The 288,358-nt window shown below is 49.0% G+C and overlaps 2 protein-coding genes across 4 annotated transcripts; both read right to left on the bottom strand.

The window, feature by feature from the left end:
* Positions 1-29,810: 29,810 nt before the first annotated feature.
* Positions 29,811-39,381, bottom strand: LOC140393506 (hyaluronidase PH-20-like). Its single transcript, XM_072479824.1, is given in 4 exon segments — positions 29,811-29,962; positions 29,965-30,253; positions 33,532-33,621; positions 38,422-39,381. Coding segments are annotated over 4 exon segments (1,404 nt in total). The 3' UTR covers positions 29,811-29,897.
* A 73,849-nt stretch (positions 39,382-113,230) lies between these two features.
* Positions 113,231-242,898, bottom strand: LOC140393702 (solute carrier family 26 member 9-like). Of its 3 annotated transcripts, none has more exons than XM_072479998.1 (22): positions 242,716-242,898; positions 240,215-240,320; positions 192,633-192,767; positions 190,642-190,781; positions 185,571-185,681; positions 179,850-180,025; positions 178,850-179,014; positions 178,598-178,750; positions 177,382-177,464; positions 173,561-173,708; positions 172,381-172,494; positions 164,643-164,720; positions 161,068-161,163; positions 159,259-159,365; positions 151,806-151,875; positions 145,152-145,244; positions 141,390-141,500; positions 138,460-138,732; positions 134,875-134,929; positions 126,812-126,957; positions 120,077-120,154; positions 113,231-114,594 (listed from the first exon to the last, which is right to left on the bottom strand). In XM_072479998.1, the coding sequence occupies exons 3-22, from the start codon at positions 192,752-192,754 to the stop codon at positions 114,541-114,543; spliced, it is 2,373 nt and encodes a 790-aa protein (XP_072336099.1). In that variant the 5' UTR covers positions 192,755-192,767; positions 240,215-240,320; positions 242,716-242,898; the 3' UTR covers positions 113,231-114,540. The 3 variants fall into 3 exon arrangements, with proteins under 3 accessions (XP_072336099.1, XP_072336100.1, XP_072336098.1); XM_072479999.1 differs by having other exon boundaries at positions 240,215-240,317; XM_072479997.1 differs by lacking the exons at positions 240,215-240,320; positions 242,716-242,898 and adding an exon at positions 222,883-222,984.
* Positions 242,899-288,358: the final 45,460 nt, after the last annotated feature.

Genomic DNA, 288,358 nt, shown 5'->3' with positions numbered 1-288,358 from the left:
GGAATGATTATCTATAAAACCCCAAAATGTAACAGCTTGATCAAGTAAAGAAAAATAATAGCAAGTAACTGGTATCTTTTCTCGTTAATGTATTTTCAACACTTTAATTATTCACGTGTTGAATTGCTACAAGGCGGCGTCAAGGGACTCCCCTCTTTTCCCACTATTTCACTGCAACACATATTTTGATGGTTTGAATAAGGCTATCTTTGCCAATTTAATGTGTACTTAACTGCTTACAAGCTATGACCATAACCAACTAGTCGAACAAGTTTTTTTGAGTTTACCAGGTAGTCTTATTTATACTTCAACTGATCTCAGTAAACGAATATACTTCCGTACTCGCACACTCATGAAGCTCACACACACAAACACAGGTTGCACAGTACGGGAGGATAGATTTGGCCAAATTCGAGTCTGCAAAAATAAAAGTTCACAGCTTGTAGCTCGGTCTTCGCTGGCTGCTGGCGGAATGCGATGATCTTTCTCCCAGGGCTGAGGCAGGTTAAACAGCCGCAACTGGTATTCTCCCTCGCTGGAGATTCTGCCGAGAAGTTGAATTATCTCTTTAAGCGACTCTATCTACTGAGGATTGGAGACACAAGGTCAAATTAGTAGACATGGTCCAAGCCTCTCGTTGGGTGGAGAGTGAGAGATCGGCAGGACCCTCCGCTTGGCTCAACTGCTGGTCCAGTGCTGCTACCAGGAACATCATCCAAGAATGACAATGCCGCAGAAGTCAGTGAGCAATTAAAGAGACCTCCAGACAAGGTTACAATCAGACCTGGGCACAGCAGCAGATTACCATTGCAGTTTGGAGACTCATAGATTCATCGGTTCTATGCTAGCTGGCAGTGGCAATTAAACAGAAACATGTATTATAAATAGTCAAATTTCTTTGGAAGGGAGGATAGTATCTTTAAAAAGAAAGGGGGATGTTATAATATGCTTTTAAGGCATATCAGCATGACATCACTAATAATAGTAATCTTTAATAATACTAATCTTTATAATCATAAGTAAGCTTACATTAACACTGCAATGAAGTTACTGTGAAAAGTCCGTAGTTGCCACACTCCAGCGCTTATTCGGATACACAGAAGGGGAATTGAGAATGTCCAAATTGCCTAACAGCATGACTTTCTGGACTTGTGGGAGGAACCTGGAATCCCCGGAGGAAACCCACGCAGGCACAGGGAGAACGTGCAGACTCCACGCAGAGTGACCCAAGCCGGGAATCGAACCTGGGACCCTGTGCTAACCGCTGGGCTATGACCCAGTTTTAGTTTCACTTTAGCTTCGAGCAGAGCACGCACACACAGCTCTGAAGTCTCCAAGCTTTATACCTATATGCAACTTTTGTGATTTGCCTAGTTTTCATGAATGAACCCACAATTCCTTTACCCAATCCCCTATGAGTCTTGTGTCTGGTACAGGAAATAGGCCCATGGTATTTGATGTGTTAAGTAAGTTGGCTCAACATTGACTGCAACTGGATGCAGTGAAACTAGAAACAGGCTCCTGACACAGGAGATGGTCCAACACTGTTTTATTGAACTTCCTGATTGCTGTACATAGTCTGCTGTGAGTTGACCCTCGATCAATCTAACTGATAACCTCCTACCTCATGGTGCTCACTGGCTTGTGCACTCTTACTATCTCAGTAGCTGTGTCCTGTAGAGAGAGGGAGAGTCTTAATGCCCTGTGTGCTTTATAGTGGTGGTGTCCTGTCTGGTGATTGGTTGTTCTGTGTCGTGTGTGTTCATTGGTTATCCTGTGTGTCAATCACTGCCTGTCTGCATATCATTATATACATGAGTGGATATTATGACAGTATTATATCATTCTAATAACATGCGAACAAAGAACAAAACAGTACAGGAACAGGCCCTTCGGCCCTCCAAGTCCCTGTACCGGCCATGACCTTGGTCTTCCGGTACCATACCATTGAGCAGATTCATTCATTAAGCATCCTGGGATAACTGAATACAGTTTCAAGAAAACTGTCCCTGTCTAGTTTTGCTTCACACTGTCAATGATCAACATGAATGATGAAGCTGTTTTTAAACATCTGCCTGTGCTTCACCTTGGGCTCATTTGCATTCCATTGCAGCTTCCTTTAAATTTTTCGCTGCTTACGGTTGCAACTTTTTATATCTGTGTTTTCATTTTGCAATCACTTTTTAAAAAATATATATTTATTAAAGTTTTTTAACACAATTTTTCTCCCTTACAAACAATAACCCCCCCCCCCTCGTAACAAAAAAAAACGAGAAATCGCGCAGAGCAAGATATATACATGGCAAAATGATATATTTACACAGCTTTGTACACTGGCCCTCACCCGTACGTGCCAGTTTCCCCAACCCTTCATGTTATCTCTTGCTCATCCACCCTCCCAGGCAGTCCTCCCTTTCCCCCCCCCCTCCCCCCCCCTTCCAGGACGTCCCCTCCACCCCCCCCCCTCCCCCAAGGTTGCTGCTGCTGCTGACCGACCTTCCTCTAACACTCCGCGAGATAGTCTAGGAACGGTTGCCACCGCCTGTAGAACCCCTGTGCAGACCCTCTCAAGGCGAACTTAATCCTCTCCAGCTTTATGAACCCAACCATATCATTTATCCAGGCCTCCAGGCTGGGGGGTTTCGCCTCCTTCCACATTAGCAAGATCCTTCGCCGGGCTACTAGGGACGCAAAGGCCAGAATTCCGGCCTCTTTCGCCTCCTGCACTCCCGGCTCGTCCACTACTCCAAATATTGCTAGCCCCCAGCTTGGCTTGACCCGGACTTTCACCGCCTGAGATATTGCTCCCGCCACTCCTGTCCAGAACACCTCCAGTGCCGGGCATGACCAAAACATATGGACATGGTTCGCCGGGCTTCCTGAGCACCTTCCACATCTGTCCTCTACCCCAAAGAACCTACTCAACCTCGCCCCCGTCAAGTGCGCTCTGTGGACCACCTTAAATTGTATCAGGCTGAGCCTGGCACACGAGGAGGAGGAATTAACCCTACCTAGGGCATCAGCCCACAGACCTTCCTCGATCTCCTCCCCCAGCTCCTCCTCCCATTTACCCTTCAACTCTTCTACCAGCGCTTCCCCATCTTCTTTCAACTCCTGGTGTATTGCCGACACCTTGCCCTCCCCGACCCATACACCCGAGATCACCCTATCTTGAACTTCTTGTGCCGGGAGCAACGGGAATTCCCTCACCTGTCGCCTCACAAAAGCCCTCACCTGCATATATCTAAAGGCATTTCCCGGGGGTAACTCGAACTTCTCCTCCAGTGCCCCTAGGCTCGCAAACGTCCATCGATGAACAGGTCCCCCATTCTTCCAATCCCCGCCTGATGCTAGCTCTGGAACCCCTTCATTTTGCAATCACAGGCCCAAGTAACTTTGCCCGCATCAACAATAGCCAGCCTTGCTTGACATGTTTCTGGCTTCAGCAGGCGATTACAGATTAACAGGGTCAAAGGGCAAAGCTTCACGCCTCTGACTGAGGTCGGTTCGCAAGGGACGCAGCACAAAACGCTGCCGTCTGCTGAGGTTCACCAAACAAGTTAGCAATTGTTTTTAAAAAGCAACTATCGCTAGTGAACTAACAACTGTAATTTGCAAAAGGGTCAAGTGGATCTTCACAGTTAACATTGGCCATGAAACGATGCCATGGGATAATAGCGGACAAACGGTTAGAGATAAATGATTGGATTTTAGTGCTTTGCGTGACAGGAGTCAAAATTAGGAGTCTGGGTGTGAAGTTCAGCACAGTCAGAATGTTCAATCTTCCATCCATCAAAGTTAATGGGGGGGATACCCTATGGACCGTGAATTGGGTTACGACCTCCATGCCTGGACTCCTTCTGCATGCTTCCCTTGAGGACAGCTTTGTGCCAGGAATGCTAAATCTTGCCCCTCTACTTGCCCCTGAACCTCTGCTCTACAATTCTCTCCCTTTACTCAAATTATTTTCAACTCTACAGGCGGCACGGTGGCACAGTGGTTAGCACCGTTGCTTCACAGCTCCAGAGTCCCGGGTTCGATTCCCGGCTTGGGTCACTGTCTGTGCGGGAGTCTGCACGTTCCCCCCCGTGTGTGCGTGGGTTTCCTCCGGGTGCTCCGGTTTCCTCCCACAGTCCAAAGATGTGACGGTTAGGTGGATTGCCCCTTAGTGTCCAAAAAGGTTAAGTGGGGTGGGGGGGTAGGGAGGAGGTGTGGATTTAAGTAGGGTGCTCTTTCCCACGGCCGGTGCAGACTCGATGGGCTGAATGTCCTCCTTCTGCACTGTAAATTGAAAATTGAAAAGTTGAAAATCGCTTATTGTCACAAGTAGGCTTCAAGTGAAGTTACTGTGAAAAGCCCCTAGTCGCCACATTCCGGCACCTGTTCGGGGAGGCTGGAACGGGAATTGAACCGTGCTGCTGGCCTGCCTTGGTCTGCTTTAAAAGCCAGCTTTTTAGCCCTGTGCTAAACCAGCCCCTGATTCTATGATCTATGACCTGAAGCTGAAAGGTCTTCATTCTCTGGACGTCGGCATGCCTGGCAAGGTTGGCATTTAATCCCATGCCTAATCCCTAATGACAGGCTTTTTTCTTATAATGTGTGGATTGCCAGGCTACTTCAGAGGATTGTTAAGAGTGAATCTGAGATTTTACATTCGTTGGTCAGAGGCAGGAAATTCTGCGGTGATTAACTCCGGACTCCCAAAGCCTGTCCACCATCTACAAGGCACAAGTCAGGAGTGTGATGGAATACTCTCCACTCTCCTTGATGAGTGCAGCTCCAATGACATTCAAGCAGCTTAACACCATCCAGGACAAAGCAGACCGCTTGATTGGCACCCCACTCGCTACCTTAAATGTCCTCTTCCTCCACCACAGGTAATAGTCTTTACCAAGATGGCAGTGCAGCAACTTGCCATGCCCTCTTTGGCTGCTCCTTTCAAATCCGTGATTCCAAACACCTGGTCGATCAAGGGCCGCAGACACATGGGAACACTACCACTTATAAGTTCCCGTAAAAGTCTCACACACCACCCTGACTTGGAATGGTATCCCCTTCATTGTCATTGGGTCAAAAAACTGGAACTCCCTCCCTACCAGCAGCGTCTGGGTGTCAGCTCCACATGGACTGCAACGGTTCAAGGAGGCAGCTCACTCTCAATGGCAATTATGGATGGGGTGTGATGCGACCATCAATTCACTCAGCTTAGAACTGAGCCTGCCTGTGACCGGTACAACACTGAAGGCGGCCCCGCAGGTCAGCAGCTCTTATACTTCCTGTAAAGGGGGTGGAGCCATGGGCGGAGCCCGTACATGCCCCAACATATCCCCTGTGGGTGAAGCCGCACAATGGCCCATAGGTAGAACCCACAGGGTTAATAACATAACACAGTGCACTGGTGAATTATCAGTAATTATACATTCACCACAGGGTGCAAATACCAGCCTTGCCAACGATGCTCTCGCCCCAAGAACAAGTAATAATAAAACATTTGGGCCTGAATTTTATGCCCATCTGGCGCACACACTTGGCAGCGTCAGAAGCTGATGCAAAATACCCTTGTGGCCAAGATCGCCCCCGGAACGTAATTTCATGCTGGCTGGCCGATTGACGGGCGGCTGAGAAAGGCTCAGCGCTGCCGAGGGGGAGTGGGAAGAGGGTGGGCAACAAGAAAAGGTAGGGTGCGGGCTGGTGCTCCTAATGGGCTCCCTCAAGGCGGATAGTGGCTGCAGAGCTGTCTCAGGGAGCTACTGACCTGCACAAATAAAATCCAGATGGAAAAACGCAGCCTGACCACCGCGGTATTCACCGGGGCCTCATGTATGGAGCGATATTCGTGGACTGTACACAGAACAATACTTTTCACTGTACCTTGATACACGTGACAATACATCTAAATCTACTCATTGGAGTTTAGAAGAGTGAGAGGCGATCTCGTAGAAACGTAGAAAATTCTAACAGGATTAGACAGGGTAGATTCAGAAAGAATGGGCGAGATTCCCCCAACGGGCGGCTAAGTGGCGATGCCGGAGTAAAAACGGGATTGTTTTACTCCGGCGTTGGCGTCCATTCCGGGGGCCCACAGGGGGCTAGGACAGCGCTGGAGCGGCCTACACTGCTCCAGGTGCCGACCCCGGCCTGATCCCGGCCTGAACCCGGCACCGCGGGGTCCACGCATCCGCAGTGGTCTTCTTCCCCGCCGCGGCCCCGAATGGCAAATGGCGCAGGGCTACAGGAGCCGGCACGGAGGAAAGGAGGCCGGGGGGCAGAGAGGCCGGCCCGCCGATCGGTGGGCCCCGATCGCGGGCCAGGCCACTACGGAAGCCCCCCCCGGGGTCGGACACCCCTTCCCCCACAAGCCGCTCGGCCCATCCGGGCTGGAGAATCGGCGCGCCTGGCGGCGGGTCGGAGAATTACGCCCAATGTTCCCGATGTAGACTCCAGAACCAAGGGTCATACTTTGAGGATAAGGGGTAAACCTTTTAGGACTGAGGTGCCGAGAACTGTCTTCACCCAGAGAGCGGTGAATCTGTGGAATTCGCTACCACAGAGAGGAGTTGAGGCCGAAACACTGTGTAATTTCAAGAAGGAATTAGTTGTAGCTCTTGGGGCTAAAGGGATCAAAGGATATAGGGGGAAGGCTGGATCAGGGTATTGAACTTGATGATCAGCCATGATCAGAATGAATGGCGGAGCAGGCTTGAAAGGCCGAATGGCCTCCTCCTGCTTCTATTTTCTATGTTTGTTTCTATGTATAAATGTCTATACATAGGAACAGACTGAGACTGTTTTCTTGTTTTTTTGTTTAATTTAGAGTATCCAATTCTTTTTTGCCGATTAAGGGGCAATTAAGGGTGTCCAATCCACCTACCCTGCACATCTTTGGGTTGTGGGGGCGAAACCCACGCCGACACGGGGAGAATGTGCAAACTCCACACGGACAGTGACCCGGAGCCGGGATCGGACCCGGGACCTCGGCGCCGTGAGGCAGCAGTGCTAACCCACTGCGCCACTGTGCCGCCCTCTGTTGGTGTTGTTTGGGAAGTACATGATATGTAATATGTGTCTTTGTAAATTAAAGCTTGCAAGTGTATAAGCTCCAGTTCAATCCTTCATGGCCTGGCTATCCCGATACAACATCAGCTGGGACTGGAGTCATACGTAACCTGGACCAGGTACGGACAGCACCATTCCTTCCCTTAACCACCCAGTGAACCAGTTGAGTTTTCCGACAATCCAACAACTTCATGGTCACTTTTACTGATACACCCCCTACATCAGCTTTATAGTTCGAGACTTGTAATGCTTAATTCAAATTCTCAAACTGCTTTAGCAATATTTAAACTCATTGCAGGGTTCTGAAATTTGCTGTCAGCGGGAGAGGGACCCAGTGACAACACACAATCAGTACATAGACCCTTTCAACCAGGGGCTGGTTTAGCACACTGGGCTAAATCGCTGGCTTTGAAAGCAGACCAAGGCAGGCCAGCAGCACGGTTCAATTCCCGTACCAGCCTCCCCGAACAGGCGCCGGAATGTGGCGACTAGGGGCTTTTCGCAGTAACTTCATTTGAAGCCTACTTGTGACAATAAGCGGTTTTCATTTCATGTCAATTTAGTTGTTGTATCTCCTCATGACCTTGCTGCTCCCTAATCACCTTAACCTCCTGCAGCCCTGCTCTCCGAGATCTCCGTGTAATTGGGGAGGGGGCAGTGTGATGGTGGGGAATGAACGGGGGAAGGAAATGGCGTGGATAGACGGGGTAATTGGGAGAGTGGGGAAATGGAGGGGGCATTGAGCTGACGGACACAGCCTCATCCTAGGAGAGTCTGGAGATGATGAGGACCTCCCTGGTCCCCCTGGCATGTTGGACCCTTGCTGCCGCCTGTCCTCCATCCTCCGGCTCCTCCTCAGGCTCGTCCTCCAGCCCCTCCTGGACCTCCTCAGATGAGGTTGCATGAGCCTCCGCCTCCTCCTGCTCCTCCCCCAGCACGTCGCCCCGCTGCTGTGCCAGGTTGTGGAGGGCACAGCAGACCAGCACAAACCGGGAGACCCTCTGGGGGGTGTACTGCAGGGCACCACCAGAGCGGTAAAGGCATCAGAACCACATTTTCAGCAGCCCAATGCACCTCTCAACGACAGCACAGGTGGTAACGTGGGCCTCATTATAGCAGGTCTTGGTCTCAAGCCTCTGCTCCGATGCCATCACCCACGGCCACAGCTTCCTTGTTTCCCACGAGCCAACCCGTCATCCTGGGTGGTCTGCGAAAGCACTGGGCATGTCCGAGTGTCCCAGGATGTAGCCGACATTCATGCTCCCAAGGTAACGGGGTCACAGGTGTATGATTCTGAGGCAGTGGTTGCATGTGACCTGAACATTTAGGGAGTGGAAACTCTTCCTGTTAACGTAGGGCAACCCCTGATGTCCCCGATGCTCGCAGGGTGACATGCCTGTCATCGATGGCCCCCTGGATCTGGGGCATCCCAGCGATGGCAGCAAATCCTGGCGCCCAGGCAACTTGGTGGGTCTGGTCCAGCTTGAAGGTGATATAGTCTGTCTGATACCCTGGCACATAGAGCATCTGCCACCTTCTGGATGCACCTGTGGGTGGAAGATTGGGATATCCCACACGGGTCCCCGCTCGAGCCCTGCAATGCCCTGGTGGCATAGAAGTTGAGGGCTGCGGTGACGTTCACGGGCACTGGGAGTGGGTGTCCTCCTCCGCCATGGGGTGCCAGGTCCGCAAAGACGTGGCGGGGTGCTGCACAGTCTCCCTCCTGAGATGCAGTCTTCTGCGGCACGTGGTGTCCTTCAGCCTATTGAATGACCTTATACACCTTGGGCTGTTGCTGTCTTCCCCTTCTGGGTTCCTCCTCGGCCTTATGGCTGGGTCTTCAGGGTGTGCGGCAGCCCTCTGTACAGGTGGTGCCGCCTCCAGCCTGTGTTGGTCTTGCTGCCGTCTTCGCAATGCGAGGGCAGCCTCTGTGGGATCGATTCCAGGAAACATAAAAGAAATTGGAGAAGGTGATAGACCGACAATCGGTTAGGGCTTCCATCCCGGGACCTCAAATCCCCCAAGCCTCCCCTACAGTAACCATGACTGTCCCGCCTTCTCTCAGACTGCCATGCGGAGAACCAGTTGTGCTGGCCTACCTTGTTCTGCACACTCACCCCCGGCCAGATCAGGAGCGCCTAGACCCCAGATCTCTGCCGGGAACCTAGGGAGGCCGTGCTCAACTGCCCTCCGCTCATCCACACACTGACCCTTTGGCCATGTGAGGCTCGTGTTTAGTGTTTGATTGTTGGCAGCTGCTTCTATGGTGCTGACGCTCCTCGAGTACAGGTGCACTGTTCAGGCATCAAGGTTTGCTGGACATGCAGTGCACTAATCATCCTCTGAGACATGACTTATGTGCCCTCGAGGGGGCGCTTGAGAGTTGAGGAGCATGAAGTGCTCTCACAACTGACAAGGCTAATTCCTCATTAGAAATAGCATTCAGCTGTGAAGCTAGAGGCTGCTCACAGTCAAAGGGAGTGAAATTGAGGGTCAGGAGAGAAACTGCAGCAGGGCTCTGTCCTGGGAGTGTTGGGTGGGACAGACAGGCTGCAGCTGTGATTGCCCCTGTTAAGGGTTCCATAGTATTTAAAAATGGTTTGAAGGCGTCAGAGATGCACCCCTCCCCCCCCCACCCTCACGGCCCAGGGGCAAACCCGGACCTAGAACGCTTCTCCTCCCTTGACCAAACCCAACCTCCCTGGGGCTAAAGGTAGACAAGTCTCCTGGCCCTGATGGAATGCATCCCAGAGTGCTAAAAGAGATGGCTAGGGAAATTGCAAATACACTAGTGATAATTTACCAAAATTCATTAGACTCTGGGGTGGTCCCGGCAGATTGGAAATTAGCAAACGCGACTCCACTGTTTAAAAAAGGAGGTAGGCAGAAAGCGGGTAATTATAGGCCAGTTAGCTTAACTTTGGTAATAGCGAAGATGCTGGAATCGATCATCAAGGAAGAAATAGCGAGGCACCTGGATGGAAATTGTCCCATTGGGCAGACGCAGCATGGGTTCACAAAGGGCAGGTCGTGCCTAACTAATTTAGTGGAAATCTTTGAGGACATTACCAGTGCGGTAGATAACGGGGAGCCAATGGATGCGGTATATCTAGATTTCCAGAAAGCTTTTGACAAGGTGCTACACAAAAGGTTGCTGCATAAGATAAAGATGCATGGCATTAAGGGTAAAGTAGTAGCATGGATAGAGGATTGGTTTATTAATAGAAAGAAAAGAGTGGGGATTAATGGGTGTTTCTCTGGTTGGCAATCAGTAGCTAGTGGTGTCCCTCAGGGATCAGTGTTGGGCCCACAATTGTTCACAATTTACATAGATGATTTGGAGTTGGTAACCAAGTGCAATGTGTCCAAGTTTGCAGATGACACTAAGATGAGTGGTAAAGCAAAAAGTGCAGAGGATATCGGAAGACTGCAGAGGGATTTGGATAGGTTAAGTGAATGGGCTAAGGTCTGGCAGATGGAATACAATGTTGACAAATGTGAGGTTACCCATTTTGGTAGGAATAACAGCAAAAGGGATTATTATTTAAATGATAAAATATTAAAACATGCTGCTGTGCAGAGAGACCTGGGTGTGCTAGTGCATGAGTCACAAAAAGTTGGTTTTCAGGTGCAACAGGTGATTAAGAAGGCAAATGGAATTTTGTCCTTCATTGCTAGAGGGATGGAGTTTAAGACTAGGGAGGTTATGCTGCAATTGCATAAGGTGTTAGTGTGGCCCCACCTGGAGTATTATGTTCAGTTTTGGTCTCCTTACCCGAGAAAGGACGTACTGGCACTGGAGGGTGTGCAGAGGAGATTCACTAGGTTAATCCCAGAGTTGAAGCGGTTGGATTACGAGGAGAGGTTGAATAGACTGGGACTGTACTCGTTGGAATTTAGAAGGATGCAGGGGGGATCTTATAGAAACATATAAGATTATGAAGGGAATAGACAGGATAGATGCGGGCAGGTTGTTTCCACTGGAGGGTGAAAGCAGAACTAGGGGGCATAGCCTCAAAATGAGGGGAAGCAGATTTAGGAGTGAGTTTAGGAGGAACTTCTTCACCCAAAGGGTTGTGAATGTATGGAATTCCTTGCCCAGTGAAGCAGTTGAGGCTCCTTCATTAAATGTTTTTAAGGTAAAGATAGATAGTTTTTTGAAGATTAAAGGGATTAAGGGTTATGGTGTTTGGGCCGGAAAGTGGAGGTGAGTCCACAAAAGATCAGCCATGGTCTCATTGAATGGCGGAGCAGGCTCGAGGGGCCAGATGGCCTACTCCTGCTCCTAGTTCTTATGTTCTTATGTTCTAGTCCGTTTGTAGCAGGGAGGCATGGTGCAGACCTAACTTGTTGAATCTCTTTCAAGAAATGTTTGAATTCTTGGGAGACAAATTGAGGTCCGTTATCACTTCCCAATTTCTCAGGGAATCCGAACCTACTGAAGACTTCTCCGAGCTATTATAAGGTCTGGAAAGGAGTCCACACTGAGCCGAACAGGCTGAATCAAAAGGAAAAAAGGTTTAATGCAACAGAACAAGGGTACAGAGCAGTTAGTCTCCTACCAAAGGCAGTTCCCAGTTCATGGCCCTCCGGTTTTGTACAGGATGCAGAAAGGGGGCACCGTGCCCCTCAATGGGGGAGTGTATATTCCCCATAGTCCTTTGGGAGTATCAATCCTCCAGTCTGCCAAGTATCTCATGACCTGCTCAAGGTTTCATTAGTGTCTCGTGACCTGCTTAAACCAAGATTATGACACGAGCCTCTCGATTGTCTTTTCTGATGACGTTGACTTCATTATCGCGACTTCTAGCCACTTTGAATGAGCATTGACTGTTTTTAAGAAAATGTGCCCTTCAGAAGGTCCTGCAAAGTCGCCATGCCCCCATTGCCAAGCCTCTTCCAAGGATGCAACAGTGCTAACGGTGGCAAGTTTTGTACTTTCACATATGAAGAACATGTTCCAGGTTTGTCTTCAATCTCCACGTCCAATCCAGGCCATCAGAAATAACCTCTCACTATTTCTTTCATGCACACAATCCCACAAAGGCCATCGTGCAACTTGTTTAACACTTGTCTTCACAATGGTGACGGAATGATCATTCTGAGCCTCGCTGTGCAGTTGGCTCCAATCTTCTCATGGTTGTAGTTCAGAGGTCTGGTCTCGTAGTGCCCCACCCATTCCTTCGGAGAGTATTGGATCGCTCTGTTTACATCTTCACTTGTCCTGAAGTGACAGGTACGCTGTCCACCTGTTCAAAGTAGAAGATACTACCGCCCGAGTAGTGTCATGCGAGAGTACCTTTAAGACCTGGATGTTTAAGCAATGTACCTTTAAGAAAACAGTGATGTCAGTGAATGGGTGGGGCTGGTCAGCCGTTTTGAAAGTTTAGTTTTTGCAAGTTTAAAAAGTGCCTGGCTGGTTTTGCTGAGAGCAGTTTAAAGGTAGAAAGACAGTTTGAGACAGCAGGTTGTGTGTGTCTGTGTGTTTCCAGAGAGTTTGCAGGAAGAAAGCAAGGTGCTGGAGCTGAAGTCACCCAAGCTAATATATCTCTGCCATTCTACAGAAAATATGTATATCCTTTAACCTGATGTGATACTGTTTAGGGTTAGTCTCTTGGAAGTTTGAAGGAACATTTTAAGGAATTATTTACTGTTGCAATATTTTCTGAGTTATCTTTGAAGCAAGGGGTGTTAAGAGATCCAATGTTTATTTAAGATGCTAAGTTGAGTTCATGGAATCAACAATGTTTTGTGTTTAAAAACCCACGTGTCCATAATTGTAATCCCACACCTAGGGAAAAAGCCGTGTGCTAGGAAAAGCAACAAATCCATTAAAGGAAGAGGTTGGTTGAACTCCATGATACATTTTGGGGTTCTGAAAACCCTTCGCCCATGACAGTAGTGTGACGAATGAATTGCTGACAAACTGCTTGGTAATGATAATCGTGAAGGCCATCTGCATTACAATGAAGACTTGATTGTGGATTCTTGATGGTATAAGAATGTGCAGATAAAAGCAATGCCCAACTCTGCATTCTACTTGCTGCAAGCGATGGAATTCTGTGTGTGATCCAAAACTGGTCAGTAATGGATGATGGTCTGTCAACAGTGTGAACTTTCCTCTGTACAGGAATTGGTGGAATCTCTTTACTCTAAAGGGCAGGACAGTGGTGTGATGATAAAGTAGATTGACATCTGTATTTTCATCTGTATGTAAATAATAATAGATGTATAGCTGTTGTAGTCCCAGCATCCGACCAGCAGGTGGTGCGAGTATGCAAGCACATGACCCAGACATACCATGTGTTCCGGGAGAAGGTGTTAGTATGGAGTTTGTAGCAGTTGTATTTTAGAGTAGCTCTGTAATGAAAGTTAGTGAAATTTTAGTAATTCGTTAGTGTAGTGTTAGTAATAAATAGTTTTTTTTATAAAGCAAAGTCAATATTCTTTGTTCACACTACAATATCAAGATTCAACATCAGCCCAATCAAAGAACATTACATGGTACCGAGGAGTGGATGTCAAAAGAGAGCAGTTAGGGAAAGTTAGGTAAGGCGAGAAGACACAAGAGATCAGCTGTAAAACAAAATTCTACCAAGATCATCGAAGCGAGGTGGAAGCATTGAAGTCTCCCAACCAACTGCTCACGACTGGTAACGTAGATGTGAACTGGCGTGCTTTCAAGCTACAGTTCACTATTTATGTGCAGGCTTTTGGTCTCCAAGAAGCTTCAGACAAGTGAAGATGTAAACAGAGCGATCCAATACTCTCCAAAGGAATGGATGGGGCACTACGAGACCAGACCTCTGAACTACAACCTGACTTGCAACCCTACTATATGATAAGATTGGAGCCAACTGCACAGCGAGGCTCAGAGTGATCATTCCGTCACCATTGTGAAGACAATTCGCTTCGGAGGAAGACAAGAAGAGCTACTTAAAGATAATCGAGCAATTCGATAACTATTGCTATCCTCAAAAAAACGAAACATTCAAGCACTACATGTTCAGGATGTGACTGCAAAAATTGAATGCGATACATTGGACTGTTTTGTCACAGAGCTTCGTCTCAAAGCGCAATTTTGCAGACCTCCACGATTCATTGCTAAACGACCAAATCGTATACGGTCTGCAATATGATAAATTACACAAGCGATTGCTGAGAGAAAGCAATTTAAAATGAGCAGATGCCATTACAATCTGCAAGGCCAGGGAGATTGCACAAAAGCAGATCACCGGGATCCAGACTCGAGAAAGTGGAGGAAAAAAAGAGGGCGCAACCGACGCCATCTTTGCTGCGTCGCAGCAAAATCAGAAACGTGGGCCGAGCGTGGTGTTAAGGTCCAGGGTTTAGAGATCTCCAAAGTGCATCATGGAGTTCACCTGACCCACAACTTTTAATAGGTTTTGGTTATGGGGAGCACAAGGGCTCACTTTACAGGTGTGATGCAACAGAGAACTAAGAGCATTTTTAAACAAAAATTATTTATTCTATGAACCCAGTTAACATTTTATAAACATACAGTGAACATCTTAGCAACCATCAATACAAATACACCCTCAAAGAATACAGTACTCTATAAGACATCCATAAGACAAACAAAACCTTTCTACAGAAGGACAGCAGGTTTAAATTCTCTACTGAGAGCAGTTACCACGTTGAAATCACCAAATGGACATTCTTTAGCTTGCAGAGATTGATACACATCTGGCTGTGACTGCAGCTTCTCCAAAACTAAATCGAAACTAAACAGAGCCACAAAGCAGCTTTTCAGCTCAAAATGAGAGTGAAAGACAGAAAGACAGCCCAGCTCCACCCACACTCTGACATCACTGCTGCCATTTGAGGAACACGGATTTCGGAAAGGGACTCTTCCATGACAGCGGGCCATTTTGTGTCAGAGGCGCAGCGGAACCCACGGTCCGAGAAAATGCCCTGCATTCGGCAAAACTGGTGCCCGACAAAATCACTTTGCGCAGCAATGCCTGTTCAATGAAAGAAGACAGCGACCAAAGAGTGTGAATGTAATAGGCAAGGCTACAAAAATTAGCGATTCATCAATTCTACAGGACATTTTTAATGTAATTGATTGGTAGTGAAGCACTTTGAGATACCATGAGGACGTGGATAGTGCTTTACAAATTCAAGCTCTTTTTTTTGTCTGAGATCGGAATGAAAATGAGGTGCGAATTCCCAGTCTTTAATCTGATTGGTTAGAAAAATCACACGCATCAAAAAACCAGGAACAAAGAACAATACAGCACAGGAACAGGCCCTTCGGCCCTCCAAACCTGCGCCGATCACGTGTTCTATCTAGACCAACCACACGAATCCTTCTATACTCCATCTGTTTATGTGCCTATCCAGATAAGTCTTAAAGGTTGCTAATGTGTCTGCCTCAACCACCTCACTTGGCCGTGCATTCCAGGCCACCACCACCATCTGTGTAAAAACCTTCCCCCGCACATCTCCACTGAACATATCCCCCCTCACCTTGAACTTGTGCCCCCTTGTAATTGTCATTTCCGCCCTGGGAAAACGCCTCCAATTGTTCACCCTATCTATACCCCTCATAATTTTATAAACTTCTACCAGGTCGCCCCTCAGCCTCCGTCTCTCTGGGGAGAACAATCCCAGTTTATTCAATCTCTCCTCATAGCTAATACCTTCCATACCAGGCAACATCCTGGTAAACCTTTTCTGTACTCTCTCCAAAGCCTCCATGTCCTTCTGGTAGTGCAGTGACCAGAATTGGACACAGTATTCCAAATGTGGCCAAACCAACGTTCTATATAATTGTAACATAATTTTCAAGCTTTTATACTCGATACCCCGTCCTCTGAAGGCAAGCAGGCCGTCTGCTTTCTTTACCACCATTTCCACCTGTGCTGCCACTTTTAAGGATCTGTGGACCTGCACGCCCAGATTTCTTTGTGTCCTCTATGCCCCTGATGGTTCTGCCATTTATTTTGTAGCTCCCACCTGAATTGGATCTACCAAATGATCCAATTCAGCTCAGAGAATTTCAGGCAAAGTCCAAAAATGATTCCTATTAAATCAGATTATCCGCTAAAATAAAGGAGTAAATTTTAGTAACAAAAGAAATGCCGAAACAAATGTCCGACAGATGACCAGAGTGTTCAGATAATGACATTTCCATTGTGTCACGCCAGCGAAAGCGATTTCTTCCACTGTGCAGCAAGTGATGGAGTCTCATAACTCACTCACACGGTCCGTGGATGGATTAATTGCGGACAGGGTCAATAGTCAGAGTATCCGGACTAAAGCTGTCATGAACAAAACAAAACGCATTCCATGGTTCAGCGTAAAGCACTCACGGAGAAGGAATGTATGTTACTAATTAACCGGGTTTCCTGGTTTCGTGCAGGCTTCATAGGTCACAGCACTTCAGTTGCTGCCCCAGAACCTGACAAAGTAATTGTTTGCCAGCAAGAGTTACAGCAATACATCAACAAAACAAAGTTATTTGCGTTGGGAAAAAAAAAGTGACACATCGCAAACCAGTGTAGGACACGGGACTGGTCAACTTGATAAAGAGGCTGGATAGGTGATGTTGATTCAGGAATAACTGCATTTCTACTGAAAAATAAGGATAAATCCACCTTTTATGGCATGGAGTCTTGGTGCGTCCACTGGGAAACTCATTGTGCTGCTTCTGCTTTGCGAGGTGTACGAGTGGAGGGAAATCCATGCCTAAATGTCCTGGAGTAGAGGTTGGACACAGCTCTAAGTTGCTCAAATGTGTTGGGAAAATGAATACATGGGATTTCCCGATGTGTGTCTGCGATGGGTAACCCAGTCAGAACATAACCCTGTAGCTGTGCCGTGCACATTTGACAAATGCCCTTTTGCTGTTGAGATTGAAGCACAAGGCGATTTATACTGTGGCGCATGAGGGAAGGAGGTCGAATCATTGAACTAGGCAGAAAGATATTAAACATTCCTTTGAAATTTAGCCCCCCCGTTTGGCATTCCGATCTCTTGACTCATTGTGGGCTCCAACCCCGGCGCACGATATTTAGGCCTGGAATCTTTTCCGACCTCTCCAGGTCGATGGGGTGGCAATGGCAAAAGCAGATGTGGGGGGGGGGAGGGATTACTGTCACCCTCCAGGCCCCAAGCTAGGTTTTCCTCCTTCCACACTGGCTGGGGGGGGGGTGGCCACTTGCTGCCCCTTCACTGGAAGTGGGCATGTGGCACTTTTACCCAATCAATTTCCCTCCTGTCCGCCTAGGACAGTTGAGGGGTGGTCATGCGGGATTGTCAGAATGGCAACCCCTGTCAACAGTGGTAATTCCAAGAAGTTAGCATGTTGGGGTGAGTGGTTCTTGTAGTGGACGACACTCTCCCTGCGGAAGCTCGCTCCCACTCTTGATGGAGTATCACCCCCAACACCCAACCCGACATAAAAAACCTATATGGTCACACTTTAAAAAGCACAGTGGTGGCAGCGATATCTATCCTGACCTTCCCTCGGAAGAAGGAGGAATATCCAGCACCTAATCTAAACAGACACTCCGGGATAGTGGGGTGCTTGTCTTATCCTTGCGGAGTTCGAGCTTCCTCGCTAGGGGTGAGGTATCTGAATTAACCAATGTATATAAGGCCAGCCAGTAAGGCACCAAGCAGAGAGGAATCCTATAGGGATCTACTGGGTAGTGCATATATCGTTTGTGTAAATAAAACTTTGTTCCTATTTTGCTCCACGTGGACTCCCCCTGTTCTGATTAAATCTATATTGAAAAAATAAGCACCGCTTGTTCGCTTGGTGACCTGACTTTTCCCTCGCACCAGGTCACCGTACTTGGTTATTTACCTCAATTGGTGTCCTGTGTGTAAATTGGCAGCGGCAATTTCCTGTATGACAACAGCGATTACACTGCAAGCTCTGGGATGTGTAAATGCAGCTGACAATTCGCGCTCGACAAAACAGGAAGTAAATGTTGCGATGAGTATTAATTATTTCCCATATACGGATAAAGAAAGACAGACTTGAATTTATGCTGCACCTTTCATTGAACTTTTAAAGTGTGGTCACTTTTGCAGGAAATGTATTAATAACCAGATCGCCTGTTTTAATCAGGTTGATTGATGGATAATTGATTTAACCAGGTCACTTTCCTGCTCTTCTGTGAAGCTACTGAATCTTTGATATCCGCCCTGGAGAGCAGGTGGAGGACGTTTTGTTGACGCTTCATCGAATAGACGACGGCCACAATTTTCTGGTGGTGTTCCTGTTGGCGGCATCCTCCCGCCTCGCCGATGGCGACCCCCCACCCCACGCTGGGTTCCCCGGCAGCAGAGGCTGCGGACAACGGGAAAACCCGTTGACAGTGGCAGCACAGGAAGATCCCGCAGCCGGCCAAAGACGGATCGCCCCCGCCGCCGCAAAACATGCCGCGGGGGTGGGCTCAGTACTGCGCGGGGACGGTAGCACAGCGGTTAGCTCTGTTACTTCACAGCTCCAGGGTCCCAGGTTCGATTCCCGGCTTGGGTCACTGTCTGTGCGGAGTCTGCACGCTCTCCCTGGGTCTGCGTGGGTTTCCTCCGGGCGCTCCGGTTTCCTCCCACAAGTCCCGTAAGACGTGCTGTTAAGTAATTTGGACATTCTGAATTCTCCCTCTGTGTACCCGAACAGGCGCCGGAATGTGGCGACGAGGGGCTTTTCACAGTAACTTCATTGCGGTGTTAATGTAAGCCTGCTTGTGACAATAAAGATGATTAATTATTTTGTTAAGGAGCAGAGAAAAAAATAAATCTCCTGTGCATGAAGACAACTATTGGACCGACGAGGTAGATTGCTATCAGCTGCCAATGTCAATGTTGCTGAAGTCAGATGAGAACACAAGTCACTGGAAATGCATGATCAGCATTTTTAAAGTGATTCGGCAAGTTAGCAATTTAAATGCTCATCGCATTTTGTTTTAATGAAGGCTACACATCTCGAATGTTATAATTATCTTTCGGAGGGAGTGACTGACTCACCCAATATTTTTGGTGTTCTCTGTTCTTATTTCAGGTGTCACATTAAGTGCAGTTTTTATTCCGTTTCTCTTTTAAAAAAAGTATATTTATTAAAGCTTTTGCAAACTTTTGCAAAGAACGCTGCAAAATTACAAAATAAAAACATCGCCGTAATCAAGGAAAATATGGATCAACGTATATGACGGCAGAGGGGGACCCGCCTTCTGCCGAGGGAGGGTCAGTGCTCGATACAATCATTAGACCCAGCTGGATGTCTCTATAAGGGAGAAACAGGATGAGGCCATGAAATGATGGAATAATGGTGCACGCCCTCCCACGACGCGTCTGACCACAGTTACCACGAGAGTTCGGGATGGATTTTGCACGCCATATTCGAGCGCACACCAGTATATATCTCCCTCAACTCTAGCAGTACCAAAGGCACCACAGCCCCCTCTCCTCGGACACCAGACCCGTCTACACACATGCAGGAACCAATCACTGATTCTTTGTACCCACCCTGACAAACAAAAACAAAGATAATGTGTAAAAGCCCCAGTTCTAAAGGGGAGTCACATTCATACCACACAGTGCAACTTAACCCCAATCTCAGACCCAGTACAGAACCAACATCATTCCATACATCCCTGCGGTGAGGACCGGTATCAGCATGTTCAGATTAGGATCAAAGCCTTCAGGGTCGCCGAGGAAGGAAAAAGGAAGGAGGAAGAGCCAGGACTATCAGAAGTATCCCACAGGATAACGAAAAACCAGGATCTAACCCTGGTTCTATATTTCCCTGGCGCACGCTGAGCGCCCATTGATGAGAAAGAGAACAGGCTCTTCATTCAATCAAGAGAGTGTCCCACCCCCCAGTGGGACAACATCTGGGGGATATGGGGGAAGGGGATATGGGGGAAGGGGATATGGGGGAAGGGGATATGGGGAAGAGGGGACATGGGGGATATGGGAGAAGGGGTATATATGGGGGAAGGGGGTATGGGGGGAGATGGGGAAGGGGATATGGGGAAGGGGGTATAGGGAAGGGGATATGGGGGAAGGGGGATATGGGAGAAGGGGTATATATGGGGGAAGGGGAGGGTATGGGGGAGATGGGGAAGGGGAGATGGGGAAGGGGGGATATGGGGGATATGGGAGAAGGGGTATATATGGGGGAAGGGAGGGTATGGGGGGAGATGGGGAATGGGATATGGGGGAAGGGGGGATATGGGAGAAGGGGTATATATGGGGGAAGGGGTATGGGGGGAGATGGGGAAGGGGAATGGTGAAGGGGGTATAGGGAAGGGGATATGTGGGAAGGGGGGACATGGGGGATATGGGAGAAGGGGTATATATGGGGGAAGGGGAGGGTATGGGGGAGATGGGGAAGGGGGAGATGGGAAAGGGGGGATATGGGAGAAGGGGTATATATGGGGGAAGGGGAGGGTATGGGGGAGATGGGGAAGGGGAGATGGGGAAGGGGGGATATGGGGGATATGGGAGAAGGGGTATATATGGGGGAAGGGAGGGTGTGGGGGGAGATGGGGAATGGGATATGGGGGAATGGGGGATATGGGAGAAGGGGTATATATGGGGGAAGGGGGTATGGGGTGAGATAGGGAAGGGGATATGGGGAAGGGGGATATGGGGGAAGGGGAGTTATGGGGAAGGGGGGATGGGGGAAGGGGGAAAGGGCAGCAGGCAGTGGGGGTCTCAGTTGGTGCTGTGCAGCGGGCTGACATTTTGCCGGTCTCGGGGGTGGGGGGGGTCTTTTGTGCAGTGACGCCACACGGCATCACTGATGGCGCGCGGGTCCGTGGTGGGTGACGCCATCGAGAATGGCATCACGCCGCTTCTAGCCCATTCCGGGCCGGAGAATTCGCGACGTTTCGGGGGGCCCGACGCCGGAGTGATTCGCGCCATTTTTTGCGCCGGGTTCAGGCCATCGCGCTGATTCACGGAGAATCCCGCCCATAATATTTAATTAGGGAGCCTTCTCAGTTTGTGGGCCTCTCCTTTATTGATGCCGGGATGATCCAGCACCTCCCCTACTGGTTTATTTAAAATAGGCAACGCAGTCCTGAATTTGTGACAAAGTTCATTTACATTGTGCAACACTGCCACCAACTGGTAGAAAGGTTGCAGTGACGATGTTCCATATTTTTGTTCTGTTATTTTGCCCCACAATAAAAGGGAGCAAATGTTAGATATTGTCCCTATTAGCGGAGGGTGAGATTTGTTTTGTTCACCTCCCCGATTGAAGATTCTTTTTTTTTGCAGTTTTGAAGTTAAGCGTGTTTATGTTTGCGGATGGGGGATCCGGCAGCCGAGAGGTTCGATGATGTGTCCAATACGGTGGGTTCTCCACTGGAACTGTGTCACCTGCCATATTGGTACTGGCATTCAAGAGCTTCGCCCAGGCCTGCTGCCTCAAGCAGGCTTTAGTAGACCCTTTGGATTTACAAAGAGGAGGCCTGGCTCCTGTTTGAGGCCTTTCGTTCAACAGATTGTCTCGTTTCGAATGCAGAGTGCTGGACTGGCTGCATCTAGGAGAACCATGGGGTCCAATAGGCAGCCCTTTCCAAGTTGCCACAAAAAGCTCACGGTGGAGTTGGGAGGTGCATGGCTGCTTCTCCTGGGCCCACATTAGAAAAAAAATTGGGTTCTTCCTCCCCCTCATCACATGTTCCCACTCGGGTCTTCCCCCCCCCCTGATTACGATTTCTTCCCTTCCCTTGCAACGTAAACCTGATGACTCCGTTCGCTAATGCGCCACACTGAAATTCAAGTGGTCTTTGCTGGCAAGCTGCCTGACCATAAGACCATAAGACATAGGAGCGGAAGTAAGGCCATTCGGCCCATCGAGTCCACTCCACCATTCAATCATGGCTGATTTCAACTCCATTTGCCCGCTCTCTCTCCATAGCCCTTAATTCCTCGAGAAATCAAGAATTTATCAACTTCTGTCTTAAAGACACTCAACGTCCCGGCCTCCACCGCCCTCTGTGGCAATGAATTCCACAGACCCACCATTCTCTGGCTGAAGACATTTCTCCTCATCTCTGTTCTAAAGTGACTCCCTTTTATTCTAAGGCTGTGCCCCCGGGTCCTAGTCTCCCCTGCTAATGGAAACAACTTCCCTACATCCACCCTATCGAAGCCATTCATTATCTTGTAAGTTTCTATTAGATCTCACCTCAACCTCCTAAACTCCAATGAATATAATCCCAGGATCCTCAGACGTTCATCGTATGTTAGGCCTACCATTCCTGGGATCATCCGTGTGAATCTCCGCTGGACCCGCTCCAGTGCCAGTATGTCCTTCCTGAGGTGTGGGGCCCAAAATTGCTCACAGTATTCTAAATGGGGCCTAACTAATGCTTTATAAAGCTTCAGAAGTACATCCCTGCTTTTATATTCCAAGCCTCTTGAGATGAATGACAACATTGCATTTGCTTTCTTAATTACGGACTCAACCTGCAAGTTTACCTTTAGAGAATCCTGGACTAGGACTCCCAAGTCCCTTTGCACTTCAGCATTATGAATTTTGTCACCGTTTAGAAAATAGTCCACGCCTCTATTCTTTTTTCCAAAGTGCAAGACCTCGCACTTGCCCACGTTGAATTTCATCATCCATTTCTTGGACCACTCTCCTAAACTGTCTAAATCTTTCTGCAGCCTCCCCACCTCCTCCATACTACCTGCCCCTCCGCCTATCTTTGTATCATCGGCAAACTTAGCCAGAATGCCCCCAGTCCCGTCATCTAGATCGTTAATATATAAAGAGAACAGCTGTGGCCCCAACACTGAACCCTGCGGGACACCACTCGTCATCGGTTGCCATTCCGAAAAATAACCTTTTATCCCAACTCTCTGCCTTCTGCCTGACAGCCAATCGTCAATCCATGTTAGTACCTTGCCTCGAATACCATGGGCCCTTATATTACTCAGCAGTCTCCCGTGAGGCACCTTATCAAAGACCTTTTGGAAGTCAAGAGAGATAACATCCATTGGCTCTCCTTGGTCTAACCTATTTGTTATCTCGTCAAAGAACTCTAACAGGTTTGTCAGGCACGACCTCCCCTTACTAAATCCATGCTGACTTGTCCTAATCCGACCCTGCACTTCCAAGAATTTAGAAATCTCATCCTTAACAATGGATTCTAGAATCTTGCCAACAACCGAGGTTAGGCTAATTGGCCTATAATTTTCCATCTTTTTCCTTGTTCCCTTCTTGAACAGGGGGGTTACAACAGCGATTTTCCAATCCTCTGGGACTTTCCCTGACTCCAGTGACTTTTGACGATGTGGATCGGGCGGCCGCAGCTGACTGGTCCGATGTAACTGAGGCTCAAGGCCCAATATTGACAGAAACCAGCTTTCAGACCAGTCTTCAGGAGCAGCAGCGGATTGAGCCAAAGCAGGTGGGGGGTGGGGGGGGGGGGGGGGGTGGGGGGGGGGGGGGGGCGGTAGCGGAAAGCTAGGCCCTGCTCTCAGCTGCTCCATTGTGAGGAAGATAAAGGGTGGATTCTCCAACTCCCAACACTGCGTTCAGGATTCCCAATCGGGAAGAGGATGGGGTGTCCCTCAGAAAAAGGGTTTGGCCCCATTGCTATGTTCTGATCCCCCACCGGCAGCACACCACCTGCCTTGTGTCTTAGGCGATTTGGATCCATTTCAATACAATTAATGGGCTGGAAGTTTGATTCACCACCCTGCCCATTATGTATCGACACTCACAGAGGAAATCCCCCTATCAAACCCAATATCAGTCACCCCATCAGCTTTCTGCTGTGAATAAGAGTAAGTGAAAGCACTTAGCTTCTTTTGATGTGGTGAGGAGCTGTCAAAGTTAGTAAAAGTGTTTACAAACACAGTGGTTAGCATCAAAGCAAGGATACTTGAGATGCATTAAAATGTGAAGGGAAAGATAGATAAACAATCCACCAAGCACCTGGAGTAATAAAGCTGCCAATCACTGGCGAGTGAAATGTATTGCTGTGTGAATTTGAATGGAAGATTCGCATTTCAAAGTCTGTCAGGTTTTTCAGATGGGCACTGGGAATCTGTACGACATACTGGGCAAATAGCCTGAAGTGTTCCAGGGGGGTCAGGATGGGATAAAGGGGGCCAAAGCCCCTATCCACATGGATCTTGATGCTCACCTCCGGTAGTTTAGGGTGAGGCCTGTCCCATAGGCATTGCTTGCCAAAGTTGACACAAACCTTTGGCGCCTACAGATTCTGGGGTCATACTCCAGGTACAGTTTATGGAATGGGCTGAACCCGTGGTGCCAGTAATGAAGCCCAACAAATCTGACTGACTCACAGTGAAAAAAGCTTCATGCCTGGATGTTACCTGATGCCTAGAGTGGAGAATTTGTATGCAAAACTGGCTGGAGGGAGTTCCTTCACGAAGCTTGACATGAGCCATGCTTATTTAGAGGTGGAGCTAGACCCAGGGTCCAGGGAATTTGGTGACGAGATGGAGGTGGTTAGCAGCTTCAAATTCCCAGGGGTACACATCACCAACAATCTGTCCTGGTCTACCCACATTGACGCTACGACCAAGAAAGTACAACAGCACCTATACTTCCCACATTGACTCTTACCAAATTTTACAGATGCACCATAGAAAGCATCCTATCTGGCTGCATCACAGCCTGGTAGGGCAACTGGCGAGTGAAACTGGGGCTGTTTAGCACAGGGCTAAATTGCTGGCTTTGAAAGCAGACCGAGGCAGGCCAGCAGCATGGTTCGATTCCCGTAACAGCCTCCCCGAACAGGCGCCGGAATGTGGCGACTAGGGGCTTTTCACAGTAACTTCATTTGAAGCCTACTTGTGACAATAAGAGATTTTCATTTCATTTCATTTCAACTGCTCGGCCCAAGACCATAAGAAACTTCAGAGAGTTGTGCCAGTCTGTCACGCGAACCCGTCTCCCATCCATTGACTCTGTCTACACCGCCCGCTGCCTGGGGAAAGCGGGCAGCATAATCAAAGACCCCTCCCACCCGGCTTACTCACTCTTCCAACTTCTTCCATCGGGCAGGAGATACAAAAGTCTGAGAACACGCACAAACAGGCTCAAAAACAGCTCCCTCCCTGCTGTAACCAGACTCCTAAACCACCCTCTTAACCACCCACTGAATGATCTCTTCCCACATCTCTACTGAGTAGTACTATGCTCCATATGCTTCACCTGCTGTCTATGTCTATGTATTTACATTTGTGTATTCATCATATGTCTTATGTTTTTCATGTATGGAATGATCTGTCTGGACTGTACACAGACCAAGACTCTTCACGGTACCTTAAGACATGTGACAATAAACCCAAATCTGATCAAATCCAATTTGCCACCATTAACACACATCGGGGGTTATTTGAATACACCCGCCTTCCATTTGGGATTTCACCGGCACCGGCGATTTTCCAACGGGGAATGGAGAATATCCAGCAGGGCCTGTTAAAGGTGGCCGTCTATCTGGAAGGCATGCTCATCATGGGCACCACAGAGAAGGAGCACATGGACAACCTCCAGGAAGCGCTCCGGCAGTTTTCCCAAGTGGGTGCCCAGCGGAGCATGTCTGAGTTCTGCACGGGAGCGGTGACCTATTCAGGTTACAGGGTGGACAGGGATGGACTACACCTGGTGGAAGATAAGGTTCGGGCCTTAGACTGAAGGGGCGATCCTTTAAAACTGAGAGGAGGAGGAATCTTTTCGGCCAGAGAGAGGCGAATCTGTGGAACTCGTTGCCGCAGGCGGCTGTGGAGGCCAAATCACTGAGTGTCTTTAAGACAGATATAGGTAGGTTCTTGATTAATAAGGGGAGCAGGGATATGAGAAACATATCAGCCATGATCAATTGGCGGAGCAGGTTCGATGTTCCGAATGGCCTTATTCTGCTCCTATATCTTATGGTATTATGGTCTCAGAGACAATTGGACTTTGATTCTCCATTCCGTACCACCGGTGGGATTCTGCGTTCGTGCTGTGGTGAATGGAGATTCGCTGAGCGCCAAATTCTCCGTCCCCGCTGGCAGCCGCGACGAGGCACAGTCACATCGGAGAGCCCCGCCCATGTCAGAACTTCCCAGACTGCTACAATACAGACAGTTTCGCATTCCACCAATAAAAGCCAGACACTTACCACCCTGGGATGCATGAAAGTGTCCGGGCTGTATTCTTCTGCCCCGCCCGCCCCAAGAACACCACAGGCGTGAAGGAAAAATCCATTGACCTCGGGCGAGATTCTCCGGTCGGCGAGCGGACGCGGCCAGAGAATCCCCGCCCTCCATCTGTCGGCTTCACGCCGTTCTGAGACTTTTAAACTATTTCAGAGATGAGACATCAAAATGCAATTTGAAACAATAAGTGCAGTAGCCGTGAACTAATAGAATTTCTCTGGAAGTTACACTCTGCAGGTTCTTTTAATGACTCCTTAACAAGCAGGAGAGAGAGAGAGAGTAAAATATTATGCTGTCTGAAGCTGTGTGTCCTCTCTGCTTCGCTCTCTTGGAGGCAGTGTGCCCCGTTGAAGGAAGCAATAATCCTGGGAAGACAAATCTACCGGAAACTGAGACCTGTGGGTATAATTATGTGGAAATCTTCTCCGTACAATGAATCCCAGGAAGACAATGGAGGAAAATGGACGCAATGTTAAGTCACCTTCCCGAGACCAGTTAACCATATACTCCTCTGTAAGAACCCTATAAACCTACCCTCTTACCCTTCCATCTGTACTGATATGTGTGTGGGCCCAGGTGAGTGTGTGCGATGTATGAATGGTGCGAATTACTTTTTAGTTTGGGAAATTGTTTCAATGAACTTATCTTGCCCTTTGTCTAATGTAGGAAAACCTGCTACACCTTTACAATCGGAAAGCATAAATAGCAGCACTCCTGCAGTATTGGCAAAGCACATCTTCTTTAAATTCAGAAATAAACCTGTTACAGTCAAACCTGGAGCAGGGTAATAATTTCACCCTCCTCCCGTAGTCGCAACAAAACCAATATGGCTGAGGTGCGGGTGTGGCAGTGAACAAACCATACGATAGGCCAGGATTTACTGGCTCCCCCGCCATGGGATTTCCATCACGGGAGGTGGGGTTGGCTTGCGTGGGACCGGAAGACCCCGCCCACAGGAGGGGCTGGAAAACCTCGCCCATGTACTCTGACAGCACAGAAGGAGAACATTCAGCTCGCTGGTTCTGTTCGGAGTCTTCGAAATGCGCGTCCCACGCCGCTGCTCCTGCCATGTCTCCCAGTCAAGCATTTACCCAATTCCCTTCTGATCTGAAAGAACAATAATTTCGGAGCACGTGGAGACCATTTGCCAAATAAATCTATTTGCGGAATGACAAACCTCAAATCAGTACATTATGTTCACAGAAATTTACATTTTTACATGAAAATATAATTTGTAATATGCGCAATTAAAATTAAAATTCTTTCCATACAAATAAGTTAAATAATTAAATCTTAATGGCATTGTGTGCAGAGATATAAAGTAACTGAGAATAAAGTATTGACAGAGAGAGGGGTGCGCCAGCAATGACAAGAATTGTAAGACACTGCGGAATCTGAGGAAGTGCCCATCACCACCCCTCCAGTCTATCTGTGATCCTGCATCACAGCCTCTTACTCCCACTTATCTCAGCTTGCTACGGGTAAGGAAACTGTGGGCCTCTCTGACAATGATTCAGTGTCAGTGCCCCAGGAAACAGTTATGCAGCAGAAGGTGAGACAGCAAGTGGATGTTTCCGATCCCCTCAGATGTACCAGCCTCATTAATCTTAACCGGGAGCTGCTGAAAGCCGCCAATGGTATTTGATTAGCATGTACTGGGTAATGAAGCAAGGCAGGAGCTTGACTAACCCAGCATATTAACCGTCATGCCATCGGTCTTACAGGAGTTACAATTGACAGTTTTACTCTGTGTCTTTTGCACGTGGATTACTTCATTGGAGCTGCTTACTTTCACAGATGTACCTTACCTCTGGGGAAATGAACAGCACCCCCCACCCAAAACATCCCCAAGCTTGTTATCAGACTTCTCCCAGGATTGTTTGAGAGAATACGCACTTGTAAAACGGCCAGCTGTCTCTCTGAGATGGAGCACGATACTACAGCGTGACATATCATCCTAACATCCCTACCCAGAACTGCTCGCAAATGGATACTGGTCACTCAAGTAATGCATTAGATGTTTTTGATGGGTGTACCGAATGATGTGGGAAGTCCTGGAATTAACTGAATATACAGTCTGATAGAGGGCTCCTGGCAACTTTGTACTTGGTGCCACTCGACTCGTGTAGTTTGAACATGATGGGAAATATCAGATTATGTATGGAGGGCAGTCTGTCTGCATGAGTGTAGCCCACCTCCACTTGGCCGACTCATCCCACTTTAACTTTAGGGCTGACGGTTCTTCAATTATTGTGAGACAAGACTTCCACCCACTTCCAGGTGTAGGTCCTGCCCATCGGAGGCTGGCATCTCTGCAGTACCAACAATGCCACCATGCGCCGTGGCCTTTGCCGGTGTTGCTTTGAGGACGTGGAGTTGGCGTTCAGCGATGGACTGGACCTGCAGGTAAGTCCGGGGGTTTTACAGATCTGCCTGCCTGCTTTCCCACCCATGGACGGCCTGTCGAATCCAGCTCAACGTGAGAGAGCGTGAAGGGGGATTAAGGGAAAGAACACTTGCATTTACGTCATGCCTTATCACACCATTAGAACAAGTCAAAGCGCCTTCACACAATGAGTTATGTTTTGGTGTGCAGTGACTGCGGTGATGTAGGTAAGAGGTGGAGGCGGTAGAGGGCGAGGAGTTATAGGAGAAGATGTCTATGAATTTAGGGGGTTGATGGATTAGATGAGAAATATATCGAAATGGTGGACGAGGCAAATGTGAGCGTGGCTAAACTACAATGACCAAAGATCATGTAAAAGAACATTCAAAGAACATTAGAGACCAAACCCAGTGAGTGGTCCCTCTACCATCAAAATTTCTTATAGTGGAAAAATAATCATTGAAAATTTTTTTTCCCCCCAAATCATTATTGCCTCAGAATATAATAATGTGGAGGAATTAAGGGATTTGCTTTCATTTTGTTTACCATTTGTCAATGAGAACAATGGAATTGTAAATAATTTCTAATGGCTCAACTGGCAGTGACAGGAAGCGAAGCGAGTGCAGAGGACTAAACGTACTTTAGTGTCCTTTTTCTCTTTCACTTTGACAGTATCTGGAAAGATCCCCAAAATACTTCTCCAGCATGCACAGGGGCGCAGGTGGCAGTTTTGGCTGAGTGGGGAGAACCCTCGCCTCTCGGTCCCAGGTACAAGACCCACTCCGGGGCTCCAGCACAAATATTGAGGCGGGACGGAGGGAGTGCCGATCTGTCAGCGATGCTGTCTTTCAATCGAAACTTTAAACTGAGGCTCCTCCTGTCTGCTCAGGTGGATGTACAAGACCCCAGGTCACTCTTTTGCTGAAAGGCAGGGGGAGCTATCCCTGGTGCCCTGGCCAATATTAATCCCTCAACAAACATTGGAAAAGAGCAGGGTGTCTAAACATTGCTGTTGTGTGTTAATTGGCTGCCGTGTTTCCTGTGTTACAACAGGTGACTACACTGCAAAAACTACTTCATTTTTTGAAACGTCTGATGGTGAAAATCACTGTATAAATAAAAGTTTTTTTTTTGCATGTCATTCACACACACGTTTCAACAGGATCATCGTACAGGCCGATCGTCTCTTCTCTTTGTACATCAGACAGTAGTTTGTGAAAATGATCCCTTTCTCGATATTTTACATAAAAATTGATGTCGGTCCTCTGAATAATCTTAATTAATTTCTTGAAGAAGGTATTGCAGGTTTATTAAAGTTTATCTGTGTCAGTGAATGCGGGAACGAGAGTCACAGTTTTTCCCAACGTAACACTGGCAGGTGAATTTCTCTGCCATGTACTCGAGATCCTTCAGGGACGCTTGGCCCAATACTGTAAGACGCCCGTTGTTTTTCCTGCGTATCTTGAAGTTGTTTGGGTTCAAGTGCAGGTAGTCGCTGGACTCCCAGTTCTTCCGTAAACACCTGCCCTTGTGTCGACACAGCGCTCTGCTGCATAGTCTCGCCGCATGCGTGACATTCAATACGTAGCGATTCAGGAGCGTGTCGACGAGACCCTGCAACATTGTGCAGGTATGCTGCAAAAGACAACTCAAAGCGGTGAGCAGGACGAAGGTTACAACATGAGGCAATAAATCTAACCAGCTGCAGTTATGTCCCCGGCTGTGCTTCAACAATCGAATTAAAAAGGAGTAATCAATCCTTTCGTTTAAATTTAGAGTACCCAATTATTTCCAATTAAGCATGGTAATTTAGCGTGGCCAATCCACCTACCCTGCACACCTTTGGGATGTGGGGGTGAGATCCACGCAGACATGGGGGAATGTGCAAACTCCACATGGACAGTGACCCGGGGCCGGGATCAAACCCGGGTCCTCAGTGCTAACCATTGTGCCACCCTGCCGCCCAGGAGCAATCAATCCTGACGGGGAAGGGAGCAACAGTCGGCCAATTCACTGCAACTCCAAAGCACTGCAACCGTGAAGAGTAGACCGGGCACTTATACCCTCAAAATTCCTACATGACACTTCTATTCATATGCTAATTGAAAGTGGAAGTCACCTGAGGCCATACCTGCACTTTCCCAAGTGGCTGAGTGCTGCAAGCATAGAACAGTGAATAGGCCACTGATTTACCCTTTATCAGGGATATGGGGCTGAATTCTCCGCCGTCGGGATTCTCCATTTTGCCAGCGCCCGGAGGTTTCCCAACGGCGTGGGGCTGCCCCACAACGGGAAACCCCATTGACCAGCCGGCGTAATGGAGAATCCCGATGGTCTGGTGCGGCGGGACAGAGAAACCCGCCTATGGGATATTTAATAAGAGAAGCAACAAGACACAGAAGGATTCAACTAAATACATTATAATTTTAAAAATCCCTGAAGAAGGCTGTGCTCTAATTTCAATAATATGATAAATGTAAGAAATTGTAATTTTTTTTGCAGTAATGTTATTAAAACCTGGGTTAAGATGCATACAAACAATATGACTGCTGCAGTGGTGATTAAGGTGTCATAAAAGTGAGATAATCATTGCTTTTCAGGTGGTGTTCTACTAATTGATCTTGAGAAGCATTTACTTGTTTACAGATAGCTAGCTAATGGAATATTGTTCATGTTTGATGGAACTCTGGAGTGTAGATAATTTATGAGGTGTATTGTGTTTGGTCCTGGCTAAACAAGTCAGGATGCATCTTATAAGAGACAAAAGAATGCCTTATGCTTTGGGTACAGATAATGTAGGGAGGAGCCAGGTCTCTCTGAAGAGTCAGTAGGTCCTGGAACTCTAATCTGAACAGAGATGTTTCAGTTTTTTTCCTGAAAGGTTCTCTCTCCAAAGATTCTGCACAGAGAAAAGTAAGTAAGCAAAACCCTGGTTGTGAACTGTATTCATGAGTGGTATTTAATATATATTGGATTGCTTCATTGGAATATAGTGGCAGGTTTCGGAAGTAAATTTCTTTCACTAAAGAATTGTCGTAACTGTTAACTGTCAAGCTATTTGTTTATTAATGTGGTTCATTCTGTGATTAAATTAAAGTTTGTTTTACCATAAAAGATACCCACTGGTCAGTGTTATCACTCCCATGGTGCACTAATACTTGCCTACAGTTTCGCAAATTGAAAATAGTTGGGTTCTCGTTAGGGATCCTAACATTAACCATAAAATTTATTACAAATGTTACACCTCTTTGGTTGAATTCTAAAGGGATTAACATACAGGGTAGTTAAACATAAAACTCCATGTAATAAAAGCAGAACATTTTAGATAAATTTAACAGATCCGACAGCATCTGTGCAGAGAGAAACAGAGTTAACACCTCATAACTATTTCTCTCCACAGATGCTGCCAGACGCTGAGGTCATTCCACCTTTAGTTGACTACTTCATCCAGATGATATTTCTTTGGTGCCCTTGGTAGGTACATAGGTATTAGCCATAGCCCACAAAGGACCATAGATATCTCTTAAGAGATAGTTGATGATAAAGCTTTGAAGGGCACCTCGCCACATGAAACATGGCACAGGTGAGGAGGGAATTCCCAAATTTACCTCAGCTGGCACAGGTATCAAACCCACAATGTTAGTGTTACTCTGAACCACAGACTAACCATCTAGCCAACTGAGCTAACCGGCCCCTGTGCTATTTGTATGGAAGCCATTATGCTTCACCGAAAATTATCTTGATTAATATTGAACCTCCATAGAATTTACAGTGCAGAAGGAGGCCATTCGGCCCATCGAGTCTGCACCGGCTCTTGAGCACCATACCCAAGCCCACACCCCCACCCTATCCCCATAACCCTACCCAACACTAAGGGAAATTTTGGATACGAAGGGCAATTTAGCACGGCCAATCCCACTAACCTGATCATCTTTGGTCACATTACTAACCAGGGGCTGGATTCTTTGTTTCTGCGGCGAAGTGCTGGTTCAAACGTAGAATCTGCAGGAGGTTTATGTGGAAAAAATCGGCGCCGACCCCTCACCGATTCCGGGACCGGTGAGGGGCTAGCACCGGCACATGCGCATGGCTGACGACCTGCAGCGGGCGCACTGTACAACATGGCGCTGCCCCCCCGCAGACCTGACACGCCATCCGCGACCCCACAGCCCACCCCCTGGCCACCCCCCACCAATACCCTTAGCCCTCGCAGAGGCCCCCCCCCCCCGACCAGCGGCACGGATCCCGACACAGTCCGTAGCCGCCATGTCGGGTTCCCACACGGCTGTGACCACACGTGTCCCCCACCGTCAGGAACCCGGCCCATCGGGGGCGGAGCATCGCGGGAGAGCTGGCCAATGACGCGCCAATGCCGTTGCAACGGCGAGCGACGCGGTGACGCCATTTTGGAAGGGGCAGAGCATGGCTGATCGGCGTCAAACCGATGCCGGCCCTGATTTCGGTGTCGGAGTCGATTCGCCGCCTGATCGCCGATTACGATATCAGCGTCGAGCAATGGAGAAGCCCACTCCAGATATTTACACACTTTTATGTTATGTCTACGATGAGGGTTTATGTTGTTTGTACATTATTAATATGACCAGAAATCGAAGATATACTTTGAAAGAACCAGCTGCATGGCCTCTTTCTCTGCTGAACTATTCTATGTTCGAGACACCTCTGACGGTGAGAGATATCAAGCTATTTCTCCATGACTACCATACAAATTTCAGACTTATTGGGCCATGGTGTGAATCCTCTTGTGGAGTTTGGTTGACTGTCACCAGCAAAGTGGTTATTGTAACCACAAATGTCCATTCACTTCAGCCTGACGACACAAAAGGAGGCAACTATGGCTATTCTCGTAGCAATTTGCAATCATGAAAAGTAAAAGGTTTGGTAGAAAATCTTACTTTATTTTTAGTTGAGTTTGTGCTTTCCCAAACAACGATCCCAGCTGCTCCAAGAGATGCACTTTCTCCAATTGTACTGATCAGATTGGCCTGGGGAAATTTTATTTCAGTTAGTTCTTAACGTGAAAAGACCCATGACTGAAACTCTTTAATACGACAATGTGGCAATTGTGGTGTTCTTTGTGGTTCAGATCCTAGAATGGTTGGCAGAGTGTTCACAAAGGGCACAACTAGCTTTTGTATTAAACAAAGCTAAAGGTTTATTTATACTACTTAATTGAATTCGACCTCTTACTTCTATATAATAAACAACTGACAATAAATATACAATCTACACTCATCTACCATTAATTTCTATACTAATACAAAAACTACGATCTGCTCTCACACACACTAGCTTTCCTGCAATCTTTCTTCTAGCCTTCTCCTCAACACTGTCCCAGAAGGCTTAGCATCGATGCTTTATATAGTTCTGCATCCAGCTCCCTCTAGTGGTTGATTAGCACATAACATTAACCCTTACAGTTCTGAACATTTCTCATAATGTCACAGCAGTGATTTCTGGTCTGTATGAGTAAAAACAAATGAGTTCACAAGTTTGTATTTACAAGGCCAATGTTGTTCGGATCACGACGCCACCATAAAGATATGCAGCAACTTCAATCCTAGCAGGCAGCCATAACTGGGTATCTGCATGAACTTAAAGAAGTCCTATTTGCCCTTAAAACAAAACCCTTTGATTGCCGAACAGCCAGTCCAATAAAACAATGATTGCGCACTGGATTCTCACCAGGGCTTGATCGAGCACAAAGTCAAGACTGACATTCCGGTGAAGCACTGAGGGAGCACTGCACTGTCAGAGCTGCCGTTTCCTGGATGTGACATTGAACCATGGCCTCACCTGCCTGTTCGGGTGAATGTAAAAGATTCCATGACACTATTTTGAAAAAGCTGTCCCCGGCCTCCTGGCCACTCAACCGACACCACCAGAAGCAGATTATCCGGCCACAGTGTCTGGAGGATGTATCTTTAAGAAATGGGTGTTTATCAAATAGCTGCAGTGATGTCAGTGTGTGGGTGGAGCTGGGCTGTCTGTCTGCCTTTTACTTTCGTTTTTGAGCTGGGAGCAGCAGTGCTATTAGTTTAGTTTTCAGAGTTGGAGAGCTGCATTCACAACAAGAAAATGTTATGATCTCTCTCTGCAATCTAAAGAATGTCTCCAAATCACTTGATGATTTCAAAGTAATACCTGTTTCGGTAGAAAATTTAAACCTGCTGTCTTCGTTTAAAAAGGGTTTAACTTATGGATGTTGTTTGAGAAGTTATTAAGGGTTATCTATAGAGTACTGTATCTTTTGGGGGGTGGTCATTTAAAAGTAAGCCAGAAAATTAGGGGACAGTGGACCTCAATAGAAATACAACCAAAGACATAAAACAGATAACAGAGAAAAAAAAGAATTACTCAGAGTGTTAAATGTTGGGGATAAACCTGTCGCGGGGAGTAATCATTAAGAGTGTTCAAATATGAAAGAAATGAGTTTCTGTGTTCGGGGGTGAATTTCTTTGGATTTTTCTTGAACTGGATTTTGTTTGACCGTTTCTAATGGCCCGACAATCAAAAAGGTCAATGATTCTCTCACAGAGAAAAGGCTGAAAATATTGACTGGAAAAACAGATCCCAGTGATACAATTCTAAGAACTAAGGAGCTTTGTTGGAATGACAACCGTGGTTGAAATTTTTAAGTGTTTCCACACAAGAAAAATGTTTGCCAACTGACTGGCGCAATTCATCAAATAATGTTGGTAACAGAGCTCAGTGCGCAAACCTCAAACCACAGCATGGCAATGTGCACGATTTTCATTAAGAGTGGATTAGGGAGCAGGCATCAGGAAGGGAAGAGGTGGGAATAGAAGGAACAATCTCACAGTAGAGGACTGCCTGAGGGATCCTGCAGACTGATTGCACATACCAGCAAAGCTGGATCAAATCAAAACCTTCTCCTGTAATACAGATACAAAAGAGAGAGTTTTACTTTCCTAGCACAGTACGGTAAAGTATTTGACACTGCCTTTCTCTGGTGTTCTTGTGAAATACTGTGTATTGTGTGACTGAACTATTAACGTTTATCAGGTGTAGCTCCTTCGCATTGTCCAACACCAGATTCAGCCCTCTTAGATGTTAATATATTAATTGAGCGTTTAATTGCATTGAGGTGATGGACATCAACCGGGGATTCACGTGCGCCGTGACAAAATAGGAGCGGACTGAAAATGTGGCGGTTGTGTTTCGGAGGTGCACGTTTTTAATGTGTGGCTCTGTAACGAAAAGTTTGCAAAGGGAAAGATTGGAATCCAGCGCTATCCTTCCTCACCATTTTTTCTGGACTAAAACATTTGGCACTGTCAAATACCAAATGAATTCCTTTGGCAGGGCCAGCGACCTGCTTCTGTCCCAGGGCACTTCCATTATATTATGCTAGCCTTGGCTACCGCTGGCTGCCTACTGCAACTCTTGGCACTGTCAATCGTCAACTACTGCCTTTTGGGTTTTTTTTTGCTACCAGTGCTAAGTGTTACTACACTTCGCCCATGTTCAGTGACACCAAAACAAAAATATTAAATGCTAGCAACAAGTGAAATCTCACCACAATTTATGGGAGATGACCTCAGCTGTTATTGAACATTATATAAATGATATACCTCACTGCTTGAGTCTCCCCTACGTCCCCACTTGACCAATACCGAGAAAACCACAGCATCAGAGTCTACATTATTATACCACAATCCAAAGATGTGCAGGTTAGGTGGGTTGGCCGTGCTAAATTGCCCCTTAGTGACCAAAGGTTGGGTGTGGTTACTGGGTTGGGTAGGGGTGTGGGCTTAAGTCGGGTGCTCTTTCCAAGGTCCAGAGCAGACTCGATGGGCTGAATGGCCTCCTTCAGTACTGTAGGGATTCCATGATTCTACGATCTGAAATGGATAGCTACCACTAGTTTTATCTATCCTTCTCTTTCGATAGTTTTAGTTGTGCCATGCCCAAGGTAGGGAGCCCTCTGAGTAATGTTTTTACTTCAAATTCTGGTAAGAGGAAAGTAGGAGACCAGAGACCGAATTCCCCTTTCTGCTGGAGAATGGACAAGGGTCAAATGCTCATTGAATGGCTGTGATTCTCTGCTCCATTGTACCTGTTGAAATCTCTCTCCAACTTTCCTTTATTCATTCTAAGCATGTGATCGTCATTGGCAAGGCCAATATTTATTGTCCTCCCTAATTGCTCTTGACAACATGGTGGTGAGCTGCCTTTGCCACACCCCATCTCTTGTCAGAACAACCACAGTGCTTTTTCGTTTAAAGGCTTTTGCCAAGAAGCACGAGCCAACTACATTGCTGTGGATCGGGAGTCCCATGTAGGTCAGACAAGCTAAGGATGGTAGATTTTCTTCCCTGAAAGTCATTCATGAACCACGGTTACTGTCATGGTTATTATTTTTTTTAAATAACTGTAGAATACCCAATTCATTTTTTCCAATTAAGGGGCAATTTAGCGTGTTCAATCCACCTACCCGGCACATCTTTGTGTTGTGGGGGTGAAACCCACGCAAACACGGGGAGAATGTGCAAACTCCACACGGACAGTAACCCAGAGCCGGGATCGAACCTGGGACCTCAGCGCCGTGAGACTGCAGTGCTAACCACTGCGCCACCGTGCTGCCTGTCATGATTATTAATGACTACCATTTTATTCAACATTTAGAAATTAATTGAATTATATTCTCCCATCTCAGCCCCATGGTAGGATTTGAAGTCATTAATAATCATTACAGACACTCACCACCCTCTGTGTGAAAAAGTTGCCCCTTTGGACCCTTTTGTATCTCTCCCCTCTCACCTTAAACCTATGCCCTCTAGTTTTAGACTCCCCTACCTTTGGGAAAAGATGTTCTCATCTATGCCCCTCACTATTTTATAGATCTCTATAAGATCACCCCTAAGCCTCCTATGCTCCAGGGAAAAAAGTCCCAATTTATCCAGCCGCTCCTTATAACTGAAACCATCAAGTCCCGGTAGCATCCTATTAAATCTTTTCTGCACCCTTTCTAGTTTAATAATATCCTTCCAAAGGGCGACACAGGGCGCAGTTGTTAGCATAGGGACTACGGCTCCGAGGACCCGGGTTCGAATCCCGACCCTGGGTCACTGCCCGTGTGGAGTTTGCACATTCTCCCCGTGTCTGCGTGGGTCTCACCCCCACAACACAAAGATGTGCAGGTTAGGTGGGTTGACCACCCTAAATTGCCCCTTAATTGGAAAAAAACAATTGGGTACTCTAAATTTATTTTAAAAAAAGAAAAAAAAAATCCTTCCAATAATAGGGCGACCAGGACTGTACACAGTATTCCAAGTGTGGCCTTACTAATGTCTTGTACAACATTCAGGAAGACGTCCCAAATTCTGTATTCAATGTTCTGACCAATGAAACCAAACATGCCGAATGCCTTCTTCACCACCCTGCCCACCTATGACTCTACTTTCAAGGAGCTATGAACCTGTACTCCTAGATCTCGTTGTTCTACAATTCTCCCCAACACCTTACCATTAATTTTGGGTTGTGGGGGAGAGACCCAACGCAGACACGAGGAGAATGTGCTAACTCCACACAGTGACCCGGGGACGGGATCGAACCCGGGTCCTCGGCGCCGTGATGCAGCAGTGCTAATCACTGGCCACCGTGCTGCCCCCAAAACCTTACTGCATTAAAGGTGCCACATACTTGCAACTTAATGTTATTTTACATGAGCTACCAAACTACCTCAACAACTGGCTTCACATTGATTACAGATTAAATTCTGCTCCAGATTTGTTGCGAGCACCTGATTATCTCCGTCTTACCTCAGAGAGGGTTTCATTCAGCGAATTACGGTAGACTATCCTGGTGTAAGGATAGACGGGGAGAGAATAGTTCTCCTTGTAGAGCGCTGCAACCCTCATCGCCTCTTGGACACGATTCTGTACAAAAAGCTTTGCATTGTCAGAGGACCTGAACATTTTCGACAGATAAATACTTGGGTAAAGGGCTGTGCTTTCTTGCCATAACCAGAGGAGTTCATTGTTCTGTGATATTGCATGTGATGGACACACCCCTGTGTATGTTGTATTCCTGTTCTTGTGCATATAGTTGTAACAATTGGGGAACAAGTAATATCCCCATAATTGGTTCGGTCTTAATTGCTTTCCCAGTTGCAGGGACTTCAATATAATTTTTTTCGCAGCTTCTTCAAATTGAGCCTTGGCAATTTCAGCTGCCCTTTGGGGTGTTAAGGAGAGGTCCTTCTGCTGAACTAACTCAATGGACTGGCGACGGTAGATTAACTTGTGGTGCCAGTTCCGGCTCCAGAGGGGCCTCCAGTTTTCCCAGTCAATAACGGCCAACCCTCGGGACTTGTTGGATGGGATTAACTCCCGGACATCCTGCTCAGCCTTTCGCAAGTGCTCATCCATTTTAAGCTGCTGTGGGATGCCGCCATTGAACTCCTGACCCGTCACCTCGTCATAGTGAGGATAGAGACCAATCATACGATTGAAGAAGATTCTAACGTCCTGCTGAAATGGACTTCGCCGTGTGGTAGACACCATTGGAAAAGACGTTAGGTCGAAAGTCACTCCGAACTTCCTCGTGCAAAGATCCGTCGGTGCATTCCACATCGCGAGGAATGGAATGTTCCTCTTCAGCGGGAGTGCAGTCTTCAGTTGCGGCTGGCCAGAGCAAACTGGGATGTGCAAGAGGTGCCAAAAAATGACCAAACCATTAATGCAGCCTCTGAAAATTCCTAAAAGGTTGGATGGGTCCATCACGAGAACGCCTTTTGCAGCTTCTAAAAAAAATATAGACGGGAACAAAAATTGTCACGATGGAAAATGTGCACATCAAACCCCTTTTAAAATTGAAAACCAGCATTATGAGTAGCATTTATGCAATGATCCCCAATCTTGATATACCCAAAAAAATGTAATCGACCAGGTGGTCAAATGAGAGACTGAGTAGTACAAACATTATTCTGCAAAATATACTAATGGGCACATGTTGAGGACTCTGGGTCTGCGCTCGATGGAGTTTAGAAGGTTATGAGGTGATCTTATTGAAATTTACAGAATACTGCGGCCTGGATAGAGTGGACGTAGAAAGGATGTTTCCACTTGTAGGAAAAACTAGAACCAGAGGACACAATCTCAGACTAATGGGAAGATCCTTTAAAACAGAGATGAGGAGGAATTTCTTCAGCCAGAGGGTGGTGAATCTGTGGAACTCTTTGCCGCAGAAGGCTGCGAAGGCCAAGTCACTGAGTGTCTTTAGGACAGATATAGATAGGTTGTTGATTAATAAGGAGATCAGGGATTATAGGGAAAAGCAGTAGAATGGGGATGAGAAAGATAACAGCCATGATTAAATGACGGAGCAGACTCGATGGGCCGAATGGCCTAATTTTGCTCCTATGTCTTATGGACTCTTTAAATTTGCATGCGCTATTCAATAGTTGTGTTGAAGAAAACACATGCAATAATTTGGTCTGAATGCATTAATAGTTCATATCAATAGTCCCAGCAGTGATCGCACAACAAAACACTCCATTGGCTGTCGAGGGTTTTGGGATATCTTGAGGTGATAGAATGTAGGCCGGTTTAGCTCAGTTGGCTGGACAGCTGGTTTGCGATGCAGAGCGAGGCCAGCAGCGGGGGTCCAATGCTTGGACCTGGCTGGGGCTATTCAGGAAGGCCCCGCCTTCTCAACCTTGGCCCTCGCCTGAGGTGTGGTGATCCTCGGGTGAAATCACCACCAGTCAGCTCTCCCCCTCAAAGGGGAAGCAGCCTCTGGTCATCCGGGGCTATGGCAACCTTACTTAGAGTTTGCTGTATACGTATAAATCTGCTAGTTTCATTTTTTCCAACACAACATGAACAGAAGCAAATAGAATGATAATAATTCATATTCCTCATGACAACAAAAGTTGCATTCATGTATTACTTCCAGGACTTGCAGTCTGCAAACTAGCAGGTGGACTTGTGTTAAACATTCCAAATGTGCTATATTAATGCAAGCTTTTATTGTTTCTTTATACGCTCTCCATCTCCTCTACATTTTCCAGAACCTAACTTCAGAGATTTCAGACACTAAAGACTGGGCTGTCTTTAGTACCTGCACGTCTGCTATTACTGGTAAAAGTTGTTGTGGGGAATTGTTCTCCCTTCCTGTCTGCTCTCCTGCATCATTACTCTCTGCTCAGGCATTGAAGAGTTCAATTCGATACAGGATCTTGAGCTGAACCGAGTTTGGACTCAGGTCCAAGGGCCGACGTTTTTGAATCAATGGGATGAAAGACAGGGGAGTTCGACAAAGGAAGGACAATTGCCAGGTTACTGCCTGTGCTTCGGAAAATGAGATAGAGTAGGAGACTTGAAGTCAACACGGTGAGTTGCAACAAAGGTGAAGAGTGTGTAAGGTGGCATATTTGGAGGGACAATAATCGGACTGGGACAATAATCGGACTGGGTTAATACAATTAACGCAAGTACAGCATCAGTAACTAGGAGATTGATAGAATTAAAGAGTGACAAATCCTTGGAACTTTATGGTTTCAATCCTCGGGTGTTAAAGGAAGAGGGGGAGCACATTGTGGATACCCTAACTATAATCTTCCAGAGTTTCCTAGATTCAGGACGAGTCCCGCTGGATTCAAACATTGCACATGTCACTCCACTTTTTAAGAAGGGGGAAAGGGGGAAACCAGGGAATTACAGACCAGTTAGCCTAACGTCTGGGGTGGGGAAATTGCTGGAGTCTATAATCAGGGATGGGGTAACTGAACACCTCGAAAGGTATGGCTGATCAGGGAGATCCAGCATGGATTGGTGAAGGGAAGGTCATGTCTGACCAATCTCAGTAAATTTTTTTGAAGAGGTGACTAAGATGGTGCACAGGGGAATGTCTATGGACGGTGCACAGGGGAATGTCTACGGACGTTATTTATATGGACTTCCAAATGCCTTCTGATAAAGTCCCACACAAGTGACTGGTAACTAAGGTGGAAGCCCACGGAGGTGAGGGCAAATTATTAACATGGTCAGGAAATTGGTCGAGTGGCAGGCGACAGAGTGGGGATAATGGGTAATTACTCTAATTGGCAGGAGGTGACCAGTGGTGTACCACAGAGATTTGTGTTGGGGCCTCAATTATTCACACTATTCATTAATGACTTGGATGATAGCACAGAAAGTCATATATCCAAATTTGTGGATGATACAAAGTTAGGCGGCATTGTAGACAGTCTAGATGATAGCATAAAATTGCAAGGAGATATTGACAGGCTAGGTGAATGGGCAAAATTGTGGCAGATGAAATTCAATGTAAGCAAATGTGAGGTTATCCATTTTGGGCTAAAATAGGATAGAGCAGGGTACTTTCTAAATAGAAAGAAGTTAGATACAGTGGATGTCCAAAGAGACTTGGGGGTTCCGGAGCAGAGATCCTTAAAATGTCAGGAACAAATGCAGAGAATAATCAAAAAGGCTAATGAAATGCTAGCATTTACATCTGGAGGATTGGAATATAAAGAAACAGGGGTTATGCTGCAGCTTTACAAAACCCCGGTTAGACCCCACTTGGAGTCGCTGCGAGCAGTTCTGGGCACCACATCTCAGGAAGGATATATTGGACTTGTGCAAAGCAGGTTTACAAAAATTATACCTGGATTACAGGGGTTGAGTTACGAGGAGACATTACTCAAATTAGACCTGTTTTCACTAGAATTTAGAAGGTTAAGGAGTGATCTGATCGAAGTATTCAAGATATTAAGAGGGAAAGACAGGGTAGATAAAGATAAACTGGTTGGAGATCCCAAAACCAGGGGGCTTAGTTTAAAAATTAGGGCCAGACCATTCAGGAGAGATGCTCGGAAGAAGTTCTTTACTCAAAGGGTGGTAGAGGTTTGAAACTTTCTCCAACAAACAGCTCGAACAGTTGATCATTTTAAACCTGAGATAGTTAGATTTTTGTTAAGCAAAGATATTAAGGGAAACGGGCCCAAGGCAGGTACGTGGAGTTAGGTCACCGATCAGTCATGATCCCATTGAATGGCAGGACAGGTTCGAGGGGCTAAATGGCCTACTCCTGTTTCTATGTTCCTAATAGAGACCAGGGGCGGAATTCTACCGTAATCGGCAGGGTGGGCAACACCGGCGGGATGGAGTGGCGTGAACCACTCCGGCGTCGGGCCGCCCCTTCAGGGGCTATGCCCGCCCCAGAGTGGTTTGCGCCCCGCCGGCCAGCGGGAAAGGGGCTTGGCGCCACACCAACCGGCGCCAAAGGGCCTCTGCCGGCTGGCACGAGTTGGCGCATGCGCGGGAGCGCCAGCGTGTGCTGGCGTCATCCCCGCGCATGCGCAGAGGGCTTCTTTCCGCACCGGCAATGGCGGACTGCTTCAGCCGCCGGTGCGAAACAATAGAGTGCCCCCATGGCACAGGCCCGCCGGCGGATCGGTGGGCCCCGATCGTGGGCCAGGCCACCGTGGCGGCACCTCCCGGGGCCAGATCCTCCCGCACCCACCCCCCCCCCCCACCACCCAAGAACCCCGGAGCCCGCCCGCGCCGCCAGGTCCCGCCGGTAAGGGCCCTACTCCAATTTACGCCGGCGGGACTGGCAAAAAACGAGCGGGACTTCGGCCCATCATGGGCCGGAGAATTCGGGCAGCCCCGGGGCCCATTGAGTCGCGCCGGACCCCGCCATTTTCCGAGGCGGGCGCCGCGACTCACGCCAGGCCGATTTTTGGGAGGCCGGAGGATTTGGAGGACGGCGGGGGCGGGGGAGATGGGATGACAATCTGAATAAAATATAAAGATATTAAAATATTGCATGTTGAAAGGTAGAGGTAAGAGATGAATTGCTTGTCCACCTTTTTATTATATTTTATCAGCGGGTGTGAGAAAGATGTTAGGAAATCTTCCTGAGGCACGGGACAAGCATTCATATCTTGGATTGGCTTGAGCTAAGAGTGATAAGAGATGCACAAAAGAGGAAACTAAATATCTTTTAGATACAGCATCAACAAGGGAGGAGATCGGAGAAGATAGTGGGAGCAAGATGGTGAATTTATTTTGTGCCAGTTTGGCAAGAGGTCTGGACTGCTGCCTTGAAGAGGTCGCTCCAAGTTGGGTCTTGTGTCTGTCATCATCACTGTGGGTCTCAGATGGATTCACAGATATTGCTGGAGGCAATTTAATACCTGCCAAATATTTCATCATGAGTTTTAGAAAATGCTTAATCATTTATTTATTGGAAGAACTATCAACTTCAAGTCGTAAAAACACTTGCGTGAGGGCAACGGGCAACACATTGCCTCAAGGGCTGTACTCTGAACCCAGATGGGCCATGTGTGGCTTGCCCACCACAGCTGCACATAGAACTATCTGAACATACGCTGTTGTCATGTGATCGTACATCATTGACTATCGATTGACTATCGTGGGCAGCACGGTAGCATAGTAGCCAGCACAGTTGCTTCACAGCTCTAGAGTCCCAGGTTCGATTCCCGGCAGGGTCACTGTCTGTGCGGAGTCTGCACGTTCTCCCCGTGTCTGCAGGGTTTCCTCCGGGTGCTCCGGTTTCCTCCCACAGTCCAAAGATGTGCAGGTTAGGTGGATTAGCCAGGCTAAATTGCCCTTAGTGTCCAAAAAATGTTAAGTGGGGGTTACTGGGTTGCGTGGATAAGGTTGATACGTGGGCGTCAGTAGGGTGCTCATTGTAGGGGCCTGTGCAAACTTGATGGGCCGAATGGCCTCCTTCTGCACTGTGAGTTCTATGATTCTATGATTAAATGTCCACTTTTACACCACAATCAGGTTTCATTAACATCAAACAGCAAACTGCAGACACCAGCCTGGCACACAACCTGTCCAGAGCAGCAGAAACCTCATCTAGTTTGAACTAGGAACCGACTGCTGTATCTGTCGTAGAGAAGGAACCCAGACGATGCAGTCTGCCACCGCGACTTCTCAGTGGCAAGGTCCTCGAGGTCATCCTCCAAGGCCATCCACAGTCTTGTCCATTGAAATCCAGCAGCCTTTCACCAGATACGCTGCAGCCACTGGGTTAACACGGCATAGAAACACTAGAATAGACAAAGGCATATGGGCAGCAGACGCTAAGGGAATGCACAAGGATCATTACTGACTTCTATATGCAATATGGCATTTTTAAAAATTTGGTTTGGAATGTTTATTTTTGGTGGCTTTTATTTTTGCATTGTGGCCAACTGACAGTCAGTATAAAAAGAAAGATAATGAGAGTTCCTGGTACCATACTCAGTTTTTTGACAGGCACCACAGGCAAAAAGGGTGTTTTGAGTTGTCTCCTCCCTTCCTCCTCTCACTCCTTCTCCTCCTTCTCTTCTTCCTCATGCTTCTGCCCCTCTTGTCATACAGCAGGTGGAAAGCTTCATAAAGCTGAGGTTGTGCAGCTTACCGTGAGCGGATCACCACGTACCTGGAACCTGCTGAGTACTGCAGTGTCCCTCCAGAGCCGCCCAGGCAGCTGAAGCGTTGTAAATCAATGCCCATGCGCTCCAGAGTTCAACACCAGTTGTCATCAACCATGTCGTCAGCAGGTAGCCCTTGTCACCCACTGGCCGCTCTGCAGCTGGCAGAGTGGACTGGCGCAGAAGGGAGGCTGCTTGACTGCTGCCAAGACACCGGCCCTGACCTGCATGATTTGCTGCCTGTGGTCACACACTGGCTGGATGGCAATGGAGTGAAATCCCTTTCAGTCGTGGCTGGGTCCATTGATATGCGGAATCCGCAAAATTACGGAGTATCATTGGTGGCAAAGATATGTGCTTGCAGCCAATGACACTCTGTAACAAGGGAAAGCCTGTAATACAAACAAAGTCATATGTTCACACTGGAAGCAGTGAGATGCATAAAGGTTCATCGCTATGGTAACCTTCAGAGCCACCGGCAATGTGGTATCATAGAATCTTCAGTGCAGAAGGAGGCCATTCGACCCTTCAAGTGTGCACTAGCCCTTGGAAAGATCACCCTACTTAAGCCCACATCTCCACCCTATCCCCATAACCCAGTAACCCCACCCAACCTTTTTTGGACACGAAGGGAAATTTATCGTGGCCAATCTTTGGATTGTGGGAGGAAACCGGAGCACCCGGAGGAAACCCACGCAGACACGGGGAGGATGTGAAGCAACTGTGCTAACCACTGTGCTACCGTGCTGCCCTTGGTCTTTGCTCTATCTGAGGTTACTGTCGTGCCTACGGTGGGACGAGGAGGTGGACCTCCTTTCTGAAGCAGATGGCTCGTGCATTGTTGTTCACTGACGGTCAGGTAGAAAATACGCTCCCTGCACCGTGCTGCGTGCTGAGAGTCCTTCTCCCGCAGATCCCCTTGCTCTTCCTGCAATTTGTCTTGCTCTGTGTGGCATCTGCTCACTCCCCAAGGCCAGTTTGATTCTAAGGGGAATGCCTACGAGTGCACCCAAGTCTGTGCAGAAGCCTCGTCAGCAAAAACTCCTTCTGTTTCTACTCCACTCGTGGGAGACTTCTGCAATTGAAACAAATACAGAAAGCAGCACACAAACATATATGTCATAATATACATCAGTACATTATGGTGCAATCACATACACACACTGATGGACATGCAGTAGGACCAACCAGCATACATAACACCGCAGCCAATCACCAGTGAGAGCACAAGCACTATAAAGACAGGGGACAGGAGAGTTCCCGCTCATTCTAGCAGCAGCCAGCTCAGAGCACAGAGCTCACAGCCTGCAACACAGACATTCACCATGTGCTGAGTGCATCACCATAGCAAGTGATAGGAAAGGGTCCACAGTTAAGCTGGTATTGCTTATACCCACGTTTACAGTATGTTAACATAGTTGAACAGTTAATAAAATAGCGTGACACCACTTCCAGCATTGTTGGCTTGTTTGTGAACCAGAACATCCAACACGACACGGTAGAGTCAGAATGACAACTGGGAGAAATCAATGAACAATTAGCCTGTAGGTTGTTGACGGTCACTTCGAGTTGCTGAACTTGGTCAGTCGTGTGAGGTTCAGTGTGGGTTTTAACTGGAGCATTGAGCCCTGTAAATGGTAGCACAGGCATCAAATCCATGTCGCACACCTGGCCGATGTCATGATCCCTACGTTCTGCATCTTCTAATGGACACGCATTATGTGTGCAGGTGAAAACATGCACCAATAATGATTTGCCGCACAAGTGTGTAGAACTCTAATGGTAGCACCCAAAATACACGTGACAATGAGTCTAATTTACCACTCAGTGCTGCCTGTTTGTCCCTGCTTCAAAGCAGTTGAACAAGTTCAGCGGCCGGAACTCAAAGTGACCGTCAACAACTAATCTGAAGCCAAAAGCAGAAGCACCGAGCACAGCAAGAGGCCATCCAGCACAACCTGTCCATGGCAGTTCTTTGGAAAAGTTTTCCAATCCAATTAGCTCTTTCGTTATAGCCCTGAAGAGGTCAATAAATATCAATGATAAATGTAAAGGCTATAGATTAAATTTATCTAAATAACACATTCCCAGTGGCCGAATTTGAATAAATCCAGGAAAATATGCGAAGCAACTTTTAGCTTTAACAAACTCAAACGGCGACTGAGCTGCACGGGAACACGGCTGACTCAAAAACCACTGCACAAACATCTCAATAAAATGAACTGTCTCAACGGTGGACCAGAATGGGCAGATAGACCCATGGATGGTACGTAAATCAGATCAGCTCATGTTTGCATGAAATAGTTCTCAATATACAAACATACGTCACCTTAAGCTGTGAGCTAGCGACAGCCTTAAAACAGATACTCGTCTGAAACAAAATGTTTTATCAAAGAGTAGAAGCATACATACAGCACAGCAAGAGGCCAGTCAGCTCACGGCAGCTCTCTTTAGAAACACTTCACAATTCATTCAGTTTCGACACTTTGCTCTTTCATTTTAGCCCTGCAGAGGTCAATTTATATCGAGGATTAATTTAATCTCTAGTCCTTATACCTATCAATTTAGCAAACACATTGGAGAACATCAATGCTGACTGAGAACTGGAGTACATTTGCCCTTTAAATGACAAAGAACTGAACTATCAGTTTGAATGTAAAATGTACCTTTCTCTGGCTATTTTCAAGATATCCACTTGCAGATTTCTTGGCGTTTGTTGACCTGTTTCAGATTTTTCTGAGCACTGGTCACAGTTGTAAGCACACTTATATAATCCCCTTTGAGTCAGTCCTCATTGGAAATTGTACCATTTAGATGACGAGTGTGACATAACTAAATAGAGATGTGTGGGATGACTGTAAACCTGTTAACCATTAGTAGCATTTGGCTTCAGCTGTTGCGAAAGATCAGGCTTCTAAAATTACCCTAAATTATTGCACATATTTTTTTATTATAAATTGTTTATGAAGTTTCCTGGTGTTTTTGATGAGTTTGACTTCACAGGATGTGAAGTTTGTGCAGCTGGAAATTAGTTCACTGGATCCATGGCTGAGGCTTTACTGGAATTTTCCGGATAACACAACATTCCAATAAACATGTTCCCGATGGTTTGGAAGGTAACAGTGACTAGACGTAGACAAATCTTTCAACCTGAAGAAAAGTGTTTTCTCTTTCAAAATCTAAAAAAAAATTGTGTCTTTGCCTTCCAAGTCTGAAAGGGCAACTTAGTAAATGTCAAGTTGAACCCGTATTCCAAAATAGTAATTGGAGGCAATTCAAATCCTTGTGACTAAGAACTCCAAATTGGCAGTGCATCAGAACTCAAGATGGTGGCTCTTCCTACCCATGGTCCTTAGAGTAAGTGAAACCACTCTATGAGTTTGTAGTGTCTGCAAGTCCAGCACGAAACGTTGGGCTTAAAAAAACAACACGTGGGACGGAACCCTTGGATATTTTTTCAAAGATTCGGTTTCAGCGAGAGAACTGGAGAAAATCCCACCGTGTTGTCGGTAAGAAAAATTGCAGTTTCTTCAGCCACTTACAAAGAAAGCTTTTCATCGTTTTCATAGAATTTACAGTGCAGAAGGAGGCCATTCGGCCCATCGAGTCTGCACCGACTCTTGATAAGAGCACCCGACCCAAGGTCAACACCTCCACCCTATCCCCATAACCCAGTAACCCCACCCAACACTAAGGGCGATTTTGGACATTAAGGGCAATTTATCACGGCCAATCCCCCTAACCTGCACATCTTTGGACTGTGGGAGGAAACCGGAGCAGCCGGAGGAAACCCACGCACACACGGGGAGGATGTGCAGACTCCGCACAGACAGTGACCCAAGCCGGGAATCGAACCTGGGACCCTGGAGCTGTGAAGCAATTATGCTAACCACTATGCTACCGTGCTGCCCACGGGCTTCGCACCGCACTCGTGGGGGCGTGCCTCTGATTCGCTCACTCCGGCATCACTTGATCTCAGGAATCAAGGTGTACACCTTTTAAACACCTCCCAGGCACTCCCCAGCACTCCTTCCAAGTCCAATCAGGGGCAATGGCAGCCCAGGAGGTAGCCCCACGATTCTCAGAGGGAGCCTTCACCAAGATTCTGGTGGGGTGGAACAGAGGCATGACATCCTCTACCCTCGCGCAGGCAGACGGACTGCCAGCTAGGTGACCAACCCCGCATGGGAGACGGTGGCAGCGCGAGTGAGAGTCAGATCGCTACATAAGAGAATGAGATCCAGTGCATTTAGTAGATGAATGACCTTCTTTGTGCAGCCAGGGTAAGTCACGCTCCTATGTGTCCACTCGCAGCGACTCACACACCCATCACACTTCCACAGGAGCCGACGCACAGCCACCGCACGGGATCCCAACACTCGCCTTCCTGCCACCTCCCTTTATCTCCCGAGTGGACCCTCTCCTCCTCACATCCCTGCTCCCACTCACCCACCACCCATAACAACATTGTTACCATCTGACCTGACATGTGTCCTACCTACACTTTCCCATCTGTCTCATTGCATGACAGACTCAAGCACAATTTAAAAAAAAATGTTTTATTAAAGTTTTTCCAATCAGCGTTTTTACATAACAAAAATAGAAATACAGATGGTAATAAAAAGTAACAATAAACATAGCCCAAAGCTTACAATAAAACTAATTACAAAAAAGAAAAATAATTTTTTTAAAAACAGAACAAGGTGGGTTTTGTCTCCATGCCCAACTCACATTATATCAACTGTACCCTCCCACCTGAACCCCCCCCCACCTGAACCCCCCCCACCTGAAATCCCCCCACCCCCCCCTCAGGATGCTGCTGCTGCTGACACTTACTGCTCCCCTAGAAAGTCAAGGAAAGGTTGCCACCGCCGGGAGAACCCCATCAAGGACCCTCTCGAGGCGAAGTTTATTCGCTCCAGGCTGAGGAACCCCGCCATATCGCTAACCCAGGTCTCGGGGGTTTTGAGTCCCTCCACATTAACAAGATCTGTCTCCGGGCTACCAGGCAGGCAAAGGCCAGAACCTCGGTCTCTTTCGCTTCCTGCACTCCCGGATCCTCCGACACCCCAAATATCGCTACCGCTGGGCTCGCCCTCACCCGAGCGTCCAAAACCCTAGACATCACCCTTGTAAGCCCCTGCCAGAATTCTTTCAGCGCCGGGCATGCCCAAAACATATGGGCATGATTTGCCGGACTCCCTGCACACCTCGGGCACCAGTCCTCCACCCCAAAAAACCTACTCATTCTTGCCGCCGTTATATGCACCCGATGCACCACCTTAAACTGGATTAAGCCGAGCCTGGCACATGATGAAGAGGAGTTCCCCCTGCTCAGGGCGTCTGCCCACATGCCCTCATCCAGCTTCTCGCCCAGCTCCTCCTCCCACTTATCCTTCACCTCCCCCACTGAGGCTTCCTCTACCTCCTGCAGCTCCTGATATATGTCCGACACCTTCCCCTCCCCTACCCAGACGTCAGACTCCACCCTATCCTGGATCCTACGTGGGGGCAGCCGCGGGAATGTCCCCACCTGTTTTCTAAGGAAGTCCCGAACCTGAAGGTACCTGAACGCATTCCCCGGGGGCAGGCCGAACCTCTCCTCCAGCGCCTGCATGCTGGGGAAAGCCCCTTCTATAAACAGGTCCCCCATCCTCCTAATACCTGCAAACTCAAGCACAATTGATGTGAGCGGGCACCGCCTGCCGGAGTGATGCCAGAGCACAAGACCCTCACTCCTTTGAGGAAAGAGCCTCTGAGCTGGCCCTTTCATACATTAATGTCATGTCCCTTCCCTCGCAGGTCAATCAGTCGACCATCCCCTCACCCTCCGCACACCACAGACCCGGGCAGCTCCAAGGGACATATCTTGGAGAATAGCATCACATTCGCTACCTGCACCAGCGCCTACATTCACACCTGGGTGTGATTACCCAGTAGGCAGGCTTCTGAGTGACTATCTGGTGAGCACCTCACTGCTGAAGATCTGCAGGTGATGCAGGGAGGTCCCAGGGATCTGGCATTGGGAGGGATGCTGGAGCCCAGGCCTTTGTCGAGCCCTGGTCAGATGACGTGCCCCTGGAATCGGTTGTCTCCCAGCTGCTAGAGATGGAGCTGGAAAGGCACAGTTGTCAACATCTGGAAGGGGTGTTAGTATCCCTCCTCAGGCTGCAAGACCAACTGGAGGAGTCCCATCACATTCTGTCCGAGGAGATGGTGCCATCAGTCCAACGGAACCAAGCCAACACTGCGAGGGTGGCGTCCTCAGTGGAGAACTTGGTGCAGGTCGTCCATTCCATGGATCAGGTCAGGCACTCTGTGGCTGAGGGCATCAGCTCCATGGTGCAGGTACTGGTGGGAATCCATGAATGAACAAAGAACAAAGAACAAAGAAAAGTACAGCACAGGAACAGGCCCTTCGGCCCTCCAAGTCTGTGCCGACCATGCTGTCCGTCTAAACTAAAATCTTCTACGCTTCCGGGGTCTGTATCCCTCTATTCCCATCCTATTCATGTATTTGTCAAGATGCCCCTTAACCGTCACTATCGTGTCAGCACAAGAGGATGGTGGGGCTTCTGGATGTAACTCTAGCCGACTCTCTATCCCATGGAGGAGCCCAGATAGAGAGAATGCATGCAATAATTATAATAAAATATCAGCCAGCTAATCTACTGCTCCCCCCTTTTAACATTCCACCCTCTACCCAAACACACACAAGACAGACACACACCGAGGGAGGGAATGGGGAAAATAATAAGAGGGTTAATGTGAAATGAAAGATGAGTGTCCTCGCTTTGGATGTTGAAGTAGTTGCAGCAGTAAGCTGTACTCCGAGGACGCGGCGTGGCTGAGAGTACTGGTTGGGTCGCTAACGAGGATCTTCTGGCAAAGCATTCAGTCAGAACTCCCAGCTATAGGAGTCCCTCACTGCCTCAGGCCTGTGTAATTCCTATTTGTTTCCAACTCCACTAGATTGACCAACAGCCTTTCTGAGATGAGGAAAGAGTTCCCCACACAAGATTTTAAAAGGTGTTTCAGCTGTTTTCAGTTGTGGCTTGTCTGGATTTCCTTAAGGTTTCCTTTGTCTCTCCTCAAACCCAGTTCTCAGTCTGGGTTTTACTCTCACTTAGTTTCCAGGCCCACTGAGAAGAAAACAGAGTCTCCAACCGGGTGTTTAAGAGAGGTCTACACTTTCAGGGGGAGAGAAAAACTCCAAAGAACCTCCTTCAGCTCTCAGTTCAAAACAAAAGTAAAACAAGAAACACAATCTCAGAGAGGAAAGAACATTTTAGAGAAAGACTTCACCAGTCAGCATTGGCTATCAGCTAAGCCCCGGCAATTCAAAATAGATTATTGTCCGACAGCCAAGTCCATCAAAATGTAACCGCACTGATGTCAGACCAAACAGCACACCCTTCTGAGAGTGCTTTTTTAAAGTAAAGGTGAAGTCCATCTTAAAGGCACAGGTGAATCGTTGTCCATGTACAAAAATTGAAATAGCAGAATAACAGAAATTAAAAGGAAAAAACAAGGGACAGACAGGGATTGGCAGGAGGATCCTTATGCTTCTGATAATTGGTTCCATTGTTTTATACAGGATTGAATCATGACAGATGGGTCTGTGTTTATAGTGTCTAATTATTCCCTAAGTTCCCACATAGGCATCACATTGCACTTTTTCTAATCTAAATATACCTACTCAATGTTTAGTCACTGCCTCACAATTTAAAAAAAAATCATTTAAGGGTGTGGGTGTCGATGCTTAGGCCAGCATTTATTGTCCATTCCTAGTTGCCCTTCAGAAGGTAATGGTGAGCAGCCTTCTTGAACCGCTGCAGTCCCTGACACCCACAGTGAGGGAGGGAGTTTTAGGATTTTGACCCAGCAGCAGTGAAGGAACGGCAATAATTTCCAAGTCGGGGCGGTGCATGACTTGGAGGAGACCCTCCAGGTGGTGGAGTTCCCAGATATCTGCTGTTAACTCCTTCGAGATGGTAGTTGTTGTGGGTTTAGAAGGTGCTGAATAAGGAAGCTTGGCAAGTTACTGCAGTGCACCTTGTAGATGGTACACACGGCTGCCACTGTGTAGCGGTAGTGGAGTAATTTATGTGGAAGGGGGAGCAATCAAGTGGGCTGCTTTGTCCTGGATGCTGTCGAGCTTCTTGAGTGTTGTTGGAGCTGCCCTCATCCAGGCAAATGGACAGTATTCCATTACACTCCAGACTTATGCCTTGTAGATGGCTTTGGGGGGCCAGGGGGTTAGTTACTCACTGTAGAATTCTTAGCCCTTGACCTGCCCTGGTAGCCACAGTATTAATGTGGCTAATCCAGTTTCTGATCAACGGTAACTCCAGGATGTTGATAATGGGGGATACAGCAATGGTAATGCCACTGAATGTCTGGGGTGGTAGTTAGATTATCTCTTGCAGGTGATGGTCATTACCTGGCACTTGTGTGGCGCGAATGTAACTTGCCACTTGTCAGCCCAAGCCTGGATATTGTCCAGGTCTTGCTGCATTTGGACAGGGACTGCTTCATTATCTGAGGAGTCGCAAATGGTGCTGAACATTGTCCAGTCATCTGCAAACATCCCAACTTCTGACCTTGTGATGAAAGGAAGGCCATTGATGAAGCAGCTGAAGATGGTTGGGCCTTGGACACTACCCTGAGAAACTCCTGCGGTGATGTCCTGGAGCTGAGATGATTGACCTCCAACCACCACAACCGTCTTCCTTTGTGCCGGGTATGACCCCAACCAATGGAGAGTTTTCCCCTGATTCCCATTGACTCCAGTTTTGCTAGGGATCCTCGATGTTATACTCGGCCAAATGCTGCCTTGATGTCAAGGGCAGTCACTCTCACCTCACCTGATGATGAATATTTTACGAGTCTGACGGAATTGTAACTATGTATACCAAAGTCATTATTCCAAGGCTAGCTGAATGTGGTGACTAGAATTGTTTGCAGCTGTGCGCTGCTTACTGTGAATTTGAAATATTTCTGAAATAAGTTCTCCACAAATTGAATAATTTCTAAGAAAAGAAAGTCTTGCTTTAGATGATGTCAGTACAGGATGTCATGTCAAATGTCTGACACCGGCAAGGCCCAGTTTGATTGGTGAACCTAGCTGGCATAGAACAATGAGCCTTCTGTTGAATTTTCCTCTCTTTGATTTTTCGTTCTGCAATAACGTTACTCAGGAATAGCATGGCACGTGTAAAATTGTGACTATTACTGAAATCAAAATAATAGAACAAGGCTTGGCATCTACCAGAAGAACTAGCAATTTTGGGACTCCATTTTGGAAGTTGCTTTCTGCATTTAAAAATAAAACTTAATATGTGGGCAGTGATGCGGCATTTGGGCATCCTCCAAGTATTGGGTTAACAATGGGCGTGGGCTATATTAGTGAAGACACTGGGAAAATCTAAAGTTTCTGAATGACTGGTTTTCTGAGGAGCGCTGGTGAAGGGTTCGGCTGTCTTTCACGCACACAGCAACAAAAGCAGCAACTTGCAGTCACATATTATCTTCAACGTGGAGAACACCATCAGGAATTTTATAGAGGAAAATAAACGGAGAAAAGAATAATCGATGCCAGTTTTCCCCTGGATAGGCAGGGGCGGTGACTGGAAGTTCAATTGAAGGATGACTTTTGGAAAGCCTGTTGAAGATGCAGAGAGAAGTGGAAGACAGAGAGGTTTAGGGGTGGAATTTCCCCTTACGTGACTCAGTCGACCATAGATGGAGAATGAAAGACTGGCTATTGTAGGCCACAGCAAGGGGATTGTTGGGGACAGTCCCTGAGAATTGGCAAAGACCACGGAGTGGTAAAAGTGGACACAATTGCAGGGCGTGGGACCCTCGTCACCCCCACCGACTGGTTCACCTCTCGCTCTGGTGGCCGGGCCTCGACCCTTGATGACCCCGTGTGTGGTTGGTTGGTTGGTTGATGTCCCGCCTCTCCTACACTTTGTCTAGCATCCTATCCAGATCGCTGGAGATCGCTGTCAAGAAAACGGTGGGGAGGAGAGGGATGGGGTGGGGGGAACGGGCGCTATCTCTGTGCCATCTTCTTGGCTGGAATGAGAGTGTGTGAGGAATGGAGTCCTTAGAAGCAGCTCCAGTTTGCCAAACTCTCCGGCACCAATTCCGGCCACAACGAATCAGATGCCGGCGGGAGAGAAAATTGCTCTAGATTCACGAGGGCACAGTGCTGGCCCATTAGCATGTCCTGAATAGCTCCACAAATAGCGCCCCCAATGGGAAAGCAAACCACATGAAATTCAGCGTCGGCGTCAACGCTTCGGGGTGAACTCTCCACTGGCGGGATTCTCCGTTCGCCTGGCAGTGCATCCCCACCTTCGGGATTCCCAGTGAGGTGGGTGGCTACAATGGGAAATCCCATTGGCCAGTAGCAGACTGGAGAATCCCACCATCAAGGAACCCTCGGCTGGTGAGGTGGAGAATTTGCCCCTTCGTCGTCCAAATGGAGAATTTAGCCCAGTACCTCACACGAGAGAGAGAACAACTGCTGCTGAGGCGCGGGCAGGTAATGAATTTGGATGCTCCCATTCACCTGGGAGGCTCTGCATACTGGCTCCACCCCTCCGGGCCTACATCAAAGGCTTCCAATTTCCCCAGTGGCGGCATCTTCAAATGTTATGTCCCTTCGTTTCAGGATAGCAAATTAGTGGGCGGCTGGGCGGTTCCACGAGCGAGTCTGGAGTTTCCTTTTCCCCTTGTCGCCAGTTTCGTAACTTGAGGAAGCCCGCGGTGGGAGAACAGAGGTTTATTTAACTACATGCGATAGTCTGCTCAGGGCAGCAACTCGCTCCCAGTACAGTCCTTGCTGGGAGAACTAACCGCACCAGGCCCCGCTTCGGGCAGCTTTTGCAACGAGCTCCAGCTGGGTGGCCTCTGCCCCCTATCTGGGGAGCTCAGACTCCACGAGTCCGACAGGGAGATCAACAATGGTTTCCCCGTGGTCCTCGTGGGGGCTATAAAGCAAAGAAAACATTGGGTTAAGTAAGAGAGAGCGAGAGAAGAGACCGAAAGGAAATTAATCACTGGGTTGAAAATTCCATGGTGAGTTTAACGGACAGTTATTGCGAAAATACAGCAAAGTGATGATAATCACAGGGCATTAAGCCCAAGATGCTGATTTTGAAAAGCTTGTGGTGGAGCAATGTAAATTAACCTGCATTTTGTGGCCATTTGCAATTCGGTGCTACACCTTCCTTGCCATAAGTTGCAGTCTGATTTACGAATTAACTTGCATCATTCAAAAGCTATTATTTTTCCCGCAAAATCCAATACTAATTTGGGGTTACGGCGTGATTCTTTAGTACATCTCACCTTTTTATTTTAACCTCCTAATTGGCATTCAGGCAGAGGCTGCAGTGCAATGAAGGTAACAAAATGTTTGGTGATCTACAGCCATGGTAACGGCTTAGAAAAACTCAGCAGGCTGTGCAAAGTGACCCTTTTAAATGGAGGAGCAAAGTATTACTAAATTGGATATTAATTAAACTACCTCGGTAGGCGTCATTCTTCACTCACAGCTAACTCACCAACGTTTGCTTGCATGTCCTTGCCTAAATATTTTGCAGGTTTTATTCTTGCTTACAACCTATTTTTGTTATTTTTCAAGATCTGAGATATTGTTACAGCTGAATACCTGAGTTTCCAGATCTATACATGAGTTCTCAAGTGTGTTTTGTGCACTTGAGACAGCTTCAAGAGATGCCAAGCATGTCCCTCACTTAAATTTTTGTTCAACGTTGGGCCAACATTTTTCAACAGTAATATCTTGCAAAAATAACTAATAAAGGCTGGTAGCGGGACCAGGGTTTTGAGCAGTACGCTTTGCTTTTCCTACTCTTTGGGAGGCAAATACTCCAGACGCATTTCAGCAGCTCAAATTCATGGTTATTAAGCTCAAAATTTGCAGGCATACAGGGAGGTACAGTAATAAACTGTAGCCTTAAAAAAATAAGTCAAAGTAATGGACTCCGAACAACAAAAGTCAGGAAATGGGTATATTTACTCAGGGTCATTCAGAGTGCCAGTTATGCACACTTCCTGGTATAAGGAAGCCTGAAGGGCACATGCCAGAAAAGATGCTGGCCTGCATTTGCACCGAGTTGGGATGACTCGGGAACATTTTCAAAATGGCGTCCCGATTCTGAATTACTGACCGGCTGGTTTTCGGGTATAGACACTGAGGAGGCCCGAGAAGGCAAATCTAAACAAAGTTTAATTTGACAACAAACCGCAACAGTTAAAGTTCCAAGGTCCCAAACAGGGGGCGACATTCTCCGACTCCCCGCCGGGTTGGAGAATCGCCGGGGGCTGGCGTGAATCCCGCCCCCGCCGGTTGCCGAAGTCTCCGGCACCAGAGATTCGGCGGGGACGGGAATCGGGCCGTGCCGGTTGGCGGGCCCCCCCGCTCGATTCGCCGGCCCGGATGGGCCGAAGTCCCGCCGATAAATTGCCTGTCCCGCCGGCGTGGATTAAACCACCTTTTGAACGGCGGGACAAGGCGGCGTGGGCGGGCTCCGGGGTCCTGGGGGGGGGCGTGGGGCGATCTGGCCCCGGGGGGTGCCCCCACGGTGGCCTGGCCCGTGATCGGGGCCCACCGATCCGCGGGCGGGCCTGTGCCGTGGGGGCACTCTTTCCCTTCCGCCTCCGCCACGGTCTCCACCATGGCGGAGGCGGAAGAGACTCCCTCCACTGCGCATGCGCGGGAAACCGTCAGCGGCCGCTAACGCTCCCGCGCATGCGCCGCCCCGAGATGTCATTTCCGCGCCAGCTGGCGGGGCAACAAAGGCCGTTTCCGCCAGCTGGCGGGGCGGAAATCCCTCCGGCGTCGGCCTAGCCCCTCAATGTTGGGGCTCGGCCCCCAAAGATGCGGAGCATTCCGCACCTTTGGGGTGGCGCGATGCCCGTCTGATTGGCGCCGTTTTGGGCGCCGGTCGGTGGACATCGCACCGCTTCGGGAGAATTTCACCCCGGATTACCGTTCTCGCCAGTCCCGGCTGGAATTTAGTAGCCGATTTCGACAAGCCCCAGCTGATAGGCCTCCACCTACTAGCAGGGGAGCTCGTGTCCCACGGGTCTCATGGGGAGATCAATTTGGGTGTCTTCGCGGGGGTCTTGTGAGGGTTATTACATCAGGATTGCCTTTAAAGGGCCGGTTCGGGTCGCAGGCCTACATCCTGCACTCCTATCCTGGCCGGCTCCATTGCAGAGATAGGCATGTCCCAGTCTTCCTCAATTTTCATGGAGTCGGTGCCGTGAATCACAGCCCCTCAGAGGAGTTGTGAACTGCACACTGCAGGATGGGACTTTTGAAAAGGCAAGTTCAAAAGTTCCTCTTCATGTACCAATGCAAAGGTAAGGTCTTCCCCACCCACCCTCTATGGCCCGTCATGTTCCTCAAGTCAATATAAGGCCCCCCAAACATCCCCTATGGGCTCTCATGTCCCTTTATGCCAATGTAAGCCACACACCAACCTTGGCCCCTCATGACAGGACAAGGCCCTTCACTCCACCCCGATGGCCCCCATGCCCCACATACCACGGTATGGATGAGAGTCCAGACATTCATTAGAGTTCTAAAACACCTGGGTCCTGGGGCAAAAACATGACTTGATTGACAGACCTGACTCTCTAATCTCTGCTGTCAATTTGCATTATGTTAAGAAATTTAAAGTGCTTGTATCTTAAGCTTTTGAGCCGAAGCTGTTTGTTGCCCAATAGTAAAAAGGAGTTTTATTTTCAAGAAAGTGGAAATTTATCAAAGAGTGACTTTTTAAATGTTTTTTTTTTACACATCCTACTGTCAGTATAGAGTTTGTTGCTTTTATAGTTGGTCAATGAGGATGGAAGAGCCACTGCTTAAACAAGGGGGCATGAGGAAACATATGTGAGTGGATGGGGGGGCATGAAGTGGCATGGATAGGGCAGGGGAAATGTGTGTGGGTGAAGGCTGGAGGGATTTTTGTTTTTACTTTAACTGGGAAAAATTCCCACAGCTCCAAGGTGGGTCCACAAGTCACCTCAGCACCCAGCAGTGGCAGCTTCTGAACATTTTCCCGAGTTGGTCAGCACTGTTGCTTACCAGCTCCAGGGTCCCAGGGTCGATTCCTGGCTTGGGTCACTGCCTGTGCGGAGTCTGCACGTTCTCCCCGTGTCTGCGTGGGTTTCCTCCGGGTGCTCCGGTTTCCTCCCACAAGTCCCGAAAGACGTGCTTGTTAGGTGAATTGGACATTCTGAATTCTCCCTCTGTGTACCCGAACAGGCGCCGGAGTGCGGCGACTAGGGGCTTTTCACAGTAACTTCATTGCGGTGTTAATGTAAGCCTACTTGTGACACTAATAATAAAGGTTAAAAGCTAATATGTCCAAAATATTTAAAGCTACCATCTGTAAAGGAGAAAATAAATGGAAAAATACACAGCTTTAGGAATAGCAAAGCTGTGGAGGATTGCTGAGTGAACATTGTATCTTTTTTTTTTTAAATAATATTTTATTGAAAATTTTTGGTCAACCAACACAGTACATTGTGCATCCTTTACACAACATTATAACAATACAGATAATAATGACCTTTTTTATTTAAACAAGAACAAAAGAAAACAACAACAAATAAATAAATATTAAATAACAAAAATAAAAACTAGCCCTAATTGGCAACTGCCTTGTCTCAGGCCACACCCCCCCCCCCCCCCCCCCCCCACCCCCCACCCCCAAGTTCTGGGCTGCTGCTGCTGCCTTCTTTGTTCTCCCCTATCTATCTTTCCGCAAGATATTCGACGAACGGTTGCCACCGCCTTGTAAACCCTTGAGCCGACCCCCTTAGGACGAACTTAATCCGCTCTAACTTTATGAACCCCGCCATATCATTTATCCAGGTCTCCACCCCCGGGGGCTTGGCTTCTTTCCACATTAGCAATATTCTGCGCCGGGCTACTAGGGACGCAAAGGCCAAAACATCGGCCTCTTTCGCCTCCTGCACTCCCGGCTCTTGTGCAACCCCAAATATAGCCAACCCCCAGCTTGGTTCGACCCGGACTCCTACTACTTTCGAAAGCACCTTTGTCACCCCCATCCAAAACCCCTGTAGTGCCGGGCATGACCAAAACATATGGGTATGATTCGCTGGGCTTCTCGAGCACCTCGCACACCTATCCTCCACCCCAAAAAATTTACTGAGCCGTGTTCCAGTCATATGTGCCCTGTGTAATACCTTAAACTGAATCAGGCTTAGCCTGGCGCACGAGGACGACGAGTTTACCCTGTTTAGGGCATCTGCCCACATCCCCTCCTCAATCTCCTCCCCTAGCTCTTCTTCCCATTTCCCTTTTAGTTCGTCCATCATAGTCTCCCCTTCGTCTCTCAATTCCCTATATATATCCGACACCTTACCGTCCCCCACCCATTTCTTTGAGATGACTCTGTCCTGCACCTCTTGTGTCGGGAGCTGCGGGAATTCCCTCACCTGCTGCCTCGCAAAAGCCCTCAATTGCATGTACCTGAATGCATTCCCTTGGGGCAACCCATATTTCTCGGTCAGCGCTCCCAGACTCGCAAACTTCCCATCCACAAATAGATCTTTCAATTGCGTTATACCTGCTCTTTGCCACATTCCATATCCCCCATCCATTCCCCCCGGGGCAAACCTATGGTTGTTTCTTATCGGGGACCCCCCCAGTGCTCCGGTCTTTCCCCTATGTCGTCTCCACTGTCCCCAAATCTTCAGTGTAGCTACCACCACCGGACTCGTGGTATAGTTCCTTGGTGAGAACGGCAATGGGGCTGTCACCATAGCCTGCAGGCTGGTCCCCCTACAGGACGCCCTCTCTAATCTCTTCCACGCCGCTCCTTCCTCCTCTCCCATCCACTTACTCACCATTGAAATATTAGCGGCCCAATAATACTCACTTAGGCTCGGTAGTGCCAGCCCCCCCCTATCCCTACTACGCTGTAAGAATCCCTTCCTCACTCTCGGAGTCTTCCCGGCCCAAACAAAACCCATAATACTCTTTTCTATCCTTTTGAAAAAAGCCTTCGTGATCACCACCGGGAGACACTGAAACACAAAAAGGAATCTCGGGAGGACCACCATCTTAACTGCCTGCACCCTCCCTGCCATTGACAATGCTACCATGTCCCATCTCTTGAAATCTTCCTCCATCTGTTCCACCAACCGCGTCAAATTTAGCCTGTGCAATGTGCCCCAATTCTTAGCTATCTGGATCCCCAGGTAACGAAAGTCTCTTGTTACCTTCCTCAACGGTAGGTCTTCTATTTCTCTACTCTGCTCCCCTGGATGCACCACAAACAGCTCACTCTTTCCCATGTTCAATTTATACCCTGAAAAATCCCCAAACTCCCCAAGTATCCGCATTATTTCTGGCATCCCCTCCGCTGGATCCGCCACATATAGTAGCAGATCATCCGCATATAAAGATACCCGGTGTTCTTCTCCTCCCCTAAGTATTCCCCTCCATCCCTTGGAACCTCTCAGCGCTATCGCCAGGGGCTCAATCGCCAGTGCAAACAGTAATGGGGACAGAGGACATCCCTGCCTTGTCCCTCTGTGGAGCCGAAAATATGCCGATCCCCGTCCATTCGTGACCACACTCGCCACTGGGGCCCTATACAACAGCTGCACCCATCTAACATACCCCTCTCCGAACCCAAATCTCCTCAACACCTCCCACAGATAATCCCACTCCACTCTATCAAATGCTTTCTCGGCATCCATCGCCACTACTATCTCCGTTTCACCCTCTGGTGGGGCCATCATCATTACGCCTAACAACCTCCGTATGTTCGTGTTCAGCTGTCTCCCCTTCACAAACCCAGTTTGGTCTTCATGAACCACCCCCGGGACACATTCCTCTATTCTCATTGCCATTACCTTGGCCAAGACCTTGGCATCTACATTGAGGAGGGAGATTGGTCTGTAGGACCCGCATTGTAGCGGATCCTTTTCCTTCTTTAAAAGAAGCGATATCGTTGCTTCTGACATAGTCGGGGGCAGTTGTCCCCTTTCCTTTGCCTCGTTGAAGGTCCTCGTCAGTAGCGGGGCGAGCAAGTCCAAATATTTTCTGTAAAATTCAACTGGGAATCCGTCCGGTCCCGGGGCCTTTCCCGTCTGCATGTTCCTAATTCCTTTCACCACTTCTTCTACCGTGATCTGTGCTCCCAATCCCATCCTTTCCTGCTCTTCCACCTTGGGAATTTCCAGCCGATCCAAAAACTCCATCATTCTCTCCCTCCCATCCGGGGGTTGAGCTTCATACAATTTTTTATAAAATGTCTTGAACACTTCATTCACTCTCTCCGCTCCCCGCTCCGTCTCTCCATCTTCGTCTCTCACCCCCCCTATTTCCCTCGCTGCTCCCCTTTTCCTCAATTGGTGTGCCAGCAATCTGCTCGCCTTCTCTCCATATTCATACTGTACACCCTGCGCCTTCCTCCATTGTGCCTCTGCAGTGCCTGTGGTCAGCAAGTCAAATTCCACATGCAGCCTTTGCCTTTCCCTATACAGTCCCTCCTCCGGTGCTTCCGCATACTGTCTGTCCACCCTCAAAAGTTCTTGCAACAACCGCTCCCGTTCCTTACTCTCCTGCTTCCCTTTATATGTCCTTATTGATATCAGCTCCCCCCTAACCACCGCCTTCAACGCCTCCCAGACCACTCCCACCTGAACCTCCCCATTGTCATTGAGTTCCAAGTACTTTTCAATGCATCCCCTCACCCTTAAGCACACCCCCTCATCCGCCATTAGTCCCATATCCATTCTCCAGGGTGGACGCCCTCTTGTTTCCTCCCCTATCTCCAAGTCTACCCAGTGTGGGGCATGATCCGAAATGGCTATAGCCGTATATTCCGTTCCCCTCACCCTCGGGATCAATGCCCTACCCAACACAAAAAAGTCTATGCGTGAATAGACTTTATGGACATAGGAGAAAAACGAGAACTCCTTACTCCTAGGTCTACTGAATCTCCACGGGTCCACCCCTCCCATCTGCTCCATAAAATCCTTAAGCACCTTGTCTGCTGCCGGCCTCCTACCAGTCCTGGACTTCGACCTATCCAGCCTTGGTTCCAACACCGTGTTAAAGTCTCCCCCCATTATCAGCTTTCCGGTCTCTAGGTCTGGGATGCGTCCTAGCATTCGCCTCATAAAATTGGCATCGTCCCAATTCGGGGCATACACGTTTACCAACACCACCATCTCTCCCTGTAATTTGCCACTCACCATCACGTATCTGCCCCCGTTATCCGCCACTATAGTCTTTGCCTCGAACATTACCCGCTTCCCCACTAATATAGCCACCCCCCTGTTTTTCGCATCCAGCCCCGAATGGAACACCTGCCCTACCCATCCTTTGCGCAACCTAACCTGATCTATCAGTTTCAGGTGCGTTTCCTGTAACATGACCACATCTGCTTTAAGTTTCTTAAGGTGTGCGAGTACTCGTGCCCTCTTTATCGGCCCGTTAAGCCCCCTCACGTTCCACGTGATCAGCCGAGTTGGGGGGCTTCCCCCCCCTCCCCCCCTTGCCGGTTAGCCATCATCTTTTTCCAGCTTCTCGCCCAGTTCCCACGCGGCTGTATTTCTCCCAGACGGTGCCCCCCCGCCCATCCTTTCCCGCACCCACTCCCCCCTTTCCCCAGCAGCAGCAACCCAGTAATTCCCCCCTCCCCCCCCCCCGCTAGACCCCCCGCTAGCGTAATTACTCCCCCCATGTTGCTCCCAGAAGTCAGCAAACTCTGGCTGACCTCGGCTTCCCCCCGTGATCACGGCTCGCCCCGTGCGGTGCCCCCTCCTTCCTGCTTCTCTATTCCCGCCATAATTATCATAGCGCGGGAACCAAGCCCGCGCCTCTCCCTCGGCCCCGCCTCCCATGGCCAACGCCCCATCTCCTCTCCCTCCCCACCTCCCCCCATCACCACCTGTGGGAGAAAGAAAAGTTACCATACCGCAGGATTAATCATACAATACAATCCCTCTTCGCCCCCCCCCCCCCCCCCCCCACTCGTCCCACCACTTTGTCCAAACGTTCATTTTCGTAGTCCAATCATTCCAATTTTTCTTCTACAATAAAAGTCCACGCTTCATCCGCCGTCTCAAAGTAGTGGTGCCTCCCTTGATATGTGACCCACAGTCTTGCCGGTTGCAGCATTCCAAACTTTATCTTTTTTTTGTGAAGTACCGCTTTGGCCCGATTAAAGCTCGCCCTCCTTCTCGCCACCTCCGCACTCCAATCTTGATAGACGCGGATCACCGCGTTCTCCCATTTACTACACCGAGTTTTCTTCGCCCATCTAAGGACCATTTCTCTATCCTTAAAACGGAGAAATCTCACCACTATGGCTCTGGGAGCTTCTCCTGCTCTCGGTCCTCGCACCATAACTCGGTATGCTCCCTCCACCTCCAACGGACCCGTCGGGGCCTCCACTCCCATTAACGAGTGCAGCATCGTGCTCACATATGCCCCGACGTCCGCCCCCTCCACACCTTCAGGAAGGCCAAGAATCCTCAAGTTGTTCCTCCTTGCGTTATTTTCCAGTGCCTCCAACATCTCCACAGATCGTTTCTGGTGTGCCTCCTGTATCTCCGACTTCACCACCAGGCCCTGTATATCGTTTTCATTCTCAGCTGCTTTCGCCTTCACGACCCGAAGCTCCTGCTCCTGGGTCTTTTGTTCCTCTTTCAGCCCTTCAATCGCCTGTAATATCGGGGCCAACAACTCTTTCTTCATTTCCTTTTTTATCTCCTCCACGCAGCGTTTCAAAAACTCTTGTTGTTCAGGGCCCCATATGAAACTGCCACCTTCCGACGCCATCTTGGTTTCTGCTTGCCTTCCTTGCCGTTGTTCCAAAGGATCCGCTGCAATCCGGCCACTTTCCTCTCCTTTTTCCATCCGTGTCCAGGGGGAACACCCTTCTGGTTTACCGCACGGTGTTTTCAGCCGTTAAAATTGCCGTTGGGGCTCCTATCAAGAGCCCAAAAGTCCGTTTCACAGGGAGCTGCCAAAACGTGCGACTCAGCTGGTCATCGCCGCACCCGGAAGTCCGTGAACATTGTATCTTATTGAATGGTGCAGTAGGGGTGAGGGACTGAATGGCCTAATGCTCCTCTTTCTTATTTGGCGTGGCTGTGCCTGAGTTGTTTCCACAACATTTCCAGAGGCATCGCTACGTAGGAAAGTTATTAGCAAACTGGTAATGGGAGAATTCCATGCAACGGGACCAAAACAAGTGGTCGCGTGGGGTAGGCGTTTAGTTGACAGCGGGTTGAAATCCAGGAACAATCATCACTTAATTCAACCAAATAAAGTCTACGGCGCGATCCGCCAGCCGTGCGCTGCGCCAGAAAAGCATCTCGCCGGGGCGCAGCCTGGACGGTAAAAGCTGGGAGGCCCCCCTCCAGGGATCTAGCATCCTCGCAACGCCTCGCGAGATTCAACGAAATCTCACGAGATGTTGCAAGGTGAATCCCGCCCACAATAGGCAGATTTTTGGCCAATCTGCATATTAGAGCAAGGCAGTAAGCCTCACTCTAATGTACAGATATCCGAGGTACCTGAGGCTTTGGGATTCAATCCCTTCGCCTTGGAAACTTTGGGTGAGAGTTGTTTGATGCTGGTCCCACAATCGGGGACCAGACAGAATGGCACTCATGGGCGTTTCCAAGGAGGTCGGCGGTCCCCATCTGCAGGGAGGTGCCACCTGGGTACCCTGGTAGTGCCAGCCTGTCACGCTGGAAGTTCCAGCATGTCCCCATGGTAGTGCCACCTGGGTGCCAGCCTGGTGCTGCCAAGGTGCCCAGGCAACACTGCCAGCTGGCTGCGGCACCTTGGCAGTGCCAACCTGGCATTTTGTGTGTGCATGCAATTGGGCTGGGGTTGCTTGGTGTGGGTGTTGTGGTGGGGCCGGGGGACCCCTCCATATTGCGTTCTGGCTGGGGGGAGGTTGGGGATTTTTTTGTGAGCCTCGGAGATCAGGACGGCATGTTTAAATGGCACAAACCGGCTTCGCATTTTCCTCCCATACAGCAGTGACTGTACTTAATTGGCACTTTGAGATGAATGTGGTCAGGAAAGGAGATATATAAATGCAAACTTCTGAAACTGAATGACTCCCCTTCTATGCTATTCTAGTTTTAAGGTCAGTGACCGGTTTGCAAACAAATGTTGATCTGCTTGATGGTGAAGTTTGCTTAGAATTCTTCCTGGTCGTTGCTTTATTATTATTTGATTCAATTAATGAATGCACAACTGAAGAGGATGGGACAATGAGTCCAATCAACTCACAGAGACACAAACTGGACTTATGAATCTATGTCGCAATGTGAAGAATTGAGAAGCCACCTTTGACAGTATAACTCCATCCGTTCCATGGCATCATGCTTTGTGGCAGCTGGCATCACTTTGGCTCCAGCTCCTGCATTTTTCCAGTGAAATGTCACAATTCTCCGCATTCCAAATTCTTCAGAACTGTTTGTTGATGCTGTGAACCCAAGCCTGGCAATGCAGCAGGGCCACCACAGGGGATGATTGCAGTTTCCCATGCAGTGAGCTAAATGTTCTGAGTCAATCTTTGCATCCAGTCTGTTATAATTTGCAAAAGGGTCGTGTTTGTTTTTAACTTGAAATCCGTTTTGTGGAACAGGCTCCAAACTGACGTAGTACAGTGCGATAATTCACTGACGCCTAATTGTGGATCCACTTGGAATGTAACATTTAATTACGCACGTTTCAGGATTTCTATTTTTGGAAACTTTTGAATTCCAGTTAATTGTAGAGATTGTTGGAAATGACTGCATCACTGGATTACGTTAATAGGTATTTTCACTCCCTTTGTTCTAAGTGGTAAATCATTGCACAAACATACCTTTTGCAGCGTTTAGTCCCAAATAAATTCCGGATTGGAATGGTTAAGTCCAAATTTCTGCCCATTATAATAATAATCTTTATTGTCACAAGTAGGCTTACATTAATACTGCAATGAAGTTACTGTGAAAATCCCCTAGTCGCCACACTCCGGCGCCTGTTCGGGTACACTGAGGGAGAATTCAGAATGTCCAATTCACCTAACAAGAACGTCTTTCGGGACTTGTGGGAGGAAACCAGAGCACCCGGAGGAAACCCACGCAGACACGGGGAGAACGTGCAGACTCCGCACAGACAGTGAACCAAGCCGGAATCGAACCTGGGACCCTGGAGCTGTGAAGCAACAGTGCCAACCACTGTGCTACCTGTGGTAAACCACTGTTGCACCTGTATTAGGTGATGTATGGTAGGACCTGTACTACAGGTTCGCCGGTAGTCCCTGTCTGGTGGCTCCGTCCAGGAGGCGGGGTATAAATATGCGTGTCCTCCAGCCAGCAGCCATTTCGCCAGCTGCTGTGGGAGGCCACACATCTGATAGCAATAAAGCCTGAGTTGGATTCAACTATCGTCTTTTGTCCAATTAATCGTGCCTCAATTTATTGCTATCAATTTCTAAGGATGGACCTCTGTATCAAACCGGATCGCCTGCAGCTGGATCCGCACTCAAGCGACACCAGAAAGGGCTTCCAGCACTGGCTAGCTTGTTTCGAGACGTATATCAACGCGGCACCAACTCCTGTTCCGGAGGCTCAGAAGATTCAGATTTTATATTCCAGGTTGAGCTCCAAAGTCTTTCCGTTAATCCAGGACGAGCCAAACTACGCCGAAGCCATGACTCTACTCAAGGACAACTACGCACAGAAAACAAACACGCTCTTCGCCAGGCACGCACTCGCCACTCGCTCTCAACTCCCTGGTGAGTCCATAGAAGACTTCTGGCGGGCCCTAATCCCACTAGTCCGGGACTGTGACTGTCAGGCCGCTACGGCCATGGAACACTCAGACCACCTTATGCGGGACGCTTTTGTGATTGGAATTGGGTCAGATCTCATACGCCAGCGACTCCTAGAAGGGGCCACGCGCGACCTCGCAGAGACTAAAATGCTAGCGCTCTCCATAACGGTCGCCCTGCGCAACGTCTAGTCCTACACCCACAGCTGCGTGGCCCACCCCTCCTACGCTTCGTGCACCCCATAGACAGCCGCCCCAGCGGGGGCGCTGCCCACCCAATATGCCTGCGCTGCACGCCAGCCAGCGAACCCCGGGGGCCCCCGATGCAATTTTTGCGGCCAACAGAAGCACCCCCGCCAACGCTGCCCGGCCCACGCTGCCCTTTGTAAAGCCCGCGGGAAGAAGGGCCACTTCGCCGTGGTGTGCCGCCATCCCCCCCAGACCACGTGCGGCCAGTGGGCGCCGCCATCTTCCCCTCCGCACAACACGTGCGTTTCATGGATGCCGCCATCTTGTTCCACCCCCGCAACGTGCGTTCCATGGGTGCTGCCATTTTGTAAACCTCAAGATCTTCATGCACCGCCATCTTGTCTACCCCTCAGCACATGGGCACCACCAGCGTTCCAGGACCCGGGCTCACCAGCCGCCCCATTACCCGACGACCAACCAAGACTCGCCTCCATGTCAATCGACCAGTCTTGTCCGCATAACCTGACCAACACATCCACCTGCGTGAAAGTCGACGGACATGTAACCTCCTGCCTGCTGGACTCCGGGAGCACTAAAAGCTTCATACACCCGGATATGATAAGGCGCTGCACCCTCACGATACACCCCGCCAACCAAAAAATCTCCCTGGCCTCCGGATCCCATTGCGTAGCGATCTGGGGGTACTGTACGGTCACGCTCATGGTCCATGTATTAGAATTCAGCGGCTTCCGTCTCTTCGTCCTCCCTAACCTCTGCGCTGCGCTAATCCTCGGCCTGGACTTCCAGTGCAACCTCCAGAGCCTAACTCTGAAATTCGGCGGGCCCTTACCACCGCTTACTGTGTGCGGCCTCGCGACCCTAAAGGTCGACCCACCTTCCCTCACTTGGACCTGTTCCGCCTCGTGGGGACCTTGCCGCGCCGTTTCAGCCGCTTGTATATGGGAGTACCGACTGGTGGCATTTTCATGTAGGACACAGGTCTCGATGGCGGTCGCTAGGGCGAGTTGCTTTACTTTGAGGAGCTGCTGACGTAGGGGGTCCGACTGAACACCGAAAACGATCTGGTCGCGTATCATGGAGTCGGAGGTGGGCCCGCAGCTGCAAGATTGTGCAAGGATGCAGAGGTGCGTTAGAAAGGATTGGAAAGGTTTGTCCTTACCCAGCAAATGCTGCTGGAACACGTAGCGCTCGAAACTTTCATTCACCTCTACGCTGCAGTGAGTGTCAAATTTGAGGATAACCGTCTTGAACTTTGTCTTGTGTTCATCATCTGCAAAGGTGAGAGAGTTGAAAATGTGGATGGCATGGTCCCCGGCCGTGAAGAGGAGGAGAGCAATCTTTCTGGTGTCCGAGGTGCCCTCCCTATCCGTGGCTTCGAGGTAGAGCTGGAGGCGCTGTTTGAAAAACTTCCAGTTGGCCCCGAGGTTGCCGACGATGCGGAGCGGCGGCGGCGGGCTGATGTTGTCCATGTTGCAGGATGACGGAATGCTGGCGGAAGGCAGACCACTTGCAGGTAGGTCTAAGAAGTGCTAGTATGAAACCACTCCTGGTATCATGATGTGTTGGGTGTTCTGGATCACATACAGGTCACCAACACTTGAAGTAGTGCAACACTATTTTATTAAAAGGTTAACTATTTAAACATAATTGAACTGTGGGTAAATACGATACCAGCTTTAACTAAAGACCTTTGCCTTGTCCTAACCAGTTGATGCACTCAGCACATGGTGAATGTCTGTGTTACAGGCTGTGAGCTCTGTGCTCCTAGCTAGCTGCTACTTGAATGAGCGGGAACTCTGATGTCCCCTGTCTTTATAGTGAGTGTGCTCTCACTGGTGATTGGCTGCGGTGTTGTGTGTGTTGATTGGTCCCACTGTGTGTCCATCAGTGTGTGTCTGCACCATGATATACTGGTGTATATTATGACACCAACTACACTCGAGCTACTGTATCGGACTCTATCCAAAAATATCAACTCAATGAACAAAGAAGATTTTCACTCAAATAATTAGTTTGTGAATACAAATGCCTCACACTGCACACACTGTTCACTATTCAGGGACCTCCTATATTGAGGCAATCTACTTCACGTTCACTCTTTGCTGTTGACAGATAGAATCTAGCGTTTGGTACAGCCTTGTGCAGTGACGACCTCAGGGCTTGGTTCCCTCAGAACCCCCAAGTGAGACTTCCAGAATCACTCTGGAACGGACAATTACTGTTCTGCAGGTGAACTTCTGGTGTCTAAATAGCTCTGAGGAACTCTTCAGTGCAGCCCAGCCAAGGCCTCACATCACGGTGATGCCATGTATGCTGCATAATGTTACTGCATTGAACAGTTGCAGTGACCTTCTGCAGTATCTGAGTTCCTACAGCCCCTCTTGTGTCTTCTTTTGAAGAATTGAAGCAAGTGTCTGAATTGAATCATGCCTCCATTTGAGCCAAAACCTACTCCTTCTCCTGGAGTTCCATGAGATCTCTCATACAAGTGCCCCCATGAGTTACAGTCTGTTGTTCTACATAAATCGAACTCAATGGAGAACAGTAACTTGCCCCTTGTTGTTCCATTCTTCCATCCAGTCCATTAACTCATAGCTCATTTGCTTCAATCCCATCTGTTGATTGTCCTCAACCTCTGGAAAAGGTTGCTCAGATCCCTCTTCTTTAGTGACTGCTGGTGAACATTTGCCATCTGGATAAACTTCTGTCAATGTCTATCTTCTTGTTGCCTTACTAGAATTAGCATATTTTTTTAGTTGCCGCATGAGAGGCTCTTTTTCATGTTGTCGTGTTCCTGTTTTGGTTCCTGCTTCACACGTGCGTACCCATCATTACGTTTGTCTTCGACAGAGTTGTGCGAGTTTTGCTTTGTGATCCGCTCGCTCGTCATTACACAGACCCTTCTGGTTTTAACTCGTGGGCAATACATAGTTCTCTATTTTCCTCCATGCGCCTCCAACTGCATTGCCTTAGCTCGAACGTTGCTGGTCGGATTTGCCTCTGGCCAGGGGCGTAAATGAGCTGTTAGTGGGTTTGCCCTTCTATTGAAATTGCCATTCCCATGGCTCTCCCATCCTGAAAGCTTCCTCTTTGGTTAAACAGTATGGTTTTTGTTTGCGCCCGCAGGAATCATCCCAAATAACATGCACAACTGAAAATGAGCCAAAGTGTTCAATAAATATTTTGAGTCTCAACTGTGAAGCAAACAGGCTGGTCACTCGCTGTCACATTTGTGGACATTATAGATTCATGCCCAGCAAGAACAGAAACAATTAACGTTCTGCCAAACCTAAAGGTATTTCTTTTAAAAATAAGGACTCCTACAGTAGATTTTCAGTTTGTTTTCCCTTTTTTTCCATTTTAGAGCACTTAACTTCTGCTGAACCTTTGTGCCTCAGTGCAGCTGAAACCTCGTTCTGACCATTGTGGAGATTCCTTGGCATTAAACTCCGACCCACCACTTAGTGGAACCACAAATTTCACATTATCTTCTTTCAAAGCAACGAAGCAAATATTATTTTCTTAATTCTGGGATTATGGTTTTCCTGAAGGTTGGATGGACTCTGCTGAACATAATCCATGGAGAACCGCAAAGCCACAGGTGTCCCGCATAATTGTGATAATTTGCGTATCATACAGACACTGGACCCCATCCAAAACCATGTGATCACCTGGGAGAGAAGGGCGGCCAGAAAAGAAAATTCTCCTTGATGCTCCCTTTTAGGTGATTGGAAGAAGTCTCGCCTGTAACTCCCCCTGTTGCTCAAATCCAGTTCCATCGCCTCCCCTGCAATCTCGCCACCTTCCTGCAGTATTCTCCTTGTTGCTGGGAATTCTCCAGGTCAAAGGCAAAAAAAAAGAGGTGTATTCCCTCACCGGGTGGCAAGTGGAGAGTATTCCATTACACTCCTGACTTGTGCATTAAAGATGGTGGACAGGCTGTGGAGAATCAGGAGGTGAATTACCACCGCAGGATTCCTAGCCTCTGACCTGCTCTTGTAGCCTCAGTATTGATATGGATAACCCAGTTAATTCTTTGGTCAATGGTAGTCCCCAGGATGTTGATGGTGGGGGAATTCAGTAATGGTAATGCCATTGATCGTCAAGGGGCGATGGTTAGTTTCTCTCCTGGTGGAGACGATCATTGCTTGGCATTTGTGTGGTACGAATGTAACTTGCCATTTGTCAACTCAATCCTGGATATTGTCCAGGTTTTGCTGCATTTGGACACGGACTGCTTCATTATCTAAAGAATCTAAAGAACATTGTGCAATCATCCGCAAACATCCCCATTTCTGACCTTACGATGGAAGTAACGTCATTGATGAAGCAGCTGAAGATGGTTGGGCCTAGGGCGCTACCCTGAGGAACTCCTGCAGTGATACCCTGTGACTGAGATGATTGACCTCCAACAACCACAACTGTCTTCCTTTGTGCCAGGTATGACTCCAACCAGCGGAGAGACTTCCCCCGATTCCCATTGACTTCAGTTTTACTGGGTCTCCTTGATGCCAGACTTGATCACATGCGGCCTTCCTGTCAAGGGCAGTTATTCGCGCCTCACCTCTGGAGTTCAGCTTTTTTGTCCATGTTTGTACCAAGGTTGTAATGAGGTCAGGATCTGATTGACCCTATTGGGACCCAAACTGAGTGGCATTAATTGCAACTAGGAGTATCTGCCCCACCATAGATTGTACAGGTGGGCCGGCAGACTTATTTCATGTGATCAAATCCACCGTAAACAGCAAAATCCAGAACAGCACTCTTTCTCATGTTATAGTGCAAAATATCTTGGTTATTGAAAAACAAAACTGCATGTGTTCACCTCACACTAAACATAGCTTCTGCAATGTGCTGGTCAGCTGGCTCAGATCACTAACTAAAGAACCACTAGGGTTGTGGGCCATATCCTGCCTATTTTTAGCTGCCTGTATAAGGAGGCCGGTGATTCCTTGGTGTACTGACTTGAGTTTCTAATCCAGCACCTTCACTGTTTTAAGGCCTGTATACCTTCCGGCCAGCATTTGCCTATTTGTTAAGGATCTTCTGCTGTTTCACCTTTGCAGGAGGGACGGCTGAAAATGGAAAATTGAATAATATTGAGCAGATGGACAAAAGCTTGGAGCTTGGTCAGCTCATTTAAAGAGTTAGATGTGTGTCCAAGTAGTTGGGAGAGAGCACAGCCTGAGTGAGACTCAGCCAGAATGAATGTATATTTTGGGAATTTGGAGCACAATGGGAATTCAGTCAGAGAGGAAGGAGGTAGTTGTTGATGTTTTCGCCCTGCTGCAACAGGAGATGCACCAAGGGAGAGAGATGATTGGTAAGTAGTGGGGAATTTGTTTTATCTTGAATTTAAAGATATGTTAAGGAAAAGTTCTAGTTTATTAAAAAAGTAATTTAAATAATTTTCTAATTGGCACAAATTTCACCAATAGTATGTTAACTAAAAGTATAACTGAGAAGCTCAGTCCCATGTTTTGCATTGTGTGAAGTCTGGATGACCACATTTGCAGGAAGTGCCACTGCTTTGACCAGCTTGTGAGCCGTATTTCAGAGCTTAAGCGCCAGCTGGAGACACAGTGTGAGGCTGGGGGCTTTGTGGATAGCACGCTTTTAGACATGGTCACCCCGCAGCCGAAGGAAGTGCAGTCAGAGAGGGAATGGGTTACCACCAGGCAGAAGAGAGAGTGGGGGGTGCGGCAGACACGTAGTCAGGGAAGCCCCAGAGTGCATCTCACTCTAGAACCCGCTTTCCTGGACGGGATTCTCCCAGCCCGGGGCCGGGCCGGAGAATCCCCGCAACCGGGCCACGCCGCCCCGACGCTGGCACGTGATTCTCCACGGAGAATTGGCGCCATTGGCGCCGGCGTGCCTGGTGCGGCGCCGGTCGCGGGTCGCTGTACGCGGCCGGGCTTCCGATTCTCCGGGCCGGGATGGGCCGAACGGCCGCTCTAAGAAGGCAGAGTCCCGCCTATATTCTTCCGCGTCAGCCCCTGAACTTCTGCGCCGGGGCTGGCGAGTTGAGGGAGGCCACCGCAGATGTGCTGGTTGGCGCCGGCGCCACTGCGCATGCGTGGATCACGTGGCGCCCAGTTCGTGCCGGGATGGGAGGCTGGAGCAGCGTGAACCACTCCAGCGCCGCGCTGGCCCCCTGTAGGGGCCAGAATCGCTACTCCCAGCGACCCGTTCACACTGTCGTGGGGCACTCTGCCGCCGAACGGGAGAATCCCAACCCCTGTTTTGGAAAATGATGAGAGTGACGGTTCCTCCGGGGAGCGCAGCCAGAGCTAGGTTTGCGGCAGTATGGCTGGATCAGCTGCACAAGGGAGGAGAGTAAGAGTGGAGGAGCAATAGTGGTAGAAGACTGAATAGTGAGGGGTGCGGACAGGCGTTCCTGCAGCTGCAGGGGAACCTCCAGGAGGGCGCGCTGTCTCCCTGGTTCCAGGGTCAAGGATGTCACTGAACGGCTGCAGGGCATTCTGAAGGGGGAGGGTGAACAGTCAGAGGTCGTGGTTCACATTGATACTAAGGACATTGGTAGAAAGAGGGATGAGGTCCTGCAGCAAGAATTTGATTTGATTTGATTTATTATTGTCACATGTATTAGTATACAGTGAAAAGTATTGTTTCTTTGCTGTACATACCGTACAAAGGGAAGGAAGGAGAGACTGCAGAATACAATGTTACAGTTATAGCAAGGTGCAGAGAAAAGATCAACTTAATACTAGGTAGGTCCATTCAAAAGTCTGATGGCAGTAGGGAAGAAGCTGTTCTTGAGTCGGTTGGTACATGACCTCAGACTTTGGTATCATTTTCCTGACGGAAGAAGGTGGAAGAGAGCATGTCCGGGGTGTGTGGGGTCCTTAATTATGCTGATTGCCTTTCCGAGGCAGCGGGAATTGTCGACAGAGTCAATGGATGGGAGGCTGCTTTGGGTGATGGACTGGGCTACATTCACAACCTTTTGTAGTTTCCTGCAGTCTTGGGCAGAGCAGGCTTCATGCCAAGCTGTGATACAACCAGAAAGAATGCTTTCTATGGTGCATCTGTAGACGTTGGTGAGAATCCTAGCTGACATGCCAAATTTCCTTAGTCTTCTGAGAAAGTAGAGTCGTTGGTGGGCTTTCTTAACCATAGTGTCGGCATGGGGGGACCAGGCCAGGTTGTTGGTGATCTGGACACCTAAAAACTTGAAGCTCTCGACCCTTTCTACTTCGTTCCCATTGATGTAGACAGGGGCATGTTCTCCTCTACGCTTCCTGAACTCGATGACAATATCCTTTGTTTTGTTGACATTGAGGCGGAGATTACGGGCGGGATTCTCCGACCCCCGCCGGTTCGGAGAATCCCTGGGGGGCGGCGCGACTCCTGCCCCGCCGCTCCGACACCGGCTGCCGTATTCTCCGGCGCCGGTTTTCGGGCGGGGGCGGGGATCACGCCACGTTGGTCAGGGGCCATTGGCAGCGTTCTCCAGGCCCGGATTGGCCGAGCGGCCGTCGGTTTCTGGCCTGTCCCGCTGTGTGGATTGGACATGGTCCCACATGGCGGGACCTGGCTGGTAGGGCGGCTGGTGCAGTGCCCTGGAGGGCGCCAAGGGATCCGGCCCCGGGGCGGCCCCCCACAGTGGCCTAGCCCGCGATCGGGGCCCACCGACCTGCGGGTGGGCCTGTGTCGTAGGGGCACTCCTTCCTTCCAAGCCGGCCCCTGAAGGGCACCGCCATGGCCGGCGCGGAGAAGACACCCCCCTGCGCATTGCGCCAGAATATGCCGGTCGGTCTGCGCATGCGCTAAACCATGGCGGTGGTTCTGCGCATGCGCTAACTCGTGCAGTCCCTTTGGCGCTGGCTGGCGTGGCGCCAATCCCTCCGGCGCCGGAAGTGCTTCCGGTTGGCTGGACGCCGGAGTGGTTCGCGCCATTCTTGGCGCCGGCATCGGGCCAATTCGCCGATTGCGGTGAATCCCGCCCTATTGTTGCCGCACCAGTTCACCAGATTCACTGGGCGGGAATCACAGGAGGACTGGAAGACAGCTCATGTGGTACCATTGTTTAAGAAGGGAATTTGGGAAAAACCCAGGTCATTACAGGCCAGTGAATCTAACATCAGTGGTAGGGAAATTGTTGTAAAAAATTCTGAGGGGCAGAATTAATCTCCACTTGGAGAGGCAACGATTAATCAAGGATAGTTAGGGCAGCACGGTGGCACAGTGGTTAGCACAATTGCTTCACAGCTCCAGGGTCCCAGGTTCGATTCCCTGCTGGATCACTGTCTGTGTGGAGTCTGCACATCCTCCCCGTGTCTGCGTGGGTTTCCTCCGGGTGCTCCGGTTTCCTCCTACAGTCCAAAGATATGCGGGTTAGGTGGATTGGCCATGATAAATTGCCCTTAGTGTCCTAAAAGGTTAAGTGGGGGTTGCTGGGTTACGGGATAGGGTAGATACGTGGGCTTGGGTAGGGTGATCTTTGTTAGGGCCGGTGCAGACCCGATGGGCCGAATGGCCTCCTTCTGCACTGTAAATTCGAATTCTAATTCTAATAGTCAGCATGGCTTTGTCAGGGGAGATCGCGTCTCGCAAATTTGATTGAATTGTTCGAGGAGTCATCGCTTATTGTCACAAGTAGGCTTCAATGAAGATATTGTAAAAAGCCCCCAGTCGCCAACTTCCAGCGGCTGTTCGGGGAGGCTGGTACGGGAATTGAACCCGCGCTGCTGGCATTGTTCTGCATTACAAGCCAGCTGTTTAGCCCACTGTGCTAAATCAGCCCCTATAGAGTTGACTAGGTGTGCAGATGAGGGCAGTGTAGTTGATGTAATCTATATAGACTTCAGTAAGGCTTTTGACAAGGTCCCACATGGGAGACAAGTGAGGAAGGTTAGAACCTATGGGACCCACAACAATTTGGCAAATTGGATCCAAGATTGATCCAGTGGCTGGAGACAGACAGTGAAGGTCAAAGATTGTTTTTGCAACAGGAACCTGCGTCCAGCAGTGTCCTGCAGGGATGGGTGCTGGGTCCCTTGCTGTTTGAAGTGTATATTAATGGTCCAGACGTAAGTGTGGGGGTATCAGCAGTAAGTTCACAGATGACACAAAAATTGGTGGTGTGGTAAATAGTGAGGAGGAACATCTTAAATTACAGACTGACATAGAATGGCTGGTCAGATGGGCAGACCAGTGGCAAATGGAATTCAACCCTGAAAAGTGTGAAGTTATATATTTGGGAGGACTAAAAAAGCAAGAGAATACACAATGAATGGTAGGATGCTCGGAAGTGCAGAAAAACCATGGAACCTTGTGTGCATCTCCAAAGGTCCCTGAAGGCAGCAGGTCAGATAGACAAGGTGGTTAAAATAAATAAATAAAAGAAATAACCTTTATTGTCACAAGTAGGCTCACATTAACACTGCAATGAAGTTACTGTGAAAAGCCCCTCGTCGCCACATTCCGGCGCCTGTTCGGGTGCACAGCGGGAGAATTCAGAATTCCCAGCTGGTACGGGAATTGAACCCGCGCTGGTGGGTTTGTTCTGCATCACAGCCCACTGAGCTAAACCAGGTTAAGAAGGCCGATGGGGTACTTGCTTTTATTAGCCAAGGCATAGGCTATAAGTGCAGGGAGGTGATGCTGGAGCTGTATAAAACGCTGGTTGGGCCAAAGCTGGAGTACTGTGTGCAGTTCTGGTCGCCACACGATAGGAAGGATGTGATTGCACTGGAGAGGGTGCAGAGGAGATTCACCAGGATGCTGCTCGGACTGGAGCGTTTCAGACCAGAAGAGGGGCTGGTTAGGCTGGGGTGATTCTCCTTAGAGCAGAGAAGGCTGAGTGTGGGGTGGGGAGAGGGAACCTCATCAAGTTGTACAAAATTACGATGTATATAAATAGGATAGATAGGAAGAAATGTTTCCCCCTTGGTTGAGGGGTCATGAACCAGGGGGCATAGATTTAGAGTAAGGCTATTCACTAAATGCTGGAAAATGGGATTGGAATGGTTAGGTCCTTGACGGCCAGCACAGGCACCGGTTTTCTGTTGATGTTTGCACATTTCTGTAATCTGTAACTGTTTACAACGCCAAAAAATACCTCAATATAATTGTTTGTGAAAAAAAATAATAATCAACTGTGTATTCTTTAGGAGTATGTGTCGAATCTAATCCACAGTAGTGTTAATAGATTTCCAGCTTTGTTTAAGTTCAAGCTATTTTGTGGTCTTTGTGAACACTACGCCAACCATCCAGAAATAAGCAACTCAAAGGACACCACAATGTCCTAGCAGTTACCTTTTAATCCTTCGACATGTTATGAAAAGAGGGAAAGCACTAAAGAGACGAAAGTGGTGGACAGGAAGGAAAAATAGTTTACAGGAAATGTCTAATTCTGCTCCTGGAGTGCTGCATGAAGAAATCTGGACACAAGGAATAAAACTGTGGGCTGGAATTGACACTGCAGTTCAACATTCCAGGACTACTTAATCATAGTTTTAAGTTTGTTGTGTCAAAGACGCATTGAGGCTTCAAGCCATATGTTGTGTTAACATTTGTTAGCGTTACTTTTAAGTCTCTAATTAAAAGGAAACAGACTTGTTGGAAGATTTAGCTGGGCTTTGATGAGTCATTTCTAGAAACTTTATGAATTTCAGGATTGTGATCATCATTTCATGGAAGTTTGACTTTTGATTCACCTCCTTTCTGGTCCAGTCTTTAAATGTTCAAACTTTTGAACCAAATATGCCTGCGTGGGATTGATTCAGACGACCTAATCAGCCAGTGTCTAATTCTGATTGAATTCTGAGTTGGTGAGTAACTAGCAAGAGGAGTTTGATTAAGATATTGGTTCAGTAATTGGAGAAATGTTTACACCTTGACACTGTCTGCATGGAAATATTGACACCCACTAAATTATTAATCACTGAATGGGTAATCGGGATTAATGTTGAGAAAACGGCTCAGTAATGTACTTTTCCAATAAGGATTTCAGTGGTAAAAATAGACCTCATGTTGAACCAATGAAGGTCATTTTCATGTAACCCGTGAGGCAGGAAATGAGTGGGTTCCGTTCAGTGACCTATTTTACAGCTATTGGGCGGAATTCAACCAAAACATTTCCCTGTGGGCTTGATTCAACTAATAGGGAACAAAGTCCCATGGTGAGCGCAATTAGCCGCGTGTTTGCCGGTGCTGTGGGTCCTCAGAGGGAACACGCAGCCGAGGCCGCACATAGCTCCGTTTTGTACACTGGGGAGCTCCACTCGCCGGACCTCCCAATGTGGCGAGAATTCGGTAAGCCATTTTTAAATGGCGTTCCCCACCTCCCCCCCCGCGATCTTTGAGGTCCCCGAAGTGACTCCCGCCCCCGCCCAAATGCACTATGGCAGGGTCACTAGCCATCCTCACGCCCCCCCCCCCCCAACACCCATGCAGGGCACCCCCAGCCCGAATGCATGCACGCAAAAAAAGCCAGCCGGCAGTGCCACCTGGGTACCTTGGCAGTGCCAGGCTGGCACCCAGGTGGCATTGCCAGGGTGAGACTGTCAATGTGCCAGGCTGGCACCCAGGTGGCATTGCCAGGGTGAGACTGTCAATGCACCAGGCTGACACCCAGGTGGCATTGCCAGGGTGGCACTGGCAATGTGCCAGGCTGGCACCCAGGTGGCATTGCCAGGGTGGCACCAAGGTGGCATTGCCAGGGTGGCACTGTCAGGGTGCCCAGGTAGCACCAGCAGTGTCAGGACACCACTCTGCCCAAAGGGCATGCAGCTTTGGGTAACAGTGCTGAACGGCGCTCGGCCGAGGTCTCCGACGTGATGGCGGAAGACCCCAAAGTCTTGCGTACCTCAGGACTCTGCACAGTAGAGTGAGATTGGCTGTCTCGCTCGAACATGCAGATTTGTCAAAATGTGACACAATGAGCAGCATTTACACCGCACCGTCTCGTGAGATGGCGTTGGATCTCGCGAGGCATTGCGAGCCGGGTAGATCCCGAGAGCGGGGCCTTCTGCTTTTATCAGCTACACTGTGCTGAGGTGAGCTGCTTTTTGGGCGCAGCGTGGCCACTGATTCCCCCCCCCCCGCCCCGTGTCTTTTGGGCGGGTTTGGCGGGCTGTTTCCTGCCCATTTTTTGGATGAGATCTACACTGGCATTCACCCAGGCTTAGTGTGCGATTTAACAGCCGTGTCGCGCTTGGCGCAGTTCCGGCCACGGCAGGTAGATAGAGGGAGAGGCCGAAATCGGGATTCTCCCTGGGCGTGGATCGGTTTGCGATCTAACCGGCCCACTCGCGGTGGTGGATTCTGGATCCCACCCAGACGTGGCGCGACACCAATTGACACCAAATAAGGCCAATCGAACAACCTCCCCGGAACTAACCGGCTCCCCAGCGAGAGGCCAGGCGGGCATCATTTAGTACTCCTATTTAAAAACGTGAAGCTGGCACAATGGTCGCTGAGGGAGCTGAGGGGGTGAGTAGCCATTTCTATACCCCAGCATGCAGCCCACTGAGCAGTTTAACTTGCCAGAGGCTGCACATGTCTCAGGTGTTAGATGTTTAATGGTGAACAAGTGAAACTTCCATTGTCCCTACCTACAGATGGTGCCCCTCAGCCCCCCTGGGCCTCCCGGTGCCCACCCAGTGATCCTCCACCTTCTCCATCTTCTGTGCTCTGCCGCTATGTTTAGGTGTGTCCCCAGGATGCATAGCAGAGGTGGGGGCAGCCTGCTGCTTCCCACACCCTGTGGCCTTTGACGCCCTTGGCGGCGGTCCTTTGGAGGACCTGGAGCCGGAAGTCCCCGGTCGGCTTACCAGTGTCACTGGCATCGCCTTGCCACCCTGTTCTGTCCGCTGACCTTGAGCCCTGCTGGTGTCAGGAGTGGGGGATTCGGGTGAGGTGTTGGCCTCCAGAATTCCCATTCCGGACAGTGCCCATAGGGCCCTGGGGAGTTCCATGGAATGGCTGGAGTCAGCTCCAGAGACCTCTGCGTCACCTGGCTCTGCTGGTCTTGGCACCTCCCCGTTGTCTGCATCACAGTGTTGACACTCTCAGTGATTGGGCCATGTTCTGCAGTGCCTCGGCAATGTCCACCTGCATCTGGGACTCGTCCCTCAGCGACTGGGACATCAGGAAGGGATGTCAGTGACACACCAACCATTGCTTAGCCGATTGGAGGGGTCTGAAAGGCTATGGGCGCAGGAGATGGCACAGGCAATGCGTGGCACTGAGGCCAACATTGCTATGGGTGGTGACTGCAGTGGAAAGCCTGGAGCATTACATCAGGGCCATGAGTGGTGTGGCGGTGTCCATGGCTCAGTCAGTGATGACCATTCCTGAGGCCCTCAGAAATATTTCCAGGTATTTATTGAATTCCAATTTTGCCATCTGCCATTGTGGGATTTGGCCCCAGGTCTCTGGATTCCGCTCCCAATGACAATACCGCCATCTGCCATTACTTGGACAAGTGGAGCGGGAATTTCCATTCCAGCGACGCTGGAAATCGAGGTCGGTGCCAGCACCTCAATAGTGGTGTGCATGTGTTCCACGCCCCAGGGTAGCGTGAGCATACAAAATGCACAGTAATGACCATGAGCATATCATTAACAGGCCTAAACCGGTAGTCTCGGCCTCCCCGCGGTGCGCTGCCTCCGCCAGGTGAAAGTGACGCAGGCGTGGTTGACTTGTGGCATTTAAAACTGGGAACCGGGCGGTGAGAGAGGAGGTAAATCATGTTCCCAAAGGTGCAACCGTGGGCTGCCAGTCGTGCCGCTGGCTGGGGGGTGTCTGCCAGGACTGGGAGGGGTAACGGAGAGTAACGAGACGTGCATGGCCCAGCGCAGCCAATGGCCCACCAGGCATTGGCACTCCATAGTGCACCCATACGAGGTGCTGCCCCACTGCAGAGGGAGTGGGGAGGGAGGTGCAGGGCGCACCCCAAACAGCGGTAGCATGCATCGTGGTCCTTGCCACCCTCCCTGGCACACTGCCCCCCTGCCCCCCCAGGGTGGATGCTCCACGGGGGCACCATCAACCAGCTCACCCTGCGGGAACACCAGTCATCACCAAGCCCCGCCTGCCCACTGCAGCCCTGCTCCCTCAAATCCTTTCAAAAGGGAGTGTGTGGGGGTGGTGCTGGGGCACGCAGGTGGTGACGCATCCGGGAGGCCCCGAGGAGGTCGTGAATCCTTTCCGGACACCGCTGCCCGGTCCTTGCGGTGGGGCCCACGGCGCTCACGCTCTCTGCCACCTGTGCCCAGGCCCGGTTAACATCGACGGGTGGCAGCCAGCTTCCCGCCCCAAGGAACAGGGTGTCCCACCTCTCCCCCACGGCATCCAGCGGCATCTCCAGCTCTGCATCTGCAAATCTAGGGGCCACTCTTCGGGGTGGCTGGAATGAGAGTGTGTGGGGAGCGGAGCGCTTATCCGCAGCTCCAGCTTGCCAGGCCCTCCGGTGTCAATCCCGATCGCAACGAATCCGACGCAGGCATCAGGTGGAATTCCACTAGTTCCACGTGGTGTGAGCGCTGGCACATTAGCATGTTCTCAATTACCCCGCGACAGACCCCGCCATCGGGACTATGGAACCCGCCATCCAATCCCAGCCTCAGCACTTAGTCTCCCAGACGGAGAATCCCACCCACGGTCTTTCAGGAAAGGCACTCAACTGGCACTCTGGCTGTCCTTTCATGAGAACATCCTGTGATACTCTTTGATGATGGAGAGGCAAATTCTCCCTTTCCCTGGCCAACGTTTATCCTTCAATCACATCATTTAAGTTTGGTTTATTGAAAATCCTCGTGGCGACGGAGGCTGAATTGTGACGACAATACAAATAAAACCATAACCATGATTCATAACATATTTGTGGGCAATCCTTAAAATTTTAATGAATATGAACTAATAAAAAGATTGCACAATTGCGAATATCTGAGTGCAGAAATAAATGCAACATGTTGTAAGATACATATTTTTAAAAAGTATTTTTTATTCTCCTTTTTCACATTTTCTCCCAAATTTACACCCAACAATTAACAATAATCCGGAACGAATTGTAATGTCAATCCCCATATCAATAACAACGATCCCATCCTCCCACCAAACCCCAAACATTAGTCCGCATGTTAATATAAACAAATGGCAAATGGAATCAGGAATCACCCATAGCGACCATTAACACACACAGGCCCCCTTCCCCCCCAATCCTCCCAGCACCCCCCCCCCCGCAATGTTCGGTGTGATCCAATTCTCGCAAATGCATAATGAATAACGTCTATGGATTGTAGAACCCCTCCATCCTTCCCCTCAGTTCAAATTTGACCTATTTAAGCGTTAAGAATTCCAGCAGGTCCCCCCGCCACGCCCGGGCACAGAGTGGAGAGGTTGATCTCCACCCTAACAGGATCCGCCTTCGGGCGATCAACGAGACGAAGGCTACAACATCTGCCTCCCCATTTCCAACCCCGACTGGTCCGACACCCCGAATATGGCCCCCCGAGGGCCCGGGTCCAGTTTCACGTGCACCACTTTAGAGATTACCTTAAACACCTCCTTCCAGTAATCCTCCAGCTTTGGACAGGACCAAAACATATGAACGTGGTTTGCGGGCCCCCACCCCCCCGGAACGTTCACATACATCTTCTACTCCCTCAAAGAGCCGGCTCATCCTCGCCGTTGTAAGGTGTGCTCTGTATAACCACCTTCAGCTGCACCAGCTCCAACCTCGCACACGAGGTGAAGGCGTTCACCCTCCGGAGCACCTTGTAGTGATCTGTACATCTGCACATACACCAGGGACTACAGCACAGATGTAACAGCCACAGCATCACTCGGGGGCAGCATCAGAGACGGGTATAAAGGGTCCGACCCAAGTGAGGATCCGCCTCTTTCAGAAGCACAGGGCTAGTGAGCAGCAGCACACACAGAGACAGCTCAGCATAGGCAGCTTACCTTAGCTTCCCTGGTCATACCTCTTGACTGTATTACATCTAGTTGAGCTCTGGAAACAGAACGACCCCGCTGAATAAAGTATTTGTGTTAACTGGAAGTCTACAACCTTTATTCAGACTTAGAGAATAACATATGGTACCAAGTGATTTCAGCAAGCTAGCTGGACACCAGCAAGAGAAGAGAACTTAAACCAGACATTCGACCAAGGAAGGCCTCGCATCATTCGGACCCTTCGAATACCAATCGGCACGATGGACCCAATCCAAGCTCCGCGCCTGCTCAGGACCACGGGTAATATGCATTCCAATTGGAAACTTTTTATACAACAGTTCAATCTATATCTAGAAGCTAAGGATCTGACCTCAGAGTCTGATGCCAGGAAGATAGCCTTGCTCTTATCCCTAGCAGGGCCGCAGGCATTAGGAATATATAATTTCTTTACCTACCTGGAAGGGGAGGACAAGGGCAAGCTGGAAATAATCATCAAAAAATTTGAAACCCACTGTCAATCTGAAGTCAATGAGATATTTGAAAGATTCAAGTTCCCCAGGCGCTTGCAACAACCGGGAGAATCTTTCAGCAGTTTTGTGACTGATTTAAAATTACTAACTCAATCCTGCAACTTTGAAAACCTCCGTGACTCCCTCATCAGAGACCAGATAGTCAATGGCATATCCGATGAGGGACTCAGAAAATCTTTATTAAAACGAAAAGACCTAACCCCAGAAACGGCCATGCAAAGATGCTGTACTCATGAAAAAAGTAAAGAAGAATATGAGGAATTTACTTACCGGGACCAAGGCCTTCACCACGAGGTCGAACCCGTCAAAATGGTGGCCCAGGCTTCCAGAAGGCGCTCCTCTAGTGGCAATCCCGCGCGCGCGAACCTGGATGCAGGCCACACGCATGTGCAGTTCTCCCGACGATTCGACACGGAGGAAAGGCCTAATGCGCATGCGCGAGCGTGGAGGGACAGCGTCATGACGTGTCCCCGCTGAGGACACGCCCACTTAAAAGGGCTATGTCCAGCTTCTGGAAAACAATGTTCAAAGTGTGCCAAATACAACCACTTTGCCTCACAGTGCAGAGCTGCTCTGCTAATGAAGACCACAAGACAGAGACACATGAACTTCAACGTAAAAATAGATACTCAACGGAGCACCAATAAACCATTGATGAGTATTCCTCGGATGAGGACAACCTCGCTTGCGACAACTCGCTTGTCGTGGACACGATCAAGACAATTGAGGAACATGACGCAACAATCGCCACGCCTCACCCGGTCAACAGCATTGATTCCAGCAGTGAGTGGACTGCGACTGTACAAGTCAATGACTTTCCATTAGTCTTCAAGCTTGACACTGGGGCCTCAGCTAACCTCCTCACTAGTAAGGATCTCCATTCGATTCCAGGAGACCATGAAATAATACCCGCTGCATGTCGGCTGAAGGACTACAACGGCAATCAGATTGCCTCAAAGGGATCGTGCCATCTCCGGGTGGACAACAAAACGATACGCAAGCAGCTACGATTCGAGATTGTAGATGACAATAAATCATCACTGTTAGGCGCTCAGGCCTGCAAAGATTTGCGGCTGGTGCAACGCATTTACATGCACACCCAGGATCCATCAAGCCTGGAAGCTAAAATCCACAGCATGCTGCAAGAATACCCTGACGTATTCAAAGGCATGGACACCCCACCCTGCCAATACAAAACCATGCTGAAGACAGACGCCAAACCCGTCATTCAGCCGCCCAGGAGGGTTCCAACTCCACTGCGGGAGAAGGTGAAAGCGGAACTCGACAGACTGCAGTCACAAGGCGTAATATCGCGAGTCACACAGCCAACTGACTGGGTTAGCTCCATTGTCTGTGTTAAGAAACCTTCTGGAGATCTTCGCATATGCATAGACCCGAAGGACCTGAACCAGAACATTCGCCGGGAACACAACCCCATCCCCAAGCGTGAAGAGATCACACCTGAGATGGCGAATGCTCGTATCTTCACCAAACTCGACGCCTCGCAGGGGTTTTGGCAGATACAGCTCGATGACTCGAGCAGGTTACTGTGTACGTTCAATACGCCATTCGGACGTTTCTGCATCAATCGCATGCCCTTCGGATATCCACATTATGCCCACAGGATAATGGCGCAAATGACCGAGGGCATCGAGGGTGTCAGAGTCTATGTGGATGACATCATCGTCTGGTCCACCACTGAAGAAGAACCCCTCTGTCGTCTGAAGAAGGTGTTTCAGAGGATTCATAAATATGGTTTGAAACTGAACCAGGCAACATGCACATTTGCAAAGGAGTCTGTCACCTTTTTGGGTGACACTGTATCATCTCAGGGTGTCAGCCCTGATGAGGCGAAAATCGCTGCAATATGGACCATGAAGACGCCACACGACACGAAGGTGGTGCTACGATTTCTGGGCTTCGTCAATTTCCTCGGCAGGTTCATCCCAAACCTGTCCGCATGGACGGCAGCTTTACGCAATCTCCTACGAAAGACCACTGCGTTTGAGTGGACACAACATCACCAGAATGAATGGGTGGATCTCAAACAGCAACTAACGAGGGCACCGACCCTTGCTTTCTTTGATGCAACCAGACCTACCAAGATCTCCACTGATGACAGCCAGGACGAGATTGGGGCCATTCTCCTCCAACAGGACGACCAATCTGACTGGGTCCCGGTGGCATACGCGTCCAGGGCCATGACCGCAACTGAGTGCAGATATGCATAAATCGAGAAAGAATGTCTCAGACTCCTCACTGGGATTCTGAAGTTCCACGACTACGTGTACGGCCTGCCCACGTTCATAGTGGAAACAGACCACAGGCCGTTGGTCCATATCATAGACAAGGATCTGAATGATATGACACCTCGTCTGCAGCGCATCATGATGAAGCTGCAAAGGTATGATTTCACCCTAGTATACACTCCGGGAAGAGATCTTGCCATTGCCGACGCACTGTCCCAATCAATTGGCACTGACAGCGCACCACCAGCCCCCGTCAGAGAAATCGAGGCCCAAACACAGTTATGCATGGAGAATTTGCCTGCTTTGGATGAGAAGCTTTGCCTAATCCGACAGGAGACGCAGAAAGACGCAACCTTACGGAGGGTGCTGCACCTACTCCAGTGCGGTTGGACGAGGGGACAATGTCCACAATTTCAGAATGTCAAGTCAGAATTGATTGAAGTTGACTGCCTCCTGCTACGCAATGCGCAGATTGTGATTCCGGCCCCACACCGCGTCGAGATGCTACGTAAGATTCATGAAGGCCACCTAGGAATTGAGAAATGCAAAAGGCGAGCACGACAGGCTGTGTACTGGCCCGGCATGAATCAAGACATAATGGACATGGTCATGACATGTGACCCTGTCAAAGACACCAACCCGCACAGTGCAAAGAACCACTGCAGAACTCACAATGGCGCCGTGGACAAAAGTGGGCATTGACCTATTTCATGCCGCAGGGCGTGATTACGTCCTGATCATGGACTATTACTCAACCTATCCGGAGGTACTGAAACTCCCTGATCTCACGACTTCATCTGTCATCAAGGCGTGCCAGGAGACATTCTCGCGACATGAAATCCCGCGCATGATGATGTCGGATAATGGTCCCTGCTTCGCGAGCTGGGAATGGAAAAAGTTCTCAGACAGCTACAGCTTTCGGCTGTAACATCCAGTCCACGCTACCCACAGTCAAATGGGAAAGTGGAAAAAGGTGTCCACATCGTTAAACGGCTCATTAGCAAGGCAACAGATTCACGCTCGGACACCAACCTAGCGCTGCTATCCTACCGAGCAACCCCATTGAGCTCAGGACTGTCGCCGGCGCAGATGCTCTTCGGCAGAGACATCCGGACAACCCTCCCGGCTATACAATTCCGAGACCCCGCTAACGCTCTGGTCCTCGACAAAATGCGGGTACTACGGTCCAAACAAAAACAATACTACGATCAACATGTGATCCCACTCAAGCCACTGAACATGGTCGACATCGTCAGAATCAGGGACCCAGAAGGCGGATGGTCTGAGTCAGCCACGGTGATCAGGCAGGAGGCACCACGGTCCTACATTGTCAAATCGTCTGCGGGAGTACTTTTTCGCCGTAACCATCGGGATCTGTTAGTGATTCGACCTACAACGCCAGTATTTCCCACACTGGACTTGACCGAGTCCATTTGTCCACAGCACATTCCTTGTCACACAACGCCGGACAGTACTCATCCCTACCACCACCGTTAAGATGCTCCAGCAGAAGCCGTAAGGCACCCAACCGGCTAGATTTGTAACGACACTTCAACACACGCACAAGGCGAATATGGACATTTCTCACGATGGACTCATAACACAGTTCATTATTTCTGTATTACTCTTATCATTTTCACAGTGTGCAGCTTTGCTTATTCTCACCATTTGTTATGTAGAGTTTTCTTGAGACCAGTCTAGAAAACATGTCAAATAAAAGGGGGGGGATGTAGTGATCTGTACATCTGTACATACATCTGCACATACACCAGGGACTACAGACAGATGTAACAGCCACAGCATCACTAGGGGGCAACATCAGAGACGGGTATAAAGGGTCCGACCCAAGGGAGGATCCGCCTCTTTCAGAAGCACAGAGTTAGTGAGCAGCAGCACACAGAGACAGCTCAGCATAGGCAGTTTACCTTAGCTTCACTGGTCATACCTCTTGACTGTATTACATCTAGTTGAGCTCTGGAAACAGAACGACCCCTCTGAAGAAAGTATTTGTGTTAACTGGAAGTCTACAATCTTTATTCAGACTTAGAGAATAACATACAACTCACACCAGAACCCCTCCTCCATACCCTCTCCCAACTCTTCCTCCCACTTTGCCTTGATCCCTTTTAGCGGTGCCTTCTCCTGCTCCAAAATAGCCCCGTAAACCGCCGTTACTACCTCCTTCTCCAGTTTCCCTGTCGCAGCACCTCCTCCAGCAATGCGGAAGACAGCTCTGCTGGGAAGCTCTGTATTTCCTTTCTGGCAAAGTCTCGAACCTGGATGTATCTAAATAATTCCCCCTGCTCCAGCCCATACTTCGCTCCCAGCTCCTTCAATCCCGCAAAACGACCCCCAAGAAACAAATCTTAAGATACAAGTCTCCTTAACGGATCGTATTGCTGAGATTTCTGCCACATCTACACCAGTGCTGGTCTAATGGCTGTAATTAATGTTCTGTGAAACACTTTAGGAAACACTGAAGGTCCAAAAAGTGCCACATGAATAGATTCTGACTCTAGCGTCACAACCGCGTCAAAGGTGTTCCCTGAAAGTGGTCTGTGAGCTAAAATTTGGGACGTATGTATGTAGCCCCCTTTTAAATTTATGGCTCAATTTAAAAATACCCCAGAGAACAAGCTTTAGTCTTAATCATGATAAATGTTGGTTTATTATGGCACTATTGCTGGCCGTTATTTAGGTAAAAGTGATAACGTTAATACCTAAAATATAGGTATTTAAAAAAAGATCCTTAAAGGTGAGGGGCGCGATTTAACGAAAATGAGACAAGAGTCCCGTGTTGAGTACGTTTAGCCGGGTGTTTCCCGGCATTCACAGAGATGGGAAGGACCCCGCTATCTAATGGGTCTATTTCATTTTGGGGCCTCGGTGGGGACCTCCCTGACGAGGCCGCACTTAGTCCCCTTTCCTGCATTGAGGAGCTCCACTCGTCTATATTGTGGTCATCGGGCTACCCACACCCCACCTAATAAGGGCAGGCACCCCCGGGCCCGATCCCTGGCACGGGCAAAATGCCAGCAAGGCACCTTGGTAATCTATGTTTCTTCGTGTTCTTTTTTGGGTTCTGCACACAGAGTGGCTATCCTCAAACAGACGCGATACAGTTCCAAAACCTGAAATAGCTGCTATCCCAAATTGTCGAATCATGCTTCCATATTAGGCACTGGGCTAGTACTGATCTGGGGCATAGTCCCAATAAGTATCGTTTTGGGTGAGGTGCTGAGGGCGGGATTCTCCGTTTCGGATTGATCCCGGGATAGAATCGATGGATTTGTACAACAGTGCCGGTCTGTTAAGCCAGCACGACTGGCTGACGCTGCTTTATACCGCGTTAGAACGGCGCCGGCATGACATCCGGTCACGCCGGCGGGACTTCGGCCCACCCGGCCCGGAGAATCCCTGCTCCAGCGGAGAATCGCCGCTGCGACCTTTTTCGGCGGTTCTCCGAGTGGCCGGGCGCCATGCGCGGGCGCCCGTTTTGCCATGCATCGGAGAATGGCGTCCCGGCGTTGGAGCTGCGTCGCGACGATTCTCCGACCCGGCGGGAGGTCGGAGAATTCCGCCCTATAAAAGCGCCAATCTCACCTCCAGGGAAGCCACAATGAGTTTCTGTTTACCTTTGTGGAAATGCAAATTGAATTTCAAATGCCTTCAAAGTCTGGATATGTCTAGATGCAATCCACCTGGAGCATTCTACAGCAGCATTCCCAAACTAGGGTCTGTAGAACTCTGGGTTCCATGGGAAGACGGACACAACTGGAAAAGGTTGCCGAACTGCTTGTGCAATCAGACTGATTTCGCCGGAAGCCCGCCTCTGTTAGGACGAGCGTGGACAGTGAAGTAATGGGAAGAGAGTTTGTTTGAATGGAACTCGGAGTTTGGAGTGTGCGAAGGGAGGGGTGGGGCATTCATTGCGGGCTTTTGAGTGGGGGGCTCAGAACGGCTTGGGGGGTGGTCTGAGTGGGGCTCGGAAAGCAAGAAATGGGGGTTAGTGTGTGTGAAAAAGGGATAGTGTGTGTATGTGTGTGCGAGAGAGAGAGGGGGTGGTGTGAGTGCGTGAGAGAGAGGAAGACGTTTGTGTGTTTGTATGAGAAAGAGAGAGACATGTGTGTGCAAGCGAGAGAGAGAGAGAGAGGGACATGTGTGTGTATGAGAAAGATGATTATATGTGTGAAAGAGAGGAAGAGAGGTGTGTTTATGTGCATGAAAGAGAGAGGGAGATGCATGTGTGTTTGTGACAGAGAGAGGGAGGAATATATGTGTGTTTGTGAGGGAGAGAGGGAGATGTGTGTGTGTGAGAGAGAGAGTGAAATCTGTGTGTGTGTGAGAGAGAGGGAGATGTGTGTGTGTGTATATGAGAGAGAGAGGGAGATGTGTGTATGTGTGGTGAACCACTGTAATAGGAGATGTAAGGTAGGACCTGGACTACAGGTTTGCCGGTAACTCCTGCCGGCTGGCTCCGCCCACGGAGAACTGTATAAATATGCATGACCTCCAGTGCTCTGGAATTTCGCCAGCTGGAGCAGGAGGCCACGCATCTGACTGTAATAAAGCCACAGTTGTACCAAACTTTAGTCTTTGTGCAATTGATCGTGCATCAGTATGTGTGAGAGAGAGAGAGATGTGTGTGTGTGAGAGAGAGAGAGAGAGGGAGATGTGTGTGTGTGTGTGTGTGAGAGAGAGAGAGGGAGATATGTGTGAGAGAGAGAGAGAGAGCGATGTGTGTGTGTGTGTGTGTGAGAGAGAGAGGGAGATGTGTGTGTGAGAGAGAGAGGGAGATGTGTGTGTGTGAGAGAGAGGGAGGGAGATGTGTGTGTGAAAGAGAGAGAGAGGGAGATATGTGTGAGAGAGAGAGAGAGAGAGATGTGTGTGTGTGCGAGAGAGAGAGAGGGAGATGCATGCGTGTGTGAGAGAGAGTGAGGGAGATGTATGTGTGTGAGAGAGAGGGAGATGTATGTGTGTGTGAGTCGGAGAGGGAGGGAGATGTGTGTGTGAAATAGAGAGATGGAGATGTGTGTGAGAGAGAGAGAGGGAGGTGTGTGTGTGTGTGTGTGCGAGAGAGGGAGATGCGTGTGTGTGAGAGAGAGAGGGAGATGTGTGTGTGTGTGTGGGAGGAGGTTGCTGAGCCTTTGGCTTTGATCTTTAAGTCATCTTTGTCTACAGGAATAGTGTCAGAAGACTGGAGGATAGCAAATGTTTTGTCCCCTTGTTCAAGAAGGGAAGTAGAGACAACCCCGGTAACTATAGACCAGTGAGCCTTACTTCTGTTGAGGACAAAATCTTGGAAAGGTTTATAAGAGATAGGATGTATAATCATCTGGAAAGGAATAATTTGATTAGAGATAGTCAACACAGTTTTGTGAAGGGTAGGTCGTGCCTCACAAACCTTATTGAGTTCTTTGAGAAGGTGACCAAACAGGTGGATGAGGGTAAAGCAGATGATGTGGTGTATATGGATTTCAGTAAAGCGTTTGATAAGGTTCCCCACGGTAGGCTACTGCAGAAAATACGGAGGCATGGGATTCAGGGTGATTTAGCAGTTTGGATCAGAAATTGGCTAGCTGGAAGAAGACAAAGGGTGGTGGTTGATGGGAAATGTTCAGACTGGAGTCCAGTTACTAGTGGTGTACCACAAGGATCTGTTTTGGGGCCACTGCTGTTTGTCATTTTTATAAATGACCTGGAGGAGGGCGTAGAAGGATGGGTGAGTAAATTTGTAGGTGACACTAAAGTTGGTGGAGTTGTGGACAGTGCGGAAGGATGTTACAAGTTACAGAGGGACATAGATAAGCTGCAGCGCTGGGCTGAGAGGTGGCAAATGGAGTTTAATGCAGAAAAGTGTGAGGTGATTCATTTTGGAAGGAGTAACAGGAAGACGGAGTACTGGGCTAATGGTAAGATTCTTGGCAGTGTGGATGAGCAGAGAGATCTCGGTGTCCATGTACATAGATCCCTGAAAGTTGCCACTCAGGTTGAGAGGGTTGTAAAGAAGGCGTACGGTGTGTTAGCTTTTATTGGTAGAGGGATTGAGTTTCGAGCCATGAGGTCATGTTGCAGCTGTACAAAACTCTGGTGCGGCCGCATTTGGAGTATTGCGTGCAATTCTGGTCGCCGCATTATAGGAAGGATGTGGAAGCATTGGAAAGGGTGCAGAGGAGATTTACCAGAATGTTGCCTGGTATGGAGGGAAGATCTTATGAGGAAAGGCTGAGGGACTTGAGGCTGTTTTCGTTAGAGAGAAGAAGATTAAGAGGTGACTTAATTGAGGCATACAAGATGATCAGAGGATTGGATAGGGTGGACAGGGAGAACCTTTTTCCTCGGATGGTGATGTCTCTCACGAGGGGACATAGCTTTAAATTGAGGGGAGATAGATATAGGACAGATGTCAGAGGTAGGTTCTTTACTCAGAGAGTAGTAAGGGCGTGGAATGCCCTGCCTGCAACAGTAGTGGACTCGCCAACACTAAGGGCATTTAAATGGTCATTGGATAGACATATGGATGATAAGGGAATAGTGTAGATGGGCTTTAGAGTGGTTTCACAGGTCGGCGCAACATCGAGGACCGGAGGGCCTGTACTGCGCTGTAATGCTCTATGTTCTATGTGTGTGAGAGAGAGAGGGAGATGTGTGTGTGTGTGAGAGAGAGAGAGGGAGGGAGATGTGTGTGTGTGAGAGAGAGAGGGAGATGTGTGTGTGTGTGAGAGAGAGGGAGATGTGTGTGTGTGTGAGAGAGAGGGAGATGTGTGTGTGTGAGAGAGGGAGGGAGATGTGTGTGTGTGTGAGAGAGAGGGAGATGTGTGTGTGTGAGAGAGGGAGGGAGATGTGTGTGTGTGAGAGAGGGAGGGAGATGTGTGTGTGTGAAAGAGAAAGAGGGAGATGTGTGTGTGTGAGAGAGAGAGAGGGAGATGTGTTTGTGCGTGCGAGAGAGAGGGAGATGTGTGTGTGTGTGAGAGAGAGAGAGGGAGATGTGTGTGTGTGAGAGAGAGAGAGAGAGGGAGATGTGTGTGTGTGTGAGAGAGAGAGAGGGAGATGTGTGTGTGTGTGAGAGAGAGGGAGATGTGTGTGTGTGAGAGAGGGAGGGAGATGTGTGTGTGTGAGAGAGGGAGGGAGATGTGTGTGTGAAAGAGAGAGAGGGACATGTGTGTGTGTGAGAGAGAGAGAGAGATGTGTGTGCGCGTGCGAGAGAGGGGGAGATGTGTGTGTGTGTGAGAGAGAGAGAGGGAGATGTGTGTGTGAGAGAGAGAGAGAGGGAGATGTGTGTGTGTGTGAGAGAGAGAGAGAGGGAGATGTGTGTGTGTGAGAGAGAGAGGTGTATGTGTGTGAGAGAGAGAGAGAGGGAGATGTGTCTGTGTGTGAAAGAGAGAGGGAGATGTGTGTGTGTGAGAGAGAGAGGGAGATGTGTGTGTGTGTGTGTGTGTGTGAGAGGGGGAGATGTGTGTTTGTGTGTGTGAGAGAGAGAGGGAGATGTGTGTGTGAGAGAGAGAGGGGATGTGTGTGTGTGTGTGAGAGAGAGTGGGAGATGTATGTGTGTGTGTGTGAGAGAGATTGGGAGATGTGTGTGTGAGAGAGGGGGAGATGCATGTGTGTGTGTGAGAGAGAGAGAGGGAGATGTGTGTGAGTGAGAGAGAGAGGGAGATGTGTGTGTGAGAGAGAGGTAGATGTATGTGTGTGTGTGTGAGAGAGAGAGAGGGAGATGTATGTGTGTGTGTGTGAGAGAGAGAGGGAGATGTGTGTGTGAAAGAGGGAGAGGGGATGTGTGTGTGTGTGAGAGAGAGAGAGGGAGATGTATGTGTGTGTGTGAGAGAGAGATTGGGAGATGTGTGTGTGTGTGAGAGAGGGGGAGATGTATGTGTGTGTGTGAGAGAGAGAGAGGGAGATGTGTGTGTGTGAGAGAGGGAGATGTGTGTGTGAGAGAGAGGGAGATGTATGTGTGTGTGAGAGAGAGAGGGAGGTGTGTGTGTGTGAGAGAGAGAGGAAGATGTGTGTGTGAGAGAGAGAGAGAGGGAGGTGTGTGTGTTATATTACGATTATGTAATATATATATTACTCTTTTTGTCCAGCCGTGTTGTTGAAATGTAGACGTAAACTTCCAGGTGATTGTGGTAGTCACCACTGATGTATATATTGTATATAGAGAATGTCGGTGTAGGTGGTTTACGGTAAGGCCCTGTACTACAGGTACGGGGGTAGATCCCTGCCTGCTGGTTCCGCCCAGTAGGTGGTGTATAAATATGTGTGCTCCTCGTACAGCAGCCATTTCGCCAGCTGCTGTAGGAGGCCACACATCTCAGTGTAATAAAGCCTCGATCGCATCCAACTCTCGTCTTTGTGTAATTGATCGTGCATCAATTTATTGCACTAAAGTTTTCAGAAGATGGGCCTCCGCATCAAGCCGGATCGCCTGCAGCTGGATCCGCAATCAGACAACGCCAAAAATGAATTTTGAACATTGGCTAGCCTGTTTTGAAGCGTACATCGGGTCTGCGGCAGATCCAATTCCAGAAGCACAGAAGCTCCAGATCCTTTACACGCGGCTGAGCTCCAACGTCTTTCCACTTGTCCAGGACGCGCCGACCTACGCAGAGGCCGTGGCGCTACTGAAGGAAAACTACGCTCAGCGGACTAACACGCTCTACGCCAGGCACCTGTTCTCCACTCATCGTCAACTTCCTGGTGAGTCGGTGGAAGATTTCTGGCGTGCCCTGATTCCCCTAGTTAGAGACTGTGACTGTCAGGCCGTCTCGGCCACGGAACACTCAAACTTGCTCATGAGAGACGCTTTTGTTACGGGGATAGGGTCTGATTACATCCGCCAGCGCCTCTTAGAAGGGGCCACGCTTGACCTCGCGGAAACCAAAAAGCTAGCGCTCTCGCTTACGGTCGCTTTGCGCAACATCCAGGCCTACGCCCCCGACCGCGTGGCCCACCCCTCCTGTGCATCGTGGACGCCGCAGACGGCTGCCCCATCGTGGACCCCACCAGCGACCACCCTCATCCAGCCCCACGCCTGTGCCGCGCGGCAGCCAACGAACCCTGGGGGCCCCAAATGTTACTTCTGTGGGCAGTCCAAACACCCCCGACAGTGGTGCTCGGCCCGGAGCACCCTTTGCAAGGCCTGTGGCAAGAAGGGGCACTTCGCTGCGGTGTGCCAGACCCGCTCAGTCGCCGTTATTGTTCCAGCTCCTCCCACGTGCGGCCAGCGGGCGCTGCCATCTTCCACTCCCCGGACCACGTGCGGCCCGTGGGCGCCACCATCCTACCAGGACTCATGCCCCCCGGGCACCTCAGCTGGCCGCACGCTGCCCGCAACTGGCGACGACCAGCCGCGTCTCACCTCGGTCACGATTGACCAGTCTCGCCCACACAACCTGGCAACGGCTTCTACCAAATTGAAGATTGATAGGCACGAGATCTCCTGTCTGCTGCACTCCGGGAGCACCGAGAGCTTCATTCTCCCTGATACGGTAAGGCGCTGCTCCCTCACAGTACACCCCGCTAACCAAAGAATCTCCCTGGCCTCCGGGTCCCACTCCGTGACGATCCGGGGGTACTGCATCGCCACTCTCACTGTCCAGGGCGTGGAGTTTACCGGCTTCTGCCTCTATGTCCTCCCCAACCTCTGCGCTGCCTTGCTACTCGGCCTGGACTTCCAGTGCAACGTCCAGAGCCTAACATTGAAATTTGGCGGGCCCCTACCACCCCTTACTGGGTGCGGCCTCGCGACCCTAAAGGGCGACCCACCTTCCCTATTTGCAAACTTAATACCGGATTGCAAACCCGTCGCCACCAGGAGCAGACGGTACAGCACCCAGGACAGGACCTTCATCAGGTCCGAAGTCCAGCGACTGCTTCGGGAAGGCATCATCGAGGCCAGCAACAGCCCCTGGAGAGCCCAAGTGGTAGTCGTTAAAACTGGGGAGAAACACAAAATGGTCGTGGACTCCAGCCAGACCATCAATAGGTACAGGCAGCTCGACGCGTACCCCCTCCCACGCATATCTGATATGGTCAATCAGATTGCAAAGTACCGGGTCTTCTCGACATTGGACCTGAAATCTGCCTACCACCAGCTCCCCATCCGCAAGGCGGACCGCCCATACACTGCCTTCGAGGCAGATGGCCGCCTTTACCACTATCTTAGGGTTACCTTTGGCGTCACCAACGGGGTCTCGGTTTTCCAATGGGAAATGGACCGAATGGTTGACCGGTACGGGCTGCGGGCCACTTTCCCGTACCTAGACAATGTCACCATCTGCGGCCACGATCAGCAGGACCATGACGCGAACCTTGCCAAATTTCTCCACACCGCCACTCTCCTCAACCTAACCTAGAACAAGGAGAAGTGCGTGGTCAGCACGAACCGTTTAGCCAGCCTTGGCTATGTGGTCCAGAACGGAGTTCTGGGGCCCGATCCTGACCGCATGCGTCCCTCATGGAACTCCCCCTCCCCCACTGCCCCAAGGCCCTCAAACGATGCCTGTTTTTTTTTCTTATTACACCCAGTGGGTCCCAAACTATGTGGACAAGGCCCGCCCACTCATTCCACCGCTTTCCCACTGACGGCCGACGCTCACCAGGCCTTCAACCGTATCAAGGCCGACATCGCCAAGGCCGCGATGCACGTGGTCGACGAGACGTTACCATTCCAAATCGAGAGCGATGCATCAGACGTCGCTCTGGCCGCCACCCTCAACCAGGCAGGCAGGCCCGTGGCATTTTTTTTCACAAACTCTACATGCCTCCGAAATTCGGCATTCCTCCGTTGAGAAAGAGGCCCAAGCTATCGTTGAAGCTGTGCGGCATTGGAGGCATTTCCTGGCCGGCAGGAGATTCACTCTCCTCACTGACCAATGGTCGGTTGCCTTTATGTTCAATAACACACTGCGGGGTAAGATCAAAAACATAAAATCTTGAGGTGGAGGATCGAGCTCTCCACCTACAACTACGAGATTTTGTATCGCCCCGGTAAGCCAAATGAGCCCGCTGATGCCCTATCCCGAGGTACATGTGCCAGCACACATTTGGACCGACTCCGGGCCTTGCACGACAAGCTCTGTCACCCGGGGGTCACACGTTTTTACCATTTCATCAAGGTCCGCAATCTGCCCTACTCCATCGAGGAAGTCAGGGCAATCACCAGAGACTGCCAGGTCTGCGCGGAGTGCAAACTGCACTTTTACTGGCCAGACCGTGCGCGCCTGGTGAAGGCCTCCCACCCCTTTGAACCCCTCAGCATGGACTTCAAAGGGCCCCTCCCCTCCACCGACCGTAACACGTACTTCCTCAGTGTGGTCGATGAATATTCCAGATTCCCCTTCGCCATCCCATGCCCTAACATGACGTCTGTCCCGTCATCAAAGCCCTCAACACCATCTTCGCTCTGTTCGGCTTCCCCGCCTACGTCCACAGTGACAGGGGATCCTCATTCATGAGCGATGAGCTGCGTCAGTTCCTGCTCAACAGGGGTATCGCCTTGAGCAGGACGACCAGCTACAACCCCCGGGGAAACGGGCAGGTGGAGAGGGAGAATGGGATGGTCTGGAGGGCCGACCAGCTGGCCCTACGGTCCAGAAATCCCCTGGCCTCCCGCTGGCAGGAGGTCCACCCCGACGCCCTGCACTCCATTCGGTCGCTCCTGTGCACTGCGACTAATGAAACCCTCCATGAACGTCTCTTTGCCTTCCCTAGGAAGTCCACCTCCGGGGTGTCGCTCCCGACTTGGCTCGCAGCTCCAGGACCCGTACTCCTCCGTAAACACGTACGACTCCACAAGGCGGACCCGTTGGTTGAGAGGGTACAGTTACTCCACACCAACCCACAGTACGCCTACGTGGCGTACCCTGACGGCCGCCAAGATACAGTCTCCTTCAGGGACCTGTCTCCAGCTGGTTCTGCACATTCGCACCCCCATCCCCCGGAGTACCCAGCCGCAACTCCCTCCCCAGGACAATCCATCCTCCCCCTGCCCACACCCGGGGATGAAGAGGACTTTGACATGCTCCCGGAGCCACCGAAGACCAGACCGACACCGGAATCGCCGCCAGCACTGCGGCGCTCCCAACGGCAGATCAAGGCTCTGGACCGACTGAATCTGTAACATGACCTGGACTTTTAAAACATCATCACTCTGTAAATACTTTTCCCCTCCACCCCGCTGGACTCAATTTTTTTTTCTCTCTGTACTTTAAAACGTCTACCTGTATAGAGTTCTCCACCACCCCGGCCGGGCTCAATTTTAACAGGGGGTGAATGTAGTAGTCACCACTGACGTATATATTGAAAATAGAGCATGTGGGTGTAGGTGCTTTGCAGTAAGGCCCCTGTACGTACAGGTACGGGGTTAGCTCATAATTTAATGAGTAATATGAAATAAACTAGTGAGTTCTTTTTATTTCAATACTGAACTCGTAAACAAACAAATAACTATAGATTAAACTATTAAATAAGATTAAGGGTCTGGTGGTGGGGTCTGATGGGGGGGGGGGGGCGGGTTGATGGGGGTTCTGGTAGCAGGCTCTCTGACAGTTACCTGCTGGAGGGGTCTGATGGAAGAATTTAATGGGGATTTTCTGATGGGGGTTCTCTGATTGGGGTCAGGTTGGGGGGGGGGGGGACCAGATCACTCACATGCGTGCGTGCTGTAGGGGGTAACCCAGCAATTCCGGTGTTGGAAGGTGAGGATAAGTGTTGGGGGGGGGGGGCTACCGCCAAACCCTGCTATTGGCCTGCCTACTCAAAACGGCGGCCCAATAGCAACATTCAGAACGGAATTTTGGGAGCCCCCGGCAGGCATACATTAGCATGGCAAGGGAGAGCGAATCGATCCTGGGCGCCGCTCCTAGTGGTAGCGCAGACCAGGAGCGATTCTACACCGGTGGGAGAACTTAACCTCCCAAACTTAGAATCCTGCCTCTTGTGTCCATTTAAAATATAAGTTGTTTTATCCCCCGAAAATCTATAATATCACAAGTACATGTTTGTGACAGTTGTAAATATCAAAATTTTCTAAATTATAAATACAAAAATTCAGGAAAAACATTACACTCATACATGAATAACTTATGTGTGTCGAGCCAAGTGAAAGGCGACGGCTTTTATTTCTGATATTGGAATGACTCCACATACCCATTCTGAGTGGTCCAGAGGAGAAAACCTCCTGTTGGGAGGAGGTTTGGAAACGGGTGGCAGATTTCTGACTAAATCAACAATAGGTGCTCAGAGTCAAGTTTTAAAACAATTAGTGGAGACATGCCAAACTTACAAAATACCACACTTCTGATCCAAAGGAAACACATGGAAGACTGCTTTGGAGGTTTGTTAGAAGACAAGGAAAAAAAAATCACCTGGATTCCCAGTCTTGCTCTTTCTGCTTTTACAATCCGGGGAGGGGGGGGGGGGGGGGGGGGCGATTGATCCCTTCTTTCCGCCCCGTCCGTTTTGACCCCCAGCATTCTCTTTTGTTAAAACGGATAGACTTGCCAATTCAGCGAGTGTTTCGTTCTTTTAAGTGCCGTGAACATTAAAGTCGCAGACAGGTTTTCCTGGGTTTTAACATTGAAAATAGGTGAGAATATATTCTGGCCTAAGTGAAATATTAAGAGACATTCTCTCTCACACACACCCAAAGACGGACTCACATAAATAGATTACAGAGTGGGGAAGAATAAATTAATCTCGGTGGAATCCAGTGAAATTAAAGGGAAATGCAGTTTGTGGAGGTTGCTGACTTGCCCGGGCTCACGCTGAACTTGGCCATGCTGTTGCTGCCACTCAGTGGCCCTGATGGCTCCGATGTTTGGGTGGTTTAAAGACGCAGACAAGAGGGCTCATCCATTCCTCTGGAGACTGATGTGCTGGGTTGACAACTTTCAAAACACTATTTCTGCCACACCTGGAATAGTCACAATCTGCAGACAGGATTTCAAATCATTACATGTTGTGCGGAGAGAGAGAGAGGAAGGAAAGAACGCACTTAGGGTCTTGTTCCTTTTAATTCTCTGTCTCAGCTGCTTGTCCTGTTCTGCAGAGAAAAGCAGGTGATCAAAACACACTTGTCACATTACCTTCCCTGTCCAACTGCAAAGGTACCCAAATAAGGTCACGGCTAGTGTATTCTAATTGTAGCTGGATTTTATCATGTCTGGGAATCGCTCTCCCAGCCAGTGTCCCATTGTCCAAGTAGCTATATCTAATGGTTTGTCTCCACACAGTTGAGTACCTTGATGAGTGTCTGCACGCTGTGTTAATGTGTCAGGGGATTCATACACATTGGCCGGGGGGGGGGGGGGGAGAGGCGGAATCCCGCCCCGCAGCCCCGATGCCGGCTGCCCTATGCTCCAGCGCTGTTTTTCGGGCGGGGGCGGGATTCCCGCCATGCCGGTCGGGGGCTGTTGCCAGCGGCCCGACCGCCCCCCCCCCCCCCCCCCGGTGATTCTCCGGGCCCCGATGGGCCGAGTGGCCATCCATTTTTGGCCAGTCCCGCCGGCGTGAATTACTCACCTCACGCACGGCGGGACCGGGCAGGTGAGTATGCGGGAGCGGTCCTCAGGGGGGCACGGGGGATCCGACCCCGGGGGGGGGGGGCCCCCACGGTGGCCGGGCCCACGGTCGGGGCCCACCGATCTGCGGGTGGGCTTGTTCCGTGGGGGGGCCTTCATTCCTCCGCGCTGGGCCCCTGCAGGGCTCGGCCATATTGCCCGGGGGCCGGCATGGAGGAGAGAACCCCCGCGCAGGCGCGGAAATTTGCCGGCCGTTCCGCGCATGCGCGAACCCGCGACGGCCCTCCGGCGCCGGCTGGTGCAGCGCCAACCACTCTGGTGGCAACCTAGCCCCCTAGAAAGGTGGGAATTGTTCACGTTGGGGGGCCATTGGCGCCGGGGTCGTTGGCGCCGGTTTTCTCGCCGGCTTGGGGACGTAGCACCATCTTCAGAGAATCCCGCCCATTTCTTTTGGTGGGTTTTATCAGACATTGGAATGTGGAGGGCTTGCTGATGCTAATTATGGAGCCATCTTTTGCTGTGAGCTTAAGCAATTGGAATGAACTTTAGTTTATTTCTAAAATGCAGTTGGGGTTCCTGCTTATATATTCAGAAATAATTTTTTGATATGAAGCAGGTTTTGCCAACACTTCACTTTCATCTGGCTTGGTTGGTAAAAGATCCAAATCCCTCCTTTCAATACCAGAGCGAAGGATCCTCGTCGATAATTCAACCTTTTTTCAATGATTTTCAGATGAGTGCAGTGAGGGTGGGCTGCTGGTCGCAGTAAAAGGGGCAGAGGCCACTTAGTTCCCTGAAATAGGAATCCAAACGGTGAACAAAAAGTCAGCTCATCCATTCCTGTTTGTGTGGTTTGTTGATATTTTTTCCAGAGGGTTGGGATTGAGCCAATTTGACACCATCGGCACTGGAAAGGCGATTTAGCCCCTTGATCCTGCTCCCCATTTAATGAGATGGACGGTTATGTCTGAGATATTTGTGATCACCGTCCTTTCCTTCCCACCTACACTCTGTCTGACTGCAAGGTGGCAGTGCCCAGGGGCCTGGGTCAGGGGCAGTGTCCAATACTTGTGGGGACAGAAATGCCCGAAACTTGCTGTGGAGGGGGTGGGGGGCCGATACCTGTATGTGTGGGAGGGGTGGGGGGTGGTTGTGTCCTCGATACCTGTTGGGGGGGGGGGGGCAGAGCCCGATACCTTTTGTGGGAGTGAGGGACAATACCTGTTGGGGGGTGGGGTTGTCCTGGTCCCTGTTGGTTGGGGGGGGAGGGGTGGGGAGTGTCCCAATACATGTTGGGGAGGGTGGCCCGATGTTTGTAGGGGGGGGATGCCCCGATACTTGTGTGTGTGTGCGGGGTGTGCCCCAATGCTTTTCAGGGAGGGAGGATTGCCCCAATGCTTTTTGGGGAGGGGGGGATTGCCCCTAAGTTTATTGGGTGGTGTGGGTGGGGTGGGGAGTTGCCACAATGCTTGTGGGTGGGGTCCCCATGTCCAGGGGGTTGGTGGGAGGAAATTTCATCTCAATGCTCATCCATGGAGACGGCATTGCCGACATTATCAGGCCCAATGGAGCCGGCATTGCCGACTCTATCAGGCCCGGTGGAGCCGGCATTGCCGACTCTATCAGGTTCGGTGGAGCCGGCATTGCTGATTCTATCAGGCCCCGTGGAGCCGTCATTGCCGACTCTATCAGGCCCGGTGGAGCCGGCATTGCCGACTCTATCAGGCCCGGTGGAGCCGGCATTGCCGACTCTTTCAGGCCCGGTGGAGCCGGCATTGCCGACTCTATCAGGCCCAGTGGAGCCGGCATTGCCGACTCTATCAGGCCCGGTGGAGCCGGCATTGCCCACTCTATCAGGCCCCGTGGAGCCGGCATTGCCGACTCTATCAGGCCCGGTGGAGCCGGCATTGCTGCCTCTATCAGGCCCGGTGGAGCCGGCATTGCCGACTCTATCAGGCCCCGTGGAGCCGGCATTGCCGACTCTATCAGGCCCCGTGGAGCCGGCATTGCCGACTCTATCAGGCCCCATGGAGCCGGCATTGCCGACTCTATCAGGCCCGGTGGAGCCGGCATTGCCGACTCTATCAGGCCCCGTGGAGCCGGCATTGCCGACTCTATCAGGCTACGTGGAGCCGGCATTGCCGACTCTATCAGGGCCGTTGGAGCTGGCATTGCCGACTCTATCAGGCCCCGTGGAGCCGGCATTGCCGACTCTATCAGGCCCGGTGGAGCCGGCATTGCCGACTCTCTCAGGCCCCGTGGAGCCGGCATTGCCGACTCTATCAGGCCCCGTGGAGCCGGCATTGCGAACTCTATCAGGCCCCGTGGAGCCGGCATTGCCGACTCTATCAGGCCCGGTGGAGCCGGCATTGCCGACTCTATCAGGCCCGGTGGAGCAGGCATTACTGACTCTATCAGGCCCGGTAGAGCCGGCATTGCCGACTCTATCAGGCCCAGTGGAGCCGGCATTGCCGACTCTATCAGGCCCAGTGGAGCCGGCATTGCCGACTCTATCAGGCCCAGTGGAGCCGGCATTGCCGACTCTATCAGGCCCAGTGGAGCCGGCATTGCCGACTCTATCAGGCCCGGTGGAGCCGGCATTACTGACTCTATCAGGCCCAGTGGAGCCGGCATTGCCGACTCTATCAGGCCCCGTGGAGCCGGCATTACTGACTCTATCAGGCCCGGTGGAGCCGGCATTGCCGACTCTATCAGGCCCAGTGGAGCCGGCATTGCTGACTCTATCAGGCCCAGTGGAGCCGGCATTGCCGACTCTATCAGGCCCCGTGGAGCCGGCATTACTGACTCTATCAGGCCCGGTGGAGCCGGCATTGCCGACTCTATCAGGCCCAGTGGAGCCGGCATTGCCGACTCTATCAGGCCCCGTGGAGCCGGCATTACTGACTCTATCAGGCCCAGTGGAGCCGGCATTGCCGACTCTATCAGGCCCCGTGGAGCCGGCATTACTGACTCTATCAGGCCCGGTGGAGCCGGCATTACTGACTCTATCAGGCCCCGTGGAGCCGGCATTGCCGACTCTATCAGGCCCCGTGGAGCCGACATTACTGGCTCTATCAGGCCCGGTGGAGCCGGCATTACTGACTCTATCAGGCCCCGTGGAGCCGGCATTGCCGACTGTATCAGGCCCCGTGGAGCCGGCATTGCCGACTCTCTCAGGCCCCGTGGAGCCGGCATTGCCGACTCTATCAGGCCCGGTGGAGCCGGCATTGCCGTCTCTATCCGGCCCAATGGAGCCGGCATTGCCGACTCTATCAGGCCCCGTGGAGCCGGCATTGCCGACTCTATCCGGCCCGGTGGAGCCGGCATTGCAGATCCTATCAGGCCCCGTGGAGCAGGCATTACTGACTCTATCAGGCCCGGTGGAGCCGGCATTACTGACTCTATCAGGCCCAGTGGAGCCGGCATTGCCGACTCTATCAGGCTACGTGGAGCCGGCATTGCCGGCTCTATCAGGCCCGGTGGAGCCGGCATTGCCGACTCTATCAGGCCCGGTGGAGCCGGCATTGCCGACTCTATCAGGCCCGGTGGAGCCGGCATTGCCGACTCTATCAGGCCCAGTGGATCTGGCATTGCCGGCTCTATCAGGCCCGGTGGAGCCGGCATTGCCGACTCTATCAGGCCCGGTGGAGCCGGCATTGCCGACTCTATCAGGCCCGGTGGAGCCGGCATTGCCGACTCTATCAGGCCCCGTGGAGCCGGCATTGCCGACTCTATCAGGCTTCGTGGAGCCGGCATTTCCGACTCTATCAGGCCCGGTGGACCCGGCATTGCCGACTCTATCAGGCCCCGTGGAGCCGGCATTGCCGACTCTATCAGGCTCCGTGGAGCCGGCATTGCCGACTCTATCAGGCCCAATGGAGCCGGCATTGCCGACTCTATCAGGCCCCGTGGAGCCGGCATTGCCGACTCTATCAGGCCCGGTGGAGCCGGCATTGCTGATTCTATCAGGCCCCGTGGAGCCGGCATTGCCGACTCTATCAGGCCCGGTGGAGCCGGCATTGCCGACTCTATCAGGCTACGCAGAGCCGGCATTGCGAACTCTCTCAGGCCCCGTGGAGCCGGCATTGCCGACTCTATCAGGCTCCGTTGAGCCGGCATTGCCGACTATATCAGGCCCCGTGGAGCCGGCATTGCCGACTCTATCAGGCTCCGTGGAGCCGGCATTGCCGACTATATCAGGCCCCGTGGAGCTGGCATTGCCGACTCTATCACGCTCAATGGAGCCGGCATTGCCGACTCTATCAGGTCCCGTGGAGCCGGCATTGCCGACTCTATCAGGCCCGGTGGAGCCGGCATTGCCGACTCTTTCAGGCCCCGTGGAGCCGGCATTGCCGACTCTATCAGGCCCGGTGGAGCCGGCATTGCCCACTCTATCAGGCCCCGTGGAGCTGGCATTGCCGACTCTATCAGGCCCCGTGGAGCCGGTATTGCCGACTCTATCAGGCCCGGTGGAGCTGGCATTGCCGGCTCTATCAGGCCCGGTGGAGCCGGCATTGCCGACTCTATCAGGCCCGGTGAAGCCGGCATTGCCGACTCTTTCAGGCCCCGTGGAGCCGGCATTGCCGACTCTATCAGGCCCAGTGGAGCCGGCATTGCCGACTCTATCAGGCCCGGTGGAGCCGGCATTGCCGACTCTTTCAGGCCCCGTGGAGCCGGCATTGCCGACTCTATCAGGCCCCGTGGAGCCGGCATTGCCGACTCTATCAGGCCCGGTGGAGCCGGCATTGCCGACTCTATCAGGCCCCGTTGGAGCCGGCATTGCCGACTCTATCAGGCCCGGTGGAGCCGGCATTGCCGACTCTATCAGGCCCCGTGGAGCCGGCATTGCCGACTCTATCAGGCCCGGTGGAGCCGGCATTGCCGACTCTATCAGGCCCCGTGGAGCCGGCATTGCCGACTCTATCAGGCCCCGTGGAGCCGGCATTGCCGACTCTATCAGGCCCAATGGAGACGGCATTGCCGACTCTATCAGGCCCCGTGGAGCCGGCATTGCCGACTCTATCCGGCCCAATGGAGACGGCATTGCCGACTCTATCAGGCCCCGTGGAGCTGGCATTGCCGACTCGATCCGGCCCGTTGGAGCCAGCATTGCGACTCTATCGGGCTTCGTGGAGCCGGCATTGCCGACTCAATCAGGCCCCGTGGAGCCGGCATTGCCGACTCAATCAGGCCCGGTGGAGCAGGCATTACTGACTCTATCAGGCCCGGTAGAGCCGGCATTATTGACTCTATCAGGCCCCGTGGAGCCGGCATTGCCGACTCTATCAGGCCCCGTGGAGCCGGCATTGCCGACTCTATCAGGCCCGGTGGAGCCGGCATTACTGACTCTATCAGGCCCCGTGGAGCCGGCATTGCCTACTCTATCAGGCTACGTGGAGCCGGCATTGCCGACTCTATCAGGCCCGGTGAAGCCGGCATTGCCGACTCTATCAGGCTCCGTGGAGCCGACATTGCCGACTCTATCAGGGCCATTGGAGCTGGCATTGCCGACTCTATCCGGCCCCATGGAGCCGGCATTGCCGACTCTATCAGGGCCCGTGGAGCCGGCATTGCCGACTCTATCAGGCCCGGTGGAGCCGGCATTGCCGACTCTATCCGGCCCCATGGAGCCGGCATTGCCGAGTCTATCAGGCCCCGTGGAGCCGGCATTGCCGACTCAATCAGACCCGGTGGAGCCGGCATTGCCGACTCAATCAGACCCAGTGGAGCCGGCATTGCCGACTCTATCCGGCCCCATGGAGCCGGCATTGCCGAGTCTATCAGGCCCCGTGGAGCCGGCATTGCCGACTCAATCAGACCCACGTGGAGCCGGCATTGCCGACTCTATCAGGCCCCGTGGAGCCGGCATTGCTGCCTCTATCAGGCCCGGTGGAGCCGGCATTGCAGATTCTATCAGGCCCCGTGGAGCAGGCATTGCCGACTCTATCGGGCTTCGTGGAGCTGGCATTGCCGACTCTATCCGGCCCGTTGGAGCCGGCATTGCCGACTCTATCCGGCCCGTTGGAGCCGGCATTGCCGACTCTATCAGGGCCCGTGGAGCCGGCATTGCCGACTCTATCGGGCTTCGTGGAGCTGGCATTGCCGACTCAATCAGACCCGGTGGAGCCGGCATTGCCGACTCTATCAGGCCCAGTGGAGCCGGCATTGCTGCTTCTATCAGGCCCGGTGGAGCTGGCATTGCCGACTCTATCAGGCCCAATGGAGCCGGCATTGCCGACTCTATCAGGCCCGGTGGAGCCGGCATTGCCGACTCTATCAGGCCCGGTGGAGCTGGCATTGCCGGATCTATCAGGCCCGGTGGAGCCGGCATTGCCGACTCTATCAGGCCCGGTGGAGCTGGCATTGCCGACTCTATCAGGCTTCGTGGAGCCGGCATTTCCGACTCTATCAGGCCCGGTGGAGCCGGCATTGCCGACTCTATCAGGCTCCGTGGAGCCGGCATTGCCGACTCTATCAGGCTCCGTTGAGCCGGCATTGCCGACTCTATCAGGCCCAATGGAGCCGGCATTGCCGACTCTATCAGGCCCCGTGGAGCCGGCATTGCCGACTCTATCAGGCCCGGTGGAGCCGGCATTGCTGATTCTATCAGGCCCGGTGGAGCCGGCATTGCCGACTCTATCAGGCCCGGTGGAGCCGGCATTGCCGACTCTATCAGGCCCCTTGGAGCCGGCATTGCCGACTCTATCAGGCTACGCAGAGCCGGCATTGCGATCTCTCTCAGGCCCCGTGGAGCCGGCATTGCCGACTCTATCAGGCCCGGTGGAGCCGGCATTGCCGACTCTATCAGGTCCCGTGGAGCCGGCATTGCCGACTCTAGCAGGCTCCGTGGAGCCGGCATTGCCGACTCTATCACGCCCGTTGGAGCCGGCATTGCTGATTCTATCAGGCCCGGTGGAGCTGGCATTGCCGACTCTATCAGGCCCGGTGGAGCTGGCATTGCCGACTCTCTCAGGCCCCGTGGAGCCGGCATTGCCGACTCTATCAGGCCCGGTGGAGCCGGCATTGCTGATTCTATCAGGCCCGGTGGAGCTGGCATTGCTGATTCTATCACGCCCGTTGGAGCCGGCATTGCCGACTCTATCAGGCCCGGTGGAGCTGGCATTGCCGACTCTATCAGGCCCGGTGGAGCTGGCATTGCCGACTCTATCAGGCCCGGTGGAGCTGGCATTGCCGACTCTCTCAGGCCCCGTGGAGCCGGCATTGCTGATTCTATCAGACCCGGTGGAGCCGGCATTTCTGATTCTATCAGGCCCGGTGGAGCGGGCATTGCTGATTCTATCAGGCCCGGTGGAGCGGGCATTGCCGACTCTATCAGGCCCCGCCCTGCCACAGTGATGCCGAAAACCTCACCCCCAGATTTCCGGAGAATGCACTAAAATCTGGAGAGGAAACCCGGCTGAGCAGCTGGGGGGGGGGGGGGGGAATGCTGCAGCCTGTTTTCCCGCCTCAGCCAGCACTGGCGGGAGGATCACGCCCGCTAACTAGGACCAGGATTTTACGGTTCCACCGCGGCATGTATCCCCCACCGCCGGTGGAAGGGGCGAGCGATTTAAATCTCCGCTGAGTTCGGTGGAACCCTAATTTCCTGCTGGGGGCGAGGCGCCTAAAATCCTGACTCCTGTTCCTATCTCCACAGATGCAGCCTGACCTGCTGAGTGTTTCTCGCATTTCCTGTTTCTGTTTCAGATTTCCAGCGTCTGTAGTTTTTTTTTTGCTTAATTGGGCTTGTGCTGTTTTTTGACAGGATACTTCTGAAGATTTGTTTTGGCTACTGCTACAGAAGGATCTTTCTGGTATTTAACTTCCTCTTTATTTCCAATCTCCAGCCGCTGAGATCAGGCGCAACGTTCAATGACTCTGTTCCACATTCCCCCAATCTGGTGGCTGCCGTTCCCTCAACCCCGGAGGCAGGTTTGTTGTGAAGAAAATACTTGTGCTTCGAATTGACCGTGTCCCCAGGTCACGACCAGGCTCTTCCCTGAGGTTTTGCTTCACTGCTCTGAATTTCTTTTCAACGTGCACTTAAGTGAAATCAATCCACGTTAAGGGCTGGAAACAATTAGCTCGCTTCCAAACTTTTCCTATTGTTTGCTCACTGATCGAGGCCAACATTTTCACGTTTAAGTTTGCACGCTAACATTTGTGGGAGGTCTTGGGGCGCAGTGGGTGGCGTCCTTGCCTCTGAGCCAGAGGTACCGGGTACGAGTCCCGCTCCAGGAATTGATGACCCAGGAAGGTGCATGCATAACGCGGACAAACAGATTGATTGTCAACCTGCAAATCCTTCCAACAGAAGGCAATGGCTGCCGGTGAGCGTGGGAGAGATTCCTGGCCAGCCGTGTGACGCAAAGCACGTTGGAGCCTCTCTACCATCACTATCCATAGCCCCAGACTGCAATGTGAATGTCAAAGGTGTACGTTGTCACGGCAACTCGGACTCCCTGGGCGAACGGCAACACACCGCCACGAACATTTGTAACACACTCCCTCTTATTCAGCTATTCCCCTCTGGTTTTCTCATTCTCAGGATGTTCATTTAAAAAAACCAGGCATAATTCTCAGGATGTGCCCATTGCTCGCAAGGTCTGCATTCATTGCCCGCCCACAGTAGCCTTTGAAATACCGTTGATTGCTCGGCCGTTTCAGAGGGCAGTTAGAGTCACAATGCTGAGAGTCACAAACACTGCCAGAATTCTGGGCGGGATTCTCTCAACCCGGGGCCGGGCTGGAGAATCCCCGCGACCGGTGCGAATAGCGCCACGCCGCCCCGACGGCGGGATGTGATTCTCCGCAGAGCGCCATTGGCCCCGGCGTGGTTGGCGCGGCGCCGGTCGGGGGCCGCTCTACGGGCCCCCCCCCCCCCCGCTGATTCTCGTCATAAAAACCTGAGTCCCGCCGGCGCCGTTCACACCTGCTCTCAGCCGGCAGGACCTCGGCGTTGAAGGATCCGGGGGCGGCTTGTGGGGGGAAGGGGGGGTCCGACCCCGGGGGGGGGCCTCCGATGTGGCCTGGCCCGCGATCGGGGCCCACCGATCGGCGGGCCGGCCTCTCTGGCTGGGGGCCTCCTTCCGCGTCGGCCCCTGTAGCCCTGCGCCATGTTGCGTCGGGGCCGGCGCGTTGAGGAGAGCCATTGCGCATGCGCGCGTTGGCGCTGGTGTCACTGCGCATGCGCGGATCCTGCGGCGCCCAGTTCATGACAGGATCAGCAGCTGGAGCGGCGAGGGTCGCTCCAGTGCCGTGCTGGCCCCCTGTAGGCCGTGTTGATGCCGTCGAGAAACGCGACTCCGACGGCGTCAACACTTAGCCTCAGGATCACAGAATCCCGCCCTCTTTGTTTGGGAGGTTATGTTCTCCCGCCGGAGAAAAATCGCAACTTATTTGGGCTCGTGTTGGGAGTACAAATCCGAAAACGATTCACAATCGCTTTCCATGCAGATTTTTACATCTGGATCCTGCTAACGTGCCACCAATTTGAGCGATAGCGAAGTCCAGCAGCTGGGCCCCCTTCCTCCCCCTCCGCAACCTCATTCCACCCCTCCCCCACCGTGGGATTTTCTTGGTCCCCCCCGCCCCCGCAGTACGAAGGTGACCAGGTTGACCCCCCCCCCCCCCGCCAGAGACCCCTTTAAGAGATATCCCCATCACAGACCCCCATTACAGTGACCCCCACCAGAGACTCTCCATAAGAAAGACCATACCCGAGACCCCCCAATTAAACAGCTAAGGGCTTTTTGCAGGGAAAAACAGGAAGTGGGATCGGTATCCAGCGCAGCCCGTTTTTTTGCACTGCACTGGAAAATCTGCCACACCTGGAACTCCGCTACAGACAGTGGGTGGCAGAAAGTCTAACGTTACAAGTAGGGCAATTTCATCTTTTGTGCCACTTCAGAGGACGGGCATGGCCTTGGTTTAAAGATTCATCCAAAAGCTGCCACCTCTCGAAGTTCAGCACACCCTCAGCAGGCACTGGGACACCAACCTAGACTCTGCTCAGGTCATTGCAGTCGGACATGAACCTCCAGCCCTGTGACTTGGGGACGAAAGTATTACCAATTGCACCATGGCTGACATCTCAGGAGTTTTAAATTTGTAGAAAACAAAGGTCGGGAGCGGGACTCTTCGAAGACCGGCGGGGCGGGCCACTCCGGTGGGAAGGAGCGGCGGGAACCACTCCGGTGTCGGGCCGCCCCGAAGGTGCGGAATCCTCCGCACCTTCAGGGACTAGGCCGGCACCAGAGTCGTTTGCGCCGCGCCGGCCGGCGTGGAAGGGGCTTGGCACCACGCCAACCGGCGCCGACGGGCCTCCGCTGGCCGGCGCGAGTTGGCGCATGCGCGGGAGCGCCAGCGTGTGCTGGCGTCATCCCAGCGCTTGCGCAGGGGGGGTTCATCTCCGCGCCGGCCATCGCGGACTGTTACAGCGGCCGACGCGGAGGAATAGAGTGCCCCCACGGCACAGTCCCGCCTGCGGATCGGTGGGCTCCGATCGCGGGCCAGGCCACCATGGGGGCACCCCCCCGGGGCCAGATCCCCCCTGTGCTCCCCTGAGGACCCTGGAGGCCGCCCGCGGAGCCGGGTCCCGATTCATGTCGGGGAGATTTTTTTGGGGGGGCCGGAGAATTCGGCGGCCAGCGGGGGTGGGATTCACGCCATCCCCCGGCGATTCTCCGACCTGGCGGGGGGGGGGTCGGAGAATCCCGCCTCAGTTCACAGTCAGTGAATTGTATGCAGTTTCAGGCATTACATTATAGAAAGGGTTTGATAGTCTTTCTGTCTGAGTGTAGAAAAGATGGTGACTGTGTATTCATGTATACGTTGCCTTGACCTGGGCACCTGAAGTGGTGCGGTGGTTTTGCGGGGGTTTTCACCGACATACCTACAGCTGTGGCGTATACGAGCCGTTGGACATCGTAGTCCTTGTCATCATTGCTACACAACCCCACAATGCTCCTGAGCCAATGATGGGAGGCTATCATTCAGAAGAAAAGCTCAAGATACTGTGACAATTTTCAATTTTTGTTTGTTACTTTGAAGGGTTTTGCTGAACTCAACCAGGAGAAACATGCGACAAGAGGTTAGCAATTTTAAATTGTCACCAAACGGATAAAGTGAGGGATGGTGAGAAATGTATTTATATCAGGAGTTGTTGCAGATGCAATACTTTGTTGAGGCAGAGAGCTTTGCATCTTTAAAAATAAATACTTGAAGCAGATGACATCATTGGCCAAGGCGAGCGAGAGAGAGCGAGGCAGTGAATTCATTTTAGATGTTTTACCAAAGAGTCGGCGCAGGCAATGAATTGTATATTTTCACAGAATCATGGAATCCCTACAGTGCAGAAGGAGGCCATCCAGCCCTTCGAGTCTGCACCGGCCCTCTGCAAGAGCACCCTCCCGAAGCTCGCTCCCACATCCTATCCCAATAACCCCTTAACCTAACCTGCACATCTTTGGACTTGTGGGAACAAACCGGGGGCACCCGAAGGAAACCCACGCAGACACGGGGAGAAAGTGCAAACTCCACACAGATCGTCACCCGAGGCCGGAATTGAACCCGCGTCCCTGGCGCTGTGTGGCAGCAGTGCTAACCTCTGTGCCGCCCTTACCACTGTGCCACCGCGACACCCATCTTTTCTCTGAGATTGTCAGTGTTTATTATGTACTGTCGACAGATAAATCAGCAGTCGAAACCCTGTCGGGTATGGAGGATGTGGTGATTGTCTATACACTTCCATATTTTAACAAATATTTCGGAACTAAAGCCGCATGGGCAAAATTGGGAATAAAGAGACAAGTTCAAGTTCACCTCCAATTATTATTGCACAACATTTCTTAAAAAAGAATGACAAGTAGGATACTGGTAATATATTATATTTATTAATATCATTAGCATACACTAGTATTTATCAGTTAAATAACAATTGCATGTATTTCACAGTGAAGTGCAACAAAACATTAATTTATTACTTTAAGAATTATATACTTCATAATTATGAAGATGAAAAACCCTACCCTATTCCTGTATTGTCAAGATAACTTACATTGAGATGTCACGGCCATGCATTAAATGCACTTGTGTCACTAACGGTGGGGGGGGGATGGCACAGGAGTGGGTTTTGTTTTTCTGAATCAGTGGCAGCGGTTTGCTCAACAGTTAGACAGCAACTAGGGGACTTAATCGAAGGACCTTCAGAATAACAGTCACGTAATGGTAAAGCAATGACTCTTAGTTAAGCCGTATTCCATTCTTTAAAATGCAGTTTGCTTCACTGAACCTAATAAATTAAATTATTTCATGGAATACAAAGTGTCCCATGTTACCTCTGTGTCCAGTTTAATGTAAAAGAAGATACATTTAAGCTGCTTCTCTGCAGTCATCCTGAAATGCTTTTTCAAGTTGCTTCAAGGATGAGTGAACTCTTTGGTTGCATCCTGACCCATACAAACCAGGAGGGCCCCAGATTGAATTCCCAGTCTGCCCTGAGTAAGCTGATTTCGGATTGGACAATGCATCCGGATTCAGTGCCCGGACCGAGAAGGGGAAAAACAAAATTGTCAGCCAGGGTTGCTGGTCCTCACTGCTATCCGCTGATGGCTACTGGAAAGTGCTTTTGGATAGCTGTTGTTTTCACTTCTCCTACAATGGCACGACATCTCATTTGACCCATTAGCAGCACAGTGCTTCATCTGACACCCTTACACGCTTTGGTTGAGACTTCACGTTGAAGTGACCTTGGGCTGCAGTTTGTCCCCCTCCGAATATGTCCAAATAAAAAAAATTAGCATTAAAAGTGGGAGCGCCAACTTTCAGCATCTATTCACAGAGAGGAGAAATATTGGCTTCACAGGGGCGGGGTCATGGTTAACTAAGTACACAGTCCGTACTTTTACACGTACCAAATCAAGACATTCCTCGCAAGTATGAGAAGACATGTCCAAATATTGTGTTTTAGATAAGAAATAGCATACTACAACCAAGAAAAAGATGCATACTTTAACTAAAAACTGGTGCCTGCACATTTATGCCCTTTTCCACATCGTTTAGTGTATCAGAAGCCAGTGCAAAGCACTTTACAATACACATTTCCAAGTTATTTGTTCTGAAAGCTCCTCTGGCTTCGAGTGCAAATCACTTGCATTTGATCTTCAGTACTCCCGAATTTGTTCACAGAATAGTATGGTCCACAACACTATGATCAAACATTGTCCCAAACATGACCTAGAGGAAGAAGAAAAAAGTGTGAAAACTTTAAGTGCAAAACACGTCGATAGTCTTTATTCAACTGCTGCAAAATTGTGTTACACTCCTTTCAATAATGATAGTAAGAAGTCTTACAACACCAGGTTAAAGCCCCACAGGTTTGTTTCGAATCACTGGCTTTCAGAGCACTGCTCCTTCCTCAGGTGAATGAAGAGGTGGGTTCCAGAAACATATATATAGACAAAGTCAAAGATGTAATACGATACTTTGAAAGTGAGTCTTTGCAGTCTCAATTAAGTCTACAGGTCCAGACGGAGCAACTGGAGAGAGGGATAATCACGGGTTAAAGAGGTGTGAATTGTCTCAAGCCAGGACAGTTGGTGGGATTTCAAAAGCCCAGGTGAGATGGGGGGAGGGGGTGAATGTAATGCGACATCCAAGATCCCGGTTGAGGCCGTACTCATGTGTGTGGAACTTGGCTATATGCTTCTGCTCTCCACATCTTCAATGATAATCTTTATTGTCACAAGCAGACTTACATTAACACTGCAATAAAGTTACTGTGAAAAGTCCCTAGCCGCCACATTCCGGCGCCTATTCGGGTGCACTGAGCGAGAATTCAGAATGTCCAATTCACCTAACAGCACGTCTTTTGGGACTTGTGGGAGGAAACCAAAGCACTTGGAGGAAACCCACGCAGACACAGGGAGAACGTGTAGACTCCGCACGGACAGTGACCCAAGCCGGGAATCGAACCTGGGACCCAGGTGCTGTGAAGCAATAGTGCTAACCACTATGCTACCATGCCACCCGCACGGTAAAGGAGACAGTAAAATTAAGTTTAATGACTTTTCTTCAAACCTACAATTTAATAATGCATTATTGTACCAGCATCCAATAGCAGGAGCTACTGGCAATCTGTTTTACATGTCCAACTCCCTCAAATAGCAGTATTCACTGACAGTCTGTGTAAAATACCAATAATCAAATGCCTATGGAATCGGAAGATGTATAAATGGGAGACTAGAGTTGAAAAGTAAGGAATAATCCTGAATCTAAATAAATCAATGATTACGATAGAAGTTAAATATTGTATCTACTTATATGACCCCTATTTTAAGAAGGAGCTCAAGGTCGCGGAGAAGAAGGTTCACTCGGGTAATATCATGGATGTTAGTTATGACAAAAGCACAGGGAAATTGTTTTTTATTCACTAGAACAGGCGAGGTTAAAAGGAAATCTGATTGAGGTACTCAAAATCATAAGTAGCTCTACTAAGGCAAATAGGCTAAAAAATATTTCTACCGGTTGGTGAATCAGTAACTGATTACTGGAAATGTAAAAGCACTACCAAAGTAGTAAAAGAAGTGAAGAGAATTTTGACACAGTGGGTTACTGTGATGGAAACAGAATCCATATTGCTATTGGCCTGAGTTCTCCGGCCATTGGAATTCTCTCTTCCCGCTGGCAGTGCACCCCCGCCCACGGGTTTCCCGATGGTGTGGGGCGGCATCAACAGGAAACCCAGTTGACAAGCGGAGGGAGTAGAGAATTCCGCCACCAGCGAACGGTGCGCCGCCGGGAAACATGCGGCTGGGGAACCGGAGAATCCTGCCCAATATGGCTAAATATTTAAAAAGGGACATTCAGAAAGGTCATGGGAAAGGGCAAGGGGATTGAGTGAATGGTTTTCTTGGAGAGTCAGTGTAAACGTGTTTTGCGCTTCATGCAAAATGTTTTTTCTAAAAATGTGACTTTAAGTGCTTGACAATGACGTTGAATCGCGGAAGGGAAAGTTCTCCAAGCCCAGCAATAAAAGCCTTCAGTTCAGAAATAAAAGAAGAATGTGTTTCCTGTTTTAACGTTTTCGTTAAAGGACATTTAAAAACTGTAGCATTCGGCCCATCTCCAATCTTCTCTTCCTCAGGCAATCTGCGAGCTTTGACTACTGAAGATTGGTGATGCCTCATTTGATTTGATTTATTATTGTCACATGTATTAGTATACAGTGAAAAGTATTGTTTCTTGCATGCTGTACAAACAACGCATACCGTACAAAGGGAAGGAAGGAGAGACTGCAGAATATAATGTTACAGTTATAGCTAGGGTGTAGAGAAAAGATCAACTTAATACGAGGTAGGTCCATCCAAAAGTCTGATGGCAGTAGGGAAGAAGCTGTTCTTGAGTCGGTTGGTACGTGACCTCAAACTTTGGTATCTTTTTCCTGACGGAAGAAGGTGGAAGAGAGCATGTCCGGGGTGCGTGGGGTCCTTAATTATGCTGGCTGCCTTTCCGAGGCAGCGGGAATTGTCGACAGAGTCGATGGATGGGAGGCTGGTTTGCGCGATGGACTGGGCTACATTCACAACCTTTTGTAGTTTCCTGCGGTCTTGGGCAGAGCAGGCTCCATGCCAAGCTGTGATACAACCAGAAAGAATGCTTTCTATGGTGCATCTGTAGACGTTGGTGAGGGTCATAGCTGACATGCCAAATTTCCTTAGTCTTCTGAGAAAGTAGAGTCGTTGGTGGGCTTTCTTAACTATAGTGTTGGCATGGGGGGACCAGGCCAGGTTGTTGGTGAGTACATCCTGATTTATGTTGTTTCCTCTTCTGTTACCAACTTTGGTGTTCTTTAGTGTGGCCCTTGCACTTTATCTGACTTTCTGAACAATAATGAAAACTCTTTGTGTTTGCAGTAAGACAATTTAATGTAACGAGTTTATTGAAGATACCCTATTCATAACAGTCTTCTGCAAATTGTAGCTAAATAACAAGTGAGGGTCATCCCTATGTTGGTGACCATGTGATGACTGGGGCGTGGATCCTCATGTGGTTTAGAATTGCAGCAAGGCTAGCATCTTTCCTGATTTCATATTGTCCCAAAGGTCTTCATAGCCAATGAATTACCTTTGAAACGTAGGGCAGAATTTTACCCCAATGGGATGTTACCCTCCCGCTGACGTCAATGATATTTTGGACGGTTCTCCTCATTTATGGCCCCATCTTCACTGCTTTGGGCCATAAAATTCTGCCCACACCCACTGTCATTATCTAGGCAAAAGCTGCAGTCAATTAGGCCCCAAAAGAATTAAATGGAATAAATGATCATTTAATCTATTTCTGGCGCTGTTGATTAATTTAGGGAGGAATGTTGAGCAGGACACTGGATGAATAATGTTCTCCTCTTAATAATACCGTAGATCTACCTCAGCCAATAGGTTAAGGGTTGAAGACCCACTCCAGGTTGACATTTCAAAGTTCTGATGGGATGCTGCGCTGTCGATCTTTCAGGAGAACTTTGAACAAAGGCTCTATCCCAGTAGATATGAAAGATCCCGTAGCAGTATTGTTGTGTGCAAATTTGCTGATGTATTTTCATATGGAGCAAAAATGCTCACAAATTACAAGTAGTTCATTCATCGGATGTGAAGCATTTGGGGATGTGTAAAGCTTAAAATCAACTACGACAGAAAAATAATAGTAATGCTGAAGCAATTTTGCTTATTATCACCACTAGATGGTTCCACAGTTTTGGAGTAACTATTAAATAGTAGTGTTGTTTAGCTGTATTACTAGTATTAAACTGATAAAGAGATCACACAGTTTTGGAGTAGCTATTAAATAATAGCGTTGTTTAGCTGTATTACTAGTATTAAACTGATAAAGAGATCACACAGTATAGATCAGATATACAGTGGTCTTAATCATTGCATTATCAATAATACAGAGAAGTAATGAAATTATTAATATCGTAGCTCATTTTGAAACAACTTTACGCAAAGAGTGGTGAGGCCGTGGAATGCCCTACCTGCAACAGTAGTGAACTCGCCAACATTGAGAGCATTTAAAAGTTTATTGGATAAGCATATGGATGATAATGGCATAGTGTAGGTTAGATGGCTTTTGTTTCGGTGCAACATCGTGGGCCGAAGGGCCTGTACTGCGCTGTATCGTTCTATGTTCTATGTTCTACAAAAACAACACTACTTGATGATCGTGGGCAAGCTCTGCATCAACATTTTATAATAATTTCCATTGTTGATCCTTGCAGAATCTAGCAAACACATTGATCTGCTCCAAATTGCGTTTTGGCTTCTTGTTTTCCATCCTCTGATAATCAGGACTCTTAGATTCCATCATATCTGCCCCCAATATGGCGGCCAGATCATCTATGAGACGGGAGTGTGTCAGCAATTTATTCAGCTGGTGCGGTGATGATGATGTTCCGTTTGCAAAGTAACCACAAATAGAGATCTTGGTCACCTTTAACCTCCCTTTTTCCTGTCAAGAATGTGGGTGTCGCAAGGTCAGTATTGTTGCCTATCCCTAGTTGTCCTTGAGTGCCTTGCTAGGCCATTTTATATGACAAATAAGGGGCAACCACATTGGAGCCATAGAGGCCAGATCCTCATCAAAATGGCAGTTTTCCCTCCTTAAAGGGCATTAGTGAACCAGATGGGTTCATAGAATCGTAGACGATACAGTGCAGAAGGAGGCCATTGAACCTGCACCGGCCCCTGGAAAGAACACCCTATTTAACCCCACACCTCCACCCTATCCCCATAACCCAGCAACCATTTTTGACATAATGGGCAATTTATCATGGCCAATCCACCTAACCCGCACATTTTTGGACTGTGGGAGGAAACCGGAGCACCCGAAGGAAACCCACGCAGACACGGGGAGAACGTGCAGACTCCGCACAGACAGTGACCCAAGCCGGGAATCGAACCTGGGTTCTAATTAACTCTCTGCCAAAAGATCCAGCTGAACTCTCTTCAGAAGGATATACTGTGGGAGCTGACTCTCACTTGCAAGTTGGGAGCAAAGATTCTTATCTTTTTTTTTTACATTCAAATTTTTTTAGAGCGTCCAATTCATTTTTTCCAATTAAGGGGCAATTTAGCATGTCCAATCCACCTACCCTGCACGTCTCTTGGGTTGTGGGGGCGAAACCCACGCAAACACGGGGAGAATGTGCAAACTCCACACGGACAGTGACACAGAACCGCGATCGAACCTGGGACCTCGGTGCTGTGAGTCAGCAGTGCTAACCACTGCGCCACCCTGCTGCCCTGATTCTTATCTTTTGACCTTCATCCTCATTATTTTCAGCCGTCCCCCCGCCCATACCCTTCGTGTTTGTCTGTCTTGGTGTGTGGGTAGAAGGGGGCACTATTAAGTGGGGGGGGGGGGGGGGAAGGTTAGTAGGTTAGCTTGACGTTATTCTGTTGTAATTATTGCATATTTCATCTTTTTCCAGTTATAAATGAACAATAATTTCAACTTACAAACCTGGTGATTGTAATCACTGGACAGCCAAGGGCCAAATATTTTGCGTATTTCTATAAGAATCTTTGGTTAATTCACTTGTATTGTGACTCCGGGTCGAGTGGGGCTGCAATTGACCACGCCCTTCCCCACGGTGTCGTAACACTGAGGAATTAGAAATAGTGACGGTGCTCGATTGTCAGGTGCGGTTGGTTTCAATCCTTCTTACCTGTTCCAAATCCTGATCATTATCATTTTCATCACTTGACATGTCCTCATTAACATAGACGGCTGCTGCGCCTGAAACCTACAGCATAACAAAAGGGATGAGCCTTTGAAGTGTCTGTTGGAACATTGTGACGAACCATTTAATCTAAATTGTTGTTGAAAGTAGAAAAGACGGCTGATGGGAAGGGGGCTGAATTATATTGCATAATAACTCAGACTTGACATGGTCTGACAGTACCCTAGTGCTATGGAACCATCTCCAATTACCTCAGCATAGAGATGTCCAGAGGGGCTGGTTTAGCACAGTGGGCTAAACAGCTGGCTTGTAATGCAGAACAAGGCCAGCAGCCCGGGTTCAATTCCCAGTACCCGCCTCCCCGAACAAGCGCCGGAATGTAGCAACCAGGGGCTTTTCACAGTAACTTCATTGAAGCCTACTTGTGACAATAAGCGATTATTATCATTATTATGTCAGGGTCCTGTAAGCAATGGAGAAACTGCAGACCAGCTACAATCCATTCAAACTTTGTGACCGACCTGCGATGTGCTTTCTGTTCTTTGACTATGCTGATAGCATTGTATAAATGTAAAATACTGTTGTTGATTTGTGTTTTTGACTGTGAGAACAGCTGCAACCAGTCTGCCTCCCTGTGGAGCGCTATCAGTAGGAAGGTGCTGCTCTGTAGAACTCTCGAGCTCCAGTTTACTGCCTACGTAACAAACGTTACACTTGTACGAAAAATTCCTCAAACTTTCTTACACGAAGTTCTGACTTACATTTGCCCTTCCCTTGGACAGTTATACATATATTTGTTAATGATTTAACTTTGACACCACAGAATAGCAAATATCACTTCAGTTACCTGAAGGTTCAGAGTCGTTGGCTATAAATTATCAGAATAAAACGAGTGTACACAGTTTGCCACTTCAAACATCAAACACGAGGAACAGAAACACAATGTGTTATCTTATGTCGGGAATGACATTTAACCCTTTATTTATCCTATGAAGTCACGGGGGTGTATTGGGCAGGGTTTAGAGAACCTCAAAGTGTATCATGGAGTTCACCTGACCCACAACTTTTACTAGATTGTGGTATGGGGAGCACACAGCCCACTCTACAGGTGTGGTACAGCAGAAATGGAAAAGTATTTTTTTAAGCAAAACAATGTTTATTCTATGAACTCAAGTTAACCTTTTTAAAACATACAGTGAACATCTTAGCAACCATCAATTCAAATACAACCCCCAAAGAATACAACACTAAGTAATCCTTTAAGCTTTCCTTTTGACATCCATAAGATTGAAAACACCTTTTACCAGAAGCACATCAGGTTAAAGTCACTACTGTTATTAGTTTTTAATCACCAGGATCGATTTACAGTCTTTAGATTACAGAGAGAGATTCATACACCTTCTGGCTGTGACTGCAGCTATCCAGCTCTGAAAAGAAAACTAAAACACACCCTGCAGCAAACAGTCTAAATGAAAGTAAAAAGCTGACAGACAGCCCAGCTCCACCCACTCTCTGACATCACTGCAGTGGTAAACACCCATTTCTTAAAGGTACTCTCACTACAGATATTTACTTGTGACAATAAGTTATGATTATTATTATTCCAGAGATGGATTCTGGGCGAGGATAGTGTAATATCCTACACGGGACTTATGGGACAGGAATGATTGTCTTCCCCGTGGTTCTCACCGAGTACGAGCTCCCGAGTACGAGGGTGGGGGGATTTTATAAAAGGGCGGCCAGAGGAACCCGGTAAGAGACCCAGTATGGATCTCCCGGGAAGTGGATGTACCCAAATTGTAAATAAATCAAAGTTCTTCATTTTACTTGGTATGGACACCCCGTGTCCTTATTAACGCAAACTCCCCTGTTTTTCTTGAAATAGTGCTTAGTGTTCTTTCACATCGGCAATAAAATTCACTTGCAAAAAAGCCGGTGGCACGGTAGCACAGTGGTTAGCACTGTCACTTCACAGCTCCAGGGTCCCAGGTTCGATTCTCGGCTTGGGTCACTGTCTGCACGTTCTCCCCGTGTCTGCGTGGGTTTCCTCCGGGTGCTCCGGTTTCCTCCCACAGTCCAAAAGATGTGCAGGTTAGGTGGATTGGCCTTGTTAAATTACCCATTAGTGTCCAAAAAGGTTAGGTGGAGTTACGGGGATAGGGTGGAGGTATAGGCTTAAGTAGGGTGCTCTTTCCAAGGGCCGGTGCAGACTCGATGGGCCAAATGGCCTCCTTCTGCACTGTAAATCCTATGATTCTACGATCCACTCGGGAGGACCTCAGTTTAACTTCTCATCTGAAAGTAGGCATGTCCAATGTGGAGTCTCAGCCCAGATCACATGGCCAAATTGCTGGAATAGGGCTTGAATCCATGACCTTCTGACTGAGAAGCGAGGGTGCCACTGAGCAAAGGTCAGTTATTAAGTTGTTTTTGTGGGCCTGAAGGATCAGTGGTGCCTCCCTGGGCTCTATTAAAACAACCCTAATGTAGGAAGTCCCCTGACCCACAACAGTAGGGGGGAGATGAGGCGTACTTACCTGATGTTTTCTTTCCTGTTGTATGTTCCCTGCTGAGTCTCTCGTGTGTGATTGAAACACGATTTGACTTATTGAATTATGCATCTAAAATGGGAATACACTGGAAAACTTTGGTCCTTTTTTTACACAACATATGTCGATGGATCTGCAGTTGTAGTTCCGGCATTGGAGGTTTGTTTGGAAAATCTCTATTGATGTGGTCCTCTCTACGCAAACACCCAGGTACCAGGGCACGGCAGGGAAAATACCAACTCCGGGCACGCAGGGAGTGGGCCGATTTTGAGTATCACTTCCAAGGAAACGGGAATTTGGGATTTCGTAATTTTTAATTAGGCTAATTTTTTTCATTTTGAAATTTACTAGAAAAGTGAATGAAGAAAATTACCTGCAGCTGTTAATCCCTTTCTAAGGTGGCATCGACTTGCCAGGTGCTAATACCAATGAAGTGACTACAATTCAGAAGTAATTTGGTGGCCAGTGAATGTCTGAAGCTGTGAGGGTCATTGTGGGCTGGATGTTCACAGGGCCGTGGGACCAGGACCCAGTGAGGGCCCGATTTCAGAACCACAGCCACAGAAGTCATCCCGAGATCCCAACAGCTCTGGGACAGATTGGAATTTTCAAATGTCCTTCAGGGGCAGGGAATAGGAAATCTGCTCACTACAAATTAATGGCCCCTTAAAGTTCCTCAAGGTACATGTTAAGGGACTGGTGGTCGGGTCCAGAATGGTTCAGGATTGAGCACAGCTGCCCCGTCCACTGCGGGGCCAAATGAAATATATTTGTCTGTGTCTTAAAATAGCTTTTTAATGGAACTGCTTGTCCTGTTGCTATAATGCTGGACCTTCCTTTTTCCTTCATGGCCTCTTTCATCCTCATTGACGCTCCTCTGAGGGGCTGCCCGCTCTCTTCAGCAAGACAGCAGCAGTCTCCAACCTGGCTGCCACCTGCCTTTGTCACTGGCACCAGGCAGTCTAATCCCACCTCCAGTAGGCACTTGGCGCCACTAACTGGGTACTAATTGATCACCTGCTGGCCAATTAGTCCATTTGAATTTAAGCAGCTGAGGTGTGAGGTTGGAACCTGAAATTCATCTGGATGTTGGGTTGTTCACCCGACTTTGAATATCTAGCCCTATATAACGCTCTTTCAAAGCAGTGCGACACTGGTGAATGGAGATTCAATACAGTTGCATTATTTTTTTGCACGAGATAAATAAACTGGAATGTGTCATTCTGCTTTTTGCCAACAGGTGGCGGTCACGTTCAGAAACTTGTGTTGGGACTGCTCTGTGATCCATGATTGGGTCACAAGATACATGCATATTAAAGAGGTTATCTTGGCTGTTGTGAGCTAAAATTCTGTCACGGCATCAATCAGTGAGTTCTTCAATGAAGACATCCTTCCTTCCCTCTTGCAGGAAGTTCAATTATTCTTTATTCATTCTTCTTTTTATAATGGAACTCTTCCTGACCACAGACTTAAATTTGATGGCCAGTGTTATAACACTGCGTGGGACCCATCCAGCTTGGGATGATTGTTCCCCGCTGCTTATTGGGTTGTGAATTAACCAGCACTAGTCTAACAGGCCAGAAAGCTATGTAACTGGGTCCTGTGTAAATACTGCTGAATAAACGTCTTTCTTATCAATTCATCTGACTCGCCAGCAAGTTGATCCTATGCTACCTTTATGAACCAGTGCTTTTCCGTACATTTAATATCATAGTTGCCTGCTTTCAAAACAGGAGGGCCTCAATGGCTCCAACATACCACTGAACTTCAGTCTCGTGGTCCTTCCCTTCCAGGCCTTGTTTATTTCTCTTATTTCTTGCTGAGCAAAACTGGACACGGTCCTCAATGGAACGTGAGTCTGATCGGAACACTGTCCAGTTCCAATAGAATCCACCCTAACTGATTCTCTATTGGCTTGCCAATATACTTGCTTTGGTGCTGCTCAAGTCCACCAACACATTCAAGTCTCTCACCGTAAGCATTCAGTAGACTGCTCTCGGGGCCTGTGGGCTATCTGCGTTTTCCTACAATGCTCAGTATCGTTTGCACATAGCTGGTGCTAAAATAGTTCTGCCTGCGTTTCCATACCAGGGGCTGGTTTAGCACCGTGTTAAATTGCTGGCTTTTAAAGCAGACCAAGGCAGGCCAGCAGCGCGGGTTCAATTCTGTACCAGCCTCCCCGAACAGGCGCCGGAATGTGGCGACTAGGGGCTTTTCACAGTAACTTCATTTGAAGCCTACTTGTGACAATAAGCGATTTTCGTTTTCATTTTTTTTCACATTTTACCCAACTTCTAGGGCCCCACGCCTTGTTTAATTTGAACTCACTTTGCCCCCACGCCGCCCCACCCGAGTACGGGGTCATCTACAAACCTTTTACCATTGGCATTGAGTGCCTGGGTTCAGGTCACTGATGTAATCTAAGGGCTAGATTTGCAACCACATACCACTTGTAATTGTTTGTTCAGCACTGTCACACTGTGTGAAACACACAGCTGTGCACTATGTGCTCAGTGTCATTAGGGTGAGATTGTTTCAATGACTTTGAGTAACTATGGCCATTGTTGGAACAACAATATCATTTATTCCTCTCTGAGGCTGCTGCAGCTTTGGTAATTTCAGACATTGCTCACTCGTTGGATTTTTAGGGCCTATTTAATATAATTGCTCATTTTAATTAAAACGTGAAAACATGTTCAGTTTATTGATTAACTGTCTTTTTAAATTAGTTTTAAAGTTTTATGGTTAATTTATTGTGCATTTTAGTTAACATTTTATCCATCGGATTTCTGTTATTCTAACTTTCTCCCTTTGTCTCGCTCGTTCATTTAAATTTTCCATCCTCCCCACTCTCATGTGCAACATGCACCAAACCCCCAGTTAAGACGGTGGACAGCTTATTGGCCCCAGAGCCCTGCCAGTGACTCATTGAGTAGGAACAAGAAACCCTGTCCTCTCCTCGACCTTTTAGATCTGTTAACTAAGACGGGGCATTTCCTTCCATAGCCTTTCATAAGGAGCTTGCTCATTTTGCCAATTTACAAGTTAGTGGAAAAAAAACATTGTTTACTTTGGGCGCAATCCAACAGCCCCAGTGCGCCTGAAAAGCAGCTCGCTGCGGCGTAGCGTGGCAGATAAAAGCCGGGAGACCCCGCTCCCGGGACCTACCCTTCTCTCTACGCCTCACCAGAGCTAACGCGATCTCGCGAGACGTTGCGATGTAAACCCCATCCATTGTGGGCATTACAAATGGCGTCCCGATCTCTTGCTACATTGGGGAGTTCCGGTGAGCGGAGGTCCCCAGTCTACAATACGTGGCTATGTACGGTCTCGGCCGCACGTTCACCGCTGAGGCCCCTTATACAACGATAGTTGCATTGTATAGCCATGTGATTCTTGGCACTGCAAGCACCTGGAAACATACGGCTAAACACGCTCGCTATGGGACTTTGTCCCCATTTACCTGGTGCTAAATCTGGCTCCTAAACAGTCCTAACAAAGACTTCATAGAATACATTTACTGAGGGGAACAATTGGATTTTATTTTGTACAATAATAATACTCTTTATTGTCACAAGTAGGCTTACATTGCAATGAAGTTCCCGTACTGGCCTCCCCGAACAGGCGCCGGAATGTGGCGACTAGGGGCTTTTCACAGTAACTTCATTGAAGCCTACTCGTGACAAGCAATTTTCATTTTCATTTCATTCAAGTTACTGTGAAAAACACCTAGTCGCCACACACCGGCACCTGTTCGGGTACACTGAGGAAGAATTCAGAATGTCCAAATTACCTAACAGCACGACTTTCAGGACTTGTGGGAGGAAACCGGAACACCCGGAGGAAACCCACGCAGACACGGGGAGAATGTGCAGACTCCGCACAGACAGTGACCCAAGCCGGGAATCGAACCTGGGACCCTGGCGCTGTGAAACCATAGTGCTAACCACTGTGTTAGCACGCTGCCCACGGTAATAAGTGATCATACTTGGCAAATTTGTGATATTGGTCTAATGTGATGAAGAACATTAACTGAAACCACTAAATGTACATCATTGCCTGACCTGCTGGATTGAATTGGTTTTGGTTTTGTTACAAGGAACCATCGTAACCCGTCTATTTGAATTGAGGATTTTAAGTAAAAGGATTCTTGAAAAAAGAAGTTATTTACTTTTTCCTTGGCTACATCTTGTTTGGTCTCACTCGCCTTGGCCAAAGTGTACAGGACAGCATCGTGCACTGAAATGAAGAGGCAACTGCGTTCTATCCCACCCTCGTCGAACATTCCGCCCGTCTCAATGTCTTCATACACTTGATCTGTCACACAAAAGTGAAAGAAATGCAATTAGAAATGGACATTACGACTAATTTAAAGCTGCAAAATGACTCCCTCTTAAATGTTCTTGTGCCTTCAAAAGAAAAACAATTCCCTTCTTTACACACTCGTGCAGTGGAGAGCGATACCGCTATCTTTGCAGTGGCAGGCACCACCCCACGATTAATGAGCAAGGTCGCTGGGCCAAGTAATATCAAATGGCTGAGGTGATGAAAAGTATTTCTATCGGATCCGGGCCGTGGAAAGTCGGGATGACTGCCAATCTGGGATAACTGATTAAAAGAATTTGCAGAGCTATAGGGAAAGTGCAGGAGCAGGTTGGAATAAGTGGATAGGTCTGCCAAAGAGTCCAGCACAGGCATGATTGGATGAATGGCCTCCCTCCCTGCTGCCCCATTTGATGTTGCTGGTTTAGTTGGGGTACAGTGGAGCTGAACTAAAGGTCAGGTGAATTTTGAATCCATGTTTAAATGGTGAGTTTTTCAACTCGGCCGCCTAAAACTTTGAAGGTGAGCCACGTCCAGCTCTCTCTACAGGGAAATAAATGATGTTCAGATGAATTGACTTGAACACTGATAAATGATCCAAGATTAGTGCTTTCTTGTATCAGACAGTAAGACCGGCTGAAGTTCACCAAGTTGTAAGATGATAGGCTGCAATGTTTCTCATCTACTCAGCTTGACTTGCTGCTGTATTTTCATGGTCTATATGAGGAGAGTCCGGAGCCATGGAACCCACGTTGTGCTAATACGAATAAAACAGAATAAATTGTAGTGTGAATTCTAACAAAGAGCATAATATTCACAACTCTGCATCATAGGCCCCTGATTGCCATGCTTTGTTTTGGTGATTTATTTATTTATCTATTTTTTAAATTTAGAGTTCCCAATTCTTTTTTTTCCAATTATGGGGTAATTCAGCGTGGCCAATCCACCTACCCTGCGCATCGTTGGGTTGTGGGAGTGGGACCCAAGCAAACACGGGGAGAACGTGCAAACTCCACACAGACAGTGACCGGGCTCGAACCCGGGACCTCAGCGCAGTGAGGCAGCAGTGCTAACCCACTGCGCCACCCTGCCGCCCTCGCTTGGAGATAAATTTAAAGGTTGCTTCTGAAATGACTAATTTCGCTGCTCAGGCAGTACATTGCGAAGAACCCGTTTCACAACGGCCAAATCCATAACGACAGAATAAAAGATCTTTGAAAGGCATTGAAAGATTGACCAGGCTGTAACTTCTCTGTCTAAAGAAGACTATGCATGATCTGATGATTGTTTGGTAGTATAGATGCAGGAAATACGTTTCAACTTGCAGAGAAGGTGAACAGGGCGACCTAACCGAATTGGAACAGTGTCTCCTGACGAGCGTGTTTAGCCGGGTGTGTCCCTGTGCTCAGAGCACTGAGAAACACCACGCTATCGGGACCCTGTTTAAATTCGGGGCCACAGCGGGGAACTCCCCAATGAGGCCACACTTTGTCCCATTCCCTGCACTAAGGAGCTCTGCTCGCCGGAACTCCTCAGTGCAGGAGGAGATCGGGGTGTCATTTATCTCTCAACCCCCCAAGCTGACCCCTGAACCTCCCCTCCAAAGCCCCAACTCACCTATAAGGGGGCCCTCAGGACCTCCCCAAACCCCTCGTGTGTAGGGCACCCCTATGCCTGATCCTGAAAAAATGGCAGCCTGGTACCCTGGCAGTGCCACCTGGACACCTGGGAAGTGCCAGGCTGGCACCCAGGTGGCAATGCCAGTGTACCACCCTGCCCAGAGGGCAAGCGTCTGGGGTGGGGGTCTCTGATCCCCTGGGAGACCCCCACAAGTGCCGTCCTCTCTGGTCCTCGTTTGTGGAGACCAGCACTGAATGGTGTTCGCCCGCTGTCTCCGAGGTGAAAGGGTTAGATTTCAACGCCTCGGGTAGATCAAGGGAGAGTACATTAGAGTGAGACTAGCTGTCTCACTCTAAATGCAGAATTGCAAATTAGTGATCCCGCCCACAATGGGTGGGATTCAGATCGCGTCGCCTTGCGAGATCTCGCGAGACGTGGCGAGCCGGGTAAATCTTGGAAGTGGGATCTTCCGGTATCTACCAATGCACACCACGCTGCCTTTCAAACGCAATGCAGCCAAGAGCAAAGGGGCCATAAAACGTGAGTCTGGAGAATTGATAATGGAAAAGAAGAAGATGGCAGACAAATTGAACAGGTATTTTGCATCAGTCTTAACTATAGAAAATACAAATATCATCCCAGAAGCAGTTTTAAACCAGGAAATGGACGGGGAGGCAGGGTCTCAGGGGAACCACAGGCACCAGAGAGGTGGTACTGAGTAAATTGCTGGAGCGGTGGACTGAGAAGAGTCTGGGTCCTGATGGACTTCATCCAAGGCCTTGAAAGAAGTGGCGAGTGAGATAGCTGGTGCATAGGTTGTAATTTTCCCAACCTCCCTGGATTCCGGGAAGGTCCTATCAGATTGGAAGATGGCAAATGATTCAAAAAGGGAGCAGACAGAAATCAGGAAACTACCGGCCAGTTGGTTTCACATCTGTGGTAGGGAAAATGTTAGCAGCTATTATTTTTATTATTTAACAAAATAAATTTGGAGACCCCGGGCGGGATTCTTCGGAAAACGGCAGGGCAGGCAGCTCCGGCGCGAAGGACTGGGGTGAACCACTCCAGCGTCGGGACGCCCCGAATGTGTGGAATCCTCCGCACCTTCAAGGGCTAGGCCGGCGTGAGTTGGCGTATGCGCGGGAGCGCCAGCGCGTGCTGGCGTCATCCCAGCGCATGCGCAGGGGGGTTCATCTCCGCACCGGCCATCCCGGACTGTGACAGCGGCCGGCGTGGAGGGATAGAGTGCCCCCATGGCACAGGCCCGCCCGCGGATTGGTGGGCCCCGAACGTGGGCCAGGCCACCATGGGGGCACCCACCGGGCCCAGGTCCCCCCGTGCCCCCCCGTGGACCCCGGAGGCTGCCCTCCGAGCCAGGTCCCGCCGGTAAGTACCTGTCGTAACATACGCCGGCCGGACCGGTCGAAAACGGGCGGCCACTCGGCCCATCGCAGGCCGGAGAAGCGCTGGGGGGGGGCGCTGCCAGTGGCCGCCGACCGGCGTGGCGCGATTCCCACCCCCGCCAAATCCCCGGTGCCTGAGAATTCGGCAGCCGGCGGGGGCGGGATTCACGCTGCCCCCCGGCGATTCTTTTATCCCAATGAAGGACCTATTTAGCGTGGCCAATTCACCTACCCAACGCATCTTTATGGGTTGTGAGGGTGAGACCCAAGCAGACACGGGGAAAATGTACAAACTCCACATGGAAGAAGCTATTATTAAACAAGTTGTAGCAGGGAACTTGGAGAAGCTGAAGATAATCAGGCAGAGTCAACATGGTTTTGTGAAAGGGAAATCTTGTTTAAGTTGTGTGCCATTCTGATGTGACCTTTTTCTCGCTTGATTATATTAACTGCGTCACCTACAGTCAGCAATAGCTTGAACCACTGAAACTCCCAAACTTCCCTTATGCAGAGCTCCAGAACAAGCATTTGATGCTCCTGAAACTATCAAATGATTGTTCATGTGCAAAACTTTACAGTCTGTAGCTTGTAGAGTCGGATTATAGATGGAATGACATGGCATTTCCAGTTTACCAAGGCACATGCACTTACTGCATATGTATAAATACACAGTAATTATTCCACAATCAATACTTGTTAAGCACTGTAGGACATAAACAAGTCACTAAAGCACACCCACGTTAATGTTGTGGTCAAAGGTGTTTAATCAAAGTGCAGGAGCAATTTATTACTGAAGAGCCTTGTGATAAAGAATAGCTATTGCTATTAGATTAGGTCTAAAATCGAAACTTGCTAGCATGTCATAAATTGATTGGCATGAGGAGTTCAAATGCCCTGGGCGGGATTCTCTCTGCCCAGGGCTGGGCCGGAGAATCCCCGCAGTCGGTGCGAATCGCGCCACGCCGCCCCGACACCAGCACGCGATTCTCCGCAGAGTGCAGAATCGGCGTCATTGGCGCCGCTGGTCGGGGGCTGCTCTACGCGGCCGCCCCGCCGATTCTTGGCATGGACGGGTCGGGGCAGCCTGGTGGGAGGGTAGGGGGGGGTCCGATGTGGCCAGCGATCGGGGCCCACCGATCGGCAGGCCGGCCTCTCTGGCTGGGGGCCTCGTGTCTTCCGCGCCAGCCCCTGTAGTCCTGCCGATCGGTGGCCACATCGGGGCCGGCGCGTTGAAGGAAGGCACTGCACGTGCATGCGTTGGCGCCGGTGCCACTGCGCATGCGTGGATCCCGCAGCACTCAGTTCGTGCCGGGATCAGCAGCTGGAGCGGCGTGAACCGCTCCAGTGCCACGCTGGCCCCTTTTGCGGGCCAGCATTAGTTGTTGGGTCGGGCCGTTCATGTCGTCGTAAAACGGTGTTTACGACGGCATGGACACTTTGCCGCGGGATTAGAGAATCCCGCCCCATGTCTTTGAACAACTTAACATATGACTCGGTTCTGACATTGTGATTGGCCCACGATTAAATTGCACAACGTAATTCGGTACACAGTGTTGTGTATTCATGTTTCTTCCTAGTTGGAATAAGGTCCAATTACGTGGCATACTGATGACATCATCAGTCATTTGCACAGGCAAATGGGCAGTCTGTGTGACAACACCTTCCCAATAAAGCTCTTGTTTCTTTGTACCGTTGTGGTCTGCAAGCCTATTGTGTAAAAATGCCACTGACAGCATCTGTTGTTTTAAATAAAAGGCTGAAATGATCACTATATCTTGTGTGTGCACTCGGTCAATGCTGTTCTAATTGATCTGATGTGCTTCAGAATGTCAGGGCTTAATGGTAAAGACAAAGTACAGATCTCCCTTGCCAGGTGCAGTGAATTTTGATATTAGAACATTTTGCTATTTTTATCCGCTGCCTGTCAATGTCGGTGGTTTCTATTTATTTGATCTGAGGATGTGGGTAATGTTGACAAGGCCAGATTTACTGTCCTTCCTTGTGAGATCTTCTATTGAATTACAATTGTTTTTGCATCAAGAGTGGGGAAAGTATTGTGGAACTGAAGTTATATATATATATGGGCCAGACTGGGAGAAAGAGGCCTGTCCCTTTTATTCATTCCCGGGGTGTGGCCATTGCAGGCTGGGCCAGCATTTATTGGCCATCCCTAAGCTCCCTTGCAAAGATGTTGGTGAGCAGCCTCCTTGAACCATTGGAGTCCTTGAGGTGTAGGTACACCCGCAGTGCTGTTAGGGAGGGCGTTCCAGGATTATGACCCAGCGACAGTGAAGAATCGGCGATATATTTCCAAGTCAGGACGGTGAGTGACTTGGAGGGGAACCTCCAGGTGGTGTTCCGTGTACCTCCTGCCCTTGTCCTTTTAGATCGTGGGTTTGGAATGTGCTGCCTAACGAACCTTGGTGAATTCCTGCAGTGCATCCCTTTGCTGAAGAACATTTGTGAAGCATCGTGGTATTGCCGCTGGACTAGTAATTCAGAGACCCAGGTGATGATCTGGGGACGCGGGTTTCAAATCCCATCACGGCAGGGGATGGAATTTAAACTCAATAAACTGATGAAACCATTGTCGTAAAAACAAATCTGGTTCACTCATCTCCTTCAGAGAAGAAAATCTACCGTCCTTATCGGGTCTGGCCTACATGTGACTCCAGACCCACAGCCTCTTAACTGTCCCCTCAAGGGAAATTAGGGATGGGCAATAAATGCTGGCACTGCCTGCAACTCCCACATCCCATGAACGAATAAAATAAAAAGCTGGAGACAATCTGCCACAGTTTTGACTATTTTTTGTTCATTGGTACCAGCTAACTCACAAATTATTTGGTTTATATAATTCAATTTCACAAGTTCACATTTAAATTCCTGGCGCCTGAGTATCTAGATCAATGCCTTAACAAGTGCGCTTTTAAACTAAGACATGGCTCCTACTGCCCACATAGTAGGTTCATGGACTTACCTGTACTGAGTGAGGCCAGCTGTTTCTCCACAGAGACAGAAGGAAAATATCAGTGGCATTTTACTTCCTTCTGCGCCCTCTCCAACTAAACAGTCATGACAGAGACCTACTTCCAAGTCTCTATCATTGCTGCTGAAGATGACTAGCAAACACAAGAACCGTCCTCATGGAGATATGATTGGCTTCTGCAACAGGGGCTGGTTTAGCTCAGTGGGCCAGACAGCTGGTTTGTGATGCAGAACGCAGCCAGCAGGGCGGGTTCAATTGCTGTACCAGCGTACCTGAACAGGCAGCGGAATGTGGCGACTAGGGGCTTTTCACAGTAACTTCATTGCAGTGTCAATGTAAGCCTTCTTGTGACAATAATAAAGATTATTTATTTATTTTTTATACTCAAAAGACCAGGAACTCGCTGTGCAGAGAATGGTGGCCCTGAATCCACATCCTATCACTCCACTGTGAAGGATGTGGATGCTTAAACACCTGTACAACTTTGCCATTTATTATTGCGTTTATTAGCAAATCAAGATACTTCCCTGGTGAACCTCCACCTATCGCACAAAACTCTCTCCAATTCAGATAATGTTGGAAATAGTCCCCTGGTCTGGGGAGATCGATGGACAGAGACGTTCATTGTCCTGCAGCATTAACTCGGTTTCCCGTTGCACAGATGCTGCCAAAAATTTCAGATTACCAGCATTTGCTGAATTTTGCTTTGGTACCAATAATTCAGCTCTAATTGGTGTCAAATTGACTCAGGGAGGCTGTTGTGGGGAGTGAAAATTGTCACATTGGTGCAATTAGGAGTTACGTACTGAGCTTGGGTTTAGTCATATTGTTGAAGACGAGTAGAAGAAATGTCTGTCTGAACATGCTATCTCTCAACTGGGAGCAGTTGACAATAACGTTAGATACTCCGAATGGAAATGTAATGCCTAGCCAGCAAAGGAAATGTCTAGGCTACGGGCCAAGTGCTGGAAAATTAAGTAGGCAGATCAGGGGCGAAATTCTCCGGTATCGGCGCGATGTCCGCCGACCGGCACCAAAAACGGCGCGAATCAGTCCGGCATCGCGCCGCCCCAAAGGTGCGGAATCCTCCGCATCTTGGTGGGCCGAGCCCTAACCTTGAGGGGCTAGGCCCGCGCCGGACTGATTTCCGCCCCGCCAGCTGGCGGAAAAGGCCTTTGGTGCCCCGCCAGCTGGCGCGGAAATGACATTGCTGGGTGGCGCATGCGCAGGAGCGTTAACGGCCGCTCACGGCATCCCCGCGCATGCGCTGTGGAGGGAGTCTCTTCCGCCTCCGCCATGGTGGAGACCGTGGCGAATGTGGATGGAAAAGAGTGCCCCCACGGCACAGGCCCGCCCCCGGATCGTGGGCCCCGATCGCGGGCCAGGTCACCGTGGGGGCACCCACAGGGGCCAGATCGCCCCACGCCTCCCCCAGGACCCCGGAGCCCGCCCGCGCCGCCTTGTCCCGCCGGTAAGAGAGGTGGTTTAATCCACGCCAGCAGGACAGGCATTTTAGCGGCGGGACTTCGGCCCATCCGGGCCGGAGAATCGTGGGGGGGGGGGGGCCGCCAACCGGCGCGGCGCGATTTCCGCCCCCGCCGAAAATCCGGTGCCGGAGAATTCGGCAACCGGCGGGGGCGGGATTCACGCCAGCCCCCGCCGATTCTCCGACCCGGCGGGGGGTCGGAGAATCTCGCCCCAGATGTTTTTCATATGTTGGTGCAGTCTCGATAGGATGAAGGGCCTGTTTTGCACTGTATTTTCTGTGATTCTGTGAATATCCCCGAGCACAGACATCCTCAACTTGATGATCACAAACTAAATCTGATAAGATGCTAATCGATACCACGTTGTCATTTACAAATTAAGTGATGACATTTTAGATGTAGATGGCCTCACCTCGGATACCAGCCAGATAAATTGTGACACCAATTTTCTTGTAATTCGAACACATCTGCATGAACAACAAGTTATAAAAAATAAGAAGAAGATATTCTGCAGAAATGTCAACAATCCAACATAGGAAACACAAGATGGAGTGATTTTTCTTTTCCGCCTAGCTTCATTTGCATTTTTAAAATCATCATTTTATATTTTGCCTTATTCTCCCCTCTGCCAATTCCAGTCAAAATCATCGACTGGTCATTTACCACATTGCTCTTTGTGGAGTCTTGCTGTGCACAAAATAGCTTCTCTACTCGCCTAAATAATGGCAATCACTCGACAGAAAAATTGTGCGTGAAATGATTTTTGATGTGATAAAGCAAAATATAAATGATCATATACTTTCCTTTTACATTCATATTTCTATATTTTTCAAATTTGTTGTTTAAAAAAATTCAGTGAATAAATTGAAAGGCCGTACAGGATGTTTTTAATTGGCTAGGGGGTTACCAAACTACGGGCGGCAGGGGGGCACAGTGGTTAGCACTGTTGCCTCACAGCGCCAGGGACCCAGGTTCGATCCCCACCTTCGGCGACTATCTGTGTGGAGCTTGCACATTCTTCCCGCGTCTGCTTGGGTTTCCTCTGGATGCTCCGGTTTCCTCCCACTGTCCAAAGATGTGCAGGTTAGGTGGATTGGCCATGCCAAGTCGCCCCTTGGTGGGGTTATAAGGATAGGTTGGGGGATTGGGCCTAGGTGGGGTGCTCTTTCAGAAGGTCAGTGCAGACTCGATATGCCAGATGGCCGTGTAGACAGCACGGTAGCATTGTGGATAGCATAATTGCTTCACAGCTCCAGGGTCCCAGGTTCGATTCTGGCTTGGGTCACTGTCTACGTGGAGTCTACACATCCTCCCCGTGTGTGCGTGGGTTTCCTCCGGGTGCTCCGGTTTCCTCCCACAGTCCAAAGATGTGCAGGTTAGGTGGATTGGCCATGATAAATTGCCCTTAATGTCCAAAATTGCCCTTAGTGTTGGGTGGGGTTACTGGGTTATGGGGATAGGGTGGAGGTGTTGACCTTGGGTAGGGTGCTCCTTCCAGGAGCTGGTGCAGACACGATGGGCCGAATGGCCTCCTTTTGCACTGTAAATTCTATGATACAAAATTCTATGATTCTGTACTGTCGGGATTCTATGAAAACGCAATGAATGTGATGCATTAATGAACAGTCTGTTCGGGAAATAGGTTTCCTTCTGAGTGAATATTGGTCAGGACAATGCCACATGCAAGGCACGATCTACCTGTTCTAGCCATGCCAATGACACCATCCTTGCAAGCAGTGTTGGAGTTGATGACTTTGGACAAAGGCAGGCAGGGTTTATATTCTTGTTCTGTCAGTGGAGCAGGCACCTACGAATTCCGGTGCCCAAGTATCATTCCACTGCTGTATGTAGTGCAAAATATGACCAGAGCAGAAACAGGGTCAGGTCTGATCTACGATATAAGAGCCATGATTCTCTGAACCAGTGAAGGACAACCTTGGGCTGGTGAGTGGGCCTCTTGAGTGCTCCTCCTCCATCGCAGTGGGCAGCAAGACTGAAATCGATCTTATTCACTAACCGTGACCCCATGAATAAGATGAAATACATTCAAATATTTTGTAACGAGTTGTAGAAAATGCTTAATCATTCATATATTAATAGAGCTGTGAACCTCAAATGGTAAAGACAAATGAAACATTCACGCTTCGAGTGGACGCAGAGGGAGTGCACGGCTCCCACAGTCAATGTTGTGAGCAAACAGCACGCTCCTCACTTCGCTCACCCTCGCTTTGTGTGCGAATCACTTCAGTCATACTGGCAGGAAAAAAACTACGCGGATGAAAGGTGGCGACCCTGCGTGTGGGTAATGGTCAACAAAATGTCTTGTGGACCGCGCTCAGAACTCAGATGTGCCGCATGTGGCCGCTGATCTACAGGTTGACCACCACTGGCCTAAACAGTCAGAGAATTAGTTCTTTAACTTTTGCTTCAGCTTTTTTCTAAGAGTTTTTTTAACGCAGGCTTGGACTTTTTTCTCTTCGAATTTGTTAATTTACTTTTCCCTGTTATGGGCCAGGGTTTAGAGAACCTCAAAGTGTATCATGGAGGTCACCTGACCCACAACTTTTACTTGATTGTGGTATGGGGAACACACGGCCCACTCTACAGGTGTGGGACAGCAGAAATGGAAAAGTATTTTTTTAAGCAAAACAATGTTTATTCTATGAACTCAAGTTAACCTTTTTAAAACATACGGTGAAAATCTTAGCAACCATCAATTCAAATACAACCTCCAAAGAATACAACACTAAATAATCCTTATAACTTCCCAAACAACATCCAGAAGACGAAAGAAACACCTTTTAACAGAAGCACATTCGGTTTACATTCACTACTGAGAACATTTATAATTCTGAATTCACCAAATGATCGAGAGATAGTCTTTTCATGGCAGAGAGATCAACAGTACAGCTGCTCTGTCTGGCTTCAGCTCCAACACTGAAAACAAAACTAAAACACACCCTGCAGCAAACAGCCTAAATTGATAGTAAAAAGCTGACAGACAGCCCAGCTCCACCCACTCTCTGACATCACTGCAGTAGTAAACACCCATTACTTAAAAGTATTCTCACTACAGATATTTATATACCCACCCATTTATAAACACCCATTTCTTAAAGGTACTCTCGCATGACATCCCTCTAACCCTTTCACCTTACCCCGATGGGTGCTCAGTTTTCCTCATTCTCCTTACTTTCTCCAAATACCAGAGGCCGGATTCACCATTGGCTGATGCTGAAATCGTGAAACGCGATTGGGCGGTGAATAGTCTCCGACTCTAAAATCGCGGTGGGCGCTGGTTTGATGCCAAATCGGGATCCTCCGGCGCCCCAAAAATGGCATAAACGCGTTGTTCGCCGCGTGGCGTTTAAGCACCATTGGCATATCATTCGCGAGCCTGCCATCTATTCTCCGGGACCTCCGCGATTCACCGCCGCTGATGGGCCAAGTTCCTGATGGCGCAGTTCACTTGTGGTCTCAGCGGGCGGGAACCCGGCGTGGCGGCTGCGGACTATGTCCAGCGCCGGCAAAGTTGGCTGGGAGCCATGCTGCTGGCTGGGGGGGGGGTGCTTCCATAAGCGCTGGGGGGACTGGTAGGGAATGTCCAGGAGGTGGTCAAAGGGGGCAGTATTTGGCATCGGGTCTGCGCACGGCCGGCGTCATGTTTTACGGCGCGACCGCTGCAGCAGGTCGTCATGGTGCGCCTGCGCAGCCACGGACCATGAAATTCTCCAGCTGTTTTTGTCGTGGGAGCCGGGAGTTTTATTCGGCGCGGCTGCAGCCCCCTCACCGGTCGCAGGATGGGTGAGGGTTCCCTGCTGATTCTTCCGTCGTAAAATGCCACCGTTCCCCCGCTGGCGTCAACACTTACACTCAAAAACCGTGAATACTGCCCCAGGTAATTCCCTTGTGAAACCCAGAGATTCCTGCAGGCATGGGAGCACAATGGTGCGATAGACCAACGTTGATGTTTCAGCTGACAAATGTCAATGCTTACCTTTCCGAGGACTTTAATTCCCATGAGGTCCACAAAACAGACTCCACTCATGTCCAAGATGAGGGTGTGAACGTCAAGTATGGGGTGTGCAAGTTTAATGGGGTCGTCGGCATTCTCCAGATCTGTTGCGGGTTTCTGCGTTCCCTCGTGTAACCCATTAGGGATGTTGACCGTGATGTAGGATATCCTGGGAGCTTCATCCACTGAGTTATTATTGCAGTCCATGGTTGATTCAGCTTCCACTTCTTTCACCAGCTCCTGTAAAGACACTTGCTGCAAAAGACAAAAGAGAATGGAGAGTTTAATGAAAGGGGAAGGAACAAGCTGGCAACACATAGCAAACCAGTCAGCAACGATGAACAAATGCTTTCACGGAATTGGAACAAAGAACAGGAAGCGAGGGAGGACGAATTCAATGCAGGAGGTCTCGGTAGAATGATTTGTAATGACCCTCATCGCTAGTACCATTCTAGTAAATCTCTTTTGCACCTTGTCATCCTGCTTAAAGAGTAGTGCCCAGAATTGGTTGCAGTAGGCGGCACATGGCACAGCGGTTAGCACTGCTGCCTCACCATGCCAGGGTCCCGGGTTCAATTCTGGTGATGGGTGACTGTCTGTATGAAGTTTGCACGTTCTCCCCGTGTCTGCGTGGGTTTCCTCCGGGTGCTCCGGTTTCCTCCCACAGTCCAGAATTTTGCAGGTTAAGTGGGTTGGCCTTGCTTAGTGTCCAAAGATGTGTAGATTAGGTTAAGGGGTTATTGGGATAGGGCGGGGAAGTGGGCTTGGGTAGGGTGTTCTTTCAGAGGGTGGGTGCAGGTTTGATGGGCCGAATGGATTCTATGAGGCAGAAATGTTAATTTCCTTGCTTTGGCAATTTCCTTCCTGAATCCAAAGCAAGAATTGCAGGTGACCCAGCAAGTCAGGTTGGGACAAGAGAAAGCGGTGTGATCGCGGTCTGTTCCTCTGCTTGCAATGTTAGTCCTGATTTTAACTCTGATTAGAGGGGTTGGGGGAGTATTGGAGGGGGCTGTTGATGAGGGCAGTGTTTCTGTGACAGGGGCTGTGCCAGTAAGCAAACTGTCTTGAGCTTGGCAGCATGCTGTGTTTGGTCCTTTGTACTTTACGAAGGAACCCACCAAACACTGCGACTTGTCTCTTATTGAGTCTCGTGTGGCAAGACAGCACGTTATCATGAAGTCTGCTAACTACTCCTCTGGAACTTGCACCTAGCACTGACCATTCACAGGTACGTCTTATTACCCTCTCGATCGTCTTCTGAAGGTGGCCAGATGTGTCTCCCCATATATCGGAGTCACAGGTCACATGACCTTGGTCTAGAGACTGCATGGTGTGTCTGTACCACCACCTGCTGGTTGGAGGTCACACATCATCCAACTATGATACAGCCCAAAGGTATATAATAATTGTTATTGTCACAAATAGGCTTACATTAACACTGCAATGAAGTTACTGTGAAAATCCCCTGGCCGCCACATTCCGGCGCCTGTTCGGGTACACAGAGGGAGAATTTAGAATGTCCAAATTACCGAACATCGGTAATTACCGAAATTATATTTCGGGACTTGTGGGAGGAAACCGGAGAGCCCGAAGGAAACCCACACAGACACAGGGAGAATGTGCAGACTCCGCACAGACAGTGACCCACGCCGGGAATCGAACCCGGGTCCCTGGCGCTGTGAAGCAACAGTGCTAACCACTGTGCTACCGTGGCGCCCTACCACAGGCAGCATGCTGTGTTACTCAGTCAGCCGCCAGCCTGGGTCACAGCAGCTGGGAACGAAATGTTGGGCAGTAGGAGGCATCCATCAATCACCAAAGGAACAAGCCCCTGGTAATGGGGCAAGTGGTTTGGGGGGGGGCAAGGGTGGTATTGGGGGCAGAGGGGGGGGATTGAAGGTTAGGGCAGGAAGTGTCCTAAGCTTTCATGAACTGCATTCTCACTACGGATCTAGCTACATACATCAACGTGGCATCATCTCCATGCAGGCAGAACACCAGGCATTCCTCCTTACACCTCCTGCTTCTGAGAAAAAACCTCGCTCCTGAAGGTGTTAAAATTTCAAATCACAGCTTCCTCTGTCTGGTTGCAAATGGACCTGGTGTGTTTATCCCCCATTTACAATTCTTTTTCTTTGTCATTTGGAAAGTGTTGGTCACACTACAGAGATCTAGGATGCGATTCTCCGACCCCCCACCGGGTCGGAGAATCGCCGGGGGCCGGCGTGAATCCCGCCCCCGCCGTGTCGCGAATTCTCCGCCACCGGTGATTCGGCGGGGGCGGGAATCGCGCCGTGCCGATCGGCGGCAATCCCCCGGCGATTCTCCGGTCCGCGATGGGCCGAAGTCTTGCCGCTGTCAACCCACACCAGCCGGCGTGGATTGAACCACCTTTGGGACGCCGGAACACGGCGGGGCGATCTGGCCCCGGGGGGTGCCCCCACGGTGGCCTGACCTGCGCTCGGGGCCCACCGATCCGCGGGCGGGCCTGTGCCGTGGGGGCACTCTTTTCCTTCCGCCTTCGCCATGGTCTCCACTATGGCGGAGGCGGAAGAGACCCCCTCCACTGCGCATGCGCGGGGATGCCGTGAGCGGCCGCTGACGCTCCCGCGCATGCGCCGCCCAGCAAAGTCATTTCCGCGCCAGCTGGCGGGGCACCAAAGGCCTTTCCCGCCAGCTGGCGGGGCGGAAATCAGTCCGGCATGGGCCTAGCCCCTCAAGGTAAGGGCTCGGCCCCTCAAGATGTGGAGAATTCCGCACCTTTGGGGCGGCGCGATGCCGGACTGATTCGCGCCGTTTTTGTCGGCGGACACCGCGCCGATTACGGAGAATCCCGCCCTTGGATCTTTTAGTAATTGCTTGTGCAACTTTGCCTGGCAGTTGTCTATTGCTGCAATCACGTCTTTTCATACCTTGGTGCCGAGATTACTTGGTCTTCTTCTGTCCATTTCCTCTTCTTCCTTTTTTGCAGCTTTGAGGTATTTCTTCTTGGCTAATAAAACCTTCACTGGGTCAAATCCCGACTGTAAGAGAGAAAGAATCATCCAGCTGAGGCTTAACAAGAAGATATCGTGTTCTTCCTTATTATAGAACCTATTGTGGTAGTCACCACTGATGTATATATTGTATATATAGGATGTTGATATAGATGCTTTACGGTAAGGCCCCTGTACGACAGGTACGGGGGTAGATCCCTGCCTGCTGGCTCCGCCCAGTAGGCGGAGTATAAATATGTGTGCTCTCAGTACAGCAGCCATTTCGTCAGCTGCTGTAGGAGGCCACACATCTCAGTGTAATAAATACTCGATTACATCCTACTCTCGTCTTTGTGTAATTGATCGTGCATCACCGATCTTGTTGATGTTTACTATTTCTTACACATACAGGTTCCAGACAACACACACTTACACACACACACAGACACACACACCCACACACACACAGACACATAGACACACACACCCACACACACACAGACACATAGACATACACACCCACAAACACAGACACACATACCCTCACACACACAGACACACACCCTCACACACACAGGCACTCACACTCTAGACTACTCACACATCCTCACACACAGACACACAGCCTCACACCCACGCAAACTCCAGACGACACCCACACAGACACACTCCAAGCTACACACACCCTCACACACAGACCCACACACGCACACACATATTCCAGACTATACATACCCCCCACACACACACAGACCCCCCCCCCCATACACACTCCAGACTACACATACACACACACATGGACACACACACATACTTTAGATTACACACACTCCCTCACACACATAAACACATGCACTCCAGACTACACAATCCAGACCACACATTACCACATGAACAAAGAGGGAAGTTAGGTTAATCTTTTTCATGAGATGTTAGTACAATGCGTTATAAGAACATAAGAACAGAAAAACTAGGAGCAGGAGTAGGCCATCTGGCCCCTCGAGCCTGCTCCGCCATTCAATGAGATCATGGCTGATCTTTTGTGGACTCAGCTCCACTTTCCGGCCCGAACACCATAACCCTTAATCCCTTTATTCTTCAAAAAACTATCTATCTTTATCTTAAAAACATTTAATGAAGGAGCCTCTACTGCTTCACTGGGTAAGGAATTCCATAGATTCACAACCCTTTGGGTGAAGAAGTTCCTCCTAAACTCAGTCCTAAATCTACTTCCCCTTATTTTGAGGCTATGCCCCCTAGTTCTGCTTTCACCCGCCAGTGGAAACAACCTGCTCGCATCTATCCTAAGTGTACTAAGTTATACTAAGTGACTAATTGTAGTGTAATATCATTTAAAAGGGAATTGGGTGCACATTTAAAAAATGACAACAAATAAGAGTGTAGAGACAGATACGGCATAGGAATTAAAGAAGAGAACTCCAGTTTGAAAAGCTAGGGTTAACGTGCAATGGGCTGAATGGTTTTCTTCTGGTATGTTGAATCTATGATCATTGAACATATCAGTTCATCATGTCATCTCCCATCCATTGACTCTGTCTACACCTCCCGCTGCCTTGGGAAAGAAGGCAGCATAACCAAAGGCCCCTCCCACCCGGGTTACTCACTCTTCCAACTTCTTCCGTCGGGCAGTAGATACAAAAGTCTGAGAGCACGCACTAACAGATTCAAAACAGTTTCTTCCTCGCTGTTACCAGACTCCTGGATGACCCTCTTATGGACTGAACTGATCTCTTTGCACATCTTCTCTACTGAGTAGTACTACACTCTGTATGCTTCACCCAATGCCCGTGTCTATGTATTTACATTGTGTATTTATGTATGTCCTATGGTTTTTTTTAATGTACGGAATGATCTGTCTGGACTGTTCACAGAACAATACTTTTCGCTGTACCTCGGTACACATGACAATAAATTAAATCCAAGTTAAATCTTTTAAAAAATAAATTTAGAGTACCCAATTCATTTTTTTCAATTAAGGGGCAATTTAGTGTGGCCAATCTACCTACCCTGCACATGTTTGGGTTGTGGGGGCGAAACCCACGCAGACACAGGGAGAATGTGCAAACTCCACACGGACAGTGACCCAGAGCTGGGATCGAACCTGGGGCCCTGGCGCCGTGAGGCAGCAGGGCTAACCCACTGCGCCACCGCGCTGCCCCTCCACGTCAAATCTAATCATCTGTGGCTGAGTGGATGTGCAGCCTTGCCCGAAGATTGTGGGTTCAAGTCCTACTGCAGAGGCTGTAGTCTATGGAATTTCAGCGGATACTCCAATACGATACTGAGGGAGCGATGCACCGACCGAGGTGCTGCCTTTTGGGTGGGAGGTCAAACTGAGGTGCCCCCTGCTCTCTAGAGTGGATGAGAATCATCCAAAGGCACTATTTGTTAGAAGATCAGGGGAATTCTTCCTGATGCCTTGGCCAATATTTACCCCTCAACTCAGGTCACTAAAGCAGATTATGAGGTCTTACTGTTTGCAAATTGGCCGCCACGTTTCCTGCATTGCGAAAGTGACTGCACTCCTTGGGTGAAAAGTGTTTTGGGGACATCCTAAAGCTGTGAGTGGCACTGCACAAGCGTAAGGCATTCTTTTTCTTTGCTACTTCTGTGTTTCCCTCTCAGCGATCGTTTGTTTTACCCAATCAATTTCACCACGAGCTAACCTCCTCTATGTTTTCTGCCTGTGATGCTGAAGGAGGGGAATCCGTTTTCTGATCACCTTAATGTTTTTAGCATTCCTTAATTGAGGAAATGGCTGTTTCTAATGTTCATGTCGTGCATAGGATAACATCAGGCCAATGGCTTACAGTGAATGAAGACGTCAAATTGCATTTTTCGTATTTAGTATTCAAGGACTTTTCCAAGTGGTTTTGGGAATCGGATTTTACATATTTGTCCGTTTATTGGGTGAAACCCACAAATACTTGGGCACTTCTTGTTAACTCATGTGTGGAACTGTGGGTTCTGCACGGGATGAACACACGTCAACATGAGCAAATAAAGCAGGCAAACAAAAAATGTAACCTCAAATATTCTTCCAGAAGCCCCACAACGCCCGCAAGTCATTTGAAGAAATCCGAAAGGACAAATTCAAAATCCGGTGGGCTTAAATAAATTCTGTAGGATGGCCAATCGTAATGTACAGGCGGCGGGGTGGGATTTCCCAGCCCTTCCCACAGTTGGGATCTTCCGGTCGTGCCGAGGGCAACTTCCCCCACCCCAGCTCCCCAGCGGCGGGGCAGGCAAGTTGTGCCATCGACATCGGCGGGTCCGGAAGATCCAGCTGGGGCCCCCTCCACCTCCAGAAAGCACAGTGTGGAGGGGCCCGGAATTCCCAACCGATACATCAAGGCAGCACCTAACGGATCTCGGAATTTCCGAATGTATTAGTTTTAGAGGAGGGGAAAATATCACACCGAGGAAAGGGAGCATTTAGGACCAGTGAGGGATTTTCCAGTTTTGCTTGATTCACAATTGGAAGTGCCGGAGGAATTTACAATCCTCACGAGGTCAAACAGGTGGAAGAGACTCCATGAAAAGGCTTGAGTTGAGGATCACATACTAGTTTATGTAATATTTATGATTATTTATAAGTCCAGTGTTTCCATGTATTTGAATTGCTGTAAATTAGATATCTTTTACATTTCAGGATTAAAATGAATCTCGACATTTTACCTTTTTAATCACTTTTTTCCTGAAAAACTCCACATTTGCAAAATACAGAGGCGAGCAGTAGGTTACGATTTTTATTCCACTGATTTCTTTTGCCTGGAAGAGGAAAGCAACAATCACACTAATTAAGTTACTAATTAGGGATTTTAAAAATTGTACAACGACTAGGTCGGTGATTCATTCATAAATGTATTAACAATTGATTAATGATACATTGTAAATAGCTTATCAATGTAATATACTTGGGATAATAAATAACATTGTTTGACAAATAAACTAATAATAAAACAGCTATGGAATACTCCAAGAGCAATCCTTCCATTATTGGCCTGGACTTTATGTGCTCCCATCGGGCATAGTTTTGGCAGTGGGTGGGGTGGGGATGGCATGTAAAGTAGATTAGGCCACCACCTTCCCTCCCCCTTCCCCGAGCTCGCCTCCCCCCCACCACCCCCCGCAATAGCCTGGGTGTGCAGGCACTGAAATCGACAGTCCACCCACAATACATAAATAAATAATTACGGGTAATATAAGTTCGCTATCAAGTCCAGTGACCTGAATAGTACTTGTCCATGTCAAAACACGGTTGGGATGGGCAGTCGGGAGGGAGTGGCTACTGCACCCGGCCGATGAGGAAGTGAGCTTCGATGGATCGGAACTTTGTAAGTGTTTTGGGGGGAAGGTGGGGGATGGGGTTTTGGATTGGACCATAAGGGGAGGGAAAACTGGTGGGGGTGGGGAGTGGGTGTGGCTAGGAGGGGAGTAGTGGGGGTGTGGGCGGTATTATACAATGGCAGAGATGCCAGTTAAGGAGAGCGCCCTCTCTTGCCTACCACCAGCCTGCAGAGGGAAATGTGCCAGGCTGGCCAGTTGGAGCATGCCTCTGCTGCTGCTGATTATATGCCACCGGCGCCCTGATAAGGCCCTTAGGTGGGCATTAATTGTCCACAAAGGCACTTAATTAACACTGTGGTGGGCAAGCAGCCTGGCACCAACCCCGCCACTGGTAAAATTGCAGAGGGGGCAGAAGTGGTTGGGTCGCTGGTGAACAGGCTGCCCTGAGAGTCCCCCTGCCTTCGAACCTGTCAGTGAGGGAGAATTGAATCTCCCTGCCACAGCATCACCATGAGGGCGGCGCGGTAGCACAGTGGTTAGCACTGTCGCTTCACAGCGCCAGGGTCCTGTGTTCGATTCCCGCCTTGGGTCACTGTCTGTGCGGAGTCTGCACGTTCTCCCCGTGTCTGTGTGGGTTTCCTCCGGGTGCTCCGGTTTCCTCCCACAAGTCCCGAAAGACGTGCTGTTTGGTGAATTGGACATTCTGAATTCTCCCTCTGTGTACCCGAACAGGCGCCGGAATGTGGCGACTAGGGGCTTTTCACAGTAACTTCATTGCACTGTTAATGTAAGCCTACTTGTGACAATAAAGATTATTATTAAACTATCAAATGACTGTTATAACAAGAATATTACTGATGGCCGTTACTACATTCAGCATATAACCAGTTGATCAGAGACTGTAACAAGGCAGTGGCCCATCATGGGATTCTGATCACTTCATAAATCATAGGAGCAAGATTGTGTTCTCAATCTCAAACAAAAATACTTGCAAATGAAAAATTATCTTTTGTGTCTGAGCAGCATAAGATCTCAAATTTGAAAACAATAGACAAACATGAATGGTTTACATTTGTACTTAAGGATTCACACGCTATTGACATAATTGAAAAGTGCAGCAGTGGAACTTATCAGTTCGAGAGGAAAGTAAGTAGTTTGGTTGGAGGCCATTGGAAATAACAACCTGTCCTTTCACTTTACAGATTCTGATGGACCTGTTGTCCATCTCCGGCACTCTCTCATGCTTTTTCAGATTTTTAGGATTCACGGTTTTCTCTTATTACTGTACTAATCACGCTTGGTGATCTTACTAGGCAAACATAACATACTCGAATGATATTGGTGCATGTGGCTGTTTTAAATCTGGCATCATCCAGTTTATTTTTAAACCGTTTAAAGCTGGGATAGCAGCCAAAAGATTGCCATAGAGATCTGTTACATTTTCACCCACGAATATCCAGAAGAGCATTTTCTAGGATCATCCTTTAAATCATCTTCATGGCAGAAGCTGAGAAATTACTACAGCCCAAAACAGCAGACAAACACTTAACATGATTTTACAAAGTAAAATGCTGTCAATTTCTAGCGGGCCACTTCAGAATCACTCAACCGTGAATGGAAATGATTGGAAAGCGCTTAATTCTTTTTGAAGTGGTCCAAGAGCTGTCAATCAAAGCTTGATGTTTATAAATATCGCAGTTAGAACACTTCAGAGTTATCCAACTGTGAAAGAAGATGAATGGAACAATGCTGACAGCTGGGAGTTTGTGGAAACTTCAATCACACCTAGTAAAATCAGTATCAAAGAGAAATGAATGAATGGCTTGCAGATCAAAGATCTGACGGGGTTTAAACACAGCTCACTGGTTTTCTCTTTCCAGGAATTGACAGGTGCTGTTTCCTGTGCCTGAGCGAGCAGGTGTATTGCACAGGTGAGCTTTAAAGCAGTGATTTTTTTTCACTACCTCTGTCTGGACTGTTCTCCAGCTTCCCGACAGGTGTCTCTCTTCTGCGGGTCAATTCCTGATAATGGTCTCCCTTCAGGGGGGCTTCCTGACAGGGGTCCCTTCTCTGGGGGCTTTCTGACAGGGGTGTCTCTTCTTGGGGGGCTTCCTTTTTAAAAAATTCATTTATGGGATGTGGGTGTCGCTGGTTAGGCCATCATTTATTGCCCATCCCTAGTTGCCCTTCAGAAGGTGGTGGTGAGTTGCCTTATGAACCGCTGCAGTCCCTGAGTTGTAGGTACACCCACTGTGCTGTTAGGGCGGGAGTTCCAGAATTTTGTCCCGAAGGAACGGTGATATATTTCCAAGTCAGGATGGTGAGTGACTTGGAGGGGGACCTCCAGGTATTGGGGTTCCCAGGTATCTGCTGCTCTTGTCCTTCTAGATGGGAGTGGTCGGGGGTTTGGAAGGTGCTGTCTAAGGAACCTTGGTGAGTTACTGCAGTGCATCTTGTAGATGGTACAAGTGATGGTGGTGGTGAAGGGTTTGAATATTGTGGAAGGGTGAGCAATCAAGCGGGCTGCTTTGTCCTAGATGGTGTCGAGCTTCTTGGAGTGTTGTTGGAGCTGCACTCATCCAGGCAAGTGGAGGATGTCGATTGTTGGGGATTCAGCGATGGTAATGTCATTGAATGTCAAGGGGCGATGGTTAGATACTCTCTTGTAGGAGATGGTCATTGCCTGGCACTTGTGTGGCGTGAATGTAACTTGCCACTTGTTACATTCCAGCCCAAGCCTGGATATTGTCCAGGTCTTGCTGCATTTGGACATGGACTGCTTCAGTATCTGAGGATAATGGTGCTGAACATTGGCCAGTCATCTGCAAACATCCCCACTTTATCCCTTACGATGGAAGGAAGGCCATTGATGAACCAGCTGAAGATGGTTGGGCCGAGGACACTACCCTGAGGAACTCCGACAGTGACGTCCTGGAGCTGAGATGATTGACCTCCAACCACCACAACCGTCTTTCTTTCTGCCGGGTACGACTCCAACCAGCGGAGAGTTTTCCCCCTGATTCCCATTGACTCCAGTTTAGCGAGGGATCCTTTATGACACACTCGGTCAAACGCTGCCTTGATGTCAAGGGCAGTCACTCTCACCTCACCTCTAACATTCAGCTCTTTTGTCCATGTTTGAACCAAGGATGCAATTAGGTCAAGAGCTGAGTGACCCTGGCGGAACTCAAACTGAGCGTCTGTGAGCAGATTATTGCTGAGTAAGTGCTGCTTGATAACACTGTTGATGACTCCTTCCATCACTTTGCTGATGATGGAGAGTAGACTGATAGGGCAGAAATTGTCGGGGTTGGAATTGTCCTGTTTCTTGGGCGAGATTCTCCGACCCCCCCCGGGTTGGAGAATCGCCGGGGCCTGGCGTGAATCCCGCCCCCGCCGAATATCCGGTGCCGGAGAATTCGGCAACCGGCGGGGGCGGGATTCACGCCAGGCCCCCACGCGCGATTCTCCGGCCCGGATGGGCCGAAGTCCCGCTGCTAAAATGCCTGTCCCGCCGGCGTAGATTAAACCACCTACCTTACCGGCGGGACAAGGCAGCGCGGGCGGGCTCCGGGGTCCTGATGGGGGCGCGGGGCGATCTGGCCCCGGGGGGGTGTCCCCACGGTGGCCTGGCCCGCGATCGGGGCCCACCGATCCGCGAGCGGACCTGTACCATGGGGGCACTCTTTCCCTTCCGCCTCTGCCACGGTCTCCACCATGGTGGAGGTGGAAGAGACTCCCTCCACTGCACATGCACAGGAATGCCGTCAGCGGCCGCTGACGCTCCCGCGCATGTGCCGCCCGGAGATGTCATTTCCGCGCCAGCTGGCGGGGCACCAAAGGCCTTTTCTGTCAGCTGGCGGGGCGGAAATTCGTCCGGCGCCGGCCTAGCCCCTTGAGGTTGGGGCTCAGCCCCCAAAGATGCGGAGCATTCCGTACCTTTGGGGCGGCGCGATGCCCGACTGATTTGCGCCGTTTTGGGCGCCAGTCGGCGGACATCGCGCCGTTTCCGGAGAATTTCGCCCCTTGTGTACAGGACACACCTGGACAATTTTCCACATTGCCGGGTAGATGCCAGTGTTGTGGCTGTACTGAAACAGCTTGGCTAGGGGCGCAAAAAGTTCTGGAACACAGGTCTTCAGAACTAATGCCAGAATATTGTCAGGGCTCATAGGCTCTGTAGAGTCCAGTGCCTTCACCTGTTTCTTGATATCACGTGTAGTGAATCGTATTGAAGACTCGCATCTGTGATGCTGGGGACGTCCGGAGAAGACCGAGGTGGATCATCCACGCGGCACTTCTGGCTGAAGATTGTTGTAAATTCCTCAGCCTTGTCTTTTGCAAATATGTGTTGGGCTCTTCCGTCATTGAGGATGGCGATATTTGCGGAGTCTCCTCCTCCAGTGAGGTGTTTAATTGTCCACCACCATTCACGGCTGGATGTGGCAGGACTGCAGAGCTTAGATCTGCTGCGTTGGTTGTGGAATCGCTTAGCTCTGTCTATTACTTGCTGCTTATGCTGTTTGGAACACAAGTAGTCCTGTGTTGTAGCTTCACCAGGTTGAGACCTCATTTTTCGGTCTGCCTGGTGTTGCTCCTGGCACGCTCTCCTGCACTCTTCATTGAACCAGGGTTGATCCCTGGCTGGGTGGTAATGGTAGAGTGGGGGATATGCTGGGCCATGAGGTTGCAGATTGTGGTTTATACAATTCTGCTGCTGTTGATGGCCCACAGCCTCATGGATGCCCAGTCTGGAGTTGCTCGATCTGTTCGAAGTCTATCCCATTTAGCACGGTGGTAGTGATGGAGGGTATCCTCAATGTGAAGACGGGACTTTGTCTCCACAAGGACTATGCAGTGGTCACTTCTACCGATACTGTCGTGGACAGATCCATCTGCAGCAGGCAGATTGGTGAGGATGAGGTCAAGTATGTAATGTCAGGCTGTTGCTCAACTCGTCTGTTAGACAGCTCTCCCAACTTTCCCCAGATGTTAATAAGGAGGTTTGGCAGGGCTGGGTTTGCCGTTATTGTTTCCGGTGCCTGGATCGATGCCGGGTGGTCCGTCCGGTTTAATTTTTTATTTGCGTTTTCGTAGCGGTTGGATATGACTAAGTATCTCGCTCGGCCATTTCAGAGGGCGTTTAAGAGTCAACCCCATTGCTGAGGGTCTGAAGTCACATGTAGGCCAGACCGGGTAAGGACGGCAGATTTCCTTCCCTGAAGGACATTAGTGAACCAGATGGGTTTTTACAACAATTGACAATGGTTCCATGGTCACCATTAGGCTTTTTAATTCCTGATATTTTATTGAGTTTAAATTCAACCACCTGCCGGGGTGGGATTCAAACTCAGTTCCCCAGATCATTGTCCTGGGTCTCTGGATTACTAGTCCAGCGATGATACCACTACACCACCGCCTCCCCCAACCCCCTCCTGACAGGGTTATCTCTTTGAGGGGGCTACCTGACAGAGGTCTCTTTTCTGGGGGTCATTGGGGGGGAGGGGGGTCTCCTTATTTAGGGGGTCTCTGAGGAAATTTCTTTATTTAGGGGGTCTCTGGGTGGGTCCCTTTATGTAGGGGGTCTTTGAGGGGTCTCTTTATTCACGGGGTCTCTGTCGGAGGGGTGGGGGGGGGGGTGACTGGTCACCCTCGTACTGGGGGAAGGGAGAGGACCCAGAAAATCCAGGGTTGGGGGACCTGAATTGTGGTGTGGGGAGGGCTGGCTTGCCATGTGGGAAGGGGGGCTGAATTGTGATGCGGTGGGGGGTAGGAGGGGGGGCGGGGGGGGATGTTTGGTCTGCCATTGGGACCTCACTATCAGGCTGCTCAAAATGGCCACCTGATAGCATCAATTTGCATGGCGGAGGATTGGGAATTGCTTCCTGATTTGCACTCCCGGTTTCTCTCCGGCGGGAGAACAATAGTCTCTGAAATGGAGCATTTCGCCTCTGTTTCTCTCTCCCCACAGGCTGCCAGGCCAACATTTATTTTTATTCCGCATAAATAATGCTTGCCCATTGCATTAATGAACATCCTTACCTTTTCGTAGACCTTGGGATTTCTGTAAATATCACTGGCTCCTATCTGGGCCACAAGGTTGCCATTGCGACTGGGGAGACAGACATGGAGAGAAACACATTATGAAAGTCTTATTGTGAGCGTCTCTCTGCTGAATTTCAGTCAATTTAATTTTAAATTCATTCTCAGGATGTGGACATCATAGCAAAGCTAATGGTGGTGTGTCTTCTCCTTGAGCGACTGCCGTCTATGTGGAATTTGATGTAACTCAATGGTTTACTGGGCCATATCAGAGTTAAGAGTCAACCAGGTCAGTTTGAGTCTGGAGTCACATATAGACAGGATGGATAAGGGTGACAGGTTTCAGTTACTAAAGGACTTCAGTAAACCAGTTGGGTTCCTAAAATTTGATAGCCTCTTGGCCATGCTGACGGACACCACTGTTTTATTTCCAGAACTTCTTTAAAAGTCAAATTAAAATTCCCAAAGTGACATGGTAGGGAGGCACGGTGGCACACTGGTTAGTGTTGCTGTCCCACAGCGCCAGGGACCCGGGTTCAATTCCAACCTCGACTGACTGTGCGGAGTCTGCACGTTCTCCCCGTGTCTGCGTGGGTTTCCTCCGGGTGCTCCGGTTTCCTCCCACAGTCCAAAGATGGGCAGGTTCGGTGGATTGGCTAGTTAAACAATTGTGGCCTAGTGTCCACGGTTACGGGTATAGGACGGGAAAGCGGGCCTAGGTAGGGTGCTCTTTCAGAGGGCCGGTACAGACTTGATGGGCCGAATGGCCTCCTTCTGCACTGTAGGGATTCTATGATTCTATGAAACTCACATTCTCTGGATTATAATCTTTATTATCACAAGTAGGCTTACATTAACACTGCAATGAAGTTACTGTGAAAATCCCCTAGTCACACATTCTGGCGCCTGTTCAGGAACACTGAGGGAGAATTCAGAATGTCCAATTCACCTAACAAGCACGTCTTTCGGGACCTGTGGGAGGAAACCGGAGCGTCAGGGGGAAACCCACGCAGACACGGGGAGAACGTGCAGACTCCGCACAGACGGTGACCCAAGCCGGGAATCAAACCCAGGACCCTGGAGCTCTGAAGCAACAGTGCTAACCACTATGCTACCGTCCCATAAGGGGGGGGGGCTTCTCCCGGGGGGGGGGGGGGGGGGGATGGGGGGGGGCTGCTCCCAGTGACTAGTTCTATCTGTGGAAAGGTGAGGGAGGCTAGTTTGGGGTCTGACATGACAGCCCAGGTCCTGGGCATTCTGTAACTTTGTTCCTCCATTAAAGTTGAACCTAAAGTTTTCCTCTCGCATTCGGAAGACACAAGGACATTGGAATTCCACGCACAGGCCATAGTAAGTGATAGACCCGCGGTTCAGAACCAGGCTGTGCACATATCCAATTAATCTGACCGCCCCGCGCTCCCTCAGAGCCCAGCAATGTTTTCCTTTTCGAGTATGTGTCCAATACCCTTTGGAAAATTACTATTAAATCCACCACACTCAGCAAGTGAATTCCAGATTGCAACACCTCTCTTGGGTTCAAGAAATGAATTCCCCTCATTTCAACTCTGGTGTCTTTTGACAATTATCGATTGTTTACTGGAAAGTTCTTTCTTATTGGCTCACAATGAATCTCAGGATGTTATGGAGCAGCCCAGCCATTTATAAGTTGTTATGAAGAGCAACATGTTCGCTGAGGTTAATCTCTGGGGCCAAGTAAAATAAAATATATGAGTTCTCGGATCGAGCTGATATTTTTACAGCCTGTTGCCTGTTAAGTCGTTACTTTGCATTTTATCTTAAGGATGGAACCATTGACGAAACCATCGACTTTGTGTCTTGATCCTCCCATTACCAAAAATATTAAATAAACAAACAAGGATCTCAGCCAAGTTTGAACTACTTGGTATTTGAGGTATTTGATTATCCCAGCGTTACCCTTTGATATTTTTTCCAAACTAAATGCGCCTGTTTCATACTTTTTCATTTTCCTTTGATATCTGGGGGATTAATTTTATGCAAAAACAAAAATACTAAAAACAGCTGGCAAAACTATTCTGAAAAGGCATATTTTTTGTGTGGGACAAAAAATAAATCAAGCCCCAGATCGGGTTTGAAAGAAATGAAGGAAAATTCAGGAGGAACCACATCAAAGATGGAAATGATTCAACTGTCACTGTAAACTCTATTTGACGTTTGCTCTTGCAAATGAGACCCAAGCACTAATATGATGTCCTTCAGCAGCAATTGCATCAGGCACAGTTTATCAGGGCGGCACGGTAGCACAGTGGTTAGCACAGCTGCTTCACAGCTCCAGGGTCCCAGGTTCTATTCTCGGCTTGGGTCACTGTCTGTGCGGAGTTTGTACGTTCTCCCCGTGTCTGCGTGGGTTTCCTCTGGGTGCTCCGGTTTCCTCCCACAGTCCAAAGATGTGCAGGTTAGGTGGATTGACCATGCTAAATTGCCCTTAGTGCCCCCCCAAAAAATGTTAAGTGGGGGTTACTGCGTTGCGAAGATAGGGCAGATACGTGGGCTTCAGGAAGCAAAGTACTGTACACACCCCTGTCAGCATCAACGGGGCCGAGGTGGAGATGGTTAGCAGTTTCAAATTCCTAGGGGTGCACATCTCCAAAAATCTGTCCTGGTCCACCCACGTCGACGCTACCACCAAGAAAGCACAACAGCGCCTATACTTCCTCAGGAAACTAAGGAAATTCGGCATGTCCACATTGACTCTTACCAACTTTTACAGATGCACCATAGAAAGCATCTTATCGGGCTGCATCACAGCCTGGTATGGCAACTGCTCGGCCCAGGACCGCAAGAAACTTCAGAGAGTCGTGAACACCGCCCAGTCCATCACACAAACCTGCCTCCCATCCATTGACTCCATCTACACCTCCCGCTGCCTGGGGAAAGCGGGCAGTATAATCAAAGATCCCTCCCACCCGGCTTACTCACTCTTCCAACTTCTTCCATCGTGCAGGCGATACAGAAGTCTGAGAACACGCACGAACAGACTCAAAAACAGCTTCTTCCTCGCTGTTACCAGACTCCTAAATGACCCTCTTATGGACTGACTTCATTAACACTACACCCTGTATGCTTCATCCGATGCCAGTGCTTATGTAGTTACGTTGTATATGCTGTGTTGCCCTATTATGTATTTTCTTTTATTCCCTTTTCTTCTCATGTACTTAATGATCTGTTGAGCTGCTCATAGAAAAATACTTTTCACTGTACCTCGGTACACGTGACAATAAACAAATCCAACCCAATCCAATCCAATTCAGTAGGGTGCTCTTTGTAAGGGCTGGTGCAGCATCGATGTGCCGAATGGCCCCCTTCTGCACTGTAAATTCTATGATTCTATCCAACTGGGACATTTTGTTGAATGTAGAAGAATAAGATGAGGAGAATCGGTGATTAAACACATAGGGACAGGATGGCTATTCAGCCCTACAAGCCTGTTCCACATTAAATAAGATTGTAGCTGACATGTACCTTAATTCAATTACCCAATTTGGCTAAACACCCCTTAATAGACTTACATGCAAAAAGCTGTCAATCTTTTTTGAAATTGTCAATTAACTCTGAACCTCATCAGTTTTTTTGAGGGGGAGCATTCCAAATTTTCACATAATAATAATTTTTATTATTGTCACAAGTAGGCTTACATTAACACTGCAATGAAGTTACTGTGAAAATCCCCCAGTCGCCACATTCCGGCGCCTGTTCGGGTACACAGAGGGAGAATTCAGAATGTCCAATTTGCCTAACAGGCACGTCTTATGGGACTTGTGGGAGGAAACCGGAGGAAACCCATGCAGACATGGGGAGAACGTGCAGACTCCACACAGACAGTGAGCCAAGACGGGAATCGAACCCGGGACCCTGCCGCTGTGAAGTAACAGTGCTAACCACTGTGCGACCGTGCCGCCCGCTGGTTCAACAGAAGGTAAAACTTCTTTGTCCAAATGTTTGATCATTTGACTTAAATTCTGCTTGTAGAACCATAGAACCACATAATTCCTACTGTGTCATTCGGCCCATTGAGTCTGCACCGAGCCTCTGAAAGAGCACCATACCTAGGCCCACAGTTATACCTGTCCCCGTGACCCCTCCTAACCTTTTTGGCTACTAAGGGCAATTTATCATGGCCCATCCCCCTAACCTGCACACCTTTGGAATGTGGGAGGAAACCGGAGCACCCGGAGGAAACCCACGCAGACACTCGGAGAACGTGCAAATTCCACCCAGTCACCCAAGGCCGGAACTGAACCCGGGTCCCTGGCACTGTCAGACAGCAGTCAGCGCCATGTTTGTTTCTCTAATGAAACACCTGAAGATGTTTTGACATTAACGACGCTATACAAATATAATTGTTGTTCTTCTGGATACACCGCCTCAGGGAAATTTGCTTATCCTCTCCCTATTATTCCTTATTCTCTGGATGGCACACTGGAGCCTGAAATAAGACAAAGCTAAAGATGGGCAGTTTCTCATTCCATTGAAACAGAATATGTGACCAGACAACCAGGTCATTCCTGCAGCTAACTATCCAACCCTTTCTACAGTGGTTTTACCACCCATTTTAGGGATCTGGATAAGGGATGAACCAGTGAGGGGTTGGCTACATTCTGAGGCTGAACGATGCCAATGAAGTGGGTTTGATCCCAGGACTGGCTATGGTAACTCAGGGAGGCCTTGCCTTGCCCCATGCTTGATGTAGAGAGTTCCCCTCAAACTATATATACACCTTGAGATACCCTCAATTACGACTCAGGAGAAGATTGATAAATCAAAGGCTTTAATTACCAGAGAACCAGACAGCTGCCGAGAAGTGAGCTCACTGCACACTGCCCACTGAACGTAACCTTATATACAGTTCCCTGGGGGCGGAGCCTGAGGCGGAGTCCCCCAGGGTTTGAAACCCGGTCTTAAAGGGGCCTACGCATTAAAGGTACATGTGTCATTCATCGCACACCCCTCTCCCTCTCTCTCACTTTCCCGTGAGAGACATGCCTATGATCACTCATAGACTATGGCTAATTACCAAGATATAAAACGAGATGTTTCCAGCAGCCATTTTTTTAAAAGGAAAATGACAAACATGGCAGGGATCACTTGACTACCAAACAAACAGAGCGGGATTCTCCTGTCGGCCAGCCGCGTGTCCCTGGGCAGCGCACTCTCACCGGCAGCGGGATTCTCCGGTCGGCCAGCCGCGTGTCCCTGGGCAGCGCGCTCTCACCGGCAGCGGGATTCTCCGGTCGGCCAGCCGCGTGTCCCTGGGCAGCGCGCTCTCACCGGCAGCGGGATTCTCCGGTCGGCCAGCCGCGTGTCCCTGGGCAGCGCGCTCTCACCGGCAGCGGGATTCTCCGGTCGGCCAGCCGCGTGTCCCTGGGCAGCGCACTCTCACCGGCAGCGGGATTCTCCGGTCGGCCAGCTGCGTGTACCTGGGCAGCGCGCTCTCACCGGCAGCGGGATTCTCCGGTCGGCCAGCCGCGTGTCCCTGGGCAGCGCACTCTCACCGGCAGCGGGATTCTCCGGTCGGCCAGCCGCGTGTCGCTGGGCAGCGCGCTCTCACCGGCAGCGGGATTCTCCGGTCGGCCAGCCGCGCGTCCCTGGGCAGCGCACTCTCACCGGCAGCGGGATTCTCCGGTCGGCCAGACGCGTGTCCCTGGGCAGCGCGCTCTCACCGGCAGCGGGATTCTCCGGTCGGCCAGCCGCGTGTCCCTGGGAAGCGCGCTCTTACCGGCAGCGGGATTCTCCGGTCGGCCAGCCGCGCGTCCCTGGGCAGCGCGCTCTCACCGGCAGCGGGATTCTCCGGTCGGCCAGCCGCGTGTCCCTGGGCAGCGCGCTCTCACCGGCAGCGGGATTCTCCGGTCGGCCAGCCGCGTGTCCCTGGGCAGCGCGCTCTCACCGGCAGCGGGATTCTCCGGTCGGCCAGCCGTGTGTCCCTGGGCAGCGTGCTCTCACCGGCAGCGGGATTCTCCGGTCGGCCAGCCGTGTGTCCCTGGGCAGCGCTCTCTCACCGGCAGCGGGATTCTCCGGTCGGCCAGCCGCGTGTCCCTGGGCAGCGCGCTCTCACCGGCAGCGGGATTCTCCGGTCGGCCAGCCGCGTGTCCCTGGGCAGCGCGCTCTCACCGGCAGCGGGATTCTCCGGTCGGCCAGCCGCGTGTCCCTGGGCAGCGGGTTCTCACCGGCAGCGGGATTCTCCGTTCCCACCACCTGCCAACGGGATTTCCCACTGTGGCCACCCCATGCCGTCGGGAAGCCCGCGGGCGTCGCTGCGCTCCCGGCACCACGGAAAATCCTGCCCAGGTTCTTGATCAAAGTGATAAAAAGGACTGAAATATCCAATTCGTACAAAGGGTGGCATGGTAGCACAGTGGTTAGCACTGGTTAGCATTCTGAATTCTCCCTCTGTGTACCCGAACAGGCGCCGGAATGTGGCAACTAGGGGATTTTCACAGTAACTTCATTGCAATGTTAATGTAAGCCTACTTGTGACAATAATAAAGATTATTATTATAAGCGTTTCATGTTCATTACCTGCACTTTTTCCTTGTTCTGTTGCTCTCACTTCAAGTACCCAACACCTTAATTATGAGATCCAGACTTAGGGCGCGATCCAATGCCCATGCTGCTCCCGAAAAACAGGTCGCCGCAGCACAGCATCGCCACCGAAAGCTGGGAGACCCCCCGCCCGGGCTCTACCCGGCTCGCAACGCCTCGCGAGATCCAACGTGAAACGTTGCGACGTGAATCCCGCTCACAATCCCGCCCACTCTAATGTTCAGATTCCCAAGGTACCTGAGACTTTGGAATTTATCCCCTTCGCCTCCGAGACCTCGGCGAGAGCTGTTCACACTGGTCCTCACAAACGGGGAACAGACGGAACGGTACTCGCGGGGGTCTCCTGGCCTGGCACTGCCAGCCGAGCACCTTGGCGCTGCCACCTGGGTGCCAGTCTGGCACTGCCACGGTTGCACTGCCAGCTGGCATGGGCACTGCCAGGGTGCCAGGTTGGCATTTTTCGCGTGATCGGGCCGGGGGTGCCTGGTGTTGGGGGAGCTGGTGGGGCCAGCCCCAGGGACACTCCCATGGTGCTTCCGGGATGGGAGGGAGGTCTGAGATTGTTTTGGGGTCTCGGAGATCGGGACGCCATTTAAAAATGGCATCCCGACATCTCGCTACAATGGGGAGTTCTGGCAAGCGGAGCTCCTCACTGTACAAAATGTGGCTCTGTGTAGCCTGGGCGGCACGTTCCCTGTTTAGGCCCCTTATTCAAAGCGAATCACGTGTTGAATAGCCATGTGTTTCTTTACACTGCCAGTGCCGGGAAACACGCGGATAAACGCGCTCGCAATGGGACTTTGTTCCCTTACTCTTCTCTCCTGATTACACAATGTGAGCTTTAAGGGTCAATATGGAATGCCAAAGTACTTACAATTGGGTTTGAAACACAACAACCAGGGCTGAGAATCCAACTCCGACAGCCACACCATAGGGCAATCCAAGCAGAAATGCCGACAGGAAACTCACTATCCACACAAGCTGAGGGATAAAGAGAGGACGTGTTAATTGTACATGAAAGAAGCAAATGTTCGCCACAGTATCAGGATCAATATTTCATGGGTAAAGACTCAACGTGGGGTCTGTCAACAGCTATTGCTTAATAGCACTTTCAAAATAAAGAACTCGGAAACCAATGAGGTTGGCCTAAGCAAGCCGCCCGTATATTCTGCTGCCGAGTTATATCTCCGGTACTTTCATGTGGGTTTCCTGGTTTCGCCAACTCTTTTCCCTGTTGCAATTCCATGGCCACAGCTATTTACCTCCCCCTCCCTGTTCTTCTGTGCTACTGTCCAATTTTGGCTAACAGTATTTCTCTCCAGAAGATGCTGATTCATGCTTAGGACCCCGTTCTGAGGGCGCTTGTTGCTTTTCTGCATCTCCCCGACGTGTCAATTTTTCACTTCTGAGCCTCGGCAGCCAATGCTGGCAAGCTATGCAACTCTGGGAGGCGGCGCGGTTTGGCCTGATGGCACCCTTCACCAGTGTCCAAACCTGCTCTCCTTTCAGCAAGGGACACTGGGTAGCAGTCGAGAGATTGGCTGATTTTTCACTGCCTCTTCGTGCCCGTCAACTCTCTGGGGACCCTTCGCTCCTCCAATTCTGGCTCTTGGCAATTCCCAATTTCAATTTCTCCATCACTGATAGATGTGCCTTCAGTTGTCTCGGCTGTGAACCCTGGAATTCCTTCCCTCGGCGTCTCCACCATTCCATCACTCCGTTCTTTCACGGTGCTTCTTACAGTGTATCTCTTGCAGCAGGCTTTTGGCTACCTGGAAGTGAAAGATCAGCAATGCTCTCAGCCATCTGTCCCAATAGCTCCTTGCTGGATTCAGTGTCAAATTCTGTTGGCCGACACTCCTGTGGAACACTTGGGACAACTTACTCTGTGAAAAGCACTTTGGCTCGGGGTTTTCCACCCCATCCGTGGCATGATTTACGTTGGCGGAGGTGGGCCTCCATTGGGCGGCGGTGGGATCTCCTGATCCTGCTGCTGTCAACAGGGTTTCCCGCAGGGGTACCCGTGGCGGCGGAGGGGGAGGTCGTTATTGGCAGGACCAGAAGTTGCGCTGGCGGGAATGGTCAGAAAATGCCACCCCCTGTCCGCTGTATATATAACGGTGTTGATGCAACTTGTGCGGGTCAGGAAGCAAACCTGGGTTGTGGGACGAATTACTCAGTCTCATAGGCCACGATTATATGGGCTGTATCTGCTTAGAGGATGACATAACGTTAGTAAGTGGAGTGAGAAGTCTTCCAACACCAGGTTAAAGTCCAACAGGTTTGTTTCAAAGCACTAGCTTTCGGAGAACTGCTCCTTCCTCAGGGGAATGAACAGCTCTTCAGTCACCTGAGGAAGGAGCAGCGCTCCGAAAGCTAGTGTTTTAAACAAACCCGTTGGACTTTAAGCTGGTGCTATAAGACTTCTTTCTGTGCTCACCCCAGTCCAATGCCGGCATCTCCACATCATAGTAAGTGGGCCCTCCAATTTTTAAAAATTTCATGAGACCTTTGTGGAACTCAGTTAAATGCAGTCAAAATACTTGAGTCCCTCAAAGCAGCGTGTTGGAGCAGAGGTAGTAGAAGATAGATGTGCAAACATACGCTGTGCACGTGATTGGCACGCCGCACCTAACCCATTATTCACACAGCTGGCACTTTATTATAAGGGAATCAGACTCACACAGTCCAGTTTGCTTTTCTTCCACAGGTAATAGGGGTCTGTGATCTGCAGCAACGTATTTTTCAGGTTCACTGCTATCAGAGCTCCCAGCACCGCCTAGATTCGAAACAAAGAATATTCATTATACTTAAACCATATCAAATGCTGCCTTTTAAAATTAAAATGTCGGGGGCGATTCTCTGGGCCCCACGCTGGGCCGCGGAATCGCCGCAACCGCGCCACAACGCCCCGACGCCGGCGCGCCATTCTCCGAGGTGCGGGGAATACGCGGCACTTGCGCCGGCGCGTTTGGCGCGGCCCCGGCTGCGGGCCGCTGGAATCGGATGGGCCGAGCGGCTGCTCCGACACGACAGAGTCCCGGCGGCGCCGTTCACCCCTGGTCGCTGCCGGCGGGAACTCTGTGGGAACGCTCGGGGGGTGGCCTGTGGGGAGGGGGGGGGCTCCTTCACCGGGGGGGGGGGGGCTCCGATGGGGTCTGGCCCGCAATCGGGGCCCACCAATCGGCGTGACGGCCTCCCCCCCCCCCCCCCCACCCCCCCGGGCCTACTTCCTGGCGCGGCCGGCCCCTGAACACTGACCCCATGTTGGGTCGGGGCCGGCGCGCGTAAGAAGTTCCCCGCGCATGCGCAGGGTGTGGGGGCCAGAATAGGTCATGCCCGGGCCCTGTTCGTGCTGTCGTGAAACGCGATGGCGTTCACGACGGCGCGAACACTTGGCCTCAATACCGGAGAATCGCCCCCGTAAGGATTATGTCACATCCAAATGTACAAGAGGGTAAACCCATACCGTTTGTATGCTGTCAACATCTATTTAAAACTCTTTTAGTTCTCAGCTTCTTGGTATCACACTTTGACCTAGTTTAATTCACATAAATAGACAAGAGAGAGGCTATTTTGTCCGTTTAGTTCTGGTCTGGCTGCCCCATCGCAGTCAGATACTGTAAAAGGTGCGGCAATTATGGAGGTTCACATTCAGCCATGTGCAGCCCGAGGTGAAATTGTAACTGCTGCCCAAAAGAGAATCTCTTCGCAGAATACAACTTCATCGTTTTTCAAAAAATTAATTCATGGCTCGCTGGCTCCTCCGGCATTCATTGCCCGTCCTTAATTGCCCTTGAACTGAGTGGTTGGTTTGCTGGGCCACCTCGGAGGGGCAGATACGGGTCAACCACACTGCTGTGGATCTGGAATCTCAGGTAGGCCAGACCGGGTACGGAGGGCAGATTTCCCAGACATTGGTGAACCAAATGGGCTTTTAACAACAATTGTTTCCATGATCATCATTGGACTTTCAATTCCAGATTTATTGTTTTATTGCCATGGTGGATTCGAACCCATGCCCCCAGTGGATTTCAGAGTCTCTGTATTACTGGTCCAGAGGCAATACACTACCACAAAAGGTTCCTCCTTCTGTCAAATGGAGGAAGCTATTCCCAAATAAAAACTATTCCGAAATAGAAAAGACGGCTGGAATTCTCCGATAGCCGGCATTCCCTTTTCCCGCTGGAAAGCCCCACCCGCGTGTTTCCCAGCGGCATCAGGTGGTTTCAATCGGAAATCCCATTGACAAGCGGTGGGAGGATAGAATCCCACTGACAGCAGAAACATGCAGCTAGGGGACTGGATAATCCCGCCAGCATGTGTATAGTATCATGCGCAGCTAACATAGAACATGGAACATACAGTGCAGAAGGAGGCCATTTGGCCCATCGAGTCTGCACCGACCCACGTAAGCCCTCACTTCCATCCTCTCCCCTTAACCCAATAACCCCTCCGAACCTTTTTGGACACTAAGGGCAATTTATCATGGCCAATCCACCTAACCCGCACATCTTTGGACTGTGGGAGGATACCTGAGCACGCGGAGGAAACCCACGCAGACACGGGGAGAACGTGCAGACTCTGCACAGACAGTGACCCAAGCCGGGAATCGAACCCGAGACCCTGGCGCTGTGAAGCAACTGTGCTAACCACTGTGCTACCGTGCTGCCCCAACAGTAAAGGGTCAGGTCATTGCAAGGAATGCTCAGTCGAGATTGGAAACATCTTATTGTCACTCCTCATCGATGTTGGTGCAAAAGCATCTATATTGTGTGAGAGATTCTACCATCGTTAATTTTCATAATTTTCTCCCACTTCTGTGACACTCTTGAAGCTAATGGCGATCGATTATTGCAGTGTTTGGATCAATCACCGTTCCAGTTCAAAAACGTAAATTTAGACAAATTCGCGAATTTACAAATTTATGGAGGCAAACATTTTCAATCAGCTTGGCTTCAAACTTGAAGACCCCACTATAGCAGACATTAAAGTCATCGATGACACTGACTACGTACAGCAGTACAGCTTTAATTACTGGATTTGGGGAGACTTGGGGCATTATCATGCTCTTCATGCCAACTCATCAATGCTGCCAGTTTTGCTAAGTTTTAGCCGATTGCTGTTGGTGATTTGTGCCAAATTGTCACCCCTCTCTCAGCAAAACCGACCCTGAGAAAGCCCCACCTCCCCCTTATTAGTTACTCGTGGCCTGGGTCACTCTGCGATCATTGGACTCTGATTGATGTCTTTCCTGCATCAACCACCGCCTCCCCTGTGGCGCTGCTGAGCACAAGAGCTGCTGGCCGATCAGAGGCCGGCAGTTCTCGATAGCCGAGTCCTCCTCCCCCGGGGTCCTGATTCCAGGGGCAGGCTTACCACCGGCCTTGCCACTGCCTGATTGGCTTGTGATTCGGTGGGTCCTCTGGAAAAGAAGCAGCACGGGTCTCTTACCAGCTCTCCAGCCAGCAGCAGAGACCCCCGGCTCCTCAACAAGGTCCAGCTTGTAGAACCTGGTGTTTGTCATCTCTGCATTTCTCTGAAGTACAAAACACAATAGCTGTTTGACCAGCTGGTGTCTATGTCCTCTTGTCCTACAGCCAGGTATTAACATGAAATTGTGCTCAGGGTTTCCCTTTCTTCAGTCGTTCCTGAGATGTGTGCGTCTCTGGCAAATCCAGCACTTATCGCCCACTCCAAATTGCCTTTAAGATGGTGGTGGTGAGCTGCCTTGTCAGCTGAGGGTCATTAGCACACTCACCTCTGAGCTCGGAAGGTTGTTAGTTGAAGCCCCACTGCAGATCATCCACACCCCAGAAAAATTAATTTGTCTGTTCTATTTGCAAATGCTGCCTAATCATTGCAGTGAACCAGGCATACTCTCTTCCTGCTGAAGCACATAATCCAGACAGACACCGAGGGAGTGCTGCATTGCCAGAAGAGCTATCTTTTGAATGAAGGGCTATCTTTTGGGTGGCTGCAAAGGATCCCATGGTCTACTTGAAGAGGCTTAGTGGACCTCTCCCATTGTGCTGTTAATTAAATATCCCTCAACACGGGCAGTTAAAAATCTGTTATTTGTCTTGTTGCTGTTTGTGGCACCTTGGCTGTGTACAAATTGGCCGCCATATTTCCCTACATTACAACAGTGACCTACACTTCAAAAGCAATGAATTTGTGTGAAGCCCATGAAAGGCGTTATAGAAATGCAAGTCCTTTCTTTCCTCTGTATGCCTCATTTTGTGAAAAGGCTCTTACCTTCGGAAGTGGCTCCAGATATGTTCCCAGAGCCATAAGCACCACAAACACCACAAGGACCACGAAAAGACTTGCAAACTGAAAAGACAAGATGACACATCATATCAAGAGGCATATTTTGAAGACCTGTAGCCAAGGATAAATAGCAAAAGTGACAACTGCAATAAAACATCACTGGTTGTTCTAGATAGTAGCAGGCATCATGAAGACCAGACAGTGTGCAAGTGACCTTAGACATAGCAGAAAGCCTCTTTTGACAGCTACCTGCATTCAGCAAGTCCAATATTGGCATGATTAGCAGCTTAGTTACTTCTCATATATCTGAGCTCCATGAATACAGTCTGAGAAGACTTGTGTGTTCTTTCCAGTGCACTAAATACATAGCTTTGTAAAAAGGAAATCACGTTTATCCAATTTATTGAAATGGTTTAAAGGTGTCCCATATGATGTGGATAAAGGGGAACCAATAGATGTACATTATTTAGATTTCCAGAAGGTATTTGATAAGGTGCCATGTCAATGGTTATTGTATAAAATAAAAGCTCATGATGTAGGGCCTAACATGTTGGCATGGATTGAAGATTGGCTAACAGGAAACAGAGAGTTGGCATAAATGGTTCTTTTTCTGGTTGGCAGGATGTGACGAGTGATGTGCCACAAGGATCAGCGCAGGGGCCTCAACATTTTGCAATTTATATAAATGACTTTGATGGACGGATGGATGGGATGGTTGCTAAATGCGTTGACGATACAAAGGTCGACAGGAAAGTCTTCCAAGCTGTGAAGAGGACCCAGGGAGGGTAAAGCAGGACATAGATAGGTTAAGTGAATGGTCAAAAATATGGCAAATGGAGCAAACTGTAGGTAAATGTGAAATTGTCCATTTTTGACAGGAAGAATAAAAAAAGGTTTGTTACCTAAATGGTGAGAGATTAAGGGGCTCTGAGATACAGAGGGATCTGGGTGTCCTAGTGCTTAGAACATAGAACATAGAACATAGAACAGTACAGCACAGAAAAGGCCCTTTGGCCCTCAATGTTGTGCTGAGCATTGTCCGAAACCAAGATCAAGCTATCCCACTCCCTGTCATTCTGATGTGCTCCATGTGCCTATCCAATAACCGCTTGAAAGTTCCTGAAGTGTCCGCCTCCGCTATCACAGCAGGCAGTCCATTCCACACCCTAACTGTCATGATATTCAAACACACACATCATGATAGACACACCAACAGACAAATCAGATCACACAACACCACAACCAATGACAGACAAAGACAGGGACAGTATAAAAGGACAAACACGACACCTGGTGGGCAGTAGATCTGGGGACAAGGACAACGACAAGACCTGTTTTAACATCACAGACAGGGAGTCCCCACATGCAGAGTATCAAGACAAAACTGTAGATAGTAAGTTTGAATAAAACAGCGTTGTACCAAACACAACTGTGTTGGCTCATCTGTGTGTCAGAACGCCCAACACCACACTATCCACTCTCTGAACCTTATAGTTATGCCCCCTTGTAACAGCTACATCCACCCGAAGAAATAGTCTCTGAACGTCCACTCTATCTATTCCCCTCATCATCTTATAAACCTCTATTAAGTCGCCTCTCATCCTCCTCCGCTCCAAAGAGAAAAGCCCTAGCTCCCTCAACCTTTCCTCATAAGACCTATCCTACAAACCAGGCAGCATCCTGGTAAATCTCCTTTGCACCCTTTCCAATGCTTCCAAATCCTTCCTATAGTGAGGTGACCAGAACTGCACACAATACTCCAAATGTGGTCTCACCAGGGTCATGTACAGTTACAGCATAACCCACGGCTCTTAAACTCAAGCCCACTGTTAATAAACGCTAACAGGCCTTCTTCACGGCTCTATCCACTTGAGTGGCAATCTTCAGAGATCTGTGGACATGAACCCCAAGATCTCTCTTCCTCCACATTCCTCAGAACCCTGCCGCTGAATCTCAGAAATCCACTGTATGGATACACAAGTAATTAGGAAAGCTAATAGAATGTTATGTTTATTATGAGGGGAATTGATTCCAAAACTAGGGAAATTATGCTTCAGTTGTACCAGATACTGGTGAGACCACACCTGGAGTATTGTGTACAGTATTGGTCTCCTTATTTAAGGAATGATGTAAGTGCGCTAGAATCAATTCAGAGAAGGTTTACTAGACTAATTCCAGGAATGGGTGGGTTGTCTTAGGAGGAAAGGTTGAGGAGATTAGGTTTGTATCTACTAGAGTTTAGAAGATAAGAGGCGGCTTGATTGAAACCTTTAAGATCTTGAGGAATAGTGACACAATGGATGTGGAGACGATGTTTCCTCTTGTCGGAGAATCTAGAACTAAGGATCACTGTTTAAAATAAGAGGTCGCTCATTTAAGGCAGAGCTGAGGCGAATATCTTTTTCTCAGAGGGTCGTGACTTCCTCAAATGGCAGTGGAAGCAGAGGCTTTGAGTATTTTGAAGGCCGAGCAAGACAGATTCTTGATTAACAAAGGTTATTGGTGGGCAGGAATGTGTGGTTGAAATTTCATTGCCAAATTCATATGTTATAAGTGCGCATGTTCGCATATCTTGAGCTGATCTCCCTGGTGACCCCTGCTTCTATTAACCCTAAACCAGTCTTGGCTGTGGGCCAGAGCAGGGAAACTCATAACTTAGGGAGCCCTCACCTCAGCACTGAGCTCCTTACGCTCATGCGATTGTAGGGGCGCCTCGGAGTTGTAACCCCACAAGACCCTACAAGCATCTCAGATATCAGGTCAGGACCCAATGGATCTGGGATGCCCAGATCCAAGTCCAGTTCCAGTTGAGTTTGCAGCCATCCCCGCAGTTTCCTGCCCAAAATATACTGGGAAACCTCCAGACAAGTGTGGGTTTGAATTTTGCCGGGGAACCTTGCTCATCTTGGAACCTTGGTTGTCTAGTAATTCATTTTAATAACCAGAACATTGGGGATGTTGAGAATCAAGTCCTACATGTCCCCAAAGTGAGTGTTTGCTGGATAGATGACAATCAACCTGATTCTGTCAGGAAACTGAATTGCGTTCCAAGTCTCGTAAACATAATTGGAGAGGATTTCAGTCAATTCTGCCCAGTCACTAAACCATTCTCAGTGGAATCTGGTTTCACATAGAAACAATTCTAAGAACATTTTAAACTGACAAACCTTTTTTCAGCCAAAAGGAATGGAAAAAACTAGTTTAACTGTCTCCAAGCGAAGGTAATGATAACGTTTTTATTATTCATTCATGGAATGTGGGCATTGTTGGCAAGGCCAGAATTTGTTGCCCATCAGCGGCTGACCTTAAGAAGGTGCCGGGGAACTGCCTTCTTCAGCAGATGAAGCCCCTGTGGTGTTGTCCCACCCACAGTGCTGTTAGGGAGGGGGTTCTTATTCTGCTGGTTAAAAACAAGTGGCAAGGATAGCAGATTTCCTTCCCTATTGGGCATTAGTGAACCGGAAGGCTTTTTAAAAACAATCTGGTATTTGCATGATCACTATTATTGAGCTTAGTTTTAATTCCACGTTAATTTAATTAATTGAATATAAATTCCCCAGCCACTATGGTTGGATTTGAACTCATGTCGCTGGGAGGTTTGTTTATGTTACTAATCTATTAACGCAAACACTCCACTACAATCCCTATTTCAGTTGTCTAATGCGCAACGCACTTTCACTTCGCTCAGGGGCACACCCCAGAATTCTAGTGAGTTTACGTGTAAATTGGCAAAACAAAGAATTCTGGGCTTCAAAATACGAATAAGGACACTTTTGCCATTTAACTATCTGCTGTGTATCCAGCCACATTAATCCTCCCCATTTGGGCAGCGCTTTGCATGGTTACTTGGAGCTTGATGGGAAGAATTTCATCTCAATAACAGGCCTCATCTTCCATGCCTCAGTAATGAGCCTGGCTGCATGCCAGGCATTCTCAGTGCATGGAAACACACTGGACTTGCTTAGCTCCAGTATCCGATTACCAGGTTTGTTACCAGCTGGATTCTGGGTCAATTCAAAATTTTCAAGACTTGAAATCGATGGGTTGATGGCAGGTAAAGAATCAACCAAAAGGTTGTGGAACGAAGACAGAAAGTGGAGTTGAGTTACAGGTCAGCCAGGATCAATTGTGTGGCGTATGCGACTGAATGACCTATTCCTGTTCCGATGTCATGTTCGTGACTCTGAATTTTGATTCTAGGATCAAGGCTCAGGTTGATGGGTTTCTGTAGTGAGCCTTCAGTGACTGAACAGGCTAGTTTTTGATCCACGGATCTTTGAACACATGTGTCAGGATGTCCTGTGAGGTAGAGGGATTCATAATGCTTCCTTTTCTTCCCTTCTCTACCACTGCCCTGACTCATCATCAAGATCGTGTGACTCAAAGCGCGATACGGTTTCATAGAATCGTAGAATCCTGACAGTGCTGAAAGAGGCCATTCAGCCCATCGTGTCTGCACCCACATTTCGAAAGAGCGCCCTAACTAGGCCTAATCCCCCGCCCTGCAACCCCACCCTAAGGGGCACTTTATCATGGCCAATCCACCTAACCTGTACATTTTGCGACTGTGGGAGGAAACCGGAGCACCCGGAGGAAACCCATGTCGACATGGGGAGAACACGCAAGCTCCACATGGTCACCCGAGGTCGGAATCGATCCCGAGTCCCTGGTGCTGTGAGGCAGCAGTGCTGACCACTGTGGCACTGTGCTGCTTGATGGACAAGTCTCAGCCATTAATGTCAATGCTACCACACATCAAGGAGAGCTTCAAGGCGTCTATTCCTGAAGCTGCAGAGAACCTGGATAAGTGAATCTACATGGGAACCATTACAGGCTGCAAACAAAGACAAGAACCTGGGGCGCGGTCCTCCACTCCCACGCCGGTTGGGAGAATCGCCTGGGCCGCCAACATTTCCGGGGACGCCGGTCCGACGCCCTCCCGCGATTTTCCCAAGCGGCGGGAACGGGCCGGTCGAGTTTTGCGGGCCGCAGGCCGGAGAATCGCCGGAGACACCCAAAATGGCGATTCTCCGGCACCCTCGCTATTCTGAGGCCCGGATGGGCCGAGCGGCCAGGCCAAAACGGCGGGTTCCCCCCAGCGCCGTCCACACCTGGTCGCTACAGTCGTGGGCGGTGCGTGAACGCTGGGGGGGCAGCCTGTGGGGGGGCGAGAGGGGATCCTGCACCGGGCTTCACCTTGAATGTGGGGTGGCCCGCGATCGGTGCCCACCGATCGTCGGGCTGTCCTCTCTGAAGGAGGACCTCCTTCCTTCCGCGGCCCCGCAAGATCCATCCCCCATCTTCTTGCGGGGCGGATTTGGACAGGACGGCAACCACGCATGCGCGGATGACGTCCGTTATGCGGCGCCGGCCGCGTCATCTATTCGGCGCTGCTTTTACGCGGGCGACAAGGCCTGGCGTGGGTAGATGACGCGGCCCCAATACTGGCCCATTGTCAGGGCCTGAATTGGTCGGGACCGGGGCCGTTCCGCGCCGTCGTGAACCTCGACGGCGTTCACGATGGCGCGGCCACTTCGGCGTGGGGGAGGAGAATCCCGCCCCTGGTCTCTCCCTCTCCAGAAAGGCTATGAGTGCTGTATTTCTGAAACTACAGACACCTGAATGAATCTACAGTAAAACCTCAAACTGAAAGGGACGTTTGGAGAGCAGTAAGGTGCTAAAAACCACCGTCTGAAACAAAGACTCTTTTTCCTTTTGCGTATGACTTTTTTAAACCTCTTTCTTCCCCTCTGCTTTTGTCTGTCTTGTGTGTATGTGTGTGTGTGTGTTTGTGAGTGTGAGTGTCGCGGTTGGGCTACACGTTAAAGCGGAGAATTAGGAATTGAATAATAGTTAACCGGTTGCATTTGCTGCATATTTAATTATAGTTCTTGCTATTAATAAAAGTAATTGTGTTTACATTTACAAACCTGGTGACTGTAATTACTGGGTAGCCAAGGGCCAAAGACATCAGGTAAGGATAATTGGTTAATTCTCTTGTGTTGTGACTCTGGGTCTAGTGGGGCTAGAATTGACCGCACCCTAGCCCAGGGTGTCATAACAGTGGTTAGTTTAGTTTTGGCATAGAGGTGACTGGGTTTAAGGAGTTTTTGATGTAGATGGTATTTAATATTCACATCAGAGGGTAATTGATCTTTGATGAGGGGACTACCCACTGCCAGGTAGATTGTAAATAGTACGGGGGCTACCCCACAGTCTTGCTTGACCCCAGTCCAGGTTTCAAAGGCATTTGTTTCCGATCTCCCACTCATGACAGTTGCCGTCATATCATAATGACGCGGTGACAGGATTATGATGACGTTTACTGAGTCAAATGCTTTGGTCAGGGTTGAGAAATGCAATGAAGAGCTCCTGGTGTTGTTCTCAATGTTTTTCTTGAATTTGTACGGCAACATAAAGCATGTTAAAGGCTCCTCTAGAAGGTCTAAAGCCACGCTGTGTCTCTGCGGGAACTTCCCTAGTAGGAGCATGTTGGTTGTTAGACATCTAATACCTTTGAGTCCACTGTACATGGGTACCAGACACCATAATAATAACCTTTATTGTCACAAGTAGGCTTACATTAACACTACAATGAAGTTACTGTGAAAATCCCCTCGTCGCCACATTCCGGCGCCTGTTTGGATACACAGAGGGAGAATTCAGAATGCTTTTGTCCAAATGACCTAACAGCATTGGGCTGGATTCTCCGTCCCACCGCGCCACATTTCCGTTTCACCGCGCCGGCGGGATGCTCCGTTTCGCCGGCTGGTTAATGGGGTTTCCCATTGTGGGGCAGCCCCACGCCGTCAGGAAACCCCCGAGCTGCCGGCAAAACGGAGACTCCCGCCGGCGGAGAATCCAGCCCCATGTCTTTCGGGGCTTGCGGGATGAAACCGGAGCTTGCGGGAGGAAACCGGAGCACCCGGAGGAAACCCACAAAGACACGGGAGAACGTGCAGACTCCGCACAGACCGTGACCCGAGTGGGAATCGAACCTGGCACAAGTAAGGGCAGCTCGGTGGCGCAGTGGGTTAGCAGTGCGGTCTCACGGCGCCGAGGTCCCAGGTTCGATCCCGGCTCTGGGTCACAATCCGTGTGGAGTTTGCACATTCTCCCCGTGTTTGCGTGGGTTTCGCCCCCACAACCCAAAGATGTGCACAGTAGATGGATTGGCCGTGCTAAATTGCTCCTTAATTGGAAAAAATGAATTGGGTACTCTAAATTTATTTTTAAAAAATTAGTGTCGCAAGCAGACTTACAATAACACTGCAATAAAGTTACTGTGAAAAGCCCCTAGTCGCCACACTGTGCCTGTTCGGGTACACTGAGGGAGAATTCAGAATTTCCAATTCACCTAACCATCTTTCGGGACTTGTGGGAGGAAACCGGAGCACCCGGTGGAAACCCACACAGACACAGTGAGAACGTGCAGACTCCGCACAGACAGTGACCCAAGCCGGGAATCGAACCCGGGTCCCTGGTGCTGTGAAGCAACCGTGCTAACCACTGTGCTACAGTGCCGCCCGCATGTCCCGTCAAGTGATCAGGTAAATGGATAAGCAACAGGAACTTGGCAATGCTGCTAGTCTGTGAGATTTTCATTAGTTAAATTGAAGTTGTGCCCTAACACCTGCTTGGAGGCTCTTAATTAAGCCTTTTCCTTGCCGATTGGGATCGATAACGTCAACAGCAATAATGGTAGAGAAATTCACTGATGTACCTGTGAGCTTCCGCCGCCTCCTTCCACAGCCAAAGTCACTGACAAAGCACAACAGATAACATGGATGTTGAAAAATGATCCGAAGAAGTTACCACAGCCCAGTGCCAACATTTCCTGGAACACAGAAGAAGCAGAAATAATTACAGCAATGAGGAAGAGCTGGGAGGGTGGGAATTCTGAAAGGTTGTGTAACTGATGGGAATACATATCGGCAAGAGTTACAGTTACTGCTGTAATCAGGGAGTGTATCGAAACTGCCAACAGCTGCTGAAACATCAGAATTTTTTTTTAGGTGGAGGTTGTTGATAAGCCCTTTGGTTCTGAAATTGGAATGTGAATACCTGTTTCTTATTCAAGTTATGATTCAGGACCAGCTTTGTTGGTTCTGCCAATGCAGAGATTCGCTGTTAAATGGAGCTAAAACTTAATATATCTGGATTCAGACTTGAATTATACTGCCCTCTGTCACAGTTTCATCGAATTTACAGTGCAGAAGGAGGCCATTCGGCCCATTGAGTCTGCACCAGCCCTTGGAAAGAGCACCCTATCTCAGCCCACACCTCCACCCTATCCCAGGAACCCAGTAACCCCACCCAACCTTTTTGGACACGATGGGCAACTAATCATGGCCAATCCACCTAACCCGCACATCTTTGGACTGTGGGAGGAAACCGGAGCACCCGGAGGAAACCCACGCAGACACGGGGAGAACGTGCAAACTCTGCATAGACAGTGACCCATGCGGGGAATCGAACCTGGGACCCTGGAGCTGTGAAGCAACTGTGCTACCGTGCCCCCCCCCCCCCCGCAACTGTCGCTTCGCAGTGCAGAACCTGAGTATTGCTGGTAAAAGAGACATGCTGAATGACTGAGCTGATTAGGGCTGTGGGATGGTTACTCTCCAAGTTATTTAAGGTCACTCAGGTTATAAATCACTTGGCATTAATGCCGGATGGTACACTCTGACCTGATTATTACAGAGTCTACGGCAACAAAGTGGTTCATTTCATGAGAGATCGACGTCAATTTTAATGGATTGATATTGGGGCAACAGCTTTAGTTAAAGGAGTCTGAAATAAAAGAGTTTGCAGTAATAATGTTATGATCAAGAATAACGCAGCTCATTTTATTAAAGGGCAGCAAGAGCTAATTCTCCACATACATGTGTAAAACTGCATACCTGGTTTGCATTGACATCATAGCCATGCCTGGCAGAGATTGTCTTCCCCACCGCTAGGTTTATGACGTATCCAACAATAGCAAGTGAGAAAGCAGGTCCAACCATTTCACTCCACAGACTGACCCTCGGTGCATCTGGAGGGGGCAACCTTTGAGACAGAAAAATGCCAATGTTTACTTACTGCCCAAAGGAGGTGGAAATATTTCCCCAGGGAAATTATGGATCACTTGGACCAATCCCAATTTAATGACGATCTTTATTATTGTCACAAGTAGGCTTACATTAACACTGCAATGAGTTACTGTGAAAAGCCTCAAGGCTTTATAATAATCTTTATTGTCAAAAGTAGGCTTACATTAACACTGCAATGAAGTTACTGTGAAAAGCCCCTCGTCACCACATTCCGGCACCTGTTCGGGTACACAGAGGGAGAATTCAGAATGTCCAATTCATCTAACAAGCACGTCTTTCGGGACTTGTGGGAGGAAACCGGAGCACCCGGAGGTGTAGATAAACCCACAGTTCTGTTTGATATAACTGAGTGGTTTGCCAGGCCATTTCATAGGGCAGTTAAAAGTCAACCACAATGCTTTGTGCCTGGCAACACATGTAGGCCAGATCATAGAAGGATTTCCTTCCTGGAGCAGATGGGTTTTTACTACAATCAAGTAACCACATGGTTACCATCACTGAAACTTGCTTTTTAAAAAGAAATTCAAGATTAATTAGTTGAATTTAACAGCCGCCAGCTGCCTGGTGAGGGGTGAACCAGTGTCACCAGGACGTTCGTCTGGGAGTCAGGAATACTAGCCCAGTGACATTACCATTATGCCACTACAATTCTAACTTGATGGTCTCAGATCCAACTTTTTACTTCTGAATTAAATAATCAATGGAGACCCACTCTCCTCCTACAGCTGGGGGAGATGATGGACTGCACAAGAGGTTCTGCCAGGGCTGCCATTACTTCCATATGGTCAAGCCAGGCACAAGGCAAACAGGACATTTGCACCGCTCCAAATACTCTCTTACTTAGGCAGGGTGTGCGGCCCTCCAACCTCAGACTTGCCATTGTGTGGGACAGGTTTTTTTCGAGATGGAATGCACCGTCGATATTCCAGCTAGCAGAACTGGCGAAACCTCTTTGGTTGGAATTCAGTTTCAGGTCAACTCTCCAGGAAGAGCGGCCAGCAACCACACACCAGGACCAATGGACTAACTCCTTCCAAATTACCTCTGAAAGGTAATATAGAACAATTTACCCTCCCTGGAGTTGAACTTGTCTTTTTGGTCAAATTAGTTCAGAAGCGGTAACTGAAGGTTTTTCTGTCCCAAATGCTTCCTTCAACATCTTGTAGTCTGGGATTTCCTTCCCTAAAGGACATTAGTGAACCAGATGGGTTTTTCCGACAATCAACAATGGTCGTCATTTTATTTCCAGATTCTTTTTTATTGAATTCAAATTTAGGGGCTGTTTAGCACAGGGCTAAATCGCTGGCTTTGAAAGCAGACCAAGGCAGGCCCGTTCAATTCCCGTACCAGCCTCCCCGAACAGGCGCCGGAATGTGGCGACTAGGGGCTTTTCACAGTAACTTCATTTGAAGCCTACTTGTGACAATAAGCAATTTTCATTTCATTTTTTCATTCAATTTCACCATCTGCAGTGGCAGGGTTTGAAATTGGCTCCCCAGAGCATTACTCTGGGTCTCTGGTTTAGTAGCCCAGTGACAGAAGCTGAATTAACATTTCAGGTCGATGGCCTTTCATCAGAACGCTATTGGTTATCAGGGACGCCATTTTCTTATTTATCAATACCACTAATCCCTTTGTATTCTAGTTAGAAATTTGGATTTTATGAATTAGATGCAGCGTGTATATCAGGAATATGGACCGAGAGGCCCCTGTGTCGCTCCCAGTGCTCGGCCTCTGCAACCGATATCCACTTTGCCTGGATGTAGCCAAGAACATTGGCTCATTAAATCTACTCCATACTGCATGAGAAATAATCAGCATGAAATCTGTTCCAAACCAACCGACAATCTATTACCCTCCACGTACTTGAGATCATTCAAAATTCTGCTGCCCCTGTCCTTCGCAGACAATCCCCATTCCTGATCAGAATTGTGAGAGCTGACCTACGCTGGCTCCAGATCAAGCGACATCTCAATTTTAAAATTCTCATCCTTATTTCCAAATCCCCCCGGTGGTGTCCCTCCTCAAATTTTTATCATCCCCTACAGGTCACAGCCCTCCCACATACCTGTGCCCGTCTCATTATGGCCTCCTGGGGGGTCTCTGATTTTCATCTCCCCACGATTGACCACCTTCAGCTGCCTGGCAGGCCCTAAGCGGTGGAATTCTCTCTCTAAATCTGTCAGCCTCTCTACGACTCCTTCAAACCTACCCCTTTGACCAACCTTTTAACTCTCTTGTGTGACTCAGTGTCACATTTTGTTTTACAATAATGATAATCTAATAATCTTTATTAGTGTCACAAGTAGGTTTACATTAACTGCAATGAAGTTACTGTGAGAATCCCCTAGTTGCTACACTCCGGCGCCTGTTCGGGTACACTGAGAGAGAATTCAGAATGTCCAATTCACCTAACAAGCATGCCTTTCGGGACTTGTGGGAGGAAACCGGAGCACCCGGAGGAAACCCACGCAGACACGGGGAGAACGTGCAGACTCCGCACAGACAGTGACCCAGGCCAGGAATCGAACCCGGGACCCTGGCACTGTGAAGCAACAGTGCAAAACACTGTACTACCGTGCTGCCCTGTGAGGGGCCTTAGAACATTTTGTTACATTAAAGGTGCTATATAAGCACAAATTGTGATTGATTCATTTTCCACCTTTGTGCATCGAAAAATCTGGGGCAAACTCTATGTGACCATCAGACCATTCAGATGAGAATCTGTGTGCAGAAAGTATCAGAATTTTTCTTATATTCTGCTGGTATGCAAAGCCTCCCCCCCCCTCCCATCCAGACTTTGACCCCTCTAATGTCCAGAATCAGGGGTCGGAGAATCGCCGGGGGCTGGCGTGAATCCCGCCCCCGCCGGTTGCCGAAGTCTCCGGCACCGGATATTCGGCGGGGGCGGGAATCGGGCCGCGCCGGTTGGCGGGCCCCCCCCCCCGCTCGATTCTCCGGCCCGGATGGGCCGAAGTCCCGCCGATAAATTGCCTGTCCCGCCGGCGTGGATTCAACCACCTACCTTACCGGCGGGACAAGGCAGCGGGGGCGGACTCCGGGGTCCGGGGGGGCGCGCGGGGCGATCTGGCCCTGGGGGGTGCCCCCACGGTGGCCTGGCCCGCGATCGGGGCCCACCGATCCGCGGGCGGGCCTGTGCCGTGGGGGCACTCTTTCCATTCGGCCTCCGCCACGGTCTCCACCATGGCGGAGGTGGAAGAGACTCCCTCCACTGCGCATGCGCGGGAAAACTGTCAGCGGCCGCTGACGCTCCCGCGCATGCGCCACCCGGAGATGTCATTTCCGCGCCAGTAGGCGGGGCAACAAAGGCCGTTTCCGCCAGCTGGCGGGGCGGAAATTCCTCCGGCGTCGGCCTAGCCCCTCAATGTTGGGGCTCGGCCCCCAAAGATGCGGAGCATTCCGCACCTTTGGGGCGGCGCGATGCCCGTCTGATTTGCGCCGTTTTGGGCGCCAGTCGGCCGACATCGCACCGTTTCGGGAGAATTTCGCCCCTCAAAGCAATCATAGATCACGCCTACATTGACTTTATATTGGATCCAGTTTTACCGCATATCTCATAAAAGTTCGCCATCAGGAGAAGGCCATTTATCTTCTTCACTCTCACTCACCCCAGAGGAATCACTCCGACAATGTCAATGCCATATTTTTGTGGAATGTGTGCACCCCCCGAGATTGCGGTGGTAACAATGACCTAAAGGTAAAAATAGAACATTAGAACAATTTTTTAAAAAAGAATAATGCGATAAATTAATTCCCTTTTCCCCTTTCCTCTATCTTCCCCTCTCTGCTAGAGGTAGTGTTTTTTTTCCCAAGGATATAGGAGAGAACAACAGCTCTTTGATAAGTCACCATTGAGGTTTGGTTAGAAAGCATAAGCTACTCCTCCCTCTCAAAACACACATACACCTTTTCCAATCACTGTGTGGGATAATGGTCCGAATCTGTCCGATGTTTTTCTTTTCCTAGCTTGGCAATATTCAACGCCATTTCATTCACTTAATTATTGCTTAAAAGAGAGACATGTGACTGAAGCTTTTCATCCTGCACTAAATAGGACAAAGACAAGAATGCCAAATTTCAAATGATCACAACAATTTATACTATAGGAGGAAAAGGTGGTTGCCAAGTTTACTCTGGCCGAGGCATTGCCACTGAGCAAACAATAATATGTTCTAGCCTTGCGCCTTTTTGATCTACCCGGGGGTTTGGGGAGCCCATTCCTATGCTTTCCCCATGGTAATGCCCCGACCAATCAAAGTCAATTTGGTAACCAATCAGCACCGTTTCCTCCTAGAGTGTAAATTGTTGTGATCATTTGAAATTTGGCATTCTGGCATTTGTCCTGATGAGTACAAAACAAAAAGCTTTGGCAGGCTGTCCCTCTTTTTCAGCAATATTCAAGTTTTGTTTCCATTGACATTGATGGGAAGGATACTTAGCAGGCAGCAGAAATGATATTGCTCATGGCACACTGTCACTCAAAATCGCTCCCATCAAATTCAATTCGTTCATCCTGCGTCACCACCCTACGGTGATCACAAAGTATCTCAGAGGCCAAAGAACAAAGTTGGGACCTTTCTGGTCCAATTGCTCAATATCAGACTCAACGATAAATTTACTCACTGAGTCATTCGGAAATTTCCCCCGTCCTCCCACTCCTGCCCCCCCCCCCTCCCGACCCCCAACCCCTGACCAATAGCAGAACAATTTAAATTTCAAATGAAAACCATTTGTAATTTCAGACGATCTCAACTGCAATGACTGACCATAACATGAACCTCCACGAGATCCAGGAAAGGATGGGAGCACCAAGGCTTCTCTTACCACAGCGATTTCCATTGGGATGGGGAATGGAAGCTTGTGTTTAAATCTGACGTTAATCTCCTTGACAATGGCTAGGACTATGCCGGTGATGAGAGCGAAAATCAACGATGCCACATTGGTTTTGGGAAGGTTTTTACAGATGTCAATGAAGGTCTGGTTGGAAGAAAAGCAACAAAGGTCAGAAAAATTAAGCTGGGTCTCAGGACGAGCGATGAGCCAAATTGTCTGAATAGTTGCCTGTTAGTTACTTACGTATATTATTGCCAGTGGGCCGCTGTACGCATGGATAGTCAGTCCAAAGATGTATTTCAACAATGAGATTAGGATTTGCAGCCCAGCTGCTGTCATGAATCCTCTGATGAAGGATTCAGAGAGGTAAATGGAGATAAAGCCAAACTGAATGAAGCCTAAGGAAATCTGGTGATCAACAAGATGGAAACTGGTAAATCAGTACATTATGTTTCACTTTGTCTATCCTTTGGAACGAACAAAATTACAAAATTGGAAGCAAGGTCGCTGAATATTTTCAAAGGGGAGGTAGATAGATTTTTCGGGGGGGCAATGGAATCAAAGGTCATCGGGGGTTGATGGGGAATGTGGAGTTCAACGCACTGATATCACAAGCTTATTGAATGGCAGAGCAGGCTCGAGGGATCGGATGGCCTATTCCCGTTCCTGTTTCCTATGCTTGTATGTGGCTAATTAATGGGCGGCACGGTAGCACAGTGGTTAGCACTGTTGCTTCACAGCGCCAGGGACCCAGGTTTGATTCCCGGCTTGGGTCACTGTCTGTGCGGAGTCTGCACGTTCTCCCCGTGTCTGCGTGGGTTTCCTCCGGGCGCTCCGGTTTCCTCCCACAAGTCCCGAAAGACGTGCTTGTTAGGTGAATTGGACATTCTGAATTCTCCCTCAGTGTACCCGAACAGGCGCCGGAGAGTGGCGACTAGGGGCTTTTCGCAGTAACTTCATTGCCGTTTTAATGTATGCCTACTTGTGACACTAATAAAGATTATTATTATTTCTCTCCATGGATGCTACCAGACCTGCTGACTATTTCCAGCTTTTTTGTTTTCATTCCATGAAGTTTCTGCCATCTTACACTATTCCCCCTCAGGTTTAGAAGTGGTTTTGTTCTATTTTTCCACTACTGTGATTAATTAGCTGAAAATAAAAGAGAAATTAATTTGATGAATCTCTTAGAGTTGAACTAGGTTTTCAGTCTAGGTTTTCAGTGAATTTTTGATCAGTTTACCTGTATTATAGCTGTTAAGCAGGTGAGAGTTCCTGCAATTCTCATGCGATCCTCATTCATGGCGGCAAAATTAGTGATGGTTTCATTTAGACTTTCATTGAAGTGTTGAAATTTTTGAATTGGAGCCTGCGCTTCAACCACACTCCCGACTATAATACTCAACACAGCAAAGGTACCTGTTGGAAATATCAAGGGTGATATTCATAACGAGCATGAGAGACATGGAAGACAAAATTCAGTTCCTTAGCATCATCGCCCACAGTGTTTCAGAAACTGGGATGCCGTGAATCAGCAATACCAGCCTTCCCGAACAGGCGCCGGAATGTGGCGACTAGGGGCTTTTCACAGTAACTTCATTTGAAGCCTACGTGTGACAATAAGCGATTTTCATTTCATTTTTTTTCATTTCAGTATCCGGGCACAGAATCTTGTGCCCTCCCCCATGGCGAGTTTGTTAGCTGGGATGTATAAAACCAAATGTGATTGCAGCTGGTGGAACCCGCCTCTACCCTGATTACGTCCATGGCGTTAAGGTCCATGGGTGGCCTTTCTGCCATGCTGCCAATTAGAAGAGCCATAGATTCTCGACAGTGCAGAAGGAGGCCATTTGGCCCATCGTGTCTGCACCGACCCTCTGAAAGAGCACCCCACCTAAGCCCACTTCCTCCCCCTCCCTATCCTCGTAACCCCCTCCTAATCTACTCTGGGACAATTTAGCATAGCCAATCCACCTGACCTGCACATCTTTGGAATGTGGGAGGGAACCGGAGCACCTGGAGGAAACCCACGCAGACACGGGGAGAATGTGCAGACTCCGCACAGACAGTCACCCGAGGCCAGAATCGAACCCGGATCACTGGCGCTGTGAGGCGGCAGTGCTAAACACTGTGTCACCATGCCACCGCATAGTTGAGGCCCTTATGTGGCTAATTAATGCCAACTTAAAGGCCGCATCCCACTGCTACTGGTATTCACCCAGCAGTAGTTGGGCATGGGTGCCGAAGGTGGGAGCTTCACCATGTGGGGAGCAGAAGGAGCAAACCCTTGGGGGGGTTGCTCGCGGACTCCAAGTCACCTCCTCATTAAAAGGCGTTTGTCAAAGGACCTGGCATTGGGAAATGGGGTCGCATTGAGAGAGCCACCCTCTCCGGCTGCCCGCTCCCCCCTCTCCCTGCAACCCCCTTCCCGCCACCACTCACATCTGGCTTGGAATTCAGTGACGATGCAAGGCCGCGTGTGTGTAGTACAGCAGCAGCCACTACCCTCCCAATGGCGCTGTCATTCAATAGAGAGCTGCTGGCCTCTGATTGGCTGGCAACTCTCAATGGATAGGACCTCTGCCCCCTGGGGTCATTGATCCCAGGTGAATATCTGCCTCTTTAGTGCTTTAGGGGAAGAAGATGTGGCAAATCTTGCTGAAAAGAGGTAATGCGGGTCTCTGACCAGCTTCTCCCAGTGGGTGAGATTCCTGTTACTTCCACAATCCCCCACTGATGTCACACCACCCAATTATGTTACCAGGGCAGAACATTCGGACCATTCAGGTTGAGGCAGCATCTTAGCAGATCATCCAACAACAAGCAATCTGTTATAAGATAGGCCCTGTGTTCCTTAAAGGGCCAGGTACCCTGATTGCAGAACACACAATTTTCATGAGATTTCTCCCAGTTCAGAGTCTCCAGTAGTGCCCTGTAGTGTGTTAGGGGACGTTGAGAATTTTGCAGGGGTAGGGAGTGCTGGTGCAGCCTCTCAGGGATGACCTTTCCACACAAGGAGGCTACAACAGGCTTGGGTGCCTCTGATGTTGCAGGACGACAGGCAAGATGGAACCAAGGCTGCCGAGAGGTAAAGCTCTAGGCTATGTACACTGCCAACCTGAAGCTGGAATCCTCCATGCTCCGTGGCAGCGACAGGGGGTTGACTGGCAGACCAGCCAATGGACCCAGCAAGTCAGCAGGCTTGCCCATTTGCGACCCCAGTGAGGGGTCCCATCCAAGTCCACAAACAAGCCATCTCTTAACCCTGGCTGACTACAGCCAACTCATATCTAGCGGCTCACCTTGTGCCGATTCCAAGCCTACACTAGTTCCCAGACCACGCGTACTGTTGGAATCTGAGCTGGTGACTGAGTGACAGGAATATTCATCAATGCTATGATGTTGCTCTGTTTCACCCCCTTGGTGGGCAGCAGTCAATGGGTGCCTCAAAGCAGGAACTCCAAAGATGCAAGTCAGTGTGAGGCTCATGATAATACCATCCGCAGCATTGGAAGGTGTGTGTGTTTGTGGATAAGGTGAAGTGTCTAGGTGTTAGGTGCGGGTCATGAGTGTTGACGGTGGGTGCTGGATGGCTCCAGGGTCCCAGGTTAAATTGCAGCCTCGGGTGACTGTCTGTGTGGAGTCTGCATGTTCTCCACTTGTCTCCGTGCGTTTCCTCCGGGTACTCCAGTTTCCTTCCACAGTCCAAAGATTGCCCCTTAGTTAGTTTGGATTACGGGGCTAGGGTGTTTTGTGAGGGCCACGAAGAATCCAGCACGAGTTTTAAGGATACAAAGTAATAACATTTATTTACAATAACATATATATATAACAGCAGCAGCAACTTCCCTTGCTGCACACTCCTTCCTGCTGGTTCCTAAACTGGCCAGCTTTATTTATACAAGGAGTTTACTAATGGCTTCTCCGCCCCCCTCATTGGGGAAGCTCATACTCCCACAGGATTGTGGGATTGTCATTAGTCCCCAGCCAATGGTAAGTAGGCAGGTTATAACAGGGTGGAAGCCTGGGCTTAAGTAGGGTGCTCTTTCCAAGAGCCAGTGCAGCCTCAATGGGCTGAATGGCCTCCTTCTGTACTGTAAATTGGATGATTCTGGGATTAACTGGGATGCTATCACTCTTGAGATCAAAGCAATTATTAAATAACTCCCTGGTTTTTTAATGCCCTTCAGTCCAGTATCCCTCTCAGATCTCTGCGCACGTCCAGTTCTGGTCTTTTGTTAATCGATTTTCAGTGCTCCACCATTGCCGAACACCCCATTGCAGCTGGGGACCCAAGCTCTGGGACGCCTTCCTTAAATCTCTCCCCCTATTTACCTCGCTCCATAAAACACCCCTTAAAATATGCCTTTGGACCTGATTACTAGCCCTTACCTGGTTTGATTTCAAATTTCATTTGAAAATGTTCCTTTACTGTTCTTCAGTTAAATCACAGGTGGGATTATTATCTATTTACACACTTGTGGTTCTTTTAGAAATGTTCCAGAAATGATAGATATGATGGATCACCACACTGTGAGTCTGTATCATCAGTCGACTGTCCACATTCATGGCCACATTGGTTCCCATTTGCAATTTCTAACACAAATTAACCACAATCTTAGCCATGCGAATGAGTATTTTATGATAAAACCAAATTACTGCAGATGCTGGAATTTGAAACGAAAACAGAAAATACTGCTTAATCGCAGCAGGTCTGGCAGCATCTGTGGAGAGAGATCGTAGCTAACGTTCCGAGTCTGGGTGACTCTTTGTCAACCTTGTCCCTCGCCTTTCTCTTTTGACACTGGCTAGCTCATTGTAATTGCAACATCTTCTGTTTACACGTTGCCTGAGGTGTGGGGACCCTCGGGTTAAATCACCACCAGTCAACTCTCCCCCTCAAAGGGGAAAGCAGCCTATGGTCATCTGGGACTCTGGTGACTTTGGGCTGGATTCTCCATTATTGGGGCTATGTCCCCATGTCGGCGTCAAAACAGTCGAGTTTTACGCCAGAAAAACCTGGTTCAAAGGGACACGAATTCCAAGCCTTGCAGAGGGTCAACAGGGGACCGGAGTGAATCTCCCAGCTTTTGCTGCAGATATGGGCCCCACCACTTCCGGGTCGGAGGCCGCGCATGCGTACGTCTGCGGCCTCCAGCGGTCACAAAAGAGACGCCCCGATCGACTGCGCGCACGACCCTCAACCCCTGCACAAGCACTCCCCGGCAGCCTGTCAGGCCCCCCCTCGCCTCCGATCGGCTCACTCCCGACCAGGGTGACCGCAGATTAATTACGCAGCTGTCACGCGAGTATCCCAACCGGCTGCAACACATTAGTTCCACGCTGCTGGGAATTCCGCCGGTTGGAGGTGGGGAATGGCTGAGTGGGCCTCTGCCAATGGCCCCAGGTAGGCCGCTTTTCGGGGCCCGCAGAATCGGTGAACCAGCACTGGTCCCGATTTCTTGTGGGAACATCGATTCTCCGCCCCCGTGCCGGCCGTGAACTCGGCGTGAGGGTGCGCAGAATCCAGCCCTTTATCTTGACCTTACCTGATAGTGACACACTAAAAGTTCGGAATGTGTTAATGGCAGAAGAGAGGTAAGCTGTGTGTCAAAGGATGAGATGGGCCTGGGGTGGGGCGGGGGGGGGGGGCATGGTGATGGGAAAACAGATCGGTGGAAGAAATGAAAATGAATTGATGGAAATAAAAATGGAGCAAAGGTGGAGGAGAGAGTTCACAGTCGGAAGTTGGTGAACTCAATGTTAAGTCCGGAAGGCTGTAACGTGCCTCATCGAAAGATGAGGTGCTGTTCCTCCAGTTTGCGCCGGGCTTCACTGGCACATTGCAGCAGGCCAAGGACGGATGTGAAAACAGGAATTTTATGAGGTATTTTCCTGGAGGGCAAATGTAACCGGCAAGGCCACACCTGAGACTTTAAAAAAAATTTATTCATGGCATGACGAATGTCATTGGCAAAGCCAGCATTTGTTGCGCTTCCCTAGTTGCAAGATGGTGGCGAGGTCAATGAACCGTGACATGGGTGCTGTTCGGAAGGGAGATTTTCGGCTCAGCGACAATGAAGGAACAGCGATATAGTTCAAAATCAGGGTGGGTGTGGGAGGGAAACATGTTCTGATGATATCAGAATTTCTGGAAATGTTCAGCAGCCCAGCCAATGCCTGAGAGAGGGCATGTTTTAGATGTCGCACTTCACCGGAATTCTTTTTCTTTGAAAAGTTTCACCTGAAGCGTTAGCTTAACTTTCTCTTTTGGCACCGGCTAATTCCAACACCTTCTGTTTACATACTTCCCTTGCTGGTTCAACGGTAGCACAATCAGAGGGTCACTTTGTTTGCCTGTTTGACTGGTTTGTTCAGTGGAGAGTAAAATGAGGTGAGAGTGAAACCCATTGTCAACGCGAAGGGAACAGAAGTTAAAAGAAAAATCTAACTCGGTTCAGTTCAGGAACAGAATGTAAAAAGGTATCCTGAGGAATGGTCACTGATCTGAAGCTTTAACTCTCTTTCCCTTTCGACAAATACTGCCAGACCTGCTGAGTAATTCCAGGAATTCTCTGTTCTTGCTTCAGACTTTCAGCATCTGCAGTGTTTGGCTTTTGGCCCATACTGTGCAATAAAGGATCGACATTCACTTTGGGTGACATCATCTGGTTGAGGGGCTGGTTTAGCTCAATGGGCTCGACAGCTGTTTTGTGATGCAGAATAAGGCCAGCAGCGCGGGTTCAATTCCCGTACCAGCTGAGAATTCTGAATTCTCCCTCTGTGTACCTGAACAGGCACCGGAATGTGGCAACTAGGGGCTTTTCACAGTAACTTCATTGCAGGGTTAATGTAAGCCTACTTGTGACAATAAAGGTTATTTATTTATTTATTCTTACATTAACTGTTGAAAAATACAAGTTGTCTCATGCTGAGAGTACTGAAAGCAGCTAGGTAGACCAACCTGGTACCATGTGGTGTATGCTTCCAAGGAAAAAGTAGACAAGCAGAGGGTAGAATGAGGAATACAGTCCATTGACGGGTGGGAGACTAGCCAGCAGAGCAAACGCCATTCCTATTAAATAAAGCATGTCTTAATAGAAGGCAACATATTACTGCCTGCAGTATAATGAACTGCCCTGTGTATTCAGCACTGCATTAACAACCTAAAAACATTTTTTCTTCTTTGACATAATTCGTAATGCTCCTAAATCCTAGTGATAAGTGACAGCGATATCATTGTTCACTCCCCACTTCTAAAGTTTAAAACAAAATGGGGAGATGGTGGTGTAGAGACAATGTCACTGGATTATTAGACTAGTAGGTCCGGTCTAATGCTTTGGGGAATATGGGTTCATGTCCCACCACGGAAGTTGGTGGGATTTACCTTCAATTAATAAATCTAGAATTGAAGACTAGTCTCAATAGTTGTAACCATTATTGATTGTTAGTTTAAAAAAATCCATTTGGTTCACTAATGGTCTTCAGGGAAGGAGATCTGCCACCCTTACCCTGGTCTGTGACCCCAAACCCACAGCAGTATCTTTGGCTCTTAACAACTCTCGAATGGCAGGCATGGTAGTGCAGTGGTTAGCACTGCTGTCTTACGGTGCCAAGGACCCAGGTTTGATCCCGGGGAGGCTGGATCAGGGTATTGAACGTGATGATCATGGATCAGGCTCGAGGGGCTGAATGGTCTCCTCCTGCTTCTATCTTCTATGTTTGTTTCTATGTATTAATCCAAGGGCAATTAGGGGTGGGCAATAAATGCTGGGCTTTGAGTGATGCCCACATTCCATTAAATCATTAAAAAAAAACACTTTCTCTATAATTCTCAGACTTAGAACATACAAATGAATTGCGTTTTTACGCCAGATTTTACGGTATTTTCATGAAGTTAAAATCAAAAGTGTAAAACACAATATAAGATTTGTGTTGCCAGGTCATTTGTGCTCATGGTTAATATTCTGTCGAGCAAAGACGAGCCCGTTCCTTTCCTGAGTTTATGCTGTTTCCTTTCCCAAAATCTTTTACTTAAGAATGTTGCAAAGTTTTCAATAATCATGATGAAACTCTATGATCACCATGTAGACTAAAAAACATTTAAGATAGCTTCAAACAATACTTGCATTTAAATAATGCCTTATCATCGCAACACTTTACACAACATTGAATTATTTAGGCGTGGAGTTTTTTTGGGAAATGCTACAGCGAAATGATGTATAAACTTGTTTTACAATGAATACTGTCCATCAATCAGGTCACAGGACGATGTTTGGGAAAGTAAGATTCTTATCAGAGTACTCGAACTGAGCATTAATCAGTTTATATTACATGGGACTGACAAATGGAATTCATTGCAGGTAAACAAGAGGATGAATGAAAGGAATATTTGTAATGACATCGAATGGTAGCCAGAAAAAGTGTTGGAACCCCAAATCTCAGCAGGGATTTGGAATTAAGTGGATAGCTCTTTCAGATAAGGCACTCTGACTTCCATTTGCTCGTAAGATTCTATGAAACTGCTCCTTCAGCATACCAGAGCCAGCAGAGGAATTAAAAGAGAATTGGGCCATGAGCATTTACCCAGCAAAAATTTCAAACTGCGGTAAATCTACATCCACAAAGATGACTACACCAAATCTGTGGGGAAGATGGTTTCCACCCCATGATTTTGAAGGAAGCGATGAGGAAATTGCAAATGTTTCAGGCATGATTTTCCAAAGGTTTCCTCCATTCACGGATCCTCCCCTCTCATTGGGAAAAGTGTAAAAATAACTCTCTGGTTTAAAGCAGGTGAGAGGGAGAAAGCAGGGAATTATAGACCAGTCAGTCGGCACAGTAGCACAGTGGTTAGCACGGTTGTTTCACAGCGGCAGGGCCCCAGGTTCGAGTCCCAGTTGGGTCACTGCCTGTGCGGAGTCTGCACGTTCTCCCCGTGAGTGCGTGGGTTTCCTCCGGTTTCCTCCTACAGTCCAAAGATGTGCAGGTTGGGTGGAATGGCCATGCTAAATTGCCCCTTAGTGTCCAAAAAGGTGAGGTGGGGTTACTGGGTTACGGAACAGGGTGGAGGTGTGGGCTCCTTAAGTAGAGTGCTCTTTACAAGGGCTGGTGCAGACTCGATGGGCTGAATGGCCCCCTTCTGCACTGTAGATTCTATGAGTCTGACATCTGAGGTGGGGAAGTTATTGGAAATGACAATTAAGGGCAATCCGACCGAGTGTTGGAAGAAACTTGAGCTGATCAGAGTGACCCAACGTGGTTTTGTAAAAAGTAGGTCATGTCAAACAAATCTGATTGAATTTTGTTGAGTAGTAGACAGGTGAATGTCTATAAATGTTGTTTATCTGGGCTTCCAGGAGGCACTAAATAAGGTTCCACAGAAAAGAAATAGCTACTAAAATGAAAGCACATTGAATTGATGGAAAATGATTGACCTGTTTAGGTGAACAATGTTAAGACGTCAATAAGGGAGGAATGGTATGCACTCCGACTAGAAGGAAGCAACTAGTGTGTGGTGTTCTTTGTGATTCTTATCATCAGGATGAATGTCGTATTGTTCACACAGACCACAGAAGCTAAGTTCAATAACAAAGCTAACATTTATTACACTACTTATTAAAGTTTGACCACTTGCGCCTCTAGTAAGCAATAACTCGTCATTTACAATCTACACTCTACTAACACTAGTCGCTACACTTTATCTATAACTGTACTCTACACTTTCTCGACCTCTCCTCTGCACTCTCTCTAGATCTCTCCCAGAAGTCTGTGAGCCAGTGCTTTATAGAGTTCTGCATCTAGCTCCATCTAGTGCTCACTTGTGATATTACATTAACCCTTTATATTCCAGACATTCTTTATAATGTCTCAAGGTGGCCTCAAGTATTCACTGTAGTTGTTAATGACTTAACATAATCGAGTCACGTATCCGGGTCGGCAGTCCTGTCGACCAAAACTCTGAGAACCCCATGGGAATTAAGTCCTTAACTGGCATCGGGAACCCTGCCATCAGATCTTTCAGCCCCGCGGGCGATATTTAATTTTATCCTCCTCCTCTCCCCCAATAGGGCGAGAATCCAAGCTCCCAGAGCTGCTGTCCAGTCAGACGTCGGCAGCTCTCCATTGGGGAAGTGGCTGCTGTTGATTATATACTGTGACCTTCAACGAGGATCATGGTTGGATTCCTGGAAAATGGGAAATGAGGTCCGGATGGAGGTTGATGGGGAGGGGACCTGAGGGGAGGGGCGGGAAGAGGGTTGGAGGAGGGGGCGAATGGCTCTCAGCAGCACACCCACACTACCCCCCCCCCCCCTTCTTCCCAATGCTGGGTCACTTGATCAGGCACTTTGTGCCTTTGAAGACAAACACCCCCCCCCGCCGCCTACCCAATAGGCTACAAGAAAACCCTTTGCTCATTGTTCCCCCCGCATAGTAAATATTCCCCACCCACTGCTGGCTGAACACCAGTGATGGCAGGAGATGCCCTTCGGTGGACATTTGGGCAGGAAGTCCACCCTGGCCTTAATCAAGGGGAGGCAGGGAGATGGTGGGTTCCTCAACCTGAGCTCAACCCTGAGAGATTACTGCATTCCGCCCCCGGTAAGTATTTCAGACAGGAACATAAAGTTACAAGGAGACATTGATAGATTTAATGAGTGGAACAAACTGTGACAGATAGATTCCAATGCAGGTGATGGTAAATCAATTCATTTCAACAAAAACAGGATAACGCTAAGTATTTCCTAAGTGGTGAAAAGCTGGAACAATGTAGTAGTCCCGAAGAGACACGGAGGTCATTGTCCACACAGGTCACTAAAATGTAATGGGCAGGAACAGAAAAATGACCATCAAGGCAAATGAAATGTTAGCTTTCATAACTGCAAGTCCAGAATATAAATGGAAGAATACTTTGATACGGGCTTTGGTTAGAGCACAACTGGAGTACCATTTACAGTTTGGGGCAATGACCTTTGGAATAAAAGGTCAACAGACTTGGAAGGAGTGCCTCACTGCTTCATCAGAATATTACCAGGGCAATAAGTGATAGATCACGGGGAGCGATTGCATAAACTAGATTTATATCCCCTGGAATACAGATGGTTAAAGGAGGAGCCTTTTATGGTTTTGAAAGGAATTGATAGACGCAGAGGAACATTTCCCATTGGTGGGACGTGTAGGGAAAGGGGGCATAATCTCAACAGCAGAAACAGGTGGTCCATACAGCAGAAAAACCCCTTCACAAAAAGGGTGATAGAAATATGGAACCCTCTCCTACAAAGAGCGGAGGATACTAATTTAACTAATAATTTAAATCTGAGATCAGTAGATTTTAGCTGGCAAAGGATATTAAGGGATGTGGTGACCAGTATGCAGTGGAGCTAAGAAAGAGAACAACAGGATCAAGGGTGCTAAATGACCTCCATTTCCTGAGTTCCTATGCTGTAATGTGGCTCTGAAGAATTAAAATGTGTAATTCAATGGGAGCAATCGTAAGAACATCATAAAAACAGTGACTGCTTTCTATGGAGAAACCATTACTGAATAAAAAGGGAAGATGTGGGCAGCACGGTAGCACAGTGGTTAGCACTGTGGCTTCACAGCGCCAGGGTCCCAGGTTCGATTCTCCACTGGGTCACTGTCTATGTGGAGTCTGCACGTTCTCCCCGTGTCTGCGTGGATTTCCTCCCACAGTCCAAAGATGTGCAGGTTAGGTGGATTGGCCATGCTAAATTGCCCTAGGTGTCAAAAAAAGGTTAGGAGGGGTTATTGGGTTATGGGGATAGGGTGGAAGTGAGGGCTTAAGTGGGTCGGTGCAGACTCGATGGGCCGAATGGCCTCCTTCAGCACTGCATGTTCTATGTACAGGCTTGATAAAGAAAACCACTTGTGGGAAGCAGAGGTATTGAATGCTGTGTGCCGTGAGTTTGTACTGACAGCATTGAAGTACAGAGTTTTTAAAACATCTTTTGTTGTGTCATCTCAAAGGCATAAAAATGTTTCTGGACTTCAATCGAAAGAAGAACGTTTCTTACCTTGAGGTACTTGGATTGTCCCAGCACTGATACCAGATATGATATCAAAAATGAGACTCTTCTTGATGTTGTATTTCGGGAGCCATGCAATTATTGGGAAGAGTTGAATGATGATGGCTTTGAGTCGAGCAGTAGAGCAGCTAGGAAATTGCAAAGAAAAATTCAGATGCTTTTGACTGTATGAAAATATACCGTTTAAATGTGCTTCTGGGAACAATTGACCCAAGTTTCTTCTTTTAAAAAGTTTTGAAAATTTTAAGGGCGATACTATATATTTTGATGGCCAAAACCAGAATATTTTCCGTTGAAGAGCTCTAGAGTTGTGAAATGTTTCCTTTTGGACTAAAAAAAAACTATTTTTCGCCCCACCTCAAGTTATTGACTCACAGGAAGTTGTGGCCCTAATGATCTTAGGTTTTGCAGTCAGGTGGTCATTGTTCATGTATATACATAAAATGATTGGATTGGATCAGATTGGTTTATTGTCACGTGTACCGAGGCACAGTGAAAAGTATTTTTCTCCATGCAGCTCAACCAGATCATTTAGTTCATGAAAAGAAAATACGTAATAGGGCAACACAATGTACACAATGTAAATACATAGACACCGGCATCGGGTGAAGCATATAGGAGTGTGGTATTAATCAGATCAGTCCATTAGAGGGTCGTTTAGGAGTCTGGTAACAGCGGGAAGAAGCTGTTTTTGAGCCTGTTCGTGCGTGCTCTCAGACTTCTGTATCTCCTGCCCGATGGAAGAAGTTGGAAGAGTGAGTAAGCCGGGTGGGAGGGGTCTTTGATTATGCTGCCCGCTTTCCCCAGGCAGCGGGAGGTGTGGACAGAGTCAATGGGTGGAAGGCGGGTTCGCGTGATGATCTGGGCTGTGTTCATGACTCTCTGAAGTTTCTTATGGTCTTGGGCCGAGCAGTTGCCATACCAGGCTGTGATGCAGCCCGATAAGATGCTTTCTATGGTGCATCTGTAAAAGTTGGTAAGAGTCAATGTGGACATGCTGAATTTCCTTAGTTTCCTGAGGAAGTATAGGTGTTGTTGTGCTTTCTTGGTCGTAGCGACACAGCCCAACTAGTTTATGTCAGTGGTTATGCTTCCATTCACTTCATCTCACCCATAGCCTCCTATTCCTTCCTCCCTCATTGTCTATCAAGCTTTCTCTTTAATGCATCCATATTTGCCTCAATTACTTCATGTTTATATCATCCACATAAGATAAAAGCAAATGCGGCATGGTGGCACAGTGGTTAGCACTGCTACCTCACGACGCTGAGGACCCGGATTCGATCCTGGCCCTGGGTCACTGTCCGTGTGGAGTTTGAACATTCTCCCCGTGTCTGTGTGGGTCTCACCCCCACAACCCAAAGATGTGCAGGGTATGTGAATTGGCCAGGCTAAGTTGCCCCTTAATTGGAAAAATTTAAAAAAATAATAAGATAAAAGCAAATTATTGTGGATGCTGGAGTCTGAAACAAAAGCAGAAAATACTGGACAATCTCAGCAGGTCTGTGGAGAGCGAACAGAGCTAACGTTTCGAGTCTGGATGACTCATTCTTGATATCACTCTGGATAATGACGTTTCTCCTGAATTCTCTAGTCTTTGACGACGTCAGCAGACTATTCTGCCAAATAAGAAAGTGTGGCTGAGCTTTATATTGATTTCATCTTACATACTTGCCAACTGAGATCACCAGATGGGAGGTAGGTAGCATAAACCCTGACTGATTGCCTCCCTCCCAACGGCAATAGTAGTGACCCAAACATCACCCCATTGACCAGGGTTAAACCTGTGGGCTTCCTTGTTTTTCTTGGTATTGGGAGTAACTGAAGGAAGGACATGCCAATAGAACCAAGAGGCAAACATTGAAATTGGTGAAAAAACTCAAGTAACTGGAGGAATAATTGGCAATAATGCCAGATGAAAACAATAAACAAGCATTTAAATTGGTTGGCAAAGCTCAAACAGAGAGTGGCCATTTTACCTGAACAACTTCTTTGCTTTTTGCGAATGGGGGTAACTCCTGATTTTCTTCTGATACTCTTCATCAAATTCAGGAATTGAATAGGCCGACCGGTCAACAATATAACGTGGGCGGAAATGCATCTTGTCTTAAATTCTGGAGAAAAGTTAGAAAACAGATAATGAGAAACAAATCAACAAGGTTTCAACTCTTCAGGTGGCTACTGAAGCAATGCATTGTTCGGAGTCTAAGGGGGTGACATTTAACTTTGGTGGTAATGGATCGCTCGCCTGCTGCGATTCTTGGGTCCTGGCTGCCCCTGACCGATTACACAGCATGGAGCAGGACATTTAAACATCCATGTGTCAGCCTTGGCTCAGCATTCTCACCTCAGAGTGCTCACATTCCAGTTCAAAATAGTACTTAAGTTTTATTCATTCATGGGATGTGGGCGTCGCTGGCGTGGCCAGCATTTATTGTCCATCCCTAATTGCCCCTTGAGAAGGTGGTGGTGAGCCACAGTCCAGTTCATTGGCTACAAAGCCTTTTGAGATGTTCTGTATTCGTGGAAGGCGCGATAGAAATGTTTTCATTCCGCCCAACTGGTCCATGTTGGTGTTTATCGCCCACATGAGCCTCCTCCCACCCTTCCTCGTTTAACCTTCTATTCCTTTCTGCCTCAACTGATCTTCCCTTAAGTGCCGCAATATACTGTTCCACTCAACTCTAGTTTGTTGTATTTCTAAAAAAAGAGTCTTTTTGGTTTACTCTGGGGACAAAGCTCCCGTCTTGGTGACGTGATGAGTCTGTTGAATCTCGCGAGAGGCCTCTGGCGAGATTCACGACACTGTCAATGCAATCACGCGAGATGTCGCAATCTGGATCTCGCCCTTGCTGGGAGCGATCCAGATTAGCAAATGGCTCATTTAAATATGTCTACGCCAGGTTCTCCCAGTACCAGGACTGAACAGCCATGCATGGGAGATCATGGCCCCGTTTAGCACTGGTCCACACAAACATGGACCAGGCATAACAGCACTTGGAGGGTCTCCTAGGCCATTAGAGACCCCCGGGTGGTCGGGCTCTGGGCAAGGTGGTACCCTGGCACGCTTACTGACACCCAGGCACCTTTTCACTGCCACACAGGTACCATGGGAGTACCACCCCGGAACTGCCAGGGCCACCTGGTGACACTGCCAGGGTGCAAGGTGGGCAGTGTCAAGGTGCCTGTGCCTGTTGCCTGTGCCAGTCATCAGGCCCGTGGTGCCTTGCCCTTCAGAGGAGGGGTGCTCGAGGACCCCCTAGGAGGTAAGTTGGGTGCAGTGGGGAGGGGGCCGCAGTAGGGATTCTGAAGGGAGTCAAAAGGATGGGCGGCTTTGAAAAGGGCACCCCGATCCGCTCGTCAATGTAGGAAATGATGCAAGTGCGGCCTCGATGGGACATTCCCCACCAAGACCAAAAAAACAGCAAAGTGCCTTTAAATAGCCGGGTCTTCCTCGGCACTGCACAGCTGAACACCCCGCTGAACGAGTCCGAAACAGGACTCTGTTTTTATCCCGTTGAATCGCGTCCTCTGTTTCTCTCTCCACAGATCCTGCCAGACATGCTGAGTTTGTCCAGCACTTTCTGTTTCATTTTAAATCTCTAGCATCCACGATACTTGACTCGTTTTACAGTTTGTTGTAGCAAGTCCCGCATTTAAACATTCTCTGAGTAAAGAAGTTTCTATTTTAATTTTATTTGGAGTGCTTAAGTGTTGGGGACGAGGGTGAAGTCTGTATCCGTCACAGCGAGACTTTTCAGTGCTAGCAATCGGCAACATCAAACGTTCTCAGGTCTGGTCTAGTGTTGATAGATGCCTTGAGACAACTTCAACGTGATCTGCTGTCTCTGAAGATGCTGCCACTTCTACTGTCTAATGGCCTCTTAGAGTGAAATTGACAATACAATGCAGGTATATTCTATCCAGTTGACCAGTTAGTACTGCTGATATGTACAGATTAGGATAAGATTGCTCCTGCTCCATATGATTTCATGTTACATCCTTATACCGAGCAATCCTAGAACAATTCTTTAGCTGATGAGTACCTCGATGATCTAATGTAATCCTTCACCTTTGCATACTGCATTCGATGTAAGTAGCAATCGCTTGTCTAATTTTAGTTTATTTTGTACGTTTGGTACGCTGCATTGTGTTGTAAAGGTCGTCCCACTGAAAAAGTCCAACCTCCTAGGTACTAAGGAGCGTTTCCCAAATCTTCTTGTATATCTTGTACATTACACATCTGGGGCGCGATTCTCTGACCCCCCACCGGGTCGGAGAATATCCGGGGGCCGGCGTGAATCCTGCCCCCGCCGTGTCGCGAATTTTCCGCCACTGGATATTCGGCGGGGGCGGGAATCGCGCCACGCCGGTCGGCGGGAATCCCCCGGCGATTCTCCGGTTCGCGATGGGCCGAAGTCCCGCCGCTGTCAACCCACGCCAGCCGGCGTGGATTGAACCACCTTTCGGACGGCGGGACACGGCGGTGTGGGCGGGCTCCGGGGTCCTGGGGGGGCGCGGGGTGATCTGGCCCCGGGGGATGCCCCCACGGTGGCCTGGCCCGCGATCGGGGCCCACCGATCCACAGGCGGCCCTGTTCCGTGGGGGCACTCTTTCCCTTCCGCCTCCGCCACGGTCTCCACCATGGCGGAGGCGGAAGAGACTCTCTCCACTGCGCATGCGCGGGAATGCTGTCAGCGGCCTCTAACGCTCCTGCGCATGCGCCGCCCGGAGATGTCATTTCCGCGCCAGCTGGCGGGGCGGAAATCAGTCCGGCGTGGGCCTAGCCCCTTAAGGTTGGGGATCGGCCCCCAAAGATGCGGAGCATTCCGCACCTTTGGGGCGGCGCGATGCCCGACTGATTTGCGCCGTTTTGGGCGCCAGTCGGCGGACATCGCGCCGTTTCTGGAGAATTTCGCCCCAGATCTTATTCTGGGAAATGCACATTACATTCCCTCCAAGGCAAATGTATTCTTCCTAAGGTGCAGGGCAAAATGGCGGTAAAATGCTTTGATGCCAATTGTTCATTAATTTATTTAATTGCATGGTATGCTGTTCATGGGTATTAGAGTTTCACCGGAAGACATAATAACGTCACTTAATTAAACTGTGGTATGGTTGAGTTAGGAGATGGATACATGCTATAAATGTAAGGCTAGTAAGTATTAGCTCCAATGTTATTGTTCACCAACATGCTCTCCAGAGAGGAACATTACAGTTGTATAGGGGGTTGGTGAGACTGTTGTTTTGGTCTCCTTGTTTAAGAAAATATATAAATGCTTTTTTGAAGATTTGTTCATGGGACGTGGGGGTCGCAGGCTGTGCCAGCATTTATTGCCCATCCCTAATTGCCCTTGAGGTGCAGCTAAGAGTCAACCACATTGATGTGGGTCTGGAGTTACATTTACGCCAGACCAGGTAAGGATGGCAGATTTCCACTTCCGCTTGTGACCATGGAGTGATTGGTCGCATAAAGGGTTGTTCCTGTTCAAAGTCACAGAAAAGGGCTCTTTTTACCCAGATCCGGGTGGAATTTTGATGAAAAGGCGCAGGTGAATGTTAGAGGGGTAGTTTACCCCTGGAATGGTATGTCTTCTGATCACCGGACCCAGCAGAAAACATTGAGAGGTTTGGCTGGAAAGTTGAAACAGTCTTGTGCTTCACAGACAGTCTCTTCCAGCATGCAGGCGGGGGAGGGCAAGCTGTAAGGCCCCAGATACAGGAACTGATGACTTTTATCAAGGAGGAATTCCATAAACAGAGGAAAGAAATGTGTGAGGATCATGCAAAGGCCATTGCAGAAGCCGTGGCACCCCTGAAGAGTACTTTGGAGCGGATGGAGGGGTGTTTGGAGGTACAGGGGTCACAGATTCGGGAGATTGAAGGAGTGATCTTGGACCACAGCAATCGTGTGGTGGCTCTGTAGGCGGAGGTGGGGCTCCTAGGAGACCTTTGTAAATCGCCGAGGGCAAAGGTTGACGAGCAGAAGAATACCTCGAGAAGACAGAACCTGCGAATAGTGGGCCTGCCTGAAGGAGTGGAAGGTGTGAGTGCCATGAGGTATGTCTCGAGGATGCTGGCGGGACTGGTGGCGGAAGGGGTGCTAGATAAGGCGCCTGAAGTGGACCGAGCGCATCGGTCTCTGAGGCAAAACCTAGAGACGGGGAGCCGCCGTGGGCGGTGATCGTGAGACTCCATAAATTTGTGGAGAAAGAGAAAATTCTACGGTGGGCCAGGGAGAAGCGTAGCTGCGACTGGGAGGGAAATAACGTCCGGATTTATCAGGACATCGGAGCCGAGTTGGCAAAACGGCGGGCAGGTTTCAACAAGGCCAAGGCGGTGCTGTACCGGCGGCAGATCAGGTTTGGGGTGCTCTACCCGGCGAAATTATGGGTGACGTTCGGAGGCCGGAGTATTATTTCGAGACCCCAGAAGCGGCTGAAGACTTCATTAAGTAGCATAAACTGGGGGAGAACTGAGTGGACAATGCTTGGGAATCGGGGTGCTGCCACTATGTAATGGGCGGGAGCATTTTGAAGTGGGTGTAGGGATTGGGGGATTTTCACCTTTTTTTGTGGGGGGGGGGTGGGTTTCTGTTCAATGTTGAGATTGTTCGGAGTTGTTGGGGTGAAAAGTTTATGTGGGGATGGATGTTCCCATCCCCCCTCCTGTTTTGTGGGACTGTTTGTATTTAACATGTTTGTTTGCTTTTGGAGAAGGCTACCTGGAGTTCAGGAGAAGTCCTTGTTTGGGTGGGAGAGGGTAAGGCCAGCAGGAGGCCTTCTTCTTGGAGCTGAGGAGTGGGGGGGGGGGGGGGGGGGGGGGGGGGGGCTGGTAGGGAGGAGAGGGAGGGGGAGGTCATTAGGATGTGCCTTTCGGCAGGGGCAGCCGCGCTAGCATTTTATGCTGGTGAACGGAAGTGAGGTGGTGGGGGAGAAGGCCAAGAGGAGTGGCCGGGGGGAGGGGGGGAAAGGGGAAGTGGGGGGGGGGGGAAGAAGGGGAAGGGGGAAAGCGGGGGGGGGGGAAAGGTTTCTGCGACGCGGCAGGGGGTGGGAGATGACATGGTCAAGGGTGAAGAAAGGGGCCATCTGGGATGGGCTAGGTAAGAGTGGAATTAAAGGGGCAGGAGTTAAGTGGGGAAGATGACGGACGGTAGAGGGGATTGGAGGCGCAAGCCTCCGGTAAGGTTGGTAACGTGGAATGTCCGGGGACTGAATGGGCCGGTTAAAAGGTCGCGGGTGTTCGCGCACCTCAGGAGCTTGAAAGCGGGGGTTGTCTTTTTGCAGGTGACATACCTCCGTGTGAAGGACCAGGTTAGGTTAAGGAAGGGGTGGGTCGGGCAGGTTTTTCACTCGTGGTTTGATTTGAAATCGAGGGGTGTGGCGATTTTAATGTGCAAAAAAATGGGATTCGTGAGTGCGAAGGAGGTGAGGGATCCAGGTGGGAGATATGTGATTGTGAGTGGGGTATTGGAAGGGGCACCAGTAGTGTTGGCAAATGTGTATGCCCCAAATTGGGATGATGTGGGTTTTATGAGGTGGTTGATGGCAGCAATCCTGGATTTGGCCACGTACCAGTTGATCATCGGAGGAGATTTTAACTGTGTCCTGGAGCCGAGGGTGGATAGATCGAGCTCCAGGTCGCTGGGTAGGGTACGAATGGCAAGGGAGTTGGGGGGGTTTATGGAGAGGATGGGTATGGTGGATCCATAGTGCTTTCAGCACCCAGGGGGAAGGGAGTATTCCTTCTTTTCACACGTCTATAAGGTGTATTCGAGGATTGATTACTTTGTAGTGAGCCGGGAGATTTTGGTTGGGGTGGAGGGGGCAGAGTATGCGGGGATAGTTATCTCAGACCATGCACCCCACTGGCTGGATATTCGGTTCAGTACGGGACGAGAGCAGAGGCCGGGGTGGAGGTTTGACTCGGGGTTGTTGGCGGATGGAGGTTTTTGTGATAAGGTGCGGTTGGCGATTAGGGATTATGTGGAGTTCAATTAGAATGGGGAGGTGTCGGCGGGCATTTTTTGGGAAGCACGAAGGCAGTGGTCCGGGGAGAAATTATCTCATTTACGGTTTGTGCGAATAAGGAAAGGAGGGCGGAACATGACCGTCTAGTGAGCGAGATAGTGGAGGTGGACAGGGAATATTCGAGGGTGCCGCCGTGGAGGGATTGGCGAGGAGGAAAATGTTGCAGGGGCAATTTGACAGGCTGACAAAGGGGAGGGCGGTAGGGTAACTGTGTAGGGCAAGAGGGGTGCAATACGAGTATGGGGAGAAGGCGAGCTGCATGCTGGCGCACCAGCTGCGGAGGCAGGCTGCGTCCAGGGAAATATTGAAGATCTGGACTGGGGCTGGGGATGTGGTGTCAGAGCCAGGGAAGATAAATGAGGCATTTAGAGAGTATTACCAGGGACTTTATGAGGCAGACCCAGGAGGAGAGGAGGGGGACATAGGGTGGTTTCTGGATGAGCTGGAATTTCCCCAGGTGGAGGAAGCAAAGAGGCAGGTGTTGGAGGAGCCCCTGGGGCTGAGGGAGGTGCTGGATAGTATCAGGGGTATGAAGTCGGGGAAGGCCCCTGGGCCGGATGGGTACTCGGCAGAATTTTATAAGGAATTTGCGGCGGACCTGGCACCACATCTGTTGGGGGCGTTTAATGAAGCGCTGGAGAAGGGGGAGTTGCCGGAGACGATGAAGCAGGCAGTAATCACACTAATCCCCCAAAAAGGGAAGGATCCGGTGGAATGTGGGTCGTATAGACCCATATCACTATTGAACACGGATGTGAAAGTATTGGCTAAGTTGTTGGCGGGGAGGATGGAGGATTGTGTCCCGGGGGTGGTTGCAGAAGATCAAACAGGCTTCGTGAAGGGCAGGCAGCTCGCGAGTAATATAAGACGGCTGTTGAATGTGGTGATGAATCCGTCGAGAGCTCTGGTACAGGAGGTGGTGGTGTCCATGGACGCGGAGAAAGCATTTGATCAGGTGGAGTGGCGGTACTTGTTCGAAGTTTTGGAAGGTTTGGGTTTGGGCTGAGATTTGTGACATGGGTGCGATTGCTGTATGTGGCACCAAGAGCGAGGGTGAGGACGAATGATATGAGTTCACAAAGCTTTGACTTACACAGGGGTACGGGGCAGGGGTGCCCGCTGTTGCTGCTGCTGTTTGTGCTGGCCATAGAGCCATTGGCGATGGCTCTCAGGGGTCGGCAGAGTGGCAGGGGATAATGAGGGGACAGAGGGAGCATCGGGTGTCGCTCTATGCCGATGACCTCTTGTTGGATGTTTCGGATCCATTGGAGAGTATGGGATGGAATATGGGCCTGTTGGGGAGGTTTGGAGGGTTCTCGGGATACAAGCTGAATGTAGGGAAAAGCGAGGTATTCCCGGTGAATGAGCTGACACAGCGGGCTAATTGAGGGGGGAATCCATTTACGGTAGCGAGGGATAGGTTTAGGTACTTGGGGATTCAGGTAGCGAGGGAATGGACGGGGCTCCATAAGTGGAACTTAACGAAGCTGGTGGAGGAGGCCAGGGAGGATCTTAAGCGGTGGGATACACTGCACATAACGTTGGCGGGGAGGGTCCAAGTGGTGAAAATGAATATTCTCCCGAGGTTCTTGTTTATCTTTCAGGCTCTCCCGATCTTTATACCAAAGGCCTTTTTTCGGAAAGTGGACACAATCATCTCTGACTTTGTATGGGCGGGGAAGATGCCGAGGGTGGGGAGGACCCTGCTACAGAGGCAGAGACAGCAGGGGGGGTTGGCGTTGCCAAACTTGCTTCATTATTATTGGGCGGCGAATGTAGAGGAGGTGCAGCGGTGGTGGGAAGAAGAAGGGGTAGAATGGGTTAGGATGGAGGAGGAATCTTGTAAGGGGTCTAGTCTGAGGGCTATGGTGACGGCAGCATTGCCAATGGCTCCGAGTAGGTATTCAGGGAGCCCAGTGGTGCAGTCCACGTCAGCGAAGGTTCACTTAACTGAAACCTGTGATGGGGGAGGTCACCTTATTAAGAAAGGGTTGGACTGGTTGGGGCCTGTATGGTTGGAGTTCATGACAGGTGAACTTATTGAAACATGTAAGATTTTGGGGGCGAGGTGACAGGGTGGATGCTGAAAGGGTGTGCTCCCTTGTCGGAGAGACAAGAACTAGGGGACATAGTTTAAAATAAGGCGTTCCTCATTTAAAATGAGGAAGAAACGAGGAAGACGAGAGGAGAAGAAATTGTTTTTCACAGAGGCTCATGAGTCTTTGAAACTCTCCTTCCTGGAGAGAGGTGGAGGCAGGATCATTGAATATTTTTAAGGTAGAAGTCGATAGATTCTTGACTCACAAAGGTTATCTGGGGTAGGTGGAATGTGCAATTGAAGCCACAATCAGATTAGTCGTGATCTTACTGAATGGTGGAGAAGACTCGAGGGCCCGGGTAGTCTACTCCTGCTCTCAATTCGTACGTTCATATCGGGCACATCCGAAGGTGGTGAAAGGCACTAAATAAATGCAAGTCTTTATTTTCTTCCTTCCCATCTTTATTTCCATTGAATTTAACGGAAATGTGAAACAGAAGAAGTATAAAAATAGGCTGCTGATTCGTTATCGCCAATTTAAAAGCTATTGCAGAAGATAAAAATTACACCCTTCACCTTGTTACAAATGCTAGACTTTGTTAGACAGTTATGTTCCAAATGTCTCCATTAACTCAAGGAGAAAAGCCCATGCAACCTCATGCAAAACCTGCTTGTAGTCAAGTGCATGTGACCTGGATGCCATGGAGACAGGGGCACCGGTCAAAACCTATTGAAAGTAAGGTGTAAGTTTTAACACCTGGACACAGAAAGGGGAGGCAGCTGACCTTGCAATGCTGAGACTCTAGACTCTCAGAGTGTTTTTAGATTAACAACCAAGCAGAATGCTGGTGAGGGTGAATCCCTGTTACAGACATTGTGGAGAGTGAAAGACCAAGGGGTCGCCAGAGGATGCTTTTCTACTGTAAGTAAATCTGATTATGATCAGGAAAGTGATGAAGGAAACTTTGTTTAAAAGGACACTCCAAGATTTACCCTGGTCAGGCAGGGAGAAGAGATTTGGTTAAAGTTAGGATGAGCTTGGGACTTTAAACTCAAGTCAACATTTCTGCTCAAGGGGAGATAGTTTATTCATGCCCTTATTTCTTATGTTTCTTGTGTTCTATGCAAGCAATTGATCAGCAACACCCGAGCAGGCAAGTAAAAAAATCCATCCCCATTCTTCTTTTCCATGACCTCAACACGAACATTCCTTGTGTCCTCCCAAATTCCCTTCCCGTTCCAATCGGAAAATGTAAAATTTAAACATGGCCAGCAGAATCCTATGACACTGGAATTCCAAGGGCCGGGGGTGGTATTTGTGCAGAACAATATAAGCTGAGAGGTGAAGAATTTGGGGGTTAGGAGTACTCCTTGAAATCTCACAGAAATACTGTGGGCACCCATCAGTCTCAGGATAACAACGCACATGTCATGCCAACCCTCGTCCGCATCCAGCCCTCACCCTGGACTCACCTCTCTGTGAGTAGGGTCTGTTCACTTTGTTACAAAGTATTTACAGAGCAGAAACTGACTAATCGAGCCATGCCAATATTTCGGTTCCACATGAGCTTCCTCGCAGCCCAGAAACACACCCTTCTGTCTTTTCTCCCTCATACTCATATCTAGTTTCTCTTTATTTAGCTTATTTTAAAAATAAATTTAGAGTCCCAATTATTTTTTTGCAATTAAGGGGCAATTTAGCGTGGCCAATCCACCTACCCTGCACAGCTTTGGGTTGTGGGGGTGAGACCCACGCAGACACGGGGAGAATGTGCAAACTCCACACGGACTGTGACCTAGCTTCCCTTAAAATGCATTCCAATTCTCAAAAATGTTTGGGTATGACCTAGAATTTACAGTGCAAAAGGAGGCCATTTGGCCCATCGAGTCTGCACCGGCCCTTGGAAAGAGCATCTTACCTGAATCCACACCTCCACCTTATCCCCAGTAACCCAGTAACCCCACCTAAGCCCTCACTTCCACACTATCCCCATAACCCAATAACCCCTCCTAACCTTTTTATGACACTAAGGGCAATTTAGCATGGCCAATCCGCCTAACCTGCAATTCTGGTTTAGCATACTGGGCTAAATCACTGGCTTTGAAAGAAGACCAAGGCAGGCCAGCAGCACGGTTCAATTCCCGTACCAGCCTCCCCGAACAGGCGCCGGAATATGGCGACTAGGGGCTTTTCATAGTAACTTCACTTGAAGCCTACTTGTGACAATAAGTGGTTTTCATTCATTTTCATTCTTTGGACTGTGTTGGAAACCGGAGCACCCGGAGGAAACCCACGCAGACACGGGGAGAACGTGCAGACTCCGCGCAGTCAGTGACCCAAGCCGGGAATCGAACCTGGGACCCTGGAGCTGTGAAGCAACCGTGCTAACCACTGTGCTACCGTGCCGCCCCAGGTAAAGGAAGTTCTCTTGAACTCCGTACAGGAATTATTAGTGACTATCTTATACTCACATTCGATTTCTGGCATTGCCCACAAGTGGAAACAAGTTGGCCTGGATTTTCCTGTGCCGAGCTCTGCCCTTCATCGAACCCCTTTTTGCTCTCTCATGCCCCCAGCAATGAAGATCCCACCTTAGGGCACTTTCTGCCAAGGAGGACATCCTGAGCTGGGAATTTTCCTGACTACCCTAAGCTGTCTCAGGCTTGAAAATCCTGGCCATGGTATCGTGAACCTTTATAGAGAAAAGAGACTCAATCTCTGCTGATAGGTATCATCTCTCTGTTCTGGCATCATTCGAGTACATCCTGGTAACATTCTAATATCATGCAAGCTGCATCAGAGATGGCCATTTTGGGCATGGAGCTTGCTAGATGTGTAATAATAGTGGTCCTCGAAATGGATCTGTCCCCTGCCCTTTCCTCCAACCTCTACCGCCCCCCCCCCCCCCCACCCCACGCACACACACGCTCCCAACCTCCCACACCACCGGAGGAACCAGGCAGACATCACCTGCAGCAGTTACAACCTCTCCTCTAATATTAATGTTTGTGAGTTTCAAGTTTCCCAATGACACAGGAATATTATTATCAGCTCTGCTGGGGTGTATTCTTGGAGATGTTAAACAAATGACCACATGCTTCAAACTACCCAAGCCTTTTTTCCCAACTTTTAAAAAGTTTACAACTAACCATGAACAAAAGTGTTTGAAGAAAATGGAACAGGGAACATTAAAAAAATTCCCCTGTGATTTAGTTTCATCCAGGTTGATTGCAGCCATGTCAATCCCTGCAGATTCCGGAACACTCCTGGAGTAACCCTGCACTGCAGCCATACGCAGTCTGAATGATCAAAATTGATCTTGAAACAAAGTCTTCCCCATTTGTCTTCCCCTCCCTTATCAAAAATACAGAATACAGGTGTCATACGAATATACGAATTAGGAGCAAGCGTCGGCCATTTGGCCCCTCAAACCTTCTCCGCCATTCAACAAGCTCATGGCTGAGTTGAGGCTCAGTTGGTAATTGTCTCGCCTCCAAGTCACTATTCTTTTCCTCCCTCATCTGCCTATCTAGCTTCCCCTTCAATACATCTGTAGTTGTGGGTTTAAGTCCCCATTCCAAGGACTGGGCATCAAAATCCAGGCCAAACCTCTAGTCCAGTACTGAGGGAGCGCTGTTGTATCGGAGGTGCCGTCCTCTGGGTCAGATATTACATCAAGGCTGAGCGCGTACTGAAAAACCCCATTACACTATTTTGAATTAGACAAGGGGGTTATCCCCAGTTTACTGGCCAATATTTAACCAATCAACATCACATTCTGAGCCCGCACTCTCGGCCCGAGAGAAACTCGGCACGGGCTCAAATTCCGGAGAGAATCGAAAAACGCAATTCTGTCCGGCGTGATTGATTGCAATTGTCACCAGGTTTGGCCAGGCATGAGGCAGTCAAGGGGTTCCCTCCAGAGGCACAAAGGTAAGTGTCGTTCTCATTTCAAAATTGACCGCTTCACAAAATTGGTTCAAATGAATCAAAGTTTGTGCTCGCGCAAGTTCCACCTGGTTTTTCAAGATGTATAGCAATCCAGTCAACGGCCCTTAAAATCCACGGTGGAAGCCTGCAGGCAAGTTATCTTAAAACTTGCTTTAACGTGGAGTCAGGGTGAGCAGGAATGACTCCACATTAGGACTGCAGCTCAATGCATGCTTCCCAATTGTCACCCAGCACCGCCCTCCACCCACCCACCCACGCCCACTCCCTCCAGGTATCAGAGTCAGATTGGTGAGCTGTGGACCCAATTGGCACAGAGAGTTCGCTGAAATTCTGACGATGAGGCCTGCAGGACCAACGTAGGAAACGCCTCTCCACTCCGCCACCCTTGAGTTGTGCCCAGTCCTGGAGTCTAAATGAATTTAGGCCCCTCTTGCAAAATCTGAAATACGCCCAAAGGCACCTGGGCTTTTAAACTGCAAAATAAAAACTGACTTTAATGATCTTTAACTTTACCCAACCCAGTTAATAACCCAAGGGAAAATTCTGTGAAATTTCGCTCAGCCCTTCCCAAAAGATAAATAAAGCAAAGCTTCAGAATTCGTGACTAACTTTACCATTCACCATCACACACACCCAAACCCAACGTCTTGATTGTGGCCGGGACTGTTGACAACAGTTTTTATCCCTTCCTGGTGTCCTCTGTACTTATCCATAATGCGGAATTTCACAGAGCTTTCTACAGAGTGGATAATCCAATGCCCGGCGCCGGTTGCGGTTTTCCAATCTGGCAGAGAACGGAGCGCGGTCGAAAAACGGGATCGGCGCCAGTTGCCAATCCCATTCCGATGCTCTGGAACCCCACTGGCGGCGGCAGTGAGCTACCCTCCCTACGCTGGGGGGCGGGGGGGAAGGATGATTACAGCTGGAAACCTAAGTCTCCACACTCTCCTCCCCCCCCCCCCGCTCCCCACCTCCCCCCCACCCCTCCCACCCCGATTATGCACCGACCCCCACAGCGGGAAATGTTCCCAGCGGGATTTGGTGCAGGTTTTCCCAAGTGTGGCCCTAACGTGGTGGAGCCCATCACTTTGTCAAGCAGGCCAGGGCATAACTGAGGTGCCCCCAAAGTCCATCTGAAGGACCCCTCCCCCCCCACCCCAAAACACAAATCCTGTCCCCCCCCACCACCCAACCTTCCTTCCCCACTGAGTTCCTCCCAGCATCCCCCATTGGAGACCCCCAACAGAGATCCCCATCAGACACCCCCATGAGAGATCCCTGCATCGGACTCCCCCAATCCGACCACCCCATCAAACTCCCCCATCAGAGGCCCCCATTAGAGACCTCTTTCAGAGTCCCACAGCAGACACCCACATCGGTAACCCCTGCCTGAAAGCTGGAGATAGCAGTCCAGGTAGCAGTACATTTACCCTTCCCTAACATCTGCTGCCTCAGACTAAAGTGCTTAAAGTAGCAGCTGTTAAAAGTGTCAGAGGCTTCCTCAAAAACTAAGTACACTTCAAAGGGCTTCAAATCCCAAGACAGCCTTTGAAATACCAATCTTCCATTCAATTTCACATAGCATACATTGGGTTGGATTCTCCACGTCCCCAGCTGCGTGTTTCCCGGGAGAGCGCCGTTCGCTGGCTGCGGGATTCTACTTCTGCTGCTTGGCAATGGGATTTCCCATTCAAGCCACCCTACACCACAGGGAAAAGCATGGGTGCGGGTGTGCTACTGGCAAAGTGAATTGCAACATCCAGAGAATTCTGGCCAGTGGTTGACAGTTTTATTACTCCAGTGATAGATGATTGGTGGATTGTTGATTTATGTTTAGCTTCTTGCTTGAATGCACCTCAAGGATCCTGCTTTGATGCTGACAATAATGTTTATAAATACTCTTACTACAATTGACCACATCAAAAGCAGCTAAGTACTTTCACTTCTGCTTTTCTACAGCAGATGGAAGCAAAGTGCAGTTTAAAGGTGGATGCAAGATGCACTTTCACCAGCTTCATTCAGGAATACAAACGTACTTATTAACAAGAAATGACTATCATTTGCATTGCTGTAGCCAGCTCCCAAAATGGCTCTGCCAAAGAGTCTTTCTCACCATGGGTTGATTCCACACTCTGAATCCCGATTGGTCACCCACACCAGGTGACCCTTACTCTGCTGTGTTGCCCTTAGAACCATAGAAAGGTTACAGCACAGAAGGAGGTCCATCTTGTACATGCCAGCCCAAGGTCAGCTAGGTGCCCTTTCTCAGGCAGTGAATTCCAGACACCCACTACCCTCTGCATAAAAACGTCTTCCTCATGCCCTCTCTGCCCTTCTGCCACTTATCTTGAATCTATGTGCCCTAGTTCTAGAATTCTCTGCCAAGGGAAACAATTTTATCCTGTACACTCTAAGTCTTCCCCTCATAATTTTGTAGTCCTCAATCAAGTCTCCCCTCAGCCTTCTTTGTTTCAAGGAAAATAACCCCAATATATCCAATCTCTCCTCATAGCTGCACTTTTCTAGCTCTGGCAACATTCTTGTAAATCTCCTCTGCACTCTCTCCAGCGCAGTTACATCCTTCCTGTAATGTGGTGACCAGAACTGCACACAATACTCCAGTTGTGGCCTCACCAGTGTTTAAAAAAATTCCAACATTATATCCTTACTTTTATATTCTATACCTCTGCCAATGAAGGAGAGAATTCCATATGCCTTCTTAACAACCTTGTCGAATTGGACACCTGCCTTTAGGGACCTGCGTACTTGTACGGCAAGATCTCTCACTTCATCTATCCCTCGTAGTATATTCCCATTTATTGTGTACTCCCCATAACTGTTTGAGATCCCTAAATGCACGGTCTCATACTTCTCTGCGTTAAAATCAATCTAAACTTTACTGGCCATTCCACCAATCCACCTTAAAGGGGCAATCTCCACAGTGGGTAAGGTTTGACATTGGAGCTGGACTAGGTGGTATTAGTAATGAGTACAGTAATGCTTCAGTGTGACATTTCTCTGATATTAGACATTAATGCGCTTCAAAAAAATTTGCATTTTTGTTTAAATGGAAACACGTTTGGTTTGAAAGTGTTTTTGATGCGTCCATTACTAAGATCAGACGGTGAAATTTCAACCCCAGCGCTCCTTCACAATTTATCCATCCACAATCTTTTCTCAGCGTTTCTTTGCATGGCCTACATTTTTGGGTCTGCCTCTCATAGCCTGCCTTTCTTGGCCTATCTTTACACATTTCCAGCTGTATTTATTCCACATTTACACCATTTGAACGTGCACTGAGAAACAAAAGAAATAATCGTCTTTAATCATTTCTCCAAAGACTCCACTACAAGTATACCTCGCAATGCTATGGCTTTTATGAATATGTTTGTTTGTGCGCATTTAAACCCTTTCCTGAATGGAGTCGCTTTATTGCTATGGGTTTAAAAATGATTGCCGAACTAGAAACCTGTACCTGCCTCTCATATTTCCTCCTACTCTCGCATACACCCATTTAATTACACCCAGAAACACAAAATTGGCTTTGTTCTGAATTCATTGTACTCTTGTCCTGCCTGTGTAAATTGCGGCTACATACTATTAGGAGATGGTAACAGTCTGGCCCTCACCTTTATAGAGAGGCCAGATCGGCAGCTGTTCGATTAACTTTTCCAGCTCCTTTGACAGGGGGCAAGGAAACAGGAGTAGGTCATTTAGGCACCCAAGCCTTTCCTGACATTCAACTAGTTTGTGTCTGACCCATATTTTAACTCAATCTACCTGCCTCGGTTTCATAACCTTTTACACCCTTCCTAGCAAAGATCTAGCAATCTCAGCGTGGGATTGTCCACAGCCCCCCCCCCCCCCCCCCTCACCCCCACCACCCCCTCATTGCCCGCTAGCGGGATCTTCCGGTCCATTTTGCGTGGCTTGCACCCTCCGCCATTGGGGTACACGCCGCGGGAGGTCGTCCAAGAGATCCCACTGGCAAGAACAGTTGGAAAATTCAACCCTAATTTTCCACATTCAATGTTTTGAGGAAGGAGTGTTTCAGATTTTTAAGACCATAAGACATAGGAGCAGAATTAGGCCACTTGGCCCATCGAATCTGCTCCGCCATTCAATCATGGCTGATATTTTTCCCATCCCCATTACCCTGCCTTCTCCCCATAGCCTCTGAATCCCTTTATTCCTTTATTCTCTGTCTGAAAGACACTCAGTGAATTGGCCTCCACAGCCTTCTGCGGCAAAGAGTTCCACAGATTCACCACCCTCTGGCTGAAGAAATTCCTTCCCATCTCTGTTTTAGAAGATCGTCCTGGGCAGCACGGTAGCACAAGTGGATAGCACTGTGGCTTCACAGCGCCAGGGTCCCAGGTTCGATTCCCCGCTGGGTCACTGTCTGTGCGGAGTCTGCACGTTTCCCCCATGTGTGTGTGGGTTTACTCCGGGTGCTCCGGTTCCCTCCCACAGTCCAAAGATGTGCAGGTTAGATGGATTGGCCATGATAAATTGCCCTTAGTGAACAAAATAGTTAGGAAGGGTTATTGGGTTATGGGGATGGGTGGAAGTGAGGGCTTAAGTGGGTCGGTGCAGACCCGATGGGCCGAATGGCCTCCTTCTACACTGTATGTTCTATGTTCTATGTCCCTTCAGTTTGAGGCTGTGATCTCTGGTTCTAGTTTCTCCTCACAGTGGAAACATCCTCTCCACGTCCACTCTATCCAGGCCTCGCAGTATCATAAAATAAACCGGAGCACTGGGAGGAAACCCACGCAGACACGGGGAGAATGTGCAGATTCCGCACAGACACCGACCCAGCGGGGAATCGAACCTGCGACCCTGGCGCTGTGAAGCCACACTGCTAACGACTGTGCTACCATGCTGCCCAAAATTCTGTAATCTTTGTGTAAAGAAATGGGGCGGGATTCTCTGATCCTGAGGCTAAGTGTTGACGCAGTCGTAAACGCCGTTGCGTTTCCTGACGGCGTCAACATGGATCTGTAGGACCAGCAATTCTGGCCCCTACAGGGGGCCAGCACGGCACTGGAGCGAACCCTCGTCAACTGGGAGCCGCGGGATCCGCGCATGCGCAGTGGCGCTGGCGACAACCTGCGCAGGCGCAGTGGATCCCTTCTCCGCGTCGGACACAACATGGTGTGGGGCTACAGGGGCCGGAGTGGAAGAAAGGAGGCTTCTAGCCCAAGAGGCCGGCCCGCCGATTGGTGGGCCCTGATCGCGGGCCAGGCCACAGCAGAGGCCACCTCGGTAGAGCGGCATCCGGCCGGCGCCGCGCCGATCGCAGCGGCAGATATGGCGCCGATGCTCCACACTCCGGAGAATCACATCCCGGCGGCGTGGCGCGATTCGCGCCGGTCGCGGCGATTCTCCGCGGGCTGAGAGAATTCCGCCCATGGTTCCTGACATCACCTCTGAACAACCCATCTCTAATTTAAGGCTATGCTCCCCCCTCCCCCAACCAGAGGGAATAGTTTATCTCCCCCATCAAAGCCTTTAATCAGCTTAAAATCTTGACCATCAGCTCTGACAGTGTCGCACTCCCTCAGTTGTGCAATCGAATTTCAGATTGGATTATACGCTCAGGTCTTTGGAGCGCTGAAGAAAACCACAACCTTATTACTGGGAGGCCCAATTGTTACTAGTTGACCCAAGATACGTGCAGAGTAAACCACAATATCGGCAATATACTCTTGACACAGGCATTTATTATAGGACAGACATTATAGTCAATGCTATCAAATGAATGGCTAACAGGCTTAATCAGCTTAATCTTCAATGCTCACGAAAGCCTTAATTAGTCTTAAGCCTTAATTATTATTTATTGTTGCATAGAGAGGCTGATTTGCGTAAGGGGCTGGTTTAGCATAGTGGGCTAAACAGCTGGCTTGTAATGCAGAACAATGCCAGCAGCGCGGGTTCAATTCCCGTACCGGCCTCCCCGAACAGGCGCCGCAATGTGCCGACTAGGGTCTTTTCACAGTAACTTCATTGAAGCCTACTTGTGACAATAAGCGATTATTATTATTACATGTTTGAGAGAGATATAGGGACAGAACTGCTACTTTTTTCCATTCTAAGGTTGTCACAGGCATTGCTTTTGTTTCTGAAGGTGACACTTGTTCTTTATCAAACCTCGTGGAACAACCCACGCTATCTACATTTGGTCAGTAATTTACAGTAAACAGCCCCTCAATGATATTTCCACAGTCCTGCAGGAAGTGCTCTAGCTTCACTGAGTAGAGTGACTTATTGCAATGGTTAAAACCAATGGCGGGTATTGTCTGACAGTTTCACGCACTGTGGGGTAATGTTGACCTTGTGTGACAGTAAATCAACAGCCCGTTTTGTAACCCTCCCGCACTTCAATTCGGTTTAGATTTACGGAACCAGATGTCGGGCTTGTTTACCAGCTGTGACTTAAAATGGCCCCCACTCCCTCTTACACATCTGCTTTTGGAGGACCATTGGCCAATTACACTGGGCCGATTAATCTTACCCCCAGACAGGAGTGGGAAGGGTTGTTCTGAAAGGATTGAGGTAGGTATTTGGTGGAGGTCTTAAAGGAATTAAATAACAGGCGATGCAAGCACAGATGACTTCCATTGCTAGACGAGAAAACACAATCTCAAGGTAAGCACTTGAAACACAAAATATGGAGTTTGGAATTTTGAAACTTTTTGGCACTCACGTTATTGGAAGGTGGATTGGGGTGATTGATGCTAGATTAATTACAGCATTGATGAAAGAATCTTAGAATATTTACAGCGGAAAAGGAGGCTTGTCTATGTTGGCCCTCTGAAGGAGCAATTGCCCTTGTGCAACTCCCTTGCCTTTTCTCCGTAGCCCTGTGAATTTCCCCTTTTGGATAATGGCTGACGATATCTTTTGAAAGCCTCGATTGAATCTGCCTCCTCAGGTTCTGCACTCCAAATCCTAGCCACTCGCTGCATGAAAAGGTTTTTCCTCGTGTTGACATTGCTTCTTTTGCTATTTACCTTAAACCTGTGCCCTCTCATTCTTCATCCTTCCACCAATGGGATCAGTTCCTCCCTCTTTCCTCTGTCTACACCCATGACTTTGATCTCCTCTCAATCTTCTCGTCTCTGAGGAGAACGATCCCAACTTCTCCAATCTATCTACGGAACTGAATTTCCTCATGCCCGGAACCATTCTTGTGAATCTTTCCTGCACTTCACGGGCGAGACTCTCCGACCCCGCGCCGGGTCGGAGAATCGTCAGCGGGCCACGCCGCCCCGACACCGGTACGCGATTCTCTGCAGAATCGGTGCGGTTGGCGTGGCGCTGGTCACGGGCCGCTCTACGGGGCCAGCCCGCCGATTCTCCGGCCCGGACGGGCCGAGCGGCCGTAAGAAAAGAGCCGAGTCCTGCCGGCGCCGTTCTAACCTGCTCTGATCCGGCGGGACCTCGGCGTTGAAGGGTCGGGGGGCGGCCTGTGGGGGAGGAGAGGGGATCTGACCCTGGGGGGGCCTCAGATGTGGCCTGGCCCGCGATCGGGGCCCACCGATTAGCAGGTCGGCCTCTGTGGCTGGGGGCCTCCTTTCCTACTCGCCGGCGCCTGTAGTCCTGCACCATGTTGCCTCGGAGCCGGCGTGTTGAAGGAGGCCATTGTGCATGCTCAGGTCCTCGTTGGTGCCAGCGCAACTGCGCAGGGGCTAGAATTAGTCCTGGGAACGGCCCGTTCATGCCGTCATAAAACGCGACGGCGTTTATGACAGCGTGGGCACTCTGCCGCGGGATTGGAGAATCCCACCCCACATCTTTCCTAAAGCCCAGAACTGGATGCAATACTCGAGCTGAGATCAAACCAATGTTTTATACAAGCCCGTTAACCATTCATTTGATAGCATCGATTATAACTTCTATCCCAATAAATGCCTGTGTCATCAGTATATTGCAGATAGAGTGGATTACTCTGCATGTACCATGGGTCAACTGGCAACAATTGTGGCCTCGCAGTAAGAAGGTTGTGGGTTTATAACACACTCCAAAGACCTGAGCCAAGCTGAAATTCTACTGCACAACTGGGGAGTGCTACACTCTCAGAGCTAATGGTCAAAGGTTTCTGGCCGTTCCCACCAGTGGGATCATAGAATTTACAGTGCAGTAGGAGGCCATTCGGCCCATCGAGTCTGCACCGGATCTTTGAAAGAGCACGCTACCCAAGCCCACACTTCCACCCTATCCCCATAACCCAGTAACCCCACCCAACACTAAGGGCAATTTATAATGGTCAATCCACCTAACAAGCATGTCTTTGGACTGTGGGAGGAAACCGGAGCACCCGAAGGAAACCCACGCAGACACGGGGGAGAACGTGCAGACTCCGCACAGACAGTGACCCAAGCCGGGAATCGAACCTGGGACCCTGGAGCTGTGAAGCAATTGTGCTGACAACCATGCTACCGTGCTGCCCGGATCTTCCGGTTCCGCCAACGGTGACCCCCCCCTGCGGTGAGTTTCCCAGTGGCGGAGGGGGGGCAAACCGGATGATCTTGCTGCTCGCCTTGGGACACCTCCACCCTCAAAACAAAAACGCTGCGGGGTGGCCTGATGTCTTTCAGTTGCAATTTTTAAATGAAGCCACATCGGCCCCCTCAGTTGAGAGATCCCATGGCACTAATTTGAGGAACAGCAGGGGAGTTTCCTGCGGTATCTTGGCCAATAATTATCCCTACACCAGATTACCTGGTCACTGGCACATTGCTGATTGTGGGATCCTGCTGCACACATATTGTTTGCTGCATTTACAACCAGGTGCTACGTAAATGCAAGTCCTTCCTCCCGCAGGAACATGCCTCTGGAACAACCTCTCGTAAAAATTAATGCCATTAAAAAAACTCAACAGCAAATGTAAAGCCATGAACTTTGGGGTTCCGTTGAATGTTACGTGTACCCCACAAGCGGGCCTAATGACAGGGGGGCATTAACCATGTAACTGACAAACTTCACCCTCAGCAACTCCAGATACGCCTCCTCTATTTATCAGGGATTGCTGTCGTTCGCAAACGCTGAAACATTAAAGATTCTAGATAGGGAATGAAGAATGTGTTGTGGAACATTTTTCTGTACGGCACACCTTTAAGAAGGATACCACAGCTTTAACTGTTTGCAAGGAGGATTGTCAGTATTCGAACCGGAAGGTGCAGGGGTGGTCCTTTGACAGGGCATTTCGCGCGCATTGGCTCATTGAAGCCAATCTGGTGGTTCCAGCGATTTGTGCTGCTTCTGAAGCTTGGGCCCAAACCGTGCGTGGACCTTCCCTAAGCTCTTGACTGTGGACAATCTACGGCAAATTAATCCTGTAATAAACTCCAGATTTTGTTTTGATGCCTTGTCTGGGAATGCCTGACTGTTTAAAACCATTGCTTCTTTCCTTCTCAACTCTGGCTTGAGGACTTAGCTTTGACAAGATGAGAGGGTCAGACTGCAAAGCTTTACCTTTTCTCTGACTTTTCCTACGGCAGGTATCTTTGGAGTGTTGTTTTGCTACTTTTTTAATGCTGTATTGTTTCATTGCAAAACTCCTTCTGTTGCTTCCTGAGAGGACGCTGAATGGGCATTCGATCTTCCGATGGGAGTTGCTGCATTTGAAGAGGGGGGCGGGGGGGGTGGCGGGGCAGTGGTAGTTGAGGAAAAGAGAAGAAAATGAGGTTGCTGCTTAGGTGCTTGATTCTAGACTGGGGGACAGTTCCCCATCAGACCTCCCTCTTCACAAGGGAGGCTCCCACCCATCGCTCCTGTGCCCCCAGCTGGTGCTCCGACATCGCGCTTTTAAAATTCTCAGGCGGCATGGCGGCGCAGCAGTTAGCACTGCTGCCTCACGGTGCTGAGGACCCGGGTTCGAATCCCCAGCTCCGGGTCACTGTCCGTGTGGAGTTTGCACACTCTCCCCGTGCCTGCGTGTGTCCCACCCCCACAACCCAAAGATGTGTAGAGTAGGTGGATTGGCAACGCTAAATTGCCCTTTAATTGGAAAAAAAAAGAATCAGGTACTCTAAATTTATAAAAGAAAACGTTAAAACTTCTCATCCTTGCCTTGAAATCCCGCTGCAAACAGGAATGTATCCAATAAGATGCTCTTCTCCTCATTTGCCATTCAAATACAGGCACAGCACTACTTACACTCACGTAAAGCATGCAGAGTGGTCGCAACGTTGACTTAGCTTTGAAGATCCTGGTATGATGATCTCGCACAATTTTCTCGCACAATCATTTCTATACATTCAGCTGTGTGACGGTTTATCAGAGGGGGCACTCCCCTGTTTTCTTTCCTCAATAGAAATCTTATCAACAACTTTCCTTTATCTTACCAAAACGTTCTTGAATATAATTCTCCATATCCCAATAAAGTTGATTTAAATAATATTTGTATGGGTCAATGGAGATAACTGGAAGGGCAGTTTTTACAAGAATAGTCCAGAGTTCCTTTTAGTTTGCCTGACACCTTGCTAAATAGAAATCACCAACAAGTGTAAATCTCATGTCTTCATAATAATATTCTTTATTAGCGTCACAAGTAGGCTTACATTAGCACTGCAATGAAGTTACTGTGAAAAGCCCCTAGTCGCCACACTCCGGCGCCTGTTCGGGTACACAGAGGAAGAATTCAGAATGTCCAATTGACCTAACAAGCACATCTTTCGGGACTTGTGGGAGGAAACCGGAGCACCCGGAGGAAACCCACGCAGACACGGGGAGAACGTGCAGACTCCGCACAGACAGTGACCCAAGCCGGGAATTGAACCTGGGGCCCTGGCACTGTGAAGCAACAGTTCTAACCACTGTGCTACCCTGCCATCCAGACAGTAATGCAGCATTTTATAAATAACTATAATAAAGCAATGATGGTAAGAATTATTCAATTGATGCACGCTTCTCAAACTTTAGTCACTAGTTAGTTCCTTGTGTTGGAAGTTTACAGAAAACCGCTGATATAAATAAAGCAAATGTTCCAAAAAGCTGAGAAGAACTGACAAATCCAATAATCAAAATCTGAATGTGTTTTATCCCTGACAAATGTCCCTCCTTTTTTAAGTTCTGTTGTTTTCTATTCTTGTATATGAGGCATTTGGCACGGGGAAAGCAGTCCAGAAATAATTATTGCAGGAATGAGCTCCACATGGCTGGAAAGCTACCCCCTAATGGAGTTGCTGTATTCCACAGACAGTGTACAATTGACCATTGAGTGGTAAATAGAATGGGAATAGAAGGAAAAAAGAAACAGATTAAAGAGACCTGGAGACGGGAGAGGGGAGACCTTGTGGCCCAGTGGTAGTGTCCCCAGATCTGGGCCAGAAGCTCTGGCTTAAAGTCCCACTTCAGGACTTGTTGACTATGGAAGGTGCCTTATTAATGTGGCTAAAAAGGTTGATTCTCAGCCCGCAAATCCTTCCAATGCACCTGACGTCAGGCGGTAAGAGCAGGGCCGTTTCCTGGTCAGCCATACTGCAGAAGGCAACGACAAACCCCTGCAGGACTTTACCAAACATGGAGCAAGCCAGAGGAAGTCCATGGTCGTCAATGTCCTCTTAGAGAGTGGCACCTGGAGGAGAGACTGGAGTTCAAGGAGAGAGACAGAGAGAGAGAGAGAGAGAGAGGGAGAGGGAGAGGGAGAGATAGGTAGGCTGACAGACAGGGGAAAAATGTGGGAGAGCGGTAGGATATAGGGGAAAGGAAATGTAAAGACTTTGAAATGGACAAAGGACTCAGAGACAGATGCAGGCAGAAAGGGCGGCAAAGTGGCAGAGTGGTTAGCACTGCTGCCTCACAATGCCAGGGACCCGGGTTCCCACCATGGACCACTGTCTGTTTGGCATTTGTACGTTCTCCCTGTATCTGCGTAGGTTCCCTCCGGGTGCGCCGGTTTCCTGCCACAGTCCAGAGATGTGCAGGTTCGGAGTGGCCATAATAAATTGCCCCTTAGTGTCCAGGGATGTGCAGGTTAGGTTATTGGGTTAAGGGGATAGGGCAGGGTGGACATGGGCAGAGTGCTCTTTCGAAGGGTGCAGACTCGATGGGCAGAATGGCCTCCTTCTGTACTGTAGGAATCCTATGATTCTATTAAGAAAAAGAAAGAGTAGGGGAGAGAGGCAACGCGAGAGTAACAGAGCGCAGAGAGATTGTCAGATGTTTCAGTTTGTGTGCACCTGTGAATAAATAGTATGTATAAACAGTGATTAGTTGGTACAATCTACAGAAGAGCCAGCGACATGGCATCACAATAATGCGGTGGGCAGGATCTATCTTTTGTGCCTTAGATGTGGGTCACATAATTGTCAGAGGTCTGAGATCGGGGAGTGACTTCCCCAACAACTTTGGTTTCAGCTGTTCTCCAAGACGAGGGAGAATTCGTCACCTCATTCATCCACTTCCATTTTAAAGTTTCCACTTTTGAAATACCCCCCATGATATCGCCCCATCCCCCCACCATCTCTGCAATCTCCTCTAGCCATATAATCCCGAGATATCTGAATCTGCCAATCCCTCTTGAGAATCCCCAATTTTCATTGCTCCAAGTTTGATGGCTGTGCCTTCAATAGTCCAGGTCCTAAGATCTGGACTTCACTCCCTGGGCCTCTCTGCCTCCCTCCTGCTTCTTCCTTTGTGACACTCGTCAAGTCTACCTCTTTAACCAAACCTTTGACCATTTGACCTGCTGGTGTCTCCTATAAAAAAGCACAGATTTGGCACCAACTGGAGTATTGCGCCCAATCCGAGGCACAGCACATTAGCAAGGATATGAGAGAGGGCACAGGAAAGATTTACAAGAACAGTTACAGGGAAGAAGGACTTTAGTTCTGTGGATAGACTGGAGAAGTTGGGATTGCTCTCATTAGAGAAGAAAAGGTTGAGAGGAGATTTCATAGCTGTGTTCAAAACAACAAAGGATCCCGACAGAGTAGACAAAGACTGTTCCCATTGACAGATCAGCCAAGAACCAGAGGGCACCGACCTAAGGTGATTGGCAAAAGGACCAAAGGCAACTGAGAAAACATTTTTTTTTTTTGCAACGAGCGGTGGAGATCTTACTGCACCGCCTGGGAAGGTGGTGGAGGTAAATTCAATTTAGGCTTTCAAAAGGGAATTGAAGAAGTATTTGGAGACAAAATATTCGTAAGGCTACGGGGAAAAGCCAGGGAGTGGGATGAGCTATATTGCTCTTGCAGAGAGCCAAAATGGACCCAACCGGCCAAATGGACCCCTTCTGTGCTGTAATCATTCGCTGATTCCTTATTGACTCAGGGTCAATTGTTTTTTTGTAACAATCCTGTGGATATATAAAGGTTATTGTAGTTATAAAGGGTAAAGATATGAGGGGGCCCCTACTTCACAGCTTTCCAGACTTGACATTGAGTTAGACTTGACATTGAGTTCAACCATTTTACATCATAACCTCTGCCCCCCCCGGGTTTTTTGTTCGCTGGTTCATTTTTTTCTTTTGTTTCTGCTTATTCCTTCACTTTGTGTTCAGGCGGTTGCTCGTCTGCCTTTCGCACCTCCTCTAGACACATCTTCTGTTACTTCGCATTTACCATTACCACTCCTTTTGGTTCTGTGCCTTGAAACCTTAGCCAGCGTTTTCCCGTCTCGCCAGCCAGGCAGGATCTTCGCCAAAGTCAATGACCCACCGCATCCCCCGCAGCCAGGCCGGAAAATCCCGGCCCTTGTGTCACTTACCCTCCTGCTCTTCGCTCTATCACCGATCACCCCTCATGCTCTTCTTTTCACCTTCCCCACCCGCTCTCAGCACCTATTACCTTCCTAACTTTTCTCAGTTCTGATGAAAGGTCACAGACCTGAAGCTTCGTCCCCGTGTCTCTCTCTCCTCTGATGCTACCGGACCTGCCCCGTGTCCCTGGCATCTTATATTTCTAATTCAGATTTCCAGCATCTGCAATATTTTGCTTCTGCGTTGGCAAAGATCTGAGTGATCTCTGTGAGAAAGTGTTTTAACAATGGATCATATTTCATGAGATGTCAACATAAGCACATATTAGTATTTGATATCCAACTCCATCTTTGACTCTCCCATGGGGTAGTATGATGGCGTGATTATGCAGTGCATCAGGCTGTACCATTCCTCATTCACAACATATCAGGTTGTGGCCATGCCATCGGGAATGTGATAACGACTGCAGATAATCATTGCAAGATTCATCTCAGCCGTTCCTCGATCACATGCTGGAGAGAAGGTGCAAGAACTCAGAGGCAGCCTGAAAGTGTCCTCAATCATTTAAGAATGGCCTAGAATCAGAGGGGGAGATGGTGAGGTGCCTTTAACCTGGCTGAAATGAGGGAGCAGCACATACAGGGAAGACCATAACCATCCTCTGCCGTGGCTGGGCCTGTCGGTGTATTCTGATGGGACAGGACTGACAAGCAGTCCTGTGGTGCTGGTTTGGTGGCCACTGCCCACCGGCCCAAAGACAATAGGTTGGCACCACCCAGAAACTACCCTGCACTCCTATCCTAAAGAGCCAGCACTATTACTGACCACTACCATTGGTGGCGGCACCTTCAGTTGCCAAGGCCCTATGTTCTGAAGTTCCTTCCTTGCGCCTCTCTGTCTCTCCACTTCACTTTCCTTCTTTAGCACACTCCTTTAAACCTAACTCTTTGACCAAACATTTGGTCACCTGATCTAATGGGCACGAATCTTCGGCCGTGTTGGGCTCTCGCTTGAGGCAACGCGGGCAGAGAATGCTGGGAAAGGCCTCCAGCAAGCCTCCCGACAGCTTCCGCGCCTCCCGGGATTCTCCAAAGTCCCACGTAACGTCGAAGTTGGAACCCCGCCCCAAATGGGCGTGATCGAATTATGCTCACAGAAGTAGGTCATAAACCTACTTACGACCTACCTGCACGGTATCCAGCCACCTCCCGCGATTTCTCGGCCTCCCCAGTAAGGCTGCAGTCAGGCGCCGATCAGTGCTGGTCCACACAAACGTAGGCCAGGTGGAACGGTAGCCGGGGGGGGGGGGTCTCCCGGGCCACCGGAGACCCCTAAGTGGTCAGGGTAAGTGCATGGTGGGCCCCTGGCCCTCCCCCTGGAATGTGGGCATCTTGGCACTGCCCAGCTGGCACCTTGGCACTGCCACCCTGGCACTACCAAGGTGAATAGATGGCACTGCCAAGCCAGCAGGAGCACTGCCTGGGTGCCAGGGTGGCAGTGCCAAGGATTGAAGGCGAGGGTGGCCATGCCCATGAAATGGAGGTGGAGGACGGGGTTTGAAGGGTGAGGGAGTGCAGGGCAGGTAAGTAGGGGCCTTTGGGAGGTTGGATGGTTGGTGGGAGGGGGTCCTAGAAAGAAGGGGGTGCTGTAAGGGGGCTTGGGGGGACCCCCCAGGGACCCCACAGTGGGGTGTCCTCACTTGGGCGGTGGGGGGTAGTGTTCATGTGTGTTTGTGGGGGATGGGGTGACATTTCCCATGGGTGGGGGGTACCCTCAAGCTCACTTAGAGATCGAGACATCCTTTCAAAATGGCGGCCCGATCTCTGAGTTCAGCTCCCCGGTGCTGAAAACAATTCCAAACATGGGCTAAACTGTTGAGAAACTCCCCAGGGTCCAATAAAGTGACTAAGTGTCATTGAAACGCGGTGTGGAGCTCGCCGGCAGAGCCAGCGGGAAACTCCCTGAAAAACCCGCCACAAATTAACTTAGAAATTGTTTGGGAGTATCGGGCCCAATACCTGTTTAAGCGACTGGGTTCCACATTTTGTTTAATAACACTATTGGGAAGCACCATAAGGTGTTTTATGAGGTTAAAGACGTTCTAAAAATAAGTTGTTGCTGTGCCTGGCACGCCAATGCTAACAAGTTGGCATCGTCCAGTCGCGGCCCACTGCCCATATGCCAATGAGGGGGGGGGCGCCATCCAGTGGCTCTCCAGCTCTGCCGACCAACTGCCCAAAGCTGCCTGCAGAGAAAACCCTTTGCTGCACAGAAGGAGGCCATTTGGCTAATGAGCCCTGTGCTGCCTCTCTGAAAGAGCTGGGTGGCATTTCCCCCGGTCCCTCCTCCCAAACAACTTTCCAAACCATCCACTCTTTTTTTTCATCTGTTTTCTTCTAAACGCTATTCTGGCCTCTGCTTCCGTTGTTGGGTCATAGCCCAGCAAATATCTGTGCACAAGACAAATCACCCGACTCTCCCTCTCTCTTCCTCTGTTGCTTATTTTAGGTCCTTTCATTACTGACTCAATGGTCAGTGGGTGATTGTGGTCGGCTGTGAAATAATTGCAGGGCTGGCCATTTCAGCAGCTAAGTGCCACCGCCAGCGGAGCATGTGTGTCTTTTACGACCAAAGAAATCGGCGTGAAACCCTCACTGATTCCGGGACCAGTGAGGCGCGAGCACCGGCGCCGAGTGAAGCTCTCGCCTCCCGCGCCTAAAACAGCCAGAGAATGGCCGGGACCCGGGCTGCGCATGCGCGTGGCTGATGAGCTGCAGCGGTCGCGGCGTACAACATGGTGGCGGCCGTGCGCGGACCCAACCCGGCATCCGCGGCCCCACAGATCACCCCCTCACTACCCCCCACCACCAATCGCCCCCAGCCCACGCGGAAGCCCCCCCCCCCCCCCGGCTTGCGGCACGGATCCCGGCCGAGTGTGGCGGCGCTGGACACAGCCAGCGGCCGCCACGCCAGGTGAATAGTTTGTCTGAGCACACGGGGTCCACGCCGTCTGGAACTCGGCCCATTGGGGCGGAGCATCGTGGGTGGGCAATGGTGCGCGGCGCGCGGCACGATGATGCCAGTTTGGAGAGGGCGGAGCATGGCTGACTGGTGTCACGCCGGCTACGGCCCCAATTTCGGCGTTGGAGACCATTCTCCGCCCAATCGCCGAACACGATTTTGCCGTTGGGCCACGGGGAATCCTGCCCATGAAATATGAAAGTGGGTCGGATATGAAATAAATGACATTTAATACAAAGATTGATCATTAAAATGCCAACTTGATGTACAAAGAAGGAAGCAGAACAGCAGCAAATTCATGAACAACACGACAACCTTGAACTCCTACAGCACAGGGATATTCAGATTAAAATACACATTAACCTCGGTCAACAAGTGCCCTGGAAATCTAATTCAAATAGCAATATTTGCCTCCAGAAATTCATATGAATAACAAATACATCGCCTGAGAGTTCTGGGAGCAGATTCAAAAGTACGTTTCAAAAGCAAATCGGGCAAATGGCCGCAGAGGAAAATTTATCAGGACTGTTGAGGAAGAGCCGGGAAGTGGGCTAATTGGATAGCTCTTTGAGAGAGCTAGCACAGGCACAATGGGCGGAATGGCCTTCTTCTGCACTCAAGGTTCCATCTCCAGTTACAACAGGAAGATAACTATGTAAGCATTCCGTCAATAAAAAAACAGAGAGCAGAACTAGAGCAGGAAACAAGTTACTTTGATGTTGTGTCCCACAGTGATATAGAGTCAAATGTTAAATTCATTTGATTTAATATTTTTACACGACCGTTTTGCTGAAAGAAATACTATTTAACTAATATTGTGCTGCAGTCAGCAACCAGTAGTAAGATGGAACATTTTATCACCATTCTCAAAAATAGCGAGTGAGAGTAGTTTAATTAGAGGAACCCTTTGATAATCAATAAGGCAGCAAGTGCATAGTTTCTCCCAGTTTTCCAACAAATAGATCTGACTATGTATAGAATTTAAAATAAACAGCTGATATTCTTAAGCGCGGCGGGGATGTGATGGGCTGAGAGTCACAGGGGGCTGCACCCTCAGTTTGGAGTATTTATATCAGTCATACTGTGAGCTATTTGCCTTGCTGAAACATGGGAGTAATGAATAGTCTCCCCCTCCCCCGAGACTCTCCCGGGCAAAGTGGAAACGTGGCCTTTGCTGTGTCAGAGAACACGACAACCAAGCCCGTTAAACAGTGCACCCAACAAAAACACCACCCGGTTTAATGAACACATCAATGTCCGCGCCCTGTTTTCTGAAAGGAAAACGCCAAGGGCAGCCCCCAAAGCCAACAACAACAGACCGAGGTCCAATCGAACCCCTCGGTGCGCAGGGCCAAAGTTGGAATCAGCATTCTTAGCAACCGTAAAGATGCAAAAAGAGCAGAGGGAAGAATGAGGGAAAAAGAGGAGTGGACAGCTGAGGCAAAGAAGAGAAAAGCGATCAGCAGATGGGACCTACCTGGCCTATCGCTTAGGGTGAGGTGGTAATACTTCCATGAACTTTCAAGTTCCACCAATCCCTCCTTCAATGGACTGCTGCCTGAACTGTAAGCAGTCCCACCTCTACTGGCTCTAGATATCTCCCTGCACTCTATTTTATAAACACAGGCATTAAGGTAGCAGCAAACCAGGGATGACGTAACACCAGAATGCCTAATTACCTGAAGCACCTTTGCAGAGGTAAATATTAGTCCGGGAGCTTTGAGATTATCTGCTGCAGAGACATTAGAGGACTGTCAAAGAGGTGAAATGTTTGATACCAGTAGACTATTATCAATCGAACACTATCTTTAGAAATTCCACAATCTTTACACACATGTTGAATCACTACCAACTTTAAAAAAAATAAACTACGATTTGGAAGCAAGTTGGCTGTCACCGATTCTCCCCCAGTTAGCTTTTGCACCCAAGACAGATGGAAAACAGGTTTGGGGGCATTTTTGTTTTTATCTTTTCACATCCCTCCCCGAAGGAACAAATTGCCCAGGCAGTGCCACAGCTAGAATTGCAGCCAAGGAACTCTCTGCTCATTTATCCTGTTTCAGTCAGTATGGTCGAAGGTGTTGCTCTGTGCAATCCTCCACTGAAACATACGGACTAGTGAATTTCTTACGAACAGGGCAATGCATTGCCGGTATCACGGTGCTCAACGAGGTTTGGCTAAAAGGCGAACGGAAAACGGCAGCAAATAAACTCCCCGTAAGCATCTTTCATCTTTATAAACCGTCTCCAGTAAATTGTGTGGCTGTTGGGACAGGAGCCCAGGAAATATATTAGTCATAGTCATAAAATAATACCAGTTTTCCCAGTGAGAGGAATAATAACTGTGCAGAATAAAAATGGCCTCACAGTTTCGGCATGATGCCTGATTCGTATTTCAGCACAATTCACATGATTATTTTTGGGGTCTCTCAGTGACGTGTGAGACATGTCATTCTGAAACAGCCTGTTCTCTCCCTGAGTGTACGGAGCTGTTCATGACAGCAACTCTTAAACTTTCTGAGCCTGGATTTTCAGCGTGGACACAATGGGCTGAATGGTCTCCTTCTGTTCTGTCATCATGCCATGGTTCTGTAATGGTGGTCCTTCCATGGGCACCACCATTAACTTGGACAGCAGACGTCTGAGGCGCGATTTAACGACCTTGTCGCGCCCGACTTGGTGTGCGGCGACGAAGCCATCGAATCTCGCGAGAGGCGTCTCACGAAGCTCGAGATGTCTCGTGAGATTCAACCGAACCTCATGAGGCGTCGCGATCTGGATCTTGCGCGCGTTGTGCGAGCTTCAGATCAGCATAGTTAAATGGGCCGTAAGGGTGCTCGGGTGACAGGGGCAGTGCCAGGGTGCCAGGCTGGCAGTGCCAATGTACCCAGGGGCCAGGTTGCCCGTTCGAGGGCTCTGGCCCGGGGTGCCTTACCCATAAGATGTGAGGTGAGGGGGGGTGCTTGATGACCCCAGAAGAGGTACGTTGGGTGAAGCGGGGGGGGGGGTTCCTGAGGCTGCAATTGGAGCGCTGAGGGGGGGGGCTGAAAAATGGGAGCTGCCTTTAAAAATGGTGCCTCAATCCGCGAGTAGCCTTCCTGCACTAGCGTGAGCTCGCCAAACAGGAAGTGACTGAAGTGCAGTTACAAGGGGTGTTCCTCACCAAGGCCAAAAATAATGCATAGTGAGCTGTTGAATAATGGGGTCCTTTGTGATGCTGCAGACACTGAGATACACCCCGCTAAACGTGTCCGAAACCGGACATCGATTGTTTTTTTGTTGAATCGCGCCCCACAATTATCTGCTGTCCAGAAAAGTTGACAACAGTGTTTGTTGGTGTTGTGGGGGGAGGGGGGGGGGGGGGGGGGGCGCGGGGGCAATAACAATGAGGAAACTCGCCCCCAAGTGTCCTTTCTGGGAATCACCTCTATACCCTCCCCCCCTCTGATGAAACAGGTTTGAATGAGGATTGAACAATCTGCTGCCTACACAACTTCCCCAATTACCATTTCCTTTGAAGTCGGTGGGAAATAATGCACCCAGCAAGAAAGACCTCTAAGTATTCATCCCAATAGGCCGACTCTCCAAAGCCTGTGATTGACTTCAGATTGGTACTCTCGGCTTTCTTTGCTGAGGAACACAGAAGATGCCTTTATTGTAGTGCGTTCTCAATGGTGTCCAGTGACAACTTCTATCAAGGGAGCTTTGAAAGTGTGTACAGCAAAACATCGTTTAGCAGGCATTGCTTCCCTTCCGGCCTTGTTTTCACAGCTCTGTTCTGATGACACAAATTAAAACTAGGTGTTGAAAAAACAACCCATGTTTAAAAGATTACAGGTTGCCCGATCTCTGTTTGTTGCCATCTCACTTCAAAGTGAAATGTTCTAGTGATGGGCCTGGTTGGGAGACAGAATTGTGGAACCTCTGGCTGATTATAAACACAGCAACAATGAGATTAGAAGTCTTCATTAATTCTGAACTCTACTTCCCCCATTCATAGGTGAAGGAAGCACAGTTTTAGCAAGCACAAATAGTCAAAGGGCCGAAAGATTTGACGATATGAAACAGGGAAGGTTACATAGAACATACAGTGCAAAAGGAGGCCATTCGGCCCATTGGGTCTGCACCAACCTACTTAAGCCCTCACTTCCACCCTATCCCCGTAACCCAATAACCCCTCCTGACCTTTTTTTTTGGTCACTCAGGACAATTTATCATGGCCAATCCACCTAACCTGCACGTCTTTGGACTGTGGGAGGAAACCCACACAGACACGGGGAGAACGTGCAGACTCCGCACAGACAGTGACCCAGCGGGGAATCGAACCTGGGACCCTGGTGCTGTGAAGCCACAGTGCTATCCACTTGTGCTGCCCAGGAGATCAGTCATTTGTGTGAATTGAGCTAGCTTATAACAAGTCAGAGGTAATCAGCATCAAAACATCCCCATGACTCCACAAGGGTTTAAACATCATAGTGTTCCAGACAATATTTGCACTTTTTTGGCAGTGTCAATGCTCTAAGAAGTATCCAAAAAGCTTCTTGTTAAACGTTCTAGTTAATATTGGCCCAGAGTTTGCAGGTGCAATGAGCTGCAAAAGGACAGCATTGGCTGTTGTATGGGTGAAACTGACAGTGACTTTGAGCGTCTGCACAAGGAAAGTTAAATGCGGAAATCCCGAAGCTGCGGTCAATCTCCTTGCTCCTCCACAGAGCACTGCTGTTGAAATCCTCAAAAGAAGGAAATTAATCGGTAGATTACTGAATCCACGTGAACTTCGGATTTCGACGCTGTAATATCATTGTTTAAGAAACCTCTCCAATCGGATGAATGAGGTGTAACTGGGTTTCCAATGGCGCACTAAGCCATAATTACTTTCCAACAACCTCATTGGCCCTGAAAAAAATCATATGTTATATTTGTGCAACTTAAATTTCTTCGTCCCATGAGAAATCTTTCATCTTTTTTTCATAGAAAAAATAATCAGATAAGTTATTTATGATGGTTCGGTGATATTTCAATGTGATCCAGGTGAATTTCTCCTGCACTCTCACTTTCATCAATGTACTTTCATGGACTTCAGTGTTCCACACCATACATGCAGTACATGCATAAGGCTAATTGAGATTTGTTTGATTTCAGTTAAGAAGTAAAAATATTAAGAGTTAAGATTTTAGTTTATTTTAATCAATTACTTTACACATCAATATGCTCACCTGCACCATAATTTCCCCCTCAATATGTAGAAGCATCTAAGAAAACTGTTTTAAATCCACAACATCCATGAATGCCACCCACTTGATTGGGAGCTGCTGCCCAGTTTTGCTGAGGGTGGGATGTATCGGCAGCGTGGACTCTGCGCCCGGCTGGTCACGGGTCACCCGACACTTTTGCCTGGCACGATTTGGATCACACCCTGGCTGATGCACACAAACATGGACCAGGCATAACGGCACCTCGGGGGAGTGGGGGAGGTCTCACAGGCCACAGGAGACCCCCAGGTGGCCAGGGACAGGGCAGGGTGGTACCCTAGCACTCCCCTTGGCACCTGGGCCCCTTGGCACTGCGTGACTGGCACCTCAGCAGTGCCACCTGGGAAACCAGGTCGTCGCACCCTGGTACTGTCAGTGTGCCTGGGTGGCACTGCTGGGGCATCCGTGTGTGGCACTGTCCGGGTGCCAGGCTGGTGGTGCCAAATGCCCAGATGCCAAGTTGACACTGTTAGGGGTCATGCCCGTGGGGGGGTGGTCTTGCCACTTGAAGGGGGGGGGTTGAGGGGGAGATCAGCTCACCAGCAGGAAATCCTTCTCAGTGTGGCCTCGGGAGGGAGAAACTCCACGAGGCCAAAACATCGGCAAAGTGCCGTTGGGTAGCCCGATGTTCCTCTCTGCTGCAGTCACGGAGAAATACCCCACTAAATACGCCCAAAAGCGGACTTTAACATTTGTTTGCTGAATCTCACCCATAGTCCAGGGCTAATTTAAAAATGGGGAGGCCAGAAATTTCCTTAATTGAAAATAATAAACTAATGCGGAATGTGTTGAAACATCTTTTCCCTGTGTACTATTTCAATGGCTACATTAACCCATTTAAAATGATTGCGTTAATGCCTCTATTAAAAATGCCTCATGTTTTCATCCATTATTTTCATCAACATGAATTTCTGACTAAACACTTATTTACATGGGAATTCTGTCTCAAGTCATGGTGTAAACACAAATATAAATGTCTGTGAAATATGTCATATAGATTTTGGGTCCAGACCATAATGTATTTGAGACCTTCGCACACTTATATTGTTCTATTGTGTCTGCTTGTACTTATATTATATCGCAATGGACTCAAGTGTTCAAGTTCTAAGCCTAAAGTGCATCAGTTGTCTGTCCATAGAAGTTAGTGAAACATTGAGAAATCACTTCATTTGCCTTTAAGGTGCTCCGCTGACAGTGATGAATGAGGTAGATTTTCCCATCCTGCAGAGGCTGATTTGGAGGTGGGACTGGGAGAAGAGGTGGAAAGGAATGCGTTGGGTTGGCTACGAGCAGTGAGCTAGGCCGAGTTCGGCCCGTAATTGGACGAACTGGTGGAGCGTTGCTGCCAATGCGAGGATCTTCCTGACAGTGGCTGGGCCCTCTGCTGAGGTTGGAGCATGCCATTTAAATAGAAGTGGCCTGCCTGCGGTGAGTGAAGGGCTGTCAACGCCTCCATCATGCCACCATGGACCTTCTGTGATGCGGCAGCCAGAAAGGCTCCCTTGCGAACTTTGACCTTTCGAAACAGAACATTGCTTCATCAATGACCTCTCTTTCATCATAACGTCAGAAGTGGGGATGTTTGCGGATGACTGCACAATGTTCAGCACCATTTGTGATTCCTCAGACAATGAAGCAGTCCGTGTCCAAATGCAACAAAACCTGGACAATACCCAGGCTTGGGCTGACAAGTGGCAAGTTACATTTGTGCCACACAAGTGCCAGGCAATGACCATCTCCTGCAAGAGAGGATCTAACCACTGCCCATTGACATTCAATGGCATTACCATCGCTTAATGCCCCACAGTCAACATCCTGGAGTTTACCATTAATCAGAAACTGAACTGGACTAGCCACATTAATACTGCGGCTACCAGGACAGTCAAAGACTAGGAATCCTTTTGCGAGTAACTCACCTCCTGACCCCCCCCCCCCAAAAAGCCTGTCCACCATCTACAAGGCACAAGTCAATAGTGTAATAGAATATTCTCCACTTGCCTGGATGAGTACAGCTCCAACAACACTCAAGAAGCTCGACACCATCCAGGACAAAGCTTGATTTCTCCCCCTTCCACAAACTTTCAAACCCTCCACCACCGACGAACAGTGGCAGCCATGTGTACCATCTACATTAACTCACCAAGGTTCCTTCCACGGCACCTTCCAAACCCACGCCCACTACCATCTAGAAGGACAAGGGCAGCAGATACCTGGGGACCTCACCACCTGAAGGTTCTCCTCTAAGTCACTCACCACCCTGACTTGGAAATATATCGCCGCTCCTTCATTGCCACTGAGGCAGCATCCTGGAAATCTCTACCTAACTACACAGTGGGTGTACCTATACCTCAAGGACTGCAGCAGTTCAAGAAGGCAAAGTTCATCACCACCTTCTAAAGGGCAATGAGGGATGGGCAATGAATGCTGGCCGAACCAGCGACACCCTCATCCCATAAATGAATTTTTAAAAACTACCTCTTCTGTTAGGACAATCAGCTGGACTTCACTGTGCACTCTCCCATTGGTCTTCACTGGTCTGCGTGCCAGGTCCTTAGTTGGACAGGATTCCTGAAGGCAGCTTCTAAATTGACCGCTGAGGAGAACATTGTGAGCAATTTATGGGTTTCCGATCTGGAATTGAGGCCAGCATCTGGATCAAAGACCATCCAGGAAAATCAAGCCCATCAATGCAGCTTTTCATAGATGCGTAAGCAGCATGATACGCAACAAAGGTCGTGACATCTTATTGTTTTGCCACTCTTCCTTCGACTTTTTTGTACTTTTCAGTGTTAGCTGAAAGATTGAACAAATAAGGAATGGATATTATAGAATAATTCCTGCTGGTCAAAAACTTCCTAATTCCTCTTGGCTTGCCCCGTTAGCCCAATAGGGAAGCCATTAAAACCATACAAGAAAACGGCTATGGTTCAATCTTGATTGAAATTACATCTGCAACACTCCCTGTCTGTGCAACTTACTGTTCACATTATTGGCAACATGAAATGAAATGAAATGAAATGAAAATCGCTTATTGTCACAAGTAGGCTTCAAATGAAGTTACTGTGAAAAGCCCCTAGTCGCCACATTCCGGCGCCTGTTCGGGGAGGCTGTTACGGGAATTGAACCGTGCTGCTGGCCTGCCTCGGTCTGCTTTCAAAGCCAGCGATTTAGCCAATTTCTACATTTATAATAGATTTTTTCTGATTTAACCTTGTCATTCTGATTGAAATCTGGCAACTGGGCACCCATAAATCACTCAACATGCCTTCTAAGTGTTTTCATTTTCCTTTTTTCCGCAGTAACTGAAATTTTTCATTTCCAAAAAGTCAGGTCGGCAGTTTATTTTCCAAATCAAATTTTATTTCTTAAACATGAGAGAGTTTGAATTTGCTCTCAACGACGAATGAATGGTGCCGATTTTGTTGCATGCACTTAGAATTTTGATAGACTTTTGCACTGGAAGTTCCTCGTTGCTACCTAGCCAGTAAGCATAGCACCCTCTAGAGGGCGTCTGGAATATGTCTAGACAGGGGAATTAACTGTGTGTCCCTTTCACCAAACAGATTGAAGAATCGATATTTAGCAGTGAAAAGCCTGAACCTGGGAATGTCAATTGGAATATTGTCATAATCGCCACGAGGACCAAGGGGAAACAATCCAGGTAGGGGGTGGAAGCCAACCACCTGGGGCTCATTATGAGCAAAGTATGAAAGCAGGCCCAACTCAGTGCCTGGTGAAACATGTCCTCCCAGCTGGGATTGCACTGGGAGTGCATCCCACAGACTATTGTAAATAAATCCTCCTCCGTTTACGACATCATTCCTCTGAGTTCTTATAATGGCGACGAGGATTAACGGCAGCTCCGGACTCGCCCTTCGATTCGCCTAGTACCCGGAAGTTCATATATTGGGAGCGTTACGTTGTGTTGTTTAAAATGCCGTTGTTTGGAAAATTGGATGCCTTCGACGCAGGTCTGGAGGTTTGGAATCAATATGCAGAGTGCAGCAGATACTTCTTCCAGGTGAACAAAATGTTGGGGGCAAGGCTGTCAAAACGTTCTCCTCCTGACCGCCTGTGGGGCCGGACACTTGGGATCATCAAAGGTTTAGCATACCCGGCTGGACCAGATTCTTTTGATGAACTGTGAGCAATGGTTTCGGACCACTACGCCCCCGAGCTGTCCGTGAATATGCAACGGTATCGGTTTAACATGGTGGTACGCTCTGCAGGGCAATCAGTTACAGGATTTTTAACTCGCCTGCAGTGCGTGGATGAACACTGTGAGTTCAGACAGTCTCTCTCAGAGATGTGGCGGGGCCGGCTCGTGTGTGGCATCAATGACACGGCCACAGAGAGGAAACTGTTAGCGGAAGGTATGTTGGATTTCAAGCGGGCCATGGAGCCTTCCCTCTCACACGAACATGCGGAGAAGGGTGTATAGGAACTGCAAGGGGCCGTTGATTATGTTGTCCATCGTTTGGGCTGCGCTCCCTTTCAGACACCATGGGCGTCATTCTCCGACCCCCCGCCGGGTCGGAGAATGGCCGTTGGCCGCCGTGAATCCCGCCCCCGCCCCCGCCAAAGCCTCCGGTACCGGAGATTGGGCGGGGGCGGGAATTGGGCCGCGCCGGTTGGCGGGACCCCCCGCTGGATTCTCCGGCCCGGATGGGCCGAAGTCCCGCCCAGGAATTGCCTGTCCCGCCGACGTAAATCAAACCTGGTATTTACCGGTGGGACCAGGCGGCGTGGGCGGGCTCCGGGGTCCTGGGGGGGGGGGGGGCACGGGGCGATCTGACCCCGGGGGGTGCCCCCACGGTGGCCTGGCCCGCGATCGGGGCCCACCGATCCGCGGGCGGGCCTGTGCCGTGGGGGCACTCTTTCCCTTCCGCCTCCGCTACGGCCTCCACCATGGCGGAGGCGGAAGAGACTCTCCCCACTGCGCATGCACGGGAAACTGACAGCGGCCGCTGACGCTCCTGCGCATGTGCCGGGAAACTGACAGCGGCCGCTGACGCTCCCGCGCATGCGCCGCATTTCCGCGCCAGCTGGCGGGGCAACAAACGCCATTTCCGCCAGCTGGCGGGGCGGAAATCCCTCCGGTGTCGGCCTAGCCCCTCAATGTTGGGGCTAGGCCACCAAAGATGCGGAGCATTCCGCACCTTTGGGCCGGCGCGATGCCCGTCTGATTGGCGCCGTCTTTGGCGCCAGTCGGCGGACATCCCGCCGTTGGGGGAGAATTTCGCCCCATGTGCGGGATTCTCTGTTTCCCGATGCTGATTCCGTAATCAGCGATCGGGCGGAGAATCCCTGTTTACGACCGAATCAGGGGCGGTGCCTGTTTTCGGATGCTCCTCTCCCTCAAAATGGCGTCATCAGGGAGTACGTCGCACGCCATTGGGACGGCCTCAGGGTGTTACCTGAAGCCCCTCCCCCTGATGCTCCGCCCCTGATGGGCCGAGTTCCCAACGGCGCGGGACACGTGTGCTCTCAGTTTTGGTGAACCTGACGTGGCGGCTGCAGACGGTGTCCAGCCCCGCCACAGTTCGGGGACGGAGCCATGCCGCTGGTGGGGGGGGGGGGGGGGGGGGGGCTTTAGCGAGGGCTGTGGGGACTGGTGGGGGGGGTGGTCCGAGGGCGGCGAGGGGGTATCCAGGGGGGCAGTATCTGGCAGGTCGGGTCTGCGCGTGGCTGGCACCGTGTTGTACAGTGCGACCGCTGCAGGGCGCCGCCGTGCGCATGTGCGGCCACAGACCCGGCAATTCTCTGCCCCTTTATTTCATAAGGGCCGTGTGTTTTACGTGGCGCGGCGGCTAGCCCCTCACCGGTCGGAAGGGCTGGGGCCTCGCCGATTTTTTCATCATAGAACTAGACACTTCCTCCGGACATAGCCTCAAAATCGGAGAATCCTGTTCCCGTAACAGCCTCCCCGAACAGGCGCTGGAATGTGGCGACTAGGGGCTTTTCACAGTAACTTCATATGAAGCCTACTTGTGACAATAAGCGATTTTCGTTTCATTTTCACTTCATATTGGTCACGGGACAGTGTGGACCCAGCCAGAATTCCACTGACAGAACCGCCCTCGAGGCTGGTTCGTGGCAGAGTTTGGTTGTCGGGCATTGCCGCAAGCCGGTGGGATACTTCGCCCGAGGACGACGGTGAGAGCCGGCCGGCGTGCCGCCATTGTGGTCGAGGGTCTCGTGAGCGTCAGTCTCACCTGGTGTGGCGCAGGGCACGTCATCCGTGACAACCACCGAGGTCATCCTGAACCAGGGCCTTGCACGTGGGCACCCTGGAAGGCGACGACTTTTGGATGCGATTGAACTGTGTCTCAGCTCCAAGAGTGGGCTGATTGGAATTACTTTGCAGGTTAATGGACATCCAATGCCGATGGAGATGGACACTGGGGCTGCAGTCTCCATTGTAGACCTGAGCAAGTTTCGACGACTTCCTATAGGGGTCATGCCGCTGACCTTGATACGAAGGCAACGTTGACCACCTATACGGGGGAGCCTTTGAAAATTGTGGGGACCACAGTGATGCCAGTGACATAGGGACAGTAGCCTGTCCGCCTTCACTTGGTGGTAGTACATGGTCTGGGTCCCAACTTACTAGGAATAGGCTGACTGAGAGTCCTTAGATTCGGTTGGCAATAAACCTTCTGTTTGGGCTCAGGAAATCTTTACAATAAATGTCCGGAGGTATTCCAGGGGGGGGTCTGGGCAGGATAAAGGGAGCCAGAGCCCACATCTGTGTAGATCCTGCTTCTCAGCCCCGGTACCTCAGGGAGAAGCCTGTCCCCTATCCACTGCTTCCAAAAGTGGACTCCGAACTGCGAAGTCAACAAGACCTGGTTGATCGTATGATCTTCACAGTTTGCAGAATGGGTCATGCCTGTGGTGCCAGTGATGAAGTCTGATAAAACCATCCAGCTGTGTAGGGACTTTAAGGTTACAATCAACAGGACCTCAGGGCTAGACCACTTCCCGAAGCCTCGGGTCGAGGATTTATGCCCTTGGTTGGCTGCGGGCTGGATATGAGCCACGCCTACCTGCAGGTGGAGTTTGATCCAGAATCTAGGAAATTTGCCACTATTAACATGCATCAGGGATTGTCTGAATATACCCGCCTTTGGGATTTCATCGGCCCCGCAAGGCCCCGCGTGTGATGGAAAACATCTTGCTGGGCCTGCCGAAAGCGCCTGCCTATTTGGACGATGTTCTTGTTACTGGTTCCACGGAGCAGGAACACGTGATGAACCTCCAGGAGGTTCTCCGCTGTTTTGCCAATGTGGGTGGCAGACTGAAGAGCAGTGAGTGTGTTTTCCGTGCCACAGCGGTGACCTGCCTCGGTTACCGGGTGGACAGTGATGGGCTGCACCCAGTCAAGGATAAAGTTTGCACTATTAAGGGGGCTCCCACCCCACGGGACGACACTGGACACTGGTCATTTCTGGGTCTAGTTAATTGTCATGGCAAATGTATCGCCAACCTGGCCTCTCTATCGGCTCCGCTGCATCTGTTGTTGCGAAAGGACCAGGAGTGGTGCTCGGGCGCTAATGAGGACGAGGCATTCATGGCCGTGAAGAGGGGTCGAATTTCAAAGCAACTCCTGATGCACTACGAGTGACGTTTCTCCTTATAACATCGGAGCGGTGCTGGCCTAGGAGTCGGACAATGGCACGGAACGCCCTGTTGTGATTGTCTCGATGACCTGAGCACTGTTATGCACATATTGAGGAGGACGGTCTGCTTGTGACCTTCGGAATTAAGAAATTCCATCCGTAAGTATATGGATAACATTTTGTAACGGGCCACAAGCCGTTGCTCGGCCTCTTCCGGGAGGACAAGAGAAACCCGCCAATTTCTTCGGACATTGAATGCTGCAGTTTGCTGCTTACATTGCACTTTTCAACACCGCCCGGGTACCAAGATTACCCATTCAGATGCCCTCAGCCGTCTGCCTTTGCCCATGAGTGCCGCGTCCCCACTTGCTGCGGATGTGGTGACTGCGAGGCTGACTTTTATGGCCACCTTACCGGTGATGGTGGCTTGGGTGCTGCACGGGCACAGCGGGACCCGGCATTGGCGAAGATTTGCCTTAGGCTGCTCGACGGTGTTAAAAAGGAAGCCCTTGCGGTGACTCTTCAACCTTTCACTCAAGGTTCTCCAAGCAAGGGCGGCACGGCGGCGCATTGCTTAGCACTGCTGCCTCACGGCGCCGAGGTCCCAGGTTCGATCCCGGCCCCGGGGTCGCTGTCCGTGTGGAGTTTGCACATTCTCCCCATGTCTGCGTGGGTCTCACCCCCACAACACAAAAAGATGTGCAGGGTAGGTGGATTGACCACGCTAAATTGCCCCTTAATTGGAAATAAAATGAATTGGGTACTCTAAATTAAAAAAAAAATGTTCTCAAGCTTAATTTGGAGAATGGCGCGATATTGTGGGGTGCTCGAGTGGTCATGATCAGGAATCATGGACTTGCATGCTGGTCATCCGAGGACATTATAGATTAAAGTGTCGGCCCCGAGCTGCGTCTGATGGCCGGGTAGCGATGGGGACATCGAGGGAGTTGTAAGAAACTGCCCTGCATGCCGGGAATTCCAGAAACTTCCATTGGCAGCTCCTCTCCACCCTTGAGAATGGCCCGGTGACCCATGGATTCACCTCCACACGGATTTTGCGGGACCGTCCATGGGGTCCATGTTCCTAGTTATCGTGGATGCCCACGCCAAGTGGTTGGGGTGTGCAGGATGGCATCCACAACATCCAGGGCCACAATCGAGAAGCTCAGGGGATCTTTCTGCATCCATGGGATCTCAAAGGTACTGGTGATGGACAATGTCTCATCTTTCACCAGTGAGGAGTTTGCCGTGTTTATGCAGCGGAATGGCATTCGGCATATTCAGAATGCCCAATATAACCCTACCTTAAACAGGCTAGCAGGGCAGGCAGCCCAGACTTTTAACCGGGGATTGAAGAAATCGATGGGGCCTATGGACATGTGGTTGGCGGGTTTCCTATTCAATTATCGTGTGACGCCACATGTGACCACTGGGATTGCAACGGCAGAGTGCTGATGGAACATCGGCTCAGGACTCGATGGAGTCTGGCTTTTCCCAACCTCGGTGCCATAGTCGAGTGATATCAGGAGTCGCAGAAGCGCACCATGGTCTGAGGGTGTCGGACTGAGTGTTTTGCGCCAGGGACGCCATTTACGCATGGAATTTTGGCGATGGTGCATTGCGGTTTCGGGGAGAGGTACAGGACCAGACCAGCCTGGTCTCGTCTAGGGTCGAAGTCCAAAGCAAGACCCATAAAAGAAATTTGCACCATTCAAACAGGCGTGAGCCCACCTGCCGAGATGCCCCACTGGCGGTAGTACTGTTGTCGCCACAGCAGGAGCCACCCCTCGTGTTGAGGGTCCGGTGTCCGGGTTGCGACACTAGGCCCAAGGAGAGTGTTATGACTCGGTTTCCGACATGGGCGTGGAAGTGTCTGCACCGGCAGACGACAGCGTGTCCGACGCCGAGGTCCTGATGAGTCCTCTTCGGCGGTCTGCCAGAAGATGGCGTCCAGCAACTCGTTACACTCCGCCCAACCCAGAACCACGACAGGGGGATGCACAACCGCGGGTAAAGTGGAGCAGGCGGCCCCCTCCTCTGTTGGTTGATGGGAGACTCTTGGACTTTGGGGGGTGGGAAGGGATGTCATAACCCTCACGAGGACCACGGGGAAACAATCATTGATCTTCCCGTGGGAATCATGGAGTACAAGCTCCCCCGACAGGGGGTGGAGACCAACCACACAGGGCTCATTATGAGCAAGGTATAAAAACTGGCCCTGATCAAGTTCTCCCAACTAGGATTGCACTGGGAGTGAGATGCTGCATCGCACAGACTATTGTAAATATGTAAATAAATCCTTTTTCATTTACCACAGCCTTCCTCTGAGTTATTATAAATATTGAATCCAATAATCAGGTGCATAAATCAAAAAAAAAGGAGAGGGGAAGAAAGATTGCATTCAGAGAGAAAGAGAGAAAAATGACAGAAATTCACGTATTACTTAAGGTTTCATATTCGTTAAATCTCCAACAATAATTAAATTGTAAAAGATTGATAATCCAAATATGTTAAAGTTAATTTTCACAACCAGAGAAGTTGTTCAGCAGTAATTAAACCACACCGTTAACAGGTTACTTACACTGGAATGGATACTCCAACACCTTTTATCTGGTAAGTACACGTGAAGCTCAATAAGCTTTTCAAACATAGTTTATTCATGGAAAATAATATAACGGGAAGGCATGGGGAAAAATGGAAACTGGCTGAGGGTGAGAGAGTGCCGGCATTCTCTGGCAACTACCAAAGTGTCAGTGAAAGGTAAAGACAAGTTGAATTGGGCGGCACGGTAGCACAGTGGTTAACACAGTTGCTTAACAGCTACAGGGTCCCAGGTTCAATTCCCGGCTTGGGTCACTGTCTGTGCGGAGTCTGCACGTTCTCCCTGTGTCTGCGTGGGCTTCCTCCAGGTGCACCGGTTTTCTCCCACAGTCCAAAGATTTGCAGGTTAGGTGGATTGGCCATGCTAAATTGCCCTTAATGTCCAAAAAGGTTAGCTGGGGTTACTGAGTTCCGGGAATAGGGTGGAGGTGTAGGCTTAAGTTGGGTACATAAAGGACTGGTGCAGACTCGATGGGCCAAATGGTCTTCTTCTGCACTGTAAATTCTATGACAGCAGAGCAAGGGGAAAGGAACATCAAGTTCAAGAATGTACGTCGAAGGAAAAAAGATCAGGGGCGAGATTCTCCGGCCCCCCCCGCCGGGTCGGAGAATCGCCGGGGGCTGGCGTGAATCCCGCCCCCGCCGGTTGCCGAATTCTCCGGCACCGGAGATTCGGCGGGGGTGGGAATCGTGCCGCGCCGGTTGGCGGGCTCCCCCCCGCGATTCCCGCTGCTAGAATGCCTGTCCTGCCGGCGTGGATTAAACCACTTACCGTACCGGCGGGACAAGGCAGCGCGGGCGGGCTCCGGGGTCCTGGGGGGGGCACGGTGCGATCTGGCCCCGGGGGGTGCCGCCACGGTGGCCTGGCCCGCGATCGGGGCCCACCGATCCGCGGGCGGGCCTGTGCCATGGGGGCACTCTTTTCCTTCCACCTTCGCCACGGTCTCCACCATGGCGGAGGTTGAAGGGACTCCCTCCACAGCCGCCGCCCGGCAATGTCATTTCCGCGCCAGCTGGCAGGGCACTTCCTCCAGCTGGCGGGGCGGAAATCAGTCCGGCGTGGGCCTAGCCCCTCAAGGTTAGGGCTCGGCCCCCCAAGATGCGGAGGATTCCGCACCTTTGGGGCGGCGCGATGCCCGACTGATTTGTGCCATTTTTGGCGCCGGTCGGCGACATCGCACCGATACCGGAGAATTTCGCCCCAGATAATTGGAGTAATAAAATGGATGTGGATTAGTGGAAAGGTGAAGTGATTTGCAATTCAATAACAGTGGGGTAACACAAGGCCTCGGGGATGAAATTGCATCAGAGTCACAGATTTTTAATAGGGAGTCAGCCTGTACCACATGGGTAGCAATCTAGCCCAATAGTTCTCAACTGGACCAGGGAAACATTGGATATTCTCCTCTGCTACTTGCTATTCAGTGATCCTTGTGGGTGAGGGTCTGGATATTGGAGATGGCCAGGCTGAATTGTTCCACTCCCATGGGACAAATAATCTACAAACACTGACTCACTATTTACCCTCCTATGTGAACAATGGCTACTACCGTGAGCTCTCAAAGGATTAACAATGTAACTACGTCAACATATGTTATCACCTTTGGGGGAGGAAGGCTAAAGGAAGAAAATTGTGGGCGTTGGGGAGAATATTCATTATAACAAGATTGAGTTGGGGCGGAGGGAGGGGGAGTAGCTAAGGTTTAGACACTTTGTTTCTGCAATTTTGCAATTAAGGAACTTCCAAGATTTTAGATTTATTCTCAAATAACCTTGACTCAATGAAGAACATAGAATATGTGTTCCAGGTATTTCTGCAATGGGGCTTTAAAGAAATCTCGCTTAGAGGGTGACTAGGGTGCTTCATGTGGGGGCAGGGGGTGTTGGCAGGGGCACACAGATCCTTTGCAAGTCTCTTATTTCATGCTGTCTATAAGAATCCTTTGAGCAATTCATTTGGACAGTATTAAGTGTTTTCCTATTGGATATGGTCCCACAGGACTAAAGCTACCTGTGAACCTGTACACGGGTTGGCAGTCTTCATCGGAGAGGCCATAAGACACTGAAAAGGGAAAAGTAAAATCTGACTTTTGCAGTAGGGGGCACTCTTTTCAAATTAGGGTTGAGGCACATCGTTGGAACAGACCAGAGAGAGGATTGGAGTGCATTTGGCCGGGTCAACTTTACAAGGGAGTGTTTAATGCTGATATTGGGTAACAAAATTAGGATAAATGCTCTATTTTTCGTCTCAGTGAAAATAAAATCCGCCAAAAATTATTTAAGAAGGGAAGAAATTTAAAAGCCTGAAGGGTATCTTTCTTAGTGCTGGAATGGTTTACAGGAGCCCGTCTCCACAAACAGATATTTTGTTACCCTTCCTGATGTATAAGTAAAGACCAGATACAACATCATTAATCACATTGGAATATACATTTGCATATTTTGTGCGAACAATCAATTGGATAAAGCTGGGTCCTAATAATAATAATAATAATGATAATAATAATAATAATAATAATAATAATGGCTTATTGTCACAAGTAGGCTTCAATGAAGTTACTGTGAAAATCCCCTGGCAGTTCAGATTCCTTCCTATTCAAACCCATTCATAAGGCTTTTCAAAGGAGGTTCCCGTTTGGATCCTTTTTGAACATACAAAAAAAAATTCTCTGCCACTCAAGATCTTCTGGCTATTTGCGATATTACGAGAACAAATATCGGATGGGTGACCTTGTCCCAGCAACATTTCGGTGTTCTTGCATTGGGTGCTTGAGAGCTACTGTTATCAATACAGTTGTTGATTGTAGCCTTTACCTGCTCGGCTTAAAATACCGTATTATCTTAACCTCCCCATCAAATGGCACAGCCAAGATCATGATCAATATCATACATAGTGGAAATCACAGGCACAAACTTAGCTACTCAGATAGCTAACGGATGCCACCTGTCCAAAGGAGGGCATTTCAACTTGTTAAAAAGGATAATGCCAATTCAGCATTCAAAATGCAATATCTGTAAATATTTTAATGTCAACATGAATAAGATACACAATAAAGAGAATTCACGGCTATCTAATTCTTATTGAATAATTATATGACACAAAAATACAACATCTGTGCTTCAAAAGCTAATCAAGCTATATCACCAAAGCCTAAAGTTGATGCAAAATATCGCCCCTGAACTGAATCCTAGTCAACTTTGGCGATTAACTTAAAAATTGCTTAAACTTTGAGGTAATCGGAGCTTTCAACATAAAACTATAATAAGCAGTAACAATATTTAGCAAATTAATAATAAATTCAATTTTTTTAAAAAATGCCGGCAATTTGCTTACCCAGAACACTGTCAAGTACTGCTGGATTGTATCTGTTCCCTCAGGTGTTACAAACTTGTGTGTATTACCTCTCAGTATAATGTTCTCAACAGACTGGTGGTTACTGCTTAAATAGAGAAATGAGTCATCAGGTACAGTGAGAGTGTGTTGCTTATACTGTCATTTGAAAATGATTTGCTGATTTTATTTAAATGACAGTGCGTACTGGACTCCAGCATTAAAAAAAAAAACAATTTCCTGACAAGCGGGCAAAAGGGGGAAAAAAGGCATTTATATTCTTAGTGACATTCTTTGGAAACTTCATTAAAACTTTTGATAGTTGCACCTAAGAAGCATTTCAGGGAGCTCCAAACTATTTTAAGACTGTGAAGAATGTTACCTATTTTGTCTTCATTATCTATGCCAGACAATTTAACTTTCCTGCTGGTTTGTTGAAGAAAGTGGTTCAATATGCAGAAATGCTAAATGTCGCAATTCGAAACTCCTATGCAGATATGTGGATGCTATATTTTTAAGACGGATAAATGCACATTCTTCGGAATGTTACCACTGTTTATGACTAATTCATTCTCAGGATAAGTGTGTCATTGGCAAAGCCACAAATCCCTGAGTTACTCTGTGTTTAGTGATTGGCTAGGCTACCTCAGAGGGTAATTAAGTGTCAACCAAATTGTTTGCGACTGGGAGTCACATAGAGGCAAGACTGGGTATGGATTGGCAGTTTACATTCTCTGACGGGAATGAGTGGACCAGCTGGAGGTTTCTTTGAATCACTATTTGGTAGCTTTGCGGTATTCACAGAATCACATAATTTATATGGTGGAGAAGGCCGTTCAGCACATTGTGTTTCACCCCAGTTGTCCAAATGAGCTTGATGAATTTGTGCTATTCCCCTGCCTTTTCCCCGTACTCTTGCACATTGTTTCTCTTAGAATAATCCTCTAACGCCCTCTTGAATGCCTCAATTGAACTGCCTCCACCACACTTCCAGACCCGAACCACTCGCTGCGTGAAAAAGCTTTTTCTCACATCACATTCGCTTCTCTTGCAAATCACTTTAAATCCGTGTCTTCCCGTTCTTGATCCTTTTTCAAGCAGGAACAATTTATCCCTCCCCACTTTGGCCGGCGCCCTCATGATTTTGAACTCCTCTATCAAGCTCTCCAGTCTTCTCTTCCCCAAGAACAACAGTCCCAACCTCTCCAATCTATCTTCATAACTGAAATTTCACATCCCTGGAAGCATTCTTGCGAACCTCTTCTGCACTCTCTCCAATGTATTCGCATCATTCCTATAGTGTGGCCCAGAACCGTGCACAATATTCCAGCTGAGGTCTAACTAGTGTTTTACGTACATTCAGCATAATCTCCTGGTTCTTGTACTCTATGCCACTATCAATAAAGCCTGGGATATGGTATACTTTATTCACTGCTCTGTCCATCTGTCTTGCCATCTTTAATGATTTATGCACATATATACCCAGGTTCTCCATCTGTCGGCACACCGGTTAGAGTTGTACCGCTTATTTTATGTTGTCTATCCATGTTCTTCCTACCAAAATGAATCACCTCACAGTTCTTCATATGGAACTTCATCTTCCATCTATCTGCCTGTTCCATCAACTTATCTATGTCCTTTTGAAGTTTGACACTGTCTACTTCACAGTTTACAATCCTTCCAAGGTTTGCATCATCCACAAATTTTGAAATTGCCCCCTGTTCCCAAGATCTAGATCATTAATATATATCAGGAAAAGCAAGGTTCCTGGCAAACTGCACTACAAACATTCCCGCAGCCTGATAAATAACCATTAACCACTACTTTCTCATTAACCAGCTAAATCTGTTTCCACGTTTCTGTAGTCCCTTTTATTCCATGTATCGAATGCCTTTCATTCCCAATCCATGTACACCACACCAACCCTCATCAAAATTGCGTGCAGCAGGTTAGGTAAACATGATTTTCCTTCAAGAAATCCATGCTGGCTCTTCCTAATCATTTTTTCAAGTGACTCTTTATTCTATCCCAAAGTATTGTTTCTAGAAGCTTTCCCACCCAGTTACATTGGCTGGCCTGATCCTTATAACCCTTTTTGAACACATCGTCACACACACACATGCTATTTATTGGTGGACAGCTTCCTCGGCGAATTATCCGCTTGTTGACCAAACAAGTCCTGGCAGGGGATTTGAACCCAGAGCTTCGTAGCCTAGCGGTAGGGACACAGCCACAATGCTACAAGACTGCCCTAATTGCATGGTGACCAATCCTGATACCAGCTTTCCTTAAAAACTGAATTCAAAATCAGACTACCTGGGTGGAATTATTTGTCCAGTTCTAGAATTCCTAATCCAGTAACCTATCAACTTGGCGACCAAATCTGGAATATGGTTATGTAATCTATAACATTATGCTATGTAAAAGATAATCTTTATTGTACACAATATAACAAGAGGCTCCTATCATTTAGTGCCTATGAAAAGCATTAGTAAAATTCATACTTTATTCCAATCCCAACGACGATGCCAACTCTTTCTGCTCCAGTGTGTTGTACGCTGGGATGTGATGAATTGGGCAGTTCAAGTCCATCAAGTGGCAACTTCCTTCTCTTCACTTTGCCTTCAGATAGGAGGTGGACAAATTGCACTTTTGCACTTTCCCGTGTTTGCACGGGGATGAGGAGAAGCCACGATGTGGATCACCTGAATGTCTGCTGGTCTAGGGAAGAACCAAAATAATCCCACAGTGGAGCTCCAATGCCACGTTCACAGTGCAGGAGGCCACCAGTGTATCAATTAGAACCGTATTTAATCTGCCTTTTCTCATGGCACGCATCATAAAAATTCTGCAGTGGTTGGATGAAATCTGAACTTTGAACAAAATATAAGAAAAAAAACTCCTATCTCATATCCCCTTCAGCAATCAGGTATTGTGCATTAGATGCTATCAGCCACCTAACTTTGGCTTGTTGAATTTGATTGGCTTCAAATGAATGCATATACAAAACAAAGTATATTATGAACGGATGAATGCATCGTTGAATTTGGTAGAGGGTGGAGAATTGTGAAGTTGTTGGATTGCTATTCATCGCCAACCAGCTCCCTAATGTCCTAAAGTCAAAGAAATATGTCCTTTCTGGCCTGGTCTATATGTGCCCCACACCAATATGGTTGACCCATAATTGCCCTGTGAAATAGCCCAGCAAGAGACGCAACTGTATGAAATCGCTATAAACGAAAGAGCCGAGGAAACCCATCACCAAATCCTTCAGGGCAAACAGAAATGGGCAATGAACTCACATCCCGAGAATGAATTGACAAAAACACACAAACAATTCCAGATGCAGCTTGACAGTCTGGGAATCTTGCTTATTGCAAGGTCATCGTGAAAGTTATAGACGCAATTACAATCTTTTGATGGTCCGGTGATCGATACTAATTACTTCTATCAACTTGCTGGACTTTGCTTTTCCCAGCAGTTGTCAAACAATCCACCAAGACAAGGATCAGAAAGCTCCCTTTGAAATGGCATCAGTGCAGTATACAAACCTTCCCTTTCTGTTGTCGAGGCGGCTGACTCTCAGACAGCCACACGGGTACCCATTGAGGGAAAAACAACACAAGACTAGACTAGTCAAAAATTGATTTTAAATATGGAGATTCAATGTATCCCGAACTCTGTCTTGAATGTCTATAAGCCAATGGTTAGAAAACGCATGGGTGAACACATAGGAATGTTTCCTCTACCCCACAGAACTCTTAAGGAATCTATATATGATGACACATGCAATAGGGGTGAGGGTGGAGCTGTCAGACATTTTTCCTCTTCATCAGGATTTTATCACATCACCTTGCTTTTTAGTTTTCTGATCGTGCCGGACAAGACTGAGCGACTGATTGTGCAAAGAATCACTGCACACTACGCTTGCCATTTTACTATGTGTCTTGCTCAGTCAAACAACACCAGAAGTAAAAGAATGGGTGGCTGGTAATGCCTTAAACGTGACAACTGGTCAATGAGGGGTTATGAGATCTGAATCTTTTGTAAACTTTGTTCAAAGTTTGAACTTCAACCAACCACAACGGTATTGTTTGATGGACAATATTACTTTACAAACATGGCAAGGCGAGTGTGAATTTAAAAAGGTAAATTACACACTGCCCTGGTAATGAGGGAAGTGGAAAGTATTACACACTGCCCTGGTAATGAGGGAAGTGGAAAGTATTGGCGCTGTCATTGAGGGAGGCTGGTGCATTCTCAAATAAACTGGTGGATTTCCACTTCTCTTTCACTGGGGGGGGGGGGATCTGTATGAGGATATTCATTGTAGAAATGGTCAAAGTTAAAATACAGGTCCGAGAAATTCTTGTTTCCAAAGTGTGACAATTTTCCAATCTGGCTGCCTTCCAGCAGAGCATCACCTCCGACTGCAGGAAATCAGGATTGATGTGAAGCCTGAAACCTCATTGCCCCATTCTCTGTTCAGTGCACCTGTCAAGCTCTATGCTCGATTCGTGGGCTTGCTGACCTTGACAAGGTTCAAAGAGGAGCCCTTTGATTTTCTTAAACTCCTGCACTACAGTTGCACAATGTGTCCATTTCAAATGGGTTTGAAAAGTCAACTAGGTTCTCGCCTGCTTGGAACTAATTCCTTGCAGCTAACACTGTTCATTTGCTCTTTGCTGTTACTCAGCTGCAAACTATGGGTTTCACTTTCAATTCTCTGCATGTGCTGAATAAAGACAAGATGGAAAAGAAGACTGACCAAAGGGTTGGATTGGCGGTGTCTAGCTGCCATTTTGCCAAGAAACCTTTTTTGCAACCATGAGGCATATTGGAGGAAGGTCTTCACCCCAGGGACATTCCGCAAAGCACCTGAGCGGCCCATTTCAGCGTAACGAAAAAGGGACTGCAAATTGGATCCGATTGGATCAGTAACTGGCTATCACATAGAAGACAGAGGGTGGTGGTAGATGGTAAATTTTCATTCTGGAGCCCAGTCACCAGCGGTGTACCACAGGGATCAGTGCTGGGTCCTCTGCTATTTGTGATTTTTATCAATGACTTGGATGATGGAGTTGAAGGGTGGGTTAGTAAATTTGCCGATGACACCAAGATTGGTGGAGTAGTGGATGAGGTGGAGGGCTGTTGTAGGCTGCAAAGAGACATTGATAGGATGCAGAGCTGGGCAGAAAAGTGGCAGATGGAGTTTAACCCTGATTAGTGTGTGGTGATTCGTTTTGGTAGGACAAACTTGAATGCGGATTACAGGGTTAACGGCAGGGTTCTGAAGAATGTGGAGGAGCAGAGAGATCTCAGAGTTCATGTCCATAGATCTCTGAAAGTTGCCACCCAAGTGGATAGAGCCGTGAAGAAAGCCTATAGTGTGTTAGCATTTATTAACAGGGGGATTGAGTTTAAGAGCCTTGAGGTTAAGCTGCAATAGCAGTGTAATTCATTTCTTTCATTTTCATTTCATTCAACTATACAAGACCTTGGTTAGACCACATTAGGAGTATTGTGCAGTTCTGGTCACCTCATTATGGGAAGGATGTGGAAGCATTGGAAAGGGTGCAAAGGAGATTTACCAGGATGCTGCCTGGATTGGAGGGTTGGTCTTATGAGGAAAGGTTGAGGGAGCTGGGGGCTTTTCTCTTTGGAGCGGAGGAGGATGAGAGATGACTTAATTGAGGTGTATAAGATGATGAGAGGGATAGATAGAGTGGACGTTCAGCGACTTTTTCCTCAGGTGGATGTAGCTGTTACAAGGGGGCATAACTATAAGGTTCATGGTGGAAGATATAGGAGGGATGTCAGAGGTAGGTTCTTTACTCAGAGTGGTTGGGGTGTGGAATGGACTCCCAGCCATGGTAGTGGAGTCGGACACTTTAGGAACTTTCAAGCGGTTATTGGATAGGCATATGGAGTGCACGAGAATGATTGGGAGTAGGTTGATTTGACCTTAGTTTCAGACTAGTTCGGCACAACATCGTGGGCCGAAGGGCCTGTACTGTGCTGTACAGTTCTATGTTCTTTGTTCTATGTTCAAATAATTTCAACACAATTGTCCTCTTACGTCCTCAATCAACATCAATGGTCTTTGCCTTGCTCAGCTGTTCTCTTCTAAACTTTCAATAACTCAAATATTGTCCAATTAATTTATTGATCTACTTGTGTCATTTTCCAGTCATGTCGGTGTGTTTGCTCACAGTGTTTTATTTAATACTGACACACTGCATTGCAACTTTCAGTTCCTAACCTCTCACTTCTCCAAGGTGATTTCCCATTAGAAGAAGCTAATGTGCTAAGTGGCTGATGACTCCAGCCACAGTCAGTTTGGATTGACGTACCCCCATACCTACTTGCACTGGTTTGTAAGAAGGCCCCCTGTATTGTTTCATTTATATCTTCCTCTGTTGCGTAGGTTCACCATAGACACATCTAATGTCCTATTTCCAGCTTTGACAAAGAGTCGCCCAGACTCGAAACGTTAGCTCCCTTCTCTCTCCATAGGGGCAGACAGACCTGCTGAGATTGTCCAGTATTTTCTGTCTATTGTCAAGACGGTAGGAGAGCTAAAGTGGGCTAGAACTGATGTTCCTTCTCCACCACCTCACCTGATTTTGGACACGTCTTTGGCACAGCCACCTCGGATCGATAGCACAGTGGTTAGTGCTGTTGCTTCACAGCACTAGGGTCCCAGGTTCGATTCCCGGCTTGGGTCACTGTCTGTGCGGAGTCTGCACGTTCTCCCTGTGTCTGTGTGGGTTTCCTCCGGGTGCTCCAGTTTCCTGCCACAAGTCCAGAAAGACGTGCTGTTAGGTGAATTGGACATTCTGAATTCTCCCTCCGTGTACCCGGAATGTGGCGACTCGGGGCCTTTCACAGTAACTTCATTGCAGTGTTAATGTAAGCCTATTTGTGACAATAAAGATTGTGGGGCCTTTAATTAGATGGATGAATCGGTGACTCATTTTAAGTTTAATTCTTCCCTGGTTGCCTTGAGAAAGTGATGGTGGATTTTCTTCCTGCAGTTCAGGAAGGTGGTAAGTTGATGATGATAATTGCCACAGGCCTTGTCCTTCTGGTGGGAGATGACTTAAAGCAAGCTTGGAGTCGCTCATTTATGACGGAGATGAGGAGACATTTTGGCCAGGATTTTCCAAGCTGGTGCGGGCTTGGTGAATCACCGGGGGCGTAGGAAATTCCCGCCATGCCACTCCGACGCTGGGCCGGAGAATCGGCGGCAATCGCGCCCGTGCGGTCACCGCGGAGCCAGTCGGGGGGCCGCTGAAATAGGCCCCCGTGGCGAGTCTCCGCGGGCGACCAGCCGAACTCCCGCCACCGTGGTTTAGATCTGGTACCACCCGGCGAGAGCTTGGACCCGCAGCCGTGTTGTCGGTCCTGGTGGGGGGGTAGGGGGAATCTGACTCCGGGGGCGGGGGCCTCAGTGGTGACCAGGCCCGCGATCGGGGGCCACTGATCGGCGGGCCATCGCGATCTGGGGGGGGGAGCTACCTTACTCCGCGCGGGCCCACTGTGTTGCTCCGCCATGTCGGCAGCGCCCGCGCCGAAGTGGGCCACCGCGCGCAGGCGCGGACCCTCCTTGTGGCCGCCGTGCGCATGGGCGACCGCGCGGTCTGTACAGCAGGGCTCCGCCGGCAGCCAGAGCTGCAGGACGCACGCCGGGACTCTGCTAGCCCCCTGGAAAACGGAGAATCACCCCGGACTTTTGAGGAAAAAGTCCGGAGTGATTCCCGCCCGTTTTCCGGCGGGCGTGGGAACTTAGTCCCCAAAAGGGAGAATCCCGGCCTTTCTCTCTCAGAGGGGGGCGAGTCTCTGGAACTCGCTCCTCCAAAAGGCAGTGGAAGCAGAATCATTGAATAATTTTAAGGCACAGCAGGATAGAATATTGATTAACAAGAGGGGGGGGTGATAGGTTATTGGGTTGGGCAGGAATGTGGGGTTGAGGTTACAATCAGGTCAGCCACGATCTTATTGAATGGTGGAACAGACACAAAGGGCAGAGTGGCCTCTTCCTGTTCCTAAGTCATATGTTCATATGTTCATACGTTCATACGTTCATATGTTCATATGTTCATATGTTCATGTGTTCATATGGATGCTGTGGTACCCTGTGGAAAAGTGTGAGGTTATGCATTTCTGATGGAGGATTGGAGACACAGACTATTTTCCAAATGGGGAAATGCTGAGGAAATCAGAAACACAAAGGGACTTGGGAGTCCTTGTTCACGACTCTCTTAAGGTTAACGTGCAGGTTCAGTCGGCAGTTAGAAAGGCAAATGCAATGTTAGCATTCATGTCAAGAGGGCTAGAATACAAGAGCAGGGATGTACGTCACGTGCGATGCATCGCCTGATGGCATCGGGGCAGTACTTTTGCATAAGATGGAAGGTGGTGAAGTGTGGCCGGTCGCCTTTGGGTCCAGAATGTTGTCGGATGCTGACAGGTTAAGAGAGTTTGCCTGTCATTTACGCCAGTATACCACCAGTATGTTTGTGACTGACACTCAACCCTCGTCTCAAACCATAGACCCTTACTTTGCCTATTCCGTGAGGATAAACCGGTTCTGCCGATCGCATTGGCCAGAGTACAATGGTGACTATCACTGTTGGCTGCGTATTCTTATACTTTTCAACAGAGACCAGGTGCGCAGATATCAAATCCTAATGCTTTAAGCCGGCTTCCACTTCCACAGATGATATCCGAGCCTTCCGTTCCACAGGAGATCGTCCTGGCTCTGAATTCACTTCACACTCTGCCCATTTCAAAACACTGACTAAAGGAACCCGATTTCATGCAAGGCAAAAAGGACGGTTCTCACTGTCTGCCGTTTTGATAAGCCAGAGCTACTTGTAGCATAAGGACGGAATTAGCTGTGAAGATGGGATTCTCTTGTGTGGGAGCCATCCCTCCCCCGGAGCGACAACCACTTCTCCCAGAATTGCACAGTGCACATCCTGGCCAAACCAAGATGGAGATGTTGGCCAGGAACTATATTAAAGGACATTAGTGAACCAGATCGGTTTTTTTGTTACAACATACGACAATGGATTCATGGTCGTTGTTATTAGTCTTTGAATTCCAGATTTATTGAATTCAAATTCCACCATCTGGCCTAGTGGGATTCGAACCCGGTTCCCAGAGCATTACACTGGGTCTCTGGATCACTAGTCCAGCGACAATACCACTGTGCCACTGCCTCCCCACTGGAATCGGCCATACTATGTTCATAATTCTCCAGTGTTCTAAGCTGGTCAGCAATATTCTTTAAGGGCTCCCCTAAATCTGCCCACTCTGTTTAATTTTGTAATCTCTCTTGAACATTGGGCACAATTTAATGGGACAGGAATGGAGTCCCGTTTCGGGCGGGTTTAGCGGGCTGTTTCTCGGTGTCTGCAGCCCCGAGAAAGACCCTCCGCTACTTAAAGGCACTTTGCTGTTTTGTTTGCCCTGGCGGGCAACACCCCAACGAGACCACACTTCCATTATTTCCTGCACCGGTGAGCTGAGCTCGTCAATTCAAGAAGAGCATTCGCGTTTCGGGGCGCCATTTTTAAAGGCTGCCCCGATCTTTCGAACCCCCTCAGCACCCCAACCGCAACCTCTGGACCTCCCCACTGCACCCAACTTACCTCTTACATGGCCCGTGGGCCTCCCTCACTCCACCTCTTAAGGGCAATGCAACCTGGGCCTGATCCCTGGCACGGGCAACCTGGCACCTGGGCACCTTGGCTCTGCCAGCCTGGCACCCTGGCAGTGCCCCTGCCAGGCTGCACATCAGTGGGAGTGTGATGGTACCACCTTTCCCAGAGTCCGATCACCCAAGAGTTTCTAATGATGCCTAGAGATGCCCCCAGGTGCCATTATTCCTGGTTCATGTGTGTGGCAACCAGTGCCCTGGCGAGTTCTCCCAGGCACGTCCATTAGTTCTCGGGCCCTGGGAGAATAGGGCGCAGACATATTTAAATAAGCCGAATGGCTCACTTGTCGAGATCCACATTGTGACATCTCCCAAGTTTCCGTTAAATCTCGTTTCGGGCAACGCACATCTCACGAGAGGCTTGTCACGAGATTAAATGGCCTCGTCGCATCACCAAGTCGGGCACAATGAGGCCATTAAATCGCGCCCATCATCTCTTCTTGTCTTCTCCTGATCTGTTGATTCTTCAGCTTTTAACTTCGCAGGTTCCGTCATAATCCTGGGCCGGAATTCTCTGGCCGTTGTGATTCTCTTTTTCGGCTGGGTGCGCACCTCCATCCATGGGTTTCCCAGTGGCGTGGGGTGGCTTCAATGGGAAATCGCATCGACAAGCAGCACGGTAGCACAAGTGGATAGCACTCTGGCTTCACAGCGCCAGGGTCCCAGGTTTGATTCCCCGCTGGGTCACTGCCTGTGCGGAGTCTGCATGTTCTCCCCGTGTCTGCGTGGGTTTCCTCCGGGTGCTCCAGTTCCCTCCCACAGTCCAAAGACGTGCAGGTTATGTGGATTGGCCATGACAAATTGCCCTTAGTGACCAAAAAAGGTTAGGAGCCCCAGAGGCTGTCTCTGCCATTTTATCTGTCTCCGAGCATTGAGAGGCATCTGATTCGACGTGTGAACCTCTATGGTCAGCTTTCCCCCCCCCCCCCCTGACTTTCTGCAAATTTCACCTAATTAGGATCATTATCTCATTAATTCTGAGGGAGAAAATACCCCCTGAAACTCAGCAAACAGGGCACAAAGTGCAGTCCTCTTGCGGGAGTCACGTCTTTTCCCTACATAACACCATCGGAAGTCCCCAGCAAAGGCATTGACGAGCATGATAGCAGTTGATGAACTGAGGCAGGGTCAGAGTTGGATGGTGTTATGGCACTTTGGGAGGAGAACGTCCTGTACCACATTCCTTTGCTCCAAGTCTTCTCTCTAATAGAGACATTCAAGTTTCAACACTGTAATGGTGAAAGGAGATGCTTCAGTGGGATTTGGATAGGCTGAGTGGGCAGATGCCGTATAACGTGGGTAAATGTGAAGTTATCCATTTCGGTAGCAAAAATAGAAGACAGATTATTATTTTAATGGGGGTAAATTGCAAGAGGTGGATACCTCAGTAAGACTTTAGTGTCCTTGTGCATCAATCGCTGAAAGTAAGTGCGGAGGTACAGCAGGCAGTAAAGAAGGCAAATGGTACGTTGGCCTTGATTGTGAGAGAATTTGAGTGTAGGAAAGACAAAGGCCCAACAGAGTGTGGGTCATATCGACCTATCTCACTCTTGAATGCGGATGTTAAGTTACTTGCCAAAGTCCTGGAGCTGCGACCGGAGCACTGTCTCCCAAAGGGTCAGACAGGCTTTGTTGAGTGTTGACAATTATCGGCCTGCTAAATGTTTTCCTTTTTCCCTTCTCGGTGCTCGAACCGGAGGTGATTGTTTCCCTGGATTCTGAAAAGGCATTTGATAGAGTGGAGTGGGAATGTCTGTTGGAGTTTTGGATTGGACACAAGTTTATCTCCTGGATTCAACTATTGTATAGGGGTCCCACTGCTAGTGTTTGCACAAATGCTTTGTGCTCTGGCTACTACCCGTTGAATAGAGACATGGGACTGGGGAGTTCCCTGTCTCTGCTCCTGTTTGTCTTGGCAATAGAACCCTCGGCATAATGCTAAGGCCCTCTGTTAAGTGAAGGGGATAAATCAGGGAGGGGTGGAATATGACGTTTCCCTGTACGCAGATGAACTACTTCTCTACATTACGGACCCAGTATCCTCTATGGGCGAGATAATGAAGCTGCTTTGGAGTTATGGCTCCTTCTCTGGGTACAAGGTGAACTTGGACAAGGGGCGGGGAGGAAAGCCCAACTGGGGACGTTACCTTTTTGTCTTGCTAAGACTGGCTTTTGTCACCTGGGGTCCGGGTGGCCCACAATTAGGCCTCACTTCCGAAACTAAATCACGTGAGTCAGGTTGGTCATGTCAAGTCAGGCTTTCAGAATTGGGATAACCTCCCCTGTCCGTGGTGGGCAGACTATTAAAATGAATGTGTTCCCGAGGTTTTCATTTCTTTTTCAGTGTCTCCCCATTTTTCTCCCCAAGTCCTTTTTGTCAAAGTCAACAAATTATTTGTCCTCCTTTATTTGGGCGGGTAAGACTCTCTAGGATCTGTGGGGCTTTGCTCCAAAGAGACAGACAACATGGGGCATGGCTCTACCCAATTTATTGTTTTACTATTGGGCAGCCAATATTCAGAAGATATTGTTGTGGTTCAGTGATCCTGGCTCCACATAGGGACAAATAGAGGTGAGCTCCTGCACAGCATCTAGACTTGGTGCCATAGTAACCACATCGTTGCCTTCCTTACCGGTGAGATTTCCCCTGAATCCAGTGGTGGTTTCGACCCTGAGAATCTGGAAGCAGTTCAGGCAGTATTTTAAGCTGTAATCTATGTCTTTGCGAGCCCACATCTGTAATAACCACCTTTTTCTGCCAGCGGGTTTGGACTCTACGTTTAAGTCATGGGAGGGGAAGGGTCTGGAGAGGTTTGGAGACCTGTTTCTGGAGGGGAGGTTTGCCAGTTTTAAGGAGCTGACGGAGAAATTTCAACTGCCTGGTTCCAGCCTTTTCAGATACTTCCAGATTCATGATTTTTGCGCAGGGCTTTTCCCTCCTTTCCCTTGACACCACCTTCTTCCCTGTTGAAGAAAATTTATGGCCAGGTCTGGTGGGGGGACTATTTTGGGCATATACGGCAGTACCCTCTCAGCGGAGTCTGCTCCGTTGAGTGAGGTGAGGGTGAAATGGGAGGTTGAGTTGGGTCCCATTCTGGATGGTGAAGAATGGAGTGAGGCCCTTCACAGGGTCAACTCCACGTCTTCATGTGCTCGGCTAAGTTTGATCCAATTCAAGGTGGTGCACAGGACGCATCTGACTAAACCGAGGATGAGTGGATTTTCCGCTGGGCGGAGGATAAGTATGAGCGTTGCCCTTGAGGGTCAGCTAATCACACACATATGTTCTGGTCTTGTCCCAAGTTGGTAAGCTTTGGGCCTCTTTCTTCAACACCGTGTCAGAGATACTCAATGTTGATTCGGATCCAGGTCCGCTGTGACCATTTTTGGGGTGTCAGACTTGTCGGTGCTTCAGGCAGGGGTGAAGACGGATGCCCTCGCCTTGGCCTCGTTAATAGCCCGGAGATGAGTTCTGCTTAGGTGGAGGTTTCCTACTCCACCCAGTGCCTCAGCCTGGTTGGGTGACCTCATGTGTTTCTTGCATTTGGAGAAGGTGAAGTCCACCGTTAGAGGGTCGGTAGAAGGGTTTTACCTAAGATGAGAGCCATTAATTTCCTTTTCAAAGGGGTTGGCACCATCAGCTGTTGGAGGGTACAGTTTAGCTTTTTGGGGTTAAGTTAATATGTGTTTTTGCTTGTTAGTCTTGCTCTTTACTGTGTAACTTTGGTTAATTGTTTTAGCTAGTTATGAAAATTTTAAATAAACATATTTTTTTAAAAAATCAATGCTTTTGTCATCTCTAGACATGATTACTCCAATGCATTGACCAAGCTCCCACCCTCTGCTCAACATAAACATAAACTCATCCAAAATTTTCTTCTCACATCCCTAACTCATATCAACTCCCATCACCCATCATCCCTGTGCTCACTCACTCACGTTGGCTCTCGGTTCAGCAACACTTTGATTTTAAAATTTGCATTCTTCCTCTCTAATCACTCGCTGTCCTTCCCCCCCTCCCTATCTTTGTAACCATTTCCGATCCTCACCTTCTGTGTCATAGAGTCATAGATGTTTACAGCATGGAAACAGGCCCTTCGGCCCAGCTAGTCCATGCTGCCCAGTTTCTATCACTAAGCTAGTCCCACTTGCCCGCATTTGGCCCATATCCCTCTATATCCACCCTGCCCAGGTAACTGTCTAACTGTTTCTTAAAGGACAAAATCGTACCTGCCTCTACCACTGCGTCGGGCAGCCTGTTCCAGATGCTCACCACCTTGTGTGTGAAAACATTTCCCTTCTGGTCTCTTTTGTATCTCTCCCCTCTCTCCTTAAACCTATGCCCTCTAATTCTAGACTCCTCTACCTTTGGGAAAGGATGTCGACTATCTACCATATCTATGCTCCTCATTATTTTACAGATGTGAGATATCAGCACTCCTTAAATCCTGCTCGTCTGTCCATTCTTGATTTACATTGCTCTGCCATTGGCGGCCAAACCTTTATCTGACGAGAGTCTAAATTCTGGAATTAAAATTAAACCTCTCCGCCCTCCTAGCTCTCCTTTCACCTTTAAGCAACACCTTAAAACTATCCTCTTTGATCCAACTTTTGCTGATCTGCCCTAATGTCCCTTTCGGTGGCTTGGTGAATTTTGCAATTATATAAGGTGTACACAGCATCTTATTTCTGTAAGGTGCTATGTAAATACTGTTGTTGTTTTTGTTGTTGTGTGATAATCTGCACTGCCCAGTGTAAAACAGAGTGGAGAGCTGGAAAACGCACTGTCAGCATGAGCAAGGAACATTACAACAGTTGGCTTATCTGAAAACACAAGCCTTTTGTTCAGACAGTAAGGTTAATCTTTAATTATATTGTAATGGAAAAAAAAAACCCACAAATACTATTCTAGTGACAGCGTATAATTCTTCTTTATGAGCATTTGGTGCCACGGAAGCAATTTATTTTAAAACATGTTGGCACCTAAGTCAGAAGTATTTTGCCATCTTGTGCCTTTGACAGAGGTGACATATGGCACGTTCGTTTCGAACAATATTTTGACCATCAACAGAACTCTATGACCCCAATATTTGTGGTGTAGACATCCCTCATTGTCCAATTTTTCGGCAACCTTGTGCACATATTAGTTCATAAATACAACGTGGATATGGCAATTGGTGTATGCAACTGCACACATATTTGAAATAATTGTGATTCTCATTATCTTAAAAGGCATGCACTGAGCTACATATTGTTTTGAATACATTCTTCCATTTGGTTGATGTTGAATGTCAACTACTTAGCTAACAAATCACAATATAACCTTACCTTGATTGACATTAAGAAGGATTGAGCCTCTTGCTTTTAGCTTGGCAAGTCTGGTCGACATTTCCAAATGATTGGAAGAATTAGAATTGAAGCCACAAAATTCAATCCAGATTTGCCAACAAATTCAGAGTTTCTTTTGCTTTGAACATCGAATAAAAATGTTTTGCAACAGATGATCAAATGAATAAGGAGCAGGGATAGGGCGGCATGATGGCCCAGTGGTTAGCACTGCTGCCTCACGGCGCCAAGGACCCGGGTTCGATCCCAGCTCTGGGTGTCCGTGTGGAGTTTGCACATTCTCCCCGTGTCTGTGTGGCTCTCACCCCCACAACCCAAAATGATGTGCAGGGTAGGTGGCTTGGCCACGCTAAATTGCTCCTTAATTGGAAAAAAAGAAATGGTACTCTAAATTTATATTAAAAAAGAGAATTAGGAGTAGGCAGCATGGTAGCACAAGTGGATAGCACTGTGGCTTCACAGCGCCAGGGTCCTAGGTTCGATTCCCCGCTGGGTCACTGTCTGTGCGCTGCACGATCTCCCCGTGTGAGCGTGGGTTTCCTCCGGGTGCTCCGGTTTCCTCCCACTGCCAAAGACGTGCAGGATTGGCCATGATAAATTGCCCTTAGTGTCCAAAATGGTTAGGAGGGATTATTGGGTTACGTGGATAGGGTGGAAGTGAGGGCTTAAGTGGGTCGGTGCAGACTCGATGTGCCAAATGGCCTCCTTCTGCACTGTATGTTCTATGTTATGTTCTATGTTGTAGGGGCCGGTCTCTCAGGTGGCTGGGCAGCTGGCTTGTGATGAGGAGCAAAGCCAACAGCACTGGTTCAATGCCCGCACCGGCTGAGGTTATGCACGGATGTCCTGCGTTTTCAACCTCAGGATAAATCACCGTCGGTTAGCTCTCTCCCAGAAAGGGGAGAGCAGCCCCTGGTCCTCTGAGACAATGACGACTTTTCATTTTCAATCAAGAATCTCTCTGGCTCTTCCTTAAAAACATTCCAAGATTCTGCTTCCACTGCCCTTTGAGGAAGAAAATTCCAGAGACTCACCCCCATCTGAGAGAAAGAAAATTCTCCTCATCGCCATGCTAATGCTCTTCGGGAGGGTTTAAACTAGTTCAGCAGGGGGTTGGGAACCTGAATTGTAACTCCAGAATACAGGAGGTTGAGAGTAGTGAGGTCATGAGTAAGGTTTCAAAGTTGCAGGAGTGTACCAGCAGACAGGAAGGTGGTTTAAAGTGCGTCTTCTTCAATGCCAGGAGCATCCGGAATAAGGTGGGTGAACTTGCGGCTTGGGTTGGTACCAGGGACTTCGATGTTGTGGCCATTTCGGAGACATGGATAGAGCAGGGACAGAATTGGTCGTTGCAGGTGCCGGGGTTTAGATATTTCAGTAAGCTCAGGGAATGTGGTAAAAGAGGGGGAGGGGTGGCATTGTTAGTCAAGCACAGTATTACGGTGGCAGAAAGGACGTTTGATGAGGACTTGTATACTGAGGTAGTATGGGCTGAGGTTAGAAATAGGAAAGGAGGGGTCACCCTGTTCGGGGTTTTCTATAGGCCTCCGAAAAGTTCCAGAGATGTAGAGGAAAGGATTGCAAAGATGATTCTGGATAGGAGCGAAAGCAACAGGGTAGTTGTTATGGGGGACTTTCACTTTCCAAATATTGACTGGAGACGCTATAGTTCGAGTACTTTAGATGGGTCCGTTTTTGTCCAATGTGTGCAGGAGGGTTTCCTGGCACAGTATGTAGATAGGCCAACGAGAGGCGAGGCCATATTTGATTTGGTACTGGGTAATGAACCAGGACAGGTGTTAGATTTGGAGGTAGGTGAGCACTTTGGTGATATTGACCACAATTCGATTAAGTTTACTTTAGTGATGGAAAGGGATAGGTATATACCGCAGGGCAAGAGTTATATCTGGGGGAAAGGCAATTATGATGCGATGAGGCAAGACGTAGGATGCACCGGATGGAGAGGAACACTGCAGGGGATGGGCACAATGGAAATGTGGAGCTGGTTCAAGGAACAGCTACTGCGTGTCCTTGATAAGTATGTACCTGTCAGGCAGGGAGGAAGTGGTCGAGCAAGGGAACCGTGGTTTACTAAAGCAGTCAAAACACTTGTCAAGAGGAAGAAGGAGGCTTATGTAAAGATGAGACATGAAGATTCAGTTAGGGCGCTCAAGAGTTGCAAGTTAGCGAGGAAGGACCTAAAGAGAGAGTTAAGAAAGAGCCAGGAGGGGACATGAGAAGTCTTTGGCAGGTAGGATCAAGGATAACCCTAAAGCTTTCTGTAGATATGTCAGGAATAAATGAATGACTAGGGTAAGAGTAGGGCCAGTCAAGGACAGTAGTGGGAAGTTGTGCTTGGTGTCCGAGGAGATAGAAGAGGTGCTAAATGAATATTTTTTGTCAGTATTCACACAGGAAAAAGGACAATGTTGTCGAGGAGAATACTGAGATTCAGGTTACTAGACTAGAAGGGCTTGAGGTTCATAAGGAGGAGGTGTTAGCAATTCTGGAAAGTGTGAAAATAGATAAGTCCCCTGGGCCAGATGGGATTTATCCTAGGATTCTTTGGGAAGCTAGGGAGGAGATTGCTGAGCCTTTGACTTTGATCTTTAAGTCATCTTTGTCTACAGGAATAGTGCCAGAAGACTGGAGAATAGCAAATGTTGTCCCCTTGTTCAAGAAGGGGAGTAGAAACAACCCAGGTAACTATAGACCAGTGAGCCTTACTTCTATTGTGGGAAAAATCTTGGAAAGGTTTATTAGAGATAGGATGTATAATCTTCTGGAAAGGAATAATTTGATTAGAGATAGTCAACACGGTTTTGTGAAGGGTAGGTCGTGCCTCACAAACCTTATTGAGTTCTTTGAGAAGGTGACCAAACAGGTGGATGAGGGTAAAGCAGTTGATGTGGTGTATATGGATTTCAGTAAAGCGTTTGATAAGGTTCCCCACGGTAGGCTATTGCAGAGAATACGGAGGCATGGGATTCAGGGTGATTTAGCAGTTTGGATCAGAAATTGGCTAGCTGGAAGAAGACAAAGGGCGGTGCTTGATGGGAAATGTTCAGACTGGAGTCCAGTTACTAGTGGTGTACCACAAGGATCTGTTTTGGGGCCACTGCTGTTTGTCATTTTTATAAATGACCTGGAGGAGGGTGTAGAAGGATGGGTGAGTAAATTTGCAGATAACACTAAAGTCGGTGGAGTTGTGGACAGTGTGGAAGGATGTTACAAGTTACAGAGGGACATAGATAAGCTGCAGCGCTGGGCTGAGAGGTGGCAAATGGAGTTTAATGCAGAAAAGTGTGAGGTGATTCATTTTGAAAGGAATAACAGGAAGACAGAGTACTGTGCTAATGGTAAGATTCTTGGCAGTGTGGATGAGCAGAGAGATCTTGGTGTCCATGTACATAGATCCCTGAAAGTTGCCACCCAGGTTGAGAGGGTTGTTAAGAAGGTGTACGGTGTGTTAGCTTTGATTGGTAGAGGGATTGAGTTTCGGAGCCATGAGGTCATGTTGCAGCTGTACAAAACTCTGGTGCGGCCGCATTTGGAGTATTGCGTGCAATTCTGGTCGCCGCATAATAGGAAGGATGTGGAAGCATTGGAAAGGGTGCAGAGGAGATTTATCAGAATTTTGCCTGGTATGGAGGGAAGATCTTATGAGGAAAGGCTGAGGGACTTGAGGCTGTTTTCGTTAGAGAGAAGAAGGTTAAGAGGTGACTTAATTGAGGCATACAAAATGATCAGAGGATTGGATAGGGTGGACAGTGAGAGCCTTTTTCCTCGGATGGTGATGTCTAGCACGAGGGGACATAGCTTTAAATTGAGGGGAGATAGATATCAGACAGATGTCAGAGGTAGGTTCTTTACTCAGAGAGTAGTAAGGGCGTGGAATGTAGTGGACTCGACAACACTAAGGGCATTCAAATGGTCATTGGATAGACATATGGACGATAAGGGAATAGTGTAGATGGGCTTTAGAGTGGTTTCACAGGTTGGCGCAACATCGAGGGCTGAAGGGCCTGTACTGCGCTGTAATGTTCTATGTTCTATCTGGTATTAGTCCAGTAAACCTTTTCTGAACCTCTTCTAATTCATTTACATCTTTCGTTAAATACGAAGACCAATACTGTATACGACAGGAACTCATGTTAATATTTACATTTTCATTTCAATGTATCTATAAGTAAAAACACTCTTAAGAAAATAATCTAAAGTTTCTATAAACTGGTTGACTATCTGGCATCAAATGTAGCAGCCATCAAACTTTGGATTCTCATCTTCCTCAGAACTCTAGTGGGTAATCTCCTGGGGAAACTACATGGACTAGGGATAGATTTTATTGAATGTGGTCAGAGGAGGACTCACAATGAAACACACAGCGCCGCAGCACGGGCCCTCCGGCGATGGGCACCCCCAGCGCAGGTCCCCCCAGCGCATGCCCCCCCCCCAGTGCAGGGCCCCCAGTATGTGAGGGGCCCATCCTGAGATGTGGCAGTAAGAGCATCAATCAGAGCCTGTTAGCTCTGAATTTGCTGATAGACTCATTGTGAGTCTATCAGCAGGCAATGCAGAACAACATGGGGCTCTGATTGGTAGAGACCCCTTAGGGTGGGAAAACACTGTCACAGATGTTGAGAGGTGGTGGTGACTTGAGAGTAGTCCTGATTACCTGGCCTGAAGTTTCTGAATTTCCTGTTCGTAAAACAACAGCCAGGTTTCCGACATTCGGGCACAGCAGCCTGAGGCAAAAGTGAGGTAGTTTACATCGGGGGGGGATGTGGGGTTGTTGTGAGGCTGCAAGGCATTCAGCGAGGACCGAGGTGGAGGCGCTGGCCAACAGCTGTCAAGGGGGTGCCAGCATGGTTTTCAGGGAGCAGTGGGGTGACTCGTCCAGGTCTGAGGGTGAGGAGGGCTGGGCAACCAGACCGGTGAGTCGAGAGCGGAGCCCAGGCCAGATAGTGAGCAACAGAAGCAGCCAGGCAGCTAGTGAGCCAACAGCACACCTGTGAGCGTAGGTTGTCAAGGGGAGCAGCTGCAGAGGCAACTTGACCGCCAGACCTGGGCTGAGGAGGGCCGGACTGGAGAGGGTGAGGCCATACCACAGCCAGGCAGTCTGAGCCAGCAGAAAGGCGAGGTTGTTGAAGTGAGCAGCGGCAACATGACCCCCAGGGCTGAGGGGGACATCTTCTGATAATTCATATTCATTGAAATCACAACAGACCAGTCAATATGAAGAACACTATGAAGCTGGAAGTCAAAAAAGTGGGAAATTGAAGGTGAGGCAAGAGGATGAAGCTGGGAAAGAAAAGAGTTGGGCACTTTACGTTAAAAGGTTTGAACCTTTGGGCAGTGCCCAGATTGCACATTCATCCTCAACAACAACATCCACAAAATGTTTCGGTGACTTGTCTGATGATTTCGATCTGCTGATTTACGGAAACAACACATCGGCTAAAAAAACTTGAACGAGATGTGGACCCTGAAATGGGAATGGATCTACACGATCCTGCTCAAACTCATTGTTCTTCTGCTGCAGGTGCTGGAATCTGAAACAAGAAGAGAAAATACTGGGCAATCACAGCAGGTCTGACAGCATCTGTGGAGAGAGACGGGGGCTCGGGGAGCTTTTAAACGACAATGGTCTGTGAAATTTAATGTCAAAACTGCATTTTAAAGCTTTTAGGTTTCTAGGCAAGCACAGAGGCTTGAAAAAGTTAAAGGGCAATGCAATTGACTGAAAAAAGCACTTCAAATGTTTCCACCACATTAAAGGGAAGTCTTTACCTTCATCCCACAGACCCTTGATCTTGACAAGCTGAAAGACAGCTTAAAGGGTCTAGGGATACAAGGAGAAGACTTTCACTTTCTTCTCAGAGCTCTGTGATCTTGACAAGCTGAAAGACACTTCAAAGGGTTTAAAGGCTGCAGATGGAAAGACCAGCCAAATGATCCCATCCCAGGAAAGACCCCCGACTTGAGCTCCTCCAGCCCAACCCAATCTCCCCCCCCCCCCCCAGACCCCCATGATCCCTGAATGGTCCCCCTCAACACCCTGAAGGCAAATGTGGGGAGGGTACTCACTCCTTTCCCCCCCTCAGAGTGCAAGGTGCCAGGTTATCACTGCCAGGTCATGGGGTCAGAAGGGGGGATTGAAGAGGGGAACTGAAGGGGGCTGCAGGGGGAGACCATTGTCAGTGATAGGGATGGGCCTTGCCAGTGATCGGGGGGGGGGTGGGGGGGCTGTCACAGTATTCTGAGATTGGGGCACCCTTTAAAAACAGCACCCCGAGCTCTGACGCATGGGACCCGTCAATGTGATTAGGCCTCGCCCATTTCAGGTCTAGTGAAAACCCCAATCTTCATTGAAAATCTTTCCATGGCGTGTCAGCTTTGCTCTGAGCACTAACGGGAATCAGTCCTGATTTTCCATTGGCACTGAGCCTGAAAAAGGACGAATTGTGCCCAAGGTTACAAATGAACATTAAATAGTCAAGATTGTACCTCAAAGGAACAATCAAAGTTCAAGTTAAAAGGGTAAGGATTATCATGTGCATTTAATGCAGCAAACATTATGCATTCATTCCTTCCAAATATATTTTATTCAAAGAGCACATTTTTATTCTGAAAGGTCAGTTATCGCAGTTAGCTAGTACGTGGTTCAGAATGATGACAAAAATATGGGTTCAGTCTCAGCTGTGGTACTGGAGTCAATGGAAACCAGGGGGAAAGTCTCCACTGATTGGTGTCATACTTGGCACAATGGAGGATGATTGAGATGTTGGTGGTCAATCGTCTCAGCCCCAGGACATCACTGCTGGTGTTCCTCAGAGGAGTTTCCTAGACCCAACCACCTTTTGTTGTTCCATCAATAACCTTCCCTTCATTGTAAGATCAGAAGTGGGGATGTTCACTGATGATTGCACAATGTTCGGCACCATTCGTGATTCCTCAGATAGTGAAGCAATCCGTGTCTATATGCAGTTCGACCCGGGCAATATCCAGGCCTGGGCTGACAGATGGCAAATAACATTCACGTCACACAAGTGCCAGACAATGACTGTCTCCAACAAGAGAGAATCTAACCGTCGCTCTTTTGCATTCAATTGCATTGCCATCACTGAATTCCCCACTGTCAACATCCTGGGGGTTACCACTGACCAGAAACTGAACTGGACCTGTCATATACCTATAGTGACAGAGGCTTGGAGTTCCCTGGCGAGTAACTCACCTCCTGACTCCCCAAAGCCGTTCCACCATCTACAAGGCATGTGTCAGCAGTGTGATGGAATACTCTCCACCTGCCTGGATAATTGCGGCTCCAGCAACACTCAAGAAGCTTGATACCATCCAGGAAAAAAAGCAACCTATTTGATTGTCACCCCATCCACCTCCAATGCACAGTGGTAGCAATGTGTACCATCCGCACGATGCAATGCAGCAACTCAGTGTGGTGAATGTATAATTACTGATAATTCACCAGTGCACTGTGTTATGTTATTAACCCTGTGGGTTCTACCTATGGGCCATTGTGCGGCTTCACCCACAGGGGATATGTTGGGGCATGTACGGGCTCCGCCCATGGCTCCACCCCCTTTACAGGAAGTATAAGAGCTGCTGACCTGCGGGGCAACCTTCAGTGTTGTACCGGTCACAGGCAGGCTCAGTTCTAAGCTGATTAAAACCACGGTTTACTTCTCCACGTGTCTTCGAGTGAATTGATGGTCACATCACTCACTAAGGCTCCTTTGACAGCTCCTTCCAAACCTGCAACCTCTAGAATCTAGAAAGACAATGGCAACAGATGGGTGGGAACATCATCACCTGCAAGTTTCCTTTAAACCACACACCATCCCGACTTGGAACCATGTTGCGTTTCCTTCACTGTCGCTGGGTGAAATTCCTGAAACTCCCTCCCTAACAGCACTGTGGGTGCACCAACACCAGATAGACTGCAGCTGTTGAAGAAAATAGCTCACCGCCATCTTCTCAAGGGCATTAAAGAATTCTCAATAAATACTGGCCTAGCCAGTGTCGTCCACATCCCATCAACATATAAGTAAAAAAATGTAATGGATGACTTCCTCCCTTCCTTACCTTATATGGTCGAAACACAGTGGTGCTCGTTAAGCTATATGACCATTTGTCCCCTGTACTGCGGCTAATTATCTCTTTAATTCTGTCTATAATTCTTGATTTCCAGTTTCTTAATGTTGCATTATGGTTCAATACTAGGGTACTATTATAACCTGCCTGCTTACCATTGGCTGGGGACTAATGACAATCCCACAATCCTGTGGGAGTATGAGCTTCCCTAATGAGGGGGGCGGAGAAATAATTAGCAGACTCCCTGTATAAATAAAGCTGGCCAGTTTAGAACCAGCAGGAAGGAGGGAACAGCAAGCGAAGTTGCTGCTGCTGTTGTATATATATGTTATTCTAAATTAATGTTATTTCTTTGTATCCTTAAAACTCGTGCTGGATTCTTCGTGGCCCTCACAAAAGGTACATTATCTATTGTCATGTGGGAGTACCTTTAAGAAATGGGTGTTTACTACTGCAGTGATGTCAGAGAGTGGGTGGAGCTGGGCTGTCTGTCAGCTTTTCACTTTCGTTTTAGGCTGTTTGCTGCAGGGTATGTTTTAGTATCGTTTTCAGAGCTGGATAGCTGCAGTCACAGCCAGAAGGTGTATGAATCTCTCTCTGTAATCTAAAGACTGTAAATCGATCCTGGTGATTTAAAACTAATAACAGTAGTGACTTTAACCTGATGTGCTTCTGGTAAAAGGTGTTTTAAGTCTTATGGCTGTTAAAAGGAAAGCTTAAAGGATTACTTAGTGTTGTATTCTTTGGGGGTTGTATTTGAATTGATGGTTGCTAAGATGTTCACTGTATGTTTTAAAAAGGTTAACTTGAGTTCATAGAATAAACATTGTTTTGTTTTAAAATATACGTTTTCCATTTCTGCTGTACCACACCTGCAGAGTTGGCCGTGTGCTCCCCATAACACAATCTATTAAAAGTTATGGGTCAGGTGAACTCCATGATACACTTTTTCTAAACCCTGGCCCATAACACCATACATGTGGAACCAGAAAACTGCTGAATTAAGGAGCCAGTGAGTGAAATTAGAAATTTGGACTTTCCTTCAATTTGCAATGCACACCCATAGGAATAGATAGTATTGCTGGTTGCATGTGTAAAACATGGATATTGTGAAAACTGGCAAATGTGGTCAGTATTTAAAAGGGTTTAAAACATTCTCAGCGCATAGATAATCGAGTCATACGTTAAGCAGCTCTTCCAAATGAAAAACCCCATGGTATTGCTGTTTCAGGCCCATTAAGTTATTGAAATACAACCACATAGACATAGAATTTACAGTGCAGAAGGAGGCCATTCGGCCCATCGAGTCTGCACCGGCTCTTGGAAAGAGCACCCTACCGAAGGTCCAAACCTCCACCCTATCCCCATAACCCAGTAACCCCACCTAATCCCCATAACCCAGTAACCCCACCCTACGGGCAATTTTGGACACTATGGGCAATTTAGCATGGCCAATCCACCTAACCCGCACATCTTTGGACTGTGGGAGGAAACCGGAGAACCCGGAGGAAACCCACGCAGACACGGGGAGAACGTGCAAACTCCGCACAGACAGTGACCCAAGCCGGAATCGAACCTGGGACCCTGGAGCTGTGAAGCAATTGTGCTAACCACCATGCTACCGTGCTGCCCCGACATGACAGGGTCCACAGTGAATACGTTAGAAGAATGTTAAATTCTGAATCTTGGAAACTAAAGTTAGGTTTGAACTAGAGTTGCAAGTTCTGCTGAGCCAGGTATGTTGCATTTATGACCCAGCTCCACCCCAAATGCAGGCCTGTGTAACGTTAAACCCCTTTATTGATTGATTGCATTTATATCAAAACCTTTGGCACCACGCTATAAATTGCTGGAATGTGAGCACCTGTAAATATCCTTGCGTGTTGTTATTCGATTAATAATTAATTTCTTGTTATTTCATTTTTATTGCCCGTTGGACCTGGCTAATTGAGATGCTGTGTGGACAGAACCAATTGCTAATGCTAACTTGAATTAATTTTCTCGAACAGAAGTACAGCAATAGGCAATTGTCCAGACAGCTGTATGTTGCAGAATCCAATTGGCAATATGGAGGTAGGTTGGCATTGCTATTGTTGTATTGTTCCCTAAATGATATTTCTGTCAACTGTCACATGTTTACACATTGACCTCCCAAATATTGTGGGATGAATGTTTCAGTGAAGTGTTAATTGTGAGAAAATCACGACTGAAGACTTGGCTCTTCCCTTTCTTGATGGGAGTGGTTAACCTTCTGTTTTCATTGTGCCCTCTGCTACAGCTGTATTTATTATTACATAAACTGCATTAAAACATTCTACTGTTGTTGTATGTTAAAGTAAATATGTCAATATTTTTTCAGTATACTTGCCTTTGGCTTTGCTGCACTTCACTTGAAGACTTTATTATGTTTAGTGTGACAACATTTCCTGGTACTCAAACTGTGATTGAGAATTAATGTAATTGTTTCGAACCATTCTGTGAATCAACACAAGAAGATGGTGTTTTCAGAAAGAAACCCGTGGGACTTCCCTGCACTCTTCCAAATATCTTATTCTCATTTCTCCCCTCCCAATTCATTTCTGATGCAATTTTCTATCCTCCTCCTCAACCTCATATTCTTTAATCCGTTTCCCCCTCGCTTTGGTTTACTGCAAGCTCGTGTATACTCCATCTGCTTTAATTCCTGTACCCACCATATCTGTAATCTCAAAGAACGGATGAACGAAGCCCCTCCTCAGATAACTCTAGCTGGTTTATCAAGCACGCTGAACCTTTCAGAAAACTTTATGAGTATTTCGTAATTTTGTCTTTTGATTAAAGATTCCAAAATGCATCGTCCCCATGTATTAATCTGACTGCCTTGTAATTACCTGTCTTGGTTCTGTCTCCCGTTTTGAAAGCAGGTATTAACAATGACCACTCTCCAGTCCTCTGGCACTTGTCCTGTCTGCATAAAGCGCTGAAATATAATTTGTAGAATTTGCCTGGTTACTTCGCTAGAAGTTTCACTTTAATTTTTGCAGTGTTTTTTCCCTCACGTTCAATCAATTGATGATTTACTTCCTCCTCAATATCCTTCCCTTTCATGAACACTGACGCCTGTATCCATTATGTATCCCTGACCATCTCTCCAATCAAGGGTCCCACCATTTAACAATTCTATTTTTCTTGATCTATTTGTGCAATACTTTACGAACCTTATAAATATATTTTCAATTTTTCTCATACTCAGTCTTTACTTTCCATATCCCTCTCTTAATCTCTTTCCATATTCTCTTTTTTATTTACCATGGATATAGATTCTCTTATTCATTTTAAGTTTAATTTTTGCCTTTTTAAACTTATTTGACATTATCACACTTTAAATGCTTTCCTTTTTCGATGCTATATATTTATTCTGCATCCTTTTTAATTCTATTGTGCCAAATTCCCCACTCACCTCACCTGAGTTTTTTCACGCCCCAGCTTCCTAAAATGTTTGTTTTCCGATATGAATTTGCTTTTGTACAAAGATATTCCCTTTCTAATTGGAATTATCACTATTTCCAAGGAGCGCACCAACATTTAACTCCCTTACTTGATCTATTACGTTCTGTATGCTAGACCTAACAAATGCTCCCTCCCTTGTAGCTATCTCTCTCTCGAACTATCTCTCTCTCTCTAGCTCTATCTCTATCTCACTCTCTCGCTCTCTCTCTCCAGGTACCAAGCCCCAAGAGGTCATTGGCAACTATGGCCTTCCTTATGTTGGTCTGTGATTATGTCCCGCAAGGTACCTCTCTGGTTTGCTGTTCCCCTTCTTCAGGTTTTGGCTGACCAGGAGACTTTTCTGCTCTTACTGCCTGTCATTGGTGTATTGGAAGGATTTATAGGTTGACACTCAACCTGTCTGACGACTTTACGAACGCACATTCCTTGGCCATAAAGACCTGGGGCGTCATTCTCCGACCCCCCGCCGGGTCGGAGAATGTCCGTTGGCCGCCGTGAATCCCGCCCCCGCCCCCGCCGAAGTCTCCGGTACCGGAGATTGGGCGGGGGCGGGAATCGGGCCGCGCCGGTTGGCGGGACCCCCCGCACAATTCTCCGGCCTGAATGGGCCGAAGTCCCGCCCAGAAATTGCCTGTCCCGCCGGCGTAAATCAAACCTGGGGCGAAATTCTCCTACCCGCCCCACCACATTTCTGCCCCGACCGGCCGGCGGGAGTCTCCGTAACACCGGCTGGTCAATGGGGTTTCCCATTGTGGGGCAGCCCCACGCCGTCGGGGAACCCCCCGGCGCTGGCAAAACGGAGACTCCCGCCGGCGGAGAATGACGCCCCTGGTATTTACCGGCGGGACCAGGCGGCGTGGGCGGGCTCCGGGGTCCTGGGGGGGGGGGCGTGGGGCGATCTGGCCCCGTGGGGTGCCCCCACGGTGGCCTGGCCCGCGATCGGGGCCCACCGATCCGCGGGCGGGCCTGTGCCGTGGGGGCACTCTTTCCCTTCCGCCTCCGCCACGGCCTCCACCATGGCGGAGGCGGAAGAGACTCTCCCCACTGCGCATGCGCGGGAAACTTTCAGCGGCCGCTGACGCTCCTGCGCATGCGCCGGGAAACTGTCAGCGGCCGCTGACGCTCCCGCGCATGCGCCGGGAAACTGTCAGCGGCCGCTGACGCTCCCGCACATGCGCCGCATTTCCGCGCCAGCTGGCGGGGCAACAAACGCCATTTCCGCCAGCTGGCGGGGCGGAAATCCCTCCGGCGTCGGCCTAGCCCCTCAATGTTGGGGCTTGGCCGCCTAAGATGCGGAGACTTCCGCACCTTTGGGCCGGCGCGATGCCCGTCTGATTGGCGCCGTTTTTGGCGCCAGTCGGCGGACATCGCGCCATTGGTGGAGAATTTCGCCCCTGGAGCAGGACTTGAACCTAGAGCTTTCGGCTCAGAAGCTGGGCCATAAGACCACCCTCCCCTCTCCCCTTGTAGCTACAGAAACATCAAGCTTGAACAAAGAGCCCTGCATGCATTTTAGGAGTTCTCTTCACTTTTCTCCTTGTCCCAATCAATGTACAGCTACAACCTCTTGCCTGATCCATTGACAGATTTTCCCTTCCACAATTCGGGATGTGCAGCCCAACTTTGTCTTTCCTGAATATGTCAAATTGTCTCTCAGCCTACTATGGATTCCTATGATCTAATTCATACTTTATGTATTAGTTCAGCAACGGCTAACTTCAAGTTTCTACGCTCTATCTACTTAAATTGAAACAAAACTGCCCTGCTTCTCTTTTCACTCCTGCTCCTCATTCCCACGGCAGCCTAATCCCTGTGTGAGGAGCATTGTTCTCATTCTTGTTCACACCTCATTTCTTTAACCAGCTCTCACCATGATGTGCTCCGCATCCAAATCTTCTTTGGCCAGTCCTTTCAAGCCCCATTGAAGCAAAACAATGGGCGGGATTCTCCCAGCCCACGCTGGGTTGGAGAATCGCTGGGCCGGGCGTGAATCGCGCGACGCCGCCCCGATGCCGATCCGCCGATTCTCCGGAAAGCGGAGAATCGCCGCCATTGGCGCTGGCACATCAAAGCGGTGCCAGTCGGGGGCTGCTCTACGTGGCCCCCCCCCCACACCCCGGCTATTGTCTGCCCGGGATGGGCCGAGTGGTCGCTCAAAAAAGCTTGAGTCCCGCCAGCACCATTCACATCTGGTCTTACCCGGCGGGACCTCGGCATCCATCCTCTGGGGGGCGGCCTGGTGGGGGGGGGGGGTGTTGGGGTGGTCGGATCCCGGGGGGGGGGGGGGGGGGGGTGTCCACCGTAACCTGGCCCGCGATCGTGGCCTACCGATCGGCGGGCCGACCTCCCGTGGTGGCCCCTGTAGCCCTACGCCATGTTGCGTTGGGGCCGGTGCGGAGAAGGGAGCTACCGCGCATGCCGCATTCGCGACGGTCGCAGCATGTATTCCCGCATGCGCGCAGTGCCCATGCGCGCCGGTCGCAGTGCGCATTCGCGGCCGGTCGCAGCATGCATTCGCGCATGCGCGCAGTGCGCATTCGCGCCGGTCGCAGCGCGCATGCGCAGACCCGCGGCACCCATTTGACGGCCGTTTCGGCAGCTGGTGTGGCATGGGTCGCTCCATTGCCGTGCTGGCCTCCTCTAGGGCTCAGGATCGCTGCTCCTGGGGGCCTGTTGACGCTGTTGTAAAACGCGACGGCGTTTACGACGGCGTCAACACTTAGCCTCAGGATCAGAGAATCCCGCCCACTGTTCTTTCAATATCTGGTTTATTAATTGCCTTTACCTTTTCCCTCCAAAATGGCACAATATCCCCTGCGTCATTTCTGTCATCATGTGGATCTAGATTTATATATGTACGAATGCATAGTGCCGAAATAGGCCGTTCAGTCCACTGCTCCAGGCCAGTGTTCATGCTGCAGAGGAGGTTCCCCACCCTCCTATCACCTACCACCAGCAACATGACATTCTATTCCTTTCTCTCTCATGTCTTTATATAGATTTCCCTTAAATGCATTTGTGCTACTTTTTTTTTCAAAAAATATATTTTATTCATAAAATCCATCATAAACATTACAGAACATTTCGAATTGTCTTGACTGTACATTTCCATCAGAGTTACACATTCCCTTGACTTTCTTCCATTCAATTTTGATAACATTACACACATATCGCTCTTTACGTTACAATTCCTTCTTAAACATTTACATTGTCCTGTTTCTTTTATACATTGGAGTGTTAATGACCCAGACCGAGGGGGGTTTACACTGTTACCCACCCCTCGGTGTGCATTTGCTGGGAGGACCTTACACAGTGGTCTTTCCCCATTACGCCTTGGCGGCAGCTGCCCCAGGCTTGAGAGCGTCTCTCAGCACGTAGTCCTGGACCTTGGAATGTGCCAGTCTGCAACACTCGGTCGAGGACAGATCTTTGCACTGGAAGATCAGCAAGTTTTGGGCAGACCAGAGAGCGTCTTTCACCGAGTTGATGACCTTCCAGCAGCAGTTGGTGTTTGTCTCGGTGTGTGTCCCTGGAAACAGTCCGTAGAGCACAGAGTCCTGTGTCACAGAGCTGCTCGGGATGAACCTTGACAAATACCACTGCATCTCTCTCCAGACCTTCTTTGTAAAGGCACATTCCACAAGGAGGTGGGTGACCGTCTCATTTCCCCCACAGCCACTCCGAGGGCAGCGTGCAATGGCGCAGAGCCTTCGGGTGTACATGAAGAATCTGATGGGGAGGGCCCTTCTCACCACCAGCCAAGCTAGGTCTTGGTGCCTCACCTACTTCTAGTGGTGGTTAGATTTACAATCAAACTGCATAGTCTGAAGCTCAAGCAAAGCTATAACATTATAGCTTCAAGCTCCAACTGGGGAACTTTGGAGTCCCAGGCGATTATTGAATATTAGCATAGAATACCAATGTTAAATTCTATTCCAACATCATGAATTTGTTTTGTCGACTACCATAAGTATCGAAAGAACTGAATGTGTGCGCTGTGACATCCGATTATGTATGAGAGGATTGGAGGGACAGAATGAATAGTACATAACTGTTATAAGCTGCTGGGTCCTATTGGCGGAGGACAATTGGTTACCCCATATTATTTGGGGAATATGAGCTCCCCCAATGAGAGGGAGGGGGGCAATCATTAGCAGCACAGCTGGATAAATAGAGGTGGCCTGGCCCGCGATCGGGGCCCACCGATCCACGGGCGGGCCTGTGCCGTGGGGGCACTCTTTTCCTTCCGCCTTCGCCATGGTCTCCACTATGGCGGAGGCAGAAGAGACCCCCTCCACTGCGCATGCGCGGGGATGCCGTGAGCGGCCGCTGATGCTCCCGCGCATGCGCCGCACGGCAAAGTCATTTCCGTGCCGGCTGGCGGGGCACCAAAGGCCTTTCCCGCCAGCTGGCGGGGCGGAAATCAGTCCGGCGCGGGCCTAGCCCCTCAAGGTAAGGGCTCGGCCCCTCAAGATGTGGAGAATTCTGACCTTTGGGGCGGCGCGATGCCGGACTGATTTGCGCCGTTTGTGGCGCCGGTCGGTGGACATCGCGCTGATTACGGAGAATCCCGCCCCTGGCCCTGTATACGTATTCTTGTAACTAAAGTTATTTTCTGTTTGACTCTACAAACTCGTGCTGGACTCTTCGTGGTCCACACAAAAATAATCTAACTTGCATCTATGATGGAATAGACTGTATCATTACCATCCTTTGTAAACAGCAGCACTGAGACTCGATCATAATTTATATACACCAGGACATATGAATATGTTCGTATCAATATTTATAAGTTTCAAATCAAATTCTGAGCCAGAGGTGACTGGACTGAGCTAGTTTTTGATTCATTCATCATTACTGGAACATTGTCACATTTGGATACTTTGGGATCAGATTCATCTGTTCATTTTAAAGTAAAAACATGTAGGCAGCCAATAGGTGGGGAGAAAATAGCCCTCTGAAGACACAAACTTCATTTGTTTTGAATCGGCAGATTTCCTTCCTTAAAGAACATTCATGAAACAGCTGGGTTTTTACAACAATGGTTCCATTGTCATCATTAGACTTCTAATTCTAGATTGTTACTTAATTCCAATTTCACCATCTGCAGTGGCAAGATTCGAACCTGGCTCCCCAGAGCATTAGTCGGGGTCTCTGGTTTACTAGTCCAGTGACAATAACGCTAGGCCACCACCTCCCTGTAATAAGTCCACGGAGGTAGAAGTCCCGTCACCAGAATTCCTTTTGTTTACAAACCCAATAGATGAACAACCATGACCATTCAGTCTGCTGTCTACACTGGGAGTGTAGGTGATCTGGCACTCCCTGTTATATACACAGAAAGGGGTTCCCTGATTGGGCCAATAATCCTGGAACTCTTATTCTAATTGGCCAATTTCAAAGTCCTGGCCTAAGTCATTTCACTTCCCAAGTCTCATTCATACTGATCATGACACTGATCATGATTGTCATTAAAGGACAGCACAGTGGCGCAGTGGGTTAGCCCTGCTGTGTCACGGCGCTGAGGTCCCAGGTTCGATCCCGGCTCTGGGTCACTGTCCGTGTGGAGTTTGCACATTCTCCCCGTGTCTACGTGCGTTTTGCCCCCACAACCCAAAAATGTGCAGACTAGGTGGATTGGCCATGCAAAATTGTCCATTAATTGGAAAAAATGAATTGGGTACTCTAAATTTATAAAAATAAAAAAATGATTGTCATTATAAACCCATCTAGATCGCTCATGGTTGGGGCTTTACACAGTAACTTCATTTGAAGCCTACTTGTGACAATAAGCGATTTTCATTTCATTTCATTTTCATTTCCTCAATCTGCTATCCTTACCCGATCTGGCCTACATGTGACTCCAGATCCCCAGAAATGTAGTTCACTCTTCAATGTCCTCTGAAATGACCGAGAAAATTACTCAGTTGCGAGTTCACGGGTAATTCAGCATGGGCAAGAAATGTTGGCCTCACCAGTAACACTGACATTCCGAAAGCGAATTAAAAACAAACTCAGGTAGTGGAAGGCCACGGCACAAAAGGGCGACAAAAAATGTCTTGGGTGCAAATTTCTGATTACAGTCCCTTCAGTAAGTGAATGCTGTTGGGGGATGGGGTCCAGCTCATCTGCGACATTATCCCAGAATAAAATAGCCTCCAGATTCCCATAAGGAAAAGATGCGGCCTGTGCCTGTAACATTGGATTCCATTACAGACCAGGATGACAAGGAGAAATGGTGGAAAGAAGATACTACTTTGTCCAGTAAAGTGGGTCTTTCATCTAGCAAATATGTATCAAAGTGCTGTGAAGACTTAATGTGGAGTGGGATATGGAGGGACGGTTAATGGTTCAATTTATTATGGCATGTGTCTATATGGTCTTCCTGGTCACTTCGAAAGACTGCGACTGAGAGTTCCAGATCCTGAACCTGTGGTCATCTGATTGTGAAATGAAATTTCTGACTAACATGTACCAACCCACCAAAGACAAACTGGATTTTGAGTTCTTGTTTGGCAATAAGAGCTTTCGTTTTACATCATTGTTTAATTTTGAGTCTGTTGTGTGTAACTGTGTTGGATCAGAAGGGTGCAACCATTTAAGTCTGCTTATCATCTGGGATAGCACAGTTTGAGACCCTCCTTTTAGATTTGGGCACAGGAACAATGCTAAACAAAGGCTCGCGTTTGAATTAATTTGTTTTGAAAATATATCAACAGTAGTGATAACAGCAGCTGCGCGAAACTAGTTCAGCACCAGGGCACCAAAGAAACGGAGCAAAGAGAGGCAGATTTACTTTTTAAGCATGGAGGTCGCATTGTAAATATTGCTGGGATGCTAGGGGAAAGGGGAGCGGAGGGATTGAATGAGTGAAGGATCATCAGACATACATGCTCGGCAGAGGCAGTGTTTTTCTGTTCAAATGGCTGCTAAAAGCAAGTGTAAGAAAAATAAGGAATGAGATAAGGCCAGCTGGTTCATTGAGCCTATTGCTTCTAAAGACCATGTACAATTGGTCTGTTGTGGACTCTGCCTTGTTTATTGAATCTCTTGAGGGAGGTGAATAAGCACAGGTACAATTTCCAAGATAAAGCTCGCTGAAAATTATCCCTGACACCCTAAGGTAAGGTAGAAAAACTCTTTAAGATATTAGGCTAAAATTACAATCAGCATTATTCAACCCTTGCCAATCGCATTCCACCGGTGACACTTTCTTGGTTCCAGCAGCACAGAAGCCATTGTGTTCCAGAGAGTATTTGAATACCCGTGTCACCCTCATCACCTTCAACCTTGTTCTTAGATACTTATCCAGCAAGTTTTTTTTTTGAAGAAAAATTAATCAAGATGGCATTAACTGTTTTTGGTGAAAATTCAATTCACAGTGGGAAGATATCAAACCTAATTTCTCGCTGTGCTTAAGACTTTTTAAAGGTTGTATCACTATGATCGCAGGTTAAATAACTCCATGTATCAACCCATTATCCATTCCTTCCTGCATCTGAAAGACCAGGTTCTTGTGCTGCCTTAATCTTCTTTTCTCTAATGGAAACAAATTCAATTCCGCAAGTCTTCCTTCCAACTTAAGAACCTTAAGCCCTGGCATCGTCCTTATCTCTCTTCTCGGATTCTCCCCCACTGCATCAATGTCCTTCTGTAGCTTGACCAAATTTGAACCGAAGTGTGCTCCAAGTATGATTGCACCGATAAATTAAACAAGATTGGAATAACCTGTTACAGTTTAAAAACTCACGGAAAACTCTGATAGAGGTGGAGGTCCTACAATATTAACCCGAATCATCCATGTTTCTTCTCTAATCTCCTGGAGGATGAACCCCATTTGATATATGTATGCTTTAGATAGAAAGTTTGGGATACATTGGGATGCCTGGGAGAAGAGCTAGGGAGCCCTCCCCCAGTGCTGTGGCTAATGTTTACGCCCCAACCAACAGAGCCAAAAAAAGGTTTGTCTGCTTATGATCTCATTGCTGTTTGCTGGATCTTGCCATGCACAAATGAGTTGCCGCGTCTCCTAAATTACAACAGTGCAGAGGCTTCAATAATAATTCATTGCTGTAATGTGTTTGCGATGTCCTGAGTTCAGGAAAGGCTTTGTATAAATACAAGTCTTCATTAATGTATTTCCATCCTTTTGTTTGGTCATGTAGCATCCATGTATCATCCAGCTACTTATTCTGATGGGTAGCATCTAATTTTTTAATGTTATCAGCAAGTTAAAAGAACCAAACATTAAGTTGCACTGCGTCAATGAGTTAATTGGAAACTTCACCTATTCTGATAAATACGGGCGGCACGGTGGTTGGCACTGTTGCTTCACAGTGCCAGGGACCCCGGGTTCGATTCCTGACTTGGGTCACTGTCTGTGCGGAGTCTGCACGTTCTCCCCGTGTCTGCGTGGGTTTCCTCCGGGTGCTCCGGTTTCCTCCCACAAGTCCCGAAAGACGTGCTGTTAGGTAATTTGGACATTCTGAATTCTCCCTCTGTGTGCCCGAACAGGCGCCGGAGTGTGGCGACTAGGGGCTTTTCACAGTAACTTCATTGCAGTGTTAATGTAAGCTTACTTGTGACAACAATAAAGATTATTATTATTATTAAATTTGACATTCTACATAAAGGCCAAGGCACGGAAGACAAAAGAAAATAAAAATAAGAAATATGATTAATTAATGTTTGTCTTGTTTAATTACCTTGTTGAATTGGTGAATGGTTTGATTAGAACAGTGTTTGTGATGTTTGGGAGTTGCACTGTGAGAAGGTGTGGAACCTTTGTTTTTACATACGAAGCCTATATTTTTAAATGTATGAAGCAATCTACCTATATTTTTCTCAACCAAGGTATTTGTCATTACCAATTAGATCTTTCAAATATAGCCTTGTTAAGTTTAGCAGTAAATCCTTCCTTGAGAGGAAATTCTAATTGTACTGTTGTCCAGAACTTTGTTTGACGTCATTAATTCCTTCCATTGATTACTTCTATGGTATAAAGAAGAACAAATAACAAGGAACAGGCCACTTCAACCCTCCAAGCCTGTACTGGTCATGGTACCAACCTTTGCCAAAACCCTCAGCACTTCCTTGTGCTGTATCCCTCTGTACGCATCCTATCCATGTATTTGTCAAGATGCCTTTTGAACGCCGTTAATGTATCTGCTTCCACAACCTCCCCTGGCAACGCGTTCCAGGCACTCACCACCCTCTGTGTAAAAAAAACTGCCTCTCACCTCTCCTCTAAACTTTGCCCCATGGACCTTAAACTTATGCCCCCTGGTTACTGACCCTTTCACCCTAGGAAAGACTGCCTGCCCATCCACTCTATCCATGCCCCTCATAATCCTGTAGACCTCTATCAGTTCACCCCTCAACCTCCGTCGTTCTAATAAAAACAATCCGAGTCTATTCAGCCTCTCCACTTAGCTAATATCCTCCAGACCAGGCAACATCCTGGTAAACATCCTCTGCACCCTCTCCAAAGTTTCCACATCCTTCTGGTAGTGTGGCGACCAGAATTGTGCGCAATATTCCAAGTGCGGCCATACCAAGGTCCTATACAACTGCAGCATGACTTGTCAGTTTTTATATCGACGCCCCGTCCAATGAAGGCAAGCATTCCGTATGCTTTCTTGACTACCTTGTCCACTTGTGTTGCCACTTTTAAAGATCTGTGGACCTGCATCTGTGGCCCAGATCTCTCTGACTTTCTATATTCCTAAGAATTTTGCCATTTACGGTATATTTCCCTTCTATATTAGACCTACCAAAATGCATTACCTCACATTTGTCTGGATTAAACTCCATTTGCCATTTCTCTACCCAAGGCTCCAAACTATCTATGTCCTGCTGTATCCTCTGACAATTCTGAACACTGTCACTCCACCAACCAGCATTAAGTACATCACCTTCAAAGTTCTGGCCAATCCCACAATCTTAAGGAGAATGTGGTTTCTATGATTTTGGTAACAGTCTTCCATGAGGGCTTCAGCCAGCTTCTTTTTTGTCTCAAACACGATATATGGACTTGCGAGCAAGCCTGACATTTATTTTCCATCCTTTGTGGCAGATTGCACAGAGGGCTGTGCAGTGGTTAGCACTGTTGCTTCACAGTGCCAGGGTCCAGGTTCAATTCCCGGCTTGGGTCACTGTCTGTGCAGAGTCTGCACGTTCTCCCCGTGTCTGCGTGGGTTTCCTTCGGGTGCTCCGGTTTCCTCCCACAAGTCCTGAAAGACGTGCTTGTTAGGTAATTTGAACATTCAAACTCTCCCTCAGTGTACCCGAACAGGCGCCGGAGTGTGGCGACGAGGGGATTTTCACAGTAACCTCATTGCAGTGTTATTGTAAGCCTACAATAATTAAGATTATTATAGATGACCTACTTGAATATCTCCAATGGCTACTTCACTCCTTAGTGAACATGGTTCATCCGATTTCTGTGTTTTATTGTAACTTCAGCAACTATCAGCAATAAATACCTTCGTTGTTCGAAGTTTCATTCAAGTTGATTTCTGCCTCTGTTTCAGTTGGTTACTGCTCTCAAACTTGCTCCTGGACTTGAGCACATGATCTAGGCTGACACTTCATGCACTGATGGGGAAACACTGCATTGTTAAGCAAGATGCGAAACCAAGATCCTGAATAATGCTTCAGCTGAACATTAAAGATTCCATTGCACCTTTAAAGAAAAGCTTGGAGGTGTTCTGGCCAACATTCTTCCCTCAACCAATATCAGCAGAAGTAGCTGATCTCACCTGTCCATCACCTGTCTGTGGGATTTTACAATGGCTACAATGCTTGTCTTCGCCCGCATGCTAGTAGAAAACATATTTCAAAAGTAATTGGTGATACATAAAATGGCTTAGGATCTTTCTAGGGAGATGTGACAAGGAGCTCTATAACGTTTGGTCAGGCCACCTCTCTGGCCCTTTCTTTGCTACCCTTTTCTTTGAAGAGTGACTGTGAGGCATAATAATTGCTTATTGTCACAAGTAGGCTTCAATGAAGTTACTGTGAAAAGCCCCTAGTCGCCACATTCCGGCGCCTCTTCGGGGAGGCTGGTACGGTAATTGAACCCGCGCTGCTGGTCTTGTTCTGCATTACAAGCCAGCTATTTAGCCCACTCTGCTAAACCAGCCCCGAACATTTACCATTTCACGATTCTCTTTAATATTCCAATGGTAGTTTTGGGCTTCTTTGTCCTTTTTTCTCTAGATGTTATTTAGTTTCTGTGTTTAAAACAACTCTTGAATGTAAACTGATACACCCCCCTGAAATGGTAACCAGAGCCATTTGAATAACCCTCTATTAACTTGAAAACTCTGCCAAACCATCACATATCACATCACATCTCATGCTTGCATTTGAATTACGTGAGTGAGCTCTTCCTTAAAACAAATGGCATGAAACCAACCATACAAGAGTTCAGCATTCTATTGAGTCAAACTGGGAAATTATTTTACTTGAGTGAAGCTGTTTTTTTTCACTTTGACTGGATAAAAAATATTAAGATGGCATATAGCAAGCTAAAGCTTTTGCAAAAATGTTTAATTGAGATCTGTGCAGTCACCAGCCATGGGTTCTCATGGGCCATGTGGAACTGCTGGGTGATTACGTTTAGCTTCCAATGTGCAAAGAACAAACAACCTTCCTTGTACCCCCGAAACCTCCCTGCTTGTATACAATATTGATGTCCCCCACTAACCTGAGAAGGCAAATGCATTTCTCATTCTCCACATTGCCCTAGATAGCACTGGAAGCAATCCAGATACTACCACCTTTGCACTCTTCACTTTCCAACTTGGACATCAAATCTTTGCTTTCCTCCTCCGTTTCCGAACTTTTGTTCGGACATGACTAGTTGGATTGATGGATAATATTTCCATGGTCCCAATAGGACTGCAGCAAGTGTTCCAGGGGATATTTGATTCTCTACATCTCATGCTACGCCTTTGACTTTTAATCCCATTCTTAACGTGATGTTCTCGAGCTTATTTTCAAATGTTAATCAACATGGCTTTGCATTGGAGATTGTGACACATATCCATTACTCCACAGGCTTAAAGGACTTCCAATCCTGTTTGGGACTTGCCAACTTTGTGCTGCGTTTTCAAGCTTTGTGATCATAAGGCAGATTGCCTGCTTGTATCTATAGTATTGATATGTATCAAATAAAGTTTTTGATGGGTGGCAGTCACATTCTAATGTAGCAGGATGTGTTTTGAATTGGATCCAATTCTTCTTCCTGGTTTAGATGGGGTTTGGACAAAACATGCAGAAACACATAATACCGAAAACCTTATCTGGAACATGACATGAAAACAAGGAAAGAGATTGTGGGGAAAGGTTTAAAAGGGCACAGTATTTATTTTCCATTAATCATCATGTTGCCTCTGATTCATAACAACATTTAGCAATCCTTGAACTCAGTAGCAATAAAGAGATTTTGATAGAGATGATGAATAGTTATTAGGTTATTTTTCAATACACTGTATTAGTTTCTACTCTGATGGCAACAACATATATCTATACAGCAACGTCCACATAATAAAATACACCAAGCCAGTTTCCAGAGAGTGAGGTGGACAGCCAAGCACGATATACGTGAGGAGTTAATGGAGAAAGCCAAAAGGGATGGTGAAAGAGCTACCTTTTCAGGTAAGTGGAAAGTGAGTCAAAGGTTTTGAAAAAGAAATCGCAGTTGATGTGAGCATCGCAAATCTGGGAACAGGAATTAAATCAGAAAATGCTGGAAAAGCTCAGCTGGTCTGGCAGCATCTGTGGGCAGAGAAACAGGGTTAATGTTTTGAGACCAGTGTGACTCCTCTTCAGAACCTCAGTTAGCCGAGACAACATTGGACAGTGAGGGTAAAGTAGGAGATTTGAAGATGAGGATGAGGGCTATGAAGCTGGGGAGGTGTGTGTGTGGGGTGGGGGTGGGGGGGGTGGGGGGTGGGGGGGGGTGGGGGGTGGGGGGGGGGGCAGGTAGATTAGCATCTGACATCCTGTTTTTTTTGACCAATTAACGTGAGTGGCCGTGGCGATGACCTACTTCTGCTATTGCAGCTCAAATATTTTAAGGGGCTTGCTCGGTTGAGGATTGAAACATTGGACTGGTGTTCAGTCACGAGTGAGTGTCTGGAATGATAGATTCACAACATTACAAGGTAATACCAAGCTTCCATTGATACCTACCTGAGGATAATACTGTGAGCCATAAGTACCCACCGGGAAATTCTGTTACCCGTCGATGGGAGCAATAAACCTGACACAGAGAACAAGAAAGCATGTTTAGAAGTCCCTGTGAAGGTGAGCAGCAAGAGTGAGGCACCACGTTACCTGGAATGAAGAGCTTGTCGTATAAGGAACGTTTGAGGTCTCTGGGTCTGTACTCGATGGAGTTTGGAAGGATGAGGGGGGGATCTTATTGAAACTTACAGGATATTGCGAGGCCTGGATAGAGTGGATGTGAAGAGAATGTTTCCACTTGTAGGAAAAACTAGAACCAGAGGACACAATCTCAGACTAAAGGGACGATCCTTTAAAACAGAGATGAGGAGGAATTTCTTCAGCCAGAGGGTGGTGAATCTGTGGAACACTTTGTCGCAGAAGACTGTGGGGACCAAAGACAGAGATAGACAGGTTCTTGATTAATAAGGGATCTCAGGAGTTATGGGGAGAAGGCAGGAGAATGGGGATGGGAAAAATATCAACCATGATTGCATGACGGACCAGACACGATGGGCCGAGTGGCCTAATTCTGCTCCTACATCTTAATATCTTATGATACAGTATCCCAGGTGGTTTAAGGATCTAAACTGGACATGAAGGTGAGTGGCATGGCGCATTTAAAAGTGGGTGTCTTTCCCCTACACCCTTCACTCTGCCTCCCAGGCTTGTCTCCAGAATATCACCCCACCTGTCAACACACTTTACAGGTGCGCACATCCCTCTCTGTGTAGGCACCTCCTCCCTCATCGTATCCCCAAATGTCCATCAACCGCAGACGCTCACTGTTATTTTAATGCAACGTCACACTATGCCTCACAGTGACTTTGCACAAATGTTGGGCGTGATCCAATGGCCACGCTGCACCGGAAAGGCTGCTGGCCACGGTGCAGCGTGGCCGATCGAAACCGGGAGACCCCACTCTCGGGATCTATACGGCTCGCCATGCCTCATGAGATCCAACGCAATCTCGCTTGATGTTGCGATGTAAATCCCACCCAATGTGGGCGGGGGCACTTTTTGAAAAATCGACATATTAGAGCGACACACGACCTCACTCTAATGTGCAGATTCCCGAAGTACCTCAGTCTTTGGGATTCATGCCGTTTGCCTCAGAGACCTTGGGCGAGCGCTATTCAGCACTGGTCCCCACAAAATTGGGACCAGATGGACCGGCACTTGTGGGGGTCTCCCAGGGGATCGGAGGCCCTCAGCTGCATGCCCTTTGGGCAGGGTGGTGCCCTGGCACTGCTGGTGCCACCTGGGAACCCTAAAAGTTCCAGCCTGACACCCTGGCAGTGCCACCTATGTGCCAGCCTGGTGATGCCCAGGTGGCATTGACAGCTGGCATAGGCAATGCCAGGTTAGCACCACTGAGGTGCCAAGCTGGCATTTTCTGCGTGTGTGCGAGTGGCTGGGCTAGGTGTGCCGTGTTGGGGGCAGGGTGCTGGGGGGTGGGGGGTGGGGGGGGGGGGTGGTTGCATTCGGGCTGGGGGGGTATTCGGAACTTCGGAAGTTCAGACGGCATTTAAAAATGGCGTCACAATCGCTCAGTACATATGGGAGTTTCGGCAAATGGAGCTCCCCGCTGTACAAAACGTGGCTATGGGCAGCCTCGGCCGCACGTTGCCCGTTTAGACCCCTTGTACAACCCGAGTCGCGTTGAATATGCGTTTCTTGGCACTGCGAACACCGGGAAACACGCAGCTAAATGTGCTCGCTTTTGGACTTTGTTCCCATTTGGGCGCATCGCGCCCGTTGTCTTTCTATTTACTCAACACATTCCACTTCTCACAGTCATAGGCCTTTTATTTCCCTCCTTGCAAGAGCCGAGTGCAGACAAGGCCATTGAGGGGCAGAAACTGTAGGTGGCCCTCCAACCAGCTACAGGTGAGATAACCCGAATCTCTGCATGCCTGGCTATTGGTAGCGGCACGGTAGCACAGTGGTTAGCACTGTTGCTTCACAGCGGCAGGGTCTCGGGTTCGATTCCGGCCTGGGTCACTGTCTGTGCGGAGTCTGCACGTTCTCCCCGTGTCTGCGTGGGTTTCCTCCGGGTGCTCCGGTTTCCTCCCACAAGTCTCGAAAGACGTGCTTGTTGGGTGAATTGGACATTCTGAATTCTCCCCCTGTGTACCCGAACAGGCGCTGGAGTGTGGCGACTAGGGGATTTTCACAGTAACTTCATTGCAGTGTTGATGTAAGCCTACTTGTGACAATAAAGATTATTACTAATGCAGGTGGGGCCTTTAATTAGATCGACAAATCCTTGTCTCATCTTAAATTTAATTCTGCCCTGGTTGCCCTGAGAAAGTGGTGGTGGATCCTCTTCCTGCAGCTCAGGATGGTGGTTAAGTTGATGATGATAATTGCCACAGGCCTTATTATTGGTGAGGAAGAAGTGGGGGGGGGGGTGGGGGGGCGGTCTTCAAGTTACCTGATGGCAGAAGTAACTATCACATAACGACAGGGAATGCAACACTTTCTCATGTTGACTTGGTGTCAGCAACTACTCAAATATGGTCACGCGCACAATGAGGGCTTAAGACCTTCTTACCTTTATAGTTCTAATTCATTATTCGCGCATAGACTTTTTTGTGTTGGGTAGGGCATTGATCCCGAGGGTGAGGGGAACGGAATATACGGCTATAGCCATTTCGGATCATGCCCCACACTGGGTAGACTTGGAGATAGGGGAGGAAACAAGAGGGCGCCCACCCTGGAGAATGGACATGGGACTAATGGCGGATGAGGGGGTGTGCCTAAGGGTGAGGGGATGCATTGAAAAGTACTTGGAACTCAATGACAATGGGGAGGTTCAGGTGGGAGTGGTCTGGGAGGCGTTGAAGGCGGTGGTGAGGGGGGAGCTGATATCAATAAGGACACATAAAGGGAAGCAGGAGAGTAAGGAACGGGAGCGGTTGCTGCAAGAACTTTTGAGGGTGGACAGACAATATGCGGAAGCACCGGAGGAGGGACTGTACAGGGAAAGGCAAAGGCTGCATGTGGAATTTGACTTGCTGACTACAGGCACTGCAGAGGCACAATGGATGAAGGCGCAGGGTGTACAGTATGAATATGGAGAGAAGGCGAGCAGATTGCTGGCACACCAATTGAGGAAAAGGGGAGCAGCGAGGGAAATAGGGGGGGTGAGGGACGAGGAAGGAGAGACGGAGCGGGGAGCGGAGAGAGTGAATGAAGTGTTCAAGACATTTTATAAAAAATTGTATGAAGCTCAACCCCCGGATGGGAGGGAGAGAATGATGGATTTTTTGGATCGGCTGGAAATTCCCAAGGTGGAAGAGCAGGAAAGGGTGGGACTGGGAGCACAGATCACGGTAGAAGAAGTGGTGAAAGGAATTAGGAACATGCAGACGGGAAAGGCCCCGGGACCGGACGGATTCCCAGTTGAATTTTACAGAAAATATTTGGACTTGCTTGCCCCGCTACTGACGAGGACCTTTAACGAGGCAAAGGAAAGGGGACAACTGCCCCCGACTATGTCAGAAGCAACGATATCGCTTCTCTTAAAGAAGGCAAAGGATCCGCTACAATGCGGGTCCTACAGACCAATTTCCCTCCTAAATGTGGATGCCAAGGTCCTGGCCAAGGTAATGGCAATGAGAATAGAGGAATGTGTCCCGGGGGTGGTTCATGAGGACCAAACTGGGTTTGTGAAGGGGAGACAGCTGAACACGAATATACGGAGGCTGTTAGGGGTAATGATGATGGCCCCACCAGAGGGTGAAACGGAGATAGTAGTGGCGATGGATGCCGAGAAAGCATTTGATAGAGTGGAATGGGATTATCTGTGGGAGGTGTTGAGGAGATTTGGTTTTGGAGAGGGGTATGTTAGATGGGTGCAGCTGTTGTATAGGGCCCCAGTGGCGAGTGTGGTCACGAATGGACGGGGATCAGCATATTTTCGGCTCCATAGAGGGACAAGGCAGGGATGACCTCTGTCCCCATTATTGTTTGCACTGGCGATTGAGCCCCTGGCGATAGCGCTGAGAGGTTCCAGGAGATGGAGGGGAATACTTAGGGGAGGAGAAGAACACCGGGTATCTTTATATGCGGATGATCTGCTACTATATGTGGCGGATCCAGCGGAGGGGATGCCAGAAATAATGCGGATACTTGGGGAGTTTGGGGATTTTTCAGGGTATAAATTGAACATGGGGAAGAGTGAGCTGTTTGTGGTGCATCCAGGGGAGCAGAGTAGAGAAATAGAAGACCTACCGTTGAGGAAGGTAACAAGAGACTTTCGTTACCTGGGGATCCAGATAGCTAAGAATTGGGGCACATTGCACAGGCTAAATTTGACGCGGTTGGTGGAACAGATGGAGGAAGATTTCAAGAGATGGGATATGGTAGCACTGTCAATGGCAGGGAGGGTGCAGGCGGTTAAGATGGTGGTCCTCCCGAGATTCCTCTTTGTGTTTCAGTGCCTCCCGGTGGTGATCACGAAGGCTTTTTTCAAAAGGATAGAAAAGAGTATCATGGGTTTTGTTTGGGCCGGGAAGACTCCGAGAGTGAGGAAGGGATTCTTACAGCGTAGTAGGGATAGGGGGGGGCTGGCACTACCGAGCCTAAGTGAGTATTATTGGGCCGCTAATATTTCAATGGTGAGTAAGTGGATGGGAGAGGAGGAAGGAGCGGCGTGGAAGAGATTAGAGAGGGCGTCCTGTAGGGGGACCAGCCTGCAGGCTATGGTGACAGCCCCATTGCCGTTCTCACCGAGGAACTATACCACGAGTCCGGTGGTGGTAGCTACACTGAAGATTTGGGGACAGTGGAGACGACATAGGGGAAAGACCGGAGCATTGGGGGGGTCCCCGATAAGAAACAACCATAGGTTTGCCCCGGGGGGAATGGATGGGGGATATGGAATGTGGCAAAGAGCAGGAATAACGCAATTGAAAGATCTATTTGTGGATGGGAAGTTCGCGAGTCTGGGAGCGCTGACCGAGAAATATGGGTTGCCCCAAGGGAATGCATTCAGGTACATGCAATTGAGGGCTTTTGCGAGGCAACAGGTGAGGGAATTCCCGCAGCTCCCGACACAAGAGGTGCAGGACAGAGTCATCTCAAAGAAATGGGTGGGGGATGGTAAGGTGTCGGATATATATAGGGAAATGAGGGACGAAGGGGAGACTATGGTGGACGAACTAAAAGGGAAATGGGAAGAAGAGCTAGGGGAGGAGATCGAGGAGGGGCTGTGGGCAGATGCCCTAAACAGGGTAAACTCGTCGTCCTCGTGCGCCAGGCTAAGCCTGATTCAGTTTAAGGTATTACACAGGGCACATATGACTGGAACACGGCTCAGTAAATTTTTTGGGGTGGAGGATAGGTGTGCGAGGTGCTCGAGAAGCCCAGCGAATCATACCCATATGTTCTGGTCATGCCCGGCACTACAGGGGTTTTGGATGGGGGTGACAAAGGTGCTTTCAAAAGTAGTAGGAGTCCGGGTCGAACCAAGCTGGGGGTTGGCTATATTTGGGGTTGCACAAGAGCCGGGAGTGCAGGAGGCGAGAGAGGCCGATGTTTTGGCCTTTGCGTCCCTAGTAGCCCGGCGCAGGATATTGCTAATGTGGAAAGAAGCCAAGCCCCCGGGGGTGGAGACCTGGATAAATGATATGGCGGGGTTCATAAAGTTAGAGCGGATTAAGTTCGTCCTAAGGGGGTCGGCTCAAGGGTTCACCAGGCGGTGGCAACCGTTCGTCGAATATCTTGCGGAAAGATAGATGGGGGAAAAAGAAGGCAGCAGCAGCAGCCCAGGACTTGGGGGGGGGGGGGGGGGGAGGGTGGGGGGGGGGTGGCCTGAGACAAGGCAGTTGCCAATTAGGGCTAGTTTTTATTTTTGTTATTTAATATTTATTTATTTGTTGTTGTTTTTTTTTGTTTAAATAAAAAAGGTCATTATTATCTGTATTGTTATAATGTTGTGTAAAGGATGCACAATGTACTGTGTTGGTTGACCAAAAATTTTCAATAAAATATTTATTAAAAAAAAAAAAAATAGTTCTAATTCATGTCTAGTATCTTCACATGCCCTTCAAGTGGTCCACTGTGGGTGGTGTGTAGGAGGTGAATGAATAGTCCCCAGAGGAGGTCACCCTTGCTAAGGACACCTGAGTACAGCCCACGCAGACTGCCCACCGGCACAGATCCCCATATCTCAGTGGGACCACCAAGGTGGTTAGATTGCCATATGGTACCTCACTCATAGTGGCCAGAATTATCCAGCTGTTCCCACTGGCGGTATCTTTTGGCCCCACCGATGGCACATTTCTACAGCTGGGTTGCCAGCGGGAGGGGGCACATACAATGGGAGAGTCTGTCAGAGGATGTGGGACATTTTTCCCATCAATAATGGAAATTGGCAAGTTTTGAAAGTTATATATAAAATAAGGTCTGAAAGTAACAATCAGCCTATTCACTAACTGAAGCACGTTAGTGCAGTAGTTAGCATAGTTGCTTCACAGCTCCAGGGTCCCAGGTTCGATTCCCGGGTTGGGTCACTGTCTGTGTGGAGTCTGCACGTGCTCGCCGTGTCTGCGAGGGTTTCCTCCGGGTGCTCCGGTTTCCTTCCACAGTCCAAAGATGTGCAGGTTAGGTGGATTGGCCATGATAAATTGCTCTTAGTGGCCAAAGAGGTTAGGTGGGATTACTGGGTTAGGGTGGAGTCGTGGGCATAAGTGGGGCGCTCTTTCCAAGGGCCGGTGCAGACTCGATGGGCCGAATAGTCTCCTTCTGCACTGTCAATTCTATGATTCTGTGAACTGATGTTTTAGAGGTTTGATTCCTAGAATGGACCTTCGCCCACCAATAAGTTAGTTTGGAGGTTATTGTAGACCCCAGAGCGGGTTGTCCATTAAAATACAGCCAATACAATCCATGTTCTCAACATTACCACAGCTTTGTCTCAGGATTGTTAAATGAACCCAATTGTATTAAAATACTCCAAATACATAATTGGCCACAATAATGAAACAATAGTATCGACAGGTATGTGTCTTACTTTAAAAAAAAATCAAAATAATTTAAATATTTCTGTACTATGTAAAAAGAACTTTTGTCAGCACATTTATTCAGGCCTCAGAAGCTGGGGATAGTCTTAATTTTTTGGTGATAGCATTAAACATGCAAGGTGTGGCGTGGCAGATGAACAAAGAGGTGGATCTCCCTAGACATGAGTTTCAAGGATGCTTCCTGAGCACTGCAGTGGACTAATCATCGTGTGAAGCAGACTGTGGCCGAGGTAGAGTAATCCATTATATACACTGCACTGCTGCCTCGCACTTCCAGGAACCCGGCTTCAATTCCGACCTTGGATGACACGGTAGCACAGTGGTTAGCACAGTTGCTTCACAGCTCCAGGGTCCCAGGTTCGATAACCGGCTTGATTCTCTGTCTGTGCGGAGTCTGCACGTTCTCCCCGTGTGTGCGTGGGTTTCCTCCGGGTGCTCCGGTTTCCTCACACAGTCCAAAGATGTGCAGGTTAAGTGGATTGGCCATGATAAATTGCCCTTAATGTCCAAAAAGGTTAGGTTGGGTTACTGGGTTACAGAGATAGGGTGGAGGTGTGGGCTTGAGTGGGGTGGTCTTTCAGGGGCCGGTGCAGACTTGATGGGCTGAATGGCCTCCTTCTGCAATGTAAAGATTCGATACTTGTGCTCAGTCTCACACATGACATTGTGGTCCACAATAAGTGGTTACTATAATTGTACCAGGGAGCCCACTCACAGCAACCTCCCGGAGTTCCAGCTTTGGGAGGCTGCAGGAGGGCCAACAGGGAGCTACGTGGTGGGGTTTTCTTGATCTTCAATGACCATGGTGAGGGAATTCTGCTCAATCATCAGTCGAAACTTAATGGATTATGTCACCGTAAAGTTTTATGGACACAGCAAGCTGAAAGCTGATGGGCTCTTGTCCCTGTGGCAGTAGACAGTAACAGAATAGGTGGGAAAACGTGTGTTGCATATTCATCAGGAGGACACACCAGTGGAAGGAATGAGTGCTGCTGAAGCACATCGCGCGGAGGTTTATGTAAAATGCTGGTTGTACCGCAGGTGGGTTGAGAAAGTTAAAACTCTGCAGGTAGGAGACAGATTGGTGAACAGCATGGCAGACTGATAGCCTGGAATGTTAGTGCAATGGATACTCTTGGAAACCATGGTTAAAGAATGGGAATCCACCCTCTTCTGCAGCCTCCTTGAGGCACGATCAATTTGGCTGGAGAC

Source organism: Scyliorhinus torazame, chromosome 17 (genome assembly GCF_047496885.1).
Source record: "Scyliorhinus torazame isolate Kashiwa2021f chromosome 17, sScyTor2.1, whole genome shotgun sequence".
Classification (NCBI taxonomy): Eukaryota; Metazoa; Chordata; class Chondrichthyes; order Carcharhiniformes; family Scyliorhinidae; genus Scyliorhinus; species Scyliorhinus torazame.
The sequence above is the reverse complement of the archived record's forward strand: the minus strand, read 5'-3'. Positions and strand labels throughout refer to the sequence as shown.

Bases quoted from the DNA above. Each gene is read 5' to 3' on its own strand.
- LOC140393702 (XM_072479998.1), bottom strand. From the start codon at position 192,754: ATGCATTTCCGCCCACGTTATATTGTTGACCGGTCGGCCTATTCAATT. The intron at 185,682-190,641 runs GTAAGAAACGTT...TTTATTTAATAG, and splicing joins GACAATCCAAGTACCTCAAG to GAATGGCGTTTGCTCTGCTG. The intron at 161,164-164,642 runs GTAAGAGCCTTT...TTTCGAATCTAG, and splicing joins ATCTGGAGCCACTTCCGAAG to GCGGTGCTGGGAGCTCTGAT.